We start from the raw sequence: 244572 nt of genomic DNA on the forward strand, positions 1-244572 counted from the left end.
TAGAGGCGAGGTCCAGTAGGCTACGGAGTACATGTAAAGAGCTAGGGTTCAAGAAACCATCATCATCATATTATAGCTCATCTGAATTGGTTATTATACTCCAGGCATTGTGCTCTAGTTGTATCATCTCTCTAAATCCTAATAGCATCAGAGGAAGGTCCCCATTTTGTGTAGCGCATTGAGGCACAGACTAAATGAGGGAGTGTGCGCGGAGGGAGGTGGTTTAGCAAAGCCCGTGCTCTTGAACCTTTCTGCTCTTCTGTGATTGTGAATGAGATGATACATAAAAAGCACGTACAAGTCCCTGCATGATGGGAAGTGCCCCACACAGGAAAGCTTTTATTAATTTCAGGGTTGTTTGTCTCAAGATGCTTACCTAGATTTTTGTTGTGATAAAGTTCAGCTTTCAACGAGGCCTATCAAAGTCTGTTATTTTTAGAAGTCTAGACACTCACTGTTCACCCCGAAATAAATGCAAGGCGTTGCGTAACTGCAATTGATATCATGGTGCAGTACACTTTTAGTCCATCAGAGAGGCTCATCCCTTCTATCAGGACTTAAAAGAAAAAAGATGGCGGTGGCAGAGCCGCGGGGACTGCAGCTACCCACCAGCACTACCCTCCCTCGGGAGGCCCCGGGCCCCGGCCCGGCCGACGCCACGTGGGAGGTCCCGCCCCCTTGCGCCGCGCCGCCCCCGGAGCCCCGGACTCCCGCGCGAGCTCCCTCCAGCCGGGCTCGGCCTCTCGGAGCACGCGCACTCCGCCGCATTCTACTGGCGAATCCCCGCGCCTTGCAGTGCTCTGATTGGTGGAGACGTTCTAGGCCCGGAGCCCTGCGCTCGGCTCCCGAAGATCTACCCGCCTGGAGTTGAGGCTGGGCGGCGATCGCTCAGCGAACCCGGCCGCGGCCCTCGGCAAGGACAGGCGGGGCGGCCTCGGCTGCACCCGGCGCTTCATTCCAGGCGCTGAAGCAGCTCCCGTCGGTGCTGGTTCCGCCGTACCCCTCCCCCGCGACCTTGGTTGAGCATGTTTTCCAGGGCCCAGGTGAGGCGGCTTCTGCAGCGGGTGCCCGGAAAGCAGCGACTTGGCGTCTACAGGTTTCTGCCCTTCTTTTTTCTCCTGGGAGGAACGATGGAGTGGATCATGATTAAAGTGCGCGTGGGCCAGGAGACCTTCTGTAAGTGGGGGTGCAGCAGCCTCCGTTTCATTTCAGGAAGTCAGGAGGTGGCATAGGTCCTATTTTCCTGGGAGATACTCAGTCCTAGGTTGCAGACTGCACATTCCGCTCAGCGCTGAACTGCTTTTACCCGGATCAGAAGGGCACGTGCTGTTCCCTTCACTGGGCCCTCGAGACCCGCCCAGGCTCACCTATAAGCGGGGCAGCAAAGGCACTTTGACGTCCAACCTTGAGACCTTTTGCCCGCACGTTGAGGGGAGGGCACGTGACTACTCAGGACACCCTCCTCTCAAGCCTGCCAGTGACATTGTTTGGGCCTAAAGAACAGACTTCCTCACAGCACGGCAGAAGGGGGTAGGATCCTTAGGATTCATGGAAACTCCTGTTAACTAGCCAGTCCTCTCTCTGGACTCTTCAGCCCAAACCCTGCAGGGAGCTGGTCTGCAGAGTCGTTGGCACCAGGGCCTGGCCCTGTGAACGGAAAGCCTGACATGCTTTGCTGAGAGCACTAGCTCTGGACAGGCTAGTTCGTCTTCTGGGAAGACTTCCCCAACCCCCATACCCTTTCTGCGTTGTCCCTCCAGAAACATTGTATCACTTGTGAATTGCCAGCCCTTATTTAAAAAGAATTGTTACCTTAGCTCTTTCTAAAGATACTTAGTCCGTCTGTTCATGCATTCACCAGTATTTAACGAGCACTGATGAGGGGATATAATGAACAAGGCACAGGGTCTCCCGCCCCAGAAGAGCTCTAATAGGAGAGACAGATCGTAGTTAAGTGCGCTCAGTGCTCTGAAGAGAAAGTGGGGGGAACATGGGAGTCTTGGCTGAGGCATTTCAGTTGGACTAGATGGTGCAGGGAAGGCTTGCAGGAGTTACGACGTCAGGTAGGCCCTGAAGATTGAGTGGGTGTCAGTCAGATGAGGGGAACGTTTTTGGAGTTGAAAGTGCCGCATGCCCCGCATGCCGGTGCTAGGAGCAGACGGTGCTAGGAGCAGACGGTGCTAGGAGCAGACGGTGCTAGGAGCAAACGTGGGGCATTGCTGTGAAAGTGCTGAGACACTAGCGCGAGCAGAGGGAGGAAGTGATTAGAAAGGTGCCTGGGCAGGGCCAAAAAGGGATTGGAGAACGAAGGATGTATCCCAGAGAATTGAAGGCGTGTGTGTTTTTTCCCCACCGGAGTGAGGATATTTTTTTCACTAATTTTTTAGACAGTGGAGGAGGGAGGGGTGAAGAGAAACATTGATTGGCTGCCTCTCTCACGCATCCCGACGGGGGGTAGGGGGGAGGGGCGGAGATAGGGATTGAACCTGCAACCTGGGCACTGGCCTTTGTCTGGGAATTGAACCCCAGACCTTCCCATGTGCAGGCCGATGCGCCAACCACTGAGCCACGTGGGCCAGGGCGGATGGGTTTTAAGTGGCAGCGGATTAACACATGTGGAGAATGGCTTCGTGTGGAGAGGGACTGGCAGGCACACTTAGGCTGTGTGTTTGCTCAGGTTTGAGCTGGTGGCCTGGTCTAGGGTGGGGACAAAAGGGATGCCAAGAAGTGGGTGGAGTTGAGAGACACCTAAGAGGTAGTCTTGACAGGGCTTGGTGATTGAGTGGACTCAGGAGATGCGGAGCGGAGGCTCCTGGTAGGACAGCTGCGGCAGAGGGAACACAGGTAGGACAGCCCGCCTCCATTTGAACGTGAAGTGGAGGTGGTTGTATAGACCTGAAGCATAGAAGGCAGATCTGGGCCACAGATTTTGGGTTTGTGGGTCATTCACAAGCGGATTGTGGTGAAAGCCAGAGTCAAACCCCAACATTTTAAGCGTGACTGAGAGTGGCTAGAGAGGCAAGCAGGGAAACCAGGAGATACTTGAAGGTATGCTAATCAGATCTGGAAAGAGGGTGGAGAGAGGCTGGAGATACCTGGCCCTTGAGAAGGTGGCAGAGGGTGGGATCAGAGCGGGGCGGCAGGAGTAGCCCTTGGAAGTTAGCTATTAGAGTTCTTTGCTGATTTTTCTCTGGGAGAAAGAGTTCATGGCCATTTGGGGGTGGCTGGTCATGGGTTAGGGTCATGGCTGAGGAAACGGTTGTCAGGCACCACAGTGGACCCAGTCAGATGCATCAGTTGGCCCCACAGTGCAAAGCAAACAGTGAGGCATGGAGAAGGAAGTTGGATTCACCTGTAGTTGGGCCTCTGAAGGTGTGTCAAGAGGTGGATATCTGATGAGAGGGAATTTCAGCTGGTTTGGGCAGGAAGAGAGGAGGGGGTGCTGAGGGGGTACTCAGGGGCCAGCGGCCTGGGGAAGAAGTTGGTGAGGGTCCAAGGACAAAAAGGTTAGAAAGGTAGTAGAGATGGTGGTCTGAGCAGAATGAATGCATCACTTCACAGGAGCACCACCGGGTGGCAGTTGTGTGAAGGCAGGGAGGTGAAGGCAGCTAGTGCTTTATCCCTGTGTGTGTGTGGGGGGGGGGGGGGGGGGTTGGAGCTGGAGCTAGATGCTGTTTTCAGTGATTGAAAGGGAGTGATGGAGGTGCCAGTGCAGGGAAGATTGTGGCAGATGGCACAAGCCCCCGAGGAAAAAGCTGGCCAATCAGTAGTTTGCAAAAGCAGCTGCTGAGAACAAGGAAGGTGACCTCAGCTCCCCACCCTGAGTTTGGGGGGGGTGGGGCCAGGTTTTAGTTAATAAGGCTGATTTCAGAGAGATTAGAAGTTGTGGGGATAAGGAATGAGGGAGGTCTTAACTGCTGCCCTGGCTGGTGCAGTGCAGCTGGGTGGGCATCATCCTGTGCACCAGGAGGTGGTTAGTTCAGTTCTGGGTCAGGGTACTATGCCCAGGTTGTGGGCTCCCTGGTAGGGGGCGTGCAGGAGGCAGCCGATCATGTTTTGCTCTCGTACTGATGTTTCTCTCTCCCTTGTCTCTCTCAAAATCAATAAAAATAATTTTTAAATATTTTAAACACTGCTAAGAGGTATGCTAGGACATGAACCTTTGGAAATACTCTTACCCTGTCATTGAAGTCCAGAACTCCATTAACATAAATTCATGTAGCTCATGTTTTAAATTTATTTTGGCATTGAATTAAATATTAATGTTGAGATTTAGATATAGTGACTGACCTAATCTACTGGTTAAATTACTCAGATCTGAGTATTTTTAATTCCTCAGTGTCTTAAAAATCTAAGTAAAATTTTTGTTCAATACAGACGATGTCTACCGTAGAAAAGCCTCAGAAAGACAGTATCAGAGGAGGCTGGAAGATGCATCAGAGACTGAACTTCAGCAGTCAATAAAGTGAAGATGAAATGTTACTAGTTTCAAATTCTTTAAAAATGTACATTCATTAAAAAATACATTCATTTTCATGTTGAGGGAAGCACATTGTAAAGTACACCTGATCACGGTGCTGTACACCTGAAACTAATACAAAATAATATTGAATGTAAACTGTGATTAAAAAACAACAGAACACACTGCTAACATCCCAGGGAGTTCCTCCTTTCCTGTGCACTTATGGGGGGTGTTCACCTGGCCCCAAGGTCTGCATCGGAGAATTTGAACATGCTTGGAAAACTGCATCCTGTATTTTCTACTTAAGTGACACCTCTGTGCAGTCATCTATCTGAACTATAGCAATTTGTCCTTTACATTCTAAGGAAGAAATAAATTTGAAGCATAGAAAAAGTTCTTAGATGTCCAGTACATGCTAGGCAATTTAATCAGTCAGGAATTTGCGTCCTCTAGTTTCCAGGAAACAGCATTTCTGTCTATTTGGCAATGAGAAGGGTCAGGAGTTGTGTCTGATACAAAGACATATCTGAGTCAGGTTAATTTGATTCTGACTTACCTTCACTAAAAGGTAAAATATTAGCCATGAAGAGGCAGCTTTACATTTATAATTTCCATAGCTATTCCTTAGTTTTCAATTGTTTTTGATCATCTATTTAACTTGACAACTAAAAAATAAACTCCACAACTTCTATTTTATTGCAATTCATTTTGCTGTATAGAAAGCTTCAAAACTTGGCAGTCCATTTCAGTTCAAGGAAATGGTATATCAACTTTAATGGCTGAATACAATTAGTCAGTTTAGTTCTTACAAAAAGAATGAGTATAATTATGTAACAGTCAACATCCTCCCTAGAATAACTAGTAAAAGTACATGTCTGGTTAATAATGGTCTTCAGTATTGAATCTTATTTTGTGATAATATTTAACAAATAGGAATAGGTTTTTTTAATTCTAATGGTAGATTTTTTCCAGTAGGCAAAGATTTTTTTTAAACAGTTCTACTGAGGTATAATTGCTATACCACAAAATTCAATCATTATGAATGTTCCAATTCCAATTCAAATCTAGTTTTAGGACACTACTGTCATCCCCAAAAGTTCCTTTGCCCATTTGCAATCAATCGGTCACTGCCCAGACTGCTTTGTTCTTTCCCAGGCATGTGGTAGCTCTCCAGCAGCAAACTATGTGGGAGATTTACGTTGCCTTTCTATGGTTTTCTTTTTTAGGTTCTCCAGGTTCAGTCTGACTGATCCACTGCTTGTCAAAATAGTACTGCAACATCAGGTTAGCAAAGTTGTAGGTTTTCCTAGTTCATTTCTCTCCATCTTTGCCACTTTTAGTTGATAAAATCACAGACTTTCTTCTGTCCCTCAAGTTGATGCTACATCCTTTCTGGCAGTAAAGCTGCTGTTTTTTTGAGACCAGCCCCACACTGGTAAAGCCACTCACTGCTTTTGCCACTGACCTGGGTGGGGGCTGAGGGGCTGAATGAAAGCAGCCACAGGCAAAAAGGCCACTGCCTCTCCCTGTTCTTAACCAAAGTTTGGGCCGTTTTTCAAGAATAAAATGTTCTCAATTTGTAAAATAAATACAAATAAAAATGTACTTTTCAGATCTCTTATTCTTACATAGAACTGCCTTAACAGAATTTTTTTAAGGTTTCCTATCTCTGCTTGAATACTTACTTCCCAGGTCACTGTGGAATAGCACCTGTGGAAAAATAATTTCCTCCTAAGACACACCTACCCATTGAATCTAGTCCTAAAACAATTCCAAGGATCAATCAGGATGCCTTTCAGTAGAGTCTGAATTCTTTGTGAAGTTCTTTTTTTAAGGCAAAAAAGTATAACCTTGCCCTAACCAGTTTTTCTCAGTCGTTAGAGCATCAGCCCACGGCCGAAGGGTCCTGGGTTCGATTCTGGCAAAGGGCACATACCTCCGTTGCAGGCTCAAGGCAACCACTCAATGTGTCTCTTTCACATCGATGTATCTCAGTCGCTCGCTCTCCCACTCTCTGAAAGAGCAATGGAAAAAATATCCTCAGGTGAGAATTTAAAAAAAAATTACAATCTTACTTTTTTGTAGAATTCAGATTTAATCATGGACATAAAAGTAAGATCTAAGTAAAATTTGATATAGCTAAGATAATTGTAATCAGGGTAATTATGCAGATTACATTTCTTTCAGTTGCCACTTTGTAAACATTTTGCTAGGGTGATGGGAATTCCTGACTGACATTACATTATGTGCTCTTGTGAACAGTTAAAACCCCTTCCCTTGCCTGGCTCCATTTACATACAGGGGCTGGACCTCCTTGAGAACTGGGGTGTGGTAGAGGTGGGAGACAGGCTCCCCCCATCCCCCAGGTGATAGACATTGCTTTCAAACAGCTGCTAAATAAAGATAAAGACGCTGCTCCTTCCCTAAGAAACTAAACGTCACAGTGTAACATAGATTTAGGCTAAATCATAGGCTTGGTCTATTAGCAGATTTTGCAATGTGACCCAGAATAAGTTTGGGTCAGCTGGTAGAAAAAAACGAAGGCATTTCCTAGGCTTGGATAAACCACATCCTCCATCTTTTGAAACAAGAAAACAGCTACATAGTAAAGAACACGTGTTTCAAAATAGTTTCTATTTTTCATGAATAAGCAGCAAGTGACCTGTCACACACATCTAAATTTTTTAGGGATTTTTTTTCTAATTTTAGTACATTTGTTAGAACCAACTCAGTATAAAGAGCCACTGATGACCTCCTTAAAGCACTACCGATAGCAAGCTGAGAGCCACTGTTCAGAGATGGACTGAGGGTGAAGACCAGTGGCGATCAGCAGCACTGGGAGGAAGGGGGTTCTTGTGTACTGGCGTCACCTCAAGAATTGCTGGTGAGCCTCACAGACATTTTATAGGTTGGATTGCTGTGTAAGAACACTGTGGTATGACTCAATTGCATGGCCTATTCCATGGGGATGCTGTTTTAGAAGTTTAATATTTGCTACATGAAGAATATTTCACATGTTTTACGAAGAATCATTGTAAATGCTAATAAAACCCTCATCTAACTTCTGTATCTGCTGTGGGTTCCTTCCCTGGCCCACCTGCCTGACTCCATCCTAGAGAGAATCACTGGCCTGAAACCTGTGTTAACCTTCCCTAGTTTTCTTCTTTTTAAATACATATATTAGAACCCTGGCCACACAGCTCAGTAGGTTAGAGTTTCATTCCAGTACACCAACGTTGTGGGTTCCACATCCCTGGTGAGGGCACATACAAGCAAGCAAGCAATGAATGCATAGATAAGTGGAACATCAAATCAATGTTTCTCTCTCTCTGTAAAATCAATAAAAATGTTAATAAAATTATATATATATGAGTGCCAATTTATTGAAGGATAACAAACCTTTGAAGATGACAGGGTAATTTCTGACTTCAAGACAAGACTAGCAAAGCAATTACTGTATTAAATTGAAGATACTTTCAGAGCACATTAGTTTGGATACTATAGAGTAAGAACTAATCTTTTGTTAACTGACTTACAAGCTTTTTAAAACTGCCTCAAAAAAACATTTTAAACTTTTTTCTTTTGTTAATCTTCACTCGATATTTTTTCCATTGATTTTGAGAGTGGAAGGGAGGGATGGAGAGAAACATCCGTGTGAGAGACATCAGTTGGTGCGTCTGGCCGGGGATAGGAATGAACTTGCAACCCAGGTACGTGCCCTTGACTGAGAACTGAACCCGTGACCCTTTGATGCGTGGTCTGATGCTCTACCACTGACCCACACGGGCCAGGGCTCAAAAAACCTGTTTAACCCTCCTAAAGAATGTGACTACCCTATCAGGCACTGGAACTATTTAAGGGAACATGAATAATTTAAAGGACATTGCACCCTGGCCAGTGTGGTTCAATGGTTAGAGCATTGGCTCCCCTGCACCAAAGGGTTGCCTATTTGATTCCTGGTCAAGCGCACAAACCTGGGTTGCAGGTTTGATCCCCAGCCCAGCCAGGGTGTGTGCTGGAGGCAACTAATCAATGTGTCTCTCTCACATTGATGTTTCTTCCCCCCTCCACTCTAAAAATCAATGGAAAAATACCCTCAGCTGAGGATTAACAACAAAAAAGGACATTGCTCTTATTTGCTGATTATAGAACTGCAGTGCCCCCTAGTGTCAACTACAAGGCAAAAATTTAATAACCCCCCCCCCCCAATATTCATTCTAGAATGACAAGCCTAATTACCATTTATTGTTAGAAATCTATCCTCACTGTAGTGTTGGGGAAAGCATTCGGGTTTTGGAGCTTTGCTTTATCATGTGAACTGATAGAAAAAGTTCCTAAGTTACCACATAGTAACTTTGTTTATCTAGCAGTCCTATTTTGGAAGTTTTGTCTAAATCTCTGATGATGTAAATTAATCACATTAATCTCTTTTTGTAAGTTTGACTTTTTTCCACCCTGAATAACCTCTCTTTTTTTAAGAAATGCACGTGGAACATCGTATTTTCCAAAGTGGTTTATCTCCTAGTAGACAGAACATGATCAATTTTTAGTCTTCACGTGTGGAATTTCTTGCCATTTTTATGTGCAATCCAATGAATACATCTATTTTGGGGATAGAAATAGTCTTTTTGGTTCTGAACTTTCATTTAGCTGGCCTTCCACACTTCCAAACCAAAAAGGAACAGAGTAATACTTGGCGTTTGTTTGGTTGCTCATAGTGTTTAGCTGGAATGTTTACACACCAATGATCATTCAAAATATACTCATGAGCATAGATGGTAGTACAGCCCTAAGCTCTTAGGAGAACAGAACCACAGGGATTTTTGCAAAGTGATATTAGAGGAAAACGGTTGATTTTACCAACACTTTCTATTAAAAGTGTGGTCATGTTTTAAGAGCTTATAAGCATGTTAAAGACATACCTGGGACACTTACCTTTTCTGGCCAGACAGCTGACTATTTGAAATGGGTTATTGTTTTATGATCTAGGACATGCTTTCCTTACCTTCTGCAATCAGTAACTCTTCGATTTTAACTTAAACCTGCATTTCTGCCCACGCTGAGGACATGTTAGGAATTCCTTGATGACCAGCCTGAGAGGTTTGTCGTGGGGCATGTCAGGTTGTAGTGTGATATTCGGCTTCTGTGTTCATACAGCTTGAGCACTGGACCAGTGTCCAGACACTCTGAGGAGCTCTCTCCCCCTAAATTAGCAGCCATATCCCTGTCAGCATAAAATCAAGGTTTGCAGGAATTAAACCTGCTTGAAGCTAACACCTGACACAAGCTTTAAGAGAACAACCAAACCTGGTTAATCCAAATCATTTTGCAAACTCCATTTTTATTTGGATTAAAAAGCTTTAGATGAACAAAAATATGATACATACATGTTATAAGACTAGTTACCACTTAAAACTCTTTTGATACAGAAATTAGAATAAACCAAGTTTTAATCAGGTCTGAAAATTTTCAAGCTCAAAAGTCACCACCACCAATTTGGAAGTTTTACACAAAGAAATGTCCCCTCTCAATTCTTCCTCATAGGAAGAGAGGGGTGGTTTCAAAAACAAAACAATTCAAGGCCTTTTAAATCAGTTGGCGGACATACTACTTTAAACCTATAGTCTCCCCCCCCAACACAGTTCTTTTCCACATGAACTTACATCTCGAAAATACTTAGGCCATTATGCTTTCTAAGCCATATCACTACAGTACCTAAAACTCATGGGAAAAAAAAGATGTATAGTTAACTTGTACTTTCTTAAATCAGAAATTTTTTTTTGTTTTTCTTTTTTGGAAGATGGATGACCTCAAATCTTATATTCTAAGTATTAACTGATATTCTCCTAGTTAATATACAGAAAGACATGATTCTAAAATAAATATTTTTTTTTAAAGAAAAACTTAATTAGGGCCTGTCTAGTGACCCCTTGGCCTGGCTTTGCACTGCCTTAGAGAAGCTCCTGGCCGGATCTATGGTTCCTACAGCACCTCCAGATACTGGGAAGGAGCCCAGAGGAGGAGTGCTCTGGTTTCTAATGCCCCACATATAGCCCACAGTAAAGAGTTTTTAGAGGCTTCCCAAGAAGTCTCACCCAGGCCTTAAAAAGGGAAATAAAATGGGCACATGAAATAAATAAATAACTTAACCAAAATTAAATTTCAGGTTCTTTGGTGTAATTCAAGGATGTCTAGAAATAAAATAATCTGATTGTATTATACAATCCATGATGATTCAATGGCCCAAATAACCAGGAACTGAAGATTTCTTTATCTGATTCAGTTTAACAATAAGGTACTGACATACTACTGTAATACATTTTTTAAAAATTCGGAATTATTTAAAATACTTGATGCAAACTGAGATCCAGTGGTTGACTATAGGCAATTAAGTTACAAGGGCCTTCTATCTAGATACAAGAGACTTTTTTCCATTCTACACTCTTTTGTCCCCATGATTTATAGTAAGAATGGTAATTAAATATCCAGGTATTGAGTCATACCAGACTAAAAGAAAAAAAGTATCCTCTGAGAGTCACTCTTTTAAATTACAAACAGCAGTGGAAGGTCAACCACAATGGCAACCACCTTGTTACAACAAAGCAGGTTTCCAAAAGGCCTAGTGAAACCCTGTTCCATGTTTGGTGCTTTTTACCTGCCTGAACATCATACACTGCCTCCAAATGTTTATTCTAGGGTCATATAAGAGAGACAGGGTCATCGAACCCAAGTGTTTGGGATCTGTAATGATCTTTTTCATGAGCATTTTCTTAAATTATGATTCCTTTCTCTTGAAATTTAAAAGCACAGGCTAAATTTTAAATATTTTAGAAAGTTTTAAATTTCTTGTTGAGAATTACAACGATGAAACTTAGAAGAAGAAAAAAAAGCCACATCTGATGAGGAAACAAAGAATGCTAAAACATTTGCGTATGCAGGCGATTTACCATTTACAATTATGCTTCTGACACAGCTCATATCTGGTGATGCACCCCCTTCCCTATGTCAGGTTAGGTGTTATGTTTAAAAATAAATTACCTCCACGGACGCCTCAATGCTTTCTTCAAGATGAAATTCAATGTTTTTCAATGTAAGAGATTTAAAATTTTAAATCATCTAACATGTATAGGCATAAATTGTGAATTATTATAAATAGATCAAAAGTACCCTTAAACTTACCTGTCAAAACTAAATATAATTCAGGGTTGTGCACATGTTCTATAAAAATAACTGACACCAAAGATAGCTAACTCAGCACAAGAAAAAGGCTCTCTCCTTCCAGGTGTCTGGGAGATGCACCAGCTGCAGAAGGATGCACAGCACTGACTTCAGATTTCTGCAGCGAGCCTCTTGAGTTAATAGAGCAGATGTGCCATGTCTGCCAAACACATATAACCTAAATAACAATCTTTCACTTCACCTGTAACAAACACTTTTTGCTAAAGTGGCTTAACATAGTCAGGCACATGAAACAGACACAAGTACACTCCCTCTCTGATGTAAACTAGGACCAACTTCACATTTCATTATCAACTTAAACTAATCTGTAAACGTGTGTGTGTTGTATATTCCCCTCCCCCCACTGTTCTTTTATAAAAACAAAAAACCAAAAACCCCAATCCAAGACAAAACCTTTGATGGTTTCAGTTCATGGCAACAAGTAAAAAGATAAAACTCCAAGTCTACATATACAACCAATATGAAACTGGTTTTAAACGAAGGAAACATATGCAAAAAATCTTTGTGTATTTGATAAAGTCAACTTAATATAACAAAAACAAATTGAAATAGCTTATTAAAAGTGTCCTTATATAAAAATGGCCTTGTGATGTACAGTAAAATGCAATAAAAATTATCAGCCTTTGTTCCTCCCCCCACCCCCAGTAACTATGTGGCTACTATTCCACAAAACTCTTTATGCTTCTATAAAAGAAACGTAATAGATGTGATTAAAGGTTTTCTAGATTGTATGCTTGGCGAATGTTGAGGGTGTCTCGGAGCATCAAATCCCGGAGGCGCCAGAGGGCATCTGCCATGGTGGTGTGGGCCCCTTTACTTTTCAGCCAGTGAGAGGGTAGGCGGCTCTCTTGTTCTTTTGACAAATGGACATCACGCCTTCGAGCTGAAAATTAAAGTGCAGACAGAGGAATATAAATAGTAATTTTAAGGTAACAAATTGTCCCTCAGTCCTAAGGTCTGATAGATTTATTGGAACATAAAAACATTATGATTTATTAATTGTGAATTTTAACTCTGCAGGATATTTCCAAGCAAATTTCTTGTATCATTTTATTAGACATTTTGGTTTTTAGAAAACTACTTTACTTAGGTATGAGACTACCTAGCTAGGGATGTCTTGTTTTATGCTTTGCATTTTAGAAATTATCTAATTTATAATAATGACTTCACAAAAGAGCTATACAAACACCTAAAAGATCAGGTCATTAATACTTTGTTGTAGCCACTCCTGATACTTAATAATTACTTCCATACAAAGAAAAACTCCTAAAAAGGTAAATGTGAAAAGAGGAAAAATATACCTACTACTCTTAAAAGAAATTAAATTACCAAATTTGATTTAGAAATAAAGAAGTAAGTAGAAACTTCCAAATTTCCTTCCAGAGACTAGGCAAGTTATTTTAGTTTGTACTGAAAAGACATTAAGTATGTTGAACTAAATGACTAACTTGATAGGTTAACAGAAACATATTTTCTTTCTTTTTTTTAATTGAGGTGAGCCCTGGCAGGTGTGGCTCAGTGGTTGGAGTATCAGCTTGCACTCTGAAGGGTCCTGGGTTCGATTTCCAGTCAAGGGCACATACCCAGGTTGCAGGTCCATCCCCAGCTCCACTTGGGGTGTGTATGGGAGGCAACCAATTGATGTATCTCTCTCACATTGATGTTTCTCTCCCCCCCCCCCACCTTCCTCCCTCCTTTCCACTCCATCTAAAAAGCAATGGAAAAATATCCTCGGGTGAAGATTAAAAAAAGAAAAAAAAATTTAAGGTGAAATAATTTCCCCCCCCCCAAAAATATATCTTAAGTGATTTCAGAGAGAGGAAAGGAGAGGGGGAGAGAGAGATAGAAACATCAATGATGAGAGAGTCATTGAACGGCTGCCTCCTGCATGCCCCGACTGGGGATCAAGCCCGCAACCCGGGCATGTGTCCTGACTGGGAATCGAACCCTGATCTCCTGGATCCTAGGTCGACACTCAACCGCCGAGCCACGCCCAGCTGGGCAAGGTGAAATAATTTTTAATTTATTCAAATGCATTTATACTAACGTTCAAATGCCTAAAAATTTTTTTTTGAAAAAAATTAGAATATACTTAAAAAGATGATGGTGATGCTTAGGACAAAACTAAACTTTGAGATTCAGAAAAAAAAATTTTTTTTCAAAGGTGATGTCAATATACGAAGAAGCTCCAAACCCTTCTATTAAATATACCATTTATTTTATTTCATAAGAAAAATGGATATTTGCCCTGTGCTGTAATATGCCAATAGCAGCAAGAGAACTTGAACGAAGCGTGGATTTCATAAAGACTTAGTGAGAAGGACTCTTCTTACCTGCCAGAGTCTGGTCCCACTTGCTGATGCTGTTGGACTCAGCACTGAGTCCTTCAATGTATTTCAAATAGGCTTCTGAGTGGAGAAGCCGTTGGGTCTTCGGTGGAGGAGCCACAAACATGGGCGTTGTTGGCTGCTGTATGACAGGGGGGCCAGCTGGATGTGGGCCAGGATATGGAGGTGGTGCCTGCTGCCCTGGAGGCCCCAAAACTCCTACCTGAAAGAGCACAGACCACATAGTGAGGGAAAAAATACTCAGCACATGTTTTGAAAAAGAGGATAATGTAAATTCTGTCAAGTCTTAGAAAATCCAACTGGGAGGCTTACCTGCTGTCCATATGGACTTCCACCTGGTGCCGGAGTCCCTACCATAGGGGCCACCCCTTGGTTCATTACACCTGTAATTCAGAATGCAATGTCTCAATCAGGGGCTCTGGTTGATAAGACTGAAAAACTACTGTCTGATAAGAAATGGTGCCATTTATAATGCAAGCCTATGGATCTCTCTGCCTTTGAGTCTTTGTGGATAGGAACCCTATGCACCCAAAATAGGATGTGGCATTCAAACAGAAAATTCCTATTCTTTTGTTTCCTAGGTACTTTACAATGCTAGTACAACTTGTCAGATGTGTATTAATTATTCATGGCTTAGAAATGATTTGAACCTTGCAAAAATTCTAGTATTTCCCTAGGTAAGCCACAGTCAGAACGCACCTCTTTTTTCAAGATATTTTTCTTCTGACAACACATTTTCCTGTAACTGAAGCCTGTGTTTAACTTCAGTAGTAATGGCATTCAATCAGGCTCAGTGGTATGCAGTGTGGTGGGACATAAGGACACAGGGAAGAGGTTGTGCAAGTGCATAGTTAAATGAGCTTTGTGGAGGCTGGAGGCTCATCCTTGCTGTCCCCTCACAGGCCACCAGCACCTCTGGTTCTGACTGGAGTCACTAATGCTGGCTCAGAGAGGGCGCTTCCATTTAATAGCGTAGCATTTTGAAGAGGGCTATCATTTCAAATGCAAAATGAAGGGAAAGAGAAAGAAATCATGGTTCTACTATATTTGAGTATATATCTGATAATAATTTTGTAAACTTCTCTTGGTGACTCCTCATAAACAATTTCTGTCTCACAGGTACTAGTTGATAATAATGAGATGTCTTAAATTTAGTGTGTAGGGTTATTTTAATCATCTCAGGACCATCCATTTACTGTTCTCAAAACAAAGAAAGAGGCAAGAAACCCAGTTCATTAAAAACTAACAAACTACAACCAGAATCCTGGTGAGTTGTTGTTTAAACCTGAAACAAATCCTGCTGGCTGCATAAAAGCATCAAGAGGAGCTGACATCATATTCTAGATAGTTCCTCTGGATTCAAATGTTATTATTTTGGCCAGGCAGAACCGGCCCAATATTCTAAGGTTCAGAATTACTAAATGCTACTTCCAGGAGGTATTAGACATTTGTTAGAGAGAAAATAATAAGTAAAAATAAGCTTTCTGTTTACAAATCAGGAATTTTTATATTTTAAGTACCCAGAAGGATACCTGGATCACCATGGTAGGACCCTAATGACTACTTGTGAATGAAGAGGTTGTGGTGGGTAAGCTGCTTTTCCAGCAACATATTATTAACCCCTGCCTCCCACTCACCAGACTTAGATTCTATAATACAGTGGGCCTCCCTGAGCTGCCTGTATCAATCTTTGCAGAGCAGCACAAACAAATCAGCAGCCCCCTCTGCTTCCTCTATTTACAAATGCCATTCAAGGGAGCAGCAGGTGAGAATGTGTGCCAAGTCCCCAGAGTTCTTCACTGAATTCTCCTCTTCTCAAAGCCTGATCAGAAATGTGTGTAAGCACTAAGAGGGTTTCTTCCCTGTCTCCCTGACTACAATCCAGTGTGTTGTTCCTTTCAAATTTTACACTGAATTAAATTCAACTTAAATTGAAAGGCAAACAGCAGTGCCCCAACACCCACCAAAGATATCTGCTACCTACACTGTACTTACTGGCTTTAGATATGGCTCCCACTGAGCCCCATGTGCACCTAGAAGTCAGCTCCAATCTGGTCTGGCTGACTCAGTCAGACACCCTATGCCAAGGTGAGAAGGCACTGAATTAAGGCCAATTCTATATGCCACATGGGCATACCCATTTTATGACTGACTTCCGCTGTAATAGCAACTCACACACAGGCCACCATTTCCATAATGAAGCATGTACTCCCACAAACATTTCCTCCTCTGGATATATCTGGATCAAACACTTTTGTGGAGTTATGACCATTCTCTAGTCATTACAGTGTGTGGCTGGAGGTTCTAGGTCAAGCCACCATGTTTGCTCACCCTGCACACTGCTGGGTGTACCCTCTGAAGTATCGTTTGGAACTCTGTATAACCCTATGATCAGTAGGTCCAATACTGGTGTAAGCAAATCTAATGTTGCTACATTTTATCATCTGGGCTGGGCCTTTAGCTGATATTTTGGATAAGGGACCAAATGCAATTCCAAGTCACCTTAAGGTCACATTCCCTCCAACTAGATTATAGCTAAGGGTCAGTTCTTTTGAACATGACGACAATTAATATGGGAACTTGTGATTTTTCCTTTGATGATAATCTTTCAACTTACTAATTAATTATAAAGTAACACTGTAGCTATATGTTGACTTCATTTATATGTTTCTTTGTGAAATAACTTCTGAGCTGCTGTCGACAGATAAACCAGTGTCTACAGTTAGAGTGGACTATGTTATTCTTTAAAATGTTACGTCATGCTTCTTAGGGGACTCAGACACAGAAAACTAGCTCAGTGCAATCCCCTTAGAAGTGCTGTTTGAAAGCAGGAGACAGAGACCCTATACAAGATCCTGTGAGATAAGAATTGAATCAGAGGAAGAAATGCACTCAGGAGCAAAAAGTGCTTTTCTATGTGACTCTCAACTAGCAATGTGAAAAATTTTATTCACTGATAAAGAGGACATAGTCTAGATTGTGTCTGACTTTTTTAACACATGCCAAATTGTGTGATTTTAGAGATTGCCTCCTGCCCCTTGGTCTGCTAAATCTGGTCTCTGCCATGTGTCCTGTGCTGCTGCTAGACAGCCAGTTGCTCTACACACAGGATAGGTCCTGCCGCTGACATCCCTGGGATTCTCAGGGTAGGAAGGGCTGCCCACAAGGGGCAATAAGTGCCTCTTAAAACAACTGGCTGAGGGAGAAAATAGAGAACACAAAGATGAGATTAATGAGCGAATGAGGATGAAGTTCTTACCCGGTGGTGGGATGCCCGGGAGGCCAGGCACACCTGGCGGAAGATGGTGGGGTGGAGGCCCCCCAGGGTGAAGTGGCTGCATGCTGCCCATGCTAACAAGGCCATCAACTGGGCCCTGCAAAGGTGGAAGGCCTGGCGGATAGCCACCCATCATGCCTTGAAGGACACAACAAATTTCAGACATGCATCATTAACATGCAACATGAGCTAAGTAACAACAAACCTCCCACATGCACTACTAATGAATAAAGCACCCTTAGTATTGCATGAACAACGGCAATTAGTGCAATTATTTTGTTGCAATAATGAACAAAATAAAAAGTTATAAATATGAAACCCAACATTTCTGGATGAATTAGTACTTAGTATATTATTAATTGTAGTTATTTTCCCTAGGATAAATATAATGCATGTTTTCAGTTAAAAATAAAGAGGAGTTCCAGTAACAGCCTTCCCAAGGTCATGATATTGCAAGCTGTTCAGAGTGACCAGTTCTGCCACTGCAATTCTAATTGAACAGTAATAACCCCATCATTCCACTCTGCCCACACTCATATGCCTATCATGGGAACACATGAGGGGAAATTGGAATGGAGGGAAATGAGGCGCACAGCCCTGATCACAAAGCATGGTTCTCCAGCTTGGGGGAGGATGGCAAGAATTTTTCAAGACTTTTACATCCATTCCTCCTCCTTTCTAGCCCCATCATTGCAGCTCGAGCTTGAGCCGGTAAACTGCTAAGAGCCATCACAATGTCTGATATTTCTTTAGATCTCAAAACAAGTTAAAATAAAGATAAAACCTAAACCCTCTCAAGCCAACCTAAGCTCAGGTCACTTGTAGCCTGCAAGCAGACCTAAGGGAGGAATGGCTGGAGAATCAGGCTCTGTTGACATGAGAAAATGTCAATTGTCATCACTGTCTCCACGCTCACAAATGTCCTCACATAAACCTTCATTTAACAGGGAGCATTTTAAATGAGGTACAGAATTTCTGTGAACAAAGGCTCTTATTCCTTTATTTTCAAAGTGCATCTTCACATGATAAAATATTTTCTGCTGGCTAGGGAAGAATTTCAAGAAAAGTATTTTTGGCAAAAGGAGCGAAAGGAGGAAAATAATTTCAAAATGTCAAAGACTCACCTATCAAAAGACCTTTGAAGCCACACGACATTTTTTTAAGCAAGAAAAACAACTTGACTTTTCTAGGATTTGAAATGATCACAATGAACAAAACATAATACTTTCCCCCAAAATGCAATCACCTTTGGTCACAACTTCTTGCACAAAGGGAGGGTTGAGGGACTGGTGCCAAACCTCATTTTTATAAAATACTCTTTGTAGAGGGATTCAGGGAAATAGTGAAAAACTCCAGATTCTAAGAATTTTACTCTTTGACTTTTCCCTAAAGAATTATTTTAAAGATATTTATTTATAAAAGTTCAGTCTCTTAAAGCTATAATTACTGATAATTCTGAGATTGATTCAGCCTGCTTCATGAGTCACATCTAAGCTAACTGAAAAACTTACAATTACACAAACCAATAAGACAATTTAAAATAATACCTCTATACATAAAATAGGATTATGAGTTTCATTTTTAAAAAATCAGAGTTCAGAGAATAAAAACTACTTTTGAACAGACACCATCACTTTAAACATGAGGAGATCCAATGTTGCCAAACTGCCTTTTAACACCACCACCAGATATAGCTTTTAGGGAATTTAAGAATGTTAGGAGACTTTGCTTTCAATTACAAAAGCCCATCTGAACGCACCCTTCACGGGCTGTGGTTGAAGAAATTAAGAACTGAAAGACATGACACTTGTCTTCATTAAACTGTACTTTGGCATTTATTATCCCAGTCACATGTGTTCAAATGAGCTTCAATGCTTGTAAGCAAAGCTGGTTTCAGACAGCAACAAGGCTAAGATTTAGGCCCTATGCAACCTGTAAACCCATGAACAATCACCATTAGCTGCAAAGTTTCCACTGTAGACTGGTGACTATAGGGAATGCTTGCCCTTCATGCCCATGGCCCAGAAGTCTGGGCAGCACGCTCTTCGTAATGAAATAGGGGCTTTCTAAAAGGCAGCCCACCCTCCTCACCCATCAGAGCTCTATGACGTTGTTCCCCAACAGGGAGCTAAAATGCTGCAGCTGCTGGTTTTTTTTCTTTTCGTTTTTTTAAAATGTTTTTAGCTGTTTGAATTCATTTTGTTAATGTGTCCCTGGGCTTTTTAGTCAAGGGCACAGCGCTACAATATCACACATCAAATAGAACAAAACAGGATGTCAACAAGGGAATTCTAACTTTCAAAGTCCCCATGTTCAAGGCCTGATTTCTAAAAACCTTTGGAACCCCATTAACCAAAATGGGCCATGGAATAGAGCAGGCAATTATGAGATTTGTTAGATCAACATCAGTTACACTGAAAGTACTGAAAAGCCATGATTCAGATGTGCTTTGGCGAGTGCAACTGCTGAGTTCAGCGACAGTGCATTTGAGAACTTGCCATCATGAAAGGTAGGAGCGACAATGGAAAAGTTTTCCTATGCTACTCTTCCTCAAAAAGCAAATGCAAAAAAAGCAAAAGCAAAAACAAAACCAAAAAGAGCATCCCAATAAGCCTGCCTTGAACAACACTGTCTTAGACTCCCTATGAAAAGAGGTCAGACTGCTTTTGCTTAAGAAAGGGGGCTTATATAGGCCTCACCAGGCTTAGAGAGATCATGAAGGAGGGACCCGAGAAGTGGTCTGCAGGCTTCTCATTGGAGGCATGCCAGACAAGGATATCCAATTCAAGAAGAGCCAAATTTGCTATGGCTACCAGAACCAGAGACAACACACACAAGCAAACCACATTCATCTTTTTTTTTCCTTTCTTTTAAAATATGTGACTGGGATACTAACAGAAAATGCAGTTTAATGTAATTAAATAGAAAAGCATTACAGAGTGGGCACAATGAATTGAATAAGGACTTTGTATTCCACTTAGCAGTCATGCACACTGGTGACCAAGAAAGGATTTATAATTCATTGTCAAAAATCCTTTGAAATGGTCAGTCTTTTTTAAAGGATGGCTGCAGCAGAACAAGGCAAACTGAATACTGGAATGAGATGGGAAAATCAACATCACCTAAAGACTAGTTTTGTATTTTGGAAGTCTCTCCAGAAGAGAATTTGGGGTCTATTTATATTTTCTGCTATAATGCTCTATCAAGCGCAGTGTGGGGTAGAGAACAGCGCTAGACCATGCCCACAGCTAGGGAAGAGCTGCTCCCTACCATTTCCCAGGATTAGGCCCAGGGCCCATTTCTGGGGCAGAGGGGAGGCATTGCCCATATGGGAAAGGCAATGTAAGGACAACATGGATGACTTCAAACTTTGAATCTGTCATAGAAAAGACTAGAGACTGTGGCCTACTCCTCATTGGAGAAAAAAAAAAATGAAGGAATTTCTTAAAGTGGAAAAAAATGGTCTTAGCTCCTGTTTTTACCTGCAACAGGTGTCAACTGCTGATTGAGCATCCCCATTGGTGTTGGTGGTGGCACCACCCCCATGAGAGCCCCCACAGGGGTGCCTGCTCGGGGAGAAGCACTCGGCTGCTGTTGCTGTGCTGCTCGCTCTCTCTCCTGCTGCTCAGCAACTTTAGCTGCCCGCTCTGTAAAGGCATTTCAGATTTTCAATTCTGTTTTTAACCCAGGAATTCAAAATACCATCCATTGCATTCAACAGGACTAATAAAAACACAAGTAACAGTTCTGTCTCAATGGAAGGAACAGTAGATGACTAGTCTCAACACAGGAGGATTCGGGCCGATTTCACTTGGTAAACTAGAGTCCAGCTTTCCTATCCCATCTTGAGAACTGGTCTGCAAAGATTTCAAGAATGTTAAGACTGCAACACACATTCAGAAAGCACAGGTTTTATTTAAACAGCGTAACCAATGTGGTTAATCTCACAAGGCACCCTGAAGATGAGAAGCGCTACCATTATTCTAGTATTAAAAGCATTGCAAATTATTTATAATTTCAACATGAAGCAATTCCATGGCCCATTATAATTTTTGGCACAATTGTTACTTACTATATTTTCCTGATTCCTTGCACCCAATTTTACTAAGATTTGAGAACTCTTGTTATTAGTGTCATGGGGTTTAGCAGCTGAAGAAAATTAACTCTGTAAGGGAAAAGTAGCTCATTGCCTCCTCCACAAGGTTTTAGAGACATTAAACGCTAATTTCTACATTCTAATGAAGCAAAGAGATCATGTTTAATAAACCCCAAGGGGAAAAAATGCATGATACTCCAGGCTATAGTCATCAAAAGAAGGGAAATATATATTCACATATGAAGCAATGGACAATATACTGACAGAACCAGGTTTCCTGAAGCTGAGCAGTTCAATACTGACCATAAATCACCCTAAATCAGCAAAAGTTCCAGAATTCACTATTACTTCATCTGAAATTCAAGAGGAGCATTTGCTTGTGCCAGTTCTGGGCTGTGGAACACACCTTGCTATACCCCTCACTCCTCTGAGCTACTTACTCTGTCTTCATCTCCATAGCCAGTAGCCCCAATGATCACATTCCCAGTCTTTTTTGGGAGCTAGCAGGCTGGACCCTTACTAGGGAACTCTAAAAATGTATATTCCCAAAGATCCCACAATACAGGGTTTATTTTGCTTCACCATTCATAAATAGGCAATCTTTCCCACTCTTCATCTGGGTAAACTGAGGCTGGGAGACAGGCAGTGACTTGTCCAAGAATACAGAGAGAACCAGCAACCTGTGGCCCTGGCTCCTGGTATCACACTCCAACTGCCACACATTGACCCTCCAACATAGAATTCAAAAGGCCTACCCACTGGCTGATCTATGGAGGGGGAAAATAGCTTGAGGTCACATGGCTTTAAAGAGAATCAAGAAGCAACAGCTTCAGTTCTCCTTTATGTAAGAATGCGAAAAGTCAAACAAGGCAAATCATCTTCAGCTGCGACACAGTTGCCTGCATACTTGTCATCATTCACTAACACTGTCCCAGTTTACAAATCCTCTGTACAATGAACGTGAGGGACAAAGGCCATTTAAACAATCTGTTTATTTCCTTGAGCTAGCAGTGATCTAGACCACCCACATTAAATTCTAGTATTTTCGTTACACAAATGGCACAGTAAAACAGGAGAACAAAAAATGGAGCTGAAAATAGAAAAATTCAGGCTTGTGGATCAAATACTGGATTGGCTACTGATGGCTCTTTCTGGGGAAAGCCCACTTGGGTTGTCTTGGAAAAGAAAATTATTAAATGAAACCAGCCAAACTCCAAACTTTGGGTTTTGAATTCAATGGGTCAAAACAAAAGTTCAGACTCTGTGTCTCAGGCAGACATTGCTGAGTCATATAACTCACTCTCACTTGGTTCTCATGAATTTCAGCCTCCCTTTTGATTTTAGGAGAATTTCCCAGGAGCCATCATTTCTTCCTCTCTTCAGCCCTGCTCCAGCGTTTTTACTTGTACATTGCCTCCAGACACTTTTCTCTCTTTTGTTCACAATTTAAATAACCAGCCATATAGTATTAGCTTTATTTACCCTGGACCAGGCTTTATACCCATGTGAGCTTCATTTCCAACACTCCTCCCAACTGAGTGATATATTTGGTTTTAACCTTCACTAAGGTCAGAAATACCAAAGTTCTCAGTTCTTATGAAACTGACTAGGGTTTCTCAAAGTATGTTCTATAATATATTAGTTTTTTAGGATATTAATGGTATTACATGAATACTTGGCCAAGTTTCAGAAAATGCCAGGTGAAAAAAAGATTCTTTACTATAGGTCTTAAAGATTTTAATATAAGAATATGCACTATAAGTTGCCAAGAGAAAAAATGTTTGGAGTTCTTCTCAAACTAGTTTTGCCACAAGTGGTTTTTGGCTGAGAATCTTGTAGGAATAGGGTTCTGCAGAAGCTCCCTGGGGATGCCTGTCAGATAGTTTTATAATAACCAATCAATTATAATTGGAAAAAAAAAATTGAAAAAAAAAAATTCTTTTTCTGAAACTCCAAAAACTGTAATAAAGGGACAGCCTTAACAATTAATTTCTGTTTGATGGAAAATAATGGATTTGGAATCGGCCAAGCAGAGTAATGGTTGGCCACTGGGGTCAACCACTGAGCGATGGCTCTAAACTGGCAAAATAAACGATTACATACAATTCCAAATGGAAATAATACCGCTCCAAGGGCAACAGTCCTGCCTAATCTAATGTTTACTATTTATTTCTTTATTAAAGCCATGAATAATATTAAAAAACAAAGAAACAGAAAAACAAACAAAAGTATTTGTCCCTCATGGCTAAGAACCACCAAATCCCTGAATGATACAGCTCATGGCCCAAAATGATTTACTTATAGAGTAAAAGGAAAACAAAGGCAGTTGAGCTTTATCAAAGAGACCCCAAGTGCCTTAAAAGTAACTGAATGCAGACACAGCACAGGCCAGGACTGGCCTAAGAAACCAAGCGCTTCAGCTAAGCTTCAGGATGAAGTTTAAACATATGGCTTATCAAGAGCCATAATAGAAGACCACTGATTTTGAAAGCCAACTTTCAGATGAATTTTAACCAAAATTATATCTAATATCTTTGTACAATCGTTCCCCAGCTTAACACATGTATGCTTACAGGACTCAATGAAAGAAGAAAATCATGCAGTTTTTAAGAGCAAAATACTGGTTTGAGAGATTTTTTTGGGAAAAACAAAACAAAAACCCATACAAGGATCAGAGGCCAAGTCAGGGGCAGCGCTTGCTTAGTCAGGACAATGCTGATATTTAAACTGTTGGATGGGAGCCATCTGAGACAGTCCCCAACACAAAGTTCATGTGCAAGTGGTAAGAAAAAGAGAGTAAAACCTGTCTATGCACGTGCATTCCTGAAAACATCCCCTTGCTTAGAAAGCTGAGACAGTTGTGCCTAGTCTCTATTTACCTTCATATTCTGCTTTTTTGGCTGTCTCAAGGTTTCTCCATTCTGTCCCCACCAGTCGGCTGAGCTCCCCAAAAGAGTAGTCTGGGTGCTGGGCCTTAATCACAGCTCTCATCTCACTGCTGAACAGGATGTAGCCACTCATGTTGATTTTTCGTTTGGAGCCTTCCTTCTTTGCACTGCCTTTGGCAGACTTTGGGGTAGACTGTAAGACAGAAAACTCTTAGAGTGCATCAGAACATTGTATTTGGTTAACTGCTCAAAGTTTCTGGAAGCCAGGAACATTTGATTCAATAGTTACTATTTTATAAACATGTTCACTTTATAGAAGGCAATTTTCTTGGTTAAAATACAGCTCTTCCTTGCCTCTTACCATATAAGAAATAAATGGAAATTTCACTGAATTCTATGACAGCAATCTGTAATGGTGACCTCATAATTAAGTCTTGAGAAAATTCTGTATGAGAAAAAATACCAACACGGATCACCTCAACCAAAAAATGAGGTCCTAAAGAAGAGACTAAAAATATAGGGGAAATAAAAGTAACAGGATGATGCTGTTCCTCACTGTTTTTCTTCAACACGAGGCAAGGAGAGCTTTCTAACTAAACTTGCCATTAAAAACAACAATGTATGAAATTTAAAAAAATGTATTAAATTTTAAATAATTAATGGCATTGAGAAAGAAAAGCCCTGTTCCTTCCTGCAGAATTCTAGGTTGAAACTCACATATGTAGGGTCTGGATGTCTCCTTACTTTGGTTTGAGTCTGCTGCAAACTAAAGCCTGGAATAAGAAAGTAACAGGAACTTGTCACCTTCACCTGTGGGGGTGTGTAGGGCATGAGATCCAGCTCACTGGCCAAGGGAGTCTGAAGTTGAGGCAGAGAAGGAGGCTCAATGACCTCACTATCTTCTTCTCCCATCTCTTCAATATCATCATCTCCACCTTCTAACTCAGCAAACTTAGCTTCTAGTAACTGGATCTTCTTTTCTAACAAAGGTGAGGGCTCCTTCTGTGGAACAATTGGTTTTCTAAAATAAGTGACATAAAAAGAAAATTACCTAACGTGACTCCAGGACTGGTTAGAAAGCAGTGTTCTGCCTTAATATCTAGAAATTACTACCTGCCATCTGCAAAGCACACTCTAAGTCAGCAAGGAAAAGAACTTAAATGTGTATTTATAAAGTCACACCTACTTACAGATGCTTGATTTTTAAGGATTCTGCTAAATACCCACAAAGTATTGGGTCCAAAGTTGGGATCTAGTTGCTTATATAGTGAAAAGAATTTTCGTAATCTGTGGAACTGTGCAACCTTTTAACAGAAATTATGAACCAGAACCAAAGATTTCTGCCTCCACATTACAATTACTGGAGTCTATGCCAATAGCACCGTTAGAGCAGTTACCACATCTCAGCAGATTATGAGGATTTCTTTTCATCTTTAATTTTTTTCTATTTAAAATGTATGCTGCTCTAGTTTAAAAACCTAATAAAAAAACAAACAAAAAAACCACCCTGCACTACACTATTTTGATATCAGTTTTACTATTAAGAGCTAAAGTGTTCTTTCTTCTTTAGTTTTTCAAGCTTTACCTGAAGTAATAAATTTCATCATCTACCACTTTAGCAGAGAGTGAAAACCTCTTCAATCCCTTGAATTTCTTCATTTGCTTGTCACTCTCGTTGTAACGGCTCTCACAAAGCAGAACATCATTTTCTGGTATTTCAGTTGGCCTGCAGGAGAGGAAGTCCTTAAATGACAACACAGCACACTTTCCTGAAAGAGCAAATTGGAGAGAAGTTACAGTACATTGTGGTTATAGCTAACATTTTAAATTTTTATTATTTTTGAATTAATACAATCACCTGATTCAAAAGTCAGAAGATTTAAAGGGTATACACAAGCATAAGGATAAACACGTTGGTAAATGGAATATAACTGAAAGTACAGAAATAAACTGATACGATTGGGTTTTTATGGGAAATCGACAAGGGTGCCAAGACAATTCAACGGGAAAGAATGGTTGCTTCAACAGACAGTACTGGGACAACTGGACTTCCACATGCAGAAGAAATGAGTTTGAAACCTACCCCATACCATATACAAAAATTAATTCACAGTGGATCAGAGATCTAAACGTAAAAGCTACAACCATAAAACTCTTAAAAGAAAACATAGGTGTAAATCTTTGTGACCTTTTATTAGGCAATGGTTTCACAGATGTGACATTAAAATCACAAGCAACCAAATGAAGTAAAGATAAACAGGATTTAATCAAAATTTAAAAGTTTTTTGCTTCAAAAGACACTATCAAGAAAGTGAAAAGACAATCCAATGAACAGAAGAAAATATCTGCAAATCATATTTCTGGTAAGAATTTAGTATCAAGAATATATAAAGACCCCCTACAACTCAACAAGACAAATAATCCAATTAAAAAATAGGCCAAGGGCCCTGGCCAGTGTGGCTCAGTTGGTTGGGCATCAATCATGCACCAGGAGGTTGCTGGTTAGATTTCCGGTCAAGGGCACATGCCCAGGTTTTGGGGTCAATCCCGGGTAGGGGGCATGCAGGAGGCAGCCAATCAATGTTGCAGTCTCCCATTGATATTTCTTTCCCCCTGTCCTTTCCTCTCTAAAAGTTACTAAATGATTCTTTAAAAAAAAAAAAAAAAAAAGGTTAAAAAAAAATAGGCAAAGGATCTGAAGAGATATTTCTCCAAAGATATACAAATGGCAAATAAGCACATGAAAAGATGCTCAACATCATTAATCATAAGGAAAATGCAAATGAAAAACACAATGAGATACCACTTCAAACCCATTAGGATGGTTATTACATTTAAAAAAAAGGAAAATAATAAGTGTTGACAAGGATGTGGAGTAACTGGAACCCTGGTGGGAATGTAAAATAGTACAGCTGCTGTGGAAAACAGTTGGCAATTTCTTAAAAAGTTAAATATAGTTGCTATATAATCCAGAAATTCTACTTCCTTTTTGTTTTTCTTTTAAATATATCTTTATTGATTTCAGAGAGAGAAAGGGAGAGGGAGAGAAAGAAATAGAAACATCAATGATGAGACAGTCATTGATTGGCTACCTCCTGCACACCCCCAATTGGGGATTGAGCCCACAGCTCGGACATGTGCCCTGACTGGGAATTGAACCCCGATCTCCTGGATCCTAGGTCGATGCTCAACCACTGAGCCACGCCTGGCCGGGCACAATTCTACTTCTACATAAATACCCAAAAGAACTTAAAGCAGGGACTCATATAGATACTGTAAACCAATTTTCTTTCTTTTTTTTTTTTTTTTAAATATATCTTTATTGATTTCAGAGAGAGGAAAAGAGAGGGGGAGAGAGAGATAGAAACATCAATGATGAGAGAGTCATTGATCAGCTGCCTCCTGTACACCTCCTGCTGGGGATGGAGCCCGAAACTCCGGCACGTGCCCTGACTGGGAATCGAACCCTGATCGCCTGGATCCTAGGTCAACGCTCAACCGCTGAGCCACGCCCGGCCAGGCTGTAAACCAATTTTCATAGCAACATAACCCACAATGACCAAAAGGTAGAAACCACCCATATGTCCATTAACAAATAAATGAATTAACCAAATGTTATATATATACACACACAATGGAATACAATCAGCCTTAAAAAGGAATAAAATTCTGTTATATGATATAATAGAAATTAACCCTGAGAACATTTTGCTAAGTGAAATAAGCCAGATACAAAAGGACAACTATTGCATGATTTCACTTACATGAGGTACCTAGAATAGGTAAAACTCATAGAGACAAAAAGGAGAACATGTATTACCAGGTGTTGGGAGAGGGAGAAATAGGTAATCGTTGTGATGATGGCTGCACAGTACTGTCAATGGACTTAATGTCACTGAATTGTATACTTAACAAATAGTTAAAATGCTGCACTTTATGTTATGTGTAATTAACAATAAGAAACTTACAAATAGCAGCATATTGCTTATATTGTTTTACACTTAAACTTTGTTGCAAAATAATATATCTTGAGAATTAATGGTATTAATGTACTATGGTTATTGAAACTAATTCTTTATTGATGAATATTTAGGTTATTTTCAAATTTTTGCTTTTCCATTATAGTAAAACAATGATGATATAAATAATTTAAGACACATTAACTTCCACATGGATGAATATATTTGAGGTATAAATTTCTAAAAGTACAAAAGCTGGGTCAAAAGGGTATGTACACTTTAATTTTTATAGGTATTATGAAATAACCTTCCATAGAGATTGTGCTAACACGTAAACTCAACATAAAGGGGGTGAATGCTGCTTTTGTATGTTCTTGTCAACTAGTAACAGACATCTGAATCTTTGACAATTTGATAGGTAATTTTTTTTAAAAAGGAGCATGTGGGTAGTTTTAATTTTCATTTCTCTTTGGCTGAGGTTGAGTATGTTTTAAGAATCACTGCTTATTTCTTTCTGCTCTCTCTCTTAGCCTTTGCCCATTTTTCTGTTGAATATTGATCTTTTCTAATTGTTTTATAGGAGAGCTCTTCACATATGAGGAAAATATGGTATTTGTCTATGATATACATTGCAAATATTTCCCAAAAGTTGCCATTTGTCTTTGCTTCTATCAGTTTTGGCTATGCAAACATCTTAACTTCTACATAATTGAATTTATAAATCTTTACTTGCATTGATTCTGGGTTTTAGGCCAAAGGTTATAAAAACTTTTCTCCCATCATTTTTTTGTTATCTTTGCTGCTTCATTTTATTTCATTTAAACCTGTAATTCATCTGGAAATTTATTCTAAAGTTAATGAAACGAATGGATACAATTTTATTTTTTCTAAATGGCTGTATTTTTCTAAATACCAGTTAGAGAAAAATCCATCTTTTCCTCATATATCATATAAATAAATTACTACAGTGTTATAATAGAACACCCCCCCTCCCCACTATGCTTTTCAGAATTTTCCTGACTTTTATTTTATTTTTGACATGATTTTAAAAATCAGTTTATTTAGTCCCAAGTTTGTCACAAGAAAATTCCAATTGGTTTATCTAGTGGGATCACATTAAAGATTAGAGAAAACAAATATCTCTACGATGTTGAGGCTTCTTAGTCAAGCACATGGTATGCTTTTCAATTTGTTCAGGCGATTCCCTTTTAAATGTATTAAAGGTAGCATTTTAAAACTTTCTTTATACAGCCCTGGCCGGTGTGGCACAGTGGACTGAGCATCATCCCATGCGCCAAGAGATCACTAATTTGATTCCTGGTTGGGGCACATGCCTGGGTTGCAGGCTCGATCCCCAGTAGGGGGTGTGCAGGAGGCAGCTGATAGACGTTTCTCTCTCATTGAAGTTTCTATCTATTTCCGTCTCCCTTCCTCTCTATCTGAAAATCAGTAAAAACATATTTTAAAAAAATTTCCTTTAAATTTATCCCAAGGTATAATATTTTTTTATTGAATCTTTTTTTGTTGTTAATCCTCACCCGACAAAATTTTTTCCATTGCTTTTCAGAGTGTGGAAGGAAGGAGGTGGAGAGAGACAGAGAAACATCAATGTAAGAGACACATTTACTGGTTGCCTCCTGCACGTGCCCTGGACATGGTGGAGAGCTAACTGCAGCCCAGACACATGCTCTTGACTGGGAATTGAACCTGAAACCCTTCACTGTGTGGGCCGATGCTCTACCCACTGGGTCACAATGGCCAGGGCTGAATCTTTTAATGAAATTTTTTTATTAGTTTTAAACTCAATCATCTTACTGTGTGTCATGGTTGTATAATCGATTCTCTTAAGTTTTCATCTACTTAATTACCTTATTTTAGATTTTTGTTTCTTACTTCTAACTGTGCTGGCTAGTACTGTACCTCTAGAACAATGTTAATGAGAGTGTTAAGAACATCCCTATTTTGTTCTTGAACTTAATAGGAGTGTTCATAACTAACAACTTAGCAAAACTTGTAAAAAATGGAACAACAGGTCAGAAACATTTTAGAAGCTTAAAATAGCTACAGTTATACACTATCACTGCCTTGGACTTACATAATACTTTACTTACATAATCTAAAGGCTTTTCAATTCAGAGAAGGACAGTTATTATTTTCTATGTTTCACAGAAGGAAAAATAAAGATTTGGAAAGGGAAAAAATTCTTCTCACAGCTAAAGAGTAAAAATGACTGGTGGCCTTGGAATGGATGTGGTGTCTCTGTGCCCTGACTGGCCCTCAAAAGACAGAGAAATATAAAAGTTTAGAAAGCATCATTAAATAAAGCATAAAAAATTTATAAAAACCTACTGGATTTTGAATGGAACCGCAATGAATCTATAAATCAATTTGGGGAGAACTGACATTTTTATAATGATTCTTCCAGCTATAAACATGATGGATTGCTCAACCAGTGTGGCTCAGTGGTTGAACATCAACCCATGAACCATGAAGTTACTGGTTCAATTCCCAGTCAGGGCACATGCCCGGGTTTTAGGCTTGATCTCCATTAGGGGGCGTGCAAGAGGCAGCCCATTGATGTTTCTATCTCTCTATCTATCTCCCTTGCTCTCTCTCTAAAATCAATAAAAATGTATTTAAACAGCAACAACAACAAAAAACCCATGATGGATCACTTCGTTTTTTAGGTATTCTTTAATTTCAATAATTTTCTTACAATTGTGTGTGTACATCTTTTTAAAGACTTATTCCTAGGTATTTAATGTAAATGGTATATTTCCAATTACTCGATGATAAAAAGAAATGTAAATGATCTTGACATATTTATTTATTTATTTATTTTAATCCTCACCCAAGGATATTTTTTCCATTGCTTTTCAGAGAGAGTGGGGGGGACAGGGAGGAGGGGAGGGGGGGAGAGAGAGAGAGGGAGGGAGGGGGGAGGGAAACATTGATGTAAGACACATCAACTGGTTGCCTCCAGCATGAGCCCTGACAAGGGACGGGGATTGAGCCTGCAACCAATTTCGTGCGCTTGGCCGGAATTGAACCTACGACCCTGTAGTCCACAGGCTGACGCTCTAACCACTGAGCGAAACTGGCTAGGGCCATTTTCATTTATTAATTCTAATAGTTTATCTGAATGTCTGTTGGATTGTCTATGTATCTAATTATGTCTTAGTAAAATTTATTTTTCTTTCTAATCTTTAAAACACTTTCCATTTTTCTCACTTTACTAGTAACAGTTTTTCAGTTAAAATAGCATTAAGAAAACTATGATGAAAACAGAATCTTCAAATAAATTAGAAATTGACATGTTTCGGGAGCCCAAATTCCTGGAAATTTTATCATCAAAATATCTAAAGGTGGAAACCCTCTCTGATAGGCAGCCATGTTCATTCCCAAAGGCAACTTCTCTGTGGCCATTTGATTACCATTTAAGTTACTGAAGACAACTCTATAAACAGAACAGAAAAAGAAAGCATATATACGTATAGTAGTTAGAAAAACAGGATAATCTCTAAGTGAAATAGGTCCACTAGGTCTTTATTACAAAAGATGGAAAAAATTATACCTTCCCTAATTGTCTTTAAAACACTTGTTTTAGAGACAAAAATGAGATTTACATTCAGCAGTGTGTATAGTTAACACGACAAAATTGATAAATCCTCTAAAGCTTAAATTTAAATACTTTAAATTACTACTTTTTACAGAAATTAATTTTTAAAAAGATCTGCCTCCTTGCATTTAAAAGTCAAAATAAAATGTGCCAAACCCCTTTTCCTTCCATGGGGAGTAGATAGTGAAATCCACAAACTGGGTATATAATCCCATTTTGTTATCACTAGATACATTTTCTCTTGGGTTTACCTCAAGATGAAGTAACATCTTACTGTATGCCTCTTGTTCTGACTAGTACTACTGGCAGCTCCTTTCACTCTCACAAGTGTCCCAGTTGGCTGGCAATCTAAACACCAGTACAGAAATAGAAATGAGAAGACTTGGCTTTTAGTTCTGGCCCATTTCTTGGATTTAAGATCACCTTTCTGAGAATATCAGTATTTTTGTACAGGGTCATGGTGAGAAAGAAATGATGTCCTGGATATAAAACTAGCTGATAAACTAGAGCACGCAACACATTCTTTTTGTTTTGTTTTTTTAAAGAGCATGCAACACATTCTAAGAGGCATCTATAAAAAGTAATTACTCCAAGTGATATCAGTAAAAACTGAGAGATCCAAGAGCCGTTCCCTCACAGAAACGCTGAGAAAAGCTAGCAAAAATTGTAGAATCAAACACTGGAAAATAGCCAAAGGTTTACAACAACCAAGTGAATGCTTAATCAAGAAAAAAAGTGCCTAAACCTAGTAGGAGAGCTTTGTGGCATTTTTAACTTACCCCCTCCCCTTCTGTTTCAGCTGCAACCTAGAAGATGGCAGATTGGGTTCCTGGTGTGAGTATCTGGTACTGGAAGGAGCAGAGCAGTCTTTGTTCTCAAAGAATTGTGGTTGTATGTTTTGACCTTTTGGACGGCTTCTGAAGAACTAATGCAAAAGGCTTGCCTTCATTTCACCTGACCTAGAACTCTCTCCTTTTTGGAATTCCAAAGGTCAGACAAAGGGCTTTGGTACTTTTGCTAAAAACACTTAAAGCAAATGAACCAGCTCCTGCCAGCTGGGAATAAGGATGCCAGTTGGGGAAAACAGCAGACATGATGAAAATTCTGGGAAGAAAAAGCTGGGGAGTGAGTTTTGAAAACCTTCCACATATTCCTAGGAATCTATAAAGCCATGCTCATGTCATGGTCAGGGTGCATACTCAGAAAAGACCTGAGAAGGCCCTAAGCTCTTTCCTTTGATTGACTGTCAATCCCTGTGGAAACAGGAAGTAAAGGCAAAAGCAGAGTTGTAAAATTCCAGGCTGAGTGTTGAAGGTGTGTTCCAATTCAGACACAGTATGCAGTTGTACTAGTTTTTTGTTTTTGTTTTTTCAATCCAAGCATTTAAGAAAATCTGTTGCCCTGGCCAGTGTGGCTCAGTTGGTTGGATGTCATCCCATACACCAAAAGGTTGCCAGTTTGATTCCTGGTCAGGGCACATGCCCAGGTTGTGGCTCAAACCCTGGTAGGGGGCATGCAGGAGGCAGCCAATTGATGTTATGCTCTCACACTGATGTTTCTCTCTCCCTCTCCCTTACTCTCTCTCTAATAAATCAATTAAAAGATACATATATATATATATATATATATATATAAAAAGAAAATCTCTGTTAAAAATCACTAGCTAGCAGAACAGAGGCTTCAGTGACTACACACGAAAAAGAACATAGTCTTTAAAAAATAGTTTAGAGCCCTAGCTGGTGTGGCTCCGTTGGTTGAGCATTGTCCCGTGCACCGAGAGGTTGCTGGTTTAATTCCTGGTCAAGGCACATGCCTGGATTGTGGGCTCGATCCCGTGGGGGGGCATGCAGGAAGCAGCTGATTGATGTTTCTCTCCCCTTTCCCCTCTCTCTCTCAAATCAACAACAAAAAAATAGTTTAGAAAGTTACTAAATAAGCAACTGCAGCCCACAATAAGCAGTAATAACAAAGCCAGAGGAGGGGGGAGAATCTAATTTCCAGAGTTATCACATTATAATATTCAAACTGACTAGTTTTCAACAAAAAATTTTAAGGCATGGTAAGAAACAAGAAAGTATGGTTCATTCACAGGATAAAAAGAAATGAACAGATACTGTCCATAAGAAAGCTCAGATACTGGACTTACTAGACAAAGACTTTAAATCAACTGTCTCTAATATGTTCAAAGAGCTAAAGGAAACCACAGACAAAGAAGGAAACCAGGATGATGTTCCACCAAACACAGAATATCAATAAAGAGACAGAAATTGTAAACACTAAATAAAAATTCTAGAGCTAAAACACAACAAGTAAAACGAAAAATTCACAACAGGTGCTCAACACAAGATCTGAACAGGTAGAAGAATCAGCGTACTTGAAACAGGTCAATAGAAGTTACCAGTCTGAGAAAAAGAAAGAAGAAAATAAAGAAAAACGAACAGATTCTAAGAGACCTGTGATACACCATTAAACATACCAACACAGGCATAATGGGAATCCAGGAAGGAGAACAAGACAGAAAGGGGCAGAAAAAAATATCTGAAGAAATAGTGATCAAAAACTTCCCAAGTTTGATGAAAGACATAAAAGAAAAAAAAAACTGTAAATGGAGCCTGGCCAGTGTGGCTCAGCGGTTGTGTGCCAACCTATGATTCAGGAGATCTTGGTTCGGTTCCTGGTCAGGGTACATGCCCAGGCTTTGAGCTTGATCCCCAGTGGGGGGTGTGCAGGAGGTGGCTGATCAATGACACTCTCATCACTGATGTTCCTATCTCTCTCTCTCCCTCTCCCTTCCTCTCTCTAAAATTAATAATGACATATTAAAAACAAACAAATAAACAAACACTCAATGGAGAATTCTATATTCAGCAAAAGAATTCTTCAAAAATGAACAAGGAATCAAGACATTGCCAGATAAACAAAAGATGAGGGAACTTGTTGCTAGCAGACCTGCTTTACGAGAAACGCTAAAGGGAGTCCTTCAGGCTCAAGTGAAAGGACATTAGACAATAACTTGAAGCTACATAAAAAAATTAAAAACACCAGTAAAGGTAAAAACATAGGTAAATATAAAAGCCAATATTATATTTTTGGTTTGTTAATGCCTTTTTTCTCTAATATGATTTTAAAGACAAATGCATAAAGCAAAAATCAGAAATCTATGGGGTTTCCGGTCAAGACAGCAACATGGGTAAATGTGGTACCCTCATCCTCTCACAATCATATCAAAATTACAATTAAACTACAGAACAACCATCATTTAGAACCTCCTGAAATCTAGCTGAATGGAAGTCCTAAAACTAAGGATATAAAGCAGCAGCCACTTTTTGAGACTGGTAGGAAGGGAGAGACAAGAAATAGTCTGGTCCCACACTCACAAGTGATGGATAAAAATTGGGAGGGATATCTTGGCTGCAGAAGTACCCGCTGAGGAGTGAGGGGGTCCCAGCCCCACACCAAGACTCCCAGCCCATGGTTCCAGTGTCAGGAAGAGAAGTTTCCATGACTTCTGGCTGTAAAATCCAGTGGAGATTGTGGCTGAGTGAGACAAAGGGCTGCTGGAGTCCCACACAGTTCCTCTTAAAAGGCCTCACACAGACTTACTCAGACTCACTCCCTCTGAGCTTCAGCGCTCGGGCAGTGGCTTGAAAGGCACCAGAGACATACAGGGAAGAACTGAATGGTCCGGCATCAGGGTGATAGGTGGGGGTGAGGGGCAGTTTTCTTCCAGAAAGAAGTGCTGGGAGAGGCCACTGTTCCTTTTCTGTACCCTTCCAACACAAAGCCTGCAGGTATGCACCGAATCTGAGCCTCCATCGACCTGGCTATCACTGTTTTCCCACCCTGGTGATTCCCTGAGACCCTGCTCCACCTAACTTTCTGGCCCACCCAAGCTGTTTCCAGTGACTTTTCTGTGTGAATGGCCTGTCTTGGCTCATGCTTCAGAATTTCTTAAAATCTCTCGAACAAGCAGCTTTTGGCTGGGGGGTGCCCTGGCCCTCTTGCTAAGTGTACCTCTTGCTAAGTGGCCCCAAGCCAGGCACTAGCAGCAGTCGGCCTTGGTTCCAAGCTTGGCCTCTCAGGGACACCTCCAAAGCCAGCACAAGTAGCAGCTGTCTGCAGATTGCTTTGTAGCTAATGCCTGGTGGCCCTGGGCAGAGCACAGGTGGCACCAGACCTCGGCCTGCACTTCCTGGGAGGCTCCAGAGCCAGTGCACCATGTGGACAGCTTCAGACCACATTGAAGCACCATCCAACCACCTCCACAAGCAACACAGTAAAGGGGCAGACTCAGCAGGCACCAGAGCCCCACTGAAGTAAGTTCTGCTCCATGGGGTAGTAGGCTCCCAACACAGCTGATACTCCACAATGGTTACAGCCAGTCATTGCAGCTGATTAACATGGGGGTAAATCCTTTTTGACATGTCGAGAGCAATAAAGGCTCAACTAAAATAGGGGGTGTATATAGCCCACAAGGGGCTAGGGGTGCACCTGGAGTTCCCAGCTTGAGTGAATGAGGAGGCTGTGCCACTGGACCCTACAGAACAACTATTACATTAGGCCACTCTACCAAGCTCAGGAGACACAGAAGCTCTATCTAGTACACAGAAACAAACACAGGAGGCTGCCAAAATGAGGAAACAAAGAAACATGTCTCAAATAAAATAGAACAAAACTCAAGAAAAAGAACTAAACAAAATGGAGACAAGCAATCTACGATGCAGAGTTTAAAACACTGATATCAGAATGCTCAATAAACTTAGGGGAAGAGTAGATGAACTCAGAATTTTAACTGCCTAAAAAAGGACATGGGGACCATAAAAATGAACCAGTCAGAAATGAAGGATACACTAACTGAAATGAAGAATACTTTAAAGAGAATCAATAGAGGAGATAAAGCTGAGGATCAAAACAGCACTTTGGAATATAAGGAACCAAAAAATACCCAATCAGAACGGGAAAAAAAGTCAAAAGAATCCAGAAAAGTGAAGATAGTGCAAGGAGTCTCTAGGACGACTTCAAGTTTACCGATATTGCACCATGGGGGTAATGGAAAGAGAAGAAAGAGAGCAAAAAATTGAAAATCTATTTGAAAAAATGACAGAAAAGTTCCCTAACTTGGTGAAGGAAATGTTCATACAAGTCCAGGAAGCGCAGAGTTCCAGACAAGGGGAACCCAAATAGGCCCACGCCAAGACACATCATAATTAAAATGCAAAAGGTTAAAGACAAAGAATCTTAAAAGTAGCAAGAGACAAGCAGTTGGTTACCTACAAAGAAGCTCTCATAAGACTGTCAGCTGATTTCCTAAAAGAAACTTTGCAGGTCAGAAGGGAGTGGCAAGAAATATTCAAAGTGATGAAAAGCAAGAACCTACAACCAAGATTACTCTACTCGGCAAAGCTATCATTTAGAACCGAAGGAGTAAGAGCTTCCCAGACAAGCAGCAGCTAAAGGAGCTCATCACCACCAAACCCGTATTACATGAAATGAAGAAGAGGAGGAGGAGGAGGAAGAAATATGGACAATAACATGGCAATAAATACCTATCAACAATTGAATCTAAAAAACAAAAGAAATAAGCAGAACAGAAACAGACTCATGGATACAGAAAACATTTTGACAATTGCCAGACTGGAGTGGTGGGGTGGTTCGGGGTGGATCAGTGAAAAAGGTGAAGGGATTGAGAATTACAAATTGGTAGTTACAGAATAGTCATGGGGATGTACAGTACAGCATAGGGAATAGTCAATAATATTCTAATAACTATGTATGGTGTCAGATGGGTACAACATTTATCAGGATAATCACTTAGTAAGTTATAGAATATCTAATCACTCGAGTGTACACCTGTAACTAATATAATACCGCATATCAACTGTAATTGAAAAAAAAAATTAAAAATGTAAAAGCAAAATAAATAAAACCATGGGAGGGAAAATACCTATGTTAATGGACACACAAAATATAAAAAGGTAATTCCTGACAACACAAAGGGAGAGAAATTAAGCTGTAGAGAAGTGTCTGTATACTAATGAAGCTAAGTTCGTATTAATTCAAACTAGACTGTCATAAACTTAAGATGTAATCTCCAGATTAGTCACTAAGAAAATCACTAAAAACCAATAAATGATACGGTTGCTCTCACAAAGGAGGCTTTAATTTCACCTCTGTTATGCTCCCTTTGACTCCAGGCTGGGTTTACACTAGGGAGTAAGGCTCTAGGGCACTGTTTAGTATGAATCACAAGCTACAAGGGAAGACATCCTCTGCTGCAGAAACTCAAGAAGTATTTAATAACTTCACTAGCCTTTGCAGGGTCCTTGCCACAGAGTGGGGAGAAGAAAATGTGTTTAACTACAAATTGGATGTGTTTATCACATCCAATTCTGAAAAATTCACACCAAAAACAATTTAGCTGAAAATGATGGCAGTATATGATGCATATATCTAGATCTGAAAAGCAGAATGTCACCGTGAACACTCAGGAAGATGGAACAGAAACCAAAACAAGAGTCCTTCCTATTTCTGGAATGGAGACAATAACATTGGTTAAGAGTCCAACAAAGACTGTAAAAGTCTTTTAACTGCTCTTCCTGCTTCCCACCTCATTCTTACAACATACTCTCTAAACCGCAGCCACAGTGATTCCTCTGATGCATATGTGGGATCACACTGCCTCTCTGCACAGACCCCTCACAGGACTTCCTATCTGCTGTAAACTCAATCTCTGCACTGTCTGCAAGACCTGTCGTGATTTGGTGTTGAGCCACCTCAGAGGGCTCATTCCCTGCCACATCCCCCTGGCCCTGCTCCAGTCACTCAGCTTGCTTACTGTGTCTCAAACAGGCCCAGATACTCTGCCTTAAGGTCTTTGCATTTGGTGTTTGCTGTGGCTAAAAGGAGTAAAATCTCAAATATTCAAATGGTTTTCTTCTTCACTTCCTTTAGGGCTCTATTCATATGTCATCTATCAGAGAGGCTTTGATTGGCCACATTACCTAAAGCAGGACCTCCCCTCAACATGAACCTCTATCCTTCTCTCCCTCTGCTTTACTCTTTCAGAGTCCTAATGACTGCCTGATGTCCTATATATTTAATTTTAATTTACTGAGTCCCGAGCCTCTGCCCCATCATAAGTCTCTAAAAGAGCAGAGACTTTGGTTTGTTTGTTGCTGTATAACTAGCACCTAGAACAGTGCCTAGCAAAGAAGTATCTAACCGACTCTTGTGGAATGAATGTAATTAAATGAAATGGCATTAAGTACCTACCCAGAATACACGTCATAGGGCAGGTTTCTTCCAGATTACTCAGAAACACTTCTTTTTTGTAGAACATTTTTGTGGGCTCATGTTCCGTCTCTTCTGGGTGAATGAAGATGGGGCCATAAAAATATGCAGCTCCATCTCGGACCCATACCTTTTCAATTCTTGGGGGAGGGTAAGGGAGGGGGAGAAATTCCATTAAAATAAAATTCTAATGAGTTTCATTCTTGAACGATTAATCTAACAATACCATTAACCAAAAATTTAATATATAGAGAAATTTCACTGGTTATTTTGATGATTGCCTTGAATTTCCCCCCTTTAAGCACATGAGAAGATACTTGGAAAAAGAGAAATGAAGATCTGGCTATTCATCTCAGGGGAAAAAAATACTTTAACATGGTATGTACTGTGTACCTTACTTATTCACGATGTTTATTTTTTGTCTTCCCACTAGTACAAAGATCCATGGGACTAAGGATATCTGTCTATTTTATTCACTAATGTACCCTTAGACTGTGGCAAATGGAAGGTGTGTAATAAATGACTGGTGAATGATGAAACAAATACGGGGACACTGACTAAGAGAAGTAAGTCATTTGGAAATCATTTGAAACTAGCAGGGCTGGGGCTTAAACCAAGATCTCTTGGAATCAACTCCTGTTCTTAAGTATTATCCTCAACTGCCCAGCTCTGTCCCTACTCCTTTACTGTTGTTTTGACATCCAACCATACTTTCATCCATTTATTTGTTCACTCAAATATCTGAGCCCTTACTATGTTTCATGCACTATGTTTGGAACAGGGAATACAAAGGAGAACAAAAAGAGAGGGTGCCTACTCACAGGGCACTTGTAGTCCAATACAGAACCTGAGAATAATGATGTGATATGTGCTCCAAGGAGAAGGAAATACATGGTGCTCTGAGAGTGTGTAACAGGGAGACCTAATCCAGTCTGTAAGGAACAGGTTTCCTTAAGGAAGTACCATTTCAAATTTAAGCTAAAGGAGTTCACCATATGAATCGTGCAGGAAGATTTTAGGGTGAAGAGTTCAGTAAATGGTAGAAGAAGAAAAAGATTTCATGGAGGAATATAAAGAAGGAAGTATGGCTAGAGGCATAAGCAGGGGAAGTGTGGTGAGAAAGAAAACTGGGTAAGTTACCTAGGGAGAGACTTCTGTCTTCATCCTAAAGAGTGATGAATTCTTTTTACTGGCTCCACATCTCCCAGACCCAACCTCATCTGCCCTACTTCAATAATACTCACCTGCCCACACGAGGGCGCACCAGGCCATGGGACTTGATGAAGACACAGTCGCCAACCTTTAGCCACATGTCGTTGTAACGGAGCTGCTCAAAGTAGTGGCAACCTGGTTCACCATTGGACATTTCCACAGGGACATCTTCTTTCTCCTGTTGAAAAGGAAACTGGTTGCAGATAGGCAGCTGACAATCAAGAAGTAGAGAAAGTAAAAAAGGAAAACAGACTTTCCTTCATCTTAACTTAAAAGACAGATAACTATAAATAGAAGCTTTAATGAAGAGAAGAAACCAAAAGATTAGGTTACTGCACTCAAACTAAGCCTCATCAAATATTGTATCTATTTTAAATTTCAAGTTAATTTTCATATGTTACTCCAGGATGCTTTTACTTCCCTCTCCCTCCTTCCTCTATTTCCACAACCTTTAGCAAACAACAACAACAACAGCAGCAGCACTGGAGAGGCCTTAGCATTCAGAAGCAGTCTCATTCATGCATTATTATAGAGTATAAGGAGCAAATTCTAAACGAGCTTCCTCTTCACATTTACTGAGCTCTCAATTTCTTAACATTAACAATGAATAGATTTTTTAAAAAATCATTTTGGCTTATTTCAAAATAGAAAGGACTAGCATAGTCTCTGTGACCCAAACATTTTCTGTTATTGAATAAACTACAGGGTCTCTTACCTACTGGCTGCTGTGACAAATTACTTGACCCAGGTGGGGTTGTTAGGAAGCTTAAATGACACAATCCATGTAGATACATAAAACAATGCCTGACTCATTAAAAGTACAACCATTTATTATTGTTGTTTTATACTCGTGGCAAAAAACCCCACAACTTAACTAATGGAAATAAGAAACATCATTTACTGGGAACCTAATAGGCAATCAGCAAAATGCCAGGTTTTAAGTTTTATAACTCCAAAATTTATAAAAGCTAAGAAACTTCAGCACCCCAAAATATTCTACTGCATCTCCCTGTCTCTCTGAGAATATCTGAAATGTCAAAATTGAAAAAAATCTCCTTTAGAGTGTTCGAATAATATAATGTTTTGATCTTAATGACTTCAAATGTGGTATTAAAATAGTCTTTGGAGAAAATCCTTAAGAATGAAAGAGATTCCACATAAATGTGAGGTAAAGGGCACTTGAAATGGAAGCTACATATAAAGTAACCCCTGCCCAGCCAGGCGTGGCTCAGCGGTTGAGCGCCAACCTAGGATCCAGGCGATCGGGGTTCGATATCCGGTCAGGCCACATGCCCGTGTTGCGGGCTCGATCCACCATGACTCTCTCATCATTGATGTTTCTGTCTATCTCTCTCTCTCCTTTCCTCTCTCTGAAATCAATAAGGATATATTTAAAAAATAAATAAAGTAACCCCTGACGTTAAAAATACTCTTTTCTGGTTATTTAATCTATGACAAAGGAGGCCAAGAATATAAAACGGGGAAAAGATAGTCTTTTCAATAAATGGTGTTGGAAAAACTGAACAGCTACAGGCAAAAAAATGAAACTGGACCACTTTCATATACCATACACAAAAAAAACCTGAAAATGGGTTAAAGACTTAAATGTAACACCTGAAATCATAAAACTACTAGAAGAAAACATAAGAAGTAAAGTCTTTGACATCCCTCTTAGCAATATATATATATTTTTTACAGGTCTCCTTGGGCAAGGGCAATAAAAGCAAATATAAACAAATGGGACTACATCAAACTAAATAGCTTCTGCACAGCAAAGGAAACCATCAACAAAACAAAAAGGTAACCTACTGAATGGAAGAAGATATTTGCATGTGATATATCTGATAAGGGTTAATATCCAAAATTTATAAAGAACTCATACAACTCAACATCAAAAACAAACAATCCAATTAAACATGGGCAGATCTGAACAGACATTTCTCCAAAGGAGAAATACAGACACATGAAAAGATGCTCAGCCATCACTATCATAAAGGAAATGCAAATCAAAACCACAATGAGATGTCACCTCATATCTGTCAGAATGGCTATTAAAAACACAAGCCCTGGCTCATGTTGCTCAGTGGTTAGAGCATTGGTCGAGTAGGGAAGGGTCTCAGGTTTGATTCCCAGTCAAAGACATGTACCTGGGTTGCAGGTTAGATCCCCAGCCCTCATCAGGGAGTGTACGGGAGGCAACCAATTGATGTGTCTCTGTCACATCGATGTTTCTTTCTCTTTCTCTCTCTTTTTCTTTCTCTTTCTCTCCCCTCCACCCCCTTCCACTCTCTCTAAAAATCAATGGAAAAAATATCCTCAGGTGAGAATTAACAAAAATATATATATAAATAAAAAAAAAATTAAAAAAAAAAAAGACAACAAATAACAAGTGTTAGCTAGGATTTGGAAAAAAGGAAACCCTCCTGCACTGTCAGTGGGATTGTAAACTGGTGCAACTGCTATGGAAAACAGTATTAAGGTTTCTTAAAAAATTAAAAATATAACTATCATACAACATAGCAATTCTACTTCTGGGTACCTGTCTGAAGAAAACAAAAGTACTAATTTGAAAGATACATGCATCCCTGTGTCCACTGCAGCATTATTTAAAATAGTCAAGACATGGAAGCAACCTAGGCATCCACTGATAGATGAATAAAGATGTGATACACACACACACACAAATATACAAAATGAACTATTACTCAGTCATAAAAAAGAAATTTTGTCATCTGCAACAACATGGATAGATCTAGAAAGTATTATGTTAAGTGAAATTAGTCAGACAGAGAAAGCCAAATACCATATGATTTCACGTATATGTGGAATCTAACAAAACATAACAAATAAAACACACTCACAGACATAAAGAACAAACTGATGGTTGCCAGAGGGGATGGGCGAAAAGGTGAAGGGGATTAAGAGCTACAAACTTCCAGTTATAAAAGAAATGTCATGGGTGTGTAATCGACAGCACAGAAAATATAGCCAATAGTACTGTAATAACTTTGTACAGTGACAGCTTACTCGACTTATCATGATGATCACGTTGTAAGTGTTGAATCACTATGTTGCACACTTCAAACTGATATATTGTATATAAACCATAATTTAAAAAAAAATACTTTATTTTAGGAATGGGTTCTGCCCTAAAGTTACTCTTTAAAAAAGGTCCTGAATGACTTGTCCTGGCCATGCAATATCAAAATAATTAGATAAAATAGTAACTGATACATACAGAGGATCCTGGGAACTTATCAATTCTAATAATAAAAATAACAAATCTAAGTTAATTTCACATTGGCTTCCACTGATATTTCTTCTTCTTCTAAAATTAATGTCTCTGTGATTCTCATACATATCGGTAAAATGTAAGATATATTATGTGTTAGCACACAAAAATGAATATTTTTTCCGAGACACTAAGAATTCATTTTCCTCCCGTTTTTACATTAACAATTTTAAAACTTTGTTTTTCTTGATTATATGAATTATATTTGTTTGAAATAATTCAAACATTAAAGTGTGTAAAACTTAAAAAACAAAAGTCTTACGTGATCTAACCTGAGATAACCACCCAGTTTAGTACAGTTTTCCATGTGTTTTCACATTCATACAGTTTTGTTCTTTCTTTTTAAAAAAAATTGATTTTAGAGAGAGGAAGAGGGAGAGAAAGAGAGAGAGAAGGGGGGATGAGGAAGAGGGAGACATCGATGTCAGAGAGAAACATCCACTGGTTGCCTCCTGTACTCTCCCAGACTGGGGATTGAACGTGCAACCTGGGTATGTTCCCGGACTGGGACTCGAACCCACCACGTTTTGGTGTACGGGGTGATGCTCCAACCCACTGTGCAACACCAGCCAAGGCTATTTCTTGAATAATGATAAACCAAATCTCATTCTGCAACCTGTTATTTAGTAACAAGTTTTTCCCACATCACTTGGAAAATTTTCAATGTTACTATAATAGACCTAATTTTATTCCTTTCATTGGCTGTAGTTAGCATTATATAAATGTATAACAACTTAATTGCTATTCATGGGCATTTGGGTTTAGTCTAGGGTTTTTGCTTTTACAAACTACACTAACGTTACTCCTTGTATATCCTTACTCCTTGTATATCCTTTGATGTACCTATTTGAGTACTATGTGGGAGCACATTCCCTGTCACCAAACTGCAGGGTCAAAGGCAATGTCATCAATGGGAAGGGAGTGTGTGTTGCCCCACATCAGGCTGCATGTTTTTAGAATTCATGCCAATCTTTGTTAGGCATTTTGAAAACTATTAGATTAACACATTTTCTTACGCCTTTTGGCTGCCTTCTTTCTGTAAATGATCTATTTGGTTCCTTTGCCTATTGTTTTAGTGTTACTTTTTTCTTAGACTTCCAAGAGCTCTTCGTACATTAAAAATTAGTCCTTCGACTGTTTTATTTCCGATTGCAAATTGATAAAATGATCAAAATAATTTTTTTCTTTTATGGCTACTGAGTTTTAAATCATAGCAAAGAAAGAACTTACTCTAAGTTTAGAAATGAATAAAATATTATAGGTAAATACAGTAACTGTACTTATGCTAGAAACTTATACTCTTTAGTACTGGTTTTTTTTTTTTTATGTTTATATCTTAATTATTTTGGATATGAAGTGAGGAAGAATGCAGGTGTTTTTATTGTTGTTTTTTTGCTTTTCTTTTTCAAATGGCTACCAGTTTTTCAAGTATTATTTGATTCTATCCACTCCTGTTGATTTAAAATACTACCTTTATATTCTGGATTTAACTGTGAAAAGCTTATTCCTTTCACTGACTAGTCCAAAGCTAGTACTTCAATTTTTTAAATGTAGTTTTGTAAAATGCAACATCTGTCAGCACAAAACCTTTTTTTTTATTACATATACTGGGGAGCAGGATCTTAAATGCTGTCAATGCATTCTTATTTTTTTATTTTTCTGGTCACTGTCACATACTTATCCTCTCATAAGAATGCTAGAATAATTTTGTCAAATTCTAAAAACAATTTATTCAATTCTTTTATGTCCTTCAGGAGATTGACTATTTCTCTTTCCACAGGCTTCGTATAATCATTTAATTTTTTTGGTTTTTTTTTTGTATCTTTATTGATTTCAGAGAGAGGAAAGGAGAGGGAGAGAGAGAGATAAGAATACCAATGATGAGAGAGTCATTGATCGGCTGCCTCCTGCATGCCCCCTGCGGGGAATCAAGCCTGCAACCCAGGCATGTACCCTGACTGGGAATCGAACCCCGATCACCTGGATCGTAAGTCGATGCTCAACCGCTGAGCCACGCCCAGCCGGCTAAATTTATTTCTTAATCTATTTTGTTGTTAATGTGAGTTAGATATTTTCTTCCATATAATTTTCTAACAGTTGCTAAAGTATATTCAATGTTTTCATTGTTCCTTTAAAAGTTTTATTTATTTTTAATTTATTTTTTTAAAGTTTTATGATTATGGTTACAGAAGATAGCTATTAACCTGTATATAGATCTTGAAATTACTTTTTGAATTGTTTCAAAAGACCTGTTAATTTCTCCTATTATCTGCAAAAAAATAATCTTGTCTCTTTCTTGTCAATATTTTCACTACTTTTAGTCCTGGCCAGTGTGGCTCAGTGGTTAGTGTTGGCGTGCAAACCGGTTACTGGTCAAGATCATGCACCTGGGTTGCAGATTAGATCCCTGGCTCCGGTAAGGGTGTGTGTGGGAGGCAACTAATGGATGTCTTTCTCACATCAATATTTCTCTCTCTCCTCTCTCTTCCTCTCCCTTCTCTAAAAATCAATGGAAAAAATATCCTCTGGTGAGGATTAACAACAACAAAAAAATATTTTCACTACTTTCATTTGTCTAACCACACTGACTACTTTCAGAAAAATATAGGTAATGGTACAGCAAGTACCTCTGTCATGTGTATAACTTGAAAAGGAATTTTGTTTATAGGCTTGAGGTACAAAAATAATTAAAATATATATATATCTTTATTGATTTCAGAGAGAGGAAGGGAGCTGGAGAGAAAGAAACATCAATGATGAGACAGAATCATTGATCAGCTGCCTCCTGCACACCCCGACTGGGGATCGAGCCCTCAAACCGGGCATGTGCCCTGACAGGGAATTGAACTGCGATCTCCTGGATCTTAGGTCGATGCTCAACTGCTGAGCCATGCCTGGTTGGGCACAAAAATAATTTTTAAAAAATCACTTTGAGGAAAAATATTCATCTAAAAACTTAACTCAAGTAGTGTACTTTATTCAAATAATTTCTCCTTTAATCTATTAATATAATGAAATTAATGAGTTTTCCTAATTTTGAACAATCCTTGAATTCATTCTAAGAATTCATGTTCTTAAATAACTAATTGATTTCACTTGTAAAAATAGTCTCCTCCCCAAGTATTTTTTTTGCATCAACATTTGTGACTGACCTGTAGTTTTTGTCTTTATTTTGCCAGGCTTTGGAATCAAGGTTATTCTAGCTTTGTAAAACAAACTGGGAGTTTTTCTTTGTTGTCCATGCTCCAAAATAATTTAAACATTATAATTATAGGTCCCTTGAAGGGTTAAAGGAATCCACCTATGGAATTATCTGATCCGAGTACTCTTCAGGGTTAGGTCTTCAACATTTAAAAAAATTTCTTCATGTTGTTGTCCACTTACGTGTTCTCTCTCTTCTTAATTCTACTTTAATAATTTATATTATCCTACAAAATTATTCATTTTATTCAGGCTTTCAAATTTATTAACAGAAATGTAGAAGTCTTAAATTTCTTCCACATTTTAAATATCTGAGCTTAATTCCCTTCTTTCTTCTTTATTAGGATGGTTAGTAGTTAAATCTCATTGGCTCTGTCAGAAGATTAGTACTTGGGTTTACTTTTAAATTCTATCATTCTGTTGTCTAAATATTAATTTCTGTCTTTCCTTTATAACTTCCTTTCTTTCTAAGGTTTTTTGTTGTTTTTTAATCCTCACTAGAGGATATGTTTATTGATTTTAGAGAGAGGAAGGGAGAGAGAGAAACATCAATTGGTTGCCTCTCGTAGGCATCCAAACCGGGGACCAAACCTGCATCCTTTCGGTGTATAGGACAACATTCCAACCAACCGAACCAAACCAGCCAGGGCTTGATTAAAGTTTTAGATTGTTTATTTTGAAATGTAAAATTCTTTTCTGTGTGGCTATTTCTACATACCTTTTCCAAGTTAAAGCTGTCTTCAGTTCGACTATCTTCTGAGTTGTCTGTGTTCTTCTCATCATCCCCTTTATCTGCATTTGCAAATACAGAGGCCACTCGGACCACAGGCAAGGGTACATCCCGAGGGACAAACCTAACTGAACTGATAGGCATGGTCCACAATTTAATCTTCTTAAAAGATTTGGTTTTGGCAGAATACCGTGATTCACAGACAAAAACATCCTCATCTCGAAAGTTTTCTGGGCATAATTTAAAGTATTCCTGGAGGATATAAGAATAAAGTTAATTAGGTGAATTTCCTGAAAACCAATGAACCAAAAAAACAAACACCAACTAAACAAAGTTAAACTGTTTAGACTTTCTGACAGTTAACAATAAATGGTAAATGACTCGAGATCTTGCTTCAGAATGGCTTTATTAAACATATAACATTTAGATTAGTTAGCCTAACAGTTGTCCCTTTGAAAATATATTATTAATATTTCATAAAGCTATCATGTTCCTTAAAGCTATGGGCAGAGCTCCTGTGCCTATATCAGACAGATACACAAAAAGCACATCTTATTACCTGAAAACCACACTAGCTAGTTATAATGATCTTTCAGAAAATGTTATCCTTAAAAATTAGGCTGGCCATATAAAAAAATTTAAGTTGACTGCATACAACTACATACTGTAGGCAGAGAATGGCCTTTCACCTTCATGTTCAGGTTAATTTCTTCCTAAATCTTTACATACAGCCATATAAACATAGCTTAAAAATATACTTTTTTCCAGTTTAAAACAGAGCTCCTACTTTTGTAAGTACCAATTTTTTGTGTTTATAAATTTTATTCCCATGGAATGATTTATACTCTTGCGACTAATGAGTTTCTTACCTTGACAAACATGACCACACATTTTCCTAGAATTTTACTAACAGGAACTTTATTATAATAGTCACTCTTAAAAACTTCTTTTTCTAGGAATTTTCGTGTAGCCAGATGGAATGTTTCATTTGGCCGATAAAACCAACAGCCATACAACCATTTTTCGCCTCAAAAACAAAGAGAGAGAAAGAATTACCATGAACAGAAATCACATATTCTTTGCAAAATAAGCAAATCCATTCTGAACCTACCAATGTGCTTTTTAGGCCACATTCCTTAATATAATTATCTTAAAAGAATACTTTAAAATAATGACGTGTAATAAGGCCTAAAAAATGCGATTTTCCCTCTCATACTAAAAGACACATAATATATAGAGTGAGGAAGGTGATGAGACCTGCTCTGCGCTGCTGGGGTCAGGAATACAAAAGTGTTTCACATGATGAACAGCTGAAAAGAACAGGATTGCTTGGACCACATTTCTGCCTGCTTTTGGCTTCACTAACTCCTATTCATTTTCCATGTCTGAAGTTAAAGACAACTGTTTTAGGAAGCCTTTTTGAAATCATATTTTAAGCCAAGGCACGAGTCTCTCTATTTTTTATTTGTGAATTTTATTAGAGTGGTTATGCCAGGGACAAAATATGAGCCTTCTGTTCTTCTGAATCTCTGTCATCCTACAGAGTTTAGCTCATGGTGTGTTTTTAATAAATATCAGCTGAATGAGTAAATCCCAACTAGATTTCAAGAAGTTATATTTCTTTTGACTCGACTGCACTACTGCTCCATAGTACTACATCCCATGTTTTTCATACAGTGGGTGCTTAATTATATTTTATACATTGTAGAACAACTATTGCTAGAAGACATAAAATGTCTGAATTACAATTTTCTTCCCTGAGGACCAAGGAGTAAAACAGTCACATCTCACAAATGTGCCCTTCAATTTAAAATGAGCTTACCAGCAGAATCTTCCCAAAGTCTCTCAATACAGACTATATGTGGCTGTAGGCTGGCTTCTGCAGGCTCTACATAGACGTAATCCCCAACATGGTACATGCTGTTCTTAAAGCTGCAGTCCTGGCTGTATGTGCGATGTAAACCTGAGAGGCCTGCAGCACCTGAGGAATCTTCACTCTTTTCAGCCTCTTAGGTAAAAAAGACAAAGAGGTTCTCATTAAAGGAATGTTGGAATCAGATGCAGGATTCAAACAACACATACCAATATATTTAATTCTTTTCTAGACATTCAAAGGCAGGATTCAAGACAAATAGTATAACATCCATATTCTCTATAGCCTCTACTCAAAATTGTCTTCTTAAATTATAACTAACTGCCATTAATTTAAAGAAATAAATTAAGTAAAGGATCTATAAAATAAAAATTATTATAATAATACATGCTCAATGCAGTAATTCTGGATGATACAGAAAGTTACAAATAGGTCACTTGTAAATCATGTAATCCGAGAGATAATCTCATATGTACTTCTTTTCATCTAAATGCCTCTGAAATTATTTTCCCTAACAGTTATTATATGGATATGACACAATTAATGGAATCTTAGAATTGAGGAAATACAGACTTATGTATATTATATATAATATACAGTACTATAAGCTACATATGTATACACTTACTAATATCATGAACATTTCCCTTGAGAGTAAATGCTTTTCAACAAGACTTTTATTTTTGTGAAATAAGACTTTTTAATGGCTCTAATGCAAGCCATCATTTGTAAATACCATAGAGTTTTTTTGGCTTTTATTTTAGAATAAAGCTCTGCCCACATCTTTAATTACTTCCTTAGGATAATTTTCCATAAATGGAACAGGTGGAAATTTAAAATAGCTTTTTATTTTTATTTTTTTAAATCCTCACCCAAGGATATTTTTCCATTGATTTTTAGAGTCAGTGGAAGGGAGGAAGGGAGGGAGGGAGGGAGAGAGGGAGAGAGAGAGAGAGAGAAACATTGATGTGAGAGACACACATCAATTGGTTTCACCCTGACAGGGACATTCAGGATCGAACCTACAACCCAGGTATGTGCCGTGCCCTAGACTGTTAACTGAACCCGTGAACCTTCTGTGTGTAGGCCAGTGCTCTAACCACTGAACCACATCAGCCAGGGCAGCATTAAAAGTATTTTTTAAAATGCATATTCCAAAATTACCCCTAAAAGTCCATACCAATTTAAGTCCCTCACTGTTTGGCTACAAGGGGTCGACTTCTCAACTCCCTAACATTGGTACAACAGGATCCTTATACTTTTGTTAAAGTTTTGCCAATTTTGGTGGAAAATGTTATCTAGTAGTTGATCAATCAAATGAACCCCTGTAACATATGCAGCATATTCACAAGGTTCTTGAGAATCTTATGCCAGCAGGAACACTGTCACCTGGGCTGAAAGGAAACAGTACAAAATGAAAGTGCTATTAATCCCTCCTTCCCCTCAAATTCTAGAGGCAGGAAACAGGCTGATAAAACACCTCAGCTGTAAACATATGCTACCTTTCATGAAAAAGGATGATTCAGAGGCAGAGTATTGAGCCACAGAGGACTACGAGGTCTTGAAGCTTAATGAAGTCTGCCCAGCAGGATTTCAAAACTGCTTGGAACTGATGACTAATTTTTTTCCATTCATTTCTCCCTTTGGAATGGGAATGTCTCTCTTAGCCTATGAATGTCCTATCACTATATTGTAGGAGCGAAGGACTTGTGTGTTTTTTTTTAAGTTTCACAGGTCCACAAATTTGTGTCCCAGGAAGGATCACACTGAGAGCCTCACCCATACACCTAAGTTAGACGATTTAAATGAGATTTGAGACTTTTGAGCTAATGATATTTAGATGAGATTTTGGTACCTGGTAAAGGAATGTTACTATAACAAATACCTACAAAATATGGAAGTGACTGGAATCGGGTAGTAAGCAGAGACTGAAAGAATTTTGAGCAGCATGATAGAAAATTTAGCCTAGGTTGCCTTGAATAAACTGTTGGCAGAGAAATGGACATCAACAACTGGGCAGCTGAAGGCACAGGAAAACATGTTATTGGAAAGCAGAGGAAAGGGGACCCTTGTTTACATGTACAATGGCAGGAAATTTAGCAGAACTGTGTCCTGCAATTATCTGGATTCTGGGCCTTCTGGGCTGATCTTTTAGTTCTTTTTCTTTCTCTGTTTCCATCTGTTGTTCTATTCCTTCAGAGATGTCAACTTTATCTTCTAATCCTTCTCTAAATGTTTCCTTTTGCTATCATTAAAAAAAAATTAACTTGAATAAATGTGACATATAATGTGTAAATTTAAGGTGTACAAAGTGTTACTTTGATACATTTATATACTGTTGCCATTGTAGTGACATTTGTCACATTACTTATAGTACAATACTGTTGTCTATATCAATTATACTGTGCCCGGTTCATTTACTACTTGTTGCAAGTTTGTACTATTAAATATCAATCTTATTCCCCCCACCCCCCATTGCTATCATTTTCAACAGTTTTATTGAGATATAATTCACACATCATATAATTTGTTTATGGATGCAGTAGTTGTCATCTCTGAAGGTCTAAATCTTAGTTTGTTGTTTTACATTTTCTCCTTCCGCTTTCACTTGTTTCCTCCAAGTTCATTTTTTGTTGTTGTTTTGTTCTCTATTTTACATCTTAGAGATTTTCTTTAAATACTTGGTCCTATTTAAATAAGTACCTGTTCCTATTTTAAAGTGAAATGCTAAGAAAACTGATTACAAGCTCTCTATGCACACATAGAGCTGGTTGACTGCTGGATTTTACTGGGGACCTCCAGATGTTTTTATCTTTAGTTTCTCCCCATTACCTGGTCCATTTCTTAAGACAAAAAAATCTCCTATTCTCAGAGTGATAAGCCTGACTGTCAGTTTTCTAGGAGCAAAGTAGCTAAGAGGGCCGGGGTTCTCACTGTTTAGTATAAATCCTTTCACAATGCCTCTCTTCAGAACTGTAACCTCATCCTTAGGTCTTCCTGATTGTCCCTAAATCTAGATTCTTCAGGATGAACAGTCACAGGAAGGGCTTGGGAGGTGATGTGGCAGTTCAGTAACTTTAAATTTAGACTCTTCTAAGCCCGTGTGCACCTACATTTTCAGGAATACCTGGTGTTCTAATCCCTGTGTATTTCTAGACAGGAAATGGCCTGCTAAGGTCTTCATCTGATGCTATCTTTGAAGCCAGTGTTAGCAACTTATCCATCCATTTTCTAGCTCTCAAATTTTAACTGCCATTATCTCCTCTTCCACTGTTCTTTAATTTTTTTCAGAGCAGGAAATGCTTGTGTTTATGCCTTTTGTTTTGTTTTAAAAAATCCCCTTTCCATCATTTTAGAGGTGTTTTTGGAAGAAGCAGCAGTAGACATCTGTGTACAATCTGCCATGTTAAGTGAAAGCCCTCTATGTTGTTTTACCTTTGCGTACTTATCCTTGTATGAGCGGTTAGTTCTGGTATTTAATATAATAAAAGGGTGTGTGAGATCTTTGGGTTTCCCTCAATTTCCACTGGTTAAGAAACCTCCTCTATGGCTTAAAAACCGAGAGGGAGAACTGACGTACACAACCATTATCCTATTTTCTGCTGTTTTGCTGTCCTTTAATATTCATAAAGTAACCTGACATAGGACAATCTGAAGCAGACTGTAGTTCTCTCATGGCTAGAAATAACTAGTTACAACAACCCTCAGAGTACACTGCTTCTACAGTCTTTCCTACTAAGTCCTTCTAGAGCTTACTTCACATTCTATGGCAAAGCACCACTTCTTACCCACTTTGTCACACTGCTGAGAAATACAGTCTCTTAGTGCAAAAAACAAAAACAAAACCAGTTATTATCAGGGATGTCTATGCAGCAGGGCTCCCTTTCCTCTAGTCATGAAATAGGTACAGTGCTGGGAAAGGAACAAAAATCTTCTACAGTCTTTGTCTTTATGTGGCTCTGCTCATAGGTCTTCTTCATAGATTATTAAGTCACTGTAAATAGTTCCTGGTAGCTAAGGACCAATCAAGGGCAAAGACTCCCATTGTAAGTATACGAACACACATGATATGAAGGTTTGCTCCTAAGTCTGCATAGCTAAGAGTCAACAAATGATTTAGGTAATGACTGTACTCGAGTACTTCAAACCTGTAAGAATTCACCCTCTAATGACTGATCTGAATGTGGCTTGGGGAATGCATTCAAAGTTGTAACCAACTTTCAAGTATCCCTTGCATTTTGCTTTTCATTCAGTTCTCCTATCTCCCTTACACGTGCATAGTTTCCCAGTCATCTAAGACTATGTGGAGAACGTATCTCAGCCCTTCTACAGTGAATTTTCAGGATATTCCTCAATCCCACTGTCACCTCAGGCTAGTAAAGCTATTAGGTTTACCCCATTCATTTCTGCATCAATCATTTTTCGCTGGTAAAGTCAGAGACCCTCCTCACTCCCCTCAATCACCATCCTAAATGATTATAGCCCCTCTTGTCAGCAAAGCTGCTGGCTTTCACAGCTAGCCCTATGCTGCTAAAATTATTATTCTCACCAACCAGGTTCCTTTTTCTTCTTTTTTGCATATGCCATTGCTTATAAAAATTTGCTTCAAATAAATTTGTTACTTGCTTAAGGAAATAAAAACACCTAGGAACAGATTTGATGCTAAAAACTAGTATAACTCTTAAAAAGTCATATATTCTAGATATCTACATGAACTTGAACTTTATCAGAAATGACCAAATTTCTAATAAAAGTTTCCACTATCAAAATATTTCTAACTTCTGACAAGTAACTCAAAGTAATATTTTTAGGTTGATACAATTAAAATTCTAAAAATTTCCTTCTAATTATCAGGTTCAGCCAAAGTATCATCTACTTATCTGGCCTAGAGTCTGTATGAGAGGAGCCAAGCTGCTGAACAATGAGGCAGAACCTTGATGCACTCACAGCTGAGAATGCTTTCTAGCCCTAGCTGGGCCCTTTAGGTTTTTATCTACCAACAGTATTAATCTCCCACGCTTGTGAATTAATTGACACTGTTCCTGAAGTACCAGGATAACAGCTGTGTCACTTGTAACTTCCAATCTTTTCCAGTCTGATGACCAAATTGATAACGATAAAAACATTTCCATCTTACCAGGTCTGTTTTGAAAACATCAACACCCTGAGTCTTCATTTATATCAACAGGACTCTTCTCCACTGCAAATTATAAGGCAAACTAGAGAAGAGTGTAGTATGCTTCTTCATATTTAATAAAATGAAAAGAAACCAACCTCTTTTTTCTTCTTCTCGTTTTAGTTTATCTTCCTCTATTTCTTTTGGTAATTTTTCCTTTTTCTCTTTCTCCACATCATTATGCAAATGTTTTGTAGTATAGCTGAGTGCTGGTGAAAGAAGGATCTCTCCATTTTTGCAGAGTTCATCACGAATTTTAATGAAAAACTGCTGAAGTTCTACCGCATCTTCGTATATTTCGGAATCTGTCCTATAACAACATCAAGTATCTATTGACGCACAGGCTGTTTCTTTTAAACACCTCAATTACATGTTAAATTCTATCAAATGCTTCTTTAATGTTAACTGATATAATGGTACTTTTGCACAGTTCTAAGAAGGGTATCTACTTAAAATTCGTTAGAACAAAATCTGAAAATTCATTTTTCCTGGGTAAGCCTCATGCCCACCAGTTTCCTTTTCATGAAAGTTTGCAGCTTGTATAGCTCATGTAAAAGGAAAGGCCTCAAACAGTTTCCAGGGGAGAAACACGGCATATGTATCAGCTGAACAGAAGGGGGCTGCCAGAATCGAGGACTATCCCAAGGCTCTATACCATGTGCACCACTTACCTGCATCTAATTTTTGGATTTTTACTTTCTCTTAATTGAGGGACCAACACATTACATACAGTGTTAACAAAAGATTTAGGCAATGTCCCTTTTCTTCTTTTTGGATTTGTATATCATGATTGCCTAGGCTGCTAGGAATCAGAATATATGACCTAAACTGCAAAGTCATGAGGGATCCTATAATGGTTACAGGTCAGTGTTCATTTTAGTTTCCCAGAAATAACCACATAATCTGGGGGAACCATCAGAGGCAACACAGTGAGAGATGGAAAAAAATTACTGGGTCATATTGAAAACTTTTAAAAGTTTTCAAATGAGAGGGCTGAGCAAAGTAACTTTAGAATTTGGACTGGTAGATATTTTATTACTATCTCAATCTACTGTGGTCTGAGGAAGGCTTAAATATAATTCTATTAACTAAGAATACTAGGGTCTGAAAAATTATTCACAAAGGTAGCCACAGACAAGGTCTCAGCAGCAGTCATGTAGACATTCTGGTCAGGGGAGTGTGGCAGGCATAGCAAGCCCAGACAGCTGCCTGCTGCCACCCACTACTAGAGCATCAGACTTTAGCAAAGCCTCCAGGGTGCTTCTCTTCATCAGAAAAGGTGAACTGGCAAAAGAAAATCTAAAAATATTGCCAATAATAACCAAAATGGATGTTAAGGTTTTAAAAATCTTTCCAGGTTATAAAACTGGCCAAGGGAATAAACTCCTACAACACTTTGATGCCTGTTTTCTGAAAAGAAATATTTGAAGACTGTCCACTAGAAATTAAAAATCATTTTGCCCGGCCGGGCGTGGCTCCGTGGTTGAGCGTCAACCTAGGATCCAGGCGATCGGGGTTTGATTCCCGGTCAGGGCACATGCCCAGGTTGCGGGCTAGGCAGCCAATCAATGACTCTCTCATCATGGATGTTTCTGTCTCTTTCTCCCTCTCCCTTCCTCTCTCTGACATCAATAAAGATATATTAAAAAAAAAAAAAATTATAATAGCTTACAATTTTAAGTATAAAATTAAAAGTAAAAACACACTTTTGACAGTGTCACAATGTAAATAAGGGGCAGATTTATAATTCCATCATGTCATGTAGTTTAGTAATGGATGTTCCTTGTAGAGCCATTAAACATCGGACATATCCTTTCTGTTTTATTTATTTAAAAATCTGTTAATCTAAGAGGCTAGGTATTCCCTGCATGTGCAAGAACAAAAACTCAAGAAGGATAAAGAAATAACTCTTATTCCATATAACTGGTGGGTAATCCTTATACATATGTCAGACATTCAGTAGAAGAAAATAATTAAGATTATAGGAGGCTCTTAGTGCTTCCCTAGTCCTTGTCATCCCATGGGTTGTTCCCTTACCTCAGGGTTGGTGAATGTCTGCCCATGGGTCTTATACCCACAAAATCATTTGGTCCGGCCCTGCCAAGGCAACCACAGGCGGGACTCGAAATTCAATAAATCATTTGGCCCACCAATGATATTAAAAATATCCAAATGGCCCTTGGCAGAAAAAAGGTTCTGCACCCACCTTACCTGCAAGGGAGTAAGAGCACTTAATCCAGGAATGCTGCCAGCATATTAGGAAAGCTAGAGGCCAACTGGCAGGAGTCAGCCCTGTGCTATTACTGAATACTGCTGATAGACAAACCACTGACACCTGAGTGAACTTTTCTATGCCTCACTGTTCAGATCCCTTCCACTTCAGGGTATGAACTGCTAGGTGATATTGGTAGGGGTAAGTGTGAAGCAAGAACACTGTTAGAGACCAACATGAAAATCTACTGCATGTGGACTTCATTAAATTCATGAACTTAATATTTTTGGGACATCTATCTTCATGACTGGCAATATTATAAATAAAGACATAGTTTATCATTCACTAAACTGATGCATCTCCATCTCAGCCAACATGGGTTATTCTTTTCCCCCCTCTTTATTTTCCCCCCACCATCATTTATTTTCCCTAAATCCCCTTCCACCTCCACTCACCCTAGCATGGGTTTTTCTTTAAGTACTGTGTGAGATATTCATTCATAAAGATAAGAAGGGCTTCCCTCACATTTTGCAACAAAGCTCTGGCATGAGTGAAACTGATCACTATCTTATATAAATAAACCTTGGACTCTTGTCTCCTAGGCTTCAAGAGCAAACACCAGTCATGTCAACAGCAGGAGAATGAAAAAGAGCTCATTTCCTAGGGATACAAATTGGTCAATTCTTAAAATAATCATGCTGCCTATATAAGATAAAGTTGCTAATAATCTAAGAGACAAATGTACTTTGGAAAACTCACAGAACTAACACCAAAATATAATGGGAATGGGGCCAAGAGTGACTTTAGACAGGGTTGGGGAACCTTTTTTCTGCCAAGGGCCATTTAGATATTTATATCATCATTCATGGGCCATATAAAATCATCAACCTAAAAATTAGCTATGAAAAAAGCTCCTAGATTTATTGAATTTTGAGTCTCACCTGTGGTTCCCTTGGCAGGGCCAGACCAAATGATTTCAAGGACCATATATGGCCCATGAGCCGGATGTTCCTGACCCCTACTTTAGACTTAAAGACTATTTAAGTAAACAGAACAAGAACAGAAGTCATAAGTCTAAGCTCCACAAAAGCAGGGTTTGTCTGTTTTCTCCACTGGCATATCCCATGCATCCAGATAATGCTCATAACTGATAGCCACTCAATAAACATTTGTTGAATAAATAAATGCAGCTTTTGACTGCAAGATGTCCACACTCACCCACACACCCCTCTCCCTCAGTCTTTCTCTTTATTTCTATTTCTACTGTTGAAGAATAAAGACCATTTCCTAAATGTGTCACTCAAGGGCCTCTCCAATCTGGCCCCAACTCCACCTGACCCTTATGACACACCATATTCATTTCCTAACCCTATGCCTTTACTTACACCACCTGTCTTATGTGAATCTCAACCATGCTTCCATTTTTCCCGATGCCTCAAGCCTTTTTAGAACTCTAGTGCAGAGTTCCTTGCTATATGTTGTCTCATGCCTCAAATTATTTTTCCCTAAGCATAGGTCCTTTCCCAACTGTCAGACTTCAAGCACTTAGAACATAGAGCTCAAGCCTTATCATCCATGGCTGTGCTCAATGACTGGTGTCTCAATCCTAGGCCTCTATAGTGGGGAAGAAAATGAGCCACCACACTTACTAGTTGTGTGACTTTGGGTAACTTCTCTCTGTGCACTTCTTCACATTCAAACTGGGAAGATTATCACCTACGTAGAATGGCTGTTCTAGAGGCTATATAAAATTTAGAGATTATCTACATGGTGATTTACAAAGAACAGGTGCTTAATAGAAATGGCAAACATTACTATTAATTTTTCTTTCAAGATTCAAAGCAAATGCAGACTTCACACACTCCCCAGCTGGAATTATCCCCTGCCAACTGCTTAAAGGTCTAATTCTCATCATGATAGACTGTAAGGTCCAAGAAGGTAGAGTCTGTAGCTTTAACATTTTATATTCCCCCAAATGACTACAAGAGCACAAAGAACACACACTGTAACTGCTGAAGCAAAATTGTTTTAACAGTCAAGTATACTATTGTCATGTGGCAAAGATGTATGACAAATAAATATTAAAAGGGAATTTAAGCTTGATGGAAATTTAAATTTGATTGCTTCTTTTAGAACATTTCATAATGTCAGCAGAAGGCACTTAAAGCGAGAAATGTGAGATTAAAAAAAAAAAAAGCCCTTGTAGGTACTTGAAATGGTGACCAAATTTAAATCAATTTAAACTCAGATCAATACCTTTGAACTATTTTAAGTATGCCTGAATTGAACTCAAACTTTAAAAGAAAACCACGTTAGTATTTCTAACTATAAACGTTATCCTCTGAATGTTTTGTTAAAGGCTGTATTTTAAGTTACACTTTTCAACAGATCTTCAATCTTGTCTTACTCCTTCTCATTAGACCTAATCCAGATGCTTTCTCTCTACAAATTCCGGCTCATTAGAATTCAAAATAGCATCCCACCAACCATAATCATGCACCTAAGGTGAACTAGTACATCAAAGCAGAATCCTGTCTTCTGTTTTACATTAAACATAATAGTTTATAAAAAAAAGAAATGGCTTTGAAAACATACCGATTCATCCTTCTTGCTCTTTCTAACACTTCAAACATATGCTCTTGAAATAAATCCAGACGCCGATAGCGATTATTTTCAACATTCTTCCTAATTATGTCAAAAGTAAGAGGAGGTTTGTTTGGAAAGCTGGGATCCACAGCAGGAATTTCTGCTAAGGAATCGCTGTAGCATCTTCCCTCATCATCTTGGTGACTCATGACTGACACAAAAAGATTGTGGATAAGCTCTTGAATCAGCAAGGTAACATTTGGAACATGAGAGTCCTCATCTCCCTCTAGGTCTCTCCGAGTTTCAAGCAGGACTTTGTGTAGGACAAGGGCATCTTTGTAGATCAAAGACTCAGGCTCATTGTATGTACAGGCATTGTTAAACATCATAACAAAGTCCTCAACCATAGAGTCTATATCTTGGTATTTGTTGGCCATCATATGACTTCGAATTTTTTCCATGTCCATGGGCTTTTTAATGGTCAGATAGTAGTCAGGCAGCTCAGATCTGGAGGGAAGTCTAAGAAATATGGCACTGAGGCGGCGACCCCTCTTATCAGTATAGTTCTTTACCGCTTCATAGACTTCATTTAGTTTCTGCTGCATTGGAGTCATATATTTTGATTTTTTAGGAGAGACGCCACTCTTCCTACCTAAAAGAAGAGATTTAACATTAAATGGATAAAATAAAATAATTAACCTAAATTTGTACAGTTGATGGAAAGGGACTATTCCAAGTGATTTGTAGAACATAGTAATTAGAGTATCTCTAGTGAAATATATACTACTGACAAAGAACTGGAAAAAATTTAAACTCTTTTCAGTAATCATATTTTTGATCAGAGAGTAAGTACTGTTATGCTGAGATAGTTGTGAATAAGGTAGAATAAAGCAAATGAGTAGTTATGTGACATTCTAATTCCATCATCTGTAGTATCCTTGAGAATGAAGTTTCATCATGAGTGAAAAAAGAGAGAGGACACTGAATAAAAGTCTTGTAGCCTTAAATCTCAAGGGTATTAGCATGAGCTTATAGTGTATTTTATCTTTAAATATAAAACACATATATACACTTTCCTAGGTCTGTCCAATGAAAATCCTAGGAAACAATGACCAACCCAGTAGCAGCATATCCCTATATAGTTTTGACTGAATAGACTGTAGTTTTGAAATACTGATTTCAAATACTGTCAGTAACTCCTTGGCAAATGGTCAATTTCCATTCTGTACAAGATGAGCCTAGAATATCTTAAAACACTAGACAGTAAAAAAAAATCTATTTAAAAAAATCTATCAATGACTTCTTACTATGGTCATGTCAAAAGAACATGGCAGCCAGCTTGGGACAACATGAGCATCAATAAGGACAATAACTACAATGGGTTAAAACTCAGCAATATGTTTAAATCTAGTAGTTCTTAATGTTACATAAAAATGAACAAACTGGGTAAATGCTGGAGGATACCAGTAAACCAATGCATTATTCTAAAAACTGGTAAATAAAAGGGGGGGAAACCTAGCTTTTATCCTTTCAAAAAACAATAACCAAGACAAACAAACAAACCAAAAACTGTACCACCAGGTAATCAAATATTGAATAAGGCGAAGTTTCTCTGTATGTATAAGTATTCTAGCTAATAACTAAGAAAGGTTAACATAAAATTATCACTATTTTTACATCTCTTTTAAATAAATCAATAGCTGAGCATCAAGTGCTGTTCAAATAATGGACAGAAACCACCAGACACCACGTTCCACCTGATGGAAGACCATATATCACCTCTGAAGCTGGGTTTTGTGCCAAAGGGAGGGGACGAGGATCAAAGATAAATCTGATCAAGTCTCTGGCTCCAATTACAGGTGATACAAGGGCCGAAAGAGCACGTTAAATACAGCAAAGGGTGCAATGAGCAAAACCCAGACTGTGGGAAACTATAGTACAAATCTAAATTCTCAACACATAAACTGTGAAGGAAAGAAATAAAAAGATGGAGGGGAATTTACAGATTAAAAGAAGCATCATTCAAATGAAATGTGTGAATCTTCTTTGGATTTTACCTCAACCAGACACTGCCCTAAAATGTGATGCAATGTAGGTATAGAAAACCTATGATGAAGCATCCTTGCCAAGCTGAAATGGAATCTAGTCAAGCTATCAGAATTAACTTCTATTTATAAGAAATAAGGGGAATAAAGAGGAAAGTTAAATAACATCACAAGAAAGTGAACTGATTAACCCAGAATTTGGGACTGTACAAGAAAAGCGACCTGGTTCCTAAAGAGTCAATAGCATGAGGATAAAAAAAAAGGGGAACTACTCTAGACTATGAGTTCAGGAGCACAATAATCAAATGTAACATGTAGAACTTAATTAGATCCTGACCTGAAGAAACCAACTGAAAAATACATTTGTGAGACACTAAAATGTGTCAGGTTATTAGATGAGACCCAGAAACTAAGAAACTGGCAACTTTCCTGGCTGGTGTTGCTCAGCTGCTTGAGTGTCTTCCCATGCACCAAGAGGTTGCTGCAGGTTCAATTCCCAGTCAGGGCTCATGGCCAGGTTGTGGGCTTGATCCCCAGTAGGGGGCATGCAAGAAGCAGCCCACTGACTTTTCTATCTCTCTCTCCCTCCCTCTCCCTTCCTTTCTCTATGAAATCAACAAAACACATTTTTAAAAAAGCAGCTAATAATTTTGTCAGGTGTAATAATGACTTCATAGTTATTTAAAAAAATACAGCTGACCCTTGAACAACACGAGTTTGAACTGTGCGGATACACTTACACATGGATCTTTTGCCAATAAACATACAGTTGGCCTCCTGTATCCCTAGATTTTGAATCTGAGGATTCAACCAACCCTGGACTAAAAACAGTATTTTTGATCCTGGGGTGGGAATCTGCATATGAGGGCTCACTTAAGTTATATGGGGATTTTAGGCACATGCCCCTAACCCCTAAGTTGTTCAAGGGTCAACTTGAACAACTGTGTATTTTAGAGATGTAAACTGAACTATGTAGAAATGAAACAACACGATTGGATTTTCTTTTAAATTATTTAGAACCAAAGAGAGAGAAATAAGTATAATACAACCTTGATAATGCTGAACAACAGGTATAGCATACAGGGGATTCACTGTACCATTCTCTATATTTGTATATGTTTGAAATTTTTCGTAATATAAAATAGAGAAAAGTTAACCTTACACATTAAAATCTCCTTTCCCTAAACCTAAAGAAATACATGTATATTTATATATAAGTTACTGTGAAATTATCTATTGATCAATCTTTAGTTTCCTAACTCAACTTATAGAATTAATTCTAGTTGTTTTTTATTTTTCTATTGATTTTAGAGAGAAAGGGGGGGGGAGAAAGAGTGAAACACTGATCTTTTGTTCCACTTATTTATGGATTCATTGGTTGATTCTTGTATGTACCCTGACCAGGGATTGAACTGCATCCCTGGCGAATCGGGATAATGCTCTAACCAACTGAACTACCCTGCCAGGGCCAGTTCTAGTTTTAAAAGGCACTGTGTACCTAAAAAGTAGAGAAAAGGGTTTCATTTTTGCAGAACTACTGTATGCTTTTACAATTCCATGAAAAGATAAATACCTTAACCAGAAAAAGATATTCACTTAGCAATCATACACAAAACTACTGTAAAATTCAGTTTACAGTCATTTCATACAAAAAGTAGAATCTGTTTGCTTTTTCCTTTTTGACAAATATAGCTCTAAAAAATATTTGATAATACCACTATCATTTGTTGGTACTTACTTCATTTATTATACGTTTTAATAAGGCAGAAACCTCGTTTAGCCCAATGGTAGTAATTATTTTTGCTGTCTTCTTTTCCCTCAAAGTTTTTAATAAAACCACCATCCACATACCACATTCAAGACAGCTGAGTTAACTTACAGTACAGTAGCTGGACATCTCTACCCTCTCAAATTCTGTCTAGGAGAAGCTGCTGGGATTCATTTTTAATTCTAGTAATCAGCAAACAAACATACAAAAAACAAAATCTGCCACTATACTCTTCCAGGCATCACATGTAAAAAAACACACAACCTATTCTGACTATTTAGCATTTACAAAATGTCCACCATATTCAAGAGAGTAAACACCACTGACATTATATTCTACTCCCACATGCTTTCCCCACAGTTTAGCTACTTAAAATATGGAAGAGAATGCTGGAGAGGAGGGAAGAAACTATGCTGGAGTGCAAGTTCAAATACATTCACCATTTATTAAGTATTGTTTCAGTAAATCAGTAATCTATCCTTGATAGACTAAATGGAATAACAATCTGTGAGGCTGCCTTACTCAGCTTGAGTTTGGGAGAAGCCATGTCATCATCATCAGGCAGTGGGCCCAGCTCTTTCCTTTTATCCTTGAGTAACTTCTCCAGGATGTGTGCATCGTTGTACACCTATATTCCATAAATATATTTAAAATTATTTTTTAAAATACTTCCTATTGAAATATACCACATACCCATACAGAATTTTTAAAAATACAGGATAGAATTGTTTGTAACTAAAGAAATAAAGCTTGAGATTACTACCAAGTAACAAAATCACACCTCTGTGGGGTGGGCCTCAATTGGTTTGTTGTTTAAGCTTTCTAGGTGATTTTAACGTGCAGACATGTATGCTAATGTTTGACAACTACTCTAGTAGAATCACTGCAAGTGTCTCAGAAGTTTAAAACATATTTACATGTGTTTTTTCTTCATAAATCTTTTTCACTGGACCCTCAAAGTGGCACACTTAGCTTAATGAAAATTAAAAATTAAGAATATCTAATAGTTCGAGAGCAGTATCTCAAACACTGCTCTCAAATCTCATGTTAAATGGGATTTAGCATCAGTCTGAGTTTACAGTCTGGAATCTGATCTGTGAAAAGCAACAATCCCTGCTTAGGAGCTCTCTCTGAAGAATGATTGACTGAAGGGTAATACATGTAGCTGAGTACAAGGTCACATACCTAATGGCCCTCCCATTCCTCCCACAGAGGCTCTGTTTTCCCTGTCTGCTGCCAGAGAGGAAGGGCTGAGGGAATGTGACCTCTTTACTTTGGCTACCTCTTAAGGGTGGCTTTTTTCTCTACCAGTGGCAGACAAGTGGCACATTAGCCAATGGTAGTGAGGACAGTGTAAACCCCTACAGCACAGAACCATTTCTTTGCTCACAAGCATCCTACTTTATTTTATATTCAAATGTAACAGCAGAAGAAAGAAAACAATGATTTGAAAATGTTATTTTATTTCTGGGAGATTGAAAATAGATAAAGAAATTTAAAAAGATACTTGCACTCCATCCATGTTAATTATAGCATTACTTACAATAGCCAAGATATGGAAACAACCTAAGTGTATATCAATGGATAAATGGATAAAGAAAATGTGGTGTGTGTACACATACGTGCACGCATGCGCGCACGCGCGCACGCGCGCACACACACACACACACACACAGTAATGCCATTCTTGCCATTTGTGACAGCATGGATGGACCTTTAGGGCATTATGCTAAATGAAATAAGTCAGACAGAAAAAGACAAATACTGTGTGACTTCACTTATATGTGGAACCTAAAAAACAAAATAAATGAACAAACAAAACAGAAACAAACTCATACATACAGAGAACAGATTGGTGGTTGTCAGAGGTGGGAGTATGTGAAATGGGTGAAGGGGGTCAAAAGTTACAAACTTCCACGTATAAAATAAATAAGTCCTGGGGATGTGATGGACAGCATGGTGACTAAAGTTAATAATGCTGTATTGCATATTTGAATGCTGCTTAGAGGAGATATATATATATATACACATATATATATATATATCTTTATTGATTCCAGAGAGAGAGGAACGGAGAGGGAGAGAGATAAAACATCAATGAGAGAGTCATTGATCAGCTGCCTCCTGCACACCTCCCACTGGGGACTGAGCCTGCAACCCGGGCATGTGCCCTGACTGGAAATTGAACTGTGATCTCCTGGATCACAGGGCGATGCTCAACTGCTGAGCCACACTGGCAAGACTAGAGAACAGATCTTAAAAGTCTTCATCACAAGAAATAAATTTTGTAACTACGTATGATGACAAATGTTAACTAGACTTACTGTGGTGATCATTTCGCAATACATACAAATATCAAGTCATTATGTTGCATACATGAAACTAAAACAATGTTATATGTCAACTGTACTTCATGAAATAGAAAAAATATCAAAGAAAGAAGAATTTAGCTTAGCTACACTGATAAAACTGAAAATCAAGATCCCTCATACAAAATCAATTACTTATAGGTGCACTTATGGGATTATTTTCATTCTTACAGAATCATAACATTTTATGAACTATCCTTAAAAAAAATGGCTATTGAGGGTAGTAATAATAATAATAATGAAAGATTTTAATGCCACTGGCTTTCATAAGAGTGCTTATTCAAACAGCAAGCACAATGGTATACACTATCTCATTTAAATCCTATAACCACCTTGATGCATGTACTATTATTATCCCCAACTGACAGATGAGAAAAATGAGGTTTAGAAAAGATAACTCACTTACGAAGGGACTGGCAGAGCAGTATTCAAATCTAGGATGTCATATTATAGAGTATAAACTTTTAACCTTTATAATGTACTGCCTCCCATTTAGAATAATTAAGAAAAGACAAAGTATTAAGCTAGTCACTGAGAATATCTATATCTAGTCTCTCAAAATCTATTATTCTACAAGCACCCAAAAGAAAATGTGTCTACTCCATGATTCCTATACATCCTTACCTGGGAGCCCTCCTCATTATAGTGCCTGGCATTCCGAAACATCAACTTCATGTCTTCTATCATTCCCTCTTCCCCTGCATATTTGTCATTGCGGATGTTATGCTCAATTATTTTCAAGTCCATTGGCTCCAAAATGATTTTATAGTAATCAGGATAGTCCTTTTTGGATGGTTTAACCATAAATAGATCACAAAGTCTTCTGCCTGAACCTGGCTCACGAGCTTCAAGAACAACATTGAATAAGATTTTCATTCGCTGCTTTCTTATGTTCTTTTTACTGTTGAAGGGGGAGGTAGAAAAGGGGAAAAGAGAACAGATTCAGGTTTTTTTTATACAAGGGTGAATGTGAAGTGAAAAAAATTAATCTTGTGGGCAAGTGCTTCATAATGATTATAATTTATTGATTACTTATACCACAAACACAGTAAACATGCTGGAAGCTACAAGCAGTTATTAGAAAAATTTCCAAAATCATTAAAACATAGTGACTATGGTAGGAGCAGCCAATGAACACCAGACAAACCTGTTTAGAATATTCATGAAATGCAATGCCTGAAAAAAGATCTTGTCTGACAGCCAAAGAAAATAAAATCTTATCAATTGAAATGTATTTTTTAGAGCAAATGTGAAATAAAACTGATTCCCTACTGTTATTAGCCGTTCTCACTTAAAAAATACACACACAAAAAACAAACACACACACGAAAGTGTTCTCTCTCTTAACCACAATGAACACCTGCATATCCTGATTATCAGAAAACAAAGTGAGTCTGCCCATCAGATTAGTTTCTATAGTAGGTACAAGTCTCTCTTGCATTTACCCTATCAGGGTTAGTCCCTGCTTCCTTTTTCCATCAGCATTTATTCCACAATCCCAATCTAGCTTAAAGAATAAATGGTCTGTGGTTCATCTGAGCTCCTGAGTAAACTTTCATCCTTGAGTGTGAATCCCTGTCTTGTTCTCCAAATTCCATCAATGAGATATGATGCTAAGAAACAGAAGTGAGTTGGTATGGAACAAAGGCAAGGGACCACAGATTAGAACCTGAGTTAAAAAGGGGCCCATAAGGCCCTGGCCGGTTTGGCTCAGTGGCTGGAGCATCAGCCCTCGAACTAAAGCGTCCTGGGTTAAATTTCAGCCAAGGACACGTAACTCAGTTGCAGGCTCCATGCCAGTTGGGGTGTGAGCAGGAGGCAACAAATCAATGTTTCTCTCTCTTGCTCCCTCCCTTCCACTCTCTCTGAAAAGCAATGGAAAAAATATCCTCAGGTGAGGATTAAAAAAATAAAAGGGGGGTGACCCATAAGAACATATGGGCTAGTCTCCCAATTGTTGAGGAAACTGGCTCAAAGAAGCTAAATGACTTGACCAAGGTGAGCTGTCCAGTGCATTATTAGAACAGATGACCTTCCAATATGATTTCTGGCCCAATGCTTATCTTTCAGGACACTGATAAGGAATTCTAGCCAAACTCAAACCAGCAGTCTCCAAGTGAACAGTAATACAGGTAATAAAAAGAAATGACGGCCCTGGCCAGTGTGGCTCAGTGGTTAGAGTGTCAACTCGAGGACTGAGGGTCATGGGTTTGATTCTCGTACCTGGGTTGCAGGATCGATCCCCAGCCTCTCTTGGAGGGTGTGCAGGAGGCAACCAATCGATGTGTTTCTCTCACATCTATGTTTCTCTCCCCCCCACTCCCTTCTACTTTCTCTAAAAATTAATGGAAAAAACATCCTCAGGTGAGGATTAACAAAACAAAAAATAAAATAAAATGTCTTAGAAATTTGTACTTTCTTAGCATCATGGAGCTATTAGGAGAGAAAAATGATCCCCGTTTCCTAGGGTTGGGATCAGCCTCAGAACCTGTGTCTTCATTCAGGCTGCTCATTTCCCTTGGTGGCCCTGGATCACTCCTGCCATTTCCTCCTCTCAGTATTTTTGTATCTCTATGTCAAATATGTGATTGTTATATGAAGGCAATCTAGAAGAAGTTTCATCTAGTGGAAACTATTTCTCCAAAGAGGCATCCTGGGGCAGTGAAGTGAGAGGAAGAGTTCTCTCAGTCCAGGACTTTAGCAAGTGGATAATGGAAGGGGAACTTGGGACGAAGCTCCAATACCACATCTAGGGAGACATTAGAACACAGATTACTTTAACCTTCAGGAAGCCTCTAAAGAAAATTTTCAGAACCTGAATTTAATATCACAGAATACTGAAAACTACTAAAGTCAGATATGGTTTCTTTAAGATCTCACTTGTGGGTGCTGAACTTCAAAAGGAAGACTCAGGAATTCAATTTTAAACATCTGAGTTTAAAAGATCTTTTCAATAGTCAACTCAGAATGAAATCACTCCTCATTCCAGGAATACCAAGCAGAATAGTTCAATTGAGGCCCTTACCTGGACCAAAAGGAGATCAACTCTATTCACTTCCTAGTTCCAGCACAGCACTCCCAATTACCATTAGGCTTTTCTGTATGAAACTACAAGTATTCTAATTGTGAGTGAGTCTAGGGAAGAATTTTGTGAGATTTTTAAAGAGAAAGAAAAGCTTTTAATTAAATTTTAGGTAAAATGCCAAAAAGTAAAAGAATAGCAAGTGGTCCATTCTCCCAGCTCGAATAACTGACACTAGGCAGTTTTGAATGGAACATACTCAAAATGCAAAATCTAATTGTGTTTAAGAAACTGCTTTAATAACTGAAATTTACTGTGTTTTAAGACATGTATTACTAATAGCATCCTTTCTACATTTGTATCATTCACGATTTAAGAGAGTGACGTGTAACTGGTTTCCATACTCAAAGGCAAGCAAAATTTTTGTTATTAGTGTCACTTGGGATTTTTCCTGAACAAATCCAGTTTTGTTATTTTGTGTACATTTTTCCAAATCCTTAAATTGCCTTTGAGAATGACAACTACTGGCTCACTAGTTTTAATCTGGCTGTCAGAAAACATGCAGAGCTAAATTTCTATTCTTTTATAATAACTATTTAATAGTTATTATATAATAACTTTTATAATACCTATTAGACTAAGTAGCTAGTATATCCGCTTTATGTTCTTCCAATATGGATGCCAAACTTTATTATATCCTTGACTTTTGAAAGTAACTTGAAATACTTTTTGAAATGAGACTATATTACAGAAAGACAGCTACCATATATATTCCCTGTTTGATATTTTCTGGTTACTGTTTTCACTGTCACTTTGCTTTTCAGATTCTTTGTAGACCCCTCTATGCATCCTACCACTCTCCTCAGACCATTAACTGTAAACAGTTTGTTTACTTTTCCCCATTTTGGAAAAAGTGCATAAATTAGATTCCAGACCTTGTAACTGGCCTACTCATTCTTCTTATCTTTATCAGCATTTTGAACATAGTAAAGTAAAATACATCTGAAGGGAGTTCAAAACCAGGGCTGCTTATCATTGTGCACTTAAGGAGATGCCGATTCAGATCACAGACATTGTTATAATAAACATACAATTCTAGAATTTTATAGGAGATGAGCCATAAGGAGTCCTGTGCTAAAATCAGTATCCTACAGCAATTTCCCAACAAATGAAAGTCAAGTGTCTTGAGAAATGGGTGCTTTTTCTAAACTGCACAAAGATCATGAACTGGCAAAGGCTGTGTTCTGAATCCCTGATTTTCCAGGACCTCCTCCATCACCACCCTCCTGACCCCTAAATCAGCCAGAAGCAATGGAATTACTCTCACTTTTTCCTTCTCTTAGTGTATTACCAAGTTTTAGAGGACCTCCATAGCTCTTCTAGATCTGAACTTTCCTTTCAATTTTTCATGCCAAAGTGTTAGTCCTAACTCTCATACTTTGTTGCTGACCACTTTCTCAAATGTCCTTAATTATTCTTTCTCTGAAGCTATTATTTATTATATGTATATGCATACACACACACACACACAGTTCTATTTATAGTTATAGCTAACATTTCTACCTTGTGCCAGAGACTGTGTTAAGGACTATATATATATTCTCACTTACTCCTACAACTCTGACAACCAGGTACAATTATCATCCCAACTTTGCAAATGTAAAAATGGAGATTTAGAGAGGTCAAGTGAATACCTAAGGCCATAAAATGAGTAATCAGCACTGAGACAAATCAGCTGATAATCACCAGAATGCTTTTATCATGTCCTTCCCTTTCTCAAGTTAATGCTTACCAAGAGCCTCTCTAATCAAAGTCTACTCTGTTCATAGGCTTCAAGGTAGCCCAGCATTTAACTCACTGGCCTAGAGCTTTCAGTGGTGCCTGCTTTTAAGCTAAGTAAATCCAAAGGTTCTTTCTTTTACAAGATTTGCTACATTTAATCTTCAAGTCTTCAAGAAATAAAACTTTTCATTCATCTTTTCTAACACATTTTCCCAGACTAGTAACATCTAACTAAAAAAAAAAATGAAATCTACTGACTTCAAAAATTGATGTTAACCAAAACTACTTCCAGAAAATAATCAGCGTCACATTTATTGAGTACTTACTGTATCCAAGCTCAGTTCTAAGGTCTTTAAACATATTAACCAATCAGGCCCTTGCAGCAATCCTATGTAGGTATTGTCATCAATTCCTTGTTCAGATGAGGAAATTGAGGTGAGGCTCTTATCAGAGCTAATAATAACTGAGATTTGAACCTGGGCAGTCAGGCTCTAGAACCTGGGGTTATAACACTACTCCCTGATACCCCACACTTCTATTTCTAATACTACTCAGAGTCAGTGTCATGTACTATGAGTAATATAAAAGAAATACAACCCATGGTCTTTTAAAAAAATACTTCTTCCTAATACTTAAGGTAAGATATTAGGAAGAAGATAATAACAGTAATTTTATAGGATGGACTACATATGGTAGCAACATGCAAATAAGTTTAGAATACTAACTTTCAAGGAAAAACATAGTAGGGAAGTCATATTTCCTAAAGCTATTTGGGCAATCATGAAATATTTCTACACAACTGCACAACTGTGTATCTCATGTAATTATTTTAGTGCATTGCTCCCACATAGTTTCATTTGTTTTTAACCTGCCTCTTTTCTTGGCTTAATAAGTTCCTGACAGGTATAGGTGATGATTAAATGTTCTCCTTTTTGACCTATAAGAACAGAATCTGGTGTTCTGCAAGCAACTGATATTCCGTGAATGCCAGATAGCAAAGGTAAAAATAAAAGCACCACACAATTATTACTAGGACTATAGCATGGCAATTCATAGGCTGTTTTAAAAATCATAAGTAACATGCAAAATAATGGATGCTTTTAAAGAAATAAAACATGGACAAGATCAGAGACTGAGAAAACATGTTCATGCTCAAGAAGCACTAACCCAATGGTACGTATAACACAGACTGACATCACTTGGATTGTCAACATTGATTTTAATTCCTCCACCCTCCCCAATCTGTAAAAGGAACCCCTGAAAGGGAGTTAGCACCCGATTACCCCTGGATGCTGGCAATGCCACCATATTCTCACTCTCCAATTTTTGAGGCAGAAGCACAGCTACAATGATTGGTGAGAGGGCTTGTTGCCCCCAGCCAACCTAGCAACAAATTAAGGCTCCTGAACATATCTAGGCTAACTAATCCTGACTTTATTTACTATCCTTCTAAACCATGCTGCTTTATTTACTCATAAAATAAACTAGCACTCAAATAAAAACCATTATTTCACATGCTTAAGGCTTCGCTTTTCACCTAATCAGTACTACTAACCATGTCACAGAAGCTTACACTTTTAAAAATGTTTATGCATAAAAAAAGACTGCACACCTGGAAAGCCTCCTGAGACCCAACATCTCACTGTCAAGAGTGTTCCTGGGAAAGCAGAAACAAACATTACATGTGAAGAGAAAATAAGCAACATCAGAGGGTCATGTATAAACCAAATATGGTTGAGAAAAAATGGATTTATTCAATCCAAAAGATAAAAGATATTAAGAACACTTGGAACATTTCAACATGGAAGACAGCAGGTAGATTTTTGGGTAGAGGGGTGAGGGAGAAGAATGCACTCCCACAATGAAGAGAACAGAACACATTAATTTTTCTCAGACTTTTTAATATTAAAAAATAAGGCAAAGATAGAATCATACTTGGAAAACTTAGCCCTGACTGCTCTGGACAACCTTAACTTAACTTACTAGGCTGCTGTGTTTGCGTGAATTTTGGAGAAGTCTATTTCTTTCTTTTTTTTTTTTTTTTAGAGAAGTCTATTTCTTATTACTAAAACCTCCTAACAGAACTACCTTCTAAAAGGCTCATTGTGTTATTTTTTTGGTCACAGTCCAAAGTACGGGACTTCTTTCAACCTCTTAACGTCCACTCATGCCTATATTTCATACCTGGGTGTTCTTGTACTGCTTTACCTATGATTTATATTTGTTCTTCTCTTATTTCTGTTTTTCACTTCATTATACAAAACACTTCCTAGGAAATCTTGTTCAGAAAGGGACTTTTGGTCTGAAGTGGGATTTTATTATTTCAAAAATTTAATGCTGTTTTCTTTTTACAGGTTTTAAAGTAATATCTCTTTCATTGAATCTACTTTGGTTGTCCCACAGACTTCATGCCTGGGTTAATGCATCCTTGGAACTGTTTTGTTTTTTAACACTTAACTAGTTTAAAATTTCTCTTTTCATTCAGTGTTGGCACTAATTGTACCATCACTTTTGCCTCCATTACCTTCTTTTGCCTTTTTATCTTTGATTGGTGACTGATCTGGAAAACACGGGTGATGCTGTAGTAGTTATATAATTACACTCAAAGATGTTCTTGATTTGATGTCTCTGATCTGCTTTCACATTTTTCCTCCGTTGTCCCTGGTATAACAAGGAATTAAGAACTTGGAAGGATGAAATTCATAGGCCAATAATGGAGGAGACTCACATCTCAGGGTACACCAATCAATTTAGTTACCATGATGGCATAGACTAGCAAAGTTATTTTCAAAGCTAAAAAAGTTTTCCCAAATCTATTTATAAGAGGATAAGACAGGACAGCTTCTCTTTCCTAAACCACTTTTTAATCCTCTCATCTTAGTGGATCTATTCATGCATGAACAGAATTGTATCAACAGTTACTAAAGACTTCTTCATTCAGCTTTGAATTTGCCAAACCCTGCTATTAGTGATTAGCTTATTCCTTGTCTAAGGTATCCTCCCTGGATTGACTGCTGCTAAAAAGATGGCGAGAGAGTTAAGGCTGAGGGGGAATACAGTATTCCACAAAGAACAAGCCAGAGAAACTCCATGTGGGAGGCATGGACAAAAGAGATGGGTCTTGCATGATTCTTTACAGAAGTCCAGCTTCAGAATCTCCCAGTAAGGTACCCTTCCATAAAACCGGTGAGAGAAAGAAAGGGTTAGGGAAGCTGAGAGAAAAGTTAGAAAGAAAAGAAAACCAAATATCTAGTTTAACATTTTATGAACTACAAGAAGTTATGACTTGGAATTTTATAATCTGACATCAGTAAAATGGCAAATAAAGATCACATTAACAAGAAAAAACAAAGGAGTAAGAGTAATGACTTACTTCATTGCAGTGATAGTACAAAATTTTTTGTAATTCACCATGAAAAATTACCCAAGTGAGATTTACGTGGAACTATTAAAACACCACATTAAAACAAAATAACCAGGACAATAAAAAGAACATGTTTTTCCAACCTATGTAAGTAGTTGTCATTTTTATCTATATCATCTAAGAGCAATATGATACTTGCACAAAAAAGCACTAGTCATATAGTTTAGAAATGAATTCTAAAAGAAAACATGTTATCAAATATTTAAAGCTTATAAAAGAATTCATGCTTGATAGCTTAAAAAACATTTTTCTGTACATATCTAAAACAAAATAAAAAGAAACTGAGAAGATGTCTCTAGTTATGAGAAGAGTGTATACCTTTTTCTTTTGGCACTACTAGTATCTGAAGTGGCTGAAGAAATCATGCTGTCTCCATCCTCAATGTCGTCTCTCCTGGCAAGCTCCTTCTTCTTTGCCTAAAACAGAGCAGATCCTGGGAGTCAAGCTCACTCTGCTGAGCACTCCTAGAATATATGAATATTAAAGAGCTAGACATATCAGATTCACCCAGAGATAAAACCACACATAGGACACATAAAATTGAAGACATTAAACATTTTCAATAACTCAATTTAACAAAAGCCTGCATAACAAAAAAGTAGGTTAAAAGAATGGATCTAGAGGGTTGAGAAATCAACACTACCTAAACTGAATTTAATAGTACAAAGGGCACCGACTTGTTAAAAGCACTGAGGCAAGTTGAGCTGTAGGTGCATCCTGCTCTGGTGGCCATATTTAATTTAAGTAAAGCCAACTCAAAGGTGGCCTTTGGTACCCTTGATTTCTTTTTTTAAATATGTTTTTATTGACTTCAGAGAGAGGAAGGGAGAGGGGGAGAGAGAGAGAGAACATCGATGATGAGAGAGAGTCACTAATCGGCTGCCTCCTGCACACCCCCAACTGGGGATTGAGCCCACAACACGAGCATGTGCTCTGACCGGGAATTGAACCGTGACCTCCTGGTTCACAGGTTGACACTCAACCACTGAGCTATGTCAGCTGGGCTGCGCTTGACTTCTTAAGCAACTGTGTGGCTAAGAAGAAAGTTTAATGTGAGTGGTGAAAGAAGATCTTCTTTTCAGCACATGCATTTTTAAAGACCTCCTGCCAAACACAGCTGAAAGTCAAACCACAGCAGACTTAAGGAATACATATGAAGTACTGAAAAGGAAATACTTGAAATCTATAGCACTGATCATAGTGTTAACCATACAAGATGAAGATTCTACGGGTCATCTAAAATTGTTTTTGCTGCTTCCTTGCTCTGAGATTCATTTTTCAGAAAGATTCTACCAAAAACTGACAAGTAGACACAATTCTTATTTCATATCCATGCCTTTGTCTCAAAACCCCTATATGACCCATACCTCAGACACCCTCCAAGATGTGCTATTGGAAGGATTTGATAAACTCATGGACACTGTACAATGATTAATTAGCTTTAAGATGCTCTTTCTCCTAGGACCAACAATACCTCAAAAGAGACAAAGTCTAGAACCAAAGAAATAAAATCTAACTCATAGAATATCACCTATGACTGGAGGGAAACTTCCTGAGGACCCTAAAATCACTCTGCAGAGACAAATTCCTGTTGCTTCTACTCACAAAACTAACCCAGTCTAAACTATTATTTCTACTTTATATGGTCCTGATAATTCTAAAAAAATATTCAGCAGTACTTATGGTTGAAATAAATGACGTGATCTTGCTGGGGGAAATCATGTATCTTAAAAGAACATTCTCAAAAGGTGTAAAATTATTTGTTATACATACAACTTAGCAAAATTCTTTTAGTTATACATACAAAAACTTAGCAAAACCAAGATATCATACCTGCATGACTTGCTGCAATTTTAGAACTCGCTTGTATATGGCTGAATTGGGAACATTATAGCGTTTGGCATTTTCAAACATCAAATTCAGATCACACTCCAAATGATCCAAAGTTTCATACTCTTGGTTCTTTAGTTTCATTCTGTGGAAGACAAACATGAAAATTATGAAACATCTTTCCTCAAAGTTCAGTGCAAAAATCCTAATAAACACTAGATTGGTATCTTTACTAGTGATACTGATTAGAGGTCTGAAAGTGATATTTTTAAGATATAAAGTAATGAGGCAAAAAGTACCATTATATTTAGGCAACATGACAATTTAAAAATACAAAAAAACAAACTAAAACACTGTAAGAACTAATAAAGGGATCTAGTAAGGTGGTCAATTACAAAGCAAATATACTAGCAAAAATCCTAATGGGAAAATTCTGTTAGTGACTAACATGCAAACCCTAGGAAGAGACAAAAATCAGAAAGGTTTATTATTATTATTTTTTTAATCCTCACCAAAGGATATTTTTTCCATTGCTTTTCAGAGAGAGTAGAAGGGAGAAAGAGAAAAAAACATTGATGTCAATTGGCTGCCTCCTGCACACACCCCAACCAGGGCAGGGATGGAGCCTGCAACTAAGGTATGTGCCCTTGGCCAGAATCAAACCTGGGACCCTTCAGTCCCCAGGGCGATGCTCTAACCACTGAACAAACTGGCTAGGGGTAAAAAATCATGAAGGTTTAAACTACCTTAATAAAGAATCATGGCAATCCTCCCGTTTCTGAAAATTAGAAACCATTCCTGTTCATGAAAGTTAAAGAAAAGAGAAAGTACTGGCAAAGCCATTAAGGAGCATTTAGAGTAACCTATTTACCCCTCAGAGTTGTTATATATAGACAATGAAGAGTGGTCTTAAGATGGTAAATGAAAGGCAGAAATCCTCCAATATAAACATTTGTAACTAATTAAAATTGAAGTTTTAAATTTACTTAAAAGTCTTAAGAATTCTGACATTTCTCTCAGACATTATGGCTATTACTAACACCAACTCTCATGAAGTCCCTGTGCATGTTGTACCAAGTGAAGAGTCATGGTTTGCCCTAACTCTATATGCATTTAGACAGGATAGACTTTTAAACCTATTGATTACAGCACTTGCACTCTTCATCAAAGTCACAAAAACAGTAGTAAGAATCACAATATGTGTAAACAGCTTCACAGAATAAATGTTGAAATTCCAAACTTTTCTCTTAGAATGACATTCCATTATGCATGTAAAGTTTTACTTAAAATTTACCAAAATCATATGCAGATTCCATACAGTGCTTAAAAAGATAGGAATGTTAAAGAACATCTCTGAAATGAAGCAAAAAACAACACTAAGAACAAACTCAGTTCTCAGTACCAGCTTATGCAGCTAGCACCCAGTGTTTCAATTACAGCCTCAGACTTATTTCTGCCAACTCAAAGGGTAATGTGCTGGGTGTTCTCGATACCCACAAAGAACAGAGAACCCACGCTTGTAAATGACAATCTATAATAAATGTGAAATTATTTACCACAATAATGTTTTTTGGGTTTTTGTTTTGTTTTGTTTAAAATATATCTTTATTGATTTCAGAAAGAGGAAAGGAGAGGGAGAGAGATAGAAACATCAATGATGAGAGAGTCATTGATCGAGCCCGCAACCCGGCATGTGCCCTGACCGGGAATCGAACCCCCGATTGCCTGGATCCTAGGTCGATGCTTAACTGCTGACCCACGCCTGGCCGGGCTCCACAATAATGTTTAGGATAGTGGGTTGAGGAAAGAACAGAATGGGAAATAAAAGATGGAGCCACATTGTCCAGCCTCTGCCCACTCTTCATTTTTGTTGCTTTTGATGACACTCAACTATCTTCTTTCTGCCAACAAATCTTCCTAGGACTATGTTGTATAATATAGTAGTGACTAGCCACATGTGGCTATTTAAATCAAAGTTAAATAAAATTTAAAACCTAGTTTCTTAGTTCTACTAACCACATTACAAGTGCTCAACAGTCACATGTAACTAGTAGCTACCATACTGGACAGCACAGATCTAGATTTCTCTGTTGGTTGTTGTAGAGCACAATGGAAGGCAGCCCAGCTCCTGTGAGGCACCACTAGCCCAGCATGTGTCCTTGGAAAGGCAGATTAAGATATCCTAAAAGTTGACCCTTCAGAACCCTAGTGTGCTACCAGCTAGGTCTCAGCCACTTCTTTGTTCCTCATACTCCCCTACCTGTGTGTCATACATCTGTCACAGTAAAGTTTAAAAGGAGAAAAAGGTGAAAAATTATTGACTTGACAAAGGAAGGTTTATATTAGAAAATTCTAACTTGAAAGAAAGTTGTAGGCAAGTGAATGAGCTGGCTGAGGATTTGTTATCTTCTGAACTAAATTAATTAGACTGTTTGAATTTTAAAAAAAAGGCAGCAGAAGATAATAATGACAAAAACTATTCATTAAAAGAGAACCTCTCAACATTTACAAAACTGTCACCATCTTTTCTAAGGTGAAGAGTATAAAAGACAAATTTCTAGGCTATTATAAATGGCAGCCTTAATTTCCATGTTATTTTAAGAGGGACAAATCAGCTAATTTATATATCCTACTTGTGTACAAAACCTCCAAAGTTTGGATTAAATAAAAACACCATAAATCTTACTGATAAAATGATGAAAATAAAAGTTTCAAAAGCAAAATCATAGAACATGCTTATTTAAACAACCTTATTTCCTAGAATCCAGTGAAAACAAGAATTTTAATTCCTACTGTTTGAAAGGTTAGTTATCTGCCATGAAAACATCATGTAAATACCAGCTTAATTTGACCTTGCCCACAGTAAGATATTTTTACCTGCTTCATGCCTCTATCTGGGTATTTTTACCTGCTTCATGCCTCTATATTGCAAAACCTAACCCACATGTGGGAGTTCCAGAACATCATATTTCTTTAATAATATTACTTATTTCCTATTATTTTTAACAATACTGTGGTGGTTTAAGTATTGCCTGGCTGAATCCCCACTGATCACTTTAACATTGTCTAAACAAAAAAGGGAAGCCAACATCAACCATCTTTCAGTTATTGTTTCAGCTAATAAATTCTCTAAGAGTAGTCTAAACTTTTTTGGGGGGGGAGGGGATTCAACTATAGATAAACACTTTAAATACAGATAAATTGTTGTAATTAAAATATCAGTAAAAGGTATAGAAAAATTTTTGTACTTTGTTCACTTATAAGAAAATGAAGTCAGCCCGGCCGGGCGTGGCTCAGGGGTTGAGCGTCGACCTAGGATCCAGGTGATTGGGGTTTGGTTCCCGGTCAGGGCACATGCCCGGGTTGCGGGCTCGATCGGTGACTCTCTCATCATTGATGTTTCTCTCTCTCTCTCCCTCTCCCTTCCTCTCTCTGAAATCAATAAAGATATATTTTAAAAAAGAAAAAGAAGGAAAATGAAGTCAAATTTTAAGCTGCATGACTTTTTATAATCCATAATCTGACACAAAAATGTCTAGCTAGAACACCCTTCATCAATTTGCCTCTTGACCCTTTTACAGAACAAAGAATAAAGTTTTAATTTAATCAAATTTATTTCTCATAATAGGAGCAATATTCAAGCATACTCTAGACATATGAAAAACGTTTTTAATACCTTTAATATCTTTTCCTTTTAGGAAGAAAGATTTATGTGCAGGCTCAGCCACAAGAAAATGAATTTATACCAAGTAATGTAGAAGACATCTTACCTGATCTGTTGTAGTGATATGGGCATTTTAATTTGCTGATAATAATCAGGGTATTTTTTCTTTGAGGGCAAATGCAAAAAAGGTTCAGCAATTAGCTGCCCTTGGTTATTCCGACAGCTCCTAACTGTGTCATAAAGCTGATAAAAAGGATTTGAAACATCCATAAATGAAGTAATGCTCTCTGCTTCCGACTCTCCTTCTTCATAACGTGCAGCTAGAAAGACAAAAAAGGTATTTATAAGAAAAAAAACTTTACTCTGAAAAGCTCTTTTACCAACCTTCCAGGTTAAGCTATATGTTTAAGAATACTTTAAAATAATAATCTCTACCCTTCACTAAGGATGATGTTAGTAATGCTTAATATAATTGTATGTTTACTTAGAGAAATGTTATACAGAAATAGATTAAAATGTTACATAATAAATTTGCTATTTTTAAAAGGTTACAAAATAATTTCTCTTTTTAAATGTGCCTTCTTCACAGAATCCTTGCTCTGTATGCTTGGCCAAGAAAAGGAACAAGTAGCCTCTAAGATGGTTCTCAGAGCTGAAATGTAAAAGCTACCACTAAAATTCTTAAAAGAAAATGTAGGTGTAAATCTTCGTGGTGTTGGATTCGGTAACTGATTGACAACTACTCAGTTTTTCTTAGTAACTGAAGTGACTAAATAATAATCCTTTTGTGACAACAGTACTATTTATTATTAAAAAAGCAAATAATTTTTAGGAATTATGTAAATAGGGTGCTTTTCCTTCAACTTGTTATATTACTATAAAGTTAATGAAGTAACCAAATGCTAGAAGCAAACCTAAACATAACAGGTGTGTCACTTTTAAAGTAAGCAAAAAACAAAGCTAATGAAAAGATAAATTTTCTTTTGATTTTTGTAAGACTAGGCCTAATTTAAATTTAAAAAAAATTTAATTCTGTAGATAATTATAAAAAATTAAATTCATGTCCTAACCAGTTTGGCTCAGTGGTTAGAGGGTCAGCCTCCAAACTGAAGGGCCCAGGGTTCGATTCTAGCCAAGGGCACATGCCTCAATTGTGCACTGGATTACTAGCCCGGTTGGACACATGTGGGTGGCAACCAGTTGATGTGTGTCTCTCACACTGATGTTTCTCTCTCTCTCCCTTCCACTCTCTGAAAAGCAACGGAAAAAATATCCTCAAGTGAGAATTAAAAACAATTTTTAAAAAAGTTAAATTCATACTATTAAGTAGTCTACAGTAATTATGAAATGTTAATAGAAGATTTAGTACAAAATAACATACAGCTGGAAAAATCTGTTCTATCACACCTGATTAAAAAATCAAAAGATATGCCACAATAACTTCATGAAACAAATTTTATCTTTACATATAAAAAAATATCTGCAGTAAAATAAATATTATATCACACTTAAGAGAAAGACAATGAAATCAAATATATCTCTATAGCTGTTCTTCAGGTTGCTATTTAACAAACTGTGTGCTTTTTACATGGATCGTTAGTGCTCAATGCCCTTTGTTGGACTTGTTTAAATGACAATTTACTGTGCTGCTCTGATTATAATTTACATCTATCTTAAAGTAATAAACTGTAGCCAAGAAAAAATTATAGCGTACTGAAACTATAAATCAGTAACCTGGAAATCTAAGATGATGTGAATGTTTTCCTGGGATTACCTGATGTTGTTACTAGTCTCACTATCACAGGTTTGAAACCAGGACCTGCTAAGGCTATCAAACTAACTGTTTTGAAAGAAATATTTATTTACTCAAATACAAACTTTAGCACAAAATAAGGCAATAAGCTTTTGATAAGTTTGCCAAAGAGTGAAATCAAAATGCCACAAAATAGCATGTACTTCAAAACTGACAAACTCTCAGCCAGACCACAGTCATTGCAATTTTCCTTAACCAGAAGGGCCCACTGAAAAGGCACTGAACTAGTCACAACCTAATGCCTACCAGCTAAAGCAGCATCCTCTTCACTTTCTGAGCCATACTGAAGTGCCATGGTAATTGCTGATAAACGACCCCCTTGGACCGCTCTTTTATTACTACAAAGAAAAACAAACAATTAGAAGACATGGAAAGACATTATAGTAATTTGGTTACTTTACAGAAAATAGGAACTGCTAACAAAGCATTCAAAGAAAAAGAATTGCTATACAACTGCCTCCTCAATTTATCTTTGTACTTTTATATTTCCCATAATCAATTTTATCCAGTACCAATTTTTTTCTTTTAGAAAAGAGGGAGTGGTGTTAGAAAGCCTAAAATAGGCTACCTGCAATTTGTTTTTAACATAAATGCAACACTATTCCCTTTTTTATGAAAAATATTCATTCATAATTACTGGTTAATTCTCTTTTAAGATGCTCATATTTTACAATGAACATAAATTCTATTATGAACACAAAACCTTTTAGATTTTACCACACATTTTACTGGTAATATTAAACATACCAGAAAAACTTCACTTAAACATTTTCTAAGAGGTGAAGTCAGGCCTACTTAAGTACCTCAACCTTTTTTTTTTTTTTTAATTGATTTTAGAGAGAGAGGAAGAGGAAGGGAGAAAGAGAGGAACATCAACTTGTTGTTCCACTCACCGGTTGATTTTGGCCTGTGCCCTGACTGGGGATCAAACCTATAACTTTGGTGTTTCAGGATGATGCTCTAACCAGCTGAGCTACCCAGCCAGGGAAGTACCTCAACCTTTCACATAAGGTATTAGATAACAAATTCTCATAATAACCCAACTATCCCCAAAAATATTACTTCAAGATAGCCATCAAACAAACACTAGTATGCCTATCCTCATAAACATGGGTCAGCTCTCGGACTAAACACACTCATTCTTTCTCACCGGTAATACTTGCTAGTGGGATTTCTCTCGTCACCAAGGCTGCCTTTACTGTGCGTGGAACCTGTCAGCCTGGCTGCAGCCAAATTTGATGAAGTCCTATCCAGAGATAAGATAAAAAAAAAACTCAGAAAACTGACAGCTAATATCAGAATGCTGGGTAAAGAAAAGGAAACAACCATTTTCTTCTTTTCTAAAAAGAAATGCTCAAATACTTTTGAGCCTCTACTGTGCAGCAGGCTTTGCTCCAAAACCTGGGGAATGGACTATGGCTGGTACTAGAGCTTATGGTCACTAAAATGATCACAGGATCTGGCAACAAAGCAAATATCAGGGTCAGAAGAAAGCTTTGAAAGTAGCCACTCAACCTTCCCATTTCAGGTAGAAAGAAACAGAATCCCAGAAGTAAGATTTGTTCAAAGTCATAGTCCTAGCACAAAGAAAGGCCAAGATAGAATGAGACTTTAGGTCTTCTAACACCTGGCTAAATACTCTTACTGTATATATAAACATCTACTAACATACATTATATGCAAATATAAAATTACCTGTACTATAGTATACGTCATGTGTATAACATATATACAAATACAACTATACATGCTACATATACATAAAAATAAAAGCATATAGTGATGCTAAGTCTTAAAAACTGTTTCCTTTTTAAATAAAGCCCTTCAGCTACAAAGAAGGTGATGGGTAAGAGTTATACCTACTCTCTTCAGAATCACATTATAAACTGTAAATATAATCTTGAAATGCAAAATATTTCTTGTTTTCTATGGTACTGATTTCATTAGCTAGAAAATTTGGCAAATAATAAAAGCACAAGTATTTTAGACATTTTTTAAAATTGAATTTTTAGAGAGAAAGGGAGAGGGAGAGAGAGAAACATCAATGTGAGAGAGAAATATGGATCGAGCCCAAAACCTGGCTATGTGCCCTGACCGGGAATCGAACAGGTGACCTTTCAGGGCACGGGACAACGCTCACCAACTGAACCACACAAGCCAGGGCGGATTTTGGACATTTTTAAACCTACCTCATTCGAAGGCTTGACTTAGCCATTTCATGTTCAATTTCTGCCTTTTTCATATAAAATATTTTTTTAATAGAATTTGCATCCTGTCAAGACAAAATTAGTTGTCTCACAAAACGTATAAAAAAAGGACAGTTTAAAATGCTCTCAGTCATGCACTGGACACTTTCTATGGCACTCCTTCCATTTGGAGTAGCCTTCTGTTCAACAGCCACAAAGCTGCATCCTCTAACCTTTCCACAAGCTTCCAAAATATCTTCATAATTAAATGTTTAAAAAAACCTCCCAGATTTTCACAATTATTCAAGTAACAAACAGACAAAGATCTAATGATGAACAAGGAAAAACAGTGGTGAAAATACAATGAACTCTGTGTACAATGACTTAAAATTGAAACAAAAATACACTTCTAAGATTAAAGACTATGCACTTAAACTTAGAATGAATATACTGGCTTAAATTAATAGCCTACTAATATATCAAACCAAAGTTTCCCTTCTATCTATAATTTAGTTTAGGGAAATTAATCACACCAAAAAGTAAAGTTCTTAACTGCATCAACAATTGGTAGTATACAATTAAAATGTCAAATCAAGGACTAAGAATACAAGGACTACATAATTCATTCCTGATAATCACTCAATGTTTCTTCAAAGATGAAAAAATAAAAGTTAAAATTAACTATCAAAAGTTAGTATTGATTATGTTTGAATCAGCACTCTGAAAGTCTAAATATTTTACACCCATAAGATTTTCTGAACATCCTGTGCTAAATTCTCAATGATAATATTATTAATTAAAGAAATTTCTACAAACAACTCTTCATTATAGGACTATAAAGCTTCCACAAGAGAACTGCAAAGCAATGAAACAGTCATTTTACACTGTGTATTTATTATACTACAAAGATTGCTTTTTATATGTATGAGGTTTAAATGCAGAAACTAAATCAGTATTTAACTAAAAATGTGGACCAAAACCAAACCTTGTCTCGCATAAAGATAGACATATATACAAATGGAATAGAACTGAATCCAGAAATAAAACCATACATATATAGTCAGTTGATTTTCAACAAGGGTATCAAGACAATTCAATGGGGGAAAGAATAGTCTTTTCAACATAAGGTACAAGGACAAATGATTATCCCATGTCAAAGAATGAATGTAGATTCCTACCTAATACCTACCTCGTGTTTCAAAAATTAATTAAAAATGGATCAATGACCTAAATGTAAAAGCTAAAACTATAAAATTCTTAGATGAAAACATAGGTGTTAATCTTTGTGATCTTGAATGAGATAATGGTTTCTTCCTTTTTTTTTGTTTTAATCCCAGACCGACTTAATTTTTCTCAGTATTATTTTGTATTAGTTTCAGGTGTATAGCATAGGGTTAGATAATCATACACTTTCCAAAGTGTTCTCCCCAATATTTCCAGTACCCACCTGGCACCATACGTAGTTATTACAATACTAGTAATGGATTCTTGATAAGACACTAAAAGCACAAATAACCAAAGAAAAAAACAAACTGGACTTACCAAAATTAAAAATGTTTGTGCATCAAAGGACACGCTATTATAAAAGTGAAAAGACAATCCATAGAATAGGAGAAAATATTTGTGAATCATATAACTGGTCCAGATTATCTAAAAAAACTCTTAACTCAACAATAAAAACATAGGTAACCCAATTAAAAAAATAGACTAAGGATCTGAATAGACACTTTTTCAAAAAAATGTATGAATGGCACTTGAAAAGATGTTCACATCATCAATCACTAGGGAAATGCCAATTAAAACCACAATGAGATACTTCACATCCACTAGGATGGCTATAATAAAAACAAAAACAAAAAACAAATGTTCTTGAAGATGAAGAAATTTCACTTCCACATGGCCAGTAGGAATGTAAAATGGTGCAGCTGCTTTGGAAAACAATTTGGTGGTTAATCAAAGTTACTATATAGTTACAATGTGGCCCAGCTATTCCATTCCTAGGTATATAACCATGAAAAATGAAAACATATCCACATAAAAACTTATACATGAATGTTCATAGCAGCATTATTTATAATAGCCAAAAAAGTAGAAATAACCCAAATGTCTAGCAACTGATGAATGGGTAAATAACACATGGTGTATACGTATAATAGAATATTATTCAGCAGTGAAAAGAATGAAGTACTTACACATGTTACAACATGTATACCTTGAAAACATTATGCTAAGTGAAAAAAGAGTCACAAAGGACTACATATTATGATTCCATTTATATGAAATGTCCAGAACAGGAAAACTCACAGAGACAGAAAGTAGACTGGTGGTTGCCTAGGGCTGGGGAGGTTGGGGAAATGGATATTGACCACTGACTGGTGATGGCTGCACAACTCTGTGAATATACTAAAAGCTGTTAAATTGTATTCTTTGGGTAAAGTGTATGATATGTGAATTTTATCTCAATAAAGTTGGTATATAAAAATTACTACCTCTAAATTAAAGTATCTACTCTTATCAATAAAAACAACAATAACAAAAATACTAACCTTGAATACTTGAGAACCAGGCTCATTATAAGTTTTGGCATTTTTTGCTAGGAGATCTATATCTTTGGCCATTGCATGAATACTCTTGTAGCTTCCATTCTATAGTAAACAACAAAATATACAAGTTCCTCTTATTGAAAGTTCATCAGTATGACCTTTTAAAGAAAAGAACTCCACATATTTTTAACTTGTCACCATGTTCCAAAACTTTATTGGAAAGTACACATGAACACAATGTAAAGTCATTTTCTCTTTTATAATTTATTAATATTGTCCATTTACAAACTTGTTTTTGAGATAACAAAACCAGAGCTAAATTATTCTCATAAAAACAACTTACAATTTCTTAAAAACTCAAGTAAGGTAAAAGTTGTTTTACTTAGCGAACGCATAGTGTCTACTTAGGTGCCAAGCACTGTTCTAAGTGCTTCATTAATACTAATGAAGGTGGACTTAACAGTATAAAGTAAAACTCCTCTAGTTTAATGGACCACTTCTGATAAAATAAAAGGTCAGTCTAGCACAGATGTTAATATTTTGTGAGTACCCCATCTTACAGCTTATTCAATCCAAAATAACCCAGGAGACTCATAATTGCCTCAATTTACAGAGGAAAGTAAGGAGGGAGACATTCTAGTCAAAAGGTACACATGAGAAGGAGACAAATGAACAAACACCTTCTAGAGATATTGAGGAAACCAAATAAAGGAGAATGGAGGGTGGGGAAGGGTAGAACCATGAGCACAGGCTGCATAGGTAGAGTAGGGAAAATGAGGCAGAGACCAAAGAGCCAGGCAAAGGAGAGGAGCTGGATATTTGCCATGTAGAGATACCCAACATCTGAGCACCCTTTTTATTTGGAGGAAATCCCAGCACAGGTGGTAGGGAAGGACCTACCTTTCACAACAGAGGTTAAAAGTGGGCAGATGGTGGCTTTGCCAGCAGCTTGGCAGCCAGGGCAAGAGGAAATAATTCATGCTTGAGTCTTGAGGGACTAAAAAGACAACAGCAAGGGAATGGAAGGAATGCATTCCTAACTCCTGCAGGAGAGTAGAGTCTAGGAATGGAGCAGCAGGTGTCCGGGATCACAGTGGCAAATGACAATGGTAACAGCAATGGCACCACAAAGAGACTGTGTATGACCTCAGCTGTGCCATGACAGCCTTGAGTTCTATTTCCCATAGTTCTCCCATCTTCCTTCTCAATGATTCCATGAATTATCCAATACCCTTTTCATGGATTCCCTTTACTAGTAATAAGTCTCTGGGTAGTGGAATAGCAGGAAGAAAGCTAGGGTCAGGAAGCAATATGCAGAAAAGACTAGACAGCCTTTCATCAGAGAGGGAGGAAAGATTATTATAATTATTCAGACATAGGGAGGTTCTTGATTAGGATGATGGTGAAAGGAGCTGCTTCTGTGGGGCTTTTGGAAAGAAAAAGGAAACAAGGTGAGAGGTGACAGAGGGAAGACTGGGGCTGAGGTAGGGGTGTTTGAAGATCCAATTTGATTTTCAGTATTATGAAAACATCTTGCCCCTAGATAGGTGTTAGGAACCCCAGGGATTTAGGTTCTAGGAGACTGTCACTCCCACTAGCACCTATTAGGTTGCCTGAAAAACCGGGTGATACATTAGGGAATCTGTATTGTAACATTCAGTGTAAATGTTTCTATGGTGCCAATAATTACTACCCTGTTATTCTTTCCTACTTTTGGAATTAAAAGCCAAGGAAGTTTCTCCCTCTTGGCAAATCATTGTGCTTTCAGACTCATTTCTCAATGATGCCATAAAACACATATAATTTTCCTTTTTGCTTTATCTGCTAGGAGCCCCAAACCCTCCTTACCCTGGGAGGATCAGTCACTCACATTGACCAAGGCCACATCTCATAGGTGCTCTGGGAGATGCTTCACATACATTATCACCAACCTCTACAACTGTGAAGCAGTAATACTACACTCAGCATACAGCAGAGGAAGCAGGCAGATAGCCCGACCAAAGTGACGTAGCTAATAAGAAGCAGAGCTATGAAAATAGCCCATGTCAGTCTAAACTCTAAAAACTAGATTTCTGGTATAATTTACTTCATTTTTCCTATACTTTCCTTAACCTATGATCACTAAATTTTCATTCTCATTCATTTTCATTCACTCAATATTTACTCTGTGGAGAGGAAGTAACAGTGTAGGGGTTAAGAGCACAGACTTTGGAGCCAGGCTGCCTGGATTCAAATCCTAACTCTTCTCCTTACTAGCTGATGACTCAGGCAAGTGACTTACCGTCTCCGTGCTTCAGTTTTCTCATCTCTAAAATGCAGTTGTAAGAATTAATACATATAAAGCACATAAAATACAGCAGGCACCTAGCAATTCCAGGTGCCTGTTGCTGCTGGGATACATGGAAGAGGGCACTCAAAGAGAACAAAGTCTCTATTTTCACTGACCTTAAACACTGACAATCTGTTGTAATTTTTATTCTGAGATTTCCTAAAACTATTTGGAAACAGATAAAAATAAACAACAAAGCTTTTATTGCTAATGTACTTTTCACAATTAAAAATGTCCACGACCAATGCTTTTTAATTATTGTCCTAAGAGCAAGATGTAATATGTCAGTGAAAATTTTACTTTCCTCCCTACAGGAAAAATGCAAAAGGGATGCTAAGCTGCCTCCTCCAAAACTATAATCAGTAACTCCACTCTTATTTGTTTACATTACATTAATGAAATACCCTTACAGAGACATTTGCTTCTCTGTTTTCTAAAAGCCAGTAAGAAAGACCACTGGCTAATCTACCCTAAACCACATATAATTACATATGTTCATCTTCATACCTGTATCCTCTGGGCAATGGTCTTGAGATCTATAGGTTCCTTAATTATTGCATAATAGTCTGGATATTGCTGAAAGACAAAAAGCCAGGCATGCTTAATAGGTGAAAGTATTCAGCTAATGAGAAAACAAGGAAGCACACTGATATTGACAATCTTAATCAATTGAGCAGCTTTGAGAGATTCAAAACTAAAGACACAGCTGCTCAGTATATTGTTTGTTATAGTTAAAGCAGAAAGAATTTGAGTTTAACATTTTTTTTTTTTTAACATATCTTTATCGATTTCATAGAGAGAAAAGGAGAGGGATAGAGAGACAGAAACATCAATGATGAGAGAGTCATTGATCGGCTGCCTCCTGCAGGCCCCTGACTGGGAACCAAGCCCGCAACCCAGGCATATGCCCTGACTGGGAATCGAACCCCGATCGTCTGGATCCTGGGTCAATGCTCAACCGCTGAGCCACACCCGGCTGGGCTGAGTTTAACATTCTTCATGAACCACCCAACAACATGTAGGAGTTTATAGATAGTATTTGGTAATTATCATTATACAAATAATACACCACCACTTAATGTTTTAAAAAATTCTAAATTCACAGAATCACACGAATTAAATTTAAGGTCCTAAGTTATCAATGTCTAGAAATTAAGTAGAGGAATGTTTTTGAAGAACTTATTATAAGCTCTCTTAATTTTGCAATCTAAATAATACAATTATATCTCATTTCATATAAAATTCTTAAGGATCTATAAGAAGTCAGGCTGCAAGAATTGTTAGTTTCACATTTAACTTAATTCTTACACACTATAAATGAAACTACGTTCAATAAACGAAGCAAAGTTCTGTTTTCTTATCAAATATTAGCTTATCAAAATATTTAAAATTATACATGTTAGAGGAACGTCCTTGAAGGGTTTCACAAAGCCTACAGTGCATGCACTGCCCTGAGCCTTTCCTACAGGTTATGTTCCTTAGAGGAAATAACTGAAGTTGACCAAAATTCAAAAGTTGGTCTCAGGTGAGAGAGGTGTCAGAGGAAGTTAGATTGTGCTCTCCAGGCTCTTCCTACCTGTTCAAATCTTGGAGCCCAAACAACAACAAAAAGCAGAAGGCCACAGCTTTCACTCAATTACTAGGCTGAAGGGATGATCTCAGTGATGTTTTACCTTATCAGATCCTTCTGCTTACCCCTCTATTTTCTTAACCTTACTACTCCTCCTTTCTTTGCTTGGATCAAACCCCTTTCCTGTTCACTCTCTTCACCAATTCTACTTGTGAGAAACAGTTTAGCCCTGGCCAGTTTTGCTCAGTGGTTAGAGCATCAGCCCTCAGACTGAAGGGTCCCAGGTTTGATTCCAGCCAAGGGCAAGTACCATGGTTGCAGGCTCAATCCCCTGCCCAGTCAGGGTGCATGCGGGAGGCAACCAATTGATGTGTCTCTCTCACATCAATGTTTCTCTTTCTCCCTCTCCCTCTCCCTCTCCCTCTCCCTCCCTCCCTCCCTCCCTCCCTCCCTCCCTCCCTCCCTCCCTCCCTCCCTCCCTCCCTCCCTCCTTCCCTTCCACTCTCTCTGAAAGCAACAGAAAAAATATCCTCAGGTGAGGATTAAAAAAAAAAAAAGAAACAGTTTAGAACACAAATTATGGCACAGTCACCCAAGCTGGGGTGTAAAGTAATCTAAGCTCCTGGCCCAAAGCAACGGGAAAAATATACTCAGGTGAGGATTAAAAAAAGAAAAGAAACCGTTTAGAACACAAATTATGGCACAGCCACCCAAGCTAGGATACAAAGTAATCCAAGCTCCTGGCTCATGTTATTCCCAACCCACCTCTCCCACTTAAGACAGTCCCACTTGGGATTTACAAAGGAAAGGTAAAAATTGCCCTCCCCTCCTTGTTGTTTCTCAAATTGTTACACCCTGAGGGACCACTAGGAACCTACTTTCCCCAACCAACTCCTGTTGCATGGTGTCCCAGAAGCTTTCCCAGAATGGGGGAAGAACTAGATATTACTATTTTATTGCTCCAAATCACCCTTGGTGGCTCAACTAATACTTATTGCCTGCAGAGTAAGAATACACCTTGAGTAAAGATTGTACTTGTTTCCCATAATTTTTTTATTGTAGTAAAATATACATAAGATTTACCACTTAATCATTTTAAATGTACAGATCAGTGGCATTAAGTACATTCACATTATAGTGTAACCACCACCATTGTCCATCTCCAGAACTTTTCATCTTCCCAGACTGAACCTCCATACCCATTACACAATAACTCTCCACTTGCCCACTCCTGCCAGCCTCTGAAAATTGTAATTCTACTTTCCGTCTCTACAAATTTGACTACACTAAATACCTCCTCTAAGAATCATACAATATTTGTCCTTTTGTGTCTGGCTTATTTCATTTACCACAATGCATTCAGGGTTCATTCTCACTTTATCATGTGTCAGAATTTCATTTAAAACTTTTAAAGGCTGAATAATACTCCACTGTGTGTATATATCACATTTTATTTATCCATTCATCTGTTAAGGGATACTTCGGCTGCTTTCACACTTTAGCAACAGTGAAAAATACTGCTATTAACATGGTGTACAAATTTCTCTTTGAAACCCTGCTTTCACTTTTTGGGTATACATCCAAAGTGGAATTGTTGGCTCATATTGTAATTCTATGTTTAATTTTTTTAAAGAATCACCTTACTGATTTCCTCTTTTCTTAAAACTTTAAACTTATGTCCAATATAATCATTATTTTTTTTTCTAATCAGATCCACACTTAGGACAGTAGTGTTTATATATGCTTTGTATCTAATGTCATAACTGTCCTATAACTATTTAAAACACGCCTTTAAATACTAGTCTTGTTGATGACTAGTGGGAAAACTGCATGCCACTCGTCAGTCAACAAGCACTTTTTTATTTTAAATATATCTTTATTGATTTCAGAGAGAGGAAAGGAGAGGGAAAGAGAGATAGAAACATCAATGATGAGTCATTGATTGGCTGCCTCCTGCACGCCCCCGACTGGGGATAAAGCCCGCAACCCAGGCATGTGCCCTGACTGGGAATCAAACCCCAATCACCTGGATCCTAGGTCGATACTCAATCGCTGAGCCATGCCCAGCCGGGCAACAAGCACTTCTTGCACATCTATGGCATGCTAGGTTCCAACTACATGGTAGAGACACAAAGAAAATATGGCATTGTCCTTGTCCTTAAGAAATGCATGGGCCCAGCCAGGCGTGGCTCAGTGGTTGAGCGTCGGCCTAGGATCCAGACAATTGGGGTTCGATTTCCGGTCAGGGCACATGCCTGGGTTGTGGGCTCGATCAATGACTCTCTCATCATTTATGTTTCTATCTCTCTCTCTCCCTCTCCCTCTCCTTTCCTCTCTCTGAAATCAATAAAGATATATTTTTTAAAAAAAAGAAAGAAAAGAAATGCATGGACTAGGGAAGGAGGTAGATACAAAAGTAAATGATCACAATGGAGTTAAGTGCTACAGTGGAAATTTTTGTAGTTCCACAGGCTAAAGTGAAACCTTCAGCTATGTTAATTGCATCTTGGGTGTGAAGCCACAAGGGGCCCTGACACTTTTAAGGGTCTTACTTGTCTAGAAAATCTCTTCTTCCTTGGGGTAGAAAATAGGTCTCTCTTCTCCATTACCAGGTGATTAAGGAGAACTAAGAGGAAGAATTCATTTATCTTTCTTTCATTCTGTCTCCTAAGCAAACAGAATGTCTTTTTGTCTTTTATAAATAAAAGGTTTAGTTTAGGTGTTTATTTTGTAATTTAGAATTACCCATCATAGAAACAACCCAAAAGTCCATCAACAGATGAATAGAAAAACAATGTAGTATAAAAAAACTATATATACAAACAATGGAGTATTATTCAGCCTCAAAAAGGACACATCCTACAACATGGAGGAATTCTGGAAACATTACACTAAATGAAATAAGCCAGACACAAAAGGATAAATATTGCACGATTCCTCTTATATCAGGTACTTAGTCAAATTCAGAGAGAGAGAGAATGTAGAATACTGGTTACAGGGGTTGAAGGTATAGGGGAATAGGGAGTTACTGTTTAATGGGCACAGAGTTTCAATTTAGGAAGAAAATATTCTGAAGATGGATGGTGGTGATGGTTGCACGATAGTATTAATGAGCCTAATATCACTGAATTGTACACTTAAAATGGTTAAATAGTAATCTTATGTTATATGTACTTTATGAAAAAAAAAAACACAACACCCCGGCCAGGCATGGTTAAGCAGTTGAACATTGACCTAGGATTCAGGAGATCGCGGTTCAATTCCCAGTCAGGGCACATGCTGGGTTGCGGGCTCAATCCCCAGTTGGGGGTGTGCAGGAGGCAGCTGATCAATGATGACTCTCCCATCATTGAGGTTTCTATCTCTCTCTCTCCTTCTCCCTTCCTCTCTCTGAAATCAATAAAGATATATTAAAAAAACCAACCAACCAAAAAAAACCCACAAAAATTTTAAAAACCCCACAACCTTCTAGCCAAATATAGAACACACCCTATATATGTGTGCTGCTGAGACCATGAAAAGGAGCCCTTGGCTATCTCCAACGCCTTCCGTTAAGTGTACTGTATTTACTAAAAATAAAACTTTTGAAGTACTTAAAAAAAAAAAAACACACCCAAAAAACACACTTTAATTCACCTATCTTTAATTGTATCACTTACCACTTTAGAAGGCAGTTTCTGAAAAAGTTCGCTAATGAGATGTCCTGACGGATTTGTGGCTACAACTATGGCTTCAAGAAGCTGCTCCAGGATCTCCTTTAAGTAACTTGGAGAAGACTGGGAGGAGGGATTTGGAAGCAAGAAAAGAGGGGAGAAGTAAGTACTTTGAGAGAGAAATGCCACAACAAATGCTGATATTTGAAATAATTTCCAAAATTTGAAAGTCAACTCAAAAGAGCAACTTCTAAACAGTAATTATTGTAAGTACAAGTTTGAAAAATACGGAAATGCTCAGATGGTGAATGCGGTAGCTGTACTCCCAGAATGGCATATGTGGAACTAATGAGGCTCCTTATATATTTCAGTAACTGAATCCTTTGGATCAGATCCTTTTACTAAACTCCATTCCACAGTAAACACTGTAACAGCGAAGTTCAAGTGCCATTTGTATAAATGATTAGAAATGCCTACCTTTTTAGGCTCTGAGCAACTGAAAAAGAAAAACATGCCCCATGATACCCGCTCACTTCTATATCTGTTCATACCTACTAAAGTCTTGGTATTCTGGTAGAATAACTACATATGTAAAGTGGGAACAACATACTTTTCACCAGAGGGTGCTCTGCCAGCTCTCATGACAGAATTCAAGTTATATCAAAACTGAATGGAGATTAAGTCAACTGATGACCATTACTTCTGCTCTCCAGATGGCTGGCTTAGTCCTACCTTAGTCACTGTTTCTACATGGGAAAGTATATGCCCCAAAGAGTGCCTGGCCAGTCTCTACAGTGAGCAACGGGCTATCTCAGTCAATGTTTTTATTAAATGGTAGTTCAAGTCCAATATATAAAATAAAGATTAATGTGCATATAAAATAAAGATTAATGGTTATTTCTGATTTAAATAATAAAAACACTAGTATTTTTATCCTAAACCAACAGGTCTTTTATTTAGTATAGTCTCAATATTAAGGTCCTCCAACATTAACTCCACAGAGAGGGCTTTAACAAATCTCTTGGGTCTATCACAGTGCCTGCCAAAAACAGACCACACAATAAATATTTAACATGTAAGACATGGGATTAGCTGAGTGCCCAGCCACATAAATTTAGAGAACCAACATAATACTGATGAAAGTAGACTAAAATACCCATGTTTACATCATTTACTTCCTGGCTAAAACGTGGTACCACAGAGTTAGCTTCAAAAAGGAGAGTTAGTCCTGGCCGGTGTGGTTAGAGCATCAGCCTGCATACCAAAGGGTCTCAGGTTCGATTCCCAGTCAAGGGTATATACCGTACCTGGGTTGTAGGTTCAATCCTCCAACCCCGTCGGGGTGCATGTGGGAGGCAACCAATGGATGTGTCTCACATTGACATTTCTCTCTTCTCCCCCCTCCCCTCCCTTTCTCTCTCTCTAAAAGTTAATAGAAAAAATATCCTTGGGTGAGGATTAACAAAACAAACAAAAAGAAAAGAAAAAAGAGTTATATTCTACAGCCAAGATTCCTCTCCTCCAAGTCATACCAGCTACTTTGTCTTGCAGATGACAAAGGGAGCAGGGTATGTAAATGCATTCATATAACCTACTCCCACAACTGGGAAAATTCCAAGTACATCATTCTTAATTTAAAAATGAAAGGCCTGAAAATTCCTTCTCCCTTCTTGAGAAACTTAGGGCTAGAAAGAAGTTTGGGAGATATAAATATGAACATTCAAGATCCTTCCAGTTTCTTACTGAAATAAACACAGGCAATTCCTAAATATAGACATTTTCATTTTTGACTAGAACCCTGGAGGCCTAATAAGGCTGAGCCCCCTGTAGGTAATGAATGTTCTGTCCAAGAAAGCATGGGTTAAGTTGCTGCTCCCACATTAATACCAGAGAGTAAAATTTTAGGGAATCCCTAAATGCCTTCTACTTAATTCCAATCATTTAATTTCTAGAAAAAAATTGACAAGGTCCCCAGAAACTAGATTTTGAGAATACACAAAGAAGTTATGTTTTTTGTTGTTGTTGTTAATCCTCACCCAACGATATTTTTCCATTGCTTTTTAGAGTGAGGGTGGGAGGAAAAATGGGGAGGGGGAGAGAAAAACACTGATGTGAGAGAGGCACACCGACTGGCTGCTGCCTGCATGCACCCTGCCTGGGGCCAGGGATTAAACCTGCAACCCAGGTACATGCCCTTGACTGGGAATCAAACCCAAGACCCTTTGGTGCATGGGCCAATGCTCTAACCACTGAGCAACACAAGTCAGGGCAAGAAGTTGTTCTGAGAAATTCACCCACCACTGCTTCTTTCTGTGTCGAAGTTTCAGGAAAGAAAGGGAAATGTACTGCTTTGGGTATCTTACTATTTAGCTGAAGAGAGATATAATTCCTTTTATTATTTTCTTTCTTCTTTATAAATGTGTGCTCATTCAGCAAGAATTTATCGGTACTGCCCTGCCTGGTGTGGTTCAGTGGTTAGCGTGTTGGCCAGTGTACTGAAGGGGCTCCGGTCCAATTCCCGGTCAAGGGCACATGCCTGGGTTGGTGGTTCTTTCCCAACCCCGGTCAGGGCACATGCAAAAGGCAACCAGTTGATGTGTCTCTCTCATATTAATGTTTCTCTCTCTCTACTCCTTCTTACTCTCTCTCAAAAAAAACCAAACAAATACAAAAACAAACAATGGAAAAAAATATCCTCAGGTGAGGACTGACAAGCAAACAAAAAAAGTATTTATCCGTACCTACGAGTCAGGCACGATCTAGATGTCAGGAATAGGTGAACAAGGTGATTTCTTTTGTCGACTATAATTCTACTTGGGAGAAGACAGAAAGTAAACATGTAATCTAATAAACAAGTTATTTCACCAAATTATATAGTGGTAAAGACTGAAGACCATAGAACAGAGGGATGTGATGACGGAAAAGGAGTATGGAGCAAACAATTTAGATAGGTGGTCAGGAAAGTCCTCTCCCAGTTGATATTAAGTGATATTACAATAATGAAAAAGAGCCAGTGATAGGAAAAGCCAAAGGAAACATTCTAAGCAAAAGAGCAACTGCAAAATTCCAGAGGAAGGAATACACTTAGCACATTCTAGGAACAGTACTCAGTCTAACCTACAAAAATATTTCTAAGGTGATTCCACTGACTCTCCAACTCCAATTTTGTTTTTTGTGGTGATTGTTAATTCCTCACCTGAGGACATTTTTATATTTTTTCCATTGCTTTTCAGAGAGAGTAGAAGGGAGGGAAGGACGGAGAGAGGGAGAAAGGTGGGAAGAGAAAGAGAGAGAAACATTGATGTGAGAGAGACACATAGACTGGTTGGCTCCTGCACTCGCCCTGACAGGAGGCAGGAAGCAAATCTGGAACCGAGGTACATGCCCTCAACCGGAAATCGAACTCGAGACCCCTCGGTGTGCAGGCCGACACTTTAACCACTGAGCCACTCCGGCCAGGGCTGACTCCCAACTTTCAATCACAACAAAGCTTACTCTTACATGGTATCTCAATCTAGGAATACTGAATCACTTGATGATATGAAGGTTCTTTTTAAAACTGAGCGGGAAATATGCATTAACATAAGAGCAATTCATAAAAACATGCGTGAGTATGGGACACATTGTCCAGGATGTCTTATGATCCCTTGTAAATGCAGTGGGGCTCTCTGTCTATATTATGCCCTTTTACTCTCCCAGTTACCAACACAACTATATAGAAAGCCCACAACACCCCAGAGAAAATCACAGAGGCCTTGTCCACTTCCTAACAGCCCATCTATCACCCGTTCCAGCTGCACACTTACTCCTTCAGTTACTGTGCCTTGATTGTCTTGCACATCTTCATCATCATCATCATCATCTGCTTCTCCTTTCTGAACAAACTCATTTCTTGTTCGAAGGTACAAATCCCAGAGTTTACAAGCAGCTTTATATTCAGGAGAATCTGGCTGTACATTAGCAAAAAGAGAAAAAAAGATCACTTTATTATTTTATTATAAATCAATTATTACTTTTAAAGCATCTTGTTCCAGCAAAGACTGGTTTTCTAAGGCATAACTTCAAAATCTCTATTACAAATTTTAAACTACTTATGATTAAAAGATACATGGGCTTCAATTTTCTTCTCAAAAACTAAGTGTATGTTTTAAAGGCATTCTGAAATCAAATTTATTTATGCCCTATCTTATTACAGAAAGACTTGAGGCAAAATATAAATGATTTTCTAAATTAAGCCTAATTATTACTAAGAAAGGTCACTTAAGGAATAAGACCTGGTGCAGCCACTATGGAAAACAGTATGGACAATCCTCAAAAAACAAAACAAAACAAAAAGCCCACAACCCTAAAAATACATCTATCATACAACCCAGCAATTCCACTTCTGGGTATTTATCCACAGAAAACAAAAACACTAATGTGAAAAGACATATGCACCCCATGTTCATTTCAGCCTTATTTAGAACAGTCAAGATATGGAAGCAACCTAGGTACATACACACACAGACACACACACTGGAATATTACACAGCAATAAAAAAGAAGGAAATTCTGCCATTTGCAACAACATGGATGGACCTAGAGAATATTATACTAACTGAAATGAATCAGACAAAGACAAATACTGTATGGTTTCATTTATATGTGGAATCTAAAAAACAAAACAAATGAACAAACAAACACAACAACAGACTCAGAAACACAGACCAAAGGGATAGATACCAGAGGGGAGGAGGATGAGGGGATGAGTGAATAACGCTAAGGGGAATACAGTCAGTAATATTGTGATAAATTTGCATAGTGATAGATGATTAATAGAATTGCGGGGTGGATCACATTGTAAGGTATGGAGATATCACTATATTATACACCTGAAACTAATGTAACTAATATAATACTGTATACCAACTATACTTACAATAAATAGAAAAAGAAGGATAAGACCCAATTTAAAGGATACAAGTCAAAAGGCTAGAAGTTAATGATTGTTCTGATATCACTTCTATTTTTTAATATATTTAATACCTTATTTGAAGATTTCTTTTCCTGAAGGACTTGCATATCTAATTTGCTGTTCATTTGTGGAAATGAACTCTAACTGAAGCTTTCCAGTAAAAACAACGCTGGATAAAATGTTAGAAAACAAAAAAAATAATAAAACTTGAAAAGTACATCCATGTGGCCCTCAGTAGCTAGAGCATCGGCCTGCACACCAAAGGGTCAAGGGCATGTACCTCGGAGGCAGGTTCGATTCCCAGCCCTGGTTGGGGTGCCTGTGGCAGGCAACCAATCGATGTGTCTCTTTCACACTGATGTTTTTTTTCTGTCTCTCCCACACCACCTCTCTCTCTCCCTTCCTCTCTCTCTAAAAATCAATGGAAAAATATGCTCAGGTGAGGATTAACCACAAATAAAATAAAATACATCCATCTGCTTCCAGTTAAGAGTAAGCAATGCCCATAAAATCAGGAATAGAGTAAAAGTGGGATTGCAGATGAGCAGGCAGAATACCACGTTAACCTTGATGGCATCTGTAAGGCAAGATAAACTTGAGCTTTAGTTTATAAGGCTCTGGGAGGATGCAAGGGCAGGAGATAAAGGCCAAGTGCCACCAGAAGATGGAACTCAAAGCCCATGGCTGCAGTGTAAGTGAAAGTTCAAAACAATTCATTTTCTGCACTGTCAAGGAATAAGGAGGACTACACACCCCAACCTCCACCCAGCTCAATCTGCGCCTATCTCAATCATGGTACTATGGGAAAAGAAGCGCAAGATGAATCTCTGAGAACTCTTTTTTTAATTTTTTTATTTTTTATTATTTTTTTAAATATATCTTTATTGATTTCAGAGAGAGGAAAGGAGAGGGAGAGAGAGACAGAAACATCAATGATGAGAAAGTCATTGATCAAGCCCACAACCCAGGCATGTGCCCTGACTGGGAATCGAACCCCAATCTCCTGGATCCTGGGTCGATGCTCAACCGCTGAGCCACGCCCAGCCGGGCCTCTGAGAACTCTTTATCATGAGCTAGCACTAATAAAAATAGGCCAGGTGCCTAGAATAAACAATAAATCTCTTCTCTGGATCAACTCAACTTCAATCCCAGACTCAAAGAATCTCTAGAGATAAAGTTCTAAGAAATACTAGCTTGTGATAAAAATCCATGAAACACACAATAAAAGAATCACAACAGAAAGCTAACAGAAATGACAGCAAATCAGACATGTAAGTACTTCAGATACTGGAATTATCTGCCACAGAATAAAAAATATGTTGAACACATTTAAAGAACAATGGAATTAAAGATATAAGCAAAGCACAGGAACCCCCCCCCAAAAAAACCCTACCAAAATATGAAAAACAGAAATACCAAAATGTAAAAATTCAATAGATTGGTTTAAAAGATTTCAAAGAAAATGAGAACTAAAAAACAACACAGACACCAAAAAAGGGACTATGAAAAGAGAAATGGAGACCCAAGAGAGTTCTGATATAATTTTCAATCTGAGTTTTATAAGGAGAAGAGAGAACGGGCAAAGGCAATATGCAGACATAATGGCTAAAAACTTTCCAGAGCTGATGAAAAACACCAATCCAAAGTTTCAGGAAGCCCCAAATTGTATAAGTAAAAAGATATTCATATCTAGACATATCACAGTAAAACTGTAGAATACAAAAGGCAGATACTAAAAAGAAGATACAAAAAGAAGATACTGAAAATAGCCAGGCCCAGCCGGGCATGGCTCAGCAGTTGAGCATCGACCTAGGATCCAGGAGATCGGGGTTCGATTCCGGGTCGGGGCACATGCCCAGGTTGCGGGCTGCAACCGATCAATGACTCTCTCATCATTGATGTTTCTATCTCTCTCTCTCCCTTCCTCTCTCTGAAATCAATAAAGGTATGTTAAAAAAAAAAAACAATAAATTTTTTTTTTTAAATAAACAAATAAATAAATAATAAAAATAAATAAAAATAGCCAGAAAAGAAAGACAAATAACCTTTAAAGGAATTACAATTATACTAACAGATGACTTTTCAGTAGCAATAAAAGAATGAATAAAGAAAGTAGTAGCCCTAGACAGTTTTGCTCAGTGGTTAGTGCCGGCCCTCAGACTGAAGGGTACCAGCTTTGATCCCGGCCAAAGGCAGGGACCTTGGTTGCAGGCTTGATCCCCAGCCCTGGTCAGTGTACATGCGGGAGGCAACCAATCAATGTCTCTCTCTCTCTCTCTCTCTCTCTCCCCATCCCTTCCACTCTCTCCGAAAAAACAATGGGAAAAAAATCCTTGTGTGAGAATTAAAAAGGGAGGCAAGGAGGGAGGGAGGCAGGGAGGGAGGGAGGGAGGGGAAAGAAAGATGTTTGTGAATAAAAACTACTGATTATATAAAACAATAACATTATTTTATGGTATTAAAAATTTTACAAAAAGAACTAAAATACAAAACATCAGTAGCATAAGTAAAGCAATCAGAGTTGAATTAATCTAAGGTCTTTGTATTGTTTAGAAGGTTTAAGATGCTGATTAACTTTTGACTTTGATAATTCAATTATGCATATTAAAATTTCTTGGATAGGAACTAAAAGTTTATCCACAAATCTTACAACTTCCAAACTGTAGAGGGAATAAAAGAGAATAGATTAGCCGGGCCAGGCGTGGCTCATCGGTTGAGCGTCGACCCAGGATCCAGGTGACCGGGGTTTGATCCCCGGTCAGGGCACATGCCCGAGTTTCGGGCTTGATCAATGACTCTCTCATCATTGATGTTTCTATCTCTCTCTCCCTCTCCCTTCCTCTCTCTGAAATCAATAAAAGATATGTATATATTAAAAGAAAAAAAAAAGGAGAATAGATTAAAACCAAAGTGAAGCCAACAGAAGGCAGATAGAAAAAATAAGAAATAAATTACAAAGTGAGGTAAGTAGAAAGCTAAAACTTAAAAATTTTTTATTTATTGATTGCTTTTTAAAAAGGGAGAAAGGAGAAAGAAACATCGATTTGTTAATGCACTTATTATGCCTTCACTGGTTGATTCTTGTATGTACCCTGATCAGGGATCGAACTCGCAATCATGGTGTATCAAGATGATGCTCTAACCAGTTGAGCTACCTGGCCAGGGAAAGTTGAAATATAGATAATAGGAACATATCCAAACTTAATGGTTATCACTAAAACTACAAAGAAATGATGAAACGGTCCAGTTAAAAAGTAAAGATTAGCCCTGGCCACATGGCTCAGTTCAGTTGGTTGGATTATCAGTCCTTACACCAAAAGGTTATGGGTTCAATTCCTGGTCAGGGCAAATACCTAGGTTTTGAGTTCCATGCCCAACTGGGGTGCATGGGGCAGGCAACTGATTAATGTTTCTCTCTCTCTTCCTCTCTCTCTTAAAAAAAACACAGAAAACCCTTGGGAGAGGGTAAAAAAAAAAAAGAGTATAGAGGGCCCCGCCTCTCCGCCTCCTCCGCCAGCCGCTGGGGCTGCGGCTCCTCCTGGGGGCTGGTTCTCGCTGCCTAAGCCTGGGCGCTGAGGGGACACAGGCGTGACAGGCTCATCGGCCACTGGCACCTGGAGCTGCCGCGTCCAGCCCAGCCCGCCTGGCCGGGGTCCTGGGATGAAGTTCGCCCTCCGCGTCCCTCGCCCTTTGCTCCCCGCTCTTCAGCAGGCGGGCTCCCAGCGGACGGGCCACTCTCCGGCCCTTCCCGGGCCACACCGCAGCCACTGCCCGCGCCCAGAGGCAGGGCTGAAAACAGACTGAAATCATTTTTCAGAGTTAAAAGACTATCAGGAAGACGAGATGGGGACTCCTGGTTCTGGAAGGAAAAGAACACCTGTGAAAGACCCATTTTCTGCAGAAGATGAAGCTCTGAGTAACATTGCCAGAGAGGCAGAGGCAAGGCTGGCAGCAAAACGGGCCACCCGGGCAGAAGCAAGAGATACACACATGAGAGAAATGGAACGACAGCAAAAAGAGTTGGATGAAAAATCTGACGAACAGTATGCTGAAAATTACACAAGACCTTCATCTCGAAATTCTGCCTCAGCAACAACCCCTCTAAGTGGAAACTCATCTAGAAGAGGAAGCGGGGACACCAGCAGCTTAATAGATCCAGACACCTCATTAAGTGAATTGCGGGAGTCTTTGTCTGAAATGGAAGAAAAGTATAAGAAAGCCATGGTTTCTAATGCACAGTTAGACAATGAGAAGAACAATTTGATCTACCAGGCAGACACCCTCAAGGATGTTACTGAAGAACAAGAGGAACAGATGGCAGAATTTTATAGAGAAAATGAAGAAAAATCGAAGGAGTTAGAAAGGCAGAAATGTGTAGGGTGTTGCAGCATAAAATGCATGAACTTAAAGGCCTTTGACAAAGAGATGAGCTTATTGAGAAACATGGCTTAGTTATAATCCCCGATAGCACTCCCAATGGTGAGGTCAAGCATGAGCCAGTGGTTGGAGCCATCACTGTGGTGTCTCAGGAAGCTGCTCAGGTCTTGGAGTCTGCAGGAGAAGGTCCTCTAGGTGTAAGGCTACGAAAACTTGCTGGAGAAAAGGAAGAGCTGCTATCACAGGTTAGAAAACTGAAGCTGCAGTTAGAGGAAGAGCGGCAGAAATGCTCCAGGGGTGACGGCACGGTGGCTGGTGACCTGGCCCGACTACAGAATGGCTCCGACTTGCAGTTCATCGAAATGCAGAGAGATGCTAATAGACAAATTAGTGAATACAAGTTTAAGTTTCAAAAGCAGAACAGGATATAACCACCTTGGAGCAAAGTATTAGCTGGCTTGAGGGACAGGTGCTGAGATATAAAACTGCTGCTGAGAATGCCGAAAGTAGAAGACGAACTGAAAGCAGTAAAAAAGGAAGCTACAACGAGAGTTACGAACAGCACTGGACAAGATTGAGGAGATGGATATGACCAACAGCCACCTGGCCAAGCGGCTGAAGATGAAGGCCAACAGGACAGCACTTCTGGCCCAGCAACAGAGAGGCCACCTGTCTACCTGGCTGCTCTCCTGGGCCCCACCCAGAGAAACTGACTTCTGTCCGTTGACAAACCCCTTTTAGTACTGTTTGAGTTTTGTCTTTAATATAGCCACCTTTGTATTTTATAATTTATGAGAGAATGAAATAGGTTGAATCTTCATGAATGAACAATTCAGATTTTGTTTGTAGTTTAATTCTAGACTAAGAACTGGTCCATGCTGGGGGGTTTTGTTTTTTATTCCCGTAATTTTAGAATCAAATTTACTCACCATTTGCCCCCAGCTGCCTCAGTGACTGGGCACTTGGAGGCCTCCACCTGGGTTGTGGAGGACAGCAATTCTGAGTGCTCACTGAACTACTTGCTGGAGACCTCAGAGAAAACACAAGTGCCTTCTCCACAGTGCAATTCAGACTTCAGTGATCTCCAGTGGTCAAAGCATGCCCTTCATGTCAGATAGCATTTATATTTTAGTGAAGAAACAAGTTCACAGGTGGGGAATATATGTTTCACTAAAATTTATATGTTTGGAGGAAAAAGCCTTTTTTGTAAAATATTTAAATTTATATAAGAAAATGTTAGAAAAAGATATGGGGAGTGTACATAAAACTTGCTTTATTGCATGGTACAGGGAACCCAGGTCCCAGTACTCTTAAAGTAAGAGTAGGGTCCTTAGTCTTCAACATCAGCTGTGCTGTATCTTTTAAGGTATTTCATCTACCGCTGCTTTGTGAAATGAAGCCTCGGATAATTCCAATTGGGGGTGAGAGGGGCAGGGCAGGCAGGTGGGACATCTACCTGGAGATTCTATTAAACATATCCTTTTGCTGACCAAAAAAAAAAAAAGAATATAGAAAAAGTATAAATACTATCAACTGGATTAATAGAAATTCACACATATGCTATTTACAAGAGAATCATCAGCATTAAAAGGATATGAATAGGTTGAAAGTAAAGAATGGGAAAAACACAAAAATAAAGCTGGTATAACTATATTAATATCAGGCAAAACAGAACTCAGAAGACATTACTAACAATAAAGAGGATTACTATGTAATGCAAAAAAAATTCCATTTACTAGGACAACATAACTTTAAACTCATATGCTCCTGTTTGAATAGTTTCAAAATATGTACATGAAAAAATCAACAGACAAGTCCATCATTACAATGAGAAACTTTAAAACATCTCATTTGGGAAGTAGATAGTTCATACAGGTAAATCAATTAGGATGTAAAAGGTTTTAGCAACATAAATAACAAGTTAGGTGTACCAGTGTACAAATTTTATATTCACAAAATTTATATCAGCACTATTCATTATAGCTAAAAGTAAAAACAATCCAAATGTCCATTAACTGGGAAACAGATAAGCAAAATGTGGTATTATCCACATAATACAGGGCGGGGCAAAAGTAGGTTTACAGTTGCTTATATGGAAAATAATACAATAATAAATAAATAATAATACAAGAATAAACTCTTATGTTTTGTGTACTCACACTATAAACTTACTTTTGCCCTACCCTGTACATGTTATGACATCAATGAACCTTAAACATATTATGCTCAGAGAAAGAAGCTAGTCACCAAAGGTCATATGGTGTATGACTCCATTTATATGCAATGTCCTAAGCAGGCAAATCCATACAGAAAGTAGATTGGTAGTTGCAAGAGGCCCCTGGGAGGAGGGTCAACAGAGAATGCCTGTTAGGTATGTTCTTCTTTTGGGGATAATGAAAATATTCTGGGTTAGATAGTGGCAATAGCTCCACAACTTTGTAAGTATACCAAAACCCCTGAATTCTATACTTTAAAAGTGTGTAAATTATAACTCAAATAAAGGAAATATGTATGTACACACACAGTTTTAATAAATCTAACAACATTTTTGCAGAATCTCTATAAAAGAACACTTAAAGCTTTGCTAAAATAAATTAAAGAAGACTTAAATGAAGACACACCAAATTCATAGACTGGAATAATCAATATTGTAATTATGTCAATTCTCCAAAATAAGATCTATGGAGAGTCAACACAATTCCAGTAAGAACTGTTGACTTAAGACACTAATACTAAAATATATAAGGAAAGGCCAAGAATGACTAAGAAAAGGGCAAGAATAGCTAACATGCTTTCCTGAACAGATAAAGAGTTATAAAGCCATAATAATTAAGGCAGGAATAGAACAGCCCAGCAATAAACTGGCCAGAACCAAAGGAACAGAAATAAAAAGTCAGAAAGAGAGCCATGAGCACATGGAAATAATGACAGCAATGACATTACAGACAAATGCGGAGGGGACGGCCATTTTAAGGTGCTGCTTATTCCTGTAGGAAAACAGTATCTCTACCTCACAGGATACACAAAAATCAATCCCAGCTGCTTTTAAGGCTTAGATGTAAATGATAAAACTATTAAACCTTCAGAAGAAAATATAAAAGAAGAATGTTTTTATAAACTTTGGGCAAGAGGAGTTTCTGAAACAAGACAAAGGATAAACCACAAAGTTAAAGATTTGTGCATTAGAGTATATTAAAATAAAAAACTTCTCATCAAAAGAACCATAAAAAGAGTGAAAAAAACAGACACACAGAGGAAGATATTTGTAACACATATAACAACAAAAGATTAGTACCTAGTTCAAAAATTTCTAGAAACATACAAATGACAACCCCCTCCCCCAAAATAGACAAAAGATCCCAGCAGACACAGAATAAGAGTAGTTCATAATCATATGAATGGAAGTTCAGTCTCTTTAAAAATAAAAATGCAAACTCAAACCACCAAATGAGAAACCACTATTCACCTACAAGATTGGTAAATATTAAAAAGCCAGGTATTGATCAAATTGGGTACCTTCCAAATTTGATGCTTTCTTACCTTATAATAGGCCTTTGCATTGTTAAAAAGCAGCTGGAAGTCAGCAGTCAGCAGATTAACATCATCATACTCTTCCATTTTTAATTTCTGTTGGATTTTCATCAAGTCAATAGGCTGAGAAACCACTTCATAATAGTCTGGTTGATTTCTGTTATAATTTAATGGTTTTTTTAAAAGGTATTAATCCAAAGCCTATAAAGAGTTATATTTCAAAATATCTGTGGTAATGTCAATATTTCAAGTGATAGAACATACCAGACTTACTGCCATTACTAGAACTAAAAGTGAATAACGAAAGCAAGATGCATATGCACGCCCTTTTCAAAATATGTGTTAGTGATATAAAAACCTAAATTACCCTATGTGATGATCTTTTATATGCTAAATATTTAAGATTTAGGGCACCAACACTAAAACCATGTCAATTGTATCTTCTGCAAATAGAAATGATTTATACTTCATGGTGTTTAATAGTGGCTGAAAACAGATACTCAAAGCTCTTTATCAACTGTGACCAAACAACTTTTTCTGCCCAGTACTATCAAGTGCCTAGTAGATTAGAACTATACTGTTCTAATATCATTACTAAAGTTACAAAGGAGGAATCTGAGGGCCTTGGCACAAGCAGCTCACCAAAGATAAAGGGACATCAGATGTATCCAAGCATGACCAAACAATTAAAAAAATAAAACACCTTGGGAATGATAAACACAAAATTCAGGATAGTGATTATATATTGGAGGGGAAACAGCGAGTGACATACAGAAAACTTCCAATGTAGTTACAATGATAATTTCTTCAGCTGGGTTTGGGGTTTATGGATGTTTACTTTTATCCTTCCTGGCTTTTTTTCAAACTAAGTTCCATGAGACAAGCAAGCTGTCTAAAATATGATCTATGTGGCTATTTTTCTCAATTCTCCCTTGGGGGTAGGTAGTTAACTTCATTCTAGAGCTGTAAGATAAGATTACTTTTAATCTGTCTTGGGACCTTGGCTGACATGTTATAGCCATGTTAAGTATATTTAACACCTAAAAACTTTTTATTATGACATAAAAGTTGCAGAATAGTACAAAGAATGCTTTTTTCTGAACCATTTGAATGTAAGCTGCTGACATATCCTATAACCACTGAGTAGTTTAATGTATATTTCCTACAAACAAGGATCACAGTTCAACCATCAATATCAGGAAATTAACTGATATAGTACCACCATTTAATCCTCAAACCCCACTCATATTTTGCTCAGTTCCAAAATTGCCCTTTGTAACAAAAGGATCAACTCTAGAATCACATGTTGCATTTACTTATACTTCTTTAGTTTCCTTCACCCTGAAACAATTCCTCAGTCTTTCCTTGACTTTCATGATCTTGATACGTTTGAAGATTACCAGGCCAGTTATGTTGTAAAATGTCGTCCCTCAATTTGGGTTTGCCTGTTTTCCTGGTAAGTGAATATTATGCTTCTTTGGCAGGACTATGACAGAAATGACAGTGTATTTGTCTTACTGTATCCTGTCAGGTGGCACATGACTTCAACATCTCATTACTCAGACGAGGCTACTTTTGATCACTTCACTATTGTGGTGTCTGCCAGCTTCTCAACTGACCACCTTACTCTTTTTCTCCTTGTACATTATGGATAGACACCTCCAGACTATGTAAAAGCCCATTCCTCACCAATTTATTTATATCAAAATATATTCCTGTTTTACTCAGTGGGTTAAAAACTATTATTATAATGATTTTTATGCTTAAACTGCTCTGGGTTCAGCCAGGAGTCCTTTCAAGATGCCTTCTATTTTCTTTGGCCTTTTGACATGTTACCATCACCCTTTGAGAACCTGCTTATTTTCTGGTACCGTAAGATCTTACAAGCTCATCTCATATTTCCTGCCCTTGAAATCAGAAATTTCCCCCAAAGAACTATATTTTCTTTTAATGGTAAATAGTATTCATTTATTTATCTTCACTAGAGGATATTTTTTCCATTGCTTTTCAGAGAGTGGGAGGGGGGGAGAAACATCAATGTGAGAGAGACACATCAACTGGTTGTCTCCTGCACGCACCCCAATCAGGACCAAGGAAAGAGCCTGCAACCGAGGTAAGTACCCTTGGCCAGAATGGAACCTGGGACCCTTCAGTCCCTCGGCTGACACTCTAACCACTGAGCCAAACAGGCTAGGGTAATGGTAAATAGTATTTAAAAACCAAGACCAAGGTGCTAGAACTATAAAATTAAGTATTAGGGGATAAAAGGAGTACTCAATCTGCTACTCAGAGAAAGTATAAGAACATTAAGGTATCTGTGAGTACCCAATGAAGACTCATCCAGGCCTAATATCAATGTGTTAGTGGTGCAAAGGGACTTTCTTAGAGTGAGCATTAGGGCTTTGTTAACTTGATATCCAAGATGGCTCTCTCTACCTAGGCTTGATGGGTCCATAGTCCACTGCTCTGTGCTGAGGTTTAGCTTTTAAATACCATTTACTTCTGCAGCCTCTCAGGCTTAGGGATTTATCTGTAGACAACTGAGAATCCAAAAAGGGAATGAATGTACAGTAGTCCCTCTTCATTTGCAGCTTTGTTTTCCATGATTTCAGTTACAGTAAACGTGGTCCAAAAATGTTAAATGGAAAATTCCAGAAATCAATTCATAAGTTTTAAGTTGCATGCTATTCATGCTACCCTGCACCATCCTGACCAGGATGTGGATCACCCCTTTGTCCAAAGAATCCACACTGTATCTGCTACCTGCCTGTGGGCCACTTAGTACCCAGTAAAGCTATCATTAGGTCGACTGTGGCAATACTGCAGTGCTTCTGTTCAAATAATGGCCTCAAAGTGCAAGAGCAGTGATTCTGGAAATTCAGGTATGCCAAAGAGAAGCTAGCTGTAAAGTGCTTCCTTTAAGTGAAAAGATGAAAGTCCTCAACTTAATAAGGAAAAAAAAAATCGTATGCTGAGGTTGTGAAGACTGATTGATAAGAATGAATCTTCTATCCATGATGTTGTGAAGAAGTTTGAAAAAGAAATTCATGCTGGTTTCACTGTAACACCTCAAACTGCAAAAGTTATAGCCACAGTACATGATAAGTGCTTAGTTAAGATGGAAAAGGCATTAAATTTGTGGGTGGAAGACATGAACAGAAAATATGTTCCAATTGATGGCAATGTGTTATGTCAGAAGGCATTGAGCCTATACAAAGAGTTCAGCAAGGGATCCCCTGAAACAAATGACATCAAGCCATTTACTGCAAGTAAGGGTGGTTACACAGATCCAGGAATAGGCTTGGACTGAAAAATATAAACATTACCAGAGAGGCTGCATCTCCTGATGAAGAAGCTGCTGCCACAAGATAAAAACTCTCAAAAAATTAGGTATTAGGTATGGAAACTCCCTCAACATAATAAAAGCCATATTTGAAAACCCACAACTAGTATCATACTCAAAATGGTGAATAACTGAAAACTTTTCCTCTAAGATCAGGAACAAGACTAGGAGGCTGGCTCTTGCCACTCCTTTTTAACATAACACTGGAAGTCCTGGTGAGAGCAATTAGGCGACACAAAGACATAAAAGGCATCCACCCATCTGGACAGATTATCTCTGTTCACAGGTGATAGGATCTTATATGGAGAAAATTCTAAAGATTACACACACACAAAAACCGTTAGAACTAATAAGCAAATTCAGCAAAGTTGCAGTATACAAAATCAAGATACAAAAAAATCAGTTGCATTTCTATATACTAACAATAAACAATCCAAAAAAAGAAATTAAGAAATAATTCCATTTATAATAGCATCAAAAAGAACAAAATACTCAGGAATAAACCTAACCAAGTAGGTGACTTACACACTGAAAACTATACATTTCTGTAAGAAATTAAAGAACAAACCAGTAAATGGAAAGATATCTCATGTTCTTGAATTGGAAAACTTAACCTTGTTAAAACACCAATACCATCCAAAGCAATCTACAGATTTAACACAATCCCTATCAAAATCCCAAGTTTTTTGCAGATACAGAAAAATCAATCCTGAAATTTATATGGAATTTCAAAGAGCCCCAAATAGACAAAACTACCTTCAAAAATAACAAAGTTGGAAGACTGTCAAGTTGACTCATAAATTAACCATCACAGAGGAATCACACTTTATGATTTCCAAACTTACTATAAAATTGCAAGTGTAGCAAAGATGTGGAAAAACTGGAACCCTTGTAGACTGTTGGTGGGAAAGGAAAATGATGCAGCAATTATGGAAAACAGTATGGTGATTCCTCAAAAAATTAAAAACAATTACTATAGCTCTTGCAATCCTAATTCTGAATATACAGTATATCCCAAAGAACTGAAAACAGCATCTCAAAAAGGTATTTGCACTCCCATGTTCACTGCACATTATTCACAAGAGTCAAGAGGTGGAAGCAACTCAAGTCTTTATCAATGGATGAATGGATAAACCAAATAAGGTATAGTCATACAAAGGAATATTATTCAGCCTTAAAAAGGAAGGCAAGCCTCTCACATGCTACATGAATGAATCTTGAGGACAATATGCTAAGTGAAATAAGCCAGTCACAAAAGACAAATAGGGCCCAACTGGCATGACTCAGTGGTTGAGCATCAGCCTATGATCCTGGAGATCGCAGTTCGATTCCTAGTCAGGGCACATAGTTGGGTTTTGGGCTTGATCCCCAGTAGGGGGCGTGCAGGAGGCAGCCGATCAATGACTCTCATCATTGATGTTTCTCTGTCTCTCCCCCTCTCCCTGAAATCAATAAAAATATATTTTAAAAAAAAAAGGATAAATAGGAATCTAAAGAAGTCAAATTCATAGAAACACAAAGTGCAATGGTGCTTTCCAGGGGTTGAGGGGAAAGGGAGAAATGAGAAGCTGTTTAATGGGTACAGTTTTAACTGTGCAATATGTAAAAGTCCTAGAGTTGCTGTATGTACAACAATGTGAATATACTTCACACTTATTGAGATGTATTCTTAAAATGGTTAAGACAGTAAATTTTATGTTGTGTATTTTTTTATCACGATTTAAGAAAAATTTTGAATATGTTTCACTACATCTTGACAGGTAAAACAAATCCAACTTCGGTATCATTTAAACCATTCCTTTCAAAAGAAAATCAATTACCAAATACTTTAAACACTGACCCAAGACCAAATTCCTCCCACTCACCTTCCAACTCACCTTCGCTTCGGTGCCCTAATGAAGAGCTCACAGAGAAGCCTGCCCTGTTCATCCTTATAGTCCCGGATGGTATTGTAGAGCTCATGGCACACAGCAATCTACACATAAGAAAAGAGAAAAAAAGGACAAGAAAAGTGAGCGGAAAGTCAGTGCAGATATATGGATTATCCTTAATAAGAAAATACCCATTAAAGGCAAGTAGAGAAGAAAAAGGGCGAACCCCCAAATTACCATCTGGGAACCCAAGTCTGAAATATGCTGACAGTATCTCTCTTTATTTAAAATAATTTAACTGATAAATGGTATCAGTTAATGGTATCTTTCATCAGATTTATGCTACTGGTGATTTTTTTTTCTTTTGAACTAAGTTAGTTCATATAGTTCTTTTGCTTAAAATCATCCAATACAGGGGCTTCTTACTACTCAGAGAATAAAATCTGAACCCCTACCGCTGCCCACAGAGTACACAGGGTAACAACATACCCTGGCTGGGCAGACTCTGACAGTCTCCTCCCTCTTAACCATCTCTCTATAATCGTAACACACCAAATTCATTCCTGCCCCTGCCCCTATGTGGAACATTCTTCCCCAGCGCTCTGCAGGGCTGGTGCCTTCTCATCACAGAGAACCTGAAGGTTTGGGCCACAACAGCCTGAATCACCCAGACTTTTCTTCTTAGCACTTATCACCAACTGACAGTACTTTATTATTTATTTGTTCACCTGTTAACATTTTGCTTACCCCATACTAGAATCTAAGCTCCATGTGAAAAATTGGCTTGTCTTACACATGGCTGTATCCCAATCAACAGAACAGTACTTGGCAAAGACAAGCACACAGTTATTTGAGTGACCACACAATGGCACATACTGATATTCTTCATTATTTCATAATATTAAAGTATACTATTACTGTAAGACTTATGGCTAAATAAATACAGGGTGTCCCAAACAGTGTATACATATTTTAACAGCTAATAGCTCAATTTTGAAAATGAAATGTATTTTAATAAACACTGACTTTATAATTATTCAAAGTGTGTGTATACATTTTGGGGGGACACCCTATATTTTTTTTCATAAAAGAAAGGTTAAGAATATTAAGCCAGAGAAAAGAAATGGAGAGGCCTTGCATCTTAACTGTTTATCATGAAAAGGATAGGGGATCGTACGAAAAGCAGGCAGAAACTGTGTGATCCACATTACTCACAGGATCTACAGTTGGAAGATTGGAAAGTCTCCTCCTTTTCCTGCTTGGGCCTGGTGTAGACACAGAATGGTGCCCGTCATCAAAGTCCCCGCTGACACTACTGGAAGGGGAGGTCGCTCTTCTTCTTTTGGAACCCATGGAATCCAACTTCTTCTATAAAAAATAATTAGCCATGTTCTTATATTTAAATTTAAACTCTGCCACCAAGCCCTCAGCTGGCCACTTGATATCAAGCTTTTGGTTGACTCAGGAAGATATTTTAACTGTGGCCAAGAAGCTTGACTAACTGGAAGATTTTTCAATGGAAGTCCTAGACCTTGTTGCTTTAGTCCCTTCATTTATCAGAATGCTACATTTTCAACTTGGATGGTACAAATTCAGCAAAAGTAGACTCATTTGTGTATCACCAATTTTGAATGACTCAAAACAGTCTGGCGCCAAAAGTACCCTGGACTGGAATTGAAACCCCAGTGCAGTGGTACAACAGTGTGCTGCAGGTGTTGATCCCTTGGCCCCTGAGGCAGCCATGCAGGCCTTTGGGACAGAAGCCTTATCTGTTTCCCCCAGTGTGTGCTACAATTGCAATAATTTTCCAGGCGGGCCATGAGGTGAAAAAGAATAGCAAGCTGTGCCTGAGGCAAATGAGTAGTGCAAAAAGTTAGGGGGACAGAGGAAAATTAACCTTCTAGCATTTTAGATATACCCTAAAATTAACACAGAGAATGGTTTTCTTCCCCATTCATTAAAGGACCCACAAGAGATACCCCTGAAAAACACGTAATGTGACGTGCCCTACCTATACCAAAGTGGCAAAGCCATTCTTTCAAACTTTTCTGTCAATCCAGACTAACCTCCTTTTCAGTTATATGAGGTAAAATTCCCTCAATGTTTGAAATCATAGCTCTAAGTTTCAGTAGATGATTTGGAAGAGCATCTCAGAGGTGAGGACTTAGGTCCTACTTGGCCTTTCAGAAACACGTAAATGTGCCCTCAGTTTCAGGCAGGCTGCTAAGTAATTTTAACACTTTACAAATCACATATATATTTGACTATAACACAAGATATGTAATCACTAAAATAATCTGCTACATCTACTGAGAAGGTCCTACAATGCTTATACAATTTAACAACAGTATCAAATAGTATGTTGTAATTTCAAAGGTCTTTCTCTAAGGCTAAAAAAACAAAAACAAACAACAGCAACAACAAAAAAACCTGATCCAAGTTTCATTCATCAACATTCAATTTCAGGAAACTAAGACGCTGCAGCTGAAACAATCGGTTGCCAGTAGTATGGAGAGAAAAATTGGGGCTCTTCAGGGAATGAAAGCAGGAACTAAACAAACCAACAAAATAAACGATCATGGTAAGCAATTAAGAAACGAGGAGTCTCCTATCTCTTCCTTCAACAGTCCACATGGTATCTGAAAACAGAACCCACCATCAGGACGTTTCTTCCTCTTCTAGACTGGTTTGGTACACAGTACATTAGTCTGCAATTGGCTACAATTGGCTAAAAAGCTCAAAGGGCTTAGCCAAGGATAGCCAAGTTTTGTTGATTTTTGTTTGTTTTATAAAAGGCTGATAAACTGTCCTCAGTCATAAAGATGAAGAAACTAAGTACCAATTCTTTCTTTGTAAACTAATCTATGACAAGGACACAAGTGCATTTGATAAACATGAGGAGGGGCTCTTTACGGAAAGGATAACAAAATTTAAGAAAGGTGGAAGGGAAAAGGCAAGGAAGGACAGAAAAGGGAAAGGGTGTAGATGATCAGTAATTTACCAGCTTTACCAGAGCACAACCAGCGCCTCGAAAAGCCAGTCTCCTCATTATGTCTGAAGGCCAAGTGAAGACAGTGGGAGAAGGCAGGGCTTTAAAAGTGCTGATTCAGTGTTAATATATTCAAAACTGAAAGAGAAGAACAAGACAGAGAAAGGGGAAATAAAAAAGAAGGGTCAGAAGAAGTAAAAATGAGTACGAAAGATAGAAAACATTCAAGTAGAACTGATAAGGAAAGATAAGAGAACTGGAGAAAATAGGCATATCAGTTTTCTTGTGCCAATGAAACTAATTGCTACAGGCTCAGGCATTAAAAATACCTGACATTTCTTCCATTTTAAAACCAAAAGCTTTTCATGTGCTTAAAGACATCTCACTGAGGTTCCCCTTTACTCACATGGAATGACTGTTAATTCCAGGAATGAAGCATGCCTGCCCAAATGCCCCCTAGTCAATGAGAGCAGAGTTCAGTCACAGAGCTGGGATGGAGAGTGAACACATGTGGAAGGTTCACATGTGACACCAAGTGTTGGCAGGCTAGAACAAACCAAGAATGGCTCATGTGAGCGGAGTATGGAAAACTCCTCTCCCCACAACATTTCTTTCCAAAAGTCCTATCAGCATTGGGAAGACACCACATACAAGTTTAGAAAGGTTAAAAAAAAAAAGCCATCAACCATTTTGGCAGGAGGTAAAAATCATTTTTATAAGTAACCCACTGACAATCAAATGACCAAAAATATAAATCATTGGGGTATGTATATAGTTTAGACTATTCAATACCTAAATTCCTTGAATCATTAATTTACTTTGGTAAGACAAGAAAAGATGCAACTTAACGATAATTTTTTATTATTTTCTTATCCAATGGACACATTTTAAAAGTATTTTGGAAGTTTGGCAAGAAAGGCAATGTGGCCAAGTAGGTGGGAGGAGCAACAGGACCTGAGCTCAGCAGACAAGAGACCCAATTTTTCCACCTCTAAATATGTTTGCTGTTGCTTGAACACAACCTCTGGGATGTTTCTTCATTTCTAAAATGAGAACAGTAAAGTGTACTGTCTCCCTTGGATTGTTGTGACAGTGAAATGTATGTGAAATCACTTTGAAATTTCAAAACATAACAAAAATGTTAAGTTTCAACCTTAGAATTGCATGCTCCCTTGGCACAGGGGCAAAATTTTATTCATTTTGTAGCCTTGGCTTACAGAATATTTGGTAGAGTTTGGGTGATCAATTTATGTATTTAATAAATGTATTAAAAGAGCACGTCAGTGAAACATTTTAAAAAGTTCGTGTAATTTAAAAAGCCTGGAGCATCCCTTCAGCAATTATTTTCCATGAAGAGGAAAGTAGTAGATTCCAAAGCTGAATTACAAGTTTTAAAATGGTATTCAGCCCGGCCAGGCATGGCTCAGCGGTTGAGTGTCGACCTGGGATCCAGGAGATCAGGGTTCGATTCCCAGTCAGGGCACATGCCCGGGTTGTGGGCTCGATCAATGACTCTCTCATCATTGATGTTTCTGTCTCTCTCTCTCTCTCCTTTCCTCTCTCTGAAATCAATAAAGATATATTATAAAAAAATAAAAAATAAATAAAATGGTATTCATTATGGTCACATGTTCAAAAGTCTCACAACCAATAATTAATTACAGTAAAGAATAACTCTGTAACTTGTAACTGGGAAAATATTTACTCAGTATAGCCAACTGGTGTATGCACGTGTGTATAAATATGTGTATGTATGTGTGTATGTGTATATATGTGTGTGTATATATATATTTTTTATCCTCACTGAGGATATTTTTTTCATTGCTTTTCAGAGAGTGGAAGGGAGAGGGGGAGGAGGAGGGGGAGAGAAAAAGAGTGTGTGAGAAACATCAATGTGGGACTCACATTGTTGGTTGTCCCTCACACAAGGCTGGGGATCTAGTCTGCGACTGAGGTATGTACTCTTGGCCGGAATTAAACCTGGGACCCTTCAGTCTGAGGGCTGATGCTCTAACCACTGAGCAAAATGACTAGGGCTCAACTGGTACATTTTGATGGTAAATAAATTTCCTGTACTTCTAGTGATACTTAATACTGTAATACATGCCTAAAACAAAAATGTGGAAAACATGATTCAAAGGGGAAAAAATCACTTATAATCCTACTTCCCAGAGAAAAATCACCCTTAACATTGGCTTTCACAGCTTTCAGTATTTATTCTATGCCTTTAAAAAAAAAAAAGCTTTAGCAAACCATATTATTATTTTACAGCCTGTGTTTTAACTCAGGGAAGATTCTTCCAAGTCAACATTCTTCCAATGATGTTTGATGGCTTGGTAATTGTCTAACATACAGATATCCCAAAATTTTCTAATTTGGGGAATTTGGGTAGAATATTAATATCTGAGGTATTCTGGACACTCCCAAAGCCAAAGAATGTGGTCAAGGCCCTTTAGTTTAACCACACACATATTTGTTACTGTTTTAATTTGAAACACTTCTTCAAAGGATACTTTCCAATCTTCCTTCTAATTTTAAAATATGGGCAATCTGTTAACAACTAATAAAGCAAAAATTATACTACTCTTAGATTTGTATTGAGTTCAGTTTGCTTCTGACTGATATTTGGGAAAGAGTGCACTTCTAAATGGGGGGAGCATCTAAAATCATTTTGAGACCTAGTTTAAAATAAGTTAACAAAAATGTTTTACTCGAACATATGTTTTTGTAGTTATTATTTCTATTTCTACTATATTGTGTACTTGTCACTTGTTTTTCAGGATTTCTTTCACATTTTTGCCAATCTTCCCTTTTAAGTCTCCAGTATCTACACTGTAAGAACAAAACTATGCTTCTCTTTCAGTAAAAAAAAAACTTCAAGAGATGGAAAAATGTTAAAGACCAGAAATAAACAGCTTAAAAACCTCGACTCTTTGTGGTGTTGCAAGTAAGAAATTTAAATATCTGGCGTATACTATAAATACAAGTCCCATTGATAAAAATATTCCGTCTGAACAGTCATCCGGAAAGTGTAAAAAAAAAAAAAATCACTATTAGAGTTTGCGTTGGAACCATCAAGAAACAAAAAAAAAGAAGGCCCTGACCTGCTTTCCCGACCTGTCACTGGTACCGGAGAGCCTAAGGGAAACGCTGACAGCTTTGGAGCTGTGCGCGACGAGCACTCGGCCAGCCGCTCGGGGCGGGAAAGAGGGGCGCGGGGAGCTTCCGGGCCGCGGCGCGCCTTTGTCTCCGCCGACAGGTGCCGCAAGGCGGCCGGGCCGATCCGGAAGCCCGCCGCCGTGCCCCGCCCCGCGCGCCTGGCCTGACCGGCGCGTCTCCACAGCCGGGGCGGGGCCTCCACCGCTGCTCCCGCCCGCCCGGGCCCACACAAAGGCCCGGGAGCCGGCCGAAGAGGAGCGGCCCCGCCCTCCCCAGGCCCGGCCTTACCCAGCCGCTCCGCCGCCTGCAGCCCCGGCCGCGGTCCCCGACCGCCGCGCCCCGCCCCGTGGCCGCCACGGCTGCTGCTATTGCTCCTCCGGCCGCGACCGCTGCCGTCGCTCTTCACCCGCCGCCCTCACCGCCCTCACCCCTCCCGGTGCCGCCGCAAAACCAGCCCTGGGGCCGCCAAGCGATCCCGGCTCTGCGCGACATTGCGTGCCCGCGCACGCTGGCCGGCGGCGGCGCGCTTTACGGCAGCAGCGTGAGGGCGTGAAGCTCGTCGGTGGCCTAAGTTCACACGTGGTGCCGGCGGAGGCAGGTTGTAGTTACTTATCGCTGCTGCCGCTGCTCTTCCCACTTGCAGTATGAAGCGGCCCAGTGAGTGTTGTCTGGGAGCGGACTTGGGACGTGGAGGGAAGGGTTGCTTCTGATGGTCGATGAACCCATCCAGGTGTTATTATGAGGCTTGGTCTCTGCAGGAATGGGAGCTTGCGGGTAGGCCGTCAGCCATCGGTCTGGTCCCGCGTAGAACCTAGAGTTGGAAGGCCTCGTGTTAACCGCGGGCCCATAATACAGAAGGACGGCTGGGCCCCAAAGGTCGGATCAGGCCAGAATCTCGTGAAGAAACAGGGTCTGAGCCAGGTTTAGAGCCCCTTTTTCCCTTATGCGGCTATTTTCGGTCCGGCCCCAGTGAGGTATGAGAGTAGCCTCTCAAACCCACCTTTGCTCCTACCTTGTGATTCTTGGTTGATGAGAAGCGCCTGTCTCCTGCACTCCCGAGTAAGATCCCAGTCTGATATGGGAAGAGTGGGAGGGGGGTAGTTGGGGTCCACTCTCGATCTATTGAGTCAAATCCTCTGGGATTTGAGAGTGGCATGTGTATTTTTATTATGTGCCTCACGTGATTCTTAAATTACTCTTGAGAGCAGATTAATTACTTAACACAAAAAGGGAACCTGACCCCTGAGCGCAGTCACCAAGAACTAAACAAACTGATCATTTGTGTGTAATCTTCTTTTGATGTTTCTTTGTAGAGTTAAAGAAAGCAAGTAAACGCATGACTTGCCATAAGCGGTATAAAATCCAAAAAAAGGTAAGGCTTGTGCTTGGGAGAACTGTACAGATACAATGCTAAATTGATTTCTGCCCCACCTCTCCTCCAGGAGGAGGATTAGATTACTATGATGCATCTCAGAAAATGGAAGTTGGAAATATACTGACCATGGCACAAGTTTTTTTTTTTTAAGAGAGGGAGAGAGAAACATTGATTTGTTGTTCCACTTATTTTTGTATTCATGTGCCCTCACCAGGGATGGAACCCGAAACCTTGGTATATCCAGATGATACTCTAACTGAGCTACCCAGCCAAGGCAGCACAATCTCTTAGGCATCAAGAGTGCAGCTGTGGCCCGGCCGGACATGGCTCAGTGGTTGAGCATGGCTCAGCAGTTGAGCATTCACCTAGGACCCAGGAGATCGAGGTTCTATTCCCGGTCAGTGCACATGCCCAGGGCTCGATCCCCAATCAGGGACGTACAGGAGGCAGCTGATCAGTGATGACGCCCTCATCATTGATGTTTATCTCTCTCCCTCTCCCCTTTTCTCTGAAATCAATAAAAAATAGATATTTTTAAAAAAGCACAGTTGTGGGAAAGTGTAGTAATTGAGTGATAAGTATAAACAAACATTGATGTGAGCATCAATCAGCTGCCTCCTGCACTCCCCCCTACTGGGCATCAAGCCCAGGCATGTGCCCTGAGCAGGAATTGAATGGGTGACCTTTTGGTGCATGGGATAACACTCAGCCACATTGGCCAGGGCCCAGTGACATCTTCTTGCTGTTTTATAGGCATCCAGCTGTATGGTTACAATTGAAGTTCTGTTTTTCTAGGTCATTTTACAGATGTAATATTTCTGATTAGTATTTTTGTAAACTGATTTTAAAAATTGTTTTTTATCATGTTAGGTTCGAGAGCACTATCGAAAATTGAGGAAGGAGGCTAAGAAACGGGGTCATAAGAAACCTAGGAAAGACCCAGGAGTTCCAAACAGTGCTCCTTTTAAGGAGGCTCTTCTTCGGGAAGCTGAACTAAGGAAACAGCGGGTAGGATAACGTTAGCTGAAATTTTCAACAAGTGATGTGTAATTTTTTTTTTAAGTAAAGTAACACCACCATGTCACTTTGGCTCACCCATTTCTTTTATGGCTTGGACACAGCTTGAAGAACTAAAAGAACAGCAGAAACTTGACAGGCAGAAGGAACAGGAAAAGAAAAGAAAACTTGAAGCTAAGCCTGGTGTTGAGCCATCTAACGTGGAACCTGTGAAGGAGGTACGATTAAGTCTCTGAATGAGAGAGGAGTTCTAATGTAGAAAAAAAAGCACATAAACAGGACCGGAGTTGCTGTGCGTCTTGGGAAGAAAAGGATTGAGATCAGATGCTGTCGTACCTACTTAATATCGACTGCAGTTCCCCTAGTCAGCCATGGAAGACGGAGACAAGTTCCAGCTGCTGAATTTCTGGTTTTGTGTCCTTTCCCCTTTGTCTCTATCCTTTAGGAACCTGGGCAGTGCAAAGCTGAGAACAAAGGCAAGCTGGCCAGACAGAATCCAAAGAAGTTGTATTGTCAGGAACTTAAAAAGGTAACTTAATCTAAGTCTTTCTGAAAGTGGCACTGAGGTTTAAAAGATTAGAATCATTCCTTTTTCCTGACACCAGCCTTGTAAAAATGAAGTAAAGTTCACTTGCACTGGAAGGAGGTATTCACAAGAGCTGAACCAAGTTGCTTTATCCTATTTAGGGCCTTTCTGTTATGTTTAGCTGAAGAAAATATTCTTGTGGTTTAAAATTTTTGCACAGAAACAGTTCTCCATAAGCATGATTTACAAAAGTGATACTTCACGTTAAAGTAACATGTTGACACAGTGGTTTTTAAAAGTGCAAAATACATTAAAATTAGTACTTTGTAGGAGATCAAAAGGGTGTCTTGGTGCAAGCACTCCCACCCCCAACTCCTGTTTTCCCAAGCTCGCTCCCCCCTGTGAATAGAGCTTAATCATGCTTCTCAGCAGCTCTTGTCAGGGGCACAAAAACTTATCTAACGACCTAATTCACTATGGGGGATGCTATATTCAGACAGTGGGGATGTTTCCACTTTTGGAATCTATGTTAACGAGAGGCCAGAGGCTGCTGAGCACACCTTTGTTACCTTTCCTGTGAGAAATGATGAACGTGAACATTCTTCATACCAAAGTGAATAAGTGAGATCCAACTCTGATCTCACCCTGTTGCAAAGTGGATAATGCCAATATACTTGTGTGGGGGTGTCCCCAGATAGTTCCCTCATAATTTCTACCTTGACAGGTGATTGAAGCCTCAGATGTTGTGCTGGAAGTGTTGGATGCCAGAGATCCTCTTGGTTGCAGGTGTCCCCAGGTGGAAGAGGCCATTGTCCAGGGTGGACAAAAAAAGCTGGTACTTGTATTAAATAAATCAGGTGAGCCAAAGGGATGCCCTTTGTGTTTAATGTGTACTGGTGAGGAATGAGGAAAACATCTGAACAGTCTGATTATCTCTGAAGACTGGTAAGATCCAACTCTGACCTCAACAAAGCCAGTGCATTTGCTCTTGTTGCCAAAGACAGTGCTGGGCAGAGGGGTGGAGGTGTTTTCTACAAGTGATTGGACTGGTTTCTGCTGTTTTTTGTTATTCAGTACTTAGCACCTTGTCTTATTTAAGAGTATAAGCTTCTGTACTCAGTGTGCAGTATATTTAAATATGTCTGGGTTTGAGCAGCAGGAACAGGAGACCCCAGAATAGAGAGAGACCTGTGAAGCAGAGAATAATAATGGGATCTACAATTACTGTGTGGTCAGTAAACATGGCTGCTACCTTAAGTAAGTTCTGGAGATAAAGCCCAAGGGTTAGTAGGGTAACAGTCTAGAAGTTGACTTAATTCTGAAAGGGTGTGTAGTACATAGGAGAATTGAAAAAATACAGAGGTATATGTACTGAACTCTTAAGATAAGGGCAGTACAGTAGAGAGCTTATCTTTTCCTCATCTTCCATTTAAATCCTTCTGAAAAAAAACTGGGAAAAGGCAAATTGGGAAGATACCCATAGTTTATCAGATTTGCGAATTCATCTCAACAGAATGACCAGATTTGGAACATGTATCTTATTTCTAATCCCTATCAGATTTGGTACCAAAGGAGAATTTGGAGAACTGGCTAAATTATTTGAAGAAGGAGTTGCCAACAGTTGTGTTCAGAGCCTCAACAAATGTGAAGGACAAAAGGAAGATAACCAAGGTACCCTTTACCGCCATTGGTGGGAAGTGTGCTGCTTTCAGATTTTGGATGGCTGAAATATGATGAGTATACAAAATCTTGATTTAAATAATGAGAACATATAAGATCCAACTCTGATTTCACCCAGAGATAATCTGAAAAGCAGTAGAGTGGTTAATTTAAAAAAAATATTTTTATTGATTTCAGAGAGAGAGAAACATAAATGATGAGAGTCATTTATTGGCTATTTCCTACATGCCTCCTATTGGGGACAGAACCTGCAACACTGATGTGTGCTCTGACTGGGAATCGAACCCTGACCTCCTGGTTCACGGGTTGATGCTCAACCACTGAGCCACGCTGGCTGGGCTAGAGTGTGGTGACTTTAATAGCTGGTCTTTGGAGCCAGATTTTTGAGTTTGTTCTTTTGTTTGTTTTAAAAAAACAAACCATCTTTATTGATTTCAGAGAGAGGGGAAGGAGGGAGAGAGAAACAGAGACATGATGAGAGAGAGTCATTGATCAGCTGCCTCCTGCACGCCCCCAGCTGGGGATCAAGCTCACAACCTGGGCATGTGCCCTGACCTGGGATTGAACCACGTATCTCCGGGATCCTAGGTCGTATCTCCTGGATCCTAGTCGATACTCAACTGCTGAGCCACACCTGGCCAGGCAGATTTTTGAGTTTTATAGGTTGGGTTGTTGGTAAACTAATTATTTGCAATTTTAATGTGAAGGTAAGGAGGCAAGCGCCATTCAAAAGGGAAATCTGCGTTGGGAAAGAAGGCCTTTGGAAACTTCTTAGAGGTTTTCAAGAGAATTATGGAAAAGCTATTCAGGTTGGAGTAATTGGTGAGTTTCAGTTCGCCACATTTTATGTCTTACTCTCTGTTAAGAGTGTATGGGGTTGTTGCTAAATAAAGGACTTGTTTAAACACTAATTTATTGCCCACCTACCAAACACACACACAGTGTAAACACAAATTTCACATAATTGTTGCCTAATTCATTTTTGCCAACTGGGCACTGTAGGAAGTTGGCTTCTTAAAGCTCTGGGTTTATTTGAATTAATCATCTTTTCTTGCCCTCTCATTACTTGTGCAAGAAATGAGGATGCTAAGATTAGTCTTAGTGTTAAAGTGAAGATACTCAGATCCAACTCTGATCTTGCTCTAAACATCAGGCAAGCATAAAGTAAAACTATGGGAATGTTATAATTACCAACACATAATGCCTTGTAATCTGTGAATTTACCATTTATAGGTTTCCCAAATGTGGGGAAAAGCAGCATCATCAATAGCTTAAAACAAGAACAGATATGTAATGTTGGTGTATCCATGGGGCTTACAAGGTAAACTGAGTTGTTCCATAATTGTAATATTTCATTATAGATGAGTAAATGTGATTTTCTTTTGGATATCTTAAGGAAGACAATTTCCTGTTCTTTCTTTATAGGTGTTAGTGAAAGGAAGAGGTTAAGCCAGTGCTAGGCATGAGGAAGATTGGAATGGAATAGTTGCCTGTGATCTAGTTTGAAAGACAAATAAGCAAATGGATTCAGCAGGAGGGGAAAGCTCCTGTAGAGGAAGTGATGCTTTAACCTGGCCTTGAGACGTCTGCCAGATAGAGGGGGGGGGCATATTTATGGCAGAGGAGGCAGCATGTGTTCAGGTTAATGTGTAAGCTACAACGTAGTGTTTCTTTTTAGAAGGGGAAGGAGCACTATATGGTTTTAGATAAACATGAAGCAAATGATGATAAACTGGATCTGACAGACTATGCTGAGTTTGTTCAATCCAACCCTGAGCTTCGTGTTCTGTCTGTCGTCCTCTGGGTAAACTAGTACCCTCATCAGTTACCATCTTTTGTTCTAGGAGCATGCAGGTTGTCCCCCTGGGCAAACAAATCACAATCATAGATAGTCCAAGTTTCATTGTGTCTCCACTTAATTCCCCGACTGCACTTGCTCTGAGAAGTCCAACAAGTATTGAGGTACTAAAACCAGTGGAGGCTGCCAGCGCCATCCTGTCCCAGGCTGACACTCGACAGGTAGAAGAACCCCTTCACTTGAGCTCTATTCTCTCTTTCATCTTGAGCATTTTAAGTAGAAAATTCTAAGTTTTTTTTTAATAACCATGCCGTGTCAGACAAATGACAGTTTATTTTTCTTTTAAGGTAGTACTGAAGTTCACTGTCGCAGACTTTAAGGACTCTTTGGAATTTTTTACTTTCCTTGCTCAGAGAAGAGGACTACACCAAAAAGGTGGAAGCCCCAATGTAGAAGGTGCTGCCAAACTGCTGTGGTCTGAGTGGACAGGGTAAGGCTTCTTTCTTGGCATTGGATGACCACATAGAATAAGGGAACTGATTTTTGACAAATCTTGTTTTTAATACCAGTGGCTCTTTAGGCTACTATTGCCATCCCCCTACATCTTGGACTCTCTCTCCACATTTTAATGAAAACATTGTGACAGACATGAAATGGGGCTTTAATCTGGAAGAACTGGAAAAGAACAATGCACACAGCATACAGGGTAGGTAAGCTAGGCTTGTGTTTGCTGTCTTCGTCAGCGGACAGACCAATAAAGGTCTCATCTGTTTACATGTGCTGTTTTCCTTTCCTAGCAATCAGGGGCCCTCGTTTAGCCAGTAGCATCCTTTTCAAGTCCTCGGGTCTGACAAATGGAATAACAGAGGAAAAGGACATATCTGAAGAATTGCCAAAACAGAAAGAGAGGAAGCAGGAAAAGGAGGAGGACTATGAAGACATCAGCAATGACCAGGAAAGTGTTGAAGAAGAAGCTGGTGTAAGTATGTTGTCCATGAGCTGTTTAAGCTGAATTATGTTTTCCAATATTATAATGTACAACAAATGAGAAGGGGCTAAAGGTAGAAATTAAATATTTCATAGAAGACTACAAAAAAGCCCCATACAATGTAGGTATTTAAGTCTTGCACTCATTAGTCTTTGTTTCGTTCATTCCATTATGTGTATATTTAGGGACTTTCCCAGGTATATAATGGATTAATGAAGGGCATAGGGGCTACTAATATAGCACTGTTTCTCTTTTTCCCATAGGAAGAGAGCTCAGACATATCCCCTGCAAAAGAGACCTGGGAGGAGGCACTGCCTGAGGAGTCTCAAGCAGGTGAGCTGGGTGGAGGGGTCTTCTAACAAATCAGTTAGAATTGCTTTTACTTAAAATAATCACCTCACTTTTCTTTCCTCCAATATAGATAAACAGTCTGCACAATCTTACATCTTTGGTAGGATGCCCGAAGAGGAAGGTGATGCTTACGACTTCAGTACAGACTATGTGTGACACAACTTTGTCCTAGTGGTTTTCTGTGTTTGTTTTTACATTTCGAACGGACTACTAAGCTGTTCTGTGTGTGTGATGTATACCAGTTTGTTTCTGTTACGACATAAGCTATGTAAATTTTATAAGTATGTATTATATTCATTTTAAAAGTCAGGCAATGTAGAGTGTCTGAATTCCATAAAAAAGATTTCTTCTTTTATACACTGAGTGGGTAGAACTCTATTTACCTGGATGCAAAAAATCACATACCTACTGAAAAATGTAGGTTTCACTTTATTTATAGATCAGGCCACAGGTCACAAATTTAAAACCAAGCAGCAGTGTTGAACTAGCTCCACCAGCCATATCAGTCCATTCACCTCTGGTCATTCAGCACTGTAGTAAGCAAACACTTGGTAAGGCAGATGGAGACACACAATCAGGGAAACTGACTGCCAGTGCCATTTGTCCTCTACCCAGTTGAAATGTCCCTTTTTCCATGGGTTGCCACAACTGTTACTTCCCACGCATTATCTTCCAGGATTTCCTGAGAAATGCTTATAGCATAAATTATATTTTACTTTATATTTGAGATCTCCGTATGTCTTCTGATTAGGCTGAATTTGCCTGTTGGGTCAGGAATATACCATTTTTCCCAGACATCAATATATGAAGCCATTCTTCCCCATGGCTTAAAGTGCCCATTCCAGTGGAGTAATTTGGCAGCTTTTACAAACTGGGGTGAATATCGTTTTCCAGCACTGGAGCCTTATATTGAGAGAAAAAGAACCAAATGATTATACTAGTCAGACACAAGACAATGCCACATCAAACTGGAGAAAAAGGAAATGATATATCACATCCCCAAGGATAGTCCTTTAGATACTTAGTTCTTTCTTAGCTTAGGCCTTTTGTTAATTATTTATACTTACCAAGGTGGCGGACATTCCACATTGGGTCAATGGTGGAGTGCTGTTGATAAAATACGATCAACAGAGGAGGTGTTGTGATGCTGCCAGCCAGTGTTCTGCTATACAGTCCCTCTCTTGGGACAGATAACAAATGTAAGCTGTTAGTGAAGAATTGTGAATAGTTCCTGCTGAAATACAGCTAGGGCAGTTTTATACTTACTCTACATTGAGTTTCATCCATTTTTCCAGCTGGTTAGTTATATTCTGTCTTTTCCATTCTGTCAAGTTTGCAACAAAAACTCCAGGATTAAATGAGCAGGTGCTGGCTTTCATAGAAAGTTTGCGGATTCTTTCCTTTTTATAGTCAAGATATCCAATGTAATTGTACTAAAAACACAAATGGGATATATAGTATGTTTACTGTATAGATATATACAGCCATGCACCACTTAATGACAGATATGTTCTGAGAAACACTGTTGGGCAATTTCATTGTGCGAATGTTATGGCGTGTACTTGACAAAAACCTAGATGAGATGGCCTACTACACACCTAGACTGTGTATATAGCCCAATGCTCCCAGGCTTAAGCCTGTACAGCATGTTACTATACAAAACCACCTGACAGTAAATCAAGCACAAAGAGAAAATTATGCAGTCAAGAGACACAGTAGCCCCGGCAGGTGCTTTGGCTATTCGATTTCCCTGGTCGGGCACATGCCCAGGGTTGCTGGCTTGATCCCTGGTAGGGGGCATGCAGGATGCAGCTGGTCAATGTTCTACTCACGTCAATGTTTCCCCTCCCTCCCTGTCTCTCAAAATCAATAGGAATATTAAAAAAAGACACAGTAAACATGAAATGTATGAGGCTGCTGAGGGTGTAAAGGCATACTCTTTCATTAATTTTTAGAAAGAGAAATGTGAGAGCATAGGTTGGCTGCCTCCTGCACACCCCCTACCAGGGATGGAGCCTGCAACCTAGGCATGTGCCCTGACCAGGGAATCAAACTGGCAACCATTCAGTGCACTGAACAACACCCAACCAACAGCCCACCAGCCCAAGCAGCAAACATTTTTATTAGAACGAGTATGATAAATAGTATAGTAAATACATAAGCCAATAATATAGTTGCTTATTATCAAGTATTATGTACTGTTCATAATTGTATATGTTATACTTTTATGTGCACGGTAGGTTTGTTTACGCCAGCATCACCGTGAACACGTAATACATTGTGCTTCAACATTAAGACAACTACAAGCTCACTAGGCAATAGAAAGTTTTCAGCTCCATTATAATCTTATGAGACCACTGTTGGATATGTTGTGAAACAGTTATGCAGCTGTGATTTGACAGTAAAGAGAAGAACTGCTTATTAAAACCTATGACTTAGATTATTAACAGAGGGCTCTACATGTAAAGCAAATAAAAGTGACATTTGGGATTCCAAGTTAGGCAGAATAGGAAACAAAAAATATTAAGTCAGATGGTCAAAGAGAATTAGGTTGTCAAGGCCATGAACCAATGCAGGAAAACAGGCTTGTTTTGCGATGAAATAATTGGGGAATGTAAAATGCAGCAACAAAAAGAAGAGCTCCCTGATTTTGCTGCTTCTCGGGGAGTGTCTACAAGGGCTCTTAAGTAGTTTACCTGGTTCCCTGCTCCACGGATGACAACTTTAGTAGAGGCTGAATCACAATCTTCTGAAAATGCAGCTGCATGTCCTGGCTTCAATGGTGTATTATAGAGGGCAAGAATATCACCTAAAATAGATAAGGTATAAGATTTATATTACAAATTGCCTCAAGATTTCCTATTCCTCCCGCTTCTTCCTAAGATGACCTTTAACAGGATACCATAAATAAGAACCACTACAGCCCACACTCTGGAGAGAACAGCACTGATGAGTGACATTCTTTGGTACCTTGCACAATTACATCATCATCCATATATATGGCCTTCTTTGCACTGGGAACCAAAATAGGCAAGTAGAACCTTGCAAAGGTTAACTGGGGAAGAAAAAAGAGAGGCATTAGCATAGGATTCACCAGTGGCTGTGCATACATTTTATTTACTAGAAACTCACAGAACGCTCTCAGTACCCATGCAGGAGACAGTCAGAGGTCACTTAGAATTGCCCAGGCTTGGTCCCAGGAAACTACTTGCATTGTACCCACAGTTACCCACATATTCAGTCATTTCCTAATACTCCCATATACAAGGATGCATGGAACTCACTGGTTTTATAGATTCCCCCTGGTCAGGATCCTCCTTTACTTTCCCTTCCAAAAGTTTAGTGTCAAAATTCACAATTTTGTACCTGATGCTTTTCAGAGTACTGCTGCTGAGCCAAGACCTAGTGAAAATAAAGTGCCAAAATTTCAGTTTTAAATAATCATGCCCCAAAACCACAGCCTTATCTTTTTGTGTCTTCCAAAGAGAAACCCTAGGAACCAAATAGGAGCTTTCAAGCCTCTCCACTTCTCTGAGCCTTGGTTTCCACATCTCAAGAGAGTATTCCCACCAAAGTCCCTCTCTGAGCCAAGATTTTATGGTAACAGGTACTGCTACCACCAGGTTCACACTGTTGATTACTTTTCTGAAATTACACTATTGTAGAAAAACTGTGTAACTGAGAACATCCCATCACCGTATGGACTAAATACATGGTGAAGAAAATGTGTCAAAGTAGGATGGTAGTGAAAGCTAATTATCAACAGAGCTGAAAATCAGTTAATCACATACATTAATTCACTGTGATGACTAAAAAATTCTTTCACCTGAGTAACATACTGCCGGTAAGAAAAGTTAAGTGTTCCCTAAAGAAGTTTTGCACGTTTTTCCTAGGTCCATTTCGATTCAGCATTTTGTGGATACTTATCTGTGTAGTCTATTTGTTTCTACATTATTTTAGATGGTTTCTGAGTTTTTAAAATATGGAAAAATAATAATTTACATGAAACATGGAGAAAGCCACAAGGACAAATGTTTTAGAACTTTGACAACTATTAATCTGTCAGACAAGTTGTTTTTTGGAGTGAATTTTGTAAACCTTAACTCAAAGCATTTTCAAAGCATGGATGAGGCTGTCCCTCAGATTGGATTTCTTTTATTAATCACTATAATAGTAAAAACCATTTACTGAGTGATTATGTACTAGGTGTATTTTTATATATTTTCTCATTTTCTTGATACAATAATCCTTTAAGTTGGATATTTTCATCCCATATTTATAGATGAGGGTTCCGAAGGATAGTAATGTTCCCCAGTCACTATGGGCCAGAATTTGTATCAGTATCTGTGCTCACTTCATCACACTACCTTGCCATTGCTCTCACATCCCTTCCCACTCTAGACCATATATACTCAGAGTATGTTCATGAGATAAGGAACTTATAACAGGATGTAAATCAACATATTGCTTCCTTCTCTGAGAAAATTTATTACTAAAAAAATACCAGCTTGAATTAACAGTGTACATAGTGACACAACTGATTTACATCTTAGCATAAGTTCCTTAAATTGTTTCTGCTATCTTGGGAACATGCTTATGGTACAATCACATGGAAAAACATGTCGTGCAGTTTATATGCGGTATAATCTCAGTTGTATAGAGGAAATATATACTTATAGAGCATCCTCTAGAAGAATCATCAGCCAACCAGAGCTCACCGGACATGGTCTGCTGTATGATTGAGCGTAACAACGTAGAAAATGACATTGGAGCGAGTGTTGTGCTGAATGCTGTTTATTGCTGCAATGGTCCCCCCGAGCCTATCTTCAGATGCAGCAATGATCACAGGAATCTCCTCTTGTCTCCCATCTACTGCATGATGGGGAGCATTTGGGATAAAGTCTATGGGCTGAAGCCCCACAATTCCTGAATCTGCAAAGAACACACAAGAAAGGTACTCTGAGACAAACAATCTCATGAGGTATTGACACAGAGCACAAGACATGAAAAGAGGTGAGGATTGTCGTGCTTATTTACCTCATTCTTCCCCATTACACTGTGAAGTAGACAGCCCAGAAATTGTGTTTTCCTGTATGTAACCAGGCTTTTGGAAAAGCAGAAGCAGCATTAAAAAAAACTCCAAAAACCCCAGCCTGGTTGGTGTGGCTCAGTGGTTGATCATCATCCCATGAACCAAGAGGTCACTGGTTCGATTCCCGGAGGTCAGGGCACACACCTGGGTTGCAGGCTCAATCCTAGTAGGGGTGTACAGGAGGCAGCCAATCGATGATGTTTCTTTCTCATCCATGTTTCTATCTCTCTATCCCTCTCCGTCCCTCTCTCTAAAATCAATACAAACATTAAAAAAAAAACCACAAAAAAAAACCCCAGGTCGACAAAATTCTGATACACGACTGACAGGAATATAACAGAATCTTTCTAGCAATTTTTGGCAATTTGTATCAAGAGCATTAAACAAGTACATGGCCTTTGACCCAATAATTCCTCTTGCCTTTCAAGGACAAAATCTGAGATACCTAACTAAAAGCCACGATTTTCAGTTGTTAAAACCTAGAAACACAAGTTTTTCAGACCATGAATCATGTACCATAAGTAGGCATGAAATCAATTTAGTGGGTCACAATCAGAATTTGAGTACAAAAACATTTCCTAATTGGAATAGAGCACTGAATTTGAAAATATCAAAGTGCATCCTACACAGCAACTGCACGTATTGTTTTGTAAACCTTTTTGCCTTTTATAATATATCCATTCATCTACTCAAATCATTCATTGAACACTGAGTGCCTACTATGTGCCAGGCAATATCTAGGTACTGGGGTTACAGCCATGAATAAAACAGACAGATGTCTACCATCATGAAAGGCAGACAATCAGCACACACACGTACAGGTGTGTGCTGTATGTAATGCATTTCTTATAGGGATGCCATCAAAAAGTTGCAAAGTCATTGTACCAAAAGATTTTCCTGAGGAAACAAACTGTGGCATTAAAGTTACATATGAAGAGTTTCTACTGTCATGGTGACATACTTAGGATATAATCATGTGGAAAAACATGTCATGTGTGAAGTTTATATATAGTATAATTTCAACTGTATAGAAAAATTATAGAGGAGGGAAAAACTGGGAGGTATTAATCCAAAAATTTAATAATAATTATCTCTAGGCAATGATCATTTATTCAATGACTATTTTTTTGAGCACCTCCTACATACCAGCCATCACCCAGAGACACGGGAGATAAAGCAGTACACAAAATGCTCTCATGGAGCTTGAGTGCTACTTTCTTTTTTATAAAAGTTCCCACCAGGAGTAGGTATTACTTTACGTACATATAGGGTAGGTAAAAGTAGGTTTACAGTTCATATGAAAAATAATACAATAATAAATGAGAATAAACTGTTTCATGTACTCACAACTGTAACCCTACTTTTGCCCACCCCATATATATGTATACATACAAATACACACATATGCATATACATGCTGTCAGAGCACTCAGGAAAGCTATTAGTTTTTTCTTGCTCTGATCAACTATGGTGTGTGGCAATCCAAAAATGATTTTTAACAAACATTCTGAAGCCTCAAATATCCTTCAATACCAAGGCAGAGCAATATGAACAAATAATTTTAAATATCTAGCAATGGCATTATATAATAAATTGATTTTTAAAATCAGTTGACAGGACTTTATGGTTTTGTTTTACCACTAGAGTCCTGCTGATATAGTTCCACAGGTTACAGGAAAGTAACAGGTGAAGGAAAGTAACCAGACTGACACTCTAGTGTGCAGAGCAGGCATCAACCACCAATGAAAACTGTCCCCACATTCTGAAGCCCTGCTCTGCTGAAATGTGCGCAAAGGGCAGCAGCCCACAAAGGCTCCTCTCTGGCCTCTGATTTGGTGAATGATTTTCTGTCAGATCAAACTCTTAGGAAACAACTGCACAGAAGGAAGAAGAGGAGGGAAGGGAAGGCTGCAAAGAGTGCAGTGAGTACCACCATGCCTTATCCCAGAGCCTTTAGGAGCTTCTGTAAGGCCAAGAAGAAAGGTTTTTTTGTGTGTTTTTTACCCCTTTAACCTACTGATATAACTTAGGATGTGGGACACAGGGAACTCCAGGTCCTCAACAGATGCCAAGGGTTCCCATACCTGAAACCTCATTCCTTAGCAAACTGCTCAGGCCGAGGAAGTTATGGTGCAAAACCAGTAAGAAGAAAACAACAGCCAGGACCAGGATGACGATGTTTACTGAAACACAGAGGGGAAAGCCTGCATTACATCTCTTTACCTTTTGACAAGGAATAAAAACATAAATTGTAGAAAGAGCTTACCTTTACGGAATGACATCTTTCTCTTCTGTCTTACATAAATATTAGTTATTAATCCTACAAAACAAAAAGAAGCCCCCAAAGTCAGCAGGTACATAAGAATGGCTATCAAAATGCCTAAATACTTTTATTGAGGTAGAAATAAGTGTATACATTCTGCTAGAAATTCATTTTGAATGAACAGTTTCCAAGAACTCAATTTGGGATCTGAATTTCTTATGCTAGTCATAATAAAATACTTCCAAATAACTTTGAAAAATAAGATAACCATGTACATTATATGCCTTTAGATGAAAAGCAAAAGAAATTCTACCAAGGGGACTACCTGGGGTCTAACCACTATGGAAAGTATAGTATGAATTTCTACTTAAAATTCCTTGTTAAATTAGACAGGGATTCAGTTGTCTATAATAAAGTAACCCAAGCTTCATTGGTACAAAACATCCTTGTTTTGAATTGTATCTCATTTACCTTTAACTGGAATTAAAGAAAAGGGGGGGGGGGAGAACATTTTTCACATGCATTTAAAACTATTGCAAGAAAAAATACTATAGCAGAGAACCATAACAAAAATTCACAAAATTCAATTTTGCTATCAAAAGTTTACAGTGCAAAAAAACAAACCCAAAACAACAAAAGTTTATAGAGTATAGCTATTCTTAAAAAATTAAAATCTGCCAAAAGAAAATATTAGCTTCTTCCCTGTGGCTTATGCTCTCCAGCTCGTCTCATGCCTTCACTTTTTCAAAACAAATAATCAATGGAAACAAAACTGTAGGTGGTACTAAATTATTTTTTCTCATATATTATTTATATCTATATCATCTCTTTTTTATACAAAGATATGCAGTAACATTTTGAGAGGTAAGCACTTAGGTGATTATTATTTTTCAAAACAATTGTAGTTCTTGAATTTTTATAAAGGTGAACAAGTATAATTTACACCAAAATAAGCTCTTCAAAAAATGCAACATAAAATGGTCATGTAAAAGGTACAATTCAAAGTCCAAATTATAATGATAAAATCAGCATTAATGGTATCTATGTTATTTTAATTATTATTAATCATGGATAATGTGAAAATGATATGGAAAACAGCATATCCTAAGCTATGCTTGAAGCAGAAATTTAATGATTTTACCATAATATGTTATCAATTATTTGTTGATATCTTACATTCGATTCATTTGGAAGACAGCTAAGAATTAGAAACTTGGAAAAAGAAACTTCAGCTTATCCAAGTAGTTTTCAGAAGTCCATGCATTAACGTCAAAGATTTTTGCTACTCATGATCATTCTGTATTTTTTTAAAAGTCTTTATTGTTGAAAGTATTACAGATGTCCCCTTTTTCCTCCCCATTGATCCCCTCCATCCCACATCCACACCACCCCCAAGCCTTCCACATACCAATGTCTGTTTCCACAGGTTATGCAAACATATTGCTATGAGAGATGTCTGAGGTTTTGCTGCCTACGTTTTCTTATAGGATTTTTATGGTTTCATCTCTTACATTTAAGTCTTTTATCCATTTTGAGTTTATTTTTGTGTATGGTGCAAGTTGGTGGTCTAGTTTCATTTTTTTGCATGTACCTGTCCAATTTTCCCAACACCATTTATAGACGAGACTGTCTTTACTCCATGATGTGTTCTCGCCTCCTTGCTCAAATATTGACCATAATGACGTGGGTCGATTTCTGGGTTCTCTGTCCTGTTTGACCGATCTATATGTCTGTTCTTGTGCCAGTACCAGGCAGTTTTGATTACAGCTTTGTTGTATAACTTGATATCTGGTATTGTGATCCCTCCAACTTTGTTCTTATTTCTCAGGATTGCCGTGGTTATTTGGGGTCTTTTTTGGTTCCATATAAATTTTCAAAGAGTTTGTTCTAGATCTCTGAAATATGCTGTTGGTATTTTAATAGGGATTGCATTGAATTTGTAGATTGCTTTGGGTAGTATGGACATTTTAATGTTAATTCTTCCAATCGGTGAACACGGTATATTCTTCCACTTGTTTATATTTTCTTCTCCCTCTTATTGCAGTGCCCTATAGTTTTCCAAGTATAGGTCTTTTACCTTAGTTAAATTTATTCCTATGTATCTAAACTTTTTTGTTGCAAGGTAAGTGGGATTGGTTTTTTAGTTTCTCTTTCTGAGAGTACATTATTGGTGTATAAAAATGCCATCAATTTCTGGGTGTTAATTTTTAATCCTGCTACCTTGCCAAATTTATTAGTTAAACCTAGTAGTTTTTTTGGTGGAGTCTTTAGGGTTCTCTATGTACAATATCATGTTATCTCCAAATAATGAGTTTTACTTCGTCCTTTCCAATTTGGATGCCTTTTGTTTTCTTCTTGTCTGATTGCTGTGGCTAGGACTTCCAGGACTATGTTGAATAAGAGTGGTGAAAGTAGACACCCATCTCATTCCTGTTCTTAGGTGAAATGCTTTTAGTTTTTGCCCATTGAGTATGATGTTGGCCATAGGCTTGTCATATATGGCCTTTATTATGTTGAGGTATGATCCCTCTATTCCCACTTTGCTGAGAGTTTTTATCAAAAATGGGTGTTGGATTTTATCAAATGCTTTTTCTGAATCTATTGATATGATCATGTGATTTTTGTTTTTCAATTTGTTTATGTGATGTATCACGTTTATTAATTTTCAAATATTGTACCAGCCTTGCATCCCTGGAATAAGTCCCACTCGGTCATGGTGTATGATCTCTTTAATATATTACTGGAAATGATTTGCTAATGTTTTGTTGAGGATTTTGGCATCTATGTTCATCAGGGATATTGGCCTGTAATTCTCTTTCTTTGTAGTGTCTTTTGGAATTAGGCTAATGCTAGCCTCACAAAAAGAGCTTGGAAGTGTTCCTTCCTCTTGGATTTTTTGGAATAGTTTGAGGAGGGTAGGTGTTAGTTCTTCTTTGAATATTTGGTAAAACTCCCCTGTGAAGCCATTGGGGCCAGGGCTTTTGTGTACTGGGAGCCCTCTGATTGCTGCTTTGACTTCATCAGCAGTTATGGGCCTATTCAGGTTTTCTAACTCTTCCTGATTTGAGTTTTGGAAGGTTGTATTTTTCTAGGAATTTGTCCATTTCATTCAGGTTGTCCAGCTTTGTGACGGATAGTTGTTCATAGTATTTTCTTACAATCCTTTGTATTTCTGTTGGGTCAGTTGTTACTTCACCTCTTCCATTTCTGATTTTGTTCATTTGGGCCCTCGCTGTTTCTTGATGAGTCTGGCTAAAGGTTCACCAATCTTGTTTATCTTTTCAAAGAACCAGCTCTTGGTTTCATTGATCTTTTGTATTGTCTTTTTTAGTCTCTATGTCATTTATTTCTGCTCTGATCTTTATTATTTCCTTCCTTCTACTTACTTCAGGCTTTTCTTGTTCTCTTTCTAAGTTTTTGAGTTGTAGGGTTAGAGAGTCTATTAGAAGTTTTTCTTCTTTTCTAAGGCAGGCTTGTAGTGCTATGAACTTCCCTCTCAGGACTGCTTTCATTGTGTCCCATAGATTTGGAGTTGTTGTGTGTTCATTTTCATTTGTTTCCAGGAAGTTTTTGCTTTCTTTATTTCTTTGGTAACCCATTCATTGTTTAAAAACATGCTATTTCGCCTCCATGTGTTTGAATGTTTTTTAGTGTTTTTATTGTAGTTGATTTCTAATTTCATGCCATTGTGGTCCAAGATGCTTGATACAATTTCAATCTTCTTGAACTTGTAAAGCCTTGTTTTGTGTCCTAACATGTGGTCTATCTTTGAGAATGTCCCGTATGCACTTGAGAAGAATGTATATTCTGCAGCTTTGGGGTGGAATGTTCTGTGTCAATTAAATCCATCTGATCTAGTGTGTCATTTAGGGTCACTATTTCCTTGTTTATTTTTTGTCTGTAAGACCTATCCAGTGAAGTCAGTGGGGTGTTCAAGTCCCCTAGTAAGACTGTATTGCTGTCTGTCTCTCCCTTAAAGTCCTCTAAAATTTTTTAAATAAATTTAGGTGCTCCTATACTGGGTGCATATGTTTATCAGGGTTATATCCTCTTGTTGGATCTATCCCTTTAGTATTATGTAATGACCTTTCTTGTCTCACGTTATGGTCATTTTGAAATCTATTTTGTCCGATATGAGTACTGCTACCCCAGCTTTTTTTTCATTTCCATTTGCATGGAGAATTTTTTCCCATCCTTTCACTCTCATCCTGTGTGAGTCTTTTGTTTTGAGATGGGTCTCTTGTAGACAGCATATATTTGAGTCATGTTTCCTTATCCATTCAGCAACCCTATATCTTCTTATTGGGGCATTTAATCCATTTACACTTAAGGTTACCATTGATAGATACTTACCTATTGCCATTTTAATTCATTATGCCTATGTTTCTCTCTCTATTTCTACTTCTAATTACAGTAGTTCCTTTAACATTTCCCGCAATGCTGGTTTGGTAATGATAAACTCCTTTAGCCTTGTCTGGGAAGTTATTTATTTCACCATCTATCTTGAATAATAGTCTTGCTGGATAGAGTAGTCTTGGTTTCAGATCCTTGTTTTGCATTACCTTGAATACTTCATGCCATTCCCTTCTGGCCTATAGAGTTTCTGATAAGTCAGCTGACAGTCTTATGAAAGCTCCTTTGTGGGTAACAGATTGCTTTTCTCTAGCTGCCTTTAAGATTTTTTGTCTTGCCTGGCCGGGCATGGCTCAGTGGTTGAGCTTGAGTCAACCTAGGATCCAGGCGATTGGGGTTCGATTCCCGGTCAGGGCACATGCCCGGGTTGCGGGCTCAATCAGTGACTCTCTCATCATTGATGTTTCTGTCTCTCTCTCCCTCTCCTTTCCTCTCTCTGCAATCAATAAAGATATATTTAAAAAAAAAAAAAAGATTTTTTGTCTTGAATTCTTGGCATTTTAACTATGATGTGTCTGGGCGTAGGCCGCTTTGGATTCTTCTTGCTTAACACTCTCTGTGCCTCCTTAACTTGTGTGACTTTTTCCTTCACCAGGTTAGGGAAGTTTTCTGCCATTATTTCTTCAAACAGGTTCTCTAACCCTTGCCAGAAGAGGTCGTACTTTTGACCAGAAAAGTACAACCTCTTCTGGCACTCTTATAATAGGAATATTGTTACGTTTCATATTGTCCCACAGTTCCCTTAGATTGTCCTCCTGATTTTTAATTGTTTTTTCTTTTTGGATCTGAGTGATTTTTTTCTACTGTCTTCTAATTCGCTGATCTGATCCTCATCTTCCTCTAATCTGTTGTTTATTCCTTCCAATGTATTCTTTATTTCTGCTATGTCATTCTTAATTTCCTTCACAGTTCCCATATCTTTTTTCATGCTGTTGAGCATCCTTACAATCAGTATTCTGAACTCTATATCTGATAGATTGCTTATCTCCATTTCATTTAGCTCTATTTTTGGAGATTTCTCTTGTTCTTTCATTTGGGGATTTTTTGTCTCCCCACTTTGGCTGCCTGTTTGGGTTTGTTTCTATGTATTAAGTAGATATGCTAGGACTCTCAGTCTTTTTGGAGGGTCTCTGGTGCAGGCCAATGTCAGACGCAATTTGTGACTGGCTTTGAGTACCCTGTTTGGAGCTATCAGCAACCCTCAGCTTGAGGTCTCCTCTGCTGGGGCTGGGGGCTGGGTGTGGTTGGATAGGACCAAGATGCATACCAAAGTCTCCTTTTCCAAGGCCAGGGTCCAGAAGCAGATCAGGCAAAGACTCAAAGCACTCTAAGATTTGCCTCTGCCTGCAGGCTGATTAATCTGATTCTCTTAATGAGCCTCAGACTGTACAAACTCCTCCAGGCTGGGCCAGAGGTTTTCCAGCAGGGTGGGGCAAATACTCACCCCCCCTGCCCCTGCAGGCAAAAGCAGCAAAAAAAGTCTGCCTGAGAAAGATGTCCTCTGCAGTATGGGGGAATGATTCGGCACAGGAATCCAGATGAGTGCCTCCTGGTCTCAATCTCCAGAGCCCACAACCCTAGATTCTCCTCACACAGTTCCAGTCCACTCTGCCCTCCCTCTGCTGGGGCCCAAGGTGAGTGGCTGCACATGAAACTTTGTGCATTGGCTCTTTAAGAGGGTGCCTGCATTTCCAGCCATCTCCCCCTGGCCGACAGAAACCCAGCTGCTTTTCACAACCAGATGTTATGTGGGTACCTCTCTCAGTTCTGGTACTCCTGGCTGGGAAGCCCAGGCTGGGATTTAGGCTCCAGAGTCCTCAGTGGGAACCTCCACAGCTGAGATATCCCTCCAGACTTTCAGCTGCTGCCTGTGGGAGCCCAGCCAGCCGTCTCGCACCTCTGCACTTCCTACCAGTCTCTATGTGGTCTCTACTTTTCCTCCTTGGTTATGAGGGTGCTCACCAGCTCATCTTCAGTTGCAGTTGATTATTCAGGATGGTTTTTCTGTTTTAGCTGTAATTCCAGTTTGTTTCCGGGAGAGTCAGTGTAGCTTCCACTCAGTGTGCCGCCATCTTTAATCTGTCAGGTGGTACTAAATTAAACAATTAGATTTCTACAACAATGTCTGGGTAATACTTCCTTAAAAACAAATTTTAAAGAACTGGGATATTGTGATCCTACGTTTGAGAGTTTTACCCTTTTCTATTTTATCTTCTCCCATCTGAGTACCTAATACTTACAAAAGGTTATTAATTTTACAAAGCATTTTTTAATATAGCATATTTCTAAAATCCAAGTAAGTTTGAACTAATTACACCTTAAGTAAAGTGTACGCATATCAGGCATTTGATTTCTCAAGGCCTTTGAAAACAGGAGAAATATCTTGAAAGATGGTTTAAAAAACAGGATCACAGGCTAGATTACAAATTTGGGAGAAAATAATTCAGACTCTCTAAGAACAATCTAAAATACTCTGTGTCTTTCCTTTCCTTCTAGGGACGCACATGTAAAGTACATCATATCAATGAAGTTCCTCTCTAAAGAATACACATAACTATATACCATAAGCCATGAGCTGCTCAGACAAAGCTTGGAACCAAATTCCACCAAGATTATCTCACTCAAATAAGTCTCATTTAGTTAATGGTACAAGGGACAGTGTTTTAGCTCAACAATGTCCAGTAACAGTTACTTACAGGCAGTATGTGAATCGAAAGGCATATGTATTTGTGCTATCCCAGTTAGCTAGACACAAGAAAAACACAATCCTGTCGGATATTTGATGTACTTAAGTAGATTAGCATGATGGAAACCACTTGCTCCTAAAACTCTTCCACAGTTATCTATATGAAAAATGCCCATTATTATGGAGTATGTCTGACCCATGGTTCCTGACCCATAGTTCATTCTCAAAACAAAACCGCATGTAGACCCTGAAATGTGTAATAATGGCTTATATTTTTGTTAAAAGTACACAACAGTATACAATTTGATCAGCAATATTCAAATTGCTCACTATGGAAATTAATATTTTTTGTTTAGAAATTTAAAAATCTTTACATTCCCAATTTACTCACAAAACACATATACTCACCCAGGGCAGGGCCCCCAAAAATATGAGTAAAAAAACCCTGGGGGAAAGAAGACTTTAAAAAAAAAAAGTTTTTTTAAAAATATATCTTTATTGATTTCAGAGAGAGGAAGGGAGAGGGGGAGACAGAGAGAAGCATCGATGATGAGTCATTGATCAGCTGCCTCCTGCATACCCCCTCCTGGGGAGAGAGCCCGAAACCCAGGTATGTCCCCTGACTGGGAATTGAACAGCAGTTTCCTGGATCATAGGTCAATGCTCAAGCACTGAGCCACATTGGCCGGGTGAAGACTTTTTTTTGAATCCCCACCTGAGGATATGGTCTTTTTTTTAATCCTCATTGGAGTATATTTTTTCCATTGCTTTTCAGAGAGAGTGGAAGGGGGAGAGAGAGAAACAGTGATGTGAGAGAGACACATCGATTAGTTGCCTCCTGCACACACTCCAACCAGGACGGGAGATCAAGCCTGCAACCGAGGTATCAAACCCGAGACCCTTCAGTCTGAGGGCCAACGCTCTAACCATGGGCCAAACCAGCTAGGGCAAGATGTTCGTATTGATTTCTGAGCGAGAGGAAGGGAGAGAGAGAGAGAAACATCAATGTGAGAGAAACATCAACCAGTTGCCTTCTGTGCAGGATCAAACCGGCAACCTGGGTATATATATGCCCTGACAGAATCAAACCCGTGATCTTTTGGCGTACAGGGGACGACGCTCCAGCCAACTAAGCCACACTAGCCAGGGAAGACATTTTTTTAAACTTGCTAGTTACCTGCACTAGTACTCACATTCAGCAACTGTGCTCACCTTTTCTGCTTTCCCTCATTACTATGTATGACTATACATGAATGGCCATTCCACTGATGCTCTATTACCTACCCTACAATTGCATCCTTGGTGCAGCATCAGCATATTCTTTCCTCTCTGCTGGATGACACCCACCAGCATATTATCATGCTCAAGTATCTTCCACTTAATAAAAAGGGGAAAAAAGACACCACTCCCTCACCCCAGTTGACCCACAAATCCATTTCTCTGCATCCCCTCACTGTAAAACCTTGAAGGGATTTAAAGTCTCTAGCTCCACTTCCTCTTGTTCTCTCTTTAGTCTCCTCCACCCAGATTTCTATCCCTACTGCTCCATTCAAACTGGTCTTGTCAAAGTCACCAAAGACCACGGTCATTTTTCTGTCCTCCTCCTATCCCATCAGGGAAGTTCACCACCTTTATGAAATTTCATTTGTTTATTTCTGTCTTCCTTGACTATTAGGTAAGTTCTAAGAGAAAAGGGACCCCACTGAAAAGTTTTTACTGATGTATCCTCTCCATCTAAAACCACACGTGGCAATTTGGAGAAGGCATGTAATACTTGAATGACCAAGCTTGCTAACCTAGGAGGAGCAGGAAGGCTGGTTCTCAGCTCAGGTAGGGAACACGATCTTTTATGATAATCATGAAAACAAATTCCACCGTAAGAAAGGGCATGGATTCCCATGGAGCTCTCTCTCAGATGGAGCCTGTCAGGCAATTTCCTTTTCCCATCTTATCTGTATAGCTCAAATACCATAAAGGCTCTATAGCTGCCACCCTGTGAAGTTCATTTAAAAGAGGTATAACACAGAGGAACATGTCTATTTCTACATGCGAACAAAAAGTCAATTTAGTGTCTGCCAGGCTGAAAGGTGGGTCGGCACTAAGGAAATTCATCCACTTTCTCCCACCTCTTCATCAGGCCAGGTCCTACTTAGCTTGCAGGAGTCAAAGGAGCCCCCAAACCCTAACTTCAGCTGCACATCCCCTACCTCTGAGCCTCCCTACCTCTGAGTAAATGCTGCTGTCTCCCTGGACACACTCTGGTTCTAGAAAGCAAGGGCCTCGTATTGGTCAGCCATATCGTTGGCCCACTGCCTAGCATAAAAAAAGATGCCATGGATGTTTGCTGACTGCATGAGTGAGGGGGCAGCCGCCACACACCAACCTGCCTTGGGGGCGCCCAGAATCGCACCGTCCGTGACCCTAACGTGTAACATTGACCCAGAGAGCCGGCTGAGACGCGCGGGCCCGGGTTCTCCAGAACGGTTTCTCTCCGAAACATGGGCACCCACCTCGCTCAGAGTAACAGGAGAGGGGCCTATGCATTTGAAACAGACACCAGTCCTGAGAGGCAGAGAGAACCCTAGGCTGGTCTCTCCTGGGAGGGCCAGTGAAGTCAATGAACCTGCCGGAAGGCCAACTTGGAGACTCCGGGGTTGGGGGTCTCTTCACACCGGTGCAAGGCACAGCGAAGGACCTGGTCCCCTCTCCGAGGGGATTTCTTTTCTCTCGACGAGATCACCGGGGGTAGTCTCTTCTAAATTCTAGGGATCAATAGGGCCCCCCTTACGCTTAGAGGTGACGGGGGCTGTGACGCTCCCAGAGTTCCCCTCAGGCCCGGAGAAAGGCTCCGGGTTCGCGCAAGCCGTTACCCTTCGGATGCTCGCGGGCCCCCTTACCTGCAGCCGGAGGAGGAGGAGCCGCCGCCCGCGCCCCGGCCCGCCCCGCCAGCTCAGCGCTCGCGCCGCAGGCCCCGGGGCCCAGTCCGCCGCCGGGCCGCCCGCGTTCTCAGCACTCCGCACCGAGTCTCTCCACCCGCTTGCTCCCTGGCCACCGCACTTTTTCTCAAGCTCCAGCCCGCCCGCCGCATCGACAGCGAGATCGTCACGCCTAGCAGGCGCCACGGGGCAGCCCCGCTGCCGGGGTCCTCGCGACGGAAAGCCCGTCACCATGGAGATGGGGCGCGCGCCGGCAGCCGTTAAGTCCAGGACAGTTTCGGGCGCTGAGGCAGCGACTCCCAGCACCCAACGGCACCGACGGCGGACCCTTCCCTGGCTCGCAATGGCTCGGGTCGGCCGCCGCGGTCACCTCAGCCTACGCGGGCAGTGCGGCGGGCTCCACTAAGCGCAAGGCGCCCAACGATGGAGCGGGGCGGGGCCTCGGGCCGTCCGGGTCGGTCTGAGACATCCGCTTCCGGGGCTGGGGCTAGCGCAATACCCGGTTCGGTAGGCTCGCCGTGCGGTGCCCAGGACCAATCCCCAAACCCTCCGTTCACTGAGTCGCGGCCGCCCTCGCCTCGTTGCCAGCCGCCCTCGCCTCGCTGCCGGACGCCCTCGCCTCGCTGCCCGACGCCAGTACTCTGCTGCCCGCCTCCTCAGCCAGTCATGCTGGAGCATCTGAGCTCGCTCCCCACGCAAATGGTGAGGCTGCGGCCCACCTCGGCCCCAGCATCCTCGAACGCCGCTCGCTGATCTGGCAGTTTCGCAGCCCTTGTGCAAGACCCAGTTGCTGCATCGCGGTTCCTTGCCCAGACTCCTACCTTACACTCTTCCCCGAATTGTGCCTCTTGGGTCCCTCCTTTCTCCGCGACAATCCCCCTGCCCGTTCTCCGTTAGGATGCTTCAGTTCCCCGGGGAAACCCAGCATTTCATTCCTTGCCCAGGCGCTTGGGGGAACCCCTGACGTCGGGTTGCCCAATGCCAAAGCTGTGAGACCAGGGCAGGAATTGTATGTCTTCGGTAGTGGAACCAATTCCTGCTTTGCTTTCCTTCACCCCTAGGATTACAAGGGCCAGAAGCTAGCTGAACAGATGTTTCAGGGAATCATTCTTTTTTCAGCAGTAAGTATTGGCTTTGCGTAGCCTTTTGTTTTTGTTTTCTTCCCCCCACCCCACCCCACCCCCCCCGCCTGACTGTATTCAATATACTTTGTTTCTAGATAGTTGGATTTATCTACGGGTACGTGGCTGAACAGTTCGGGTGGACTGTCTATATAGTTATGGCTGGATTTGCTTTTTCGTGTTTGGTAAGAAATCTTTGGGTGTTTGAATGTCAGTGGCAACTTGGGTTGTCTGAATTGGGTTGTTTTGGTTGGACCTGTTAGTGAAAACCGGCACCAACTTCTCCCTCATCCTTAATGTCTCCCCTTGCTATCACTGGAAAAGTAGAATGCCAAATAGTGTCAGATGAGGTAAGCTGCATAAAAGGATACAGCTCATTTATTTTGGCAGCTGCTCCAAGTAATAATCTTAAGGTCAAAGCTAGCAGGAATTTTTTATGGTCTTCACATTGCTCCCTCCTCACCTTTCTTTTAGCTCTTAAAGCCCTATGTGTATGTAAACAATGAGGCTTGTTCCCCTCACTTAAAGTATCTTGTCTAGGCAGTGGCATGGTTTTCATACGAAAGTCAGTTTTGTTGTTTTTACCTTTGGTATAAGAGCCATTTAGGAACCAGGTATTATACATAATGCTCTTTAATGGCTACAGCTGATTCATTTTCTCTGTTCTGGCCCAGCTGACACTTCCTCCATGGCCCATTTATCGTCGGCACCCCCTCAAGTGGTTACCTGTTCAAGACTCAGGCGCAGAAGACAAGAAACCAGGGGAAAGAAAAATTAAGAGGCATGCTAAAAATAACTGATTGGGGGTTTTCATGATTCAGCTTTACTACTGAACCTGCTTTTGTATCTTGTGAGCGAGCTAAATTTTGGCACCCAGAACACGAGCTAAAAACCACCTATACTTTTATGGTACAGCTGTTTATAGATTTTGTTCTCTTTATTATTTCACTTCTCAGTTGGGCTTTGACTTACACATATTTTAGACCTGTTCATAATCTTTCTCTGAAATGGAGAACAGAAAATAGAAGTATGCAAACTTTCTTTCAGGTCTACAAAAATAATGAATATATGCCTCTTAAATGGAAGAACTTAATCATCAAAGCTTTATAATTCATTGTTAAGCCATTTTAATATTTTCAATTAAAATTCACAGTGCAAGTCTGTCTAAAGAGTCTTTTGTTCATTGTTCTGCAATCAGGACTACTAGTAAAAGTTAAAGTTAGTAGTTCATGGTTCTGAAAGGGTCAGTAAGTCCCATTTCTAATTCTTTCTTAACAACAAGAAGCACCTAATGAAAAAATTTACTAATGTAAATTTGTGGTGAAGTTGTTTTTTAGTACCACTAAATTAAGGCTGTTGTTAAGCAGAAAACATTTAATTATGCTTTACCTGAGGTGGACCAGAGTGAAAATGTATGAAACTATAAATTCCTTTTAAATTTTCCAAAGGGCTAAAGAGAGAATATTCTAAAGGTCTTATGTGAGGGATAGGAGTGTGGGGGGGTTATTATAGATAATATTCTAGGACTTCCAAACTATGAGTTTTTGGGATTTTTTTCACCGGAGGATATTTTTTCCATTGCTTTTCAGAGAGAGTGGAAGGGGGCGTGGGCGGAGAGAGAGAAAGATAGAAACGATTGGTTGCCTCCTGCTCTCCTGCGAACTGGGGCCAGGGATTGAGCCTGCAACCAAGGTACGTGCCCTTGGCCAAAAGCGAACCTGGGACCCTTCTGTCCCTGGGCTAATGCTCTAAACACTGAGCCAAACCAGCTAGGGCCCAAACTATGAGTTTTAAAAAAAGGAGCAAAGACCTTCATACAGCAAAAGTCTAAGTTTTAAAATTAAGAAGGCAGATATATATAGACCAAATATATCAATAAGTATAGAAAATGTGATTTAAAAGTTAGGAGCTCCCAAGTGGGATTGAAAATCAAGTTACCTTATATTCTCAAAATGACACCTGGTTGAAAACAGGACAAAGATATAGTAGGCAGATGCAAGCAGAAAGGAGGGGTAATAGTGAAAAAATCATTTAATATCAGAAAGCATTAAATGGGGCAAAGAGGGACATTTCATAGCTGCCAAGATGTCACTGTTGTGAATCATGCCCTGAATAAGACATGAAATGCATAAAGCAAAGAACATAACTGATAAAAGTGTTTGGCAAGACTACACTATTGGTAGGAGACCAACACTCTACTTTTCAGATTTTGATAGAACAAGTTGTCAGGTGATTAATAGGAAGATTTTTGCACTTGTTCCCTGTACTTGGAACACTCCCTCAGATATACATGACTTGTTCTCTCATTCAGGTCTCTACCCAAATGTCACTACAATGAAGAATTTCCTGCTATCCTATAAAAATTAAGTGGTATGCCCCATCATTCTGTATCCATTTAGCCTGCTTTATTTTTCATGGCGTTTAATATATCTCGCAGTATATATTTATTTAATTGTCCTCCATAGGTGAAGCTCCATGGGAACAGGGACCTTGTTTTGCTCACTGCTGTTTGCCCAGTACATATAAGAGTATGTGACATATTATAGGTGTTCAACAAATATCTACTGAATGAATGATACAGAGGTGCAGTCCAATATGGGGGCATTAGTCACATGTGTCTGTTTACATTTAAAACAAAAACTGAGTTCCTCAAACTAGTCACATTTCAAGGGCTCAGCAGCTATATAAAACTAGTGGTTGCCATTTAAGACAGTACAGATATAGAACATTTCCATCATCACAAAATGCTATTGGTTAGACCTTATACAAACTTGTATAATATTTAATAGTGCTTCTATGCATAACAGAATTCACCTTCATTGAATGGGCCCACATTATTGGCCTTCCAATAACGGATCATGTACTGAGCCACAAGGAAAAACAATTCTAAGGAAAAGGTTGTGCAGCTAATATTCAGTAACAACACTGCAGTGTAGCTGGAGTAAGGAAATAGACTTTCCTTGGCTCTCTAAACATATGGAAATTAAGATACTTATAAAAAATAAAAATAAAAATCAAGCCCTGGCTGGGTGGCTTGGTTGAAGCATTGTCCTGGACACCAAAAGGTTGCGGGTTCAGTTCCTAGTCAGAGCACATACGTAGGTTGTGGATTCGATCCCCAGTAAGGGTGCATACGGGGGGAGGCAACTGACCTATGTTTCTCTGTTCCCCCCTTCCTCTCTCAAATCAATAAAAACATCCTCAGGTGAGGATTTTAAAAAAACCTGAAACCAGAATTATTTAGAAACTAACGTGAAAAAGACTCTCATATCAGCCCAGCTGGAGTTCCTCAGCTGGTTGGGTGGTGTCCTGTGCACCACCAAAGAGTTGCCGGTTTGATTCTCAATGAGGGCACATACCTGGGTTTTGGGTTTGATCCCCGATTGCGGCACATACAGAAGACAACCAGTTGATGTTCCTCTCTCCCTTTTGCCCCCTCTAAGTATGTCCTTGGGTGAGGATAGGAAAAAAAAAAAGTCAAAGTCTGAAATGTGGCCAAAGGTATATTGAGATGAAAATTCAGTGTCTTAAAAATGTTTTATAATTTAAAAAGATGAAAAATGATTAAGCATTCAAGAAAAAAGAACCACAAAATAGCCAAAAAGTAGGATGAAAACTGAATGTTTAAACAAAAATATACAACAGAATGGGAATAATAAAGTATGTGGGAAATTTCTTAATTCTAAGAAAATTATATGTACAACTTTATACCAATAAGTTAGAAAACTCAATGACTTTCCAGAAATATGTAGATTTCTGAAACGTGCAAGAAATAATGAATAGCTCAGGAAAACCAAGAGTTTGTCAAAGATTTGCCCCCACTGGGACAAATATGGTTTTATAGTTGACTTCTAACAAACCCTTCAAAGTAAAAATAAGAGGTCTCAGAAAACAGGCTATGAGCACTGTAAGGGCAGGGAGTATTGTTTTACTCATCACTATATTCCCAGCTCCAGGAATAGCACCTAGCAAAACAGTAAATAAAGGTCTGTTAAGTGACTGGAAAGGGAACATTATCATTAGAGTATTTTATGTGTGTGTATATTTTCAAAGACACATTTTTAATTATAAAAACAACATTTCTAGAGCAGAATTCATTTTTAAAGTCCCTGGAATACAGAATTGAAAATTTACTAATCCAGACTTATTTTATAAAAACTATTTCTTAGGTGGGCAATACCCCTTATAAACAACTAATATGTGATATATAAGCATACATTTGAAACATGGACCCTGGCTGGTTTGGCTCAGTAGTTAGAGCATTGGCCTGCTGACCAAAGGGTCTCAAGTTCAGTTCCTGGTCAAGGGCATACCTTGGTTGCAGGTTCGATCCCAGGCCCTGGCCAGGAGCATGTGGGAAGCAACACAATCAATGTGTTTCTGGCACACTGATGTCTCTCTCCCTCTCTCCCCCTCTTCCCTCCCTTCCACTCTCTCTGAAAATCAGTGGAAAAAACTATCCTCGGGTGAGGAATAAAAAAAAAAAAAAATTCACTCTGAAACATGGGAAGACAACCAATATTTTCATGTACAAGAAGCCAAACTTCAGGAGACAAATATGTCCAACATAACTAAAAGGAGCTGGACTCTACTTACAAATTGCTTAACTGGAAAAGGAATAAGTGTTTAAGAAATGGTTTCCCTGATGTAAAAATAAATCTAAAAAAAACAGCATGTAAAAACATTCATTTACAAAGCCAAAATAAGAGTTTCAATTCTTATATACCCTCGATGAGCTGCATATTAAATGAAAAAAAAAGTTAAACGTCCATCAGTATGTAAACAGGGAATTTAGTTGCTCAAGTACTAGATACAACTTCATATTTTTTAAATCTACTCCCAGAATCCTGAATTTACTTTTTACAAAATAATTTATCAACTACTACCTAAGGTTATTAACAATGACAAGTAGTATCACTGGACATATGTCATTTATTTCTCCTATTGCTTTTATCACTACAGTATAATATAAAACTTCCAATGCAATATTATATGATCCTGTATTCAAGCTACTTAGACCTTAAAAAAAATAAAGTTCTAGATATAAAGTTGGTGGTTTAAGGCTCAGTAAACAGTAACCAAACAGTCTTATAACAGATTTTTCCTCAAAGAGTAAGATAGCCAAAGGTTCTTTCTTTTATGAGCTTGCTTCATATTACATTGTTCTGTCCCGTTTTTCTTCCAGTAAAAAAAATACCCAAAGAGATATAAAGATGTTGAATAGTCTCCAGCCATCATTAGAAGTTTGTTTCTTTTAAGCCAAACCTTTGAATATAGGTCTTTAATTCTGGCAGCAGATTAGAATAAGTTCTCAAAAATTCACATTTTCTTCAAAAAATTTCAATTGGCGAGCTTTCACACTATAAGGCAGATACTTTTCACCCATGTGCTCCCGCAAACGTACCTATTTGGGAAACATAAAAAGAAAATCAGTATAGTAGAAAAAATATTTCTGTAATCTTAGAACAGCTTTTCTAAGCATGATACCAAAGGTGGAAATCATGGGCAAATACTAATATTATATTTACTTAAAAATTTGAACTTCAAGATTTCAAAAAATAGTCACAAAAAAATTAAGAGCAAACAATAAACTAGGAAAAATATTTTCAACATACATGCAAAATATATAATATTAATATATTTAGGCTGGTGTTGCTCAGTGGTTAGAGTGTCGGCTTGCGCACCGAAGGGCCTCAGGTTCAATTCCCAGTCAAGGGCAATACCTGCGTTGCAGGTTCGATGCCTGGCCCAATAGGGGCATGTGCGGGGGCAACCAATCGATGTGTCTCTCTCACATCAATGTTTCCCTCCCTCCCTCCTTCCCTTCCGCTCTCTCTGAAAATCAACTGAAAATATATCCTCAGGTGAGGATTAACAACAAAAATATATACACACAGTTTGAATAATTATAAAGGCAGTGTTTATTAAAACATTTCATTTTCAAAATTGAACTATCAGCTGTGTGTATACATTTTTGGAGGGATACCCTGTGTGTGTGTGTGTGTGTGTGTGTGTGTGTGTGTGTGTGTGTGTATTAGTATATAAAGAGCTCTTAGAATTAATAAAACAAAATACTAGAATATCAGAATTGATGAAACAATAAAATCAGTCCCACAGGTAATTCAGCAAATGCATTTACAAAATAATACAAATAACCAATTAAGATATAGAAAATTCAATCTGATTAGAATCAAGAAAATTTACTATGTGACACTATGTTGAAAGAAATTCCTGAAATTAACAGATGTGTTAAACAGATGTCCTGGCCCTCCTGATACAATATACTAAGGACACAATATCACTTCTGTGATTCCTGCCAAAAATGCATACTCTGAATCTACTTATGAGGTCAGACAAATCCAAATCTAGAGGCACTTTATAAAGCACATGGCATATACTCTTTTAAACTGTCAAGGTAAGCCCAGCTGGTGTGGCTCAGCGGTTGGGCATTAACCTATGATCCAGGAGATCCTGGTTGGATTCCCAGTCAGGGCACATGCCCAGGTTGCAGGCTTGATCCCCAGTGGGGGCCGCGCAGGAGGCAGCCAATCAATGACTCCCTCTCATCATTGATGTTTCTCTCTCTCTCTCCCTCTCCTTTCCTCTCTCTAAAAATCAATAAAAAATATATATAAAAATAAATAAAATGTCAAGGTAATAAAAAACAAAGACTAACTGTTCCATATTAAAGGAGATGTGATAACTAAATATAAAATGTAATCCTAATTAGTTCCACATGTGGCATTTCAGCATGAGGAGCTCTGCAGACCCCTCCTCAGTGAAATGGGAAAATTTTTTTAAAAACCAACCATTTAAGGTCTCTGAAAATGGCTATCTGGGCATACAGCAAATAAAAACATTTTTTTTCAAGAAAATCTAAAAATAAGAACAGTGAGAGTCTGTAGTATAGGAACTAAGATCAGCTGCCTCCCTCCCTACTCCCAGGTTCAGTGAGACAAAAAGTACATCAGACCAGTAAAGCCAACTAAACAGGGCTCTCTTTTCCCCAGTTCCTAGACAGAAGACTATGCTCCTGGAAGAGGCAGGACATCAGAATATCTATCTCATCTTGCCCCCAATACCTGCTGTTGAGGATAAGTTTTGGAAGAGAGCAGCCAAGAGGTGGAAGCTTCCTTCTTACACCTAGCTTGGACTTGTAGGAAGGAGGCTCTACCTTGGATGCAGGGTCACTAAAAATACTGGAGACCTAATCCACCTTTGCCCAAGACCAAAAAGTGAAGATTCTATGCTGGGTGAAGAATGCTGAGAAGACCAGAGACTGCAACCCCCTTACCCCCACCCAGCTTTTAAAGTGGGGGTATCACTCAAAAACAAGCATGCTAATTGTCCTCACACCTAAGCTCCAGAGCTTTGCTCATAGATTTTGCCCAGGAATCTTTCCCTAAATGAACTGACTTCATTTGAAACAGACTATGGAAAAATTCAAGCCTAAGGGTGTTCTCAAAAACAAAAATGGAGGTAGTGATGAAAGACAATTTGGAGGAGATTGGTAGATGGTTGTATATATAGGTTAAATTGTAGGCTACTTTGGTGGAAACAAACAGGAAGCTGGGAGGAGCCTCCCTGGGGTCAGAACTAATTTCAAACATTGACCTTTTGAACTATCTCTTCAAAAGAGCCTGAATTTGATTGGATCAGTCCATAGCACAATGTATGCCCCAGGGCATTGCTGAAAACAGCAGAGCAATCAGATGCCAACTAAAAAACCTTAACAGCTGGGAGAGGCCAGGGAAACGGAGAGTATCAAGAGAGCTCTACCAGCTCGGCTGGTGTGGCTCAGTGGATGAGCATCCACCTATGATCCAGGAGATTAACGTTCGATTCCCGGTCAGGGCACATGCCTGGGTTTCGGGCTCCATACCCCAGTAGGGGGTGTGCAGGAGGTAGCCATTGAATGACTCTCATCATTCATGTTTCTATCTCACTCCCTCTCCTTTCCTCTCTCTGAAATCAATAGACATTTTTAAAAGATGTATATGATAAACCTTAAGCAACCACTAAGAACTAAAAAATAGTGAAAAAAAATCTTTTGCAGAAATTTAAACACTACATTAGAAAATATTCACACAAAGCAAAAGAAAGCAATAAAGGAGGAACACAGGAACAAAAAGACATGAGAGGCACAAAACCATACAAAGCACAAGAAAAAAACTAAAGACCAATCTCTCATGTGAATGTGGACACAAAAATCCTAAATATAATACTAGAAACATGATTCCAGCAACATACAAGAAGTAATATATAACATGACCATGTGGGATTTATCTCAGAAATGCAAGGATAGTTTAATATCCAAAAACCAATTAATGTAACACACCACATCAACAGAATAAAAGACAAAAACCATGTGATCATCTAAATAGAAAACATTTGACAAACCCAACATCTTTTCATAATAAAAAACACTCAACAAACCAAAATAGAAAGGACATTTTTCAACCTGTTAAAAGGGCATCTGTGAAAACCCACAGTTAACATCATACTTAATAGTGAAAGAGTGGATGCCTGCCTTCTCAAATCAGGAACAAGGATGTCTACTCTCACCACTTCTATTCAACATTGTACCGGAGTTTCTGACCAGGGCAATTAGGCAAGAAAAGAAGTAAAAGGAATCCATATTATTAAGTAAAACTATTCACACATGGCATGATCTTCTATATAGAAATCCAAGGTTACATATGTGTAAGAGAATGAAAGGCAGTATAAAACAGTGGTTAAGAGCATGGACTCTGGAATCAGACTGTATTGAAGGCCAGTTGTTCAGCAAATTGTTAACAGCCTGACCTTGGGCAATTCATTTAATCTGTCTGTGCTTCAGAGTCCTCATCTGTAAAATGGGGATACCAGTACCAGCTTCACTGGATTGTTGAAGATTTAAACAACTTAATACATGTAAGGGTGCTTTGAACATTATGCTGCACTTTTAAAGTGTTACTACTACTACTATTTATGGAATGATAGAACAAAATCTGAAATCACTGAGTGCTAAAATTATACTGATTTTTTAAAAAAATCTGTTCTAAATGTTCCACAACAACCATGTATTATTAGCTTTCTATCCAGACAAGGAAAGACAATAAATAATTTTTTAAAATTAGTATAGAATTGTTTGTGTTACGTAAGTATGCTTTATTGTTACTTTCAAATCTGGGAACATATATAATGAATTAGTATCTCAAAAAGGAAAAAAAATAAGTATAATAACAGTAACTTTAAGCAGGAAAGTCAGGTAAGTCAAACTAAAATTTATTCAAAATTCTAGAGTCCTAATAAAATCCCAGCTGGCATTTTTACAGAAATTAATGAGTTGATCCTAAAATTCACAAAGAAATGCAAATAATAGCCAAAGTAATCTTGAAAAAGAAGATCAAAGTTGGAGGACTAATGCTTCCTAATTTCAAAGCTAACCACACAAAGCTACAGTAATTTAGACAGTGTGGTATAGACATATAAATAACTGGAACATAATTAAGAGTCTAGAAATAAACCCTACATTACAGTCACCTGATTTTCTTTTCTTTTTTTTAAAATATATCTTTATTGATTTCAGAGAGAGGAAAGGAGAGGGGGAGAGAGAGATAGAAACATCAATGATGAGAGAGTCTCTGATCGGCTGCCTCCTGAAGCCCCCCGACGGGATGGAGCCTGCAACCCGGGCATGTGCCCTGACTGGGAATTGAACCCCGATCGCGTGGATCCTAGGCCGACGCTCAACTGCTGAGCCACACCCGGCTGGGCTCAACTGATTTTCAACACGGGTGCCAAGACAATTCAACAAATGGTGCCAAGACAACTGAATATTCACATGTAAAAGAATGAAATTGGAGCCCTTCCTTATACAATAAAAAAATTAACTCAAAAGGGTTATAGACCTAATTGTAAGAGATTAAATGATAAAACTTTTATTTATTTATTTTATTATTATTATTATTTTCTTAATCCTTAAGAGGATATACTTCCCATTGATTTTTAGAGAGAGTGGAAGGGAAGGAGGAAGGAAGTAGAGAGAGAAACATAAATGTGAGAGAAACACATCAATTGGTTGCCTCCTGCTCACGCCCCAACCAGGGGCAGGGATCGAACCTGCAACCCAGGTATGTGCCCTTGACTGGGAATCGAACCTGCGACCCTTTGGTGCAAGGGCCGACATTCCAACAAACCAAGCCACACTGGTCAGGGCTAAATGATAAAACTTTTAGAAGAAAACATAGGAATAAATCTTTGTGATCTTAGGTTAGGCAAAGCCTTCTTAGATATGACACCAAAAGCACAAGCAACAAAATATGTAGATATGTTAAAGTTCAACAGAATTAAAACCTTTTGTGGTATAAACAATGCCATTAGAAAGTGAAAAAACAGCCTGGCTGGGCGTGGCTCAGCGGTTGAGCATTGACCTAGGATCTAGGCGATCGGGATTCGATTTCCGGTCAGGGCACATGCCCAGTTGCGGGCTTGATCAATGACCCTCTCACATTGATGTTTCTCTCTCTCACTTCCTCTCTCTGAAATCAATAAAGATATATTTTTTTAAAAAAAGAAAGTGAAAAAACCACCACAGAATAGGAAACATTTTTTGCAAATCATGAATCTGATAAAGAACTTGTATCCAGAATATATAAAGAACTCTTACAACTCAACAAAAATATAAATAATAATTTCTAAATGTGTAAAAGGTGAAAATAGATGTCTCCAAAAAGTACATGAAAGATTCTCCACGTTCATAATCCAGTAGGGAAAAGCAAACTAAAACCATAATGAGAAACTAATCCTGACCCACTAGGATGGTTGTAATCAAAATGACGACAATAACAAGTGTTGACAAGGATGTGGAGAAGTTAGAACTCTCACACATTACTGGTAGAAATGTAAAATGGTGCAGCTGCCTTGGAAAACAGTCTGGCCATTCTTCAAAATGTTAATATAGACTTCCCATATGATTCAGCAATTTCCACTCCTAGGTACGTACCCAAGAAAAATGAAAACATATGTCCACACAAAAACCTGTACACAAATGTTCAGAGCACCATTATTCACAATAGCCAGAAAGTAGAAACAATCTAAATGTCCATAAGCTGTTGATCAGATAAACAAAACATGGTATAGCCATACAAGAGACTATTTTTGGCTATATAAAGGAATTAAGTTTGTGATACACAGATAATGTATTATGCTGAGGGAAAGAAGCTAATCACAAAAGACCACACATTCTGTATGATTCCATATAAATGAAATATCCAGGATAGGCAAATTTGTAGAGACAAAAATATTAGTGGTTGCTTATGGGTGGTGGGCTTTGGGGATAATGGGGAGCAACTGCCAATGGGATACAAGTTTTCTTTTGGGGGTAATTAATATTTTAACATTGGTTGTGGTGATGGTGGTCCAACTTTCAATATACTAAAAACCACTGAACTGTACATTTTAAATGGGTGAAATGTAAAGTATGTTAATTACATTTTAAGAGGCTGTTAACAACTTGTACAGCCTAAGCAGCTGCCAGCTAGCAGGACACTCACCTCTCTCTGCAGTTCATCCTCCTCTTCCAGAAGGTCATACACCTGCTCTAAAAGCGTGATCCCCAGGCCCCGGACCACATCGGCTCTCAAGAGTTCAACTATTCTTCTGATCTTTTCAGAACCTGGAATGATAGCTAAAAAGTAGTAACAAAGACAGGAAAAAATTAATACTTTCACCACTGCAGCAAAAAGAGTGCAATGTTTTTAAAAATATTGTCATGTTAAAATCCGTTTCACTTTGACAAGAGTTTAGTTTAATGACTTCATGTATTTTTAACGACTAAATGTATACAGGCATACCTGAGAGATATTGCAGGTTTGGTTCCAGACCACCGCAGTAAGGTAGGTCACACAGACTTGCGGGTTTCCCATTGCATATAAAAGTTATGTTACCCTATACTGTGGTCAGTTAAGTGTGTAATAGAATTATGTTTTAAAAAGCAATGCATATACCTTAATTAAAAAATACTTTATTGCTAAAAAATGCTAACCATCATCTGAGCCTGTCAGAAAAATGGCACCAAAAGACTTGCTCAATGCAGAATTGCCACAAACCTTCAATTTGTAAAAAACACAATATCTGCAAAGTGCAATTAAGTGAAGCACAATAAAACAAAGTATGACTGTATATGAATTTATGCTTTATATCTCATTACCACTTCCTAAACCTAAAAAACACAACTTTCCAATTTGAAGAAAATCCATGTGAAAAATTCCAAACATGTATTTATTTACACTTATTTTTAAAAATCAATTTTCATGCAACTTTCCAGGAACACAACTTGTACATAAAACAAGATATACCTTTTATGAAGCTATCCAAATGAAATAATAAAAAGACCAAAAAAATTGCAAGCATTAGCTGCTATTTGGTTTGACACATTTCTCCAATGAACATTTGCTCTCCACTTTGCTGTAAAAGAATAAACTGATCACCTAAAGGTAGCTCTTTAAAATGGAGTTCTTCTGCCTGTTCTGCAACTTTCCCATGAAGTATCAGTGTGTCCCGATACTTCCGATGAAGTTTAAATTCTGACACTGGATCTGGTACTGGAAGATCTTCACATTCTGACACTGGATCTGGTACTGGAAGATCTTCACAGCTCTCTTTAGAGTCCAATTTTAGGGTCTGAGTCATCACTTGTACCAAGTCACTCATATCACTTGAATGACCTTTCCTGGGGGGGAAAAAAAATTCTCCTTGTTATTTAATTGGTTTCATTAAAAAATTAGATGCCAATGGACCAAATGACCTCTAGGAAGTTCTGCTTCCAAATGGCCAAGTAAGTTCCTACAGACAGATCCTTCCACAAGAAACAAGTATAAATGCTAAACATTACACAGAAATCAACTATGTGAAGGCACTGGAGAATGTACAAAATCTGCAAGCACATTCTGGAGGGAAGTCAACACCTTTTATCCTAAGGGAAGGCCATAGGTTCTAAAGTGCAACAGAACACCTACAGTCTTTCTGGCCTGCAGAACCAAAGGACACAGGTCAGGACAACCACTGCCACTAGAAAGTGAGAGAGGAAGAGGACATAGAGATGGCCAAGAGACATGAGAAAATGCTCAACGTCCTAATCATCAGAGAGATGCAAATTAAAACCACAATGAGGTGTAACTTCACACCTGTGAGAATGGCTGCCATCAACAAATCAACAAACGACATGTGCTGGTGAGGGTGTAGAGAAAGGGGAACCCTGGTATACTGCTGGGGGGAATGCAGACTGATGTAGCCACTATGGAAAGCAGTATGGAGATTCCTCAAAAGATTAAAAATGGAGCTGCCTTTTGACCCAGTGATCCTACTTCTAGGAATATATCCTAAGAATCCTGAAACACTAATCAGAAAAAATATATGCACCCCTATGTTCATAGCAGCACAATTTACAATAGCTAAGATCTGGAAACAGCCCAAGTACCCATCAGTAGATGAGTGGATTAAAAAAGCTGTGGGACATTTACACCATGGAATATTAAGCAGCTGTAAAGAAGAAGGATCTTGTACCACTTGGGACAGTATGGAAGGACCTGGAGAATATTATGCTAAGCAAAATAAGCCAGGCAGAAAAAGACAAACATCACATGATCTCACTTATATGTGGAATCTAAAGAACTTAATAAACTGATGAACAGAAATGATTCAATGACATATAGGCATGGATCAGACTGACGAATCTCAGAGGAGTGGATGAGGGCAGGTGGGTGGAGCGGGAGAGAGTAACTAAAGAATTTATATGCATATATGCACAACCCAAGGACACAGACAATGGTGGGGAGAGGGACTCAGAAGGGGGGTGGGGTGGGGTGGAATGGGTCATTGGGGAGAAAAAGGGACATCTGTAATATTTTGAACAAAAAAACAGAAGTAAAAATAAAAAAAGAAAGTAAGAGAGGAATTGTGGAAAGAGGAGAGCCAGAAAGAGGAAGCCCCAGATTCTTTGTATAACTTCTGCCCAACTATTTCTAAGTAACTTAATTACATTCAAGTACAAAGCTCAAGAATATCTTTAAAAATATGAAAAGTCCTGTGGCCAGTTTGCCTCAATGGTTAGAGTCGCCCGTGCAACAAAGGACCTTGGGTTCATTTCCTGGTCAAGGGCACATACCTGGGTTGCAGGTTCAATCCCAGCCCCAGCCAGGGTGCATGTGTGAAGCGACCAATTGATGTGTCTCTCTCACATCAATGTTTCTCTCTCTCTCTTCCCTTGCCCCCTCCCTTCCACTCTCTCTAAATATCAATGAAAAAAATATCCTCAGGTGAGGATTAACAAAAAACAAACAAATATATATATATATATTAAATACCACCCCCTAATGAGAGAAAATTGACAATGTTTGGAATGCAGTAAAAAATACCAAACATGCAAAGAAGCAAGAAAATAGCACACATTTGTGAAGAGAAAAAAAACAATAGAAACAGACCCAGAAGTGAAACAAGTGATAAAATTAGTAGATAAAGCTATTATAAGTAATAATTATAAAGTTGTTATAAATATTTCCACATGTACAAAATAAAGAAAAGCATTAGCTATTAAGGAGAGGCATGGAAGATATAAAAAAAGACCCAAATTAGCCCTGGCCAGTGTGGCTCAGTTGGTTGGAGCATCGTCCTGTGCACTGAAGGGTTTCAGCTTCAATTCCCGGTCAGGGCACATACCTAGGTTTCAGGTTTGATCCCAGCCAGGGCACACATAGGAGGCAACTGATCAATGTTTCTCTCTCACATCAATGTTTCTCTCTCTCCTTCCCTCTCTAAAATCAATAAAAACATATCCTTGCATGAGGATTGAAAAAAACAACCCAAAGTGAACTCCTAGAAATTAAAAGTACAATGTATTAAATACACTGGATGGGATTAACAGATTAGACATCACAGAAGAAAAGATAGATTAGTGAACTCAAAGATTTAACAATAGGAGCTATGAAAAATGAAACCAAAAAAGTCTAAAAAAAATTAACAACATTGGTGAGCTGTGGGACACCTTTAAATAATTAATATACATGTAATTAGAATCCTCAAAAAGGCAGGAATCGAAAAAGTATTATAAGACGTTCATAAAAATTCTGAATGTAAATCAGATGTGTTCATTAGAAGAGAGATTCTTTAGGGCTAGCATATATCAAAAACCATTTATAATGTTATCGATGATAATACTACAGGTCTGAATACTACTATAAATATACATTTAGGATTAATTCAAACAAAAGTAGTTTATGAAGGGAGACAGAAAAACAGAACTTACCCTTCTCTGGAATCCCCATCTGATTTATCAGTTGAACTTGTAGAAGAACTTAACTCCTCCTCAGAGAAACAATGGGTGAGTTTCCTTTTCTATTAATGTTTGGAAAAACAAAATTCCACATGACAACACAACCAGAATGCAACGCATGAAAAACTCTTAGATGCAACGTCTAGCAACAGTGTGCACTTATGTCCAATTTAACAGGAGAAACTAATGGATATAAAAATTGAAGTTACTTTACCCAAATGATGTCCCAGTTCACCCATGAATTTCACAAGTGAAGCCTGAGGAACATCAAGGTGAAGTTTTACAAGGCCCTGGAAAGTCTCATCTACGAAGAAATTTCCTTTCCAGAGAAGAGTGAACAAACAATCCTGGTGTTCCAGCTCCTAAGCAGAGGGCTGGTACCATAAGGAATGTAGGCATTTTAAATTAGATAGAATGCGATCTGAATAAAAGCAACCTCAGTTTGTTCATATGCGAGACTTTTTGTTAAAATACTTTAAAGGATTACCTGATATAATTATACAGAAACCTTACAACTTTGGAAAATGGAGTGGACCATTTCAATTAGTGAAACAACTAAATCATAGAATATTGTTAAAGAAACAAATGTTCATTTCTTGCAAATACAGGTTTCTATTTAAAAAAAAATAATAATATGTTCCCTGGCCCATGTGGCTCAGTTGGTTAGAGCACTGTCCAGTGCACCCAAGGGTCATGGGTTCGACACCCAGTCAGGGTACATAGCCAGGTTGCGGGTTTGATCCCCAGTTCCCAGTTGGGGTGCAGTCAGGGTGCATACAGGAGGCAACAGATCTATGTTTCTCTCTCACATCAATGTTTCTCTCTCTCTCCTTCTCCCTTCTCCTCTCTCTAGAATTAATGAAAAACATATCCTCGGGTGAGGATTAAAATTAATAATAATGTGCTCTTAGAAATAATGTCAGAAACTAGAATACAGAAAAATGGATAATTATCCCCAGGGTATTATTACACAGGAAAGTGAGCATGGTTGGAAACCTTGCAATTACCCATTTAGCCACCAAATGATGTCCCTACATCATCCCTAGTTGAGAAGGTAAAGTTTTTGTCACAAACAGGAAACTGAGCCAAGTGAGACTATAATCTGGCCAGGTAAGTGGGTATACTGGTAACACAGCAGAATAAGCAATGTGTTGCCTAGTGGGAGCCTTTTGGAAGTCTTATTTTAAAGATTACCTAAGAAAGGTATTTAACTAAGCTACCAATTGTTACAAGAGTGCCTGAAAAATTCATTCCCTCAATGCAGCAAACATAATCCTTTGAATTACTGACCAGTTCTTTTCCTTCTCAAGAGTGAAAAGGTATAAGTTAACTCAGCACCGTCCGGGAAAAGAATGGAACTGGTATTTATGAGGTTCACTGTATTAGGCTTGCCAGATGTAGACATGTCCACCTTTTCCCCTTAGAGCTAAGTAATGTACCTGAGCAAAGCTTCTGTCAGAAGACAGCCATCGAGCAGGGGTGGGCTGGCTTTCCTCTTGTGGCTTCCCTGGCCCCGGTGCACTGAGAGAAGCTCTCCTCACTGAAGAGCCTGAAAGAGTGACCACCCTCAGCAGTTGTGGTGGGCTGGCCTCAATAGAAGAGGGCTTTTCACTGAGTATGGAAGATATCCCAGTAAGGGCCAGCCTAGAAGTAACTCAGACAGCATATCATCACTCTGGTATCTGACACTCCAGTTCAAAGCTGAGCTCTAGGTCTACCAGCTCTGTGAACTTGAGCAAGATACTGAACCACTCTGAGCCTCAGTTCCCTCAGCTGCAAAATGGGGATAACGATGCCTGCCTTTGACAGCTGCAATAAATATAAATTAAGATAATGCCCTTAAAATGCTTACCATAGTGCATGAGACTTAATTAGCATTCAATAAATGGGAACTGCTAGTACTGTCTTTAGATAATAGTAACAGGAATGATCACAGCACTCAGCCCTGGGCACCACCATTCTCCTGGTCTCCTCTCTCTGTTCCTGAGAAAACAGCACTTCTTTGACCAGCAGACTCTGAACATGGAAACAAAGTAAATACTCACTCGATTTTCTGTCTGAAATCTCCCAGGATTTACTGCCACTCAGAGCCCTCTTGCTCTCTTTTTAAAATCCTCTTCTAATGATAATACAAGTCAAGATCCAATAGCCTATGCTGACTTGTCTTCAAAGGCTTAAGGAATTTCAAAATTTCTTCCAAATAGGTTTTCCAAATGTATTACTATTGCTTGAAAGTTCTTAACATCTCACAATCAGAACCAATGCTATGTCCATCAGTCAAACTTCCAAAAGACAAAGAAAAGAGAACAGCCCTGGCTGGTGTGGCTAAATGGTTAGAGTGTCAGCCCGCACACCGAAGGGTCTCGGGTTTGATTCCCAGTCAAGGGCACGTACCTGGCTTGTGGGTTCACTCCCTGCCCCCCGTTCAGGGCGCGTGTGGGAGGCAGCCAGTAGGCAACCAGTCAATTTGTGTCTCTCACATTAATGTTTCTCCCTCTCTCTCTCCCCCTGCCTCCCTTCCTCTCTTCCATTGAAAAGCAATGGAAAAAATATCTTTGGGGAAAGGGAGGGAGGGAGGGAGGGAGAGGAAGGAAGGACAACAACTTTACCTGAGGGGGCCATCTGTTCCTGTGACTGCTTTAGTCGTCTCCTTTCTCTTGCTGATAATGGTCGATCCTTTTAAAGAAAGTCAGAATTATTTCCATTTCTACTCACTATTCTTAAAACACCTACAGTGCATGATGTGTCATCCAGAACTATAGGAAAAGCCTTGCACAGGCCTTAAAGGAGTATCCATTTGAAACCAGTCTGCACCAGGGTGTCAGCTGCTAGCTAGGTCCAATCACAGCAGCCTCATTTCTGGGAAGTACCATACTCATTTTTGGAAGAGTAATTGGGGAATTTTACATTTCCTCCATTCAGAATCTGCTTGGACTCCTTAGTTAACCACAAGTGACCATCTCTGGAACTTTAGAATCTCTCCATTTCAATCAGTGCTTCTGCTAAGAATCACAAGTCTATCCCTTCCAGTGTTTGGCAGAAAGCGGGGCTAATATGTTTTAATACAAAACTTCACAATAAACACAGAATTTCATAACCAAAAAAGCTTTATAAGATTTTAAAAATACAATATATCCCCCCCCCCCCCAAACCTTTGATGATGACATCTCACTGCTCCTCGAACTGCTCACAGACTCAGTGACCACTGTATTTTGGTTTTCAGCATCCTTTTGGGTTGATGTGACATCCACTTTTCCAACAGCAGGAAGAGGAGGCAAAAGTTGAGGAGTCTTCTGGATCTTAAATATTTTAAACAGAGGGGGAGATTACCAGTTTCATATGACAATGTTAACTCACCTCCAAAGTTCCACCATCAGTAAGTTTCCTATGTATTCAACAGTGATTTGCTCTCAAAAACTTCAAAACACTGCATTTTGGGGGAAAGAAACTGCCAAAAATAAAGTATATGAGAGGATGCCTATGAAAGTTACTTTAAGAAATGATATAATATCTCAATTAAAGAAAAAGAAGTGAGATGTTAACATGATTTTATGCAGTAGATGAGGGAGAAACTGTTCATCAATATAACAGGAATGATCAGAGATTTACTCTTGTTAGTCCCTTCCTAACTCTCAAAATGATCTGTCCACCTTTGCTGTGGAAGACAAAATCCTTATTCTGCTTTCAACTTACTGACATTTGAAAACTAACATCTTGCCATTGTCACCCTACTCTAAATGTTCCTTGCATTTTTTGTGTGTCTATTTGGCAACTGTTAATCATTCTAAGTAGAAATTGAGCTTCCCAAAGTATATTTCCCAAGCAGCAGCACAATGACTTATTCCAAACACATCTCATCCAACCTGTCTCTTTTCCCCACTGTGTTCAGTCTGTTCCCTTTTCTTCTGCCGTCGCTGTCGAGACAGGGAAGGTTCAGACCCAGAGCTGTGTGGCTGCAAACCTGGGTGGATTCTGTTCTGTTTTTCTATAACACATTCACCAGCAACTTGATCCTTAAAAAAACAAAATAATAGTTTTTTGAATTTCCAAACAGCCAAACCCTCCATACCTACTTTTAAAATTATAAGTGAAAATGAAAGGTATTGCCTTTCTCAAAGTAAATGCTTATTTGCGGTGTTTACAGGCAAAGACAAAATGCTAATATCAGTTATTCATATTTTCTGGATTTTTTTCTTTTTTCCCAAATTAAAAATATAATTATTTTAATTAAATTACCCATATTGTAGCCCCAGTCAGTGTGACTCCAGTGTAACACTGAAGTGTTACAATTCAATTCCCTGTCAAGGGCATGTACTTGGGTTGCAGGTTCATCCCCACCCCAGAGAGGCAACCAATCAATGTGTCTCTCTCATATCGATGACTCTCACTCTCTCTCTCTCTCTCTCCCTTCTTCCCTCCCTCCTCCTTCCACTCTCTCTAAAAAGCAATGGAAAAAATATCCTGAGGATTAACCAAAAATTAAAAAAAAAAATTTACCCATATTGTTATTAACCTGAAATTACTGATGTTCAAATTTTTAAAAAATATCTTTTCATAACTTTTAACAGGTTTTCTATTCAGAAAACTATGAAATATTTTAAATGAAATCCAATTTACTATATACACACTTCCCAAGTAAACATCAGTAATTTAGATGTACCATGAAAAATACTTTTTAAAGCACCATGAAAAGAGCATTGAATCTGGAGTTAGATGGAGTTATATCTGAGAAACTTAATCTTCCTGAACCTCAGTTTCATCAATAAATTGGTAAAATGCCTCACACACATTTGTATGACTGTTGGAGGATTAGTAAATATAGTGCACTAAATTACTTATGACTATGTCTAGCACATTAAACACTCAAAAAAATCAGAGCTATTACTAGCAGTAGTAATGATAAAACAAATTGCCTTTTAAGTTATAAAGTTCACCAAGAACTTAGTATTTTTTTTTAAAAACCTCACATGAGAACATGGTTTTCACATGGGAACATGGTTTTCACATGAGAACAAGGACTTAGTATCTCATTGGGTAGCTGGTTTTAGAAACTTATTCATACCAAACATTAAAGTGAAATAGATTCTTAAATTTTTAAAACAAGTTTTAACTATCAGAATATCTAGGTTTTCAAGTAGATGGGCAAAGATAATCGAATATGGTTCGATGGACAATTTTTATCAAGAGCCCACTATAGCCCAGCTGGCATGGCTCAGAAGTTGAGCATCGACCTAGGATCCAGGAGATCTTGGTTTGATTCCCGGTCAGGGCACATGCCCAAGTTGCAGGCTCGATCCTCAGTAGGGGGCGTGCAGGAGGCAGCTGATCAATGACTTATCATTGATGTTTCTATCTCTCTCCGTCTTCCTTCGTTTCTCTGACATCAATAAAGACATATTTTTTTTAAAAAAGGAGCCCACTATGTGGTACATTTTGGAAAGAAAAATGAACAATGTGGTATTAATACAAGGTGAAATTGCTTAGTAAGCATAGGCTGTTCAAAATAAAGCTTATATAAGAGTGACAGAACAAATGATAGAGGATTTCTCCAGGAAATCCAACTGGTAATGAAAAAAGTTCTTCTACTTTTAAAAACAATCACACAAAAAGAGGAAATGCTGGACATAAAATTCTAGCAAACAACCTGCTCTAAAAGCCTGATTTAAGAAATGAATTTGATCAGGAACAAAACAAGGATTTTGTAGTAGACATTGTACTAGAGGTTCTAGCCAGAGCAATTAGGCAAGAAAAAGAAATAAAAGCAATCCAGATTGGAAAGGAAGAAGCAAAACTATCTCTATTTACAGATGACATGATCTTATATTCAGAAAATCCCAAGGAGTCCACCATAAAAATTATAACCTACAAGTGGGTTAAGTAAGGCTGTATGATACAAGATTAATGTGCAAAAATCAATTGTACTTCTGTATATAAGCAGTGAACACTATGAAAATGAAATTAAGAAAACAATTCCATTTACAATAGTATCAAATGGAATAAAATACAAAGAAATAGCCTGACCAGTGTGGCTCAGTGGTTAGAGTGTCTGCCTGTGCACCAAATGGTCACAGGTTCAATTCCCAGTCAAGGGCACGTACCTGGGTTGCAGGTTCCAATCCCTGCCCCTGGTCGAGGTGTGTGCAGGAGGCAACCAATCAATGTGTGTCTCTCTCTCACTGATGTTTCTCTCTTTCTCCTCTCTCTCTGTCCCTCTTCCTCCTCCCTTCCACTCTCTCTAAATCAATGGAAAAAATATCCTCACTCCTTGGGTAAGGATTAAAAAAAATACAAAGAAATAAGTTTCACAAAATAAGTGCAAAGCTTGTATACTAAAAATAATAAAACATCATTATAAGAATTTAAAGAAGACCTAAATAAACTGAAAGACATCCCATGTTAATGTGTTCGAAGACATTCAGGGCGGGGTAAAAGTAGGTTTACAGTTATTTGTATGGAAAATAATACAATAATTAATAAATAATAATACAAGAATAAATTCTGTTTCACATACTCACAGGTGTAAACCTACTTTTACCCCACCATGTATCTTATGATAGCAATATTCTGCAAATGAACCTCAGATTCAGTGAAATCCCAGCCTTTTTTTAGAAATTGACAAGTTGATCTTAAAATTCATATGGAAATGCAAAGGACCCAAAATAGCCAAAACAATATTGAAAAATAAAAATAAAGTTGGAAGACAAACTGCCAGTTTCAAAACTTACTGCAAAACTATAATATTTAAGACAGTGTTTTACTGACATAAGGATAGACATATAAATCAGTGAAAATAATTGAGAGTCTAGAAATAAATCATTACATTTATGGTCTACTGATTTTTACCAAGAGTGCCAAGACAATTCAATGGGAAAAGAATAATCTTTTAACGAATGGTGCCTGGGATACCTGGATATTTGCATACAAAAGAATGAAGTTGGACCCTTTCTTCACACCATACACAAAAATTAACTCAAAATGCATCACAGACCTAATGTCAGGACTAAAACTATAAACTCTTAGAAGACAACACAGGAGTAACTTATTCATGACACCAAAAGCATAAGCAACAACAACAATAAAAATGGACAAAATTGGATTTCATCACAATCCCAGCAATCCAATGAAGTACTATTATTCCAATTTGAAGATGAAGACACTGAGGCTATCACAGTTAGATTATTTGCCCAAAGTCCCACCACAGCTCTGAATCAAAGTCAGGATTTGAACTCATGGGCAGACATTGAGCAGATATTGAATTAATATTTTCCCTTGTCAGCCAGCTCAACATAGTCGAATCAGATTCAAATTCCATAATTTTCAGCCAGCAGGACTAGATTTAATTCACTGCTGGAGCAATTAGAGAGCATGAGGCAGTCAGTGTTCCATGCACTGTGTAAAGATGAGGAAGACTCCCACCTGCCATGGCTGTCCTATTGTCTAGGCCAGTGGGAGCACCAGAGTTGTCCTGAGTCCATAGGTGCTTTGCTGGCTCTGCGTGGGCAAGAGACAGGCAAGAGTACTAATGGTACCTCAAGTTCCCTACTCCATTTCAAACAGAAATGTTGAGGTCTTTTGATATTTTGGGTGGGAAGGAAACAGGGATGGAAGGATGAAGGGATAGAAGGAAAACAAGAAGAGAGGGAGGAAAGAAGAAAGATGTGAGTTATTTCTACCCAGGGATTTCTGTTCAATTTACAACAAAGCCTAGAAAGAATGAAACCACACGGTGAAAACTCAGATGGTGTTTAAGGACCTAGGCACATTCCAGAGGTAACTAAAATTCTGTGATGAAGACTCTCCCTATTTTAAGACTTTCTTTGCGATCAAGAGGGGAAAATAAAGGGGTCACATGCATTATGGGAAAAGCACTTTGTATTAGAAAAATAATGGTGTTGACATCCTTTCAACAGACCTCTAAATACAATTTGACCTTTTGCTTAATTGTAGAGTGCAAAGAACATATTCTGTGATGATTTTGTCCTATTGACACTACCATCTAATAAAATATAGACTATTTTAGACTATTTCAAAAAATGTCTTCTGCATATAGATTCTGATTACATGGCTATTAAAACAAGCATGGAATAATACTGTAGAGGAGGAAACAAGATGATGGCGTAGGTAATAGCTGTACCTGCCGCCTCCCACAACCACATCAAAATTACAACTAAAATACAGAACCACCATCACTCAGAACCTCCTGAAATCTGGCTGAACAGAAGCCCTACAACCAGGGAACTGAAGCAGTACCGAAACCGGGGTGTCTCCAGCACAGCAGCTCTTTGGCTGTAGTTGCAGCTGGTCCTCACAGCCAATTGGCCTGGGGGTCAATTCCTCCCAATGACGCCAAAAGCAACCAAGGCTCAACTACAACAGGTCAGAGCATGCAGCCCACACAGGGGAGCACCTAAAAGGCCCAGCTCAGGTGACTGGGGAGGCTGAGTCACTGGACCCTAGAGGACACCTACTACACAAAGCACCTCGACAAATTCCAGGAGACATAGCAGCTCTACCTAATACATAGAAACAAACACCTGGAAGCAGCCAAAATAAAGAGGCAAAGAAACATGTCACAAAGGAAAGAACAGAAGAAATCTCTAGAAGAGGAACTAAATAAAATAGAACCAAGCAAGCTAACAGACACAGAGGTCAGAATTTTGTTTCTAAGGATGCTCAACCATATTAGTAAGAGTATTACAAAAACAACTGAGACCATCAATGACATAATAAAGTACCAATTTGAAATGAAAGCCTTCATTTTAACTGAACTGAAATGAAGAATAATTTATAGGGAATCAACAGTAATGTTCTAGTTTTCTCTCTGATCCTCAACTATTACCATGCTTCATCTAATCTAGATCTCTCTCCAAGTTCAAGTAGAAGATAACCATTAAATTGACTCAGAATACTCTCTCAATATCAAAATCCTTTTGCTTCTTCTCTTCTCTTCTTCCTTCCCCTTTGTTTCCAACACATAAAATATTCTTTTTAGTCATTAAGAAATCAGATCTACTAACTTTTTAAAAGCAAGGAATGTGATATTATCTAATTGTTGAAACTACCCATCCACTTGGAGGACTAAGGAAGAATGATGAGACTGAAATAGGAAAAAAAACATACAGATAGCATGCTTCCACCAAGCACCTTATGCCAGGGCACAGAAGGACCTAAGAATCCCTAGGGTCTCATCGTCTGGTTTCTGTTATGTTTAAACTGGTACACTGAGTAGGTAGTTTTCCTAAAACAACACCTAGAATACAACCAAACCACCACCCACACCTTGATAACTGCACTTTCCAGTCTTCTCTCTGAAACCAACACCTTATGCATATCACTCACCTGGTCCTGTGGCTTTTGGTCTTTGTTTAGGGGCTGCAGAGGCTTTTCTTTTCTTTCCCCAGTGACACTGTCAGAGCACCACGTAGGAATTAGGTTTCCAGGTTGAGTGCTGGACTTAGTGTTATCCTGCAGCCTCTCCTTCACTTGAGAAATACTGCATTTACCTTCTAGTTCATTAGAGGCATCTATGTGTCTTGGCTGATTCTCTTGAACTAACCCGTCGCTCAAGTCCCTTTCTGCAGGTAGGATGTCAATGTTCACTCTACTGATTGTAGCTAGTGATTCTGTGGTACTGCTCATGTCTGGTTTGCAGGTGTGGCCTTTCAGACTCGCAGGTGTCTTCAAGGGGCCAATAACTATGTGTTTCTCCTGGGATAAACCTTTGTCTTCACCCTGAGTGAAATGCTTCCAAGTTATTACAGCACTCCTCACACCATACAAAAAAATTAACTCAAAATGGAACAGGTTCCTCACAAAGTTAAACACAGAATTACCATATGACCCAGTAATCCCATTCCTAGGTATATATTCCGAAGAACTGAAAGTAGGGACTCAAACAGGTATCTGTGCACCAGTGTTTATAGCAGCATTATTCACAGAGATCAAGAGGTGGAAAAAGCTCAAATGTCTATTAGCAGATGAATGGCTAAACAAAATGTGGTATATAATATAGTGGAACATTATAAAACCATAGGAAGAAATGAAGTTCTGATGCATGCTATAACATGGATAGACCTTGACAACATGCTAAGTGAAATAAACCAGAACCAAAATAATAAATATTTTGTGGTTCTACTTATATAAAATACCTAGAACAGGCAAATTCATAGAGGTTAACAGGGCCTGGAAGTAGGAAAAATGGAGTGTTATTGCTTAATGGGTAAGAATTTTTGTTTGGAATGATGAAAGGGTTTTGGAAGATAGTGGTGATGGTTGTACAACACTGTGGATATAACTAAGGTTATTAAATTGTACACTTAAAAATAGTTCAAAATGGCATATTTTATGTTATCTACTTTTTACCACAATAACAAATTTTTTTAAATGGATCAACAACCTACATATAAGAGTCAATATTATAAAACTTCTAGAAGGAAACATAGGCATATATCTTCAGTACTTTGGATTTGGCAAGTAATTCTGAGATACGACACCAAAAACATGAGCAACAAAAGAAAAAAAAAGATAAACTGGGCTTCATGAAAATAAAAAAACTTTTGTGCATAAAAGGACATTATCACCCTGGCCATTGTGGCTCAGTTGGTTAAAGCATCACCCCATACACTTAAAGGCTGCAGGTTTGATTCCTGGTCAGGGCACATACCTAGGTTGCAGGTTCAATCCCCAGTCAGGACGTATATAGGAGGCAACTGATCAATGTTTCTCTCTCACATCAATGTTTTCCTCTGTCTCTCTCTCCCCCTTCCTCTCTCTTTAAAATCAATTAAAAAATCCTTGGGTGAGGATTTAAAAACAAAAAAAAAGGACATTATCAAGAATATGAAAAAGTAACCTACAGAATGGGAGGACGTGTTTGTAAATCACATGAGTCTAATATCCAGAATACAGAAAGAACTCTAAGAATTCAATGACAAAAAAAAAAAACCCAACTAAAAAAATTGACAAAAGACTTAGTAGATATTTCTCCAAAGAAGGCAAAGAAAGGCCAACAAGCTTGTGAAAAGATGCTCTATGTCATTACTCGTTAGGGAACTGCAAATCAAAACTACAATGATATACCACCTCATATCCTCTAGGATGGCTAAATCAGAAAAACAGAAATAACAAGAGTTGGCAAGGTTGTGGAGAAACTGGAACTCTAGTGGACTGCTAGTAGGAATGTAAAATTATGCAACTAATATGGAAAACAAATGTGGTGCTTCCTCAAAAAGTTAAAGATAGAATTACCATATGACCAGCATTTCCAGTCCTAGGTATATACCCAAAAGAATTGAAAACAGGCTCTGGCCGGGTAGCTCAGAGTATCATTCCAACATGCCAAGGTTTCAGGCTCAATCCCTAGTCAGGGGATACACAAGAATCAACCAATGAATGTATAAATAAATGGAACCAAAAAATCGATATTTCTCTCTCTCTTTCTCTTCCTCTCTCTCTAAAATCAATAAGTAAATTTAAAAAATTAATTACTAAGAGAAAAAAAAAGAATTGAAAACAGGTATTCAAACAAATAACCACACACAAATGTTCATAGTAATAGGCAAAAGGTGAAGACAACCCAATATCCATCAATAAATAAATGGATAAACAAATTGTGGTAGAGGTATACAATAGGATATTATTCACATATAAAAGTAAAAGAAGTATTGATACGTTATGTGGAGGAACCTCAAAAATATTGTGTTAAGTGAAAGAAGCCAAGACACAAAAGCTCACATATTGTATGATTCCATTTATATGAAATATCTAGAATAGGCAAATCCATAAGAAATAGACAACACATTGGTGGTGGTTTTCAGGGGCTGGAGGGAGTGAGGATGACTACTTAATGGGTATGGGGTTTCCTTTGGAGTGATGTGAAAATGTTTTGAAACTATTAGGGGTGATTCTTTCACAACACTGTGAATGTATTGAATGCAATTAATTGTTCACTTTAAAATGGTTAACTTTGTTATATAAACTTCACCTCAATAAAAGAAATTCTTAGCACTAGCCGATTTGGCTCGGTGGTGAGAGCGTTGGCATGCAGACTGAAGGGTCTTGGGTTCGATTCCGGTCAAGGGCACATACTTTGGGTTGCAGGCTCAATCCCCAGCCCTGGTCCGGGCACATTCAGGAGGCAACCAATCAATGTGTCTCTCGCATCGATGATTTTCTCTTTCTCTCTCCCTTCCACTCTCTCTGAAAAGCAAAAATTATCCTTGGGTAAGAAATTCTTAGAATACAGTTATTACAGCACAGACTTCATGAACAGTTTGGCAGCCCACTTTGGATAAAGCAGGCCAAATGAAATCACCTTCAGTGTTCTTTCTCTATAATACACAATTAATTACACAACAGAATCTCCAGTATAGCCTAATCATTTCATATAACTTTTTTATATAACCTATCATCTTAATACAGTTTCTAAAACATGTACCCTTTAAAAAGAAACATACCATTATATATGTCTTAGAACCCTCAGAAGAGTGTAACTGGAGAGGAATAACTTCATGATTTGATTCAGACTTTCCAGAAACCACTGAAGAAACAGGCTTGGATTTAGAGTCACCATTCTTAATATTATTTTTGGAGGTTTTCCTTTATGAGGAAGAAAAAGAAAAAGTTATCAATATAGTGATAATGAAAGGTTTTTTTCTTTACATTATCAATATATTGAAGATGAAAGATATATGAGAAAATGTGTATGTATAACATTCCCTTACAGAACTGCTTCATTTATAGAGAATAGTCTTCTAAAAATCACAGGGAATTCTACAAAACACTTGACCAGTTCTCTTCAAAAACAAACAAGGTCGTGAAAAACAAAGAAAGTGAAAATTGTCCCAGACCCAACTTGTTTTGGTGTGACATTTCTACAACTGGGCTAAACCTTTGGAAAATTCAAGGGGAGCATGAAGACCAGCACTGCAGATGGAAGGCCAAAGTTCTGTTTGGTGGAAAATTAGAGACAATGTAAACAAAAAGATGGTCCTTTATCCCCTGGAGCCTTGTTAGCATTGCCCCCTCCAAATTTAACATGTCACAAGGCAGAGATCATGAAGGCCTTGTCCAGCCCTAAGTTTTAGATTCTGGAATCGCTGTTCAGTGAAGGTAGGACCTGCACGTCAAAGAAAGGAATTCTTTTTCTCTTGAGAAGTTATGAGTGAAGAGGGAAGCTTATGAAGGTCTCAGAAATCTGAGCACTATATTTTAGATGTGACTATTATCTTACATAGTAAATAATGTAATAGGGTCCTTAGATAATCTCTCATTTTAATATGGTTTCTAAAACACGTCTTTTTTTTTTAATCCTCACCCAAGGATATTTTTTTTCATTGCTTTTGAGAGAGAGTGGAAGGGAGGGAGGGAGAGAGAGAGAGAAAGAGAAACATTGATGTGAGAAAGACACATCGATTGGTAGCCTCCTTGGCCCTTGGCCAGGAATTGAACCCACAACCGGCCCTTTAAATAAATATTGGCTTAAAATAAATATTGGGGCTGGGGATTGAGCCTGCAACCGAGGTACATGCCCTTGACTGGAATAAAACCTGAGACCATTCAATTCACAGACCGACGCTCTAACCACTGAGCCAAACCAGCTAGGGCAACACTTGTTTTTTAAGAGTCATACTCAGTATGTCTTGGAACCCTCTGAGGAATGTTAAAGTGATTCTCTAAACAGTTCTCTCAATTTCTGGTTTTAGCAATTAAGCAAATCTCAACACATGTTCCAATTATGCAATTTCACTTCATGTTTAAAAGAAACTCATCATAGGCCTGGCCGGCGTAGCTCAGTGGTTTGAACATTGACCTGCCCACCGCAGGGTCGCAGGTCCAATTCCCGGCAAAGGGCACATACCTGGGTTGTAGGTTCAATCCTCGGCCCCAGTCACAGGCGTGCAGGAGGCAACCAATCAGTGTGTCTCTCTCACATCAATGTTTCTCTCTCCCCTCTGTCTCTTCCCCTCCCCCCTTCTTTCCACTCTCTCTGACAAGCAATGGAAAAATATACTTGGATGAAGATTAAAAACAAAACAAAAACTCACCATAAATTCTTGCACATTAAAATTATAGAAGCCACTCTTTTTTATTCCATCTATATAGCCCAACTATTTGCAAGGGAAGTATCTTACGCCTTTGTGGCCTCCAAGAAGAAGGAGATTTGGCGCTTTATGTAAGGCTGCCTCAGGATGCTCTTCACAGAGGGTCTTTCTTCAGGCCTTTTGCTCAGCATTGTTCTTATCAGTTCTGCCAGCTCTGGGCTATAATCTTTCGGCATTGGCGGCAGCTACAAAAAGAAATAATACCACAACTATGACTAATGGTCTTGTGAAGCAAAGTAATTGAAGGTGGAGTTTTCCAATATTTATTTTAAGCCATTATCCACATAAGCATAAAATAACCAGTATATTAGTGCGCAGGAAGTGTACTGATGTCCTGGTTACAACAGCAAGTTGTAAGATTGTAAAAGTATATTCTTCAAACCAGCAATTCCAACTGAGGACTCCCTCCTGCAGAAAGAAGGGCATGAGACTTCTAGTCAAGATGGTGGCATAGGTAAATGCAGTACTCCCAACCTTGCACAACCACATTAAAATTACAACTAAACTACAGAACTCCCATCATTCAGAACAGCCTGAAATCTGGCTGAATGGAAGTCTTACAACTAGAAAATTAAAGAAGCCACATTGAGTCTGGTAGGAGAGGCAGAGACACAGAACGGGTTGGTCCAACACCGAGGTGTGGCGGTTTAAAATCAGTAGTGATATCTGGGCTACAGAGGTCCTCCCTGAGGATTGAGGGGTCCCAGCCCTACACCAGGCCCCCCAGCCCAGGGTTCCAATGCCAGGAAGAAAAGTTTCCATAACTTCTGGCTATTAAAAACCAGTGTGAACTGAGGCTGTGGGAGACAGAGGGTTGCTGGAATCACAGGCAGTTCCTCTTAAAAGGCCCAAGCATGAACTTACTCAGACTCACTCCCTCTCAGCTCCAGCGCTGGGGCAGCAGCTTGAAAGACACCAAAGACATACAGGGAGGAACTGAATGGCCCAGCGTCAGGGTGAGAGGTGGGGCTGGCAGCTTTCTCCCAGACAGAAGTGCTCGCAGAGGCCATTGTTCCTTTGATGAGCCCTCCTCCCATGGAGCCAGCAGGTGGGCGCCACATCTGAGACTCCATCAACCTGGCTCACACTGTTTGCCCTGACCCACTCAACTTTCAGGCCCACCCAAGATGCTTCTAGTGGCTTTTCCATATGAATGGCCTGTCTTGGCTTATGCTTCAGATTTTCCTAAAATCTCTGAAACAAGCAGCATCTGGCCTCAGCATGCCCCATAGCCCTCGCTAAGTGGCCCCAGGCCCAGCACTAGCAGCAACCAACCTTGGTTCACAGGTTATCCCTGGCCTAGACACTTCCAAGCCTAGCACAAGTAGCAGCCATCAGTGGATTGCTTTGTAGGTCATGCCAGGTGGACCTGGGCAGAACCCGGGCAGCACCTGACCTTGGCCTGCACCTCCTGAGAGGCCCCAGAGCCAGCACATCCAGTAGACAGCTTCAGACCATGTCCAAGCACCACCACCCAACCACATCCACACGTGACACACTCAAGGGGTGGACTGAGTGGACACCAGAGCACTGCTGAAGTAAGTCCTGCTCTGTGGGGTGGGCCACTGCACAGCTGATCCTCCACTGTGGTCGGAGGTCAGTGGTCGGTCCTGGTTGTAGCCAGTCCTTACAGCTGATTGTCATTGGGGTAAATCCCTCCTATTGATGTGCTAACAGCAATCAAGGCTCAACTACAACAGGAGGGTGTACACAGCCCACATGAGGAGTGTGCCTCAAGTGCCCAGCTTGGGTGATAGGGGAGGCTGTGCAACTGGACCCTACAGAACATCTACTATATTAGCACACTCTACCAAGCCTGGAAGACATAGCAGCTCTACCTAACACACAGAAACAAACAAAGGGATCCTGCCAAAATGAAGAGACAAAGAAACATGTCCTAAATGAAAGATCAGAACAAAACTCCAGAAAAAGAACTAAACACAATGGAGACAAGCAATCTACTAGATGCAGAATTCAAAACACTGGTTATAAGGATGCTCAAGGAACTTAGTAAGGACTTCAGCAGCATAAAAAAGGCTATCTCTCTCTCCCTCTCCCTTCCTGTCTCTGAAATCAATAAAGATATATGGCAATAAAATGGCAATAATACATATCAACAATTGATTCCAAAAAACAAAATAAACAAATAAGCAGAACAGAAACAGACTCATAGATATAGAGAACCTTTTGACAGTTGCCAGATGGGAGGGCAGTTGGTGGGATGGGCGAAAAAGGAGAAGGGATTAAGAAGTACAAATTGGGCCCTAGCCTGTTTGGCTCAGTGGTTACAGTGGCTCTCGGACTGAAGGGTCCTGGGTTCCATTCTGGCCAAGGACACATACCTCAATTGCAGGCTCAATCCCTAGCCCAATCAGAGCACGAGCAGGAGGCAACCAATCAATGTGTCTTTCTGACATCAATGTTTCTCTCTCTCTCTCTTTCTCTTCCACTCTCTCTGAAAAGCAATGGAAAAAATACCCTTGGGTGAGGACTGGAAAAAAAAAAGTACAAATTGGTAGTTACAGAATAGTCACAGGGATGTAAAGTACAGAATAGGGGATATAGTCAATAATATTCTAATAACTATGTATGGTGTTAGATGGGTATGAGATTTATCAGGATGATCACTTAGTTATGTAATGTCTAATCCCTGGGGTGTACACCTGAAACTAATATATAATATATGTCAACTTTAATTGAAAAATTTTAAAAGTGGTTGAAAAAAAAAGAAATAAGGGCATGAGTTTCTGAAGAGTTTATACCAGATTATTCTCCACAGTATCATTCTTGCAGTAGTAAAAGACTAGAAACAACTTAAATGTCCATCCATAGGGGACTTGTAGAATAGATTGTAGTACATCCTTCTAATAAAATACTAGGCAGCCTCTTAAAAAAATAAAAGGTGTACCAACCTGGAAAGATGTCCCTCGTATATTAAGTCAAAAAAGTGAGTTGTCTAACAATGTGTACAGCCTGATTCCATTTCAGTTAGTTTTTTTTTTTAATATATCTTTACTGATTTCACAGAGAGGAAGGGAGAGGGAAAGAGAGAGAGAGGGAGAGATGAAGCATCAGTGATGAGAGAGTCATTGATCAGCCACCCCCTGCATATCCCCAACTGGCGATAGAGCCCACATGTGCCCTGACTGGGAATCGAACCTTGATCGCCCGGATCCTAGGTCGATGCTCAACCGCTGAGTCACACCCGGCTGGGCGATTTCAGTTACTTTTTTAAAGGATCTGTGTGTATATGTGCATATATACACCTAGAGTTATATCTGTATAAGACAGGAAAAACCCAGGAAGGTCATGCACCAAATTGTTAGTAATCACTATCTACAGGAAATTAAAATGGATAGGAGAGGGGAATTTCGCTTCTTCTTGTTTGAGTCTTTAAATAGTAGAATTATGGCCCTGGCCAGAGTGGCTCAGTAGTCAGAGCACCAGCCCAAGCAACAAAGGGTTGCAGGTTCAATTCCTGGTAAAGGGCACATACCTGGGTTGCAGGTTTGATCCCTGGCCCTGGTTGGGGCGTGAGAGGGAGGCAACCAATTGATGTGTCTCTCTCACATTGATGTCTCCCTCTCTCCCCCCTCCCTCCTTCCACTTTCTCTAAAAATCAATGTAAAAAATACTCATTAAGATGACGATTAGCAAAGAATAAGTAAATAAATAGTAAAATTATGGGCAAATTTTACTTTTTTTGTATTTTTCAATATTTCCCAAATTAAAAAATTAAATAAGTCTTGATGTAATAAAATCACTATGTGATTTATAGCCTTAAACTTGTTGGTGTGTGGATGCCTGACACTGCAGAGGGCAACTAACTTCATGGAACTAACATATAAAGTTGGTCATTCATGCATCTATATCATATACAATGTTTTTTATAATTCTTAACTGGTTAGTAGTGATTGTAATGATTATCAAAAGAATACCAAGTTCAAACAGAGTGGACTCATTTTAAATGGGGCTCATTTAACCATAAGCTGCTTAGGAGAACCTACCAATAGTCTCTCAGGTACCTGCATGTCCTGTGGGTACAGGTAGTGGTTTTCAAAAATCCAGTTCCTCGGAGCCATTAAGCCACTTTTACAAATTAATATTAAGAAATGATCAATTCTTTCTCCTCCAGTTCAACCTTCCCCACAGAAGGCACCCACCATTCTTAATTATCCACTGAACATCAATGATTACTCACCTTTGTCAGTAGCTACGTAGAAAACTGCATTAAATTAACCTTGCCCCAAATATAATAAACAATTAGTTCCAGAATATTCCTTACCTTTCCTTCAATAATCCGATAAACTAAAGAATTCATGTCTTTTGCATTGAAAGCATGCTTCAGGGTGGCCATTTCATAAACACAGCATCCCAGAGCCCAAACATCAGACTAGAAAAGAACAATAGTAAATGTAAGTTATATATCAAAATGCTTTATTTACATTCTTCCTCTTAAAAAAGAAAAGACAGCCCTAGCCAGTTTGGCTCAGCGGTTAGAGCATCAGCTCGCAGACTAAAGGGTCCCAGGTTCGATTCCAGCCAAGGGCATGTATCTCCATTGCAGGCTCTAGCCCCAGCCCTGGTCAGGGCACGTGCGGGAGGCAACCAATTGATGTCTCCCTCACATCTGTGTTTCTTTCTCTCTCACCCCCTTCCACTCTCTCTGAAAAAGCAATGGAAAAAATATCCCTGGGTGAGGATTAAAAAAAAAAGACATTTTCCTTAAACCAATTCAAATAGAATTCTTTGAAAGAACTATTCTGTTGAGCTTTGAAATTATGAATACTGTCCTAGAGACAAGGAGAGCCAGCATACACGGCCCAATCCTACCTTATAGTTGTAAGGTTTGTTTGAGAACAATTCAGGGCTCATGTAGTAGGGTGTGCCAATGAGGGTGCTAGCCATATCACAGTGGTTCTCTAACACTCGCGCAATTCCTAGGTCACCCACTTTGATGATGTTTGTTCTTGTTAGGAAGACATTTTGAGTTTTCAGATCTCGGTGAAGGATGTGTCTTTCATGTAAATACTGAAAAGAGAAATAAAATTTCATTAAATATAAATATTCTTATCTACTTATTTATTCCTGACTTCTTATATACCATCGATAATTGCATGAGTTAAAGAGCCTTAGTTATCTACATATCAAAACATGATTGTTTTATAGTCTCTAAACAAAAAGTCTAATTTACAACTTTCAAGAGTAAAAAAATTACCCTGGCCAGGTAGCTCAGTTGGTTAGAATATCATTTCAATACTCCAAGGTTTGGGTTTGATCCTTGGTCAAGGCACATATAAGAATCAACCAGTGAATGCATAAATAAGTGGAACAACAAATCAGTGTCTCTCTCTCTCTCTCCCTTTCTTTCTCCCTAAAATCAATAAATAAATTTGAGAACTTTTTTAAACATTAAAAAAAAAAGGGTGAGTGCAGCAATGACGACTGCAGTGGCAATGATGGTGGTGGAGTGGGTGGTGCTGCGCAGCCCACAATGGTGAACACACTGATCAAGTCCAAGGTGTGGCAGTCTACCCGACCGGGCCTGGGGCAGCGGCCCACACCCCAGACGCTGCAGCTGCACTCAGTAACCCATGCACCCACCTCCAAGACCTGAAAGACATCACCCACAATGTTCACTATGAGAACTACCCTACCTGCAGACTCAATGAAAGCCACATGCTGCCCCATGGGCCAGACTGGCTAAACCTGGCCCTGACCCCAGCCAGCCCCCAGGCCACCCCTGGGGCCTCAAAGGTTTGCCGATGGGCCCAAACAATTCCACAGAGTGGTACTGAGCACAGAAACACCCTGGGCACCTGGGGTTCCCCAAGTGCTCAGCAGCCCCCAAACACATACTTGTGTAATAGAGCATGTATTAAAGGTGGACATTGCTTTTTTTAAAAAAGTAAAAAGATTAAATTACATGCATTAATTTGTGCAGTATCCTTCACAATTATTCATTGACCATTACACCATTTAGTGTTATATGGATCCAGTTTAAAAACTTGCTTACAGACTCTCACTGAAGGTAGAAAAAAACAACTTATACAAGGTCAGATCCACATTCCTCTCATATTCATAAGGTCTTCAGCTTAATAATATTTTCAAATACTAGTTCACTTTTATTTAGATAGAGTATCCTAGAATTTAAACTACAAGGTCAATTAATTCTGGACAAATCTTCCCAGTTCCAGAGTATTTCATAAACAGTCTATTAAATATGTGTATATTAAATCACAATCATGTTTTGCATTTCCACTCTGCCACAGGGTTAAAGTCTCAAATCCAACAGTTTAGGCATATTAATTAGCTCAACCACTTTTCAGTATGACACAGCTGACCAAATCATAACAAACATGGTCATTCTTTGCTCTCTGTCAACTCAGGGTGCTTAAAATGAACTTTGGCATAGCCCAGTTGGAGTGGCTCAGTTGGCTGAGCCTCATCCTCTCATCCTGTGCACCAGAAGGTCGCCAGTTCAGTATCTGGTCAGGGCACATACCTGGGTTGCAGGTTTGATCCCTGGTCAGGGCGCATACAGAAGTTAACGGATAGATGTTACCGATCTGTTTCTCTCTCACATCAATGCCCCCCCCCCTTCTTCTCTTTAAGCATGTCCTTGGGTGAGGATTAAAAAATAATAATAAAAAACAATGGGGAAAAAAAGGACTTTGGTATAAATATTAAATGAATAGAGAATTGACTTCCCCTCCAATTAGACATGAAATGCATGTCTACTTCAATATGGATATCACTCATTCAGACACTCTCTAATGCTACAACATGAGCAACTGAGTCTACTTCACAAATGGATTTTCAAAAAATACATTTTTTTCATGTACACATTTGGGGAAGAATTTCCCTAAAATCCACCTGCCATTCGCTGTCCCCTTGAAGCAAGTAGATGCTGTGAGTCTGGACAGTACCTGCAGAGCCATGGCGATCTGAACAAACCACTCCACCACCTGACTTTCAGGCAGAAGCTGCCCTTTCTGCTCCTTGAGCTTTCGGTACAGATCACCTCCTTCGCAGAAGCCCATGACGATGTATAGCAAACCATCCCCTCCCTCCCATGACTCCTTGTAGGTGACAATATTGGGGTGCTTCAGCTGGGACAAGAGCTGGGCTTCCTGTTCAGCAGCTCGCCGCTCTCGGCTGGAGGCATTTCGCAGGTTCAGCTTTTTGATGACATACTACAAAGAAAACACTTGTTTTTACAATGTACAAATAAACATACAGTTTTATAGGTTCAGAAGTATTTAGGGTTCTCCTGAATGTCCTCAAAACTAATCTTCTGGAACCTGTCCAATAACCTAATCATTTTGTTATTCACAAAGCACAAAACTGGCGGGGGGGGGGAAACATTTGCTATCACTAATAGTACTTTTTACAGGTTAGACTAATGGGGGAGGGGGTGTCACAAGAAATTTCTGCAGACAGAATGGATCCATGGGTTGCATTAAGTATTCAAAGGGATCCATAGCCCAATAAGGTTAAAAATCACTGACTGTCAACATACAAAACTATTCCCACTTTTAAAAAAATCAATATCCTCTCACATCTAATACAATACCCTCAATCAATCAAAAGACCACACAATTCATTATTCAACAAACATATACGTAATTGTGCTTTGTAAAATGTGACCTACTGCTCTATGTGAGGGGCTATTATTACAGCTAGAACCCTATCCTCAACTCAAAAAAGCCAATGACATCCCCCCACACACACACACACACACCTCTGCCTACTGAATAAATCTCTTATGCCTGAGCTTTTGTTGCAGGCAGAGTGGCCAGCACCTGAGACAAGGAAGAATAGGTGAGACAGCCTTATACTTAGGGGACCTCTCTAAGCTTGTCTGGGGCAGTCCCACTGTGTTGGTGTAATAATGGCACCTTCTTTCAGTTTCAAACTTGTCCCAGTTTGTACAATATGTTATATGGTCACCCTATTAAAAAGCCCCTTAAAGAACAGGCTCCTTACCCTGAAGTTGTGATAAAGGGCTTGACGCAAAGGAGTGACAGTAGATTTAAGTTTTAGAACAATCACTAAGATTGCAGTGAAAGGGATGGATTGGAGAAGAGCAAGCCATGTGGCAGGGAGGACCAGTGGGAGGCCTTGACAATAGTTTACCTAGAGATAATGATGTCCTGGATTGGGGTGGTACCAGTGGAGATGGAGAAGAGCCTGCTGGCTTACCCGACAGATGAATGGGGGTGGGGGGAAGAGAGGAGTCAAGAAAGGCTCCCAGGTGTCCAGCACCGGCAACTGGCTGGTTGGTGGTGCTGCTCATGACAGATTTGGCAAGAAGGTGATGAGTTTTAAGTGAGATCCTAGTCTCCAGGTCATATGTATAGGGCCCGTCATTCAAGGAGTAATATTTGCCAGACGCTGGGTCAGGTCCTGGGAATGCATGACCTCGCGGGACTGTTGAGGGTGCGGGAAAGTGGGCAGATCAAGCACACCAATTAATACTACAAAGAAAAACTACAGGCGCTCGGGGTGCGTATTACAGGAAGGAACGGCCTGGTCTTGGTGATCAGGGACGCTGGCCCTGCGGGAGTGCCATCTGAGGTGAGTCCCCTTCAGACCACCGCGGCGCCTAATCTATGGACAGTGCCCTCGGCGAACCCGTGTGACCCCCGCCCCCTGATGGGCCCCGACTCCGCCGACCTGCCTGCCGTCCCGCCGGTGCCTCACGAGCGTCACCTCCCCGTAGCTGCCCCTGCCCACGACCTGCAGATAGCAGTAGGCGGCCAGGGGCATGTTCCCGGCGCGGGGCAACAGTCGGGATGCGGCGGCGGCGACGGAAGGCAGGGCAGCTGGCCACAGCGAGAGGCCCAGCTCATGCCCGGGAAGCTGCGGTGCCCACGGCGGCGGAGACGGCCCGGCCGGGGCGCGAACGCGAAGGCCCGGCCCACGGAGACGCCGCTGCCATAGCGATCCCCGCCGGCGCAGCTGGGCGCATGCTCCGGAGGTCCGCGGGCGCCACAGACCCGCCATAGAGCCGAGGCGCCGGGCGGCTAGAGCGACTCCGTCGGGCCCCGCGCGCGCTGCAGCCTCGGCACCGCCCCGGGAACTACCGGGTTGTGGGCACCCGTAAAGTCGTGGAAGCTTCCGCTTATTGAGCACTTGTTTTCTTGGTTTTAAAAAATATATATATATCTTTATTGATTTCCCAGAGAGGAAGGGAGAGGGGGAGAGAGAGAGAAACATCAATGGTGAGTCACTGATCGGCTGCCTCCTGCACGCCCCCTGCTGGGGAGCGAGCCCGCAACCCGGGCCTGTTCCCTGACCGGGAGCCCAACCGCGATCTCCTGCTCTAAGCGCTCTCCAAGCACTGGTCATTTTACAAGTACTTATTGGCCCCTCTACCATGTGCCGGGCGGCAAACTTCCTGACCTCCTGGAGCTCACGTTCTAATGGTTGTGGGTGGTTGACAGACTCTAGACTCTTACAAGTAACATTTGTCATCGCCCCCCCCACCCCCTTGTCACATGTCTGTCTATGGGTCCAGCAATACATCTTATTTTTTATTCATTTCAAAGTAAATTGGATGCATCAGTACGCTTCACCCCTAAACACTTCAGCTTATGTATTGAGAAGTGCAAAGAAGTCCATAAGGACTCATGCATGGCCCTGAACTAAGTGACCTGGCCAAACCCTGGCATGGCTGCTAACAGCTTTAAGGCAGTGGCCCTAGGAGGACCCTGGGCCCCCTTAAAGGCCCACCTATGACAGCTCAAAACTGCCAAAAGAATTTATTGTTTGTCCCAGCCAATACCTCACTCTCCTAAAGCATTTACTTTAAAAAGCTTGCAATTGTAAAGCCTTCCTGTGTCCCTTTAAGGGGATAGGTAATATTACCTTCTACAACCCAGGAGTGTCTTTCGCAAGGACCTGAATTCTTCGCTTTGAAATGTAAGATTTATTCTGCCTACATCTGACAACCAATATTTGCCCAGTTGGGGGCAATATTGCCCCTGTTGAAAATACGTAACATAGAGCATACTTTTACCCCAGAAAGTTAAATCATGCTCCGTTGCAGTTAATCCCCAGCCTCCTCCTAGAGTCAAGTATGTTATTTCATTTAATCCTTACATCAACCCTGTGAGGCTGGTGCTATTATCATCCTCACCTTATAGTTAAGGAAACCAAGTTTCTGGGAAGTTAAGAAACCCAAAACAATTTTAGAAGTCTTAGGGCTTGCTCCCTCCTAACCTCCACCCCCCCCCCCCCCAAGTCATTTGGCCTCCTCTATCCCCAAGAAAGCTTCCTGGAAAATGACTCAGATTCCCCAGATATTTTTTTTAGGTCTTCATCCATTCCTTAGCAGTCTTTGCCCCTCTGGGGAATCCTCTTGTTTCTTACTTTCTAGGACTTTCCTGGCTCTCCTGCTCTCCTTATACACATCTATTCTCTTTTAACTTCTCATGTTCCCCTCAAGTTTTGAGTTTTCCCAAGGCTCTGTGCTCTGCCCTCTGCTTTTTACCTCCTCCAGCTTGCTCTTCGTCAAATCTATCATTCATTCTACAGACATTTAGTATGGCCCACAAGGTGCAAGGTTGGTGCCCTGCCTTGGAAGCACAAAGTGAACAAGACAGAGTCCTGCCTCTGTGGTGCTTACAGTCAAAGAGGGAAATGGCTGTGAATCAGTGAAGCATACTAACAAGTCATCCTTGCTGAGGTGAATGCTGTGCACAAAGGTCACTGGGTCCAGCTGAAGCATCCAGGGGAGGTTACCCCCAAGCAAGCATTGCTTTGGCTTAAGTTTGAAGGCAAACTTTTTCAGGCAGAGGGAGCACAATATGCTAAGGCCCAATGGACTTCTTTTGTGACTCCACCTCCACACCTCAGTGTGAACTCCTTGGCACCCAAGTGTGAATGGATAAATCGGAGGTTGATAAATGAATGAGTGAAAAAGCACCCACCTACATGGATCAGGAAAAAGATGAAGCTGAGAGACCTAGAGGGGCCATGGCTGGGTGACATGGAGGGGTCAGCAGCAGCCGGACCACTCAGGACCTGGAGGTGTGTTAGATAGGGAAAAGCCTAGAGCAGATCGACCTTTTTATTTTTTTAAATATGTTTTTATTGATTGTTTTTAAAATATATCTTTATTGGTTTCAGAGAGAGGAAGGGAGAGGGGGAGAGAGAGAGAGAAACATCAATGATGAAAGTCGTCATTGATTGGCTGCCTCCTGCACACCCTCAACTGGGGATCAAGCCTGCAACCCGGGCATGTGCCCTGACTGGGAATCTAACCACGATCTCCCAGGTCCCAGGTCAAGGTCGGAGGTGGGGGTTGGGGTAGAGTGTCTAGGGGAGGGAGGCATCAGGATTCTACCAAGCTTTCTGGCTTGGATGCCTGGAAGGGTAGTGGTGACCTTCATTGGGGTAGATAAGAGGGGGAAGACCAGGCTTGGTGGTGGGGTGCAGGAAGGGGAAAGAAAGGTCTTCATTTCATTGGACATATTAGATTGAGGGGCCCTGAGAAAATCAAGCTGGCAGTTGGCTGTGTGGTTGGAACTCAGAGCAGGTGTGGTCCTGTGTGCTGTCCTGTTTCACCAGCAGCACAGCCACCCTCTCGGGCCCCCTCAGCTGCTTTCTGGTCACCCCTCTCCTCACCAACAAGTCTACAGAGCAAGTCAGCCTTTCCTCTAACATGAGAACAATATTAGTATCTGTCTTTTGGGGGGTAGTTGTGAGCAGTAAATGAATTAGGACACTGAGAAGTGAGCCAGGCACTAGTCACTGTTAGCTCTCCCCATACCTTTTGTCTTCCCCAGGCCACACAAACATGTTTCCAGCACCTGCTATGTACCAGGCTTAGTGATAGCCATCTCCCAACAGCCCAGTCTTGATCTTGCCACAACCCTGCTCAAAATACTTCAGTGTTTCCCACCCAAAAGGCTGGCCACTTTCAGACCCTTGCACCAGCTGGTCTCAAATCACTTCCCACCTTTCTTCCCCACCCTCTCCATCAGGTTCTGCTCCCATCACACAGCTAGGTGACTACCTACACTCTCCCCAAGCATGCTTCACACTTACCCACCTGCTTTTCTCTCCCTTCCCCTCCTTGTGGTTCTATTTCCCAGGCACCTCCTCCAGGAGGCTTCTCCTAAGCCCAGTGGGAGATGAGCTCCATCCCTTCCAGATTTCTATTGCTTCTTCATGCTGCTCTTTAGCTTCTGACCACTTTTTGGATTCCCTGTGTCTTCCTTTGACTTATCTGACTCCTTTTCCCAAGCATCAGCTCACTCAACACAGAGAGGCGCTTAAGTTTCATTACTGTGGTGCCCCAGTGCTTGGCACTGTGCCCAACCTACCACAGGGTTTGTTCCACACTGGTACAGGGAAACAGAACTTCAGATGTACAAAAGTTTTGTGTTGGTCCAGCTCATCTTTTACAAAGGCCAGAAAATAGGCCAAAAGGTCATTCTGGCCTGGAAACAATAAACCTTTCCCAGAAGCTGCTCTGTGAGACAAAGTCCAGGAGAAGCAAACAGAGATGAAAGAGGCCTCTGGGCCCCCCTCACTACATCAGGGTCACAGCAGCCAGTACATTCCACCCAGGCCCTGGATTGGATTGACCAGGGGCAATGTCGGTCCAGCGTGCTGTGGTTTGTAGGAGACAGGGAGGGTTTGGGCATAAAAATTAAGAAATTGGAGGTAAAAGAAGGGTCTTTGGAGTCTTCGACTCTGCTTTTCCCTTCTTCCTAATAATACAGAGGGCATTTCTGTGATTACACGATAGGCTTGAACTTTGGAGTCTGAAAGATCTGAGTTTGGATACCGGCTCTGTCACTTGCTGGCCCCTTGCATCACAGCTCAGTGCTGAGCCCCAAGGCCACACAGAAGTCTCTCACAGGCTCAGAGGCCCCCCTATGAGGAACATTCAGGGACACCATGAGGATAAAATTAGACAATAAGAGGAGTAGAGCAATTCATGCCACACGATCAGCCGTCCATTATGAAAAGTTGATTCATTGTCATCTCCTGCTCAGGTGGCAGGATGCTGGGGCTACTTCTGTTCTTCTTTCCAAAGCTGGGCGAGAAGGTCCAGAGAAATGAAGCAACTGTCCTAAAGCATGGGTCACCCGTTACGCATCCCCTGGGACTGCACAGACGGCCTCTGGCAGAACTGCTAGGGTTGGTGCCATCAGAAACGGGGCAGATACTTTCTAAGCCACAGGCCTCCCTGGTCAAAGTGTGACTGTCTGAAAAGTTTGTTGGTACTTAAAGAATTTTGAAAGTAACGCTTAACAAAGTTTAGAAATCCATTTTTAACTGTGGTTTCTTGACACATGTCACGGTACCACCTGTGCCAGACCCACGATTAGACAAGCAGTCTGAGTCTGGTCAGGAGTTTACACAGCTGGGAATCCCCCCAAGGAGAAAGCTTTCACTGTCAGCTTTTGATCCCCCAAACTGTAATATTTACCGTCATCTTGTCTAATGTTTAATCCATGTTTATCGAGCACTTTATTGATTGATGGTCTGAGTGAAGAGACAAGGCAGCGGGAGCCTTGAGAACGTGGACGGCACCATGGGACTGCGGGGGCTGCTGTACCTGTCCCTGGTGTCCCTCCTCACCCTGCAGCCTGTGACTGCTCAGGGTTCACCCAAAAGGCTCAAAAGCAGCGAGGTATGTGGGTAAATCCTCGGGGCAGAAACAGGCAGCTGGGCCTGGGAGGGGTACACAAGACCCTCACCTCAAGGAGTGGGGCTACCCTCAGTCACCTTGACCAACTCTGACCGGAGAGTGAGGCCAAGGGGCAGGGGGTACAGGCTGTGTCCCAGTCCCATACGTTAACAAAAAGCCGTGGTCGCCTGGGCATTCACACTCACATTGACCTTGGTTTGTTTTACAGAAGCGACAGGCTGTGGACACAGTGAGTGAGTCTCTGTAAAGGAGTCTGTGGTGGGGCCACTATTACAGCCTCGCTTTCCCCATCCCCGGGGGGGTGCCCCTCTGTTAGCGCTCTGGGTAGAGGGACTCCCATCTCCTAGAAATGGGACTCTCCCACCCCACCTGATGCCCAACTGCTTGGTCTCAGGCGGAGAGAACAAATGGGTCTCCCTGGGAGGTCTGGTCTTCAGGTACCTTGTGTCAGTAAGAACTGGGTGCTGACCTCAATACGACACAAGGTCTCTCATGGGCTCAAGGCCCCCATCCCAGGCCACAGTGCCCTCACGTCTCACTTTAGACTGTCGACGGCGTGATCATCCAGAGTTTGAAAGTCAACTGCAAAGTCACCTCTCGCTTCGCCCACTATGTCATCACCAGCCAAGTGGTCAACAGTGCCAATGAAGCCAAGGAAGTGGCCTTCGATGTGGAGATCCCCAAGACAGCCTTCATCAGTGACTTTGCCATGTGCGTGCCCTGCCTGACTCCCACACCCAGAACTGTCCCTTCACCTGGCCCAGCCCAAGACCATGGCTCAAAGTGGCCAGACAGTGCACCATCTCCTCATTCCCCAAAGGGCCACAGGCCATTTCCAGCTCCGAAGGGAGGAACAGTCTCATAGGTCGGTTCTGGGCTGACCATGATTTCAGCCTAGGACCCAAAGAGCAAAAGCTGGTGTCCACGACTTCTTTCCGGGCTCTGGCTGTAGCCGCTCACCTCACTGCTGAGGGGCCGCCGAGCAGCCCTGTGGGCGGAGGGAGGCCAGCGGGAGACACCCTCCCATGGGCGGCCACCTGGACAGGGCTTTCCCAGGATCTGGGCTGAAAACACCTCCAATAGGAAGGATCTGCGTGGTCAGGAAAGGGCTCCTCCCCTGAGGGCTTCTTCCTCCCTGCAGCACAACAAATGGAAACGCGTTCATCGGGAACATAAAGGACAAAGCGACTGCATGGAAGCAGTACCGCAAGGCGGCCGTCTCCGGAGAGCTTGCTGGCGTCGTCAGGTGAGTCTGAGCCCTGCTGGCCCGGTCTCTGAGGCGGTCCTCCCCTCGTGACAGGTGGCCTTGGGTGGAGAGCAGCCCCAGGCTGATGCGAAGTGAGCAAACTGCCCAAACCCAAATGCCAGCACAGGTGCCCTGGACAAGGCTGGTGCTGGCTTGCCCGTCTCCCAGGCCAGCCTGCAGGAGAAGTGGGGCCGTGTCCTCGGACCCTGGCTCTGACCAGCCAGCATAGATAAGGGGGCAGGTCAAAGATCCAGGGGCGCAGCACTAAAATAAGAGAACTTGATTCTGAGGCCCATGCTTTAGGTGACAAGGACCCACATGTCACTTACCATTTGTCTGTGTTCTTGCCTCTGGTGGCATGTGTAGGGCCTTGGGAAGAACGATGGAGCAGTTTACCATCCTCCTCACCATCGGGCCCGGCAGAAAGGCCATGTTCCGGCTGACCTACGAGGAGGTGCTGAAGCGAAAGCTTATGCAGTATGACATCGTCATCAAAGTCAAGCCCAAGCAGCTGGTGCATCACTTTGAGGTAGGTTGCTGGTGCCCACCAGCTCCAGGTAACGGTCTCAGGAGCAGGCCTCCTGCTTCTGCCTCGCTGTGGCTCTAGGCATTGGCTCAGCACCCATCGCGTGCCATCCCAGACCTGAGCACACAGAGAAGGGGACTGACTCCTCAGGGTGGGCTCTGATGGCTCCCCGTGGGCAGGGAGCTCGCTGAACCTTCCAGCCTCCTCTCTGAGCCTTGGCCTGCTCATCTATTAAATGGGGGTTCCTGTTTGTCCCAGGACTGCCACAAGGATCACAGGAGATAATGATGCCCAGGTAGTTTGTAAACTGGAAAGTCCTGGGCAGCTTAAGGGACTGTGATTTCTCTGGTGCCTCCGTGGTGGCTGAGTTGAGGGGTGTAGGCATGGACAGCTTCATTTAGCCAATATTTTTGGAGTGTCTACAACTTGCCACGCCCTTTGTTGAGGTCTGGGTGGGTGCTGCACGCAGTAGGTGACCAGGACACATGTTGGCTCCTGGTTGAGACTTGATGATGGCCCAAATGAGAGCCTTAGTGCAGGAATTTCTTCAATGATGCAGATTGACGTGGACATCTTCGAGCCCCAGGGGATCAGCAAGCTGGATGCCAAGACCTCCTTCCTCCCCAAGGAACTGGAGACTCAACTCATCAAGAAGTCCTTCTCAGGCAAAGAGGTGTGTGGCATGGCTGGGGGGTGGTGGCAGGCTCTCTGGGACTTCTTAACCTGGCCCAATCCCTTATGGAGTGTCCAAGCTTGGCCTGGGAACCAGGCAAGTACTTCAGGCTTCCATAGGGGTGAGAGAGGCAGGTGTTTTCTGGTTGGCATCCCAGGGGAACTTGGCACTCCTGGTTCTCAGTAACTTAGCAAAAGCCTGCATGCTGAGGCTGGGGCAGGTGCCCATGGTGACTATATGGTCTGGGGTGAGTTATTGGCTTTCTTGAGCCTCAGTTTCCTCTTTGCCCATAGGAAAGCATTCAGGGCACATGAGCAAATGTGAGATGCTGTTGAGGTTAGGATTCTAAGCTCCAGTGTTCTTGGAAACATAATTAAGTTTGGAGAGGTCTTTGGCCTACCCAGCCACTTACCACTTGTCACTCACCACCCACTTGCAGGAATCCCAGAGCCTCCTGCCTGCCCCCTCCCCAGTCCTGGAGGAGTATGGCATATGGTGGGTAATACCTAGCTAGTGCCCTGCTTTCTAACTTACCCTCAACTGGAGCCAGGAGCAACCTTTAGTGATTCATAATGGTTCATTTAAAGTAAATGTTTTTTATAGTTTTGGGGGGGGTCCTTTTAAACAAAATGTGACACCCCAGAGTCAGCAAACTTGCTTGCTTTCAGCAGGGGACCAAAGGGATGGGTCTTTGTCTTCCTAGCAATTCTTGTCAAGTTTTTTTTTTAATACACATCTTATTTTTATAAACAAACAAAAACTAAAAATAAAAAAGTCTTTAAAGAAAATGTTGAAAGTACAGATGTATAGAAAAGTACTGAGTAAAAACCATCCCTCATTTCCCTGAGCACCAACACCGAGTCAGTCCAGACCTCAGCTCCCACTCTGGGCCCTTCCTTCCAGTGTCTGCTCTTTGATTGTCCAGGTGGGTTCTATTTTCCAGCACAGTGCTGTAGCCTTACTTTTTTACTCCACAGTTTGAATCAGCTGATGCTCTCATGCTCTCATATTGCTGTTAATTTGCTTTTAATTTGTACCCAACGTTGTGGTACTTATTAAAGAAAATCCCAAAGATTCAGAAGCATATAAGCAAAGGAACAGGTTTTCTTTCCTACCACCTATAGGTGTTACTCTCAGCAGCTGGCTGAGGGCCCCACCTGACTCATTTCTATGCCTGTACAACACACACTCTCTCTCCCTCTCCTCCTCCCCCCCCCCCCCCCCCGTTGTCCTTGCAAACATCCTATTTGAGATGCACAAACCAGTAATGCCTCACACCTTTGATGGTTCCAGGGGCATGTGTTTTTCCGCCCTTCTGTGGGTCAGCAGCAATCCTGTCCCACATGCTCTACGACCTTGCTGGATGGGGAATTCACGGTGACCTATGATGTCAATCGAAACAAGCCCTGCGACCTCCTGGTGAGCTCAAAGCTTCTGGCCCAAGACTCAGAGAGTGGGCAGGGGAGCTTGTGCGGGAGGCCTCACTTGTTCCTTTGTGTTTCAGGTCGCCAATAACTACTTTGCCCACTTCTTTGCCCCCCAAAACTTGACGAACCTGAACAAGAACCTGGTTTTTGTAATTGACATCAGCGGCTCCATGGAAGGCCAGAAAATAAAGCAGGTAAACCGCGCCTTTAAACAGTTCACCCAACGGAAGCTTCTCCAGCCCTGATACCCACACCACGCTCGTTTTGCTGCCAGGGTCTGGGTTTGGGATTTCTGTTCCTGATCAGAGCAGGGTGACTTAAAGGGAAATTCCAGTGGTTAGGGGTTCTGGAATCTGCCACTTCTTTCCTGTGCAACTGTGGGCAAGTGCGTTCACTTCTCTTGGTGGCTAAGTGGGAATAATAATAGTGCGCACAGGGTCGTGGGTATCAATGAGGGAGTGCTTAGAAGATGAAACCTGGGGATAATTATGGGGGTCCTTGGGGAGGCATCTTGCAACAGGGCCACAGCCATGGCTCACAGTGCTCTTAAGTGTCTTGTCCATCGTACAGCGGAACCACAGCTGGATGAGTGGAGTTTTTTGTTTTTATTGGCTTTTAGAGAGAGAAGGGAAAGAGAGAGAGACACCGATTTGTTGTTCCACTTATTTATGCATTCATTGGTTTCTTCTTCTATGTGCCCTGACTGGTGATCAAACCCACAACCTTAGCATATTGGGATGACAGTATAACCAACTGAGCTACCCGACCAGGGCAGAAGGAGCAGTTTTAGGAACCCAGCCCCCTGGGTTCTCTTTCTGAATCCCACCTACCTGAAACTCCTGGTCATTTCTTCTCTCCACACTGGGCACCTTTGTCTTCCCCCTCCCCCATCACCAACCCCGGGCCCTGCAGGATGCTCTTTCCTGGCACCAGCTGGCCATCCCCTCCTGCTTGTTTACCATGTACCTCTGCCCTGGTGGTCCCTGAAATGGGTATCTGGCACAAACAGAAGCCACCATCCTGGAGCTCTGTCCTTCCACTGACTGTCCTGTCCTTGCAGACGAAGGAGGCACTCCTTAAAATCCTAGAGGAGATTCCGCCAGGGGACTACTTCGACTTGGTCCTCTTTGGGTCTCGAGTGCAATCGTGGAAGGGCTCACTGGTGCCGGCATCCGCTGCCAATCTGCAAGCAGCTCAGGAATACGTGTGGAGATTCTCCCTGGACGGGTGTAAGGGCAGGTGTCTCGGGCCACCTTGGTGTTGTCTCTGTCCCCTAAGAATGAGAACATACTGGTCTGCTTTCTCTCCTCTGTAGCCACAAACCTGAATGGAGGTTTGCTCCGGGGAATTGAGATCTTGAATCAGGGAAGCTTCCCAGGAATCAGCAACCATGCCCCAATTCTTATCATGTTGACAGATGGCGAGCCCACAGAGGGTAAGCACCTCGAGGACTACCTTGGGAGGTACTGATCTCTTCATTACTGAAGGCATTCAAGCTGCACTTAGAAACCCAAGCACTGGGGATACTGTTGGGGGTCAGAAAGGCTCAGGGCAAAGGCAAACACTGATCTAAAAACGGACTTCAGACCATAAAGTCTGCAGGATCTTCAAGGCTTCTGTCCTGAGCTGGGAAATCGGGGACGTTTCTGCATGATACAGCACTGCACAGGGCCCAGGAGGATGGGCAGGATTCCTAGGTTGAATTTAATGAACTATATATTCAGCATCAACTGTGTGCCAAGCACAGGACTAGGGACTGAGAAGAGATACCAAGAGAATAAGACATAGCTCTGTCGTTGAGGACCCCAGGGTCCATGGGGGAGGCAGATCCAGGAACAGAAGCTCTATCAAGGGCCCTGAAAGAACAGGGTGCTGGGAGGCTGTGGGACCACAGATGAGGGGCACCCAGCCCCAAAAATTCCCAGAAAGCCTCCTGGAGGGAGTGACTGTTGAGCTCAGTCTGGAAAGAGTTGAGGAGAAGCAGGAGGGATCCTGGCAGAGGGGGCGGCTTAAGCAATAAAAAGGTGTGTGCATGGGCAGGGCCTGCCTGGAAACCACAGGCATATGCAGAATAGGTGAAACGGGTGGAAAGGTCAGCAGGGCCTCACAGCCACAGCACGGAGCTATGGGAGGGTTTAGAACAGAATCAGACCTGCTTGTGATAGAGGCACATGGATGGGCAAGGTGCTGTTAGCAGCTGTTGCGGTTCCCAGGTTAGCCAGCAGGAGGCATTACCTCAAGATGCCTGCGGGAGCTGGAGATGGTCTCAGATGGGAGGCTTGGGCCCCAGGGAGTGTGCCTCAACGTCCCCTGGTGCTCCACATGTCTGTGAGCTGGTATCCAGTCACTGCCTGGGTATGTGACTGCAGGGGTGACGGACCGTTCCCAAATCCTCAAGAATGTCCGCAATGCCATCGGGGGCAGGTTCCCGCTCTACAACTTGGGCTTCGGCAACAACGTGGACTTCAGCTTCCTGGAGGTCCTGTCCATGGAGAACAATGGACGGGCCCAGAGAATCTATGAGGACCACGACGCCACCCAGCAGCTGCAGGTCTCCTCCCCCACCCCGCCCGGTCTCCCAGTGCACCACCAACCGCAGCCCACAGGGCGCCCCGCCTTGGCAGCCATTTGCCCATCAGCCTAGAGGAGCAGATAAAACTTTGGCATGGGTTTCAATGAACTGTGTGCCTCATGCCAGTTACTTAACCCTTCAGAGCCTATGGTTCCTTCTATAAAGTATGGATCCCAACACCCCACTTGTGAGTGGCTTTCCCATTGGGAGCCCAGGGTAACCCATCAGTTCTGAAGTTGCACCTCCCGCCCCTGCAGGGTTTCTATGACCAGGTAGCCAAACCCCTGCTGGTGGATGTGGAGTTGCAATACCCCAAGGACACTGTCTCGGCCCTGACCCAGCACATCCATAAGCAGTACTATGAAGGTTCCGAGATCGTGGTGGCTGGACGCATCGCTGAAAACAGACTGCACAGCTTCAAGGCAGATGTGCAGGCCCATGGGGTAAATAGTTGCCTTGGAGGGTGGAGAGGCCCTGCAGTACCCAGAGGGTACACACCTACACTGCTCCCCATTCCTACCCGCCACAGGGGCCCCTCTTTCCCCAGAGTAGTGCCCCCACCCCTGCATCATGCCACCCCCCAGGCCTGAATATTCTTCCATGAAGGTGTCCCAGGGACAGGATGGTATGGGGCCAACATGGCCTTGATTGTAGTCCCTTGGCCCCAAATGGACCACCTATTACTCCTCACACCATTTTCTGCCAGGCACGAGAGAACAAGAGGCCAGCCCCTTCCTTTTTGCTTGAACAGCGTTTCCTCAACACCTACTATGCACCCCACTTTTGTCAAGGTGCAGAGCAATGTGTTCCTGTGCACGCTGAGGGTCAGGATGCCCTGCAGGGTGTGGACTCAAGCCTTGCAGTGTGGTTGAAGGTGCAGAACGCAGGCTTTGAGAGAGGAGAGCTGAGCTGGACCCTGGCTCCACCCTGACTAGCTGGGTGACCTTGAGCAAATGGATTCAGCTCTCTAGATCTAAGTTTCCTTTCTGTACTATGGGAGTAACACTACATGGGAGAGCTATGTGGAGTAAATGGAGTAATCCACATAATACGCTGATGCAGTGTCTGGTGCATGGGGCACCATTAGGAAGTGTTGCCCATTGTTGTAGCTGGGGAGAGAAGGCACATCTGTGTGCTGTGGCAGGTTGAATGGTGCAGCCCACTGGGGGCATGGCAGATGTTTGGGGGAGCAGGGCATGGTGGAAGCAGCGGGGTGCTTGTTGGCATCCATGAAAGAGAGTAATCCCATGAGGTTAGAGCCTGGTTCTCCTATCCCTGGGATGCCCAGGACCTAGGGCAGTGTGGCTCCCAGAGGGTGCTCAGCAAGCTTTTGTGGAGAGAACGGCCGGATGGGGGTGAGAAGAGTAGGCTTAGGGAAGGAGGCTGCTGAGAAGGAAGCTGTAGAGGCCAGACAAGGGTGAGGCTCCAGGGAGCCTCGAGCACCAGCCAGCGGCTGTGCTCCTCACAGCTCACGACCCGTCTCCCCATCACAACCCTCAGGAGGGCCAAGATTTCAAGACAACCTGCCTGGTGGATGAAGAAGAGATGAAGAGACTGCTCCAAGAGCGGGGCCACATCCTGGAGAACCATGTGGAACGCTTCTGGGCCTACCTCACCATCCAGGAGCTGCTGGCCAAGCAGTATGACCCCTGCAGCTGCCCAGCAGGCACTTCCGCCCCAGAGTTCCCCTTACTCTCAGATTTACTGTCCTGCTTTGCTCACTGAGTTAATACTAACCAGTCACTAGTGTGGGCAGGGCCCCCTGGGGCCACAGGACAGTCCACTCTTTACCATGGGGCTACCGTGTCCAGGCACATTCATTTAATCCTCACAACATGTGGGCGAATGTCATTATCCCCACTTAACAGATGAGCAAACTGAGGCTCAGAGAGGTGAGACCACTTGCCCAGAATCTCATAGCTGTTCAATCCTTGGAGTATTTCTAAGCACATCCCTCAGCCCTGCCAAATCTCCAGGCTTTCTGGGTGGAGGTCTTTAAATCATGAGGTCCTTGATGACAGCCACTGACCGAGGACACTGCAGATGCTCAGGACATGTTTGGTGAATGAGTGACCAGACGAGTGAAGGATAAGGAAGGGCAAGCCCATCGTTGGCCAAGTTGCCAGGCTTGGAGCAGGTTTCTGTCCCACAGGTTGAAGTTGAAGGGGGAGGAAAAGGCCAAACTGTTGGCCGAGATCCTGCAGATGTCGCTGGCCTATCAATTTGTAACCCCGCTGACCTCCATGACCATAAGGGGCTTGGTAGACAAGGACGGCCTGGAGCCTGTCATTGACAAGCCACCGGAAGGTATGGTCTCTGCAGAAGGGGAGGCTGTGGGCCTTGGGGAAGCTCCTGAGGGCCAAAACCCTCCTGGGCTTCCATTCTCCTTCCTTTCTCTCCCTTCCAGAGTCTCTGCCCTTGGGTGAGTTTTTAAACCACGCTGGTTTTCTCAAGGGGCTTCCAGAGGCTGAGCAAGTAGCATGCGCTCCAGAACTCAGGCAGGCAACTCCCCACCCCCATCTCCCTGCCTCCAGCCCTTCGTGGTCTCTTCTTCCCCGAGATGACCTTGCCCACTTCGCCACAAACTAGTTGCTGTGTCCTGGCACAGCCTGAACCCCTGCTGGCCTCCTTTGGGGCCCTCATGTGAGCACGTGTCTGTGAAGAGGCCTGGGCACCGAGGAGGGCTGGGACCCCCAGGAGGAGAACTGGCCTAGGGTGCACTTGGACAATAAGGGGTGCATGCCTGTTGTGTGGGGCAGCAAGGGTGACACTGTCATTGTCCTCCACAGAGATGCTGGGACGCAGAAAGTGTAAGTGGCAGTCATCTTGATGACACACATCTCTACCTCTCTCCTCTACACATTACTGTCCCTGAGGCTGTGCCGTCAGGCCTGGGTTTTGCCTGATGAGGAAACAGCAGCCCAGGGCTTCCTTCCTCTGCTCCAGCTCTCCTCACTGCCTCTCCCTGGGAGTCCTCAGACAAGACCCTTTTGCCACCAGCCCCACCAGGTCCCCATGGGAGACAGAACAAGTTGGCCCACTGGGCTGGGCCAAACTTCCTTTCCCACCTCCCAAGAGGCATCAAGGGCTCTGTGTCCACTCCTGCTCGGGTGGCCTAGGGGTGGGAGGGGCCTTGGAAGAGGAGCCAGCAGCTCCGGGGAAGCCCAGCCACCTTCCTTCTAAACGCCATTCGCTCTCGCCGGTCAGCGTTCGTGCTTTCGGCCCAGCAGAAGCCTTCTCCGACTCAGCCCAGCTCCTATGTCAAGGCGGTGCCAAACCCAGTCACCAGTGGTGAGTCCTCGGCAGGTCTGAGGGACGCCCTGCCTGACTGAACCCTTGCCCCCGGCCAGCTTCATCTGTCCAATGCTCAATCTAATGGACTCCATGCTGTGCCCCCAGTGGACACTGACCCTCACTTCATCATCCACGTGCCCCAGAAAGAGGACACCCTGTGCTTCAACATCAATGAAGAGCCTGGTGTGATCCTGAATCTGGTGCAGGACCCCAACACAGGTATAGTGACAACATGCCCTCCACCAGACAGGGCAGGGCCTGGGCTCCCCTGCCCCTCAACATTGGGCCACGGACAAGATGATGGCTGGGGCCTCCACTTCCTACACCCTGTGCACCCTTCTGTCACCTGGCTGGCCTCAACTTGCCTTTTTCTCACCCTATCCACCTACCTGGGCCCTGTACAGGGCTGCTTCATGGGCAGGTGACCATACAGGCGCTCAGGACCCCATGTGTAGAAGGGTCCCAGGCTTGGTTTAATGGTCTCCTGTTGCTGTCTTGAAATTCTTAACTATTTTTAAACAAGAAGCCCCTCATTTTCATTTTGTACTGAGTCCTGCAAATTATGCAGCTGTCCTGCCTTTCTCCCCAGCATGTCTGAGGGAGCCTCAGAGTCCGTCTCCCCAGCAATGCTCAGGTGATGGGAATGTCTTCCTCCCCTTCCTCAGTCACTTCTGTCCTTCCAGTTCAGTCAGTCCATCTGCAAATGTTTGTTGAGTGTGTGCTAGGGGCCAGGGACACAGCGAGAACCGAGACAAAGTTCTTGCTCTCATGGAGTTTAGAGGAGACAATTAAGTGAACAAATTCTTAGATGACAGTTTCAGAGCATGAGGCCTGCTGCGTTAGAACAGTAAAGGTGGGGAAGGGGCCTTTTGGCTGCTCAGGTCAGAGGAGGCCTCTGGGAAGAGGCCCCACAAATGTCTGCAACACCTACTGTGACCTGCCCCTGTGTCAGGGACAGGGGTCACAGAAAGGAGCAGGCCAAGTCCTGCAAGACCTCTTTCAGAGCCCAGACCTGAGGGCTACATACTGGATAGGTAGTGTGGCAGGAGGGAAGAGAAGGGAGGTAGTGTTGTGTGTAGCCTGGACCAGTCCTGAAGGATCCCCTCGGGAGGTAAGACTCTTAAAGGTGGCCTGGCCTGGGTGGAGTGTGGGGATCTCCCAGGAAGGAGGCATGAGCAAAGGCGGCTGGGTGAGTGTCTAGCAAGAGCTGGCCCCTCTGACCTGGATGGCCCCTTGCCCCACTGCAGGCTTCTCAGTGAATGGGCAGCTCATTGGCATCAAGGCCAGGAGCCCTGGGCAGCATGAGGCCACGTACTTCGGACGGCTGGGGATCGCAAACCCTGTAACGGGCTTTCAGCTGGAAGTGACTCCTCAGAACATCACACTGAACTCTGGCTCCCATGGACCTGTGTTCTCCTGGAGGGACCAGGCTTCGCTGCGGCAGGATGGGTAACCAGGCTGAGACTGGGGTCTGGGCAGGGAGGCAGGGGTAGGTGTGGTGGGGGCCAAGACAGAAGCCCCAGAGCCAGTTCTGCTGCCTGAGCCTGCTGGGCCCTTGTCCCCTGGGCCATGTCATTGAATGATGTCACGTGGCTTTCATGTGGGCTGTGAAGACGTGTAGGGTCCTATGGACAATCCCATTCCCCTCAGTTTCTGGATACATGTTCTGGACTAGCTGCCTGGATGCCTGTGTTCCCGTGGCACCCTCGCCCTGCAGTCCACCCTATATCCACCAAACAAAGCTGGCCACCTCTTCCAGGAAGAACTCCTAGTCTCTTCCTCTGCTGAACTCTAAAGTTCTCCAGGTTCCTCTTTCAGTACCTGCCTTATCTCATGTTTGTTCCTTCATTCACACCTTCATTCACTCAACAAACTCCTCTGAGCACCAGTGCCCAATGCTGGGCAGCAGAGCTGTAGGAAGAGGCGATAAGTGGGAGTTAAAGAACACAGACTCTGACATTAGACAGGCTGGAGTCTAAGTCTTGGCTCTGCTGTTTATAGCTGTGTGACCCTGGGCAAATTACTTAACTTCTCTGAGCTTCGGTCCTCACAGGATCAGAGCGAGAACTGAATGATGCAGTTTGCTTAAAAGGCTTGGCACAGGCCCTAGCACACTGCAAGGACCCTTACATATAATAGCAACATGTGGGATTCTAGAAGCATAGAGCAGGTAACACCCAATCATCTGGGGGTGAGAGTAGGAGGGTCATAAGAGCTGGGTCCAGAGGACAAGGGTGGCTAAATGGAGAGGGGTGCAGTGCAGCTACACATGTCCCCATGGCCCCTGCAGGGTGGTGGTGACCATCAACAGGAAGAGAAACCTGGTGGTGTCTGTGGACGATGGAGGCACCTTTGAGGTCGTCCTGCACCGGGTATGGAAGGGGAGTGCCATCCAACAGGACTTCCTGGGCTTCTACGTGCTGGATAGTCACCGGATGTCTGCGCAGACACACGGGCTGCTGGGTACGGCTGAGCAGGCGGGCAGAGCTGTGGGGGTGGGGCTTTGAAGCCAGTGGACTGGTCAGTTCTGCAGCTGGGCATCAGGACAGGCTCACCTCCAACATGACCTCCAAGGCTCAGAGATCCAAAGAGGGCTTGTCCTGGTGAGGGTCTTGTCCCTCAAAAAGGCTGTGATCAAACACAGTGAAACTGGGCTCCCAGAGACCTCCTGGGTGGGATGGGTCATCAGCTACACTGCGTCTCCTCGTGACCTACCTGCAGACCCTGTTCTCTGTGGGCACCTACCCACCAAACCTCTCTCCCAGCCAGATTCCTTTGGAATTGGCCCCAAAAGACAGGAGGTATAACCACTTGACAGTATATCTGCTTCTCTATAGCAGGTGAACTAAACAAGTGGCTTTGATGCCAAAATCTATCAGAAACAGTCAAGCCCTTGAAAATATTCAAGCAACTCTTTAAACCTCCAGTGAGCACCACTAAATGCAAGGCATGAGCAAGGGTCCCTGCCGGTAACTGCTGCCTCCAATGTGCCTTTCCAGGACAATTCTTTCACCCCTTTGATTATCAAGTGTCTGACCTCCACCCCGGCTCTGACTCCACAAAAACAGATGCCACAATGGTGGTGAAGAACCACAGGCTTACGGTCACCAGGTGGGTGGGCTACTCTCCCAGCATCTCTGTCCTTGACATTGCCCATTGTTGGTCCAGGCCTTCCTCCTGGTGTCACATGGGTGGGGTGGGCTTCCTGGGAGATGTAGCTGTGCTGGGTCCAAAAGGTGATCCCAAGTTGACTTGTCTCTCCCCAGGGGCTTGCAAAAAGACTACAGCAAGGACCCCCGGCACGGGGCTGAGGTGACCTGCTGGTTCGTCCACAACAATGGAGCAGGACTGATCGATGGTGTTCACACTGACTATATAGTCCCTGACATCTTCTGAGCCCCCAGCCAGCATGCCTGTCCTGTCCTGGAGGAGAACAGCATCCTGACCTGCTGCCCAGACCACACCTCCCTGTCCAAGGGGTCCCCTGTGTGAAAGCACCCATGACTTCCATTAAAGAGAGATTATGTCCCTCCCAGGCTGGCTGCTCTGTGGAAGGGAGAATGGCAGGGAGGCAATTCAAGATGCTGCCCCTCAGAGAGACTCGGGGGTCACGGCAGACCTGGAGGCCTGGAGGAAGCCCATATTAATTCACCCGCACCTCACCCTGTTCTCTGCCGCCACCTGCCCCCTGCCCTCTGAATGCCCTGAGCGTACCCTGCACACAGCTCATCCCACAGGTTCAGGGACCAAATGACACTAGCAACATGCACAGGAATGACCAGCAACAGCCACTGCTGACTCAGTGCTTCCTGTAGCCAGGCACAGTTCTAAGTGTCTTAGTTGAATTAATTCAATCCATGCTCCCAGCAGCGCTAGGCGAGACTTTTATCAGGCCCATTTATAGCTAAGGAAACTAAAGTTAGGTAATTTGTTCAAAATCACTCATTTTCTAAGTGGCAGAGCTGGGATTTGAACCCATCCTGTCTGGAGTCAGCAGGTGAGTGTGTAACTACCCCCATATCAATACTCCACTCAGGCTGGGTAACTGGTAGCCAAAGCCTCATGGGATCTGGTTCCAGATATTCCAAAGTATCACTTAAAGTGAATGTATGAAAGAAACATGAAATATATATGGGCTTTGGTCCTGAAGAAGTGCTAGCAGTAGCCGGAGGCTGCACCCACTGGGGTGGGGCCTCAGGAGGCAGTTCCTGCCCCCCACCCTTATGGTGATTGCCCAGTGGGGGGTTTACAACCTCTGACAGGGAGAGAGTATTTCCCAAAGGCAGAAATGGCCACTGCTCAGAAGCTGTGATTTCAGGGGCCAGGAACAGCAGCCCTCCGGCTCCTCACACTGATTCCTGGAATATTCCATCAGGGTTCCTTCCTTTCCATGGCTTTGCCTTGGGCCCAGTTAAAGTGCAATGTCAAAGGATGCAGGGAGGTGAACCTACACTTCAGGGAGCTGCTGGCCCTTCAGGTGAAAGTTGATGGGACTCCACTCCTTTCCAAAGGGTTTCTGCTGGCTTCTGTTCAGTTCCATGAGGCCCATGAGGTCCCAGATCAACAAATGTTGAGCTCCACGAATGCCCCAGGCCCAGGGAACACAGCGTCCTCCATGGCAGGCTGGGGGGCAGTCAATAGAGTTTCAGAGACCGACCTGTTGTCTGGAGTATCCTGGGTTTCTCAAGGGAAAGCTGTGGGTGGCCAGTTGGCTCATCACTCTGAGCAAGGCTCTGCCCAATTCGGGCTCATTTTCCCCTCCTGCAGAGAGGAAATGGGTAAGCCTGAAGAGCTCTTAGATTCTACCTAATTCTAAATTCTGCATAATGACTCTAGGTCCCCCAAGTCCCCAGCTGTCCCTCAGAAGCCTCCTGAGCAGCCTCAGAACTGCTATTTCAAGTTGTCCCTCCCACAAAACTCAAAGTGTTTGGGGTTGAGGGTGTTTCTCGCTCTGTTCCTCTGTTCCCAGCAGTCAACTCTCTCTATACATCTCACAGTGAGGTACAGAACATTCAGCCAAGGCCATAATACAATCTAGAAAGTAGTGGCCCTGTGCCCAGGCATCCTTATCAACTCCATTTAGTAGTGACTGAGTGGGAGAGTCACTGGGTCACTTTGCTCAGAAGAGCATGGGTTTGGCAGGCACATGGCCAGCACTCTGGAAGGTTCAGGGTTGGCAGGGCCCTAGTGTGGCCCAGGAGGTCTCATTCCCCACTTCAAGGGGACGAGACCTGGCCTCTGAAGCTTACATTGTCCCGGAGGCCAGAGCTCCAGCCTCACTGGAGACTTTTGGGAAATGATTTTTTTTGTAAACCCTCACACAAGTACATATTTTTATTGATTTTTAGAGAGAGAAGAAGGGAGACAGGGAGAGAGAAACATCGATGTGAAAAAGAAACATCGATCTGCTGCCTCCTGCATGTGCCCCAACCAGGGATCAAACCCTCAACCCTATTATATGCCTTGACTGGGAACCGAACCCATACCCTTTTGGTGTACAGGATGACACTCCAACCAACTGAGCCACCCTGCCAGGGTGGGAAATGACTGTTTAAGAGGTTGAGGGCACCTGAGTCATTGCCCAGGCCCTGGGAGCTCAGAGATGAATATGACATGGCCTGGCCCCCCAGGAGCCCCGAGTCCAGGGGCAGTGATCAGCCCTAAACATGCAAACCTCAACACAGGGTAACGATGCAGCGAGGTTGCCTGTGCCAGCTAGGAGATGAAAGAGGAAGGCTCTGGAGGAGGGCACTGAGGCTGGCAGAGTTGAGGGATGCGATGTGCAGACCAGGGGAGGGCATGCCAGCGGGCGGAGAGAAAGTTCAGAAAAGCAAGTTGGAGCCAGGTCACAGAGAGAGCTGGACCACCAGACTTGGGGTTTGTCCTTTCCCTGGGGCCATGAGAACCACCGAAGGATAATGAACGAGGGCTTCAGCCATGGAGATCGGAGCCTTTGAGTGATGGGTCTGGTTCTGTGCCCTGGCCGCCTTGAGAAGGGGGTGGCTGTGATCCAGAGGCCATGCCAGTGGTGCGGGCAAGAGGCAACAATGCAGAGAGATGCTGTTTGCTTTAAATGTGACTCCACACCTTGTCACTATTGTCCCCACCCAGAGAGTCCCAGGGCTCACTTGCCAACACACAGCTTCTGCTTGCCCCAGGGTCTCCATGTCCCCCAGCCGCTGGGAGTGAAGTCCCTACACTGTTGACAATACCCACGGGGCCCCCTTGGTTCAGGCAGATCCAGGCCCCGTTACTCCACCCACACCCCAGCTTCCCGGAGAGCCTCCGCCTCCTGCTCCTCCCACCCTGCGCTGTAGGTCACTGACCCTACTGGTCAGCTGGCTTATATAAAGACTGTGGGCCAGGTCTGCGTGCTTAGCAATGGCGTCTGCTCGGTGGCTCTGCGTCATCTTGGCCCTGCTCTCTGGCTTGGTGGCTTCTGGCTTCCCAAGAAGCCCCTCCAGGCTGCTTGAGGTAAGCCTGTCCCCTCTTCACCATCTGGGTCCATCACATGGGCAGAGGTCCCAGCCTGGGTGGTACTCTACATGGGTAGAGGGCTGGGTAGTGAGCTGCAGGGGACAGGACTGAGTGTTGGGAGAACTGGGCTCTAAACTTGCCATTTAACCCTGGGCAAGGCTCTTAAATCTCCCTGGGCCTCTGTTTTCCCACCTGTCAAATGGGTGATGCACAATGAACTGCTCACCTCACTGAGGAGCTATGACAGTCCACATCCGAGAAAAGGGCACAGGCCTCTGGGAAGGGCTGGGCTGAGCCCTGTGCTGTGCAGTGGTGGCGGGGTTCTCTGAGAGGAGGCATCACGGACCTGAGGTGCAGGGAAAGGCAGAGTGAGTCGGGGTATATGGAGCAGGGGAAGAGCTCCGGGTTTGATTCTCCCTGCCCTGCTCGCCTGGGTAGCCTGGAGACCTGTCTTCTCCAGATCTCAGTTTCCCCATCTATTCAGAGCCCTTCCTACTCTGACATGTGGCTCCTGGTGGGTCCTATGTCCAGAAGCCCTTCAAGGTATATGGGGGGGGCACCACTGAACCCTGACCTCAGCCAAGAGCCCGTCCCCTAGCCACAGTGGCCTTGCCCTTGTCCTGAGCCCTGTGTTTGTCTTTGTTTTTGCAGAAACGGAGCCTCCAGGAAGAGGTGAGGACTTTCACCAGGGGTGGGGTGAGGTGAGGTAGGGCAGGATGGAGCTGCTTGCCCAAGACCTGAAGAGGTGGGCCGTAACAGCAGGCCCCGCACAGCTGACAAATAGGTCACAGCCCCCTGCCCTGGCAGACCTTCATGTGACTCAAGGCCCCAGGAAAGGGTGCGACAACCATGCCCTCTTGGACCTCACCGCATGCAGCTCAGGACGGTCACTCCACCAGTCCTTCCTTCTACAAACACTTACCAAGCAGTTGCCTGTACTAGGCTGGGCTGGGGACACAGTGAATGGTCCCATCACACCCTCACGGAGCATCTTTATATCCACGTTTAACCCAGATGTCTCCCTAGAGCCTCCCTCAGTCCAACCCCCCTCCCCGTGGGAAAGAGGGTATTGGGGTCATGAAGTCTTGCCCCACACACTCCTCTCAGCACTGGAAATAAGAAATAAGTGCCTGTTTGGGAGATAGAATCAAGCGATTACCAAAGGGCACAGTAGGATGGAGTGTGATCTTTCTAAGTGGAAGCGTGAGAGGGAACAGGAAGAGCTAGGACAGGCCTCTGACCCCACTGGGTCACAGGTGCAGGCACCTGGCTTGGCTGGAGCACCTTGAGTGGAGGAGGCAGGACCTGCCTGGAGGACCTCAGAGCCATGGGAAACACTGTCCTGAGGACAATGGGGAGCATAGGAGGGTTCTCAGGGGGAGGGGAACAGGGTCAGGTTTGTCTTTTTACAAGATCTCGCTGGCTACAAGCTGCGTGGAAACAGATTATAGAGTTAAGGAGGCAGAGCAGGGCCCCTCACCCCTCCCGGCTTTGTTCCTCCCCCCTCCAGCTCTTCTTGGCACACCGTGAAGTTTCTTTTCATGGTGCAAAACTCCCCTCCCTAAGTGACTTCTTGCTGCTGAGCAACGAGGTAGGCTGAGCTAAGGAACTTGCAGGGCCCAGTGAATGGGAGAACAAAGGCTGACTCAGACAAGGCCTCTGTCCCCCAAGGAGCCCCTGATCTCCCAGGGGAGAGGTGCTCAGAAAGGCCAGCGCCTGCCCGAGGGCATCGGGACCGCCCGGGCGCCCGTCATTAGAACAGTGGTGGGCAACTGAACATGGGGATGGAGGAGGCCACCCAGGCTTCCAACACAGTGACTGGGACAATGGAGGGGTCACTTACCAGGCAGGGCCCTTGGGAATCTGTAAAGGGAGCTTGAAAGAGGAGTAGCCAGGTTGAAGACCTGGTTTCCCAGTGGCCCAGGCTGGCAGGTCACCACTGATTGCCATCCCCTCTCCCACAGAAGGTTGAAGACATAGAGGTCTACAGTACCAAGATCAGCTGCAAGGTGACCTCCCGCTTTGCTCACAATGTTGTCACCACGAGGGCTGTCAACCGGGCAGATTCTGCCAAGGAGGTTTCCTTTGACGTGGAGCTACCCAAGACAGCTTTCATCACCAACTTCACCCTGTGAGTGTCCCCATGGCTGCTGACTCTGGGCTCTGGAGGGGAGTCTGGACCAGCATGAGCCCCCCAACTCTTTCCCTGCAGGACCATCGATGGTGTCACCTACCCTGGGAATGTCAAGGAGAAGGAAGTCGCTAAGAAGCAGTATGAAAAGGCCGTGTCCCAGGGCAAGACAGCTGGTTTGGTCAAGTAAGTATGGACCCCCAGACCTTGGGGAGAATGTCTGGTCTGCAAGGGATGCAAACAACAATGGCAGCAGTTATCATTATTATTATTATTGCAAAATGTGTCCATAATTCTCACATTGTCCCATTTTGAGGTTGACGCAACTGGGGCTTGGACTCGGTAGGTGTCTCCCCCAAGGGGCTGGCACTTGAACCCAAGGCCCAGGATGGGTGGGGTTGTGCAGTCTGTAGGGCAGTCATTGCCTTGCACCCCCATTCAGGGCCTCTGGGCGGAAGTTGGAGAAATTCACAGTGTCGGTCAACGTGGCTGCGGGCAGCAAGGTCACCTTCGAGCTAACGTATGAAGAGCTGCTGAAGAGGCACAAGGGCAAGTACGAGATGTACCTGAAGGTCCAGCCCAAACAACTGGTCAAGGACTTTGAGGTAATCGAGCACCCCCGCAGGCCCTGCTGAAGCTGCAGGGGACAGGATGGGGATTGGGGAAGGGCCCCTGGGGCAGAGCTCGGAGCAAGGTGAAGAACACAGAAGTCTGGGCTTCACCACTTGGCTGAGAGAGCTGGGGGAATGACCATGTTTCTGGCCACAGCGGCTGGGCAAAGGGGAGGAGGCTGGGCTAGACCCACCTAGATCCTTGGACGCTGGGCCCTTAGGGGCAACATCACAAAGTGTCTCTGTATAGCTAGTAACTGGTTATGTGGGTGCTTTACCTACATCAGATCTGAAACCCAAAGTAAACAATTTAGTGGTGGAAATTGGATACCATCTGGCAGGCGGTAGGAGAGCTTTGGGGTCAGAGTACCATTGATGGGCCCTTCTGGCCATTTTCTTGGTGGGAGACATCAGGAATGGCTGTCACAGAGTTGTCCCAGAAGCCGGTCCCTACACCATGACTGTCCTGGAGGCTGGCCTCCGCATTGCCACTGAGTAACATCTTCTTACCTTTGGACATTTCAGATCAACGTAGACATCTTCGAGCCCCAGGGCATTAGCACTCTGGATGCTGAAGCCTCATTCATCACCAATGACCTCCTGGGAAGTGCCCTCACCAAGTCCTTCTCAGGGAAGAAGGTGGTATAGATGCCTCTCAGGCCTGGGGGGCAGGGGCAGGAACACAGACCCTTAGCAGGACCAGTCTGAGCCCTAGGGCTTGGCTGATGCTAGTGAGTGTGTCTGTCGGTAGCCATCACTGTCTCCTTGGCCACCCGGGTCAGGAGTGAGGATGCTGGAGGCTGGGGGCTGCTGCTGACCTGCCAGAGGAACTGACATGCCCCAGCAGCCCTTTCTGAACCCCCCTTCCTTTCTCCTCCAGTTTCAGCAGGGCCCGCAGGGGTGCTTGATTACCTCAAAGTGCTTGACCAGTTGCTTGGGCTGGAACTGGTGGTGGTGGTGGTGGGAACCGTTTATAAAGCCCGTTTTCATTCTACTTTGGGAGGTAGGCAGGGCAGGTTACTGCCCATTTTACAGATAAGGAGACTGAGGTCAGAGGGAGTCATTTAGATCTACTGACTCCACATTGAGGAGTAGAAGATGAAAGGGAACTTTATTCTTGGTGGTTGACTATGATCCCCAAGGCCCCTGGCTATTCTAGGGTCTTGCTGGTCATGGGCTGTAATGCATAAATGTTTACATGAATAGCAAACCTCAATCATTCAGGACTTCTAGGGCGAGGCCCAAGGAGCACACACTCAGAGGGCTGCTGGCTTCTGCAGGGCAATGCTCCTGCCCTAGGCCCTCTCCCACCTCCCTGCTCTGCTTCCTTCCCCCTCCCCCTCCTCTTGGCACCAACACATACCACCCAACATGAAGTTCCTTTTCATGGTGCAAAACTCCCCTCCCTAAGTGGCTTCTCAGTGCTGAATGCCAAGTAGGCTGAGCTAACGGACTTAGCTGAACAGGGAAAGACAAAAGCTGAATCAGACAAGTCCGCTGCCCTCCAAGGTGCCCTGATCTCCAAGGGGAGAGAGGTGCTCAGAAAGGCCAGTGTATGTTGATGGTGGCAGGACTGCCCAGGTGTCTACCTCGGGGCTTCTCCCTATGAGAGCTATGCCTCACCCCTCAAGGTAACCCTGGGCTGAGGCCTGAAGTGGGCACGCCCTGGCAAAGCTGAGCAAGGCCCTCTATTTCCCTCCCTTAGGGCCAAGTGTCCTTTAAGCCCAGCTTGGACCAACAGCGCTCATGCCCAACCTGTACAGACTCCCTCCTCAAAGGAGATTTCACCATCACCTACGATGTGAACAGAGAGTCTCCGGCCAACGTGCAGGTACCTCCCTAGTGGCTTCTTTAGGCTGGTCGATTCCACATCACAGTGGAGTGAGGGCTAGTGCAGGAGGGGCAGTGGCTGCATCTAGTGCCATCACCTTGGATCCTCAGTCCAAGGTTGAGTTTCTTGCAGGGCACGGGGGTGGCAGGCCACCCAGAGCCTGTGTGGCACACTCCGGAGGGTGGGAACGGACATCTTCATCTTGGCAAGCTAAATATCTGCTGCTGTTTGCAAGAGTAGCCAATGTGCGGTGGCTAAAGACACATGGGCCTCCAGTCTCTCTCTCCCCTTTGCAGATCGTCAATGGCTACTTTGTGCACTTCTTTGCACCTCAAGGCCTTCCCGTGGTGCCTAAGAACGTGGTCTTCGTGATTGATGTCAGCGGCTCCATGTATGGCCGGAAAATGGAGCAGGTACTCTCCTCCGGGCAAGTGGGGTGAGAGGTGTGGGGGAGAGATTTTTAAAAAAATCCTCACCCAAGGATATGTTTATAGGTTTTTAGAGAGAGGGGAAGAAGGGGAGAGAGAGAGAAACAGCAATTGGCAGCCTCCCGTAGAGGCACTGACTGGGGATCGAACCTGAACCAGAAATCAAACCCACAACCTTTTTGGTGTACGAGACAACACTCCAACCAACTTCAGGGCGACAGTTTGTTTTTTTTAAGTGAACAAAGCAGGTATTTCCAGTGAAAGAAGATGAAGGGGGACAGTAAAAAAGGCACAAAGCGCGTCTCCCCTTTGTTGCAGGTGGCAGGGGCCCCGCCGCCAGCCGCCAGCCACCAGCCAGGGCTGGGAAGACACCAGGTGTCTGGTGCTCCCTCTGCCAGCTTCTTGTCTGCCCGTCTTTCTCTTTCCCAGACAAAGGATGCCCTCCTCAAAATACTGGATGACATGAAAGGGGATGACTACCTGAATTTCATCCTGTTCAGTGGAGATGTGAGCACTTGGAAAGACAACTTAGTTCAAGCCACTCCTGAGAACATCCAAGAGGCCAGGGAGTTTGTGAGGAACATTCGTGACCAAGGAAGTAAGAACAGCGGGGAGTGCAACGCTCCCACTGCTCCCCTCTCGGCCCAAGGGCACAGACTTTGCTGGTCCAGGCCTGGCAGACCCTCGTTGGGGGTAGAGGTAGGAGTAGGGTGGGGGTCCTCAGGCTTGATCTCAGGGCATCTTCTCTGCAGTCTAAGAAAACCCATTTTGTCTGTGTCTAACCCATGATCCTGGTGCTCCACAAATCCCAGCAAGATCTGGCCACAGAGAAATCTTATCATTGACTGTTTCTTGTGGAGAATCATAAGTAATGTCTTTACTGCTGCCCTCTCCTCCCAGTGAGGGGCTGGGAGCCCATCTGACTGTTTTCCAAATTGTTTTTCCAATCACCATGTGCTTCTGTCCCTACAGCAGCCCTGAGAGGCAGGTTTTACCCCCATTTGAAAGAGTAAATCATTCATTCTTCAACTCACTAGTCAGTATTTACTGAGGACCACCAAGTACTGGTGGGCAGGGTCCTTGGGCACATGAGCAGGGCCTAATGTCCCAAGCTCCTCCACCCTGGCCCCCTGAGGACCCACAGAGTGCTCTCTGTGTGCCAGTGACCAACATCAACGACGGGCTGCTGACAGGCATCAGCATGCTGAACAAGGCCCGGGAGGAGCACATAGTCCCGGAGAGGAGCACCTCCATCGTCATCATGCTGACCGACGGGGACGCCAATGTGGGTGAGGCACGCAGCTAGGGCTCTGAAGCAGGACCACAGTGCCTGGCTGCCGCTCTTGGCTCTGTACTCTGCTTGTTACAAGACCTTGGGCAGCTATCCCCAGGCTCCCCCAGGGACTGTGAGCCCAAGGCACGGCCCTGCCTTTCCCTGCCAGAGCTCCCCACCCTCTGCCATGACAAGGACTCATGGCCATGACACCACCAGCTCTGCACCTGCAGGAGCCAGATCTCTTCAGACAGAGCAGGTCCAGAGAGTTGCCAGGGCTGAGGCTAGAGTGTGAACACCCCTTTATCCTGCAGGTGAAAGCAGACCCCAATATATCCAGGAGAACGTGCGGAAGGCCATTGAAGGCAGGTTCCCCTTATATAACCTGGGATTTGGCAACAATCTGAATTATAACTTCCTGGAAAGCATGGCCCTGGAGAACCACGGGTTTGCCCGGCGCATTTATGAGGATTCTGATGCCAACTTGCAGATGCAGGTATGCCTTATCTCATGCTCCTCCAGGAAGGAGGAGCTCACGCCTTCCTCAGGAAGCTGTTGCATCAGGTGATCATTTCAATTATTAGAAAGAACTTCCTCTTAAGTTGAAATCTACCTCTGGTTACCTCTTACCCATCGGCAATGGCTCTGGTTTTGTCATTGGGCTACAAAGAACACATCTGCTCCCTCACAGGATTGCCAGATCGAATATAGGACATCGGTTAAATATGAATTTCTGATTAAAAATGAGTACTTTTTCAGTGTAAGTCTGCCCTAAAGATTGCATAGGACACTGGATTCGTTTGCTGGGAGCTCCATAACAAAGTACTGCAAACTGAGTGGCTTAAACAACAGAAATTTACTGTCTCACAGCTCTGGAGGCTAGAAGTCCAAGATCAAGATGTCTGCAGGGCTGGTTCCTTCTTAGGGCTCTGAGGGGATGATCTTCCAGTCCTCTCTCCTTGGCTTGTAGATGGCCATCTTCTCCCTGTCTCTTCACATCAGATTCTCTCTGTGTGTCCCCTTTTCATAAGGACACCAATCACACTGGATTGGAGTCCACCTCAAAGATCTCATTTTAACTTGGCTACCTCTGTAAAGACCCCCTCCCCAAATAAAGTCACATTTTGAGGTACTAGGGGTAAGGAATTTAGCCTATGCATTTTGGGGGTACACAACACATTCCATAACAGGCATACTTATAACAAAAATTAACTTCCTGTTTACTCGACATTCATATTTAACTGCATGGCCTGTATTTTCACTTGTTAAATTTGGCAACCCCAGCCCTTCCTGGCGCAGGTGACTGGATCTCCGCCTCTGCAGTGGACCCCTGCACCTCACCCCCACCTGCTCCCACCCCACCCCACCTCACCCCACCTTCTCTAGCCATCCTCTCCTCTGGTCCCCCTCTGCTTCTCACTTTCATTCCAACAGACATTCCTTGAGTGCTTTCTATGTGCAAGAACTCTGCCTTCACCTCTTGTATTCTTCCCAATCTCTGCCTGGGGGAGGGGGACTCCCACACACTGAAGGGCACAGCCAGGGCCACGTAGAAGTGGAGACCAGGCTAGGCCTGGTCCAGCCTGTGGGGCTCGACAACCTTCAGCGGCAGCAGTGAGAACCCTCCCACACTGTCCTCTCCATGCCCGCCTGCCCTGGTGGCCTGAGATGACCAGGTCCCCTCTCTGGAATCCAGGGCTTCTATGAGGAGGTGGCCAACCCGCTGCTGATGGGAGTGGAGGTGGAGTACCCTGAGAATGCTATCCTGGACCTCACCAGGAACACTTACCAGCACTTCTATGATGGCTCTGAGATCGTGGTGGCTGGGCGCCTCATGGATATTGACATGAACAACTTTAAGGCGGATGTAAAGGGCCAGGGGGTGAGCTGGGCTGGGGCCTGGATATGGGCGGGGGCTGGGGGATCAAGCACCAATGGAGCCTGTGCCTCCCGGCTGATGGGCCTGCAGTGGCAGCCTCCGGACCTGGCCCACCTGGCTCCAGGCCATCATTCCTTAAGCCTTTACCTTCTCCCACCCCTGCCCCAGGCTGTCAATGACCTGACCTTCACGGAGGAGGTGGACCTGAAGGAGATGGAGAAGGCCCTGAAGGAGCAAGACTACATTTTTGGGAACTACATCGAGCGGCTCTGGGCCTACCTCACCATTGAGCAGCTGCTGGAGAAACGGTGACCCTGGTCCATCCCTCACATAGCTGGGTCCCACACCAGGCCCCCGGAACTGCCCGAGCACCTCCCTGTTCCTGCCCGTGGCTCTGCTCTGGGGGTACCCAAGAGGAAAAAGACTGGGCCATACCCCCAGAAGTGCGCCCCACACACACCCAGCTGCTCTGCCCTCTTTCCCCCCAGCCCCTTGGAATGTTTTCCGGGGCAGAGCCCAGCCTGACGTTGGGGGCAGTGACGGAGAGGCTGAGACTGGACCCGGTCCTCAGTCCCCAGGGGGCAGAGCCTGGGCCCATTTGACAGGCCATGCCAGCCTTCTTTTAGGTAGGACTAGCCTGTGAAGCTCCTGGTACAGGGCCTGGGACCTGCTGAGCACTCGTCATGACAGGCGGTTGTAGTGGCCATTTCGAGCCCCTTATATTTTATAGATGGGGAAACTGAGGCCCCCTCAGAGTGGAAGCACAGCCTGTCCATCTATCCCAGGGAGCTGGAGAACCAGGTTTTACTGAGCGCTAATGGGCTCTACCCTGGGGAGAGGGGGTCCCAGGCTGCCTCCGGGGCTCTTGGTCTGGTGCTGAGTCAGAGCAGAGGAGGCGGGCAGGGAGCTGAGCTCTGGTTGACCCTCTCACCACACCCCTCCCTACAGCAAGAACGCCCATGGAGATGAGAAGGAGAACCTCACAGCCCAGGCCCTGGACCTGTCCCTCAAGTACCACTTTGTGACTCCACTGACCTCAATGGTGGTGACTAAGCCTGAGGACAGTGACAACCAGATGGCCATTGCTGACAAGCCTGGTGAAGGTGGGCACAGAGAGTGAAGGCTGGAAGTTGGAGGCCTTCCTCTAGGACCTGGGCCTTGGGTGCCCTGACGGGCCAGGCTGGGAAGCCCAGCTGCACTGAAGAGCAGCTGGTCCAGGGGGCACTGAAGGAAAACTGGCCGAGGGCTGGGGAGGGTGTTGGGAGGGAGTGAAGCCATCAGCATGGACAAGGGCTGTGAGGTGAATAAGAGCCTCTGAGTCTCTAAAGGGATATGAGTAAAGGGGCGAGTGCCCTGCCCAGGGTCATTTCCAGGAGGGACTTAGGCTGCAACAGGGAAGGGCTCAGTCAGACAAGCAGCAGCACTCCCGGCCTTATAGTTGGGCCCTGAGCATGCGCCTGGGGATTGTGAGAGGAAGAGGCCCTGAGAGCCGGAGGCTGGGACCAGGCCTACTCACCATACCCCAAGAGCGGAGTCCTGAGTATCCCCACAACTGGGCACAGGGGGTGGGGGTGTTGACATTGGGAGGCATGGGAGGCAAAGAGCTGGTCCAGGCCAGGCCAGGAGCTCCTAGTTCCAGGGGACACCCAGTGGGAGCACAGCTGGCTGCTGGGAGGCCCACAGCCTGGGGCTGGTTAGACAGGCAGCAGGCTGATGACATTGGCCCAGACCCCAGGAGCCTGTGGCTTCTAACACATCCCTCAAATTCTTCCCTCACAGGTCCTGGTGATACAGGTGAGCTTCAGCCAGCAGCTGGGTGGGTGTCCGAGGAGGGTAAAAGAGAGAACCAAGGAGGCCCTTTCAAGCACACTGGGGAGCTTCTCTAGCTTCTGCTTGCCTGCCTTGCCTCGATCAATACAGGTTGTTTTACCCAGCAGCACATTTGGACCGGGTCACTGCTTTCCCCTCAGAATAGCCCTGTCAAATGTAGTCACTGATGTGTATGTGTGCGATGAGTGTGTGTGTACGTGAGTGTTACTACCAAGGACAACAAACAGCTGTGAAATTACAGCCATATTACCACCAGTCCTAGAAAGAAGTTCCCTTGGCATGCCCCCATTTCTACAGCCTCAGCCCAAGGGTCCCATCCCTGCCCTCTATCTGTCAGTGTTGGGATTTCACTGAGTACCGGTAGTCCCAAGACAGGCAGAAGGCATGGGGGTTGGGGAGACGGAGCCCTAGACCCCACTCACCCCTGCTCTTTGGCTGCTTTTTTTCAGTGATCCCCTCAGTGGCCTACCTGAGTGAGTACACACTGCCGCCGCAGCCCCCTGCCCAAGCACAGCCCCGCACGCTCCCCGCTGGTCTTCCTAAGTCAGCTCTCTGGGACAGGCAGACGGCTGGACCCTGAAGGGATGCGGGTGGGGGTGGGGGGTGTTGAGAGCATTAGGAGCAGGACAGGGAGGGGCATGAATCAAACTCAGGGTGGGTTTCCAGGCCTGCTTTGTTCAGTTCAGCCCTCTCCCCCTTTGTGTCCACAGACACCTACCAGTCTCCTTATCAACCCTCCTACTATGGTGAGTTCCCCAGCTCCTCCTGCAGCAAGGCTCAGGGCCCAGGGCCCAGCACCTCCTGCCTGTCTAGAGGGTGAGGGGAGGCCCCCAGAACAGTGAGAGGCCCCAGGACTCAGACGCTTCTCTGATGTGCCCTCAGTGGATGGGGACCCCCACTTCATCATCAACATCCCAGGGAAAGATGATGCGATCTGCTTCAACATTGATGAAGACCCAGGAACAGTACTACGCATCATTCAGGACCCCATCACAGGTGGGGGCTGCAGGCTGGGGCTAGGGCCAAGGGCTCTTCCTGGGAAGGCCTGGAGACCCCTGGGTAGGCACACGGACCAGGTCCTCACTGTGCCCATAATGCACCCATCTTTATATGTGGATTACATGCCTGTATCTGGGGAATAGTTTTTCCTTGAACAATACTCCCTGGCCCAGGCAAGGGACAGGACCATAATGTGGGCCCTCAGCTGCCAGCGTGACCCAAGAATATCTAGGAATAGATTGGGTTTGCTCTGAAGTTTTGGTCTCTTCTTGGGATCCCCTCTCTGCTACCTCTCAGCAAGTCTGGCTGAGGGGGAAGGCACATCCTTAAAGGCCAGCTGATCAGATCTTGTTGATCTCTTACTGCCCCATGCCTCTGGCAGGCCTCACAGTTAATGGGCAGATCATTGGTGACAAGAGAAGCAACTCCAACTCCAAGACCGGAAAGACTTACTTTGGCAAACTGGGCATTGCCAATGCTCATATGGACTTCCGGATAGAGGTGACTCCAGAGAAGATTACCCTGTGGAGTGGGGCTGCACAGAGCACTTTCAGCTGGCTGGACACGGTCACGGTCACACAGGATCGGTAAGCCCCACTATTGGGCCTCTGAGGGGCACTGTGGTCCGATGATCTGAGGAGGCCTGAAGGATTTGAAGAAATCCCAGGACAGAAGATCTATAAGGGGCCACAGGGAAGGCTGTGCCCTAGGGGAGGATGACCATGATAGACCCCAGCCAACCCCCAGGGCCCGTCAGAGCCAGAATTGGTAGCTGGACAGTTCATACGGCTGACCCGGAGGGAAGGGCTAGATGGATGGAAAATATTAGGTAGAAATCGCAATCCGGTAATAACAAGAATCCTATTTGCATCTCCTCTGGCTAAACTTACTAGTTCCCAAACTGCTTAGCCTCTCCTATGTCTTTAGGTTACCCAGAACCTGTTGGGCAGGGCAGGAGTATTACTCCCAGAGGCCCAAAAGGGGGTAGGACCTGCCCAAGTCCACACAGGAAGCCAGTGGCTGAGCTGGGACTCCATCCCAGGCCTCCAGATTCCCAGGACAGCCCCTTTCCTGCTTATGGAGGAGCAGGATGCACTCAGTGGAGGCACAGTTGGCACGCATGACACGTCTTTTCTCCAACACCCGAGATAGTTTCCGGAGCCTGTGTGCTCTCAGGTGCCCCTGCTGAGATGTCCTTGATTCAGATGCCAGGTGTCATGGCCACTGTGCCCCTTGCTGCCCTCCTCTTCTGTCCCAGGCTCTCCGTGATGATCAACAGGAAGAACATGGTGGTGTCCTTTGGAGAGGGGATTACCTTTGTGGTGGTTCTGCACCAGGTGTGGAAGAAAAATCCCGTCCGCTTTGACTACCTGGGATTTTATGTGGTGGACAGTCACCGGATGTCAGCACTGACTCACGGGCTGCTGGGTATGGAACGTTCAAGCTTCAGGCTATGCACAGGGCAGAGGGAAAAGCCACGTGAAAGGCCGTCCCCACCCCAGACCCCGCACGCAGCACCCTTTGCCTTAACCCTGGAAGGCCAGTGGCCATGTTTCCTGGGGCCGTGGCAGGGGCTGACAGTGTGAATGCTTTTATTCCCAGGACAATTCTTCAGCTTCTTTGATTTTAGAGTGTCTGACCTCCGCCCAGGCGCTGATCCCATGAAGCCAGATGCCACAATGGTGGTAAAGAAGCATCGGCTGACAGTCACCAGGTGAAGGGCTCACCTGACATCCTCACCATGCCCAGTAACAAGCCAGGGGGAAAGAGCCCTCTCTGCCTACACACGTCGGCCCAGCAGGCTCTTGTCTTCTGTGGGGTGCCCTCATTTCCCTCTGGGCTCTTGGCCCCTCTAGGCCTCTCCAAATCAGGAAAAGGCCAAACTCAGCAGCACCCTAGAAGGAGCCATTGTGCAACCTCGTTCTTGCCCAGAGCTCTGGACTCCTAGAATTGGCAACGTCACACCCTTTTCCAACCTTAGGTCCATAGCATAGCAGCCATCCGCCTACCCTGTGCATCACAGCAGCTCTCTCCTTTCTCCAGGGGCTTCCAGAAAGACTACAGGAAGGATGTCAACAATGGCACGCTGGTGAAGTGCTGGTTCGTCCACAACAACGGCTATGGGCTGATTGATGGGGTCCACAGCGACTACATTGTCTCCAGCCTGTTCTGAGATGGCGGCCCAGCTGGCCTGGCATCTGGGACAGGGGCACAGAGCCAGGCCTGAGGGAGGGCTTCAACAATAAAGGCCAAGGTGGAGACCAGACCGCTGCCATCCTCTGCATGCCTCTCTGAGCCCCTGCTCTGGGGAACACCAGCCGGGACCTGAGGCAGCTCAAAGGAGGGGCTGCCTGCTAGGAAGGCAACTTCCTGGGCCTCCCCAGCAATGCAGCTGAAAGACAGGGCTGGTTGGGGTAGCGGAGTCCAATGTATGATGGTTGGGGAAGGAAAAAAAAAGAATTGACTCTGAAGCAAAGGGTCTCTGAGAAGTTGGGAAGGGCTGAGTGGATTTCAGAGTCCAAAAGGGTCGTAAGAAAAGTCAGGGGTCCTGGCTTAGGACCTTCTATCAGGACCTTCAGGCCTGGAGGTCCTTCTATGACTGAGAAGCAGTGTTCCAGGGAAGACACAGCCTGCAGCTAATTGTAGATGTCATCCATCCACCCACCCTCCCACTATCCATCCATCCACCAACCACCCATCCTTTCAGCAGATAAACCCAACATTCTGGGCTAGGATCAGAGGGCACACAGCTTAGTGATCCATTTCTGTTTGCATGGGTGCTTCAAATTTGGCTTCAGCTGGACTGGGGATCCCTGGGATCCTCCAATCACACCCCATTCCAGGGTGACCACCTGCTATACCCTCACAAGTCCTGGGTGAGGTGAGAGGTCAGACTGGTTCCTGGACTAGGGGCTCTGAGAGCCTCTCCCACCTGAACAACTGCAACTGTCCCTTCCTGAGTTTCCCTGTGTCCAGAGAGAGGTTTCTACAGAGCAGAACCAATCACTGCTCCCTGCCTAAAACCCTGTCAGTGACATCTCCCATCCATTGGTCCTGGGACAAAGACAAAAGTCCTTCCTATGGCTTCTCAGCTTCATCAACTCCATACACCTGCGTTGTTCCTTACTTTCTGGGTTCTAGACACACAGACTGCTTCCAGTTCTGCAAACATAACCCCTCCTACCCCAGATCCTTTGCCTTTGCTGTTCTCTCTGCCCGGGGGGCTAAGGGTGTGCTGGGTAGAGGATAACCCACTGAAGGAAACAGTGGGCAGCTCTGCTCAGTGGCACAGCAAGGGACACAATAAGGCTGGAGGAGGTTAGTCAGATTGGGAAGGATCATGGATGCCAGTAGGGGTGGAGATGGGATCTGGTCGTGGGTCACGAGGAGGTTTTCCTACCTCCCACTCCAGGGGCCCCTCTGGATTTCCTAGGGACACCAGCCTGGTGTCCTGAAGAGGGTATTTGGGGGCAGTCCAGGAGGAAACATTTATCATCAGAGGAGACACCCACCCCCCTGCCCCAGGAGTCTACGAGGGGCAACTTGTGGACTGGCGCTGTTGCTGCTCCAGGGAGAAGGTCACATGAGACATGACTCCAGAGTGAATGTGGCAGGTGTCCAAGCTAGGCTGGCAAAAAGGGCCCAGGCCCGGGAAGGGACATCCTAAAGTAGGCAAGCCCTGCCACCCATTCCATCCAAGGTGGGCTGAGGAGCCATGTGGCTTTAAACCAGCATCCTGAGGTCAGTTTTCACATCTGTGAAATGGGGAGAGAGATCAGGTCAGAGGGAGGGTGTGAAGAGGCATCATCATATGGTTTCTGGTCCTCCTGAAGTTCCTGCCTCTGTCCTGCTGCTCCAGCTAGCAGCACAGCCCAGCAGGCTGGCAGAAAGGCAGAGGAGGCTCACAGCCCAAATCTGCCCCTTCCCCCCCTCAGCACAGTCAGGGAAGCTCTCTAAGCAGGCCAACTCCAGGCAGATTGTTTTCCCCCCAGTCCCACGTCACTCTGGCTGTGTCTGTCCCTGTCTACAGCCTCTGATGGCTCCCCTGGCTTTCAGGATAGAAGTCATGCCTCATGGCAAGGTGTACACAGCCAGTGCTGGCCTGGCCCTGCTCCTCCACCTCTCCAGCACCCCCTCCTCATCAACCCCACCCCCCAAACTGAATGCACAATGTCCTGGCTCTAGGCCTGGTGTCCTTGCCTTCCTTTTCTACTAGGCTGACATGTCTTTATTCTTCAAAACTCAACCCCAACCATGCCACTTCCAGGAAACCTTCCCTGATATTCCCCAGGTAGAACAAGGTGACCCCCTCTGAACTCCTTGAAGCACCTGGTCATTCTCTGAGTGACAGCTGTCACAACAGGCACTGTGTCTGTCATGGTGCTCAATGTATCCACAGCACTCTGCCCAGGGCCTGGCCTGAGAAGGTGCTGGAAAGCACTCAGTGAATAAAACAATGAAGGGCATGGACCTACTTCTAATTGTTCACAGAGGACACCTGCTGGGCCAGAAAGTCACCCACAACCCCTATGCTCTTATACAAATTCTACAGCCCAGCCCAGGTGATGGTGTCCCAGAGGGACAAGTTTGGGGTGGACACCCCTCTCTCACCTTGGTATGTATTTTAGAGCTAGCCCCACAGCAAGTCCGACACAGCCCCCAAGGCTGCTCCCTTTCTCACAGCAACTTAGCCTGAGGCTCTTGCCAGCCAACCAGGCTTGCCGGAGAGGCAGACGGAGAGTGTTCCCTAGCATTTGGCAAACCTGCTGCTGGAGCCCCTCCCACTGGCCTCCGCTGACCCTGCTAGAAAGACTCACTCAGTAAACACCCTGCAGAGCTCAAGAGCTGGGAAAAGAATGTTTTCCCTGATGATCTGGTTTGCTTCCTCTTAGCAAGCAAATGAGCTCATTTTCTGCTTTCCTCTGGCTGCCAGGACGCTCAGCAAAGCTCTGTGCTGCTGGGCTTCCCTACGTGGGTGTCACTCATCTAACGCTCCTCCTGCTCGGCTCTTCTCTTACTCTCATGGTTTTGGTTTTATTCTCTTTATGATTTTTACTTGTAAGACAAAGATTTATCATTTTTTAAAGAACTACGTGGAGTAATTATAAATGGGTTTTGTTTTGAATTTTTTTAATTAAATATATATAGTTTTAATCCTCACTTAAGGATATGCTCTTTTATTGATGTTTTGAGAGAGAGAGGAAGGGAGAGAGAGAGACATCGATGTGAGAGAGAAACATCAATCAGTTGCCTCCTGCATGCACCCCAACTGGAGATGGAACCCACAACCCAGGCATGTGCCCTGACCGGGGATCGAACCTGCAACCTTTTGGTGTACGGGGTGACGCTCCAACCAACTGAGCCGCCTGGCCAGGGCTATAATGCTTTTTCAGTATGCTTTGCCTGTGCAGGAATTGGGAGGAATCTTTGGGGTGCCTAACCCTGGGGCATGGATAGGAGAGGACTTAGAGTTGGGAGCCTGGGTCATCCCCATGGGATCGGAGGGCCTTGGAAACAGAGGCTTCCCTCCTGGGACGGGGGCCCCATGTCCGTCTCCTCTGTCTTCCAGGGTGGTGAGCAGACAGGCTTATTCCTGAGCACAGGTGTGAAAATCAAATTGTGTCATGCAAGTCCCATTGGAAAGGGGCCCAAAAGCTTGCAGAGAACTTCTACCCAGTTCATTATTTTTGGTGGGGGAAGGGGGAGTCAAAACTGGTTTTCATGGACTGAAACTCAACCTCTGCTCCCAGAGAATGTTTTCCTGTCCTAGGCCCCAAGCTGGGGGCTGGAGTGACATTTCACATGGGTGGTTCAATCTCTCTAAATCTTAGTTTCCCGCCTTTAAAATGAAGGGACTGGACTGAAAGCTCTTCATGGGCCTATTGGCCACAGGCCTTTGAGGGGCTGATAGTGAAAGATTCTAATGTTACACAATGCTAAGTGTTCAGGATGCAGTTCTGCAGCCCTGGGATTTGGCTGGATGGAACCAGAGACGCCCACTCCCTGGGCTCACACCACTTTCCTTTATTTGTAATGAGTGGAACTCCCCTCCCCATCCTGGTCCAGGCCCCACAGGTGGCCCAGTGGTCACAAGATGGCAGCCATCTGCACGCAGTGGGGTGCACGGGGGTGGGTGGATATAACTCCTCTCGTCAAGACTATAGCTCCACAGACCAGCAGGAAATCTCTGTTCCCGGGGTCCCTTCTTGGTAATCCAGCTTGAGCTCTCTGGGATGGATGGATAGACAGACAAACAGACGGATAGGTGGTTAGCAAATCTCAGGTGTGATGGGAAGAGAGGGAGAGAGCTGGGGACAGGAACGTGGAGGGTAGAGTTTCAGGGACCCTTAGAATTCCCTCCAGCACAGGCTGACAAGGCTCAGCCACCCAAGGGGACCCAGTTGCATGTGGTGTCCAAGGTCCAGGGCTCTGAGAATTCAGGGAGTTTCCTACTGCCCCCAACTCACCCTAGTGACCTCTGGCTGGTGTGTTTTCTGTGGGTCTGAGTTGACCATCTCTGTGGGGTCACGCTGAGAGCTGGGTCAGACATGTCTAAGGCATCAACCTTTCACCTGACTATTTCTAGTTCCCGGGCAAGGACAGGGGAGTGGAGGCCCCCAGAGGCTAGCTCTTAGCCTCCTACTCCCCACTCCTGGCCTGTTTATGTGGAGTCACCTGGTGGCAGGGTGGTCATGCCCCTGAACCCTCAGTGTTCGCTTGCTGTCATCTGCTGCTGCTGTGGGCCCCCAGACCACGTCCTGGTAAAACTGGCCTGCGAGATAAAGGGTGGGTTAGTGAGGGATAAAGACACTGGGACTGGGAGACACACAGAGGCGGGGTCGCTGCCTGTTCGCAGGCAAAGGTGGTTCTGAGGATGCCCTGAGCCAGGGCCACGGGCGGCATACCAAGGATCCCGCCGACATGGCTGGAGAAGCGGTCAGTGTCCTGCAGAAGCAGCCGAAGCCCCTGCCCAGGGCCATCCCAGGACAGCAGGCCGATGGTCACTTTGTCTGGGCTGCTGAGCAGCAGGAGCCCTGCCTTGTCCATGGTCATCTTGAGGCTGTGGGGAAACCGAGCCCTGAGAGCAAGGTAGGCATGGAGACACCCTCAGGGGACCTTGGCAGTTGGGGTGGGAGTGGGTAGGGGCCGCCCTCTTGTCCTCAGGAATTCCTGTTGTGGTCTTGGGTGGGAAGTCCGTTAAATATTCTGAGCTTCAATTTCCTCGTCAGTAAACTGGGACCAAAGTTAATTTAATAACATCTGGTGATCCCAGCACTTACAAAACAAAATAATGATTCCTTTCCCTTTTTCTTAGATTCGGTTTCTCATTAATTCATTTTATGTGATTCCAGGGGGTATCTGACACATTTACTCTGTCCTTTTTGCCACTTTCTTTTGATGGTCAGTGTTTAATTGTATGTTTAATGCCTAGAAGGGCAAGTCTCTTCTCATTCTATCACCTTCTTTTTTACTTGAAATAATCTTTGAAATTCTTACCTTTTTGGTTCTCTTAGGGACCCTTCAAGCATGTTGAATCAGACCCTGCTGTTACACTGAGGTTATCATAAATGGACTTACACTAGGTTTACACAGGCTTGACGCGATTCAATGTAAGAGGCGTGGTCTATTTTTCTTCGTGAAGATCTTCTGCAGTTCGTGAAAATGTGTGGACTCTGTCACCACGATTAATGGGAATTTTTTGTTCTATCCTCTGGTGTGTATCCAAGGCAGAGAAGTGCCTTGTGTATTTATCAGATAACAGGAAATTTGAAGATCTTTTATGAAATTGGGGGGTTTTCAGGTGAGCCCCTCAGATTTGCTAGGTGCTCACTCATTTGTCAAGTAGAAACCACCGTCTGCTGAGGGGCTCAGCTGGAGGGAACAGATAAGCCTCTGTGTACTCAGCATAGGTTGGGGCCTCGAAGGGCAGTGCTCCAAAAGGGCAGGCCTCGGCCTCTCCCCCAGGCCCCTCATGATTTCTGGAGCCAGAAAGCTGCCTCTGGAAGGCTGGATGGCAAGGCAGCCCTACCCAGAAGAGGTCCCCATTCACCTCCACTACCTGCCAGCTGCCAGGTGTTTGATGCCAGATGGACATGTCTCTCCTCATCAGAGCTTCAGGAGTATGCTAAGAATGACATTCCTAACCTCCCCCTGGTGGACAGTGCCTTCCAATTTCTCTTTATTGTCATCAGCACCTTACCACGCATACAGCTGCCCTCCAGCATGCCCAGTGGGCACCGCCCCTTCTAATGAGCAAAGTGCTCCCTGGCCACATTCTCTCATTGGGTCCCCCCTTAGCCTCTAACTCAGGCTTGGGGTGATTCTCCCCAGTTATGAGTGAGGAAACTGAGGCTAAAAGGGTCTAAGCAGCCTGCCCCGGGTCACACAGGATTAGCAGCAGAGCTAGCTCCAAACTGCACTGCCCCCTGCACAGGAGAGCGACCTGGGTTAGGTGTGAAGGCAGCCAGGACCCCAGGACAACCCTTTGGTGCACTCCAGAGCAGAAGGGGTATGGTGCAGGGCTCTGCCCAACCGGTGGGGGCAGCCCACTGCAGAGGACTCATGCCAGCCCAACCACTCTATCCCCAAGCCCGTGGCCTCAGGCCACCTGTCAGCACTGTCACCAGCTAACACAGCCTGAGAGGTCATTGCTGGTACCCAGCCTGAGGCTTACTTGGGCATCACCGAGAACAGCGTCTCCTTCCATTTATATGCAGAGCTTCTTCGGTCCCGAGTCACTACCACATGCTCAGGGGACACGTGGACCTGCAGCTGGGGTTTCTTGAAGGTCACCTCTATCCATAAGAACTGGGCTTTCTCCATGTCATACTGGCCAGTCACCTCGAGACCTAAGAGAGCCAGAGCAGAGAGGTCAGAGCCATGGCCCCAGCTAGGCACTGGCCTGACCAGGAGGTCCTTCACCAACTCCTCTGCTCAGTGTCCCCTCCCCAGTATTCCCTCACACGGGGACCTGGTTTCCACGATCTTTGCTCTCATCCCTTGGTTGCACTTGACTTTGGAAGGGCCCTAAATCCTCAGTCAAGGACACATTCGGATGAGCCCTCTGAGGAGGGCGATCTTGTCTGAAGCTAATTTATAAAGCCCCTGCAGTGTGCCTTGCCCTGAACTAGGCGCCATGGCCAGGAGTGAGATGGAAAATCAGTGGTCCCCCCCTCAGGGAGCAAACAGACTCAGGGCCTGGTGTGTGGAAGTGGGAGACCCTGTGTGAGCAACCCTGAGTACTGTACATGCCCACATCGGACTTGACACCTCAGCTCAACCAGTACGACCCTTCTGTGGGGCGGGGAGCAGGTCTGGTCAGCACAGCTCCCTCTTCTTGCCATTCGTCTCCTCCACACTCTCTACGGTCCCACTACTATCTTTCAGGGCTCTGGGCTTCTGCCAACCCCTTCCTCTTCCTAGTGAAACCCCACTTGTCTGCCAAGGCCCAGTCACTCATGTGCGACCCTGTATAGCCTCCCCTGTCCCTCAAACAGCCCCTGTCTCCTCCTCTGGGCTTGTCTCCACGTCACTCTGGGCACTGACTATAAGCCGCTGTGCTTGCCATCACTCAGGTTGCCTCTCCACCCCTGAAGTATGGCTATGCGTGGGGTCAAGCCTACATCTGGTCATCCTGAAGTGCCAGGCCACCCAGACCAGCGTATGTGGTGCCCAGCAAAAGCCCTGTGGGGTAGATGTATGAGTGCAAGGGTCGGTGCTCAGGGGCGTGACCATGCCACAACCCGGGACAGACAGGCCCACACGGGGCAAGTGTGTCTGCAGAGTGGTAAGGTGGGGCTTAGTAGTGTATCTGGATTTCTCTGGATGGATAACTGGTCACGGTCTCACCTTGGTCAGGGTCTGAGAGCAGGCTCATTGGCCCCTGAGAGCGGTTGATGTCCACACACAGCTTTTCCACGCTCTGGCCAGGCAGAGGCAGGATGACAAAAGGAGCCTGGATGGGGGCTGGGACAGCAGATGAGGTTCCTGGGGCAGGCTGGGAAATCCGGGGGCCAGGGATGGGGAAGGGGATTGAGGGGGCTAACAACTTACCTGGTAGTAGGGCTGTTGGGCTTGTTTCTGAAAGATGAAAAAGTCTGGGTTTAGGCATCCCCTCCCCAGGAGTTGGAGGTGGGGGGAGTTGAGGGATGGAGTAGTGAATGGGTGGCCAGGGTTCCTTCTCCACTTCAATACCGAGAAACCCACATAACAGGTTCCTAGAGATCCCCAGGCCTCTCTCATCCCAGGGTCTTCCTGCTATAGGGCCATGTGTCTACTGCAGGGACTCTGGTCTGGGGGCTACCTTTGATTCTTAAATCCATGTCATCTAACGCTTCATCGGGACTGGAGGAGGCATGTGCTAATACAGGAGCAGCTAGGAACAGAAAAGGAGAAGGCAGTCAGGATTTGGAGCAATTGGCACGCCATCTGGCCACCACTGCCACCTGCCACTCACCCAGCTCCAGCCCTGTGACCCCTGCCCCACATACACCCAACCTAGGAGAGTCTTTGCAAAGCGATTTTCAAACAGAAGAGCACACTATTAGAGAAAACACTGAGGAGATGGGGTCCAGCCTGGCTTTGAGGCTGGGTCTGAGTCCAGATTTGGAGATCAGAAATAGCTCATGGGACCACTAATGGCTTTGGGAATGGAAGAAGCCTTCACTTTGTAGAAGATTCCATCCTGAGCCAGCCTCCAGAGTGTAATGAATCCAATTCAGTGAAAATAAAGGACACACTACTTAATGTCATGCCTCACAACTCTCCCTGGTCTGTGCCCAGCCCTGTGCATACGCTTTCATCCAACTCTACAGACAGGTTTAATGATCACCTTGAGGAAATGAGGCCCTCCGAGGTCAGAAAGTGGCTTACCTAACTTGAGCATTAGCCCCGGAACCGAGGTACTATCATAGTGTGTGCGAAAACGAGGCTGAGAATGAACAGGTCCAGGCGATCCAGATTTAAAGAGGCTGGGTACCATCATATGGACTACAGAGGATGTGGAAGGTCCAGCTCAAGCAGTGTCTTCGCTCAAGCAGTGTCATGGGTCCCCACTGCCAGGGCTCTAGGACTCACCCCAGGAAAGGTATGTAGAGAGGGCAGATGGCTCCCTTCCCCACACCCACCACTTTGAGAGCCTCTCCCCACACAGCCAGGAGAAATTCAAAGCTGGAAAAATGGACCCTTCTTGAACTCCTCCCCCTGGGATATCAGCCACCCCAAGGAGGTGCTCCTCAAAATACCTTGTCCTCTAAGGCCTTTTCTGCCACTGAGAAAAGTTACTGCAGAGCGGCCTCCTAGTCAGACACACCTGAACTTGAGTCCCATCTCTGCCACCAGCCAGGTGAGCCACACAACCCACTCACCCACAGTCAGGGCAGAGCCCAGTCTGTGGTCAGGGTCAAGGTTGTATCAATTGCCCCTCCCCCTCCCTCTCCTCCTTTGCTACCTGGTTTTCTGGACCCTCTGTGTGCCATGGCGTGAAGTCTGAATGAAGATTGACCTGGAAATCAGAGAGGCCTGGGTGTGCAGCCAGCTGGATGGGGACTGTGCCCCTAGTGCCCAGGGTAGCCAATATCTGAATGAACAGGTGACTAAATGCACCAACATGTTTGGGTAGACAATGTCCCCTCCTGGCAGCAGGGCTGGGCTGGAGAGGCCCTGGCCAGCGACCCTGTGGGACTGGTGTCCTAGGTCCTGTATCAGCCAACTGTCACCAAGGCCAGCCTTTGAGGGTATTAGGCCCTTACCTGGGCGAGCTTTCTTGTGTCCATTTTCTGGATAAAACAAAAAAGTAATGGGGGGAGAGAGATACATACTATTGGGTAGTTTTGAAAAAATTGAAGTGCTTATTTAACCTTGCTTCCCAACCCCAGCACTACATGGGTGCAGTGAACTTGGGAGGGTTGGGAGACCTGGCCACAGTTTCCTCATCAGTGAAATGGGATGCATCTCCTGGGGGTCCTGGGAGTCTGTGTGACAGGGTCAGGGTCTTGGTCAGGATGTGGGGGAAGGGCTGGGAAGAGCACTGGGTCAAAACTCTGTTGCCACAGAGGCTAGGAGCCCATTCTCACACCCACCATTTTCCACGGGCTTCTCAGCAACTTGAGACTGTTCTTGGCCTTCAGGTTTGGTGACCACCATGGATGTGAGGGGGGTGACAAAGCTGTAGTTGAGCGACAAGCCCAGAGCTTGGGTCTTGAGTGCCTTCTTATCAGCATCTGATGCAGAAACCCTGCAGGTTGAGAGCATCAGAGGCTCAGCAGGTCCCTGGATGCCTAGTTTCACCCCCTTCCCTTCCAGACCCTTGGGGGCAAGGGGAGTGGTGGTTGCTCCTGCTGGAGTTCAGATACCACACCATGACCCCCTCTCTCCATGCCTAGGAGATGCCCCATACCAGCTGTGCTGCCCCCCCGTGAGGCACTTCAGGAGGCCTTGAGGCCATGTGTGGGCCCTTGGGGGTGCAGGCCACCCACATTTTCTCCAGCAGTTGCTGGATGGTCAGGTATGCCCAGAGTCTCTCCATGAAGCCGTGGAAGATGTACTTGGGGCTTCGGAACTTGTCCTCCTGCTCTGTCACTCTGGACTCCGTTTGGAAGGTGATGTTCTGCATGGGCTGGAAAGAGGGGCCCAGCCAGGACAGGAGTAGTGAGGGCCTGACATCCGCACCTGGCCTGGTACTTCCATGAGAAATCTGGTTGGGGCTGACAGCGAGGTGTGTGCCCAAGTTCTGGATGGATTGCTGCTTCCTGCCCCAGGGTGGGGCCTTCTGGTCTCAGGCTGACCTGGCCAGCAGCCTGGGAAATGGGGTCTGGGGCAGAGGAACTCCAGCCTTCTCTTGTCACAACTCCCATAGCAGCCCAAAACCTTTACAATGTGGATCGGATCCCATCCCCGCTGCTGGGAACACTCTCTCCTGTCTCTCACCAGAGCTAGGCCTCCCAAACCTTTGCTACCTGCAGGCCACCTGCACAAATGTGGTCCTATCCACCCTACAGCTATTTAGTTGGTGCTTTTCCTTAAATGAACTTTAAATAGACTAACATACTTCACTTGGCCTCGTCCCATGCAACAATATCTGTGAAACCCTAGGTCTGGGGTTTGAGTTCTATTTTTCAGAAGACACATTAAGGTAAATACATAATCACTAAAACAAAGACATGCTGTGACCCCCCCCAGTCAGTTTGAGTTCCTCACTTTGGCAACTCCTGGTCTCTAGGATAACAGCAGCAGCTAAAATGTATGGCATGTTCACCCTGGGCCAGATGCTAATCCCCACAGCAGTCCTACAAGGTGGGTAAGATGACAGATTCTCATTTTCACACAGGAGGAAATTGAGGCACAGGAGCTTAGGTGACTCCCCAGGCCTCACCCCTGGGAGGTGACAGAGAGGGGTTTAAAGCCAGGCTTATGGTCACCCTGCATGCACTGCTCATCGTGACACTTGGCTACGTCTTCTGAGACTCAGCCTTGGGCCCACCATGCCTGCCTGCCTGCCTTGTCTACTTGCCACGCAAGCCTGAAACATCCCTCCATCATTTTACCACCTGGCGTCTGCCACCTCCTACTCCCACAGTCTCAGCTAAGCTTCCTCTAGGAAGCTCTCCCTGACCCCAGGCCAGGTTGGGGCTCCCATGCTGCTTCCCTGAGTCCTTGGGCTTATTCTCTCAGGGACACCCCGGGCTACCCATCCTTGTTTGTGCAATGATTTACCCACACTGCCTCTCCCATAAGGGTAGTACCCCGAGGGCCTGGAGAAGGATCTGGCTCAGCATAGGTGCTCAGTTTCTCTTTGTGGAATGAGAGGGGCCCCTGTGGCACAGAGGCAGGGTGGATTGGGCAAGGACAGGGCACCATCTGGTGAGCTGAGCTCTTTACCTGGCTGCAGTGGGACCCATGGCAAGTTGGACCTCAGTCTGCTCATCTGTGAAGTGGGAGCAGCCCTCCCCACCTGATTGCAACCTCAGAGGGCTGGTGTGAGGACGGAGAGGATGCCAGGCACCTGGTGCCCTCAGGCACAGCAGCAGCAGCACAGACTGACAACGGAGTGCCTACCACATGCGGGTAAGTGCAGGTGCTCTCAGGAGAATCATGGCATTATCATATTGAATGCCCACCCCAGCCCATGCAGTGGAGACTAATGTTATCCACGGTGGCAGGGAGCACTTGGTAACTTGCTCAAGGCCAGTCGGCTGGAGTCTAACAGGGCTGAGGCTTGAGCCTGCTCCAGCCACCCTTCCCCTCCAGGATGGCTGGCCACACTCACCAGCTGCCCACTGACTTTGGCTGAGAGCACATCAGAGTCCTGGTCCCGGAGCTTTCCAGCCACCACCATCTCTGAGCCCTTGAAGAACAGCCGGAAGTTGTCCTTTGTGACCTCCTCCACGGCATTGTTTGGGTACTCAAAGGTCACCGCTGTCAGCAGTGGGTTGGCCACCTCCTGGTAGAAGTCCTGCAGGGTGGGGTGGAGGGGGTTGCAGGAGCTGGGTGAGGTCTGCCCCCTCTCTGGGCCATCCCCGACTCACGCAGCCCCAGGGGCTGGCTGGCACCTGCAGCTGCAGGGAGGAGTCCGAGTCCTCATAGATGCGCCGGGCCAGGCCGCCGTTGTCCAGCGCCAGCTTCTCCAGGAAGGCGTAGCTGACGTCGAAGCCGAAGCCCAGGCAGAAGAGGCTATACTTGCCGTTGATGGCATCCTGCACATTCTTCTGGATCTTTGTGGGGTTGGTCTCACCTGGACCCAGCACGGTTTGGGACAAGGGTGAGAAAACAGTGATTTGCTCAAGGGATATTTTTGGAATCTCAGAGCCAGTGAGGCCTCAGGAACCCCCTCCCTTCCCCAGGTCCCGCAGCAAGCCAGGGTGGAGCCCAGCTGCTCCCTCTGGGCATGTGCCCCGGAGTTGCTGGCAGTGCCCTCACCCATGGTGGGGTCGCCATCAGTGAGGAGGATGAGGAGGGAGACGCTCCCCGAGGGCAGCAGCTCCTCCCGGTTGGCTTTGTCCAGCTGCTGCACGGCCATCAGCATCGCGTCGTTGATATTGGTGCCTGAGGGACACACACTCTAAGGATGGCTCCCAGGCGGGGCTCAGTGCCCGGGAGCCCCCACCCTGCAGGGCTGCCATGGCGCTTACCTCCCTGGGCGTGGATGTTGGCAGCATAGCTCTTGGCCTCTTTCACGTTCTCGGCTGAAGCTGGCACCAGCGATGGCTTCCACTGGGTTGCTTCCCCGCTGAAGCTAATGAGGTTGAACTGGTCTTTGAGGCTGAGGTCCTCTAGGATCTTGATCAGGGCTTCCTGGGTCTGATCAAGGGAAGGGGAGACAAGATGGGTATCTCCGTGGGGGCTTCTTGGGGGTTCATGTGCCCTCGGGCTGCACCCCCAGGCCCGCACCTGGAGTGCGGACATGGTGAATGCTCTAGGGGCAGGACCAGCCCCATACTCTGACCAACCTTGACCCCTGGAACCTCCTACCTAGGAAGATGGAGGAGGGAGGGTCTGCCTGCTGGACCAGAGCTGATGGTGTAAGGCATCTGAGTTTTCAGGGCCCCGCCTGGCCCATGGGACCCACCTGCTGGATTTTCTTGCCGCTCATGGAGCCACTCTTGTCAATGACAAAGATCACATTCTTGGGTATCCCGGACAGGCCCTCGGGGGCAAAGTAGTGCACAAAGTAGCCATTCTCAATCTGTGACCAAAGTGAGACGCCCCCCAGGTGATGAGAGCTGCAGCCCTGCCCTGCCCCCACCCAGCTTCCTCACCCCAAATCCTTGGGTCCCATGCTCTCTTCATTTAAGCCCCTCCATCTCTGTCCCATTGTCAACCTCCTCAAATCCTCACCATCTTTTAGGACTCAGTCTAGCCACTCTCTTGCTGAAGCTTCCCTGTTCATGCATGGCCCACCAGAACTCTACCTCCACCTTACCTCCTATTTGTTTGAATATTTGAGGTAGTTTATACTAAAAGGCTCAAACCTAATACACCTGAGATCCATCAAAAGAAGACTCCAAAAACAAATTCCATCAAAAGAGTAAAGGAGAAGCACAATGATGCCAGAACTTTTGTGAAATAAGCTACTGCAATTGAGCATAAAAACTGATCTGTGAGCCTCCTGGTAGCCAAGGCTACAAGGGAAACCCTGCAGGGCAGTTCTTTAGCAGAGACAAAACTTTTCTGCCTCTGAAAGGGAATTCTTTCAGGCACAGCATAACTAAACTGCTTGTTTTCTGCCTGTGCTGCCGTTGGTGCACACCGATGAGCAGGAACAGTGTTTTGCTTTTTCTTCTGGAACACCCAGGTCCAGGCTCTTGAGGATGGATGGGTTTCCTGGTTACTCTGCTCTCCCCTGGAGCCCACACACCTGAATGGAACCTCCAGAGAGGGTCCGGTTCACGTCATAGCGGACGATGAAGTTGCCATCCACGACTGTGTCCTGTAGCTCTGGAGAATTCTGTTGCTGGGAGAGTGTTGGCTTGAATCGGATGTGAGCCTGGAGAAAAAACTTGGCTGAAGTTGGGAGGAGCAACGAGGTCATGCCAACAGTGCCCCTCACCCCATCTGAAGTGCGAATTCCAGGATGCAGCCTTGGGAACTTTCTCTCAGGCTGGGCTGTCAGACAGACGGCCTCAATACAGTGAGTGGGGTGTGAGCACAGAGCCCCTGCTCCTGGAGCTGTGCAAGCAGAAGCTGGGCTCAGGATGTGTATGATCCAGCTACCTCCTCCTTTCCCCCGGTCCTGGGACCTTCACATCACTGTCCTTCTCCCCTGATCTCAGGGTTCAAACCAGCACCCTCCTCTAGGCCTTGCCTTCCCTGTCTGCCATATGTGAACATGGACACAGAGACCTAAGAAGTCCATCCAACTTAGAGATTCTGCCCAATTGTCCCACTCTCTAGAAATATAGGCTCGTAGGGCTGGCCTACAGATAGGCCCCTTGTTACCCTCACCCGCCAACAGTGGCAGGCCCACCTTGGTCTTGTTCTGTGAGATGGTGAGGGCCTTTTCAAGTTCATTGGTCATGAAGGTGCTCTCTGTCTCCAGAAAGCTGATGCCCTGAGGCTCGAAGATGTGAATGTCCATCTGGAGGCAAGAGGTGGGTCACTGGGTTAGCCAGGAGTCAGGGCTGGGCCTCACAGGAGGAAGAGGGAGAAAGAAGGGGGTACCCTCAGCAGCACAGGGTTCATCTGGGAGGCCTCCTGGGAGGAGGCAGCACCAGGTACCTGCAGGTGCTTGACTAGCTGCTGGGGCCGGACTTTCAACAGCAGCTCATATGCTCCCAGATGCCGCTTGAGCAACTCCTCATACACCAGCTCAAAGGTGACCTTGGCAGCAGGAGCCACATTGACCGATACCTGGAACTGCTCCACCTTTCTCCCAGTGGCCCTGGGGGAGAAGGGCATCAGGTCTGCCCCTCCAGACCAGGCGGGGTATGGACACTGGAGGCAGGAACAGAACTAAAGGCAGGGCAAGCTTCTGCCCCCTCCCCACCGGGGTCCCCATCGCCTCCTTAGGCTCACTTGACGAGGCCAGCGCTCTCTCCCCTGGCCACAGCCGCGCTGTACTGCTCTTGGGCTGCAATCTTCTCCCTGATGTTCCCTGGGTAGGTCACACCATCGATGATCCTGGGGCAGGAGGGCAGGTGTTGTCTAGAGCCCGGTAGGGGGACCCACTCCAATCCCACCTCCTCCAGGGAGCCTCTCTGGGACTTGGTATGTCTCTTGATAGAGTGAGTCTTATCTTTCCTGGACCCCAACTGTTTATTACGCACCTACTGTGAGTAAGACTGTGCGGGACCCTGGGTAAGGGCGGGTGGCCTCTGCAAGGTATGCCAGGCCTCCATCTACCCTGAGGCATGCACAGTGTAAGTGAACACTCGTTTTACTGAACAGTCAGGGGAGGAAGGCTGCAGGGGAGGCAGAGGTGAGCTAAGTCCTGGCCTCTCTTCTCCCTTCTACTCTGGCCCCACATCCTCATGGCCCCTTTCACCTCACAGACTGTCCCCAGAGGAACCGCTCAGCCACCAGGGAGAGCGCTCTGAGCTGCTTTTGTACGCAGCCCCGTGCCCAGCTGTGTGGGGCAGACTGAGGAGGAGGGAGAGGCTGGGCTCCCAGCCAGTGGGAGGCATGCGGCTGAAAGGCTCGGAACTCTCTTCCCACTACCATAGGGCAGGGTACTCGGCAGGCAGGGTGGCCTCTGGGAGAGTAGGCTTTGGACAACTGTTGGATGGGACTCAATTCTAGTGGCCGTTCTTTGGGACTGAGAGACCTGCCTGGGCTGTTCCTCTGGAAGGAAAATGACTACCTCAGAGCTTCCCTGTGGGGTGGGCAAGGAAGTGGCAGGTGAGCAAGCCTGCTCCATCTGGGGGTGTCCTGAAAGGGTGAGCGTGTGCGGGGGGGGGGGGGGGGGGTAGGTGGGAGGGAGCAGTTAGGACAGATGTTCTTCCTTCCCACCATCCTGACCCTCCTGGTCATAATTTATAGGGATGGGCTAGTGCGTGGGCTGCAGGGCTCCTCCTCTCAGATGCCTACTTGGGGTCCCAGCCAGGTCAGGGAACAGGGTACCCTGCACCCACCCCCACTTCCTTATCTTTGCAGCAACAGGATCTGGGCCCAGAAAGGGGTGCGAGTCTTGGGCTCTTAGCAGATATGTTGGGCCTGGCACCTCATAATCTGGTGGCTTTGGCACCCATGTGGGGGGCTGGGTGCAGCTGAAGAAGCTCATGCTGCGAGTTGGGAAACACAGACCTTGGCTCTGAGGGAAGGGGGAAGAGCCAAACACAGGGATCCAGCCCCCACTGCAGTTTTTCAGAGGTCCCAGGGCACACTGGGGACCCTGCCTGAGATGCTCACTCTCTGCTTCACCCATCGCCCTCCATGAGTTTCAGGGACTGGGCTCTCTCTGGCCTGTTCTCACTGCCTCTCCTATGGGGAAAGGGACAGATAGAGTCCTCCTGAGTTTAGCAAACATTGCAAAACTGAGTTGGGAAGTGTGGGGGAGGACAGTAGAGGACAAGGTGAGGATCATCATCAGCTTGCAGAGTCCACAGAAACCCCAGGGGCCTCCCAATGCAGTCTCTGACCCACAGCAGAAATGCCCTTTCCACAGTATCCCAGATGGGGGCGGGAAGACTAGCCTGGCTTAGAACTTCCGGTGACAAGGAGGTCCCCCACCTCAAGGCATCGCTCCGTTGTGGGACAGCCCAGGGGTTAGAAAGTTTTCTGTATCCTGAGCTAGAATCTGCCTTCTGGTGACTCCCTTCTGCCTGGGCCTGGCCTCAGGATGCCCCAAGTCTGTACTCCTCAAAGGCAAAGACACAAAACTGCTGTGGTCTCCACCTGATGCCTGGGCCTGACAGAGGGATGGATGGAGGGAGGAACAGGAGGAGAAGGGGTTGGAGGGAAGGATAAGTGAAGGGAAGGATAAATGGAGGGAGGGATGGAGGGAGGGAGGGATGGAGGGAGGGGGGGATGGAGGGAGGGAGGGATGGAGGGAGGGAGGGAGGAGGAGGGGGGAGGAGGGAGGGAGGGAGGGAGGGAGGGAGGGACAGATGAAATAATGGATGGAGAGATGAGTGGATAGAGGGATGGATGGGGGGAGAATTAGAGGGGTGAAGGGAGTAGGGAATGAGGGAATGGTGGAAGCATCTCTGAGAATGCATGAAGTCCCTGGGCAAAGCCCCTGGCTCCCTGTATTGCCTACAGGCTGAGCACACACACCTCCCATCAGGAAAAGGTCCTCGCCTCCTGAGGGACACAGGGGCAACGTGGTGGCAGTGCTGGGTTGGGGAGGGGAACAAGGAGGTGGGCGAGAAGGCACCTACATAGAGAAGTTAGTGATGAAGGCTTTCTTGGGCAGCTCCATCTGGAAGGTGACCTCCTTCGCAGCATCAGCTCTGTTGACCACCCTGCTGGTGATGACCGTGTGGGCAAATCGGGATGAGACCTTGGAGTCCACAGTGAGGCTGTAGATGTCGATGTCATTCTGGACCAGTGAAGGAGGAAGGGTGGGATTGTTTCAACGCCAGCCTAGCTTGGAACAACACTCTTCAAGACTGGGCCCTGACCTAGGTCCCCAACCAAGCCCTGGGCCCCAACCAGGGCTGAGCGGGCTGAGCAACTGATCAGGCCTCAGGCTAAAGCTCACAAGGCATTTCATATGCGAAACTTCCTCTCAAATAAGAGGCGGCTCTTGTGCTTCATCGCCCACCCTACAGTGCCATGGGGCAGGGACAAGTATGTCAACATGCAGGGGCATGGGGAGTGCAGCCTGAGTCCCCTGGGAGGGGACTCTCACTTATCCTCGCCCTGGTGGGATCAGGAAGCTTATGGTCTTAGCTCTGACCAGTGTAACAAGTCCTTTGATTTCTGGCGACTTTGGCCTCCACGGAAATGAAAGAAAACAGTTCCTGCCAGTCTCCCTCAAGGAGCCTACAGCAGCTGGGAGAAACTGGAGGTGACGAGGGCACAGCCTCTAGGAGCTGGGAATCTTTGCCCCCTTTCCCTGCAGCCGTGGACCCCACCCCCAGCTGCCCCATCCTGCAGCACAGGCCCTGGCTCGGGAGAGAGGGTCAGTGACCCAAGCATATGCTCTTCTACCCGGGTCTAAGGTTCGCATGCGCACACACGAGGAGTCTTACACACTTCCTGCCGGCCTGCATATGACACACTTGCGTCCGTATGTTCACCGGCACACACAGCTTAGCAAAGGTGGGTGACGGGCCGAGTGGCTTGTATACACACGCGTGTCTACTCCGCACCAGGCACTGTACTAACTTCATAGTGTTACAGATTTCATTTTCACAACAAGCCTCTGACTAGGTTCTATTATTACCCTGCTTTACAGATGAGGAAAGTGAGACAGAGGGAGCAGCCCCTCCTCGAGGTTGTTCAGCCAGGGAGGGGTGGAGCGGGGCTCACGAAGCCCACTCCCGCCCTCCCCACCCACTGCCCGCCTCCAGGGGCAACTTGCTAAATTGCAGTTCCTCACCCGGGACATGGGCACAGGGCCCCTGCTAGCGCCTGGGAGTGTGCCCAGAGCCCTCGGGCGGTACCTGGTGGGTGGTCAGCGCCATTCCTCTGCGCGTACACGGATCCGCGCTCACTGGCACTTACACCCTCGCACACACACGGACTCTCCTCCGCGTCACTCATTCACCAGCTCACACCACGCACTCCGGCGTGCACACAGGGGCCCATGGCAACCGCTACCTTCTGGGCACGAGCGGTCTGGAGGACGGCCAGTCGCGAGAGCAGGGCCAGCACGATGCCACAGGCACAGGCAGGAGCTGGGGTCTTCATTTTGGCTCCAGTGCCTGGCAGGCTGCTTCTGAACTTGAGAGAAGCCGGGGAATGAATTAGTAACTTGCTAGTTGCTCCGCCCCTGTGGGGGCAGGTTCTGGGAAACTGGGATCTACAAGCCAAAACTCGCAGTGGCCTCAGATAAGCAGGGAAACTCCGAATGTCCTGTGGACCTTGGCTGGGGACAGGAACATGTACAATAAGTCCTCAGTGTCATCAGGATAGGTTTTTGGAAACTGCAACTCGAAGTGAAACAATGTATACTTCACCCGAGGCTAACGGATATAAAGGAGTTCAGTTCCTGTGGCATATTTCTGGTCACAAAAACATCACCAGACTTCTAAATAAAAATCCAAAACACTTCTAATATTAAACATTGAAATAAATATGAACTATACTTATATTTAAGAAAGATTAATAAAAACAAATATTCATGCTTTCCAACTTGCTTGTTGCAGTTTAGGGTTGCGGGCGGCCAAAGCCTCTCCCAGCGGCTCAGGGTATACGGTGGGACCCCAACCTGGACAGGACACTCTTCCATCAAAGGTCGCACTTACACACTCCCACACTAGATCGGGACGCTGTAGACATGCCAGTGCACCTCACGTGCACATCTCTGGAATGTCGGAGGAAACGAGAGGACATGGAGAAAACCCGCAAAGACACGGGAGGACATGTAAACGCCACACTGGTCCCAGCTAGGAACCGCCTTTCTCCCATCATCAACATTATAACCAAAAGAGGTTGAATAAAACATTATTCGAGGAGCTGCTATACTAAAGGCAGGCGCAGGTGGGAGCTGGGCACTGGTGTTCCTTCTGAAAGGTCTAGAACCTTCCCAGGTCACCACCACCCCTCCCACCAGTTGGTCCACCAAGCTCCCTAGGGCTGGGGGACACAACAGGGAACCAGCCCACTACACAGGGATGGCTGGGAAGAGGAGGGCTGAGGGCAGCTTCCCGAGGCGGGGAGACTGCTGGCCAGGTTGGTGTGACTGGGCAGTGGGGCCGTAAAGGCCCTGAGCACCCCTTGAGGTGCCTGAGTGGGACAAGATCTGCCGGGGCCAAGGCAGGATGGATCTGCCTTATTTCTGGGGTGGGAGAGGCTGGGCCCAGGAGACCCCTTCTCTCTCATGGGGTCCCAGACTGCTGTTTAGGCCCCATTAATCTAGCCAGGGCTCTGGGTTCAACTCCAGCAAGGATCCCAACACAAGACTTACACTTTGGTCATATAAACCAAGAGCCATAAAGATGCCCCAGCTTGTGGCCAAGAGGCCTCCCCCAGGGGAATTTACTGGAACAGAAGAGAAAGGACAGAGCTCCTAAAGGGGGCAATTCACTGTGGTGGGCTGTACACTCAGGTGGCCTACGTGGAGGTCAGCCATGCCAAGGGAGTCCAGGAATCACGGATAGAGTGAGAAAGGGCAGATTGCTGATGTGTCAGCACACCAAGGTAGTGCCCTTGTCATGAGCCCAGACCCAAAGGAGGGTGGTCCCCGGGCCTGGGGTAGGATTACCGATGACTTTGATTTTCCTTTAATGAAGTTGAAATGCTTTTTAAAAAAACAACTGATCTTACAGAGGAGGGAGAGGGGGAGGGAGGGAGAGAGAGAGAGAGGAAGAAACATTGATTGGCTGCCTCCTGCACACGCCCTGACCTGACTCAGGGATTGAACCTGCCACCTTTTGGTGTACAGGGTGACGCTCCAAGCAACTGGGCCACACCGGCCAAGGCTAAAGTTGAAATGCCTTTAAAACAAATAGCAATAAAGTGAATAAATAATAGGGGATCCAAATGCAGCTGGTGCTTGTGTCCCTGGTGGTTCTGGGAAAGCCCAGCTCCTGGGCCCGTGGCCACAGAAGGGGTAAGATGCTTCAGAAAAGTGTGTCCAGGTGCTAAATTCTGGGTTGGGGAAGGAGGACTCTGTGACACTAGTTCTGGGGTTAGGGGCAGTTATCTTGGAGGTCTACTTGGGACCCTGGGCAGTGACTAACTTGCAGAGGGCTGGGAAGGGGTCTCCTCCATTAGCCCTACCTTGGTCAACCGCAGTTACATCTGGCCCCGGGGGAAGGGCATCATGGACTTTGGAGCTGTCTGTGGCTGCAATACAAGTTCCCCTTCCTTCTTGTGACCACGGCCAGAAGCCTCTCCTTTGTGTAATTATACTGCTCGCCCTTTGGCTCTGATGTGATTGAGATTACACAGAGGCACATACTCCTATAATCTTGGGGAAGCTTCCCCAAGGAGGCAAATGAGCAGGCCGAGGCCCTGTCCCCGCAGGTCTGCTCCCTTGGGGCAGAGAACACAGGCCCAGGCTGGAAACAGCTATATAAGGAGGCCAGGCTGGGCTGGAACGTGGGAAAGGCTCTGAGCAGCCATCTCCATGTGCCCAGGGGACAGCCCTGAGCCAGGCACTGCGAGCCCAGGCCCTGCCAGTCCAGCCCTGGACTGCCCGTGATCTTGCTGTCACAGCTGGACAGGCCTCTGCAGTCCCCTGAGTCCAAAAGCTCCATGCACACAGGGGACACTGAGGCCTGAAGATGAAAGGATCTCACATGAGCCCAGTACCTGGAGTTCCCATGGCTCAGGCGGAGCTGTGGGAGTGCCAAGGGGGAGGTTCACCCAGTGTTTGAGAGAAGGGGGAGTAGCTCAGGAAGCAGACTGCCATTTGCCAAAGAGCCTTGAGGTGGCTTTGTCTCTGAGGGATGCAGCATGGCAAGGAGGCAGGAGGAGGCCTGTGAGGTCCCTGGCTCCTGCACGCCTTGGGGTCATTAGCAGCATCTCAGTGGCTTCTGTGGAAGGCAGGGGGAGGGGAAGCCCCATGCCCCCACCTGCTTCACTCGGAGAAGTGTCACTGTGGCCTGTTTCATGCAATAGGCTCTAGCTCAGCTCTCTTGTTAAATACAAGGGGAAACTGAGCCTCAGAAGAGGAGAGATGGTCTGAAGCCACAAATATCAGCACCAGATCTCCATATCCAAGGCTCTATTCAAGTATGTAGCAGTGGCCATGACAGCATCCTCTAGGGTCCTCCCAAAAGAAATGAAGGGTTCAGAATATGCCCCCCCACACACTGCCCCCCCCCCCCCCGCACTTAGGGACCATGGCCAGTTCCAACCAACACCCAAAAGGTTGGGGCTGCTTGGGCATCCTCTTTATTGGTGTTTCCCAGGTGCCGTGCAGAGTTCCCGGCTGAGGGGCCGGGGCTATGGGGGAGGGGCGGCCATCCCAGAAGCAACAGGGGAGCAGGTGAGTTCTGGCATGAAAGTTCTTGGGAAAGACTCCTGTGTCTAGGTGTTGGCAGTGCCCAGGGGAGTGGCGTGGTGTGCACTTCTCAGCCAAAGACACTCTTGGCGGGTCCGGCTTTGGGCTTCTCAAAGACGGTCTCGGTGCCAGTCCGGGTGCGGCTGAACACAGACGGGGCAGCACTGCCAGCTTGCTCTATAGGGAAGGTGAGAGGTGTGCTTAGAGGCTCAGCCCGGCTTCCTAGGAAGGGAAGTCCCCTTTTGCGGGGAGCCCCTGAGCCCAGGAGTTCTGGACTCTTAGAAAGGACCCATAGGACCCCTCCATCTCCTCCTACTGACACACATCTGCACCCCTGGCACCTTGAGAACACTCACCACACTCCTGCATGACTTGGTAGGTCTTGGACTTGATCGCCTGGTTCTTGGCCAGGTTCCCTCGGGCCCCCTTCAGGTCCTCCTCCTTCACAGGGGGGCGCTTCTTCTTGATGGGGGCTTCCTCGATGCCAGCCTTAGAGAGACCAGAGCCTCACCTTATAACCAGAGGCCTTCAGGCTGAGACCTCACTCCCACCTGTTTGCCCCTGAGACCCCTCTCTCCTGCTTACTGAATTCAAGCCAGTTCAAGGCCCCATTCTTCCAGGAAGCCTTCCTGACTCTTCATCACCCCGACCCAACCGCGTCTCTGTCCTTTGCCACAGGCTGGGAGCTGTGACGCTGTGGCTGCTGAGGCCTCGCGCTGTCTGCCTGCCTGGCCAAGCTCAAGCTTGAGCACAGTGGGCAAAGGGGAAAGGGAGACTCCCTGGTCCCTGAGCTTCGGCCCGGCTCCTGGGCAACAAACTACACCTCGCAGAGTCTCATCCTGCTGGAGATACACCTGGGCAGAGCTGTACACCCACAGATCAGCCTCACGTGTACAAACACAAGTATGTACACACACTCACACACACACACACACAGCACAAACTGCAAGTCATACAAGCAGCTTCCTCACACACAAAGATCTTGAAGTACAACATACATTTTCCCTACCCCTCCTAGCAAACCATGGAATACAGCTAAACTCAAGCCAAACAGGGTCCCTCAGGATAAGCTGGGCAGGGACACTCCTCCCTGAGCCCCCGCCTCCCAGAGGCTGCAGAGCCTCCTATGTTTACATCTGGAGCTCAGCTCAAGACACAGCTGCCAGAGATGACAGTGTCCAGCTATCCCCCCAGCCCCCCAGCACCAACACACTGGGCCCTCCTACCTGGGACATGGTGGGTGTTGAGCGAGAGCTGCTCCGAAGGCAGGCGCCTCTCTGGCAGGCAGTAGCTGGTGGGAGAGATCTGAGCGGTGCCCAGCCCTCTGGAGCTTATATAGTCCGCTTGCCTGCCCTAGGAAGTCACTCCCCCTGCTCCGACCGGCTCACGATGATTCAGGTCCACACAGCCACTGGCTTCAGAGTTTATTCTTGGAGATGATAGGGGACTGCTAGCACTTCTGCCCAGGGGGCTGCAGCCCTGGTGACACAGACAGCTGGGGAGCCTGCACCCTGAGGAACAGCTGCTCTACTTTTAAGAGGGAGGTGCTGGGACTGGCAGCAACTTATGTGTTTATGAACGTAGGTGCTGGAATGTGTGTGGCAGTGGGAGCTGTCCATTTGTGACAATCCATCCCTGTGTGGGAGTGTCCCCGAGGAAGGGAGGGTCCTGAGCCAGGCTGGACCGCTTTGAGCTTGTTTTTCTTTCTCTTCTACCCTCCCCTGGATTCCAGAAGAAAGAGACTCCCTCCCTGCACAGCAGCAGGGCAGGAGCTCCCTCCCTATGTCCGTCTCTCGAACTTGGCTCACTGAGAGCTCCCTGGGCCCTCCTGGTAAATTCGGAGGACAGTGTACCCCTGGTTCACAGGTGGAGACTGCAGCCACGGGAAGTCTGGGGAGCTCTCCATCCATGGTTTTGCTGATGCCCTACCCTTCGTCTGGCTACCAGAGCACGTTTAGCAAAGGGACGAAGAAGGCAGAGGGTAAAGTGCCCAGGAAGGACCAGGAGGAAGCCATGCTTCGTGGTGAGGGTGAGCTCAGGAAACAGCAGGGAGCCTCTGAGATAAGGTCACCGAAGGGCACCTGGCCTGAGGACACTCGGGATGCTGAAGAGGGCGGGAGAGTGAAGCCCATTGCAGGTATTGAACTGGGGAGGGAGGGACAGGTCCGAGGGCTCCCATGAAGGTCACTTAGTTCTCCAAAGCTAGCTCCTGATACCCCACCCTTGAAGAGAAGACCCTGTAGGACTCTAAGCCTGGGTGCAGGTGGCAGTAATGTGAGATTATTTTTACCCTTGAAGGCTCCAAGCTGGGCCCAACCAGGCTCTGCCATTTGGTCATCCCTCAAACCCCACCCAAATCCCCTCCTGTGTGGTCCTGACCCCAGGAGGCCAATGCGAAGACTGCCAGGCTCCATCTGAGACAAATGCTGACATGAGGAATGCCTTCGACATCCATGGGCAGAAACCCAGAACTCTGAACAGGGGCCAAGAGGCCCTGAGGGCAGGCCCGGCCTGTGAGGCCCAAATCCTGGGTGAGTGCTTCAGCACTGTCCCCAAGCTGGCTCTGCCCCCACAGGGGCTCTGCCAGGGGAGTACCTGCCTTCAGGTCCTATGGCCTCAGGGACAAGAATGTGGGATGTTCACTCCTTACATTCCACCTCCAGCATTACCTGCTCCCCAGGGGAGCTTTTCCTCACATTAGCAGGGAAGTACAAACAGCTTGAGTATGTTTGGGGGCTTTTCTCAGCAGATTTTGGTTCCCACACTGCTGTGAGGCAACGTAAAGTTCATTCTCACTGTTTCTTAGGAAGAACCTTCCAATTCACTGGGGAAATCTTCTTGACTCCACTAAGCTGTTTCAGCTCCAGAGAACACACAGCAACAACCACAAAAGTGATGGTTTCCTTTTTTAAAAAAACTCTAGTAAGAAGTCAAACTTTATTGTAAACCATTTTACAGCGTAAGGACATCATCTTCCCTTTCATCTCAAAAATTTGTTTTTGTGAATTGTAACACCACCAATTAAACACCCCGCCAGGCAGACAGTGGATGTAGGCCACGGTCTGCTCACATAGGTCTGACTTCTAGTAAACTTCATGAAGAGAGAAATCAAATTAAACCAGCCCACCTACCCAGGAGCCCAAGGTGCTGACAATGGTTGGACCAGAAGTCCCTCACCAAGAACAAAGCCCTTCAGGTTGCCAGCGTCTCAGAGGGTAAAACAGGGAGCTCTCCCCTCCTAGACAGAAGTGTGTGAAGCTTCTAAAAGCCAGCCTTACACCCTACAAGGCGGCTGTTCTGGCTGATGGGAAGTCCCCAGTGCCACCTATGTTGGCCTGGCTGCAAAAGGCTAGTGAACTGCAGTCTGGAGGGCAGAGTGGGCTGCAGTCCTGTGTCACCGTCAGAGGGGACTCCAGGCAGCGGCCTATAGGCCTATACTGCCTAGGGGAAGATACAACTTAGATTTGAGCCTTTCTATATTTTCCCTTTAGAGGCATCACAGGTCAATGTTAATCCAGGACTTCCTGTTGCCAGGAAGGGGCACAAGTTAAAGCTTGAGACAGGAGGCCGCCAGTTTGCCCAAGGACTAACTGATGGGCCACAGCCCTTCACCTTGCAGGTCTCCAGGCTGAGCGGACCAAGAAGCCAGTTACCAGGCAGGATCTCACCAACATCCCTCCTTACCATTGTCTATATCCCACTGATAGCAAAAGGAAACAAAGGCCACAATAGCCTCTTCCATTCAGATATGATGGTTCTACCTCATCAGGTTATTTCCATTAGTTACAAGAAACTTGTTCATGACCTTGACTTGCAGGTTCCCACTGTGGATGGCTTGGCCAAAATCCAGATTTTGACAAATGAGAGGGACAGTGAACAATATCCAGTCGGTGTCCTATGGTTTCTCAAGCACAGTGATGCTTGCCATGTGGCTGGGTGAAGAGATGCACCTCGTAAGGCACCGTGGAGTAGGGTGGTGAAGAAATTTGCCCAGGGAGGGAGGACAGCTCGGGAGGAAGTCCTGATAGGCTCTTTGCATCTGTGCTCTCTGGGCAGCACTCCACGCTCCATGCTTCACAGAAAAGGCCCCCGTGACGCAGTACGCATTCCCAGGGAATACAAACTCTTGTGCGTGTGCGTGCACACACTCGGGGAGGGGATAAGGCCAAACACGTGAGGCCACGATGTCCAGGCCCACATAGCACAAGGCCCTCTATGATCAGACACCATCCCCTAGTTAGCCAGCTCCACAACTGCAGCTCTGAGACTAAAGCCCTTACTGAAAATCAGGATACAGGGAGAAACCACCACTCACTCACAACCTCTTGTTCCCCAAACCCACTACCCAGCAGCGCTGGGACGAGCCTTGAGATGACAGGTCACCTGAGTCTATATGACCCAGTTTCCATCTTTCACAGACTATGGCTCTTCCACTCCATCTCCAGTGTGAAAACATTAGGAGCTCAAGATTGAAAATGAAGCTCCAATTCTGAGCTCAGGAAGGTATAAGAAACAGCAATGGGCACAGGCTATTAAATCAAAATGAAACAGGAGCAAAAAGTAAGGAGTCAGCGACGCCACGAGGGACTGCTGTCTAGCAGGAACATCAGTCCCGGTCTTCCCAAATGCCAATTCTAGTGGGGAGACACCCACTGACACAGCCAGGGGATGAGAGGGGGTGAGGGGCGTAAAATGAGAGCAGAAGTGATGTAAGACAAGAGATGGACTCCAATCTTACATGAGGCACCACCCGCCTCACCTCTTCTCTCCAGCGGAGATGCCCACAGGGCAGAGTCACCTCCTGCTGCAGTCATAGGCCCCGGCTCCCCTCAGCCCTCTGGCTTGGGGACTCCTAGAGAAGATGGGCGAGAGGCAGGGGACAGGCCCAGGATGCCTGGTTTAACAGCTTGGCTCACATGCCAAATTCAGACCCAATCTTCCTAAGTGAAACATGTTTTTATGTAGGTCTACAGAGAAGGTTCTGGGTGGTGTGGCCTCCCTGCACCTGTCTCCTTTCCAGCTCACACCTTAGCAATGCAGTATTCTGTTCCTAAACTTCCATGGCTGCCTCTGGCTGTGACAAATCACTGGCTGTTCCACCTTGCTGCTTCCACAGCAGGGCAAGTGCCCGGGTCAGCCCATCCGCAGTCAGCAGACTCCCAAAACCATAAGGGTCTGTGCCCAGGCTGAGTGGGGGCCACTCCCCAAGGCGAGGACACAGTTTAGAAGCACCTTGTCCTGCCTGTGGGTGCAGCCACCCCACTGCCCTCGAGCACGCGAAAAACAGGATCACTTGGTCCAAGAGGCACTCTCCAGACTCTGGTGCAAAATCAATAGACAAGATAACAGGCCCGGGCAGCCTGACCTGTAGCAGGGTCCAGAGGTTCTGAGGCTGCACCACCAGTGGAAGCCAAGGAGGTGGAGACAAAATGTTAAACTGCAGACCTGGAAGCTCTGCAAAAAGGCAAGGAACAAACAGGAGTGGGCTTGTGGTCTCAATTTCTCTGGACACATAGAACTCTTAGCCTCTTATCTTGGTCACATTTAACTAAGACCTCTACCCTGCCAGCAGAAATGCCAAGGAGCTGCTGGGCCCTGGTACGCACAGGGCACCAGATCCAAGTTTGGACCAGCTGCCTCCTGCTCGGGCCTGACCTTTGCGGAACCACTGGGTTTGCTGACTTCAGATAAGGACCCATCTCCCTTCCTACTAGGTTTGCTACCCCATCCTATCACAGATTACCTAACAATATTCCAAATAAAAACTCTCGACTTTTTCCTCCCACCAGTTCACATCCCATGAAAGG

The 244572-nt window shown here is 43.0% G+C and overlaps 10 protein-coding genes, 4 non-coding genes and 1 pseudogene across 35 annotated transcripts; 10 read left to right on the forward strand and 5 right to left on the reverse strand.

Moving 5' to 3' along the window:
• Positions 1-787: 787 nt before the first annotated feature.
• Positions 788-4482, forward strand: UQCC5 (ubiquinol-cytochrome c reductase complex assembly factor 5). 2 transcript variants are annotated; one of them, XM_016210032.2, is made up of 2 exons: positions 788-1176; positions 4378-4482. In XM_016210032.2, exons 1-2 carry the CDS (start codon positions 1026-1028, stop codon positions 4467-4469), a joined length of 243 nt encoding a protein of 80 aa, XP_016065518.1. In that variant the 5' UTR covers positions 788-1025; the 3' UTR covers positions 4470-4482. The 2 variants fall into 2 exon arrangements, 1 of the variants encoding a protein (XP_016065518.1); XR_001602975.2 differs by having other exon boundaries at positions 1021-1096.
• Positions 4483-9783: 5301 nt separating this feature from the next.
• Positions 9784-117987, reverse strand: PBRM1 (polybromo 1). 7 transcript variants are annotated; one of them, XM_087825024.1, is made up of 32 exons: positions 117971-117987; positions 112750-112902; positions 111541-111638; positions 106330-106477; positions 97265-97408; positions 93465-93581; positions 88743-88811; positions 85910-86008; positions 83367-83449; positions 82328-82423; positions 81424-81515; positions 79471-79684; positions 75704-75845; positions 74189-74286; positions 72059-72103; positions 66267-66543; positions 63796-63901; positions 59470-60112; positions 54761-54972; positions 49436-49621; positions 48483-48640; positions 47602-47865; positions 40423-40568; positions 39161-39318; positions 25896-26079; positions 25121-25331; positions 24302-24503; positions 20809-20973; positions 17309-17464; positions 14362-14432; positions 14035-14251; positions 9784-12584 (listed from the first exon to the last, which is right to left on the reverse strand). In XM_087825024.1, the coding sequence occupies exons 2-32, from the start codon at positions 112885-112887 to the stop codon at positions 12412-12414; spliced, it is 5112 nt and encodes a 1703-aa protein (XP_087681150.1). In that variant the 5' UTR covers positions 112888-112902; positions 117971-117987; the 3' UTR covers positions 9784-12411. The 7 variants fall into 7 exon arrangements, with proteins under 7 accessions (XP_087681150.1, XP_087681145.1, XP_087681146.1 ...); XM_087825019.1 differs by lacking the exon at positions 20809-20973 and adding an exon at positions 114930-115069 and having other exon boundaries at positions 117971-117986; XM_087825020.1 differs by lacking the exon at positions 20809-20973.
• On the forward strand, positions 102179-103530 carry LOC107534951 (leucine-rich repeat flightless-interacting protein 2 pseudogene; annotated as a pseudogene).
• Positions 117988-118083: 96 nt separating the features above from the next.
• GNL3 (G protein nucleolar 3) lies at positions 118084-125772 on the forward strand. The gene is made up of 15 exons (XM_016210225.2): positions 118084-118339; positions 118996-119054; positions 119928-120065; positions 120179-120292; positions 120520-120603; positions 121325-121457; positions 122159-122271; positions 122988-123102; positions 123514-123601; positions 124125-124299; positions 124426-124568; positions 124648-124784; positions 124876-125057; positions 125330-125399; positions 125488-125772. The coding sequence occupies exons 1-15, from the start codon at positions 118327-118329 to the stop codon at positions 125571-125573; spliced, it is 1650 nt and encodes a 549-aa protein (XP_016065711.2). The 5' UTR covers positions 118084-118326; the 3' UTR covers positions 125574-125772.
• LOC148091451 (small nucleolar RNA SNORD19) lies at positions 121499-121575 on the forward strand. The gene has a single exon (XR_015715747.1). It is a non-coding gene; the product is annotated as a small nucleolar RNA SNORD19 (small nucleolar RNA).
• On the forward strand, positions 122318-122400 carry LOC148091452 (small nucleolar RNA SNORD19B). Its single transcript, XR_015715733.1, has one exon. It is a non-coding gene; the product is annotated as a small nucleolar RNA SNORD19B (small nucleolar RNA).
• Positions 123353-123428, forward strand: LOC148091453 (small nucleolar RNA SNORD19). The gene has a single exon (XR_015715748.1). It is a non-coding gene; the product is annotated as a small nucleolar RNA SNORD19 (small nucleolar RNA).
• LOC148091454 (small nucleolar RNA SNORD69) lies at positions 123990-124066 on the forward strand. The gene has a single exon (XR_015715751.1). It is a non-coding gene; the product is annotated as a small nucleolar RNA SNORD69 (small nucleolar RNA).
• Positions 125773-125826: 54 nt separating the features above from the next.
• On the reverse strand, positions 125827-142796 carry GLT8D1 (glycosyltransferase 8 domain containing 1). 5 transcript variants are annotated; one of them, XM_087825027.1, is made up of 10 exons: positions 142769-142796; positions 132776-132829; positions 132594-132692; positions 130136-130349; positions 128702-128819; positions 128388-128472; positions 128114-128226; positions 126684-126850; positions 126485-126597; positions 125827-126320 (listed from the first exon to the last, which is right to left on the reverse strand). In XM_087825027.1, exons 2-10 carry the CDS (start codon positions 132789-132791, stop codon positions 126130-126132), a joined length of 1116 nt encoding a protein of 371 aa, XP_087681153.1. In that variant the 5' UTR covers positions 132792-132829; positions 142769-142796; the 3' UTR covers positions 125827-126129. The 5 variants fall into 5 exon arrangements, with proteins under 5 accessions (XP_087681153.1, XP_087681151.1, XP_087681152.1 ...); XM_087825025.1 differs by lacking the exon at positions 142769-142796 and adding an exon at positions 142382-142399; XM_087825026.1 differs by lacking the exon at positions 142769-142796 and adding an exon at positions 139148-141073.
• Positions 142797-143147: 351 nt separating this feature from the next.
• On the forward strand, positions 143148-145086 carry SPCS1 (signal peptidase complex subunit 1). Of its 2 annotated transcripts, XM_016210236.2 has the most exons (4): positions 143216-143509; positions 143869-143928; positions 144027-144113; positions 144603-145086. In XM_016210236.2, the coding sequence occupies exons 1-4, from the start codon at positions 143231-143233 to the stop codon at positions 144726-144728; spliced, it is 552 nt and encodes a 183-aa protein (XP_016065722.2). In that variant the 5' UTR covers positions 143216-143230; the 3' UTR covers positions 144729-145086. The 2 variants fall into 2 exon arrangements, with proteins under 2 accessions (XP_016065723.2, XP_016065722.2); XM_016210237.2 differs by lacking the exon at positions 144027-144113 and having other exon boundaries at positions 143148-143509.
• A 2750-nt stretch (positions 145087-147836) lies between these two features.
• NEK4 (NIMA related kinase 4) lies at positions 147837-182292 on the reverse strand. The gene is made up of 15 exons (XM_016210224.2): positions 182023-182292; positions 180273-180539; positions 178177-178374; positions 177629-177736; positions 173374-173528; positions 171697-171838; positions 168581-168973; positions 163105-163254; positions 162394-162540; positions 161851-161917; positions 160681-160790; positions 159215-159303; positions 156402-156643; positions 155466-155599; positions 147837-149332 (listed from the first exon to the last, which is right to left on the reverse strand). Exons 1-15 carry the CDS (start codon positions 182113-182115, stop codon positions 149240-149242), a joined length of 2388 nt encoding a protein of 795 aa, XP_016065710.1. The 5' UTR covers positions 182116-182292; the 3' UTR covers positions 147837-149239.
• A 4606-nt stretch (positions 182293-186898) lies between these two features.
• Positions 186899-200149, forward strand: ITIH1 (inter-alpha-trypsin inhibitor heavy chain 1). 2 transcript variants are annotated; one of them, XM_016210233.2, is made up of 22 exons: positions 186899-186997; positions 187224-187244; positions 187560-187726; positions 188157-188261; positions 188628-188790; positions 189347-189460; positions 190754-190879; positions 190965-191081; positions 191948-192116; positions 192203-192322; positions 193257-193438; positions 193717-193902; positions 194960-195099; positions 195612-195766; positions 195867-195881; positions 196249-196269; positions 196667-196750; positions 196859-196972; positions 198001-198202; positions 199044-199216; positions 199753-199864; positions 200020-200149. In XM_016210233.2, exons 1-22 carry the CDS (start codon positions 186899-186901, stop codon positions 200147-200149), a joined length of 2715 nt encoding a protein of 904 aa, XP_016065719.2. The 2 variants fall into 2 exon arrangements, with proteins under 2 accessions (XP_016065719.2, XP_087680784.1); XM_087824658.1 differs by lacking the exon at positions 195867-195881.
• A 2985-nt stretch (positions 200150-203134) lies between these two features.
• On the forward strand, positions 203135-216385 carry ITIH3 (inter-alpha-trypsin inhibitor heavy chain 3). 9 transcript variants are annotated; one of them, XM_016210235.2, is made up of 22 exons: positions 203135-203227; positions 203882-203902; positions 205195-205361; positions 205443-205547; positions 205804-205966; positions 206498-206611; positions 207678-207803; positions 208100-208216; positions 208661-208829; positions 209395-209520; positions 209819-210000; positions 211201-211386; positions 211552-211691; positions 212332-212490; positions 212799-212812; positions 213663-213686; positions 213924-213959; positions 214096-214209; positions 214595-214799; positions 215471-215640; positions 215815-215926; positions 216256-216385. In XM_016210235.2, the coding sequence occupies exons 1-22, from the start codon at positions 203135-203137 to the stop codon at positions 216383-216385; spliced, it is 2673 nt and encodes an 890-aa protein (XP_016065721.2). The 9 variants fall into 9 exon arrangements, with proteins under 9 accessions (XP_016065721.2, XP_087680787.1, XP_087680785.1 ...); XM_087824661.1 differs by lacking the exon at positions 212799-212812 and adding an exon at positions 212861-212878 and having other exon boundaries at positions 212332-212486; positions 213675-213686; XM_087824659.1 differs by lacking the exon at positions 212799-212812 and adding an exon at positions 213163-213177 and having other exon boundaries at positions 212332-212486.
• A 3975-nt stretch (positions 216386-220360) lies between these two features.
• Positions 220361-235503, reverse strand: ITIH4 (inter-alpha-trypsin inhibitor heavy chain 4). The gene is made up of 20 exons (XM_087825120.1): positions 235408-235503; positions 234027-234187; positions 231724-231828; positions 231427-231589; positions 231176-231286; positions 230567-230695; positions 229778-229894; positions 229341-229509; positions 229129-229254; positions 228762-228943; positions 228479-228664; positions 226689-226828; positions 226293-226447; positions 224516-224587; positions 224266-224292; positions 224062-224178; positions 222887-223061; positions 221118-221272; positions 220888-220984; positions 220361-220440 (listed from the first exon to the last, which is right to left on the reverse strand). Exons 1-20 carry the CDS (start codon positions 235501-235503, stop codon positions 220371-220373), a joined length of 2553 nt encoding a protein of 850 aa, XP_087681246.1. The 3' UTR covers positions 220361-220370.
• Positions 235504-238529: 3026 nt separating this feature from the next.
• Positions 238530-240780, reverse strand: MUSTN1 (musculoskeletal, embryonic nuclear protein 1). The gene is made up of 4 exons (XM_087825121.1): positions 240710-240780; positions 239992-240056; positions 239122-239271; positions 238530-238942 (listed from the first exon to the last, which is right to left on the reverse strand). The coding sequence occupies exons 1-4, from the start codon at positions 240778-240780 to the stop codon at positions 238836-238838; spliced, it is 393 nt and encodes a 130-aa protein (XP_087681247.1). The 3' UTR covers positions 238530-238835.
• Between the last annotated feature and the right edge of the window lie 3792 nt (positions 240781-244572).

This window comes from Miniopterus natalensis, chromosome 15 (assembly GCF_054644295.1).
Source record: "Miniopterus natalensis isolate mMinNat1 chromosome 15, mMinNat1.hap1, whole genome shotgun sequence".
Lineage (NCBI taxonomy): Eukaryota > Metazoa > Chordata > Mammalia > Chiroptera > Miniopteridae > Miniopterus > Miniopterus natalensis.

What these genes read in the sequence shown, in the direction of transcription:
- PBRM1 (XM_087825024.1), bottom strand. Translation starts at nt 112,887, where the DNA reads ATGGGTTCCAAAAGAAGAAGAGCGACCTCCCCTTCCAGTAGTGTCAGC. An exon ending in AAGGCACAGTAACTGAAGGA is followed by an intron (nt 93,582 to 97,264) that starts GTAAGTGTGCAG and finishes CCCTCCTCCCAG; the next exon opens with TCTTCTCCAAGTTACTTAAA. An exon ending in ATAATGAGGAGGGCTCCCAG is followed by an intron (nt 63,902 to 66,266) that starts GTAAGGATGTAT and finishes TATGGAATATAG; the next exon opens with GTGTACAACGATGCACACAT.
- GNL3 (XM_016210225.2), top strand. An exon ending in ACTTGTATTAAATAAATCAG is followed by an intron (nt 121,458 to 122,158) that starts GTGAGCCAAAGG and finishes AATCCCTATCAG; the next exon opens with ATTTGGTACCAAAGGAGAAT. An exon ending in TATTCAGGTTGGAGTAATTG is followed by an intron (nt 123,103 to 123,513) that starts GTGAGTTTCAGT and finishes TACCATTTATAG; the next exon opens with GTTTCCCAAATGTGGGGAAA.
- ITIH4 (XM_087825120.1), bottom strand. Translation starts at nt 235,503, where the DNA reads ATGAAGACCCCAGCTCCTGCCTGTGCCTGTGGCATCGTGCTGGCCCTG. An exon ending in CTCGTGCCCAGAAGGTAGCG is followed by an intron (nt 234,188 to 235,407) that starts GTTGCCATGGGC and finishes TCACTGGTCCAG; the next exon opens with AATGACATCGACATCTACAG. An exon ending in CCAAAGTCAGTGGGCAGCTG is followed by an intron (nt 226,829 to 228,478) that starts GTGAGTGTGGCC and finishes CCCTCTTTCCAG; the next exon opens with CCCATGCAGAACATCACCTT.
- NEK4 (XM_016210224.2), bottom strand. Translation starts at nt 182,115, where the DNA reads ATGCCCCTGGCCGCCTACTGCTATCTGCAGGTCGTGGGCAGGGGCAGC. An exon ending in TTCTTGGAGGCCACAAAGGC is followed by an intron (nt 171,839 to 173,373) that starts GTAAGATACTTC and finishes TTCCTCATAAAG; the next exon opens with GAAAACCTCCAAAAATAATA. An exon ending in GATGGGGATTCCAGAGAAGG is followed by an intron (nt 156,644 to 159,214) that starts GTAAGTTCTGTT and finishes TTTCCCCCCCAG; the next exon opens with GAAAGGTCATTCAAGTGATA.
- ITIH3 (XM_016210235.2), top strand. Translation starts at nt 203,135, where the DNA reads ATGGCGTCTGCTCGGTGGCTCTGCGTCATCTTGGCCCTGCTCTCTGGC. An exon ending in AAGACAGCTGGTTTGGTCAA is followed by an intron (nt 205,548 to 205,803) that starts GTAAGTATGGAC and finishes ACCCCCATTCAG; the next exon opens with GGCCTCTGGGCGGAAGTTGG. An exon ending in CATTCAGGACCCCATCACAG is followed by an intron (nt 214,210 to 214,594) that starts GTGGGGGCTGCA and finishes TGCCTCTGGCAG; the next exon opens with GCCTCACAGTTAATGGGCAG.
- SPCS1 (XM_016210236.2), top strand. Translation starts at nt 143,231, where the DNA reads ATGGAGCGGGGCGGGGCCTCGGGCCGTCCGGGTCGGTCTGAGACATCC. An exon ending in GCTCGCTCCCCACGCAAATG is followed by an intron (nt 143,510 to 143,868) that starts GTGAGGCTGCGG and finishes CTTCACCCCTAG; the next exon opens with GATTACAAGGGCCAGAAGCT. An exon ending in GATTTGCTTTTTCGTGTTTG is followed by an intron (nt 144,114 to 144,602) that starts GTAAGAAATCTT and finishes GTTCTGGCCCAG; the next exon opens with CTGACACTTCCTCCATGGCC.
- MUSTN1 (XM_087825121.1), bottom strand. Translation starts at nt 240,780, where the DNA reads ATGGCTTCCTCCTGGTCCTTCCTGGGCACTTTACCCTCTGCCTTCTTC. An exon ending in CCTTTGCTAAACGTGCTCTG is followed by an intron (nt 240,057 to 240,709) that starts GTAGCCAGACGA and finishes CTCTCCCACCAG; the next exon opens with CTACTGCCTGCCAGAGAGGC. An exon ending in CAACACCCACCATGTCCCAG is followed by an intron (nt 239,272 to 239,991) that starts GTAGGAGGGCCC and finishes TTATAAGGTGAG; the next exon opens with GCTCTGGTCTCTCTAAGGCT.
- ITIH1 (XM_016210233.2), top strand. Translation starts at nt 186,899, where the DNA reads ATGGGACTGCGGGGGCTGCTGTACCTGTCCCTGGTGTCCCTCCTCACC. An exon ending in ACGCCACCCAGCAGCTGCAG is followed by an intron (nt 193,439 to 193,716) that starts GTCTCCTCCCCC and finishes CCGCCCCTGCAG; the next exon opens with GGTTTCTATGACCAGGTAGC. An exon ending in GCTTCGCTGCGGCAGGATGG is followed by an intron (nt 198,203 to 199,043) that starts GTAACCAGGCTG and finishes TGGCCCCTGCAG; the next exon opens with GGTGGTGGTGACCATCAACA.
- UQCC5 (XM_016210032.2), top strand. Translation starts at nt 1,026, where the DNA reads ATGTTTTCCAGGGCCCAGGTGAGGCGGCTTCTGCAGCGGGTGCCCGGA. An exon ending in CGTGGGCCAGGAGACCTTCT is followed by an intron (nt 1,177 to 4,377) that starts GTAAGTGGGGGT and finishes TGTTCAATACAG; the next exon opens with ACGATGTCTACCGTAGAAAA.
- GLT8D1 (XM_016210226.2), bottom strand. Translation starts at nt 132,869, where the DNA reads ATGTACCTGCTGACTTTGGGGGCTTCTTTTTGTTTTGTAGGATTAATA. An exon ending in CATACAGCAGACCATGTCCG is followed by an intron (nt 128,820 to 130,135) that starts GTGAGCTCTGGT and finishes TATTTTCACTAG; the next exon opens with GTCTTGGCTCAGCAGCAGTA. An exon ending in GTGGAATGTCCGCCACCTTG is followed by an intron (nt 126,321 to 126,484) that starts GTAAGTATAAAT and finishes TCTCAATATAAG; the next exon opens with GCTCCAGTGCTGGAAAACGA.